The sequence below is a fragment of the Bos indicus x Bos taurus genome, chromosome 10, assembly GCF_003369695.1.
Source record: "Bos indicus x Bos taurus breed Angus x Brahman F1 hybrid chromosome 10, Bos_hybrid_MaternalHap_v2.0, whole genome shotgun sequence".
NCBI lineage: Eukaryota > Metazoa > Chordata > Mammalia > Artiodactyla > Bovidae > Bos > Bos indicus x Bos taurus.
This window is the reverse complement of record NC_040085.1, coordinates 52,253,293-52,483,307: the sequence shown is the minus strand read 5'-3', so window position 1 is coordinate 52,483,307 and position 230,015 is coordinate 52,253,293. Positions and strand designations below refer to the sequence as shown.

General features: G+C 39.8%; 4 protein-coding genes and 1 non-coding gene across 9 annotated transcripts; 2 read left to right on the top strand and 3 right to left on the bottom strand.

The window, feature by feature from the left end:
- Positions 1 to 9,102: 9,102 nt before the first annotated feature.
- Positions 9,103 to 9,174, bottom strand: TRNAC-GCA. The gene has a single exon. It is a non-coding gene; the product is annotated as a tRNA-Cys (tRNA).
- A 7,351-nt stretch (positions 9,175 to 16,525) lies between these two features.
- TMOD2 (tropomodulin 2) lies at positions 16,526 to 72,068 on the top strand. 2 transcript variants are annotated; one of them, XM_027554006.1, is made up of 10 exons: positions 16,526 to 16,635; positions 33,001 to 33,195; positions 34,686 to 34,842; positions 38,287 to 38,409; positions 41,119 to 41,205; positions 47,416 to 47,546; positions 49,539 to 49,646; positions 55,315 to 55,458; positions 61,824 to 61,968; positions 64,235 to 72,068. In XM_027554006.1, the coding sequence occupies exons 2-10, from the start codon at positions 33,070 to 33,072 to the stop codon at positions 64,267 to 64,269; spliced, it is 1,056 nt and encodes a 351-aa protein (XP_027409807.1). In that variant the 5' UTR covers positions 16,526 to 16,635; positions 33,001 to 33,069; the 3' UTR covers positions 64,270 to 72,068. The 2 variants fall into 2 exon arrangements, with proteins under 2 accessions (XP_027409807.1, XP_027409808.1); XM_027554007.1 differs by lacking the exon at positions 16,526 to 16,635 and adding an exon at positions 17,053 to 17,153.
- Positions 72,069 to 81,625: 9,557 nt separating this feature from the next.
- Positions 81,626 to 168,866, top strand: TMOD3 (tropomodulin 3). Of its 2 annotated transcripts, XM_027554004.1 has the most exons (11): positions 81,657 to 81,806; positions 120,826 to 120,908; positions 121,758 to 121,953; positions 127,063 to 127,219; positions 149,020 to 149,142; positions 150,348 to 150,437; positions 152,441 to 152,571; positions 154,263 to 154,370; positions 158,408 to 158,551; positions 160,153 to 160,297; positions 165,621 to 168,866. In XM_027554004.1, the coding sequence occupies exons 3-11, from the start codon at positions 121,828 to 121,830 to the stop codon at positions 165,653 to 165,655; spliced, it is 1,059 nt and encodes a 352-aa protein (XP_027409805.1). In that variant the 5' UTR covers positions 81,657 to 81,806; positions 120,826 to 120,908; positions 121,758 to 121,827; the 3' UTR covers positions 165,656 to 168,866. The 2 variants fall into 2 exon arrangements, with proteins under 2 accessions (XP_027409804.1, XP_027409805.1); XM_027554003.1 differs by lacking the exon at positions 120,826 to 120,908 and having other exon boundaries at positions 81,626 to 81,806; positions 165,621 to 168,834.
- Positions 168,867 to 172,526: 3,660 nt separating this feature from the next.
- LOC113900326 (RNA polymerase-associated protein LEO1-like) lies at positions 172,527 to 182,554 on the bottom strand. Of its 2 annotated transcripts, XM_027554002.1 has the most exons (10): positions 180,882 to 182,554; positions 180,123 to 180,268; positions 179,277 to 179,361; positions 177,963 to 178,057; positions 176,078 to 176,212; positions 175,824 to 175,910; positions 175,463 to 175,598; positions 174,403 to 174,553; positions 173,789 to 173,886; positions 172,527 to 172,778 (listed from the first exon to the last, which is right to left on the bottom strand). In XM_027554002.1, coding segments are annotated over exons 1-7 (633 nt in total). In that variant the 5' UTR covers positions 180,966 to 182,554; the 3' UTR covers positions 172,527 to 172,778; positions 173,789 to 173,886; positions 174,403 to 174,553; positions 175,463 to 175,597. The 2 variants fall into 2 exon arrangements, with proteins under 2 accessions (XP_027409803.1, XP_027409802.1); XM_027554001.1 differs by having other exon boundaries at positions 175,463 to 175,910.
- A 3,532-nt stretch (positions 182,555 to 186,086) lies between these two features.
- On the bottom strand, positions 186,087 to 222,233 carry LEO1 (LEO1 homolog, Paf1/RNA polymerase II complex component). 2 transcript variants are annotated; one of them, XM_027553999.1, is made up of 12 exons: positions 222,096 to 222,233; positions 212,474 to 213,235; positions 210,447 to 210,551; positions 207,537 to 207,631; positions 206,385 to 206,530; positions 205,570 to 205,654; positions 201,522 to 201,616; positions 200,839 to 200,973; positions 199,500 to 199,635; positions 198,119 to 198,305; positions 195,326 to 195,423; positions 186,087 to 186,330 (listed from the first exon to the last, which is right to left on the bottom strand). In XM_027553999.1, exons 1-12 carry the CDS (start codon positions 222,151 to 222,153, stop codon positions 186,226 to 186,228), a joined length of 2,007 nt encoding a protein of 668 aa, XP_027409800.1. In that variant the 5' UTR covers positions 222,154 to 222,233; the 3' UTR covers positions 186,087 to 186,225. The 2 variants fall into 2 exon arrangements, with proteins under 2 accessions (XP_027409800.1, XP_027409801.1); XM_027554000.1 differs by lacking the exon at positions 195,326 to 195,423 and having other exon boundaries at positions 186,242 to 186,330; positions 222,096 to 222,229.
- Positions 222,234 to 230,015: the final 7,782 nt, after the last annotated feature.

Below are 230,015 nucleotides of genomic sequence, written 5' to 3'. Positions count from 1 at the left end.
GCTTCTGTCACTGCTTCTATTTAATTTTGTTTTGGAAATCCTAGCCAATGCAATAACAAAAAGAGGGAGAAAGGGAAATGAAGATTGAAATAAAAAAATTAACTGTTATTAACTGATCATAAACAATACTAAAATATTTACAGGTAATACAGATAATGTCTAAAATTGGAACTGTTCAAACTATAAGACACAGATCATTATGCAATTACCAATTGAATCAAACAATCAGAAAATATAATTGTGGAAAGATATCTTTTTAGATACCAAAAGAAAAATTAGGAATAAACTTAATAAAAGAGAAGCAAGCTTTATATGGAAAAAATTATTACATTTTATTAAAGGACATAAAATAAGATGTAAACAAAAACAGATATTCCATGCTTATGGATGGGAAGATACAAAATAATGAAAAATTTCATTTCTTTCCCAAACTAATACATAAATACTTTGAAATTCCAACCAAAATTCCTATAGGATTCTTCAAAGGGCATGGCAGGCTTATCTTAAAATTCATATAGGAGATAAAGGGTTAAGAAGAGCCAAGACTTAGCTGAAGAAGAATGAGGAAGGGAGACTTAACTTCACAATCATCAAGAGTTATTACAAAGGGATGAGAACTAAACCATTACAGTAGTGATGCTGGGCAAGACCAATGTAACAAAGGGACATCAAAAAAAAATCCCAGAAGCAGACCCACACATATCAAAGAAATGAACCTATGTTCAAAAATGCTGCTGCCACAGTTAATTATTCTTGTGGAAAAAAATTAGATCTCTTCCTTATATCATATGCCAAAATCAGTTGTACATTGAGTAAACATATAATTGGGAAAAGCAAACTTTAAAACGTTTATAATATCTTTATACCTTGGGATAGCAAAGAATTTCTTAAACAAGATACCAAAAATACAAACTACAAAGAAAAAAACTGACAAATTACACACATAAAAACCTCTGTCCTGAAAATGCACCTTAAAATTTTGAGTAGACAAGGTATAAAATTGGGGAAATGTATTTGAATGCATATAACTGACAAAGAATTACTATCCAGAATATGTTAAAATTCCTACAAGTTATTATAAGAAAAATATCCACTAAAAATGATTAAAAGATATGAATAGACAATTTACAGAAAATAAAACTCAAGAGCCCAATGAAAAGATGACAGACTCACCAATAAGCAGAGAAATTCCATTTAAAACTATAATTTCATAGGCATGAGATTAGCAAAAATAGAAGAACTGGACAATTAAAGTATTGATAAGAGTCCTATTGAACAACAGAAATTCTCAAATAGTGTTAGTGGCAGTGTAAACCGGTGCAACCACTTTGAAGAGCTACGGGACCATGTCTAGTAAAATTGAAGATATTTATATCTGGTTCTGATTCTGGCAAACTGGAAGTCTAAACTAATTTGAAGTCCTCCTAACACAAGTATTTAATTTTTTAATGAATTTAATTAAATTCAATTAAATAACAATTTAATTTTTAATGAAATTCATAATTGAGCCAGCAATAAAAGAGACAGCCTCATGTATCAAAACAAGAGGAATTTGAAAGCTAGAACAAAAAACAACTTGTCTAAAACTAATACATGAAGAAATAGAAAGTCTGAATGGTTCTATAACCATTAAAGAAACTGAATCAGTACTAGAGTTTAAAATCTTGTTAGCAAAAAAAAATATTAGCATCAGAAGATCTTACTGGAAGATTCTATCAACCTTTCAAAGAGCACATCAATCCAATCTTACGTAAACTCTTTCAGAACAGAAGTAGCAGGAACTATCTTCAAATTGGTTCATAATATAACCATATTTATCATGGTATAGCCATAACCAAAACCAGCTGAGGAAGTATCACACTCATAAAGAAAGATATAAGAATCTTAAAATATCATTAAGCCAAATCTAGCAGTGCATACAAAAAGTAATCCATCATAAACAAGATGACTTTATCCCAGAAACTCAAGAATTTCAATTAATATTGACATTTATAGATTATAGATAAAGAGTTTCAATTAATATTGACATTAATAGATTAAGTGACAGAATCAAAGAGTCTAATAAAGGATGAGCAAGACCTTTATAGAGAAAGTTTTTAATTTATGAAAATACACTGGGGTTTAGTCACTAACTCATGTCCAACTCGTTACAACCCATGCACGGTAGCCCTCCCCACTCCTCTGTGCATGAGATTTCCCGGGCAAGAATCCTGGAGTGAGTTGCCATTTCTTTCTCCAGGGGATTGTCCCTATCCAGAGATCAAACCCCCATTGGCAGGCAGATTCTTTATCACTGAGCCACCTGGGAAGCCCAAAAATACATTAAAGACAGTTTAAATAAACAGAAAAACTATGCTATGTTCACAGACAGGAAGACTCTATCGTATAAAATTTCAATATTCTAAAACTTGATCTGTATATTCTATGCAATAACAATGAGTTTGCAAGAAATATGACAAGCTAATTCTAAAGTTGATATGGAAAAGCAAAGACTCACAGAAAACCAAGATATTTCTGAAGAATAAGGAAAAGGAAACTGCTCTACCAGATATCAAGAGTTACTATAAAGCTATAATAGTTAAAACAGGATGATTTTGATGCTGGGAAACCAGTGGATAAGAGTAATGTAACCAGAAACAGAATCACAAATGTAGAAGAACTTCATCTATGACAAAGGTAGCAGATCACTGGGAAATAGTCTGTAAAACACAGGACATCAGGAAAATTAGCTGTCTACATTGTAGACTCTACTTCCTACCATACACAAAATTCAATTTCAGCTGAATTACAGACTGAAATGTGAAAGATAAAACTTCAAAACTTTTAGAAGAATATAGAGAAAAATATCCTTATGTTCTCAAGACAAGATTCCTTTAGATAGACTAAAAAAAGTTTTATTCATAAATGATTAATAAGCATGACAACATTAAATTTGAGAACTTCTGCTAACAAGATGATACTTTAAGGAAAACAAAAAGACAAATTAGAAATTAAGAGACATGTGTCCTAGGAACCAAAAGTATTTTAATAAAATGTTGAATTATCCCTCAGTATCCAAATTCTAGTTAGTTTTTACATGAAAAGCAAGAACCAAATAGATCTGAAAACTAGATGTTCTTCATTATTTGAAATCTGGCTATCTGAATTCAGAAACTGCATAAATGTTGATAGTAAGGAATGTTTTATTTTTAACATATGCAATCAACCAAAGATTAGTATCCAGAATATTTAAAGAGCTACTTCCTATATAACAATGAAAAAAGACATATTCCAAGGGCATAACTAGAATTTTACAGAAGGAAAAAATCCTAATTGTGAATAAACATATGAAAAGATGCTCAATCTCCTTTAAAATCAGAAAAATTTACATTAAGATGAAAGAGTAACCCTTTTGCACTCACCAGATTGGCAAAATCTAAGTTTGCAAGACCAGTGACCAGAGAAGATAGGAATTCTATTCATTGCTGGGAAGAGTATAATTTGATACAGCCACTTTGAAAAACACTCACTAAGATAAGCAAAACTATAAAATTGTACATGTGCATTCCCTACAAATGAGAAATTCCAATACTAGACACTGCATATCCCCTGTTGAAAATCTCATACCTGTACACCAGGAGATATGTTGTGAAAAAGTCCACAGTAGCATCATTCAGAGTAACAAAAACTGGAAACAATCAATTATTCAGCAGCAGAACAGATAAGTAAATTGTGCTGCTGCTGCTGCTGCTAAGTCGTTTCAGTCATGTCCGACTCTGTGCAACCCCATAGATGGCAGCCCACCAGGCTCCCCCGTCCCTGGGATTCTCCAGGCAAGGACACTGCAGTGCGGTGCCATTGCCTTCTCCAAATTGTGCTATATTTACATAATTGCATATTTTAACTGCCTTATTGTGAAATAATTCACATATCATACAACTCACCCATATAAAGTATTTTACATTCATAGTACATTATTAGTTTTTTATTTGTGGTAAAAAATACATATACATATATAGCAAAATTAACCACTTGAACCATTTGTAAGTACAGTGGCACCAATTACAATTTACAATGTTGAGCAACCATCACAACACTGTCTATTTCCAAAACTTTTCCATCACCCCAAACAAAAACTATAATCACTAAGCAGTAACTTCCTATTCCTGCTTTCTCCAGCCCCTGGTAACCTCTATCTCTTATAAATTTATCTATTCTAGACATTTCATATAAATAGAAACTTATAATATTTGTCCTTTTGTGTATGACTTGTTTCACTTAGCATAATGTTCTCAAGGTTCATCCATGTTGTAACATGTGTCAGAACTTCAGTCCTCTTTATGGTTGAATAATACTTCATAATATAGATATATCACATTTTGTTTGTCCATTCATCTGCTGATGGACACTTGGGTTGTTTCTACCTTTTAGCAATTGTGAATAATGCTACAATAAACATTGGCATTTTATAAATATCTATTCAAGTCCTTATTTTCTATCTCTTAGGATAGATACCTAGGACTGAAATTGCTGGGTCATATGTTTATCTTTTTAAGAAACCACCAAACTATTTTCCATAGCAGTTGTATAGTTTCACATTCCAACTTGCTGCAATATACAAAGGTTCCAATTTCTCCACAACTTTGCCAACAAATATATTTCCCAGTCTTTGACTTGCCTTTTCATTCTTTTAACAGTGTCTTTCTCAGAGTAGAAAATTTCAACTATAATAAAGCCCAACTCATCAATTTTCTCTTTCATGAATTTGCTTCTGGTGTTGCATCTAAAAAGTCATCATAAAATCCAGAGTCACCTGGATTTTCTCCAAAGTTGTTTTCTATTTGTGTTTGGAACTTAGATCTATGTTCCATCTTGAGTTAATATTTGTGGATGGTGAGAACTCTGCATTTAAATGTATTCTTTTGCAATGTGGATGTCCAGTTACTAAGCTGCTGCTGCTAAGTCACTTCAGTCGTGTCCGACTCTGTGCAACCCCGTAGACGGCAGCCCACCAGGCTCCCCCGTCCCTGGGATTCTCCAGGCAAGAACACTGGAGTGGGTTGCCATTTCCTTCTCCAATGCATGAAAGTGAAAAGTGAAAGTGAAGTCACTCAGTCGTGTCTGACCCTCAGTGACCCCATGGACTGCAGCTCCTCTGTCCATGGGATTTTCCAGGCAAGAGTACTGGAGTGGGGTGCCATTGCCTTCTCTGAGTTACTAAGCACCATTAGTCAAAAAAACTATTATTTATCCACTGAGTTGGCCTTGTTTTTTGTCAAAGATAAGTTAACTATATTTGTGTGAGTCTATTTCTGGGCTCTCTATTCTGTTCCATTGATCTATTTGCCTATTTTTTCATCAGTATCACACTGTTATGATTACTGTAGCTTTATAGTAAATCCTGAAGTTTAGTAGTGTTAAGCCCTTTGACTTTGTTCTTCCTCTTCAGTATTGCATTGACCAGTCTAGGTCTTTCACCTTTCCATATAAACTTTAGAATTAGTCGGTTGATATCTACAAAATAAGCTTCCCTGTTGGCTCAGTCGGTAAAGAATCTGACTGCACTGCAGGAGATCCCAGTTCAATTCCTGGGTTGGGAAGATTCCCCTGGAGAAGGAAATGGCAACCCACTCCAGTATTCTTGCCTGGTAAATCCAATGTACAGAGGAGCCTGGTGGGCTATAGCCCATGGGGTCGCAAGAGTTGGACTTAGCGACCTAGCAACTAAACCACCACCATCTACAAAATAACTTGCTCAGATTTTAATTGAGATTGCACTGAATCTACAGATCATGTTGGAAAGAATTGGCATCCTAACAGCATGAAGTTTTTCTCTATATAAACTTGAAACAGCTCACTATTTAAATCTTTGATTGCTTTCATCAGAGTTTTGTTAAATCATATAGATATTATACATCTACCTAAATATCTTTTTCTTTCTTCATTTTTTGGTACTAACATAAATGATATTGTGTTTTTAATTTCAAATTATAATTACAGGAAAGCAATTGCCTTTGTATATTGACTTTTAATCTGCATCCTTGTTATAATCACATATTAGTTCCAGAAGGTTTTTTATTTTTTGAGATAACAGGGTTTCTGGTTTGTTTTATTGAGTATTACATATACAACAATCTGAGAATAAAAATACTAATGTTACAACTCAACAATGTAGTTAATGATAACCATTTCCTTTGCATGTGTATTCAGTTAGAAATATGAGATTAAATAATTTTTTGGAATGGCTTGTAAATTCTACGTGATATATATATGATATGCATGTTATATATATGATATATGTATGATATATATGATATATACATATATATGTATCTGTATCTCTCAACTTTTAATTTTTTAATTAATTTATTTATTTCAATTGGAGGCCAATTACTTTACAATATTGTGGTGGTTTTGCCATACATTGACATGAATCAGCCACAGGTGTACATGTGTCCCCCATCCCAAACCCCTCTCCCATCTCCCTCCCCATTCCATCCCTCTGGGTTGTCCCAGAGCACCAGCTTTGAGTGCCCTGTTTCATGCATCAAACTTGGACTGGTGATCTATTTCACATATGGTAATATACATAGTTCAGTTCCAGAAGGTTTTCAAAATAATTCTTTGGGATTTTCTACATAGACAATCATGTCATTTATGAACAAAGACTTTTATTTCTTCCTTCCCAATCTATATATACCTTCCCTCTCCTAGTCTTGCTACATTCAGTGTGATGTTGGATCAGAACAGTGAGAGGAGACATCCTCATTTTGTTTCTGATCTTAGAGAGAAAGCATCTAGTTTTTACCATTAGGTATGTCAGCTGTAGTTTTTTATACATCTTCTTTATCATGTTGAGGATGGTCCCCTCTAGAAAAGGGAGAACCTTTTTGAGAGCTTTTCATCATGAATGAATGTTGGATTTTGTCGATGCCTTTTCTATATCTATTGATACACTCATAGGATTATTTTCTTCTTTAGCCTGTTGATGCGATGGATTATATTAATTGTATATTCACTGATTTGTTGAGTGTTGAACAGCCTTGTATACTGGGAATAAACCCCACTTGCTAGTAATGTAAACTTCTTTATATATTGCTGGGCTCTGTTAATACTTTGTTGAAGACTTTTGCATCTATTTTCATAAGAGATATTAACCTATAATTTTTCTTTCTTGTAATATCTTTATCTGGTGTTGGTATTAGGATAATATTGGCCTCATAGAATGAATTAGGAAGTGTTCCTTCTGCTTCTATTTTCTGGGAAGAAATTATGGAAAATAGGTATTATTTCTTCCTCAAATTCTTCGTAGAATTCATCTTGGCCATAATTAAAGTTAATAAGGATTATACCCAAAATAAATGAAATAGAGACTAGAAAAAAATAGAGTAAATCAACAAAACCAAAACATGGTTCTTTGAAAAGATCAACAAAATTGACAAACCTTTAGCCAGACTGACCATAAGAAAAAACAGAGAAATGCATATACTAAAATTAGGAATGAACAGGGGGAACATCAATATTGATACAACAAAAATAAAAAGGATAATAAAGAAATGTTATGAACAACTGTTTGCCAAGAAACTATAAAACTTAGATGAAATGGATACATTCCTAGAAAGATACAAACTAACAAAACTGGTTCAAAAAGAAATACATAATCTGAATTCAACCAAAAAGATTTAATTAGTAATTTTCAAATTTCTAGTAAAGAAAAGCCAAGGCCCAGATGGTTTCATTGGTAAATTCTACCAAACATCTAAAGAATTAATATCAATCCTTCATAAATGCCTCCCCAAAATAGAAGAGGAAGCAACACTTATAACTCATTCTATAAGGCTAGAATTACTCTGATATCAAAACTAGTCAACACATCAGAAGATAAGAAAATCACTGACCAATATCTCCTATGAATATGAAAAAAGTTTTCAACAAAATATTAGCAAACTAAACGCAATGATTATAAAGAGGACTATATACCATGATGAAGTAGGATTTATCTCAGGAATAAATAATTCATTAAGGTCTGAAAATAAATGTAATATACCATATTAATAGAATAAATGAAAAAAATCTACATGATCATCTTAATAAACTGGAAAAAGTCTTTGATGCAATCCAACACCCTTTCATGATAAAAGCATTGAACCAAGTAGGAATGGACAGGAACTTCTTCAAACTGATAAAGAGTGTTTACCAAAGGATACCATCAAAAAATTATTAATAGAAAAAAGAACAATTCACAGAATGAGAAAAAATACGTGCAAATAATATGTCTGAAAAGGAATTTATAATCAGAACATATGGAAAAGGTTTATAGATCAGTAATAAAAAGACAAAATAACCCAGTTAAAAGTGGACTTCCCTGGTGGTCCAATAGTTACGAATCTGCCTGCCAATGCAGGGGACATGGGTTTGATCCCTGGTAAGGAAAGATTCCGCATGCTGTGGAGCAACTAAGTCCATGCACAACCACTACTGAACCCACGAGCTGCAGCTACTGAGCCCCGTGTGCCCTAGAGCCTGTGCTCCTCAACGAGAAGCCACCACAATGAGAAGCCCATGTACCAAACTAGAAAGTAGCCCCTCACTGCAACTAGAGAAAGCTCGCGCACAGCAACCAAGACCCAGCACGACCAAAAATAAATTAAAACATAAATTGTTTTTAAAAAGTAGACAAAAGATTTGAATAGACATTTCTTTGAAGAAAATATAAAAATGATCTGTAAGCACATGAAAAAATTGTTCAATATGATTATGCACTGAAGAAATGCACATCAAAACCGCAATGTGATATCACTTCACACTAAATGGGATGGCTATAATAATTATTTTTAAAAAGACACATCAACAAGTGTTGACAAAGATATGGAAAAATTGGAATGCTCACACATTACCGGTAAGAATATAAAATGGTGCAGCTACTTTGGAAAACAGTTTGGCAGTTTCTCAAAACGCTAAACATAGTAATGCTAAACATAAAGTTACCGTGATGTGAAGTGAAGTCGCTCAGTCGTTCCAACTCTTTGAACCCCATGGACTGTAGCCTACAAGGCTCCTCTGTCCATGGAATTTCCCAGGCAAGAGTACTGGAGTGGTTGCCATTTCCTTCTCCAGGGGATCTTCCCAACCCAGGGATTGAACCTGGGTCTCCTGCATTGCAGGCAGACACTTTACCATCTGAGCCACCAGGGAAGCCCAAAGTTACCACATGACCTACCAATTCCATTCCTAGGTATATACTCAAGAGAAATAAAAACATATGTCTATACAAAAACCTGTGCACACAGGGAAGTATAGTCAGTGTCTTGTAGTAACCCATAATGGAAAATAATTTAAAAAATAACGTGTATAACTGAATCACACACATAAAAAAAATTCTACTTTTTGAAATTTAGTAATGTCTAATTTTTTGCCAGTTTTTCTAAATGTCCTATGGATAGCTAATAACGAAGTATGAGCTATAAATAGGATATGATTAATATAAATTAAATAGAAATATATTTAAATTATTAATGACACCATTCAAGATACTCCTATTCTTATTTTTTCTGCACTTGATAAAAATATTCTCAGAGAAATGTTAGTATGTCTCACTATGATTATATATTTTTTCTTTTCCCTTTTATTTCTTCTGATTTTTGCTTTATTATCTTTGCTTCTTTGTTGTTAAGGTGTCTAATAGTTTATGATGTCTATCTTCTTTGTGAATTGTAACTTTTATCATTAAAAATATTTATCTTTGTTTCTTTTAAAATAAATAAATAAAATTTTTTGAAAACCTGTGCACAAATGTGCATAGAAGCATTATTCTTAATAGCCAAAATGTGGAATTAAACTAAATGTCCATCAACTGAAAAATAAAGAAAATGTGATATACCAGTACAGTAGAGTATTACTGAACTGATCATAAAAATGTTAAGTAATGATACATGTTACAACATTCATAAGCCTTGAAAACATTATGCTAAGTGAAAGAAGGCAGTCACAAAAGACCACATGTTATATGATTCCATTTATATGAAATACCCAGAATAAGCAAATCCAGAGAAGACAAAAAAATAGATTAGTATTTGTCAGGGTCTGGGAGTGTTAGGGGAAGAGGGAGTGACTGCTGATATATAATATGGGGCTTCTTTTTGGGATTTTGAAAATATTCTAAAGTCAGATTGGGTAACAATTATATAACTTTGTGAATATACTAAAAACCATTGAAGTGTACACTTTAAAAGGGTAAATTTATGATATGCGAAATCTACCTCAGGGAAGCTGTCTTTTAAAAATACAGAGATATTTTAGCCACAAAAAAGAATGAAAGCTTGCCATTTGCGACAACATGAGAGCATTATGCTAAGTGAAATAAGTCGGAAGAGAAAGACAAATTCTGTATAATCTCACTTACATGTGTATTCTAAAACAAAAACAAAAACCAAGCTTCTAGACACAGATAACAGACTAGTGGTGGCCAGAGACAAGGAGTGGGGAGTGAGTGAAACGGGTGCAGGGGGACAAAAGATACAAACTTCTATATATTTTATATATAGAATATATATAAATATATATAGAAATTATATATATATAAATATAAATATATATATTATATATATATAATAATATATATATAATATATATAAATATATATAGAAAATATATATATATATATTTTATAACTTCTAGTTACAAAATAAACCAGTGATGGGGATATAATGTACAACATAGTGACTCTAGTTAATAATACAGTATTGCATATTCAAAAGTTGCTAAGAGAATAGACCTTAAAAAGTTCTCATCATGAGGAAAGGGGTCAAAAGGTACCCAGAATATGTAAAAGAATGGTTTAATAAAGCTCCACTACTCAGTTTCAACCATTATCAACTCACAGCCTATCTTATTTCATAAATACTCTCATGCTGGATTATTTGAAAAGAAAAATCTCAGATATTATTTCTTCTGTAAATATTCAGCATTTTTTCAGTAATATTCAGTAATATCTTTCCAAAAGATAAGGACTCTTTAAAAAATAACAATACTATTATCACATGCAAACAATTTTAAATTAATACCATAAGATAACCAAACAACTGCTTTATTCAAATCAATATCAACACATTGCATTTGGTTATTTGTCTCTTTTATTTCTGTGTATCTATAAGCTCTCTCTGGAAAAGGCAGTAGCACCCCACTCCAGTACTCTTGCCTGGAAAATCCCATGGGCGGAGAGGCCTGGTAGGCTGCAGTCCATGGGGTCACGAAGAGTCGGACATGACTGAAAGACTTCACTTTCACTTTTCACTTGCATGCATTGGAGAAGGAAATGGCAACCCACTCCAGTGTTCTTGCCTGGAGAATCCCAGGGACGGGGGAGCCTGGTGGGCTGCTGTCTATGGGGTCACACAGAGTCGGACACAACTGAAGTGACTTAGCAGCAGCATAAGCTCTCCATCTTTTATTTTTCTTGCAATTTATTTATCGAAGAACTGGGTTGTCCTGTAAAGTTTCCTACATTCTGAATTCTGCTGATTGCACACTTGTGGTCTCATTTAACATGATCACTATTATACAGTGATTCACTTTTAGATGCTTGTTGTTACTGTGTTATTTATTACACTATAAATAAGATAATTCATACTTCATCAAGATAGTCATCACTCCTTTAGTGGTTACTGAGCACCACATCCTTTGTAGCCTACTTGACACAAATTATCTAATTTCATCCTCACAACAGCCCCATGTAGTAAGTATTAATATTCCCAGCCTAGGAGTGAAGAAAACGAGGCTTAGAAAGGTTAAAGAAATGTGACCACAATCAAGCAAGCAGTAAATAAATGGGTTCAATCCAGATCTGTCTGGATTAGAAACCATAGTTTAACCATAGTTAAAATGCACGCTTCTATCCATAAGGTGATAATATCCCTATTCTTTGCCTTGGGTTGTGGTTGTTGTTTGTTTTTATCAACTTCATTCTATCCAAAGAACTTGTTTTCACATTTCATCTGCAACACTTAGGATTCTTTCAGCTTCAAGTAACAGAAAACTCTATCTCAAATGGTCTCAACAATAAAGATATTTATTATCTCATATTACAAGAAATCCAGAAGCTGGGCAGCACCAGGGCTGATTGGTTTACTGACTCAACAACAACATCACAGACCCAAGTTCATTCTCTTTAGTCTGCCATCATCAGTGTGTTGGCTTTGTCCTAAGCTTGGAACCTCTGATAGCTCTAAGATGGCTATTCCAGTTTCAGGGAGCATAGCCAGATGCAACAACATCCCATGCAGATGGTGGCATATTTCTCTTTATGTCTCTATTTAAGAGCAAGAAAACCTTTCCCAGAAGCCCTTCAGCAAACCCCTCCTTAGGTCTCACTGGCCAGAACTGGGTCACAGGCCCACCCCTAATCTCTGACAGGCCAGTCAATAGGATTCTATTCCCCGTACCCATGATAGGTTAGTATGGGATGGTAATAGCATCACGTTCCCCAATAGACAAACATCTGAACAGGCTTCTGTAAAGAAGGAAGAGAGGGGAATGGATGATGAGTAGGCAAGCAACAGTATCTTCTGTGTGTTCTCAGTGATGTATGCTATATGTTCCATTGAGAATTTACTGTCGATGTATCAGCCTCCTCACTGCATGAAGAAGAGACGAGACAAGATGATCTGTAAGGTCCCTTCCAGCTCTAGGAGTTGTGTTTCAATTTTGAATTTTCATATAAATGGGGCTGAGGCTGTTGGATAGCTCTTGTATCTCTGCTTTGACTGCCAACTATGACTTTAACCTACGAAATCATTTGTTTGCCAGCTTCCTTTCACAGTCTTCAACTGAAACAGTGCTTCATTCATCTCATTACATGCATACATTTTCCTTGTGGGAAAACACAAGGAAGCCAGTGAGAAAGAGAGTACACCAAACTGTACAAAAAGCTCTTAATGACCCAGATAACAATAATGATGTGGTCGCTCACCACTTAGAGACAGATATCCTGGAGTGTGAAGTCAAGTGGGCCTTAGGAAGCATTACTAAGGCCCACTTGAACAAAACTAGTAGAGGCGATGGAATTCTAGCTGAGCTATTTCAAATCTTAGATGATTCTGTTAAAGTGCTGCACTTATTAATGGCAGCTAATTTGGTAAACAGCAGGACTAAGAAAGGCCATAGGACTGGAAAAGGTCAGTTTTCATTCCAATCCCAAAGAAAGGCAAGGCCAAAGAATGTTCAAATTACCATACAATTGCACTTATTTCACATGCCAGCAAGATTATGCTCAAAATCCTTTAAGCTAGGCTTCAGCAGTACATGAACCAAGAACTTCCAGATGTTCAAGCTGGATTTAGAAAAGGCAGAGGAAAAGGAGATCAAATTGCCAACAAACACTGGATCATAGAAAAAGCAGGGAAATTCCAAAAAAAACATCTACTTTTGCTTCACTGACTGTGCTAAAGCCTTTGACTGTGTGGATCACAGCAAACTATGGAATATTCTTAATGAGATGGGAATACCAGACTACATTACCTGCCTCCTGAGAAACCTGTATGTAGGACAAGAAACAACAGTTAGAACTGGACATGGAACAATGGACTGGTTCAAAATTGAGAAAGGAGTATGTCAAGGCCGTATACTGTCACCCTATTTATTTAACTTATATGCAGAGTACATCATGTGAAATGCAGAGCTGGATGAATCACAAGCTGGAATCAAGATTGCTGGAAGAAATATCAACCACCTCAGATATGCAGATAATACCACTTTAATGCCAGAAAGTGAAGAGGAACTAAAGATCCTCTTGATAAAGGTGAAAGAGGGGAGTGAAAAACCTGGCTTAAAACTCAACATTCAAAAAACTAAGATCATGGCATCCGGTCCTATTACTTCATGGCAAATAGATGGGGGAAATGTGGAAACAGTGTCAGATTTCATTTTTGGGGGCTCCAAAATCAATGCGGATGGTGACTGCAGCCATGAAATTAAAAGACGCTTGCTCCTTGGAAGAATAGCTACGACAAACCTAAACAGTGTATTAAAAAGCAGAGACATCACTTTGCCAACAAAGGTCTGTATAGTCAAAGCTATGGTTTTTCCAGTAGTCATGTACAGGTGTGAGAGTTGGACCATAAAGAAGGCTGAGCACTGAAGAATTGACACTTTTGAACTGTGGTGTTGGGGAAGACTCTTGAGAGTCCCTTGGACAGCAAGGAGATCAAACCAGTCAATCCTAAAGGAAATTAACCCTGAATATTCATAGGAAAGACTGATGCTGAAGCTGAAGCTCCAATATTTTGGCCACCTGATATGGAGAGCTGACTCACTGGAAAACACTCTGATGCTGGGAAAGATTGAGGGCAAGAAGAGAAGGGGACAACAGAGGATGAGATGGTTGTATAGCATCACTGACTCAATGGACCTGAGTTTAAGCAAACTCAGGGAGATAGTGAAGGACAGAGAAGCCTGGTGTGCTGCAGTTCATGGGGTCGCAAAGAGTTGGACATGACTTAGTGACTGAACAACAACAACAAAGCATCTTTGCTATATTAAACATTTGCTACCCTTTCTTACAATCTGATAAAATTGCTTTGTTATTTTCAGCTTATGCCTACCACCAGCTTTCTCTGGGGAAGCGACTAGCTTGATCTGTAAGCAGTCCTATTCTTATTTAACAGAAAGCTATAATTTGTGACAAATGTACAACATAAAAAAAGTCAAAGGCATCTGATCTGTTACATAGGACATTTGGAATAAAAAAAATACAGGAAAACATGGGAATGTGATTTAAATTGATGTGGCCACACCTCCCTTTCATTTCACTCCTTCTCTTGCAGATTCGCCATTCTGGTGAGGAGGTTCCCCAGAGTCTGTAGTCCATCGCTACAGTGTAGTGACAGAAGGTGTAGTCCATCACTACAGAGCTGCTAGTGGACACAACACTGGGCTCTCGGTCAGCAGCTACCGGATGCCATTGTTCTAGCTTATAGTTCCAAGAGCCTTTAAGAATTAACTTTATTTTCTGATTCAGCCCTCTTCCTGGGGAAAACATGGCCCTGTTTTGAAATGTACAAATGAAAGACAGCACTGAGAGTGCCTCTTCAGAGAAGGCCAGGACAGAAGGAGAGAAGAAGGCTTAGTGACCAGCTGGATGGCCTTGAATAACTCATATCACCTCTCTGTGCCTCTTGGAACTCTTGACTGAAGAAAATCCTCACCCTGCATCTCACAGCGTTGTTGGAAAAGTCAAATGAGAACATGGATAGGAATGTACTTCCACAAAGGCAAAGTGATGCTACTATTTTCAAACATGGAATTTTCTCTGCAGCATTTTTGGGGGGGTCACATGACCACTGCACAGGTCATTGCCAGATTATGATGCTGATTCACATCCACTCACTCTTTGCCTGTTTCAGAGATTATGCCAGCAATGCTGCATCCATCCCTTTGGTTCATTTTCCTTCCACCACATCTGGAAAATGCAAATCCCACCATAACGTGAAATATTGCATTGAAAGTATGCAGCAAGAGTTCAAAAAGGAGAGATGTCACATGTGGTAGAAAATGCTTTTGGAAGGTAACCTTATTATGCCATGTATTTTCATAATTTCAATCTTTGTCCTAGGTCGCACCACCCCCAGCCCCCACCCCCCACCCCCGCTTCCATGCTTCACAGACCAGACAGTATTTTCTCTGTCTTTGTAGCTCCCAAGAACCTGGCATAGAGGACACATCACAGTACATATTCTGGGTGAAGTGAGCCGGCTAAATAGCTGACAACAGCAAACTCGGTGGGCTTTAACATTTATTTATCCAGACCAACGAGGCCAACTATACAACTTAGCATTATACACAGGGCTTTCAAGATCGGAAGTGTGCCTGGGTCTCCCTGTAACCCCTGAGGAACGTTATTGAGTATGTGCTAAGGGCCTGACCACAAGGCTTTCACATACGCACCTAAAATGCATTTGGTCCTCACAACTTACTTTCAAGCTTTAAGTCTATACTTTACACATGAGGATGCTGAGGCTCTCAGTGAAGCCACCGCGTGTGCATGGGCTGGCGAACATCCTCACCCACAAACTTTAGATCAGCCTCGCCACACCCCACCTCCCTACGCCCAGGCATGTGCCCCAACCACTATTCCCCACGCTCCGCCTGAGGCCGGCGTAAAGCCAGTAAAACCCAGGACAGGCCTCGTCTGTGTCTAAGCCGGTGTTCTCACGGCTTCGAAGTAACGGTGCTCACTCACCCAGCTGCTCCTCACGAGCTTGGAGAGCCTTTGCCACCCACCCTATCCGTAGCCCCGGGCTTCTCAAGAGAGCCCGTTACAGCCTGGTCCCAAGGCTGAGGTCCTGTTCGCCCGCACAGCGCTTACAGGGTCGGGACTCAGATTCCGGGCGAGGACACCTGCAGCGGAGGGTGGGGAAGCCCGGGGTGACAGCCAGGGGCAGGGGGTCCAGCCTCCGCGCGGCCGCCGCTCGCCGCTCCGAACTACGCTTCCCAGCCTGCTCCGAGGCAGCCGCGCGCCCCGGCGCCGCGCCCGGCCGGGAGCCGCCTGTTGATCGCCGCGCTCTCCCGGGCCACGGCGCCGCCCTGCTCGCCGGCCCCGCTACTTCGGGGTAGACGGACTGACTGCCCGCACCGCCCGCTCCGGGATGGGCGCACGCACGGGTGAGCGCGCCGGGGGTGGGTGGGGGCCCCCCCGGGAGAGGTGCCGTCTGCAGCCCCCAGGCCAGCAGCGCGGGGCGGCCGCGCCCTCCCTGCCCGCGGAAGGATGCTCTGCGGGGTCGGCGCTCAGCCGGGAGGGCGCGCGGAGCCGGCACCGCCTCTGGCCTCCTCGGATCGGCCCGCGGCGCGGAGGAAAGCGCGGTGGAGGGCTGAGCGGGAGGGAGGCGCCCAGCGGGTGTGGGTCCCACGCGCTGGACTGCGGCTCCGCAGTCTCTGCATCCCCCAGCCGCCGCAGGGAGGGCGCGGTCTCTGTCCTCCCTGAGCTGCGGGGCCGGGTGTTTCCACGCTGGGCTTTGTTCCCCACTTCTCTCCTGTGAACGTTTGACAAGCTCCTGGAGCCTAATGCCTGTCACTGCAGCGTTAGATCGGGCGGCGGGGAAAGGTGGACTCCGGCTGGAACTGTCACCCGCAGGGTGTTTCAGCCTCCGAGAAAGCAGCGTTATGACAGCGGCCTGATGCAGGTCGTGAGACTCTTTTTTTTTTTTTTTTCTGGTTTAAGTTATGTTAGCATGTGCTCCCTTGAGTCTTCCTAAATTTTCCTTGTTGACCTGCAGCAGTGAAAATTGGTTTTTAATAATAACAATGACAATAATGGCTCCTAATGGGAATTTTTGAAGTATTCAAAGATGGGAAGGTGATGCAGGCAAAATGCGATTTAGCAACGAAGGCTGTGAATGCAGTGGGCTTCCTCTTGCCTGTTAAACATCGGGATCACCAGGTCCTTGAGAAGGGAATGAAAAGAAGGTCGGAGCAGGTATCATAAAAACCCATTTCCCTAGCTCTGCCGTTAAGGAGCTGAGGGACCCTGGGCAAGTCTGTTCACCTCTGTTAACCTCTTTCTCCATGTAAAACCGGGTATTCCGCCTAAATGATTTCTAAACCTCTGTTCTTCCAAGGCTCTCATATCAAGAAACTAAGGAGAGGAGGGTGCGTCTGTTCAACACCATTATAGAAAGCCTGACACTGACAGAAGAGGAGGTTTTACCTAGTGAGGAAGAAAGATTTTTCAGGGTTTAGGCAACTTGATTTTTTTTCAAAAATAGAACTGGTTTTCTCTACTCTCTGCAGTCTAATCCAATAAATATGCATTACAACTGTTTTAATTTTTGTGAATTAGTATAAATATGTAGACAACAACATGCTGTGGATTTTCTGTGTTTGTTTTTAATTGGCTGAAGGTGAACTGATGAGAGGTAAAGGGAGATGTAAATGGCTCCCCAGGGCTAGGCAGGAGCCCTCAGAGATGGTGAGCAAGGAGAAGGGGAGGAACCGCAGAGAAAGTAACCAGAGAGTTCAGACACTGAGGATAGAGAGGATGGGTACTGATGGGTCATTGTTTGCATAATAAATACACAATAGAAGGAATGAGAGAATCAGAAAACCAGTGCTCTGCAACTCTAATGTAACTGATTCAGGCAAGGATTCATCCACAGATGACAAAACCTTTGAGCCAGAGGTTGTTAGGGAAGAGGATTTTGACATTATTTCAAAGTATCTTGCCACATAGTACCTAGGGAAAATGTGTCCTTACAATAGAGAGATGAGAAAGTCATCAGCTCGGCTGAATGATCAAGCATACCAACACATACCATGAGTCTCCTGTTGGGTTATGCAATGAGGTGGTCATAACTTCACCTGTGTAATGTTCCTGCCAAAAAGATGGTGGGGCCAGGGTATTGTAGATTAAAATATTCAACTGACTTAACAATAAATTGGGATGTATGAACTTTGGATCCTAAATCAGAAGAAGAAAAAAAAGCTATGATTGATTAGTTGGAGACAATTGGAGAGATTTGACTATGGACTACATATTAGATAAATATCATGGAATTACTTTTTGCTTCCTTAGGTGCAGCGATGGTACGGTGGTCATGTAGGACACTGTCATTTTCTTTTGAGATGTAGGCATTAGAGGCAAAACGGCATGACATCTGCAACTTTCAGCTGGTTCAGGGTAGGGGGAGTAAAGGGCTGGGGAGGAAGCTGGAGAATGTAGCAAAATGACGACAGTGAATCAAAGAGAATGGTATATGGGTGTTCTGTTCTTGTACCTTTTCTGTAGATTTGAACTTTTTAAATTAAAAGTTGGGGTGATCGATCAAATAGACAAGCAAACAAAGAGAAAGGATTGCGGAGGACAGTGTGGACGCCTGCAGTGAACCTGCAGGGAGCTCACAGTGAGTCTGTGTCTCACTGCGCTCACTCAAGACTTCAGTCCTGTTGGAGGAGTGAGTGGGGTCAGGGGAAGTTCTCTTTCTTGCTTTGTCTTAACTACTATCAATCGTTTATTCTTAAGACACCCCATCCCCTAATTCCAACCTCAAATTCTGAAATTCCCATACCTTAGAATTTCTAGCCCTCCCCACAAACCATCCTGAAAGCGCTGTCCCTTTTCTCTCTGAGTTCAAGAACTGCGCCTCTATAGCAGGAAGTTCTAGGTGCTGGTTCTTTTTATTTTGAATTAGGGGAACATTGGAGGAAAAACAGACCCAGCTTTCTGACAGAAGTTCAAGGATTTCCTCTTGTTCGCTTTATTTGTGAATCACATACAACCAAATGTTTCCTTATAGACTATAAGTGGATCAAAGGAGCTCATAGAAGGCAAGTGCAGAAGAGATTTCCTATTACCAGACTAAGAAAACAGATTAAGATTATATTTTAAGAAACCAATTCTTAAGATATAACACTTTAATTTTATACTGAATCTTTTGCTACAAGGATTTTTTCCTACACACAGACACACTCATATGCTTTTATGTTTTGCCCCCCTGGTTTGGCACCAAGGCTAGCCCATCTCTTTCCTGTGTATCGTCTGTATTCCTGGGTTTCCCTGGTGATAGCTGAATAGAGAGGGAATGAGAAGGTCAGCCCTAGGACTGTGGGTAATAGGAGCTCATGACACAAGGCACAAGACCAGCTGCAGCAAGCCAGGATGTGAGGAGTAAGGAGGAAATCTGAGGTTTCAGTCCAGTGAAAGAACCAGGAGGCCTCTTGTCAGAGCAGAGGGGAGGGGTCTGGAGTCTAGGGAGCTGGGATGCTGTTCAGCCAATATATGCAGGGTCAGCCACCCCTCTTGTTTATAGCTGACATCCATTCTGATGCCCAATGCCCATTTCACACCAGTTATTAAATATTTTGCATATCATCTTGATGGGCAGTCATGAGTCAAAGGGCACATAGCACCTGTAACCCTTAACAAAGCTTTGATCAAAATCAAACTAGGAGATAGATGCCAGAGAGGGAGAGAAGATAGTTGAGTCAAAGATTCATAAGCAGACAGCAGCCAGCTTTTGTCAACAAATGGTAGGGAACCCTTGGTGCCAGTCAGGAAGTGAGAAGCCCATAACTTCCCAAAGCCAAGATGAGGGGACATAGCTAGAACCAATAGACAGCTGGAGACCCAGACACCCAAGTGGAAGGCAAGGAGGTACACAGAAGTCCATAAACAGGAACTCCTTAGAAAGCAGAGAATAGGGCCAGACAAAGGATAGGGCAGCGACAGGGAGTAGGACCTGCCAGGAGAATTAGAAACCAGGTGGCGGTCTGAGCAGACAGTGAGATTTTCCATGTTAGAACCCTTCTGCCCCTGCCAGGAAGCTTCTTGGCAACTTCCTGCCCAGGTGGAAACCTATCTCATACTTTGGCCAGCCTCCCCATGGCAGCTCACTACACCTGGCAGCGCTGACCCAGGGTTCCTATAGGGTGCTGCCTCTCCACGTTCAACAGATCCTGACAAGGATAATGGAGGGAACAAATAGCCCACGTAGAAGACTGCACCCAAGGACAAAAGAGAAATGGCTTTGACTGAGGGCTCGCACGTGTTAGCAGCTGTTCCCGGTACATACGTCACCACATTAAACATCACCCCCACCCTCTGAGATAAGTACTGCTCTGCCTGTTTCACCGAGGATGAGACAGAGGCTCGGAGAGGCTGTCACTCGCACATGGATTGTAGCCATCAGATCCCGGGCTAGTTGACTCCAAGACCTATGCTTTTTGTCTTCTGTTCTCTTCTGAACCTGGAGGGAGTGCTTACTGGTGGGCACACTGTTTTAAAAGGAGACTATTTTGAGCAGGTTAAGCTATGGCCACGTTTGTGTTGTGAGATCTTTTCATTCTGGTAAGATCTATTCCTCATTCTCCATTCAGCTTGCCCCTTCCAATTGCTTTCTCATATTTTTTGCCTGAAATTCCTCCTTATCACACCCCATTCTCTGTCCTGCATCTCCTGCACAGATTTTTGAGGATATGGCAGGAGCCACTCGGTTACTTAAAAAAAAACAAACAAAAAAAACAGACTCGAAAGAGCCATCTTGAAATAGCTAGATTCCAAAACACAGGCTATGTGTTTTGTACACATCTTTGTATTTGCCTGCAGCTAGAAAGAAATTAAATATGTAGGATTACTTCCTGTTTTGATACCTAGTGGGGAGCTACTTTATAACACAGGCAGCTCAGCTCCGTGCTCTGTGATGACCTAGGGGGTAGGATGGGGGGGGGGTGAAGAAGGGGATATACGTATACATGTAGCTGATTCATTTTGTTGTTCAACAGAAATGGACACAAATTGTAAAGCAATTATACTCCAATTTAAAAATTCCTGTTTTGTTTTGTTGGAGGATATATTGCTAAGCTGATTTTTTTTCTAATTTATTAGTTTTAGAAAATGTAGATTTGGCTGTCTTGTGCAAACTGGTTCACTCATTGTTTAAAGATTATTATAAAATATTGAAGATACATAATAAAGAATAATAACTTCTCACATACTGACCTCCCCTCTTGGGATGAAATCATCATCAGTGAGGTGGAAGGTCAGGTCGTCCTTTCCCCATCAGATCCCCCGCCCCTCCTTCTGAGATGTCTGTCCTTTCCATGTGTTGTCCTTTGTAGCTTTCCCAGATACATATGTACTCCTAAGCAATTCATGGCAGTTTTACCCATTTAAAAAACTTTTCACTAGGTTTTACAAGTGTTTTTTGTTACTCTTCTGTAAAAATGGGTCTTTGGTTTGGAGCAGGCTTATTAAATAGGGCTGAATTTGGGTTTGATTCCAAGTCTGCGTGGAGGTGAGGCCAAAGTTTGGGCACTTTGTGTTGTACCTGGTTTTCCTCTTTCATGCCAGTTATGAAATACATATACAAGTAAGGTAGTGGGAGAAGAAGTAAAGAAAGCCACACTGCTTGCTCTCCTTCTCAGGGTTCATGTCTCTCATAGGGAGAGTTATTGAAGGGCCCAAGTCGTACTTCCTTCAGCTCCCGTCCTTGCTCCTGTTTTCGTTTTCTAACCTTCTTGGTATGCATGTGCACCTGGACTCCTGAAGCGCTGATTGGCACTTGCTTCGCTCCAGTATGCCCATTAGTCTCTTGCTGCATGTTGAGAGCTCGCCATGGGACAAGCACTCTACCAGAGGTGAGACTGCAGTGATGTTGGAAGCTTTCCACTGCGGCATCACTAATAGGAGGAGAGGGCAAGTGTGAACACTCGGAGCCCTGAGTAGGGGCTAAAGCAGGCCATCCTTGAGCCAGAAATCTGTGATTTGACTTTAAAAGCTGTGTGAATAATATGTCCACATACATCTATATTTGTTATTAAAAATAAAACCAGCTTTCCCCCAAATCTTCAAAGTTGTGCTTCAGGAGGGTGCATTATTTTTATTTTTCACACCCTCCTGATGCACGAGTGCAACATATGCAGTTTGTTTTAACAGGGACTGTCACATAGTATTAACATGTTATTGTAACTACCTAATTAATGTCTCTCCTACTGCCAAACTGTAAGCTCAGCTCCGGTCCAGTACGAGATATCATCTGTTTTGCTCACTGCTCTTGTCCCAGCAGTGAAAAAAGGTGGGCTGTCAGTAGATATTTGTTGAATGAATCTACAAGAGGCCTAGGAATAGAAGAATCATGACATCATCCCTGTCCTCTAGGGTTTGGCGGTGTAGTTGAATTTAGGGAACAGAGCAACTGTTTTGTGCTTAAGTGGCCTGGAGGCTGTGGATATGATGGGATTAGTTTTGAACCAACAGGTCACTTCACCTTTCTGAGCTCATTTCCTTCATTTGATATTTGTTGGATGCCTATCCTGGGTCAAGACCTGTGCTGGGAGCCAGGACCATAACAGTGACTAAAACAGATACGGTCCCCACCCTCACAGAGCTTAGCAAAAAAGACAGAGATAAAACAAGCAGTTGTAATAAAGTCAAGAAGAGCTCTGAACAAGGGGTGTGCCTTGGGGTGGGGAATGACTCAGACCTGCCTGGGATTACAAACAAGGCAACTTCGAGGAATTGAAACTTACATTCATATTTATTTTTTAATTGGAGTATAATTGCTTTACAGTGTCATGTTAGCTTCTGCTGTACAACAATGCAAATCAGCTATATGTATACGTGTATCACCTCGCCTCCCTGTTGAGCCTCCCTCCCACTCGCCCCCTCATTCCACCCCTCTAGGTTATTACAGAGCACCAAACTGACTGAAGCTTATATTGAGACTGGAAGATGAGCTGAGCTGGCTAGCAGTCAACCAGAGGAAGAAGGGGTAAGAGTGCTCTGAGCAGAGGAAACAACATAAGGCGTGATCCAGGAGTTGGAAGCAGTCCAGGAGGCTGGAGCCAGGGGAAGCTGGGGATGCAGAGCAGGATGAGGCTGATGAGGATGACAGAGGTCAGACTGTGGGTCTGAACCTTATCCTCAAGGCAAAGGGAAGCCACAGGAGGATTTTAAGTAACTAGGGAAGAATTATTTAAAAAGACCACTTTGGCCATTTGTATGAAGAATTGATCAAAATGGACTGAGACTGGATGTGGAAGTGCAGATGAGTGAAGCAGATGGATCCTCAACATGTTTAGGTTTAAGGACTGGATTGATGAATGAGGAGGAGACAAGGAAGAGGAGATGTCAAGGATGGTTCCCTGCTTCCTTGGCCAAATTTCTGAAATTGGAAATTCCAGAGGAGGAGAAGCTATTTGGCAGGAAAGATGATGCAAGTACTTCTACCATTTGAGATGCCTGATTCAGTGAAGTGTTGGTTCAGCAGTGGGAATACATGGATCTAGTCCTCAAGGAACAAAGTCTTAATCAAAGATTTGAGGGTCCTCAGGATGTGGATTATAATGAGAATTTTGGAGGGGACAAGTTTCTCCCAGGGGGAATGTGCAGTGTAAGAAAAGAAATGGTAAGACAGGATCTTGTAACATGCCAGTAGTTAAGGCAGAGGAAGAATTGCCAAAGGAGACCAAGAAGAAGTGGTCAGAGAAGTAGGAGAAAAACCATCTATGTTGCTGGACTGGATGACCTTTCAGGCCTCACTCAGCCCTGACATTCTGTGGTCCGCAGAGCTGGGACCTGAGCCAGGTCTCCAAAGCAAAGCTCATGGATTGGCCATGAGAGCAGAGAACAGCATTCCAAGTGACATTACAGTATCAGCCAAGGTCCCAACAAGAAACAGAGGACACACTCAACTGAGTAATTTGAGGGAATTTAAATAAGGATCCTATTTACAGAGTTGTAGGGAGGGTGTAAGGAGTCCAACAAGACGGAAATCTGGCACCAGCCACACAGGGACCCTTCATCACCCCCAGGCCTCAAGTCAGCAAGACAGGGGTGGGGGCAGCCCTACAGGGAAGGCTTGCTAGTGGGCCGTATTGCCTTCTGCACCAGCCTCCCTCCAGTTTCCTGCTAGTGCCTCCTGTTGGCCAAACAAGTCAGAGAGCAAGGAAGCCTGATGATGCTGTGTAAATACATCACCTTCCTGGGGCACAGAGCAGTGCCGGGAGTGAATGCAGAGGGAAGGGACAAACTAGTATCCAGAAAAATTATCTGGGAAAATGGAAGTCCATGAATAAGGGAGTATATTAGTTTCTGATTGCTGCTGTCACAAATGCAGGTGCCTAAAACAGCACAAATTTATTATGGCATTGCTTAGGAGGTGGGAAGTCCAAAGCAGGTTTCACTGGGTTAAGATCAGCCTGTCAGCAGGGCTGCATTTCTTTCTGAAGGCTCTGGGGAGAATTCATTCCCAGACCTTTCCAGCTTCTAGAGGCCGCACACATTTCTTGGCTCTTGGCCCCTTCCTGTATCTTCACAGCCAGCAATTGCATCACTCTGTCCCTCTGCTTCTGTCATCACATCTCATTCTCTGACTCTTCTACCTTCCTGTCCCATCTTTTAAGAGCCTTTGTGATTACAGTGGGCCCACCCAGATAATCCAGGATAGTCTCCCTAGTTTACGATCCTTGATTTAGTCACACCCAGTCCTTTGCCATGTAAAGTAACATCCCAGATTCTGGGGATTAGCATGTGGGCATCTTTAGGGCACCATTATTCTGCCTACCACAGAGAGTGAATAAACCATTTTGGCTGGGTTGGAGGGCTCCCTCAGGAAAGTTATGAAGACAGAAAATGCAAAGTGCAGATCAAAGCCAAACAGTGGGAGCTTGGGATGCTAGGTTGTGTAAATTTCATTCTGTAGACAAAAGGGAGCCATTGTAAGTCCTTAATCAGGGAAGTGGCTTGTTTGCAGTGTGAAGAAAGATGATCTAACTATAGTACTCTGATGGCTTAGAGGGAAGAATAGAATCCTTTAAAAATGCAATGAGGGTACTCCAAGTCCAAAGGAACAAAGATCTAAAACAAGACTGACAGAAAAGGATGATGTGAAAAGTATCATGCAGGAAGAATCCAGTGGAAGTGGTAACCGGTGAGACAAGGGTGGAAAGGGAGGACATTCAGCTGATCAGAATTTTGGAAGTGAGCGGTAGATTCAGCTTCCCAAGTGGCTCAGGGGTAAAGAATCTGCCTGCCAGTGCAGGAGATGCAGGAGATGCGGTTTCAATCCCTGGGTAGGGAAGATCCCCTAAAGGAGGAAATGGCAACCCACTCCAGTCTTCTTGCCTGGAGAATCCCATTGACAGAGGAACCTGGCAGACTGTAGTCTATAGGGTCACAAAGAGTCGGACACGACTGAACAACTAAGTACACACAGGAACACTTACTCATGATTGGTAAATTAATGGTATGATCAAGAAAACCAGAACTAGTCTGTTTCAGGGGAAGATAAGAAGTTGGGGTATACTTGTAGAATTCTGGACCAGAGCTACAAATAGAATCTTATCTAAGATACCTGGGTCATAAAATATACCAATATTTTACATAGCACTGTGAAGAAAAATTCTGCCAATTATTGTCTTTAATTTTTTTCATCATTTGTCTGCATCTCACAGCATGTGGGATCTTTTTCCCTCTGCCCCATCCCCCATCAGGGATCAAACTTGCACGCCCTGCATTGGAAACATGAAGTCTTAACCACTGGACTGCTAGGGAAGTGCCCATGCTACCAAATAAAATGTGACCCGTCTTGGGAATTCCCTGGTGGGCCAGTGGTTAGGACTTGATTCTTTAACTGTCAGGGCCTGGGTTCAGTCCCTGGCCAGGGAACTAAGATCCTGAAAGGCACACAGCATTACCAAAAAGAAAGTGACCCTTCTTAAAAATGTATTTTTTACTGTATTGAAGAGCTGTTTTAGATTTACACATGGTTTTTTGAATTGACATTCAACAAATTGCGCATATTTGAAGCAAAAGTTTGACGAGTTTTGACAAATGCATACACCTGTGAAGCCGTTATGAGAAACCCACCAAATTTCCTCATGCCTCTTCATACTCCTCTTCCCCTCCCTACCTCTCTTCCATCCCTAAGCAACTACTGATATGCTTGCTGTCATATAGATCAGTTTACATTTTCTAGAATTTTAGACAAATGGAACCATGCCACATACATTCTTTTTGGTGTGGCTTCTTTCATTCAGTATAATTGTTTTGAGATTCATCTATGTTGTTGTATGTATCAATAGTTCATTACTTTTTATTTCTGAGTAGATTCTTTTGACTTAAAAAATATTCACAATCTAAAAGTTGAGAGTTATGTTATATTCAGTGGGGATTTTTTGGATGTCAAGCCTGGGAGACAGCATCTCAAGTAATCCTGAGAGACCACTTTGAGGAGGCAAATGGGGGTGGCAGATTATATAGAAGTTTTGCAACAAAGGGCAAGTAATCGGAACATCAAAAGATTATTGTTAATTAAAGGGAAACCAGATATCTCAAATTAAGGAACTTAGTGGTTTTCTATGTATGGAAAGATGCAGGAGTCTGGGCTCACTGAAATCATTCCTTTAATATATACCTCACCTCTCTGGGGCCAGTATCCTGTGTTTTCACATCCTGACTTTCCTCAAGGCTTACTGTGGAGCATGACTGTGGTCTGATGGCTGCTAGATGGCAGGTATTCTTTCCTTCCCGAGTTCCTTCGGGGCTCAGCATTGATGGTGGCTGCAATCACTGATGACTGTGAGAGCCTTTGTTTACTGATATGGCAGGAAATATTCTACTTCTCAATTCCATTAGGTGGGTTACCACAATTTGTTTATCTCCTCACCTACTAATGATCATTCAGGTTGTTTACAGTTTTGGCTACTACAAATAAAGTGTCTACGGATACGCATAGTTTAAAAAAAATCATATATCACCTCTGTGCATACATAAAAAGGGAAAGTGGAAATGAATTGGTTAATAGTCTTAAAGCTTCTTCATGTTCAGATTCCAACTTTCTGAATCACTCGTCTTTTCCACACAATATCTCCTCCTTGCCATGAAGAGTGGTAATTTTTTAAATTTTAAATAAATGGTAAATTATTTAAATTTTAAAAACCTGTAAAAAATCTAAAAGCCTTTGATGTTGGCTCTTAAACCTTATGATAAGTTTTAAAAGAGTGCTTCACTCTTTTAAAAAGTCCCTGGGACATTTTGCAAATCCCTGACACCCCTTTTGCTAGTTTCGAAGCTGTTGCTTTTCATATTTATGTATTTATAGGCAGGGCAGATATGACTTCTTGACCACTGCTAGGTCACGAGTAATTGTAGGACCATCAGTTGTGGGACAGTCCTCAATTTCCAAGTGTTAAATGTGAGAAACCGTGTGTCTTAGAATCTATTCCATAGGGTAGTTCAACCATTTCATTTGATAGCTAAGAGCGTGGCAGGCTGAGATTCTTGTCCAGACTCACATAATAAATTAGTGGTAGTTGGGACCAGAAAACAGTGTATACAGTCCAGTTGGTTTCTCTGACTTTAGTAGGCTAGGGTTTTTCTGGTTTGTTTTGGTTTTGGTTTTTTTACTGGAATATTGAAGTTTAAAAGAAGGGAGGCTGATGTTTAAAAGAAGTTTAAAAGAAGGGAGGCTGATGGAAGGGAAAGAGAGTTACACTGGATATGGAAAAGACACCAAAATAGAAGTTTAAAAGAAGGGAGGCAGATGGAAGGGAAAGAGAGTTACATTGGATATGGAAAAGACACCAAAATAGAAAACCAGAAACTGGTACATGGTAAACAGTAGAAATAGGAGAGAGGAACAATATTCCAATAGCTCTTAAGTGGCCCACCCACATCCAATCTCTTTCTGTAACAACCTGGTTTTCATTCTTACCATTTGAATTACCTTATTGAAAACAAGTCTTCTCAGACCAACTCTTCTACTTGAAAAATGTGTAGTGACTCCCCATCTGGAACAGAATAAAGCCCAGATTTTGGCAAGATGTATAGGGAAGGCCCTTCACAGGCGTCCCCACCTTGTCTTTTGTTGTTTCCTCTCCCCCCGCTCCTCCCCTCTAGCCACACCAGCCATTCACCAAGCATCACGTACTTTCTTTTTTGTCTTTGTTGGTTTTGCTTTTTTGGCCACACCTTGCAACATATGGGATCTTTGTTTCCCAACCAGCTATGGAACCAGAGTCCCTGGCAGTCGAAGTGCAAGGTCTTAAGCACTGAACCACCAGGAAAGTCCCTCCTTATCCTGTACCTTTGTTTATGCTGTTGCCATTCCCTGCATACATCATCCGCCTCATGACCTTTTCCTTCAAGACTCGAACACAACTTTTTTCACAGTTTCCACTCAACTCCCCCACCCATCCTACTGTGTTCATGACTTCTGCTGCAGCACTTGTCGACTGAAAAAAAAAAAAAAAAGCACAACCTCAAAGCTGAGAATTATGTCTTATTCAGTGGACTTTCTGAGGACTCAAACCTGGTCAGAAGTCTCTCAGATAACTCTGAGAGGTATGCTGCTGCTGCTACTGCTGCTAAGTCACTTCAATCGTGTCCGACTCTGTGCGACCCCATAGACAGCAGCCCACCAGGCTCCCCCGTCCCTGGGATTCTCCAGGCAAGAACACTGGAGTGGGTTGCCATTTCCTTCTCTAATACATGAAAGTGAAAAGTGAAAGTGAAGTCGCTCAGTCGTGTCCAACCCTCAGCAACCCCATGGACTGCAGCCTACCAGGCTCCTCCATCCATGGGAGTTTCCAGGCAAGAATACTGGAGTTGGGTGCCATTGCCTTCTCCGAGAGGTATGCTAGGAACCGGTAGGAACCCATATATATAGGGTTTTTTGCTACAAAAACCAGGGAATCAGACCATCAAAAGATTACTATTAATTAATGAAAACCAAACATCTCAAGTTAATGAATTTAGCACTTTTTTATGTGTGGGGAGCTGCAAAAGACTGGGCTCACTGAAATCATTCCTTTGATATGCACCTTTTCTAGGGCCAGTATTCTGTTCTTTCCTATCCTGAGTCCCCTCAGGGCGCACCGTTGGGCTGGCTGCAGTGGCTGTAACATGCTTTGCAGCCTATTTTTCAAAGGTTATATATCTCTTGAAAAATGTATAGTAACTCCCCATCTGGAACAGAATAAAGCCCTGGTTCTTTGGCAAGATGTATAGGGAAGACATCCTATACATATGTACATATATATGTATACACACACACACACACACACACACATACGTATATATCACTGAGCTGTGATCTCCTTGGGGAAGGGGTCATATCTTATTTATCTGTGTATTCCTGTTTTTTAGAACCATGCCTGGCAAACAGTAGGTTTACACAAGTATTTATTGCCTTGAAATATCTGCTTGATATTAATACTGCCAAAAGAGAAACACAGTCAGTTAAGCACATTGCTATTTCCTGAATGCAGTATTATCTTTCTAGAGGAGATTAGTAAAGTCCCTCTGCCAGAAAGAAGGGATTGGAGAAAATTTTCATTTTGAGTGGAAGTTTAGGAGGGAGGTAGTATAAAAAGAGAAAGTTGAAAAAAGAATAGTCTAGGGGTACAAAGAATTACAGCTTCCCAGGTGGCACTAGGTGGCAAAGAACCTGCTTGCCAATGCAGGAGATATAAGAGATGTGGGTTCATTCCCTGGGTCGAGAAGATCCCCTGGAGGAGGACATGGCAACACACTCCAGTATTCTTCCCTGGAGAATCCCATGGACAGAGGAGCCTGATAGGCTTCAGTCCATGGGATCGCAAAGAATCGAACACGACTGGAGTGACTTAGCATGCACAAAGAATTGGGGAGAATGGCTTTAGAAACAAAAAGAAAATGAGACTAGAAAGAGAATGGGAGGTGGAGAAAGAAGAAAAGAAGGGAGAAGAGTGGAGAGAGTAGCCAGAATTTTAGACTCTGTCTTAGTTTAGTTGCAGGGGAGTTTCTTGACAATGCTTTCTCACATGGATGGTTCAAACTCTCTTTCCTGAATGAGCCCCATTTTGTATTCTTCACATCACTCTCCCTCTGAAAAGACACAAGTCTGCTCCTTACAACTGCCTTACAATTAGCGCATTGTTTTTCATTGTTGTTCTCTGTGGAAAGCTGAAGGAGGCAAAGTAATCTGGTGGGAAGGCATTTACTCCACGGGGACTCCACAGGCCTGGCACATCCCAGCTGTGAGACCTCAAGCAAGGCTCTCAGTCGCTTGCGTAAACCATGCAACTCTGATTGGGGTTTGAACCTGCGATCTTTTAACTGAGAGCACACACCTGGTCTCAGGACTTAATGAAGCTTGGGTTCTTGATGTCTCATTGCAAACTGAATTCAGTGAGAGACAAAGTTATAGGTTGCTGCTGCTGCTAAGTTACTCAGTCGTGTCTGACTCTTAGCGACCCCATGGACTGCAGCCTATCAGGCTCCTCCGTCCGTGGGATTTTCCAGGCAGGAGTACTGGAGTGGGGTGCCATTGCCTTCTCCAAAGTTATAGGTACGAAGTAGATTTATTTAGAAACACACTTCACAGACAGAGTGTGGGCCATCCCGGGAGGCTAGAGCAGCACCAGGGTATGGGTTGTCAGTTTTTATAGCAATGGGTAATTTCATAGGCTAATGAGGGGGAGGGGGCAAGTGGGCCTTAGGAAGCATCTCTATGAACAAAGCCAGGGGAGGTGATGGAATTCCAGTTGAGCTATTTCAAATCCTAAAAGATGATGCTGTGAAAGTGCCTCACTCAATATGCCAGCAAATTTGGAAAACTCAGCAGTGACCACAGGACTGGAAAGGGTCACTTTTCATTCCAATCCCAAAGAAAGGCAATGCCAAAGAATGCTCAAACTACTGCACAACTGCACTCATCTCACATGCTAGCAAAGTGATGCTCAAAATTTTCCAAGCCAGGCTTCAACTGTGAAATTTCATGAACTGTGAAATTCCACATGTTCATGCTGGATTTAGAAAAGGCAGAGGAGCCAGAGATCAAATTGCCAACATCCACTAGATCATGGAAAAAGCAAGAGAGTTTCAGAAAAACATCTACTTCTGCTATATTGACTACACTAAAGCCTTTGACTGTGTGGATCACAATCAACTGTGGGAAATTCTTAAAGAGATGGGAATACCAAACCACCTGACCTGCCTCCTGAGAAATCTGTATGCAGGTCAAGAAGCAACAGTTAGAACTGGACATGGAACATCAGACTGGTTCCAAATTGGGAAAGAAGTGTTCAAGGCTGTATATTGTCACCCTGCTTATTTAACTTATATGCAGAGTACATCATGAGAAATGCTGGACTGGATGAAGCACAGCTGGAATCAAGATTGCCAGGAGAAATATCAATAACCTCAGATATGCAGATGACACCACCCTTATGGCAGAAAGCAAAGAGGAACTTAAGAGCCTCTTGATGAAAGTGAAAGAGGAGAGTGAAAAAATTGGCTTAAAACTCAACATTCAGAAAACCAAGATCATGGCATCTGGTCCCATTACTTCATGGCAGATAGATGGGGAAACAATGGAAACTGTTACAGACTTTATTTATTTGGGCTCCAAAATCACTGCAGTTGGTGACTACAGCCATGAAATTAGAAGACGCTTGCTCCTTGGAAGAAAAGTTATGACCAACCTAGAGAGCATATTCAAAAGCAGAGATATTACTTTGCCAACAAAGGCCCATCTAGTCAAAGCTATGGTTTTTCCCTTAGTCATGAATGGATGTGAGAGTTGGACTATAAAGAAAGCTGAGCACCGAAGAATTGATGCCTTTGAACTGTGGTGCTGGAGAAGACTCTTGAGAGGCCCTTGGACTGCAAGGAGATCCAACCAGTTCATCCTAAAGGAGATAAGTCCTGAGTATTCATTGGAAGGACTGATGTTAAAGCTGAAACTCTAATCCTTTGGCCACCTGATACGAAGAGCTGACTCATTTGAAAAAGACCCTGACACTGGGAAAGATTGAAGGCGAAAGGAGAAGAGGATGACGGAGGATGAGATGGTTGGATGGCATCACTGACTCAATGGACATGAGCTTGATCAAACTCCGGGACATTGTGAAGAACAGAGAAGCCTGGCATGCTGCAGTCCATGGGATCACAAAGAGTCAGACACGACTGAGCGACTGAACTTAAGCTGAAACTGAATAAGGGGGAGGAGTATTCCAGCTGTTTGGGGAAAAGGGTGGAGATTTCCAGGAAATGGGCCACTGCCCACTTTTTGGCCTTTGCTGGTTGACCTCAGAACTGTCCTGGCTCCTGTGGGTGTGTCATTTAGATGCTAATGTGTTACAGTGAGCATATAATAAGGCTCAATGTTTACTGGAAGTCACATCTTCTGCCACCTTGGACCTTGTTGGTTCTAACCAATTTTTGTCATGTCCTATGGCTATGTCATTCTTTTAAAAGTTGTGCCCTGCCCCCTTGCCTCATGTTTCACTTGGCCTCAGAATATTCATCTGTAAAATGTGATATCTATATCTCTCCAGGCTTCCTTTCCACATCATTGTAAAAATCTAAATAAGGGAGATAATATGCATGAAAATACTTTGTAAGCACACAGGCTGTGATGAAGATAATACTACTTATTTTGTTGACTGTTTCGTCCAGTGGAAAGACTCCATGGGCAGATAGCATAGCTCTGTCTCCTGCTAATAAGTCCTATTTATCAAAAGGAGGTAACAGTCTTTCTTTCTTCTTATTAGTATTCTGAAGTCTTAGGAAGCTGGCACAGTTAAATGTTCGTGGCCCATGAGAAAGGCATATAAGAAACCATGGCACTCCCTTTTCAAAAAGAGCTGGAGAAATACAAGAACATTGATGAAGATGAGCTTCTTGGCAAACTCTCAGAAGAGGAACTGAAACAGTTGGAAAATGTTCTTGATGACCTAGATCCTGAGGTTAGTGACCTGGAACTGAAGCAGGTGGTTAGTGATAAGGTGGGATGCATGATATAGCATGTCCTTAAACAATAATATAGGAATCCCTGAACTACAAATGCAGAGTCTGTGTTCTTCCCTAATTGGTTCTGAATCACTTACTTTTTTATAAACCATGGAGAACCTCAGTAGCCACATATTTGATATGGCAATTTCATTTCTCAAAAACCAGTTTAATGTAAATGCCAGAAAATATTTTCCATTGACTCCAAGAAGGACTAGACTGACTTATGGAAAAAGAAAGGAAAAAGAAAGAGGAAAGAAACATGACCAAGTTTATTCTGAGTCATGTATTCTGCTGGGCCCAGGAGTCCTTTACTTAAATTATATTATCCCCATTTCATAAATAAGGGGACAGACCAGGAAAAGTAATTTACATAAGATCCCATACTGGTAACCTGGTAAATGTCAGAGATGGTATTTAAACCAAATCTTTAGCCCCCAAAGCAGATATTTTTAATATCTCATTTCTTTAATATATATAAACAAGTTAAAATCTTGGTGATCTCACAATAATGGATATATTAGAATAACTGTAACTGTAATATCAAATAGATTTAAATGGAGCATTTCATGTTTTTATGAGCTCTTACAAAGGTAAATAGCTTGTTATAATGTTTGTTTATCAAGCACTTTCTTCAGCCCTGCTAGTATTATCTCAAACTTAGAGGCAGAGACATCTAAAATAGTGATTTTACTATAAATAAAAACATCCACTAAAATATTTATATGATATTCTATAATGCCAGATAATTTGGAATTTTTTTTACTTTAAAAAATGCAAGTATCTTTTTTTGCTTTTGAAACTTAAAAGAGATACCTCTATGTTTCATCAAGCAGATATCAATAGCTATCATAATGTTCACTTACCAGCTTGGATGTTTCCCAGGAGAGATTAGAAATGAGTGTGGGGACTTCCCTGGTGGTCTAGTGGTTGAGAATCCACCTTCCAATGCAAGGGAGATGGGTTCGATCCCTGGATGGGAAACGTAAGATCCCACATGACTCAGAAGAACTAAACCTGAGTGCCACACCTAGAGAAGCCCACAAGACAATGAAGACCCAACACAGCCAAAAAAACCTTTTTAAAATAAAAAATAAAAAAAGAAGAGAGTGTGGCCATATTGGCTCTTCCATATGCATCCCTGGGAGCACTGCTGGACAAACCTAAGTGGGATCTATAAGGAAAGAGGCTGTGAAGGGTGGCTTGTTCTAGAAGGCAGCTGCAGCAATCTGAGGCTGTTTCAGCCGCCTGAGTTCTGCCTGAGCTCTTTGGGATCACCCGCCGTCAACACAGAATGTTAGAGTGAATAGGGCCTCAAAGATATGCCAGAGCTCCAGCCCTCATCTCTGCGAGGTGTGCTCTGCCCAAGTTCCCCCTACACAGCAGGGGTCAGGGAGGGAAAACATATCAGACACCCCTTTTCCTGCTCATTCCTGTGTCTCATCAGAGTGCACTGCTGCCAGCTGGATTTCGACAGAAAGACCAGACACAGAAAGCAGCCACGGGCCCGTTTGACCGCGAACACCTCCTTATGTACCTGGAGAAGGAAGCTTTGGAGCAGAAAGACAGGGAAGACTTTGTGCCCTTCACTGGAGAAAAGAAAGGTAAGGACCACAGGTGCAGTCTGACAACGTAAGTACCCCAGTGTATTGTTGTGGAGGGTCAGGTGAGGGAACTGGCCTGACAGTGGGAACTAAGCCTGAACTGGATTCAGTAGGATTAAAAGCATCGTAGCTGGTGGACATATGTGTGTGGACACATGTCCAGACCCACAGACCATACACCACCAAGGATGAGTCCTCCATGTCTCTACAAATGACCCAATTGTGTTCCTTTTTATGGCCGAGTAATATTCCATTGTATATAGTCCACATCTTCTTTATCTATTCATCTGTTGATGGATATTTAGGTGGAGTGAAGTAAGTCAGAAAGAGAAAAAAGAGTATCATATATTAATACATATATAGAAAACTGATACAAATGAACCTATGTGCAGGGCAGGAATAGAGACAGACCTAGAGAATGGACATGTGGGCATGGCCCGGGAGGGAGGTGGGATGAACTGGGATATTGGGATTGACATACATGCACTGCCATGTGTAAAGAGATAGCCAGTGGGAACCTGCTGCATAGTACAGGGAGCTTGGCTCGCTGCTCTGTGGTGACTTAGATGGGTAGGATGAGGGACAGGTTGGAGGAAGGGCAAAGAGGAAGGAGATCTATATATTATACATATAGCTAATTCACTTTGTTGTACAATGTTATAAACAACAACCCCAAATTTTTAAAAAAAGAGTGAACACTAATATAAACTAGATTTTAGGTGACAGTGATGTCCGTGTGGGTTCAGCCGTTGTAACAAGCACACACTGCTGTGGGCTGTCATTAGAGGGGAGGTTGAAGGGCAGGGCGGTCATGGGAACTGTCTGTACTTCCCAATGCTAACCTAAAGCTGCTCCAAACAATGAAGTCTATTAAAAAAAAAAAAAGAACCATGGCAGAAGATGTAGGCTACAAATAGAGAACAGACTAGTCGTTACCAGAAGGGAAAGAAAGGAAAGGAAGGGTGAGATAGAGGTATGGGATTAAGAAACACGAACTACTATGTATAAAGTAAGTAACAAGGATGTATTGTATAGCACAGGGAAATATAAACATTCTTTTGTGATAATTTTAAATATAATTAATTTATAAAATATTGAATCTGTTGTATACCTAAAACTGATATAATATTGTAAATTGATTATACTTCAATAAAATTTTAAAAAATACAGACTAATGTGCAGAGAAATTAAAGATCTGAACAGCAAGAACAACAAAAAAAGCTGCCAGTTCAAAAGAGAGAATATTGTCATTAGAAAAGTGTGAATCTGGCTTCTGAAACCCACACAGGTAACCATAATTTATAAAAAAAAAAAAAATCTGCTTAGCCACAAAAAGTAATAATCTGCTTGAGTAAGGGGACAGAAAAAGGAACCCATAGGCTAATCAACTGAATGTGCTGTGCTGTGCTAAATTGCTTCAGTCGTGTCCGACTCTGCAACCCTATAGACAGTAGCCCACTAGGCTCCTCTGTCCATAGAATTCTCCAGGCAAGGATACCGGAGTGCGTTGCCATGCCCTCCTCCAGGAGATCTTCCCCACCCAGGGATCTAACCTGCATCCCTTAAGTCTCCTGCATTGGCAGGTGGGTTCTTTACCGCTAGCACCACCTGGGAAGCCCAAAATGAACTGAATACTTAGGGTGTAATGGTATTCAAATTCGTTTCATTAAAAAAAAAAAAAATGTAAGCCCTAAAGAAGCAGTTTCGGAAGTGTAAAGCAGCATCAAGCACTGGCGTGTTCCTCCTGACCAGGGCCTGTCTCAGTCGCAGGTGTCTGCCCGGGTCTGCCTCTGTTAGATGCTTCCGCTAGAGGCCAGTGCACTTAATCATCTGTTCCTCTAGCACCTACCAGCCACCTCCTGGCCTCAGAGCCCTGTGCCAGGTGCTGGGACCTCCACAGGGCAGACCCTGCCCTGCCCTCAGGGAGCATGTGGTCTAGTGAGAAACATTCTGATAGACCTGGAAGGGGCCTGAGGAGTAAGAGGATGTTCCTTCAGCAAGGAGTGAGCTCTGAACTAAGACAGGAAAATCTTCCTCCCTAGCTCCCCACCCTGAGCTCCCCTTTGGAGGAAAAGTGGCTACCAATCCCCTATCCAGGTTCCTCAGCTGTAACAGTGACTTGGTCCCCAAAATACAACTGGAATCACCGATAACCTCATGGTATCCATTGTCTTTTTAAAACACAGATCCGATCATGTCATTCCCTGCTTACTGTCTCAAACCATTGCCACGGTGCTCAGAGTCATGGAGAGCTCACCCGGCCCACCTCTCTGACTGCATCTCCCCTCCCCTCACTAAGCTCAGCCCCACTGTCCTCACTCCATTCCCCAAACCTGCCAACTTCTTTTCCCACCCCAAGGTCGTCTTCTCTCTCACCTGCCTCCCCATTTTTTTACCTGCTGAGAGTCCCAGCTTAAATGTCAGGGCCTCCAGCTTTCCCTGACCTCTGTCTAAAACATGCTCCTTCTATCATGACATCCTTCTATTGCTCCCGTAGCACTGTGACAGCATTCATCCTTTTGCTTACTTCCAGTTTTGTGTGTGTGTCACATGAATCTGAGATCCGCAGTGGGACTGTGTCTCTCTTGCATCCTGGCACAGAAACTGGCATGGGGCAGGCACTGGACAACATGGATTGGAATGAATGCCATCTCAGCTTCTGTGCTGGGGCCACGGAAGCAGGAGTGCCAGCTCCTTGGCTGCTGCCTTCCCTGTGCAGCGTCATGGCAGCTCTGAACCATGTGCATCCAGTGCCCCGTGAACCACTGATGGTGTCATTTTATTAAGAAAGTAAGGTTGGGCAGTGACAAATTGGGCAAATAACCAAGGTTTGCAGTGGAAACATGGAGCTGTTTCTATGGCAGCATGGTTATTGTTAGACCAATGGTGAAGGAAAAAATTAATTGTAATGTCAACTCTTCAATAAAAGGCCAATTAGCTTGCAGTATTAGGGTAGTGAGAGAATAACAAGAGGAAAGCTGTCGTCTTCTGTTCTCGGAGCAGAGGTCTGGGGAGCAGCTATGGTGAATTAACTCCTGATCCAGATTAATCTGCAGATGGTTCTTAGGGGGTTAGGCGTCCAGGAGCAGCCAGAGTAATAAATAGGGGTCCAGACGGGGTGGACAGCTGCTCAGGGGAGCTTAGGAGAAGCCACATGATTGGGTTAAAGGAGCAGAGAACAAGTTTTCCAGAAAGAGTGGAAGGATCAGAGTGAGGTGTGTACAGGGCCCCAGGAAGACCACCAGTGACCCAGGAGCATGTCTAACCAGGATTCCTTAATTTCTGAGATGATGCCAATGTCACTAACCCACTAATCCTGGTTGGACCTGCATTGGTTTAATGCTTCAGCTCTTAATGACCAGAGCTGTACATTCTCTGGTTAGTTCACTTCCCCTAGAACAAGGCAGCAGCACACAATGCTTTTGTTTTTCTTCTGATTTAAAGGGAGAGTCTTTATCCCCAAAGAAAAGCCCATAGAAACTCATAAAGAAGAAAAGGTGACCCTGGACCCAGAACTGGAAGAAGCTTTGGCCAGCGCCTCCGACACTGAACTCTATGACCTTGCAGGTTAGTCCTCAGCTCTGGGAAGCTTTTCTGTCTAGCTCTGTGACCTCCAGACATGCACTGACCCCCTGGAACAGCCTCTGAGCCCCTGTGTCAGTCACTGTTGATTGTTACTATGGTATCAAGTTGACTTCAGCCATTAGGCAGCTGAGAGGCTGGATGCAGGTCACCTAAGCTCTCTGAGCAAACATTTCACTGTATCTCAGCTATAAAATGTAAAATCATATTTCAGTTGAAAAGTACCCACAGTAACACCTATCCTACAAAATCCAAGAGTTACGGTGAGAAGTCAAAGAGAAGAAATATGAAGGAGTGTTGAGAATTTAAACAACAAAATAACAGCCCTTATGCCTTCAAAAGAGCTTCACATTTGGCGTTTTATAATCACAAAATTTCCATTTCCATCACAAAATGTCTTGTTCTTTCCCACAGTCACTGTTTTTGATTCCCACTTAGTTATATTAACCTAACCATAGAGCAGAACCCATTTTACTGTTATATTTCCCCAATAAAGTACATCCATATTTAGCCCAGTCTGCTCATTTTTTCTAGTTTTCTTAACAATAGCAACAGTATAATAATAATTATTATTATATGTGAACTGTGAATTGGTTATACATACAGATAGAAAAAACCCAGGGAAGGGATAGTTAGGGAATTGCGGATCAAATGTACACACTGCTATATTTAAAATGGATAATCAACAAGGACCTACTGTATAGCACAGGGAACTCCACTCAGTGTTATTGGCAGTCTGAATGGGAGAGGAGTTTCGGGGGGGAATGGATACATGTGTATGTGTGGCTGAGTCTCTCTGCTGTGCACCTGAAACTGTCATAACATTGTTAATTGGCTAAGCTGCTGCCGCCGCCGCTGCTCATTCGCTTCAGTCGTGTCTGACTCTGTGCGACCTCATAGACGGCAGCCCACCAGGCTCCCCCGTCCCTGGGATTCTCCAGGCAAGAACACTAGAGTGGGTTGCCATTTCCTTCTCCAATGCATGAAAGTGAAAAGTGAAAGTGAAGTCGCTCAGTCGTGTCCGACTCTTTGCAACCCCATGGACTGCAGCCCACCAGGCTCCTCCGTCCATGGGATTTTCCAGGCAAGAATACTAGAGTGGGTTGCCATTGCCTTCTCTGGTTAATTGGCTATACTCCAATATAAAGTAAAAAGTTTTTTTTTTTTTTAAAGAAAAAACCCAAATAGTACAATAATATGTAATGAATTATATAAGCTTCCTCCCGTTTCTTGTATTTCCTTTGAAAAAGATTCCATGCATGTACCCACGTATTTGTGTGCTGATTGGATGGAAATCTGCATTATTAGGGTCATTAGGTCCCCACAGGATAGAGGTGCTTTGAAAAACAGTCCACAGCTTTGGCAAGAATTTTCACATTGTTATTCCATTGGAAGACATGAGTAATAATAATCTCCTTCCTCCCAGGAGAACCAACTCTGCCTTATTCTAAAATTAAAACTTGACAAGGGGAGTGAAATTATAATCATAAGTTGCATAGTGAATATGGGGCCAAAGCAAGATATGCTTGTTGGATGGTCTCAGAGTCCTGTGTTTATTCTCCCTAGACAAGGCCAAAAACACAGTGACAAATTCTTATTTATTTAACAAGAATTTGTAAAGCACTTAGAACAGTGCGTAACACATAGGAAGTCATTTAACCCTTGTAATAGGTAAATGTAATGATTATCCCTGTTTTACAGATGGGGAAACTGAGGCTTAGCGGCATTTAATGACTTCTCAAGCCATACAGATAGTACATAACAGAGTCAGGATTTAAACTCAGGCTGACTGCTCCTGACTGCTCCTCTAAACCCCTACACTCGCTGGCTCTGAACATTTACCCTTTGTTGGCTATATGGGCAGTCCTTCTAGAGTATAGTATACAGCCGATGAGGAGCTCAGAGGTGGGCCCCTGCCACCATTGGCAGATTATTCTGGGATCCTTCCCCAGTAGGCCTCCTGGAATTTCTCACCTGGAGTTCATTAAGGAAGGGAAAGCTGGGTGGGCAGTGGCAGTTAGTGCCTGCTCCGTGTTCAGTTATGGCCGGTGCTGTCTCCTGCATACTGTACTGCCCTCTGGTGTGAGTTCTGTGTAGTACAGGAGACTCAAAATCTCAGCCTGCTTACCGGACCTTTTATTGCCGACATCTCTTATTTCCCACCCTGGGATGCTCTAGAAGGGAAAAGAACCACTCTTTTCGGTACTGAGAGATGAAAGCAATGGGGAGGCCTACACTGAAAGAGGACCATGATCTTTCAGCCCTTTGTCTCCAGAATAACTACATACTATAGTCTATATAATTTTAGAGCTTAAAATATCATTAGACTCAGTCCCACGTTCAAATTTTACAGATGAGAAAACATAGGGATGAATCTACTTAACTAGGAGATCTAAGCAGATTTTCATTTGCTGATTTCACTTTCACTAGACCGTTGTCCCTCAGATCCTACACGACTCCAGATATATAGATGTAGAAAGATGTGAAGAATGCTAGTGATCTTAGGAGGAGGGATTTAAAAAAAAGCTTATTTAATACTATACATGTGTCACACACTTTGCAAGACAAGTGAGGTCAAGAGACTTATCTTTATGGTATGAAGAATTGTTCTGCAAAGGGAAAATTAACAATGTGGATATCTTAACAAGCTTTCTCAAACTTAAGTTTTATTCACAGATTATTTTTGCTTTTCAGCTGTTCTTGGAGTACACAATTTGCTCAACAATCCCAAGTTTGATGAAGAAACAACCAACACAAAAGGTGGCAAAGGGCCTGTGAGAAGTAAGTTGACATGAAATATGTGGTTTTATGAAACCTGGGAGCCTCCGGGTGTTGCTGATAGGAGAGAGGCTTGTTGACTGGGCCCCTGGGGAGTCTGGAATTCTTTTAGGCTTTGAAGGTGGATTTTGTCAGTTCACCAAGGATCACTGGGCTGTGAGTAATCAGATCAGAATAAGTAGCCAGCACTGGGAGCCCTGTCTGGCAGTGTGACTAGTACCGATCAGAGTGTGTTGCCCAGAACACACTCCTGGTGAAAGTGAAAGTCACTCAGTCGTGTCTGACTCTTTGCAACCCCATGGACTATATAGTCCATGGAATTCTCTAGGCCAGAATACTAGAGTAGGTAGCCTTTCCCTTCTCCAGGGAATCTTCCCAACCCAGAGATCGAACCCAGGTCTCCCACATTGCAGGCGGATTCTTTACCAGCTGAGCCACAAGGGAAGCCCAAGAATACTGGAGTGGGTAGCCTATCCCTTCTGCAGGGGATCTTCCCAACCCAGGAATCGAACCATGATCTTCTGCATTGCAGGCAAATTCTCTCCTGATAGGTTCAGTCAAAGGAGGAAATGACAGATAAAAAGGTTTGCTTAGCACAGAAAGGAGAGTTTTATGTCATAATGACGCTTTAATTAGCTATAGTATTTTAGCTAAGTTTTCCTTCTCTATTCGAGAAACGTCTTTTTGTCTTAATTATGGATGTTTGTGATTGTTGCTGTTGTTCAGTGGCCAAGTCGTGTCTGACTCTTTGCAACAGCTTGGACTGCAGCATGCCAGGCTTCCCTGTCTTCCAGAGTTTGCTCAAACTCATGTCCATTGAGTCGGCAATGTCATCCAATCATTTCATCCTCCGTTGCCCTCTTTTCTTCTTGCCCTCAATCTTTCCCCGCATCAGGGTCTTTTCCAATGAGTCAGCTCTTCGTATCAGGTGGTCAAAGTATTGGAGCTTCAGCTTTAGCATCAGTTCTTCCAAAGAATATTCAGAGTTGATTTCCTGTAGTATTTTAGATAAATTTCCTTCTCTGTTCGATTACCTCTTTGTCTCAATAATGGATGTTTGTCATTAGAATTTGAGTACCTACTTCCCCCAGAAAGCATGAAAGACACACTGGTGTGGATTTGCCACAGAACATTCCAGACCACTCTCTTCTTTGTCACCATTTTCTGGAGAAATGTACCCTTCATTAGCCTCTCTCACTTACTCATTCATCAGTCATTTACTAAATATTTACTGTCAGGAACATTCTAGGCTTAGGTACAAAGGTAAAAGAGATGGTGCCTGCCCAAAGGAACTTATCTATCTGTGGGAGGGACGGATCAATAATCAAATAATTTCAGTACAGTGTGATACAGCTGTTAGGAAAACTCACAGAAGATCACAGCTTTTCTTAATAAAATTATAGTTTATTCTCTCTAATGGTGACTTTGGCAATGCTTTCTAGTCTCAGCAATGTGTCTGTCAACCACCATTTATACTGGGTAATTTACCCAGACAGTGAGCAATATTCCTTTTATTTTCCTTCTGGTTTCTTATGCATACAAATGAAAAATATTCATCCTTTTAATCTCAATACCAAAATGTAACATTCTGACAACATGTTTATTATGAAAAAAAAAGTTTGATGCATAGCCTACTGGGCTGTTATACATACACATACACACATATCATTAACTTTTTAAAATACTATTTTTTTAGAGCAGTTTTGTGTTCACTGCAAAATTGAGAGAAAGGTACCGAGATATGCCGTTCCATATGCACAGCCTCTCCACTTAGCTATATCCTGCACAGAGTGGTGCATTTAATGAACCATTGTAGGTTACACTTAATGAACCTACACTGACACATCATTATCACTCTGAGCCCACAGTTTACAACAGGGCTCTCTGCTGGGTTTGTACATTCTGTGGGTTTGCACAAATGCACAATGACAGGTTTCCACCACTACGGTATCAGGCAGAGTGGTGTCACTGTCCTGAAACTTCTCTGTGCTCTGCCTGTTCATCTCTCCTTCCCCACTAACCTCTGGCAACTGCTGATCTTTTAACTCTCTCCATCATTATGCCTTTTCCAGAATGTCATATAATTGGAATCATATAGTATGTAGCCTATTCAGACTGGTTTCTTTCACTTAGTGATATGCATTTAAGGTTCCTCTGTGTCTTTTCAAGATTTGATAGAGCCTTTCTTTTTTTTATTGTAACAGTAACAGTTGATGTACAATATTATATAAGTTATGGGTATACAGCATAGTGATTCAGTTTTTAAAGGTTATGCTCCATTAATAGTTATTATATATTATTATGGAGTTGGCTATATTCCCTATGTTATATAATATATCCCATAGTTTATTTTATTCATAAGAATTGGTACTTAATTCTCTATTAAAATAATTCTCTAATTAAGAGAATTCTTAATTCTCTGTCTTGCTCCTCCCCTCTTTCCTCTCCCCACTGGTAACCACCAGTTTGTTCTCTGTATGTGTGAGTTTACTTCCTTTTTGTTATATTCACTAATTTGTTCTTTTAAGATTCACATATAAGTGACATCTTAAAGTAGTTGTCTTTCTCTGTCTGACTTATTTCACTTAGCATACTACCTTCCAAGTTAATCCATGTTGTTGTAAAATGGTAGAATTTCATTCTTTATCATGGTTGAGTAGTAGCCCATATTTGTTTGTACATATGTGTATATATTATCATTCATCTGTTGATATATGTTTAGGCTGCTCCCATATCTTGGCAATTGTAAATAATACTTCTGTGAACATGGGGATGCATGTGTCTTTTCACATTAGTGTTTTTGCTTATTTTAGACATATGCCCAGGAGTGGAATTGCTAAATCATGTGGCAGTGATAGATCATTTCTTTTTAACACTGAATAATGTTCCATTATTTGGATATACCACAGTTTATCAGATCACCTACTAAGGACATCTTAGTTGCTTCCAAATTTTGTAAATTAAGAGTAAAGCTGCTACAAATATCCGTGTTCAGATTTTGGACATAAATTTTAAACTCCTTTGGATAAACATAAAGGAGCATGATTGCTGAATCTTATGGTAAGATGTTTGGTTTTGAATTCCATGAGCAATGAATGAGAATTTCTGTTGCTCCACATCCTCACTAGCATTTGGTTTTGTCAATGTTCCGGATTTTGGTCATTCTAATAGGTATGTAGTGGTGTGTCACTATTTTAATTTGCATTTCCCTAATAACATATGATGTGGAGCATCTTTTCATATGCTTATTTTTCATTTGTATATCTTCTTTGGTGAGCTATCTCTTAACATTTTTGGCTTATTTTTAAAATCATGTTGTTTCCTTATCATTGAGTTTTAAGAGTTCTTGTATATATTGGATAAGTGCTTTATCATATGTATCTTTTTTCTGATTTTTTTTTAAGGAATCAAAGATTTTTTAAATTATATAATATTTTACAAATTGCAAAAGTTTCACACAGTTCAGTTCAGTCACTCAGTCACGTCCAACTCTTTGCAAGCCCATGGACTGCAGCAGGCCAGGCTTCCCTGTCAATCACCAACTCCCAGAGCTTGCTCAAACTCATGTCCATTGAGTCAGTGATGCCATCCAACCATCTCATCCTCTGTCATCCCCTTCTCCTCCTGTCTTCAATCTTTCCCAGGATCAGGGTCTTTCCCAATGAGTAACTTCTTTGCATCAGGTGGTCAAAGCATTGAAACTTCAGCTTCAGCATCAGTCCTTCCAATGAATATTCAGGATTGATTTCCTTTAGGATTGACTGGTTTGATCTTGCAGCCCAAGGGACTCTCAAGTCTTCTCCAACACCACAGTTCAAAAGCATCAATTCTTTGGCACTCAGCTTTCTTTATAGTCCAACTCTCACATCCATACGACTACTGGAAAAACCATAGCTTTGACTAGATAGACCTTTGTCAGCAAAATAATGTCTCTGCTTTTTAATATGCTGTCTAGTTTGGTCATAGCTTTTCTTCCGAAGAGCAAGCATCTTTTAATTTCATGGCTTCAGTCACCATCTGCAGTGATTTTAGAGCCCCCCAAAATAAAGTCTGTCACTGTTTCCATTGTTTCCCCATCTATTTGCCATGAAGTGATAAGACCAGATGCCATGATCTTGGTTTTTTGAATGTTGAGTTTTAAGCCAGCTTTTCCACTCTCCTCTTTCACTTTCATCAAGAGGCTCTTTAGTTCCTCTTCACTTTCTGCCATAAGGGTGGTATCATCTGCATATCTGAGGTTATTGATGTTTCTGCTGGCATTCTTGATTCCAGCTTGTGCTTCATCCAGCCCGGCATTCATTCCACATGATGTACTCTGCATATAAGTTAAATAAACAGGGAGACAATATACAGCCTTGATGTATTCACACACATGATTTCAAATAATCCCATAACAACCCTTTTTTTCACTATACCAATATAGTGTCCCTCGCCTTCTCCTTCTCCCCACTGGTAACCACTAGTTTTTTCTCTATATCTGTGAGTCTATCAGATGTGTCTTTTGCAAATATTTTCTCCCAGTCTGTGCTTTTTCTCCCCATTGCTCTTGAGAGTATTTTCTGCAGAGTATAAATGTTTAATTTGAATGCATGTCAGTTTATCAATTCTTCCTTTTAAGGATTAGGCCTTTAGGGCTGTATCTAAAACTTCATCTTCAAACCCAAGGTCATCTAGATTTTATCCTATGTTATCTCCTAGGAGTTCTGTAGTTTTTCATTTAAATCTAGGTCTATGATCTGTTTTGAGTTAATTTTTGTGAAGAGTGTAAAGTCTGTGTGTGCGTACTAAGTCACTTCAGTCGTGTCCAACTCTTTGCAACCCTATGGATGGTAGGTAGCCTGCCAGGCTTCTCTGTCCATGGAATTCTCCAGCAAGAATACTGGAGTGGGTTGTCATGCCCTCCTCCAAGGGATCTTCCCACCCCGTGGATTGAACCAGCTCTTACATCTGCATTGGCAGGTGGGTTCTTTACCACTAGCAGCACCTGAGAAGCCCATAAGGTCTGTATCTAGATTCTGTTATTTTTCCTTCATGTTGATGTCCAGTTGTTCCAGCAACATTTGTTGAAAAGGCTACTTTTTTCTCCACTATTTTACCTTTGCTGCTTTGTCAAAGATCAATTGATTTTATTTATGTAGGTCTATTTGTGGGCTCTCTATTCTGTTCCACTGATATATTTGCATATTTTCACCAATATCACTATCTTCCTTCCTATAGCTTTAAGTCTTCTTTAGGTTGAATTGCTGGATTTGTTTTTCTCTTTCAATATTGTTCTGGCTATTCTGTGTAGTTTTCCTCTTTATATAAACTTTATAATCATTTTTTAATATCTGCAAACTAAATTTCTGAGATTTTGATTGGGATTGCATTGCATTTGGGAAAAACTGATATCTTGACAACACTGAATATTTCTGTACATGGAATATCTCTCCTTCCCACTGACAGTATATGAAAATGCTTTTTCATCCACGTTGTTGCTGACTGTGAATATTATCTTTTTACATTTTTTGGCAAATCAAACGGTATCTTATTTTTAAATTTCTCGGAATTTAATTACTTTTTATATTTTTTTGGTTGACTGATAGAGATTCCTCTGATCATTAGCTGTTCATTTTCCACTGGGTTATCTTACTGCCTTGTAGAAGCTCTGTGTATATTGAGATATGAACCCTTTGTGTGTTACATACATTGCAAACATTTTCTGTTAACTGCTTTTGAGAATTCTTCCACTTTTCTTTTCTATTCCTTTCTCTTCCTATACCATCCTCAAAATTAGAGCTCCAAGATGGAAATCAGAGGATGGGCCAGGGGAGAATTAAGGTTTAGGAAATAAAGGAACTCATTTTTGTGCATCTTAGATTCTTTGGTTTGGTTATTATAGTTTGAAAGAGGTCCGTATGGAGCAGCTATAACTACCTGTGGATATTCTTTTAGGAGTTTGAGTTTGCTGTAGAGCCTCCTGCACTTTTGGCTCCATGGAGCATCAACCACTGAGACTTCTCATTGCAGCTGAAAACACTAACCTGGAAGGCTGTAACTCAGAGCCACACCATTCCTCTGCTTGCTGAGTTGAGAATAAGCTTGCTGTCACTGATATTAGAATATTATTGGAATCACCACATATGAAAACAAGGTCATTTGGGGAGAAGTTGTCTCTGATTTTTATGGGAGAGACCTTACATTTTATTTTTAAAATTTAAACTTGTGTCTTAGATGTGGTCAAAGGTGAAAAGGTCAAGCCAGTATTTGAGGAACCACCCAATCCCACAAATGTGGAAGTAAGTCTACAGCAGATGAAAGCCAATGACCCCAGCTTGCAAGAAGTCAACCTCAACAACATTAAGGTATTTCATTATGATTGCTGTCAGTCACTTGATTTATCGTTCAGTCAGAAAACTTACTGGAGATGACTGCCTGCCTTTACACATGTTCTAAATCCTTTATAGTCGCTGATTTTGAGGCAAAATATCCTATTCAGAAGGAGTGGATTTATTTGCTCAATGCTATGTGGCATCCTGGATGGGAAGGGAGTTTGGGGGAGAATGAATACACGTGTATGTATTGCTAAGTCCCTTTGATGTCCACCTGAAGCTATCACAACATTGTTAATTGGCTATTCTCTAATATATAAAATAAAAAGTTAAAAAATAATAATAAATGTTTTAAATAAATTAAAGAAGTAGGTTTAAAAAAAGAGAATTATTTCTAGAATTCTTTGAAAAGAATTACAGTACTTGTGTTAAACAAGTGTTATTAGTTATCTACTACTGAGGAACAAATTACCCAAAAACTTAGAGGCTTAAAACGACAAACAGTTTATTATTTCACATAATTTCTGAGTGTCAGGAATCTGAGAGTGACATGGCTGGGTAGCTGTGGCTCAGGGTCTCAGATGAGGCTGTAGTAAAGCTGTCAGCCAGAGCTGCAGTCGTCTCAAGGCTTGACCAGGGCTTGGGGCTCCATTTGCAAGAGGGTGCACTCATGTGACTGTTGGCAGGAGCCTCAGTTCCTCAGCACATGGACCTCTTAACAGGGCCGCCAACATATCTTCACGTCATGACAGCTTGCTTCCCCCAGAGCAAATGACCCAAGAGAAAAAGAGAGAGTAAACTGAAAGCCACAATGTCTTTTATAGCCTATTCTCTGAAGTCACTTCTGCTTTGACAAAGTCTTAGCACTCTCAAAGGGAGGAGAAATTGTGTTGTGTGTGAGAGGGAGAGAGAGAAAGAATGAGGGAAAGAGAAAACACTAGCTGACACCTTTTGTGTTCCTTCTTATTAGGCCAATTTCTAGCATTTAATAATATCAACTAATTTTTATTAACTACTAGCTATGTGACATATACGGTGCTAAATACTTGAAATTCATTATCTCATTTAATCCTTAGTGGGACTTTAAAAGACTCCAGTGTCCCCAGTCACAGAGCTGGCCTGTAGTGCTCCATGAACTCATGGTAGCCTCTAGCTGTGCCCCGTACTGCCTGCCTCTCCGGTGCTCAGTACTGTGCTAAGTGCTATGGAAGGGGGAATAAGATTCATTCAGTCTCGATTCTGAAGAACTTAAATTAGGAGCAAAACACTAGGCGGATAATTATAACGTGATGTGGTAAGCCCCCAATTTCTGCGGAATTGCAGGTAAGGGAAGTTGATTCTGCCTAAGAGAATCAATAAACAAAGGAGGTGATATTTCTGCTGGGTCTTGAAAGATGAGTTAGAGCTAGTTTAATTCTAGTCTGGCTAGAATATAGAGAATGAAAGAGAAAAAGAGGGAAGGGTGGTGTGTGCATAATTCGGAGGATAAACAGAAGTGATGCCCGAGTGTCACACTGTTAGATTCCCTTATTGGACACTAAGTAGTGCTATTGGCTCTGGATAGGTTGGTTGCTAGAGATGGACGATCGATGTCTTTTAGAGAGGATAAAATCTAAGGTACATCTAAGTCACCAAAATACGAACCTTCAAATTGTGAACTTTCAAAGATGCACACACACTTGCCAGCCCCTGTGTGCCAGCTGTTGTACTGTACTATTGTACTTTTCAAGGTGCTGTACTGTAAGATTAAAAACATTTGTTTTTTCTGTTTGTTTTTATATATGTATTATTTGTGTGAAAAAGTATTATACACCTGTTACATTACAGTATTATCTAGCTGATTGTGTTAGTTGGGTACTTAGGCTAACTTTGTTGGAGTTACGTACACATTGGACCTAGGAATGTGCTCTCAGAACGAAACTCATGCGTAGGTCGGGGAACTGCTGTATGTAAAAGCTGTGGGTCCTGAGCTTAGGGTGAAGGTGCTATAGAAGGATTCATCAACAATCTGTGTCTTTCTCATAGAACATTCCAATTCCAACCCTGAAGGAATTTGCAAAGGCTCTGGAGACCAACACTCACGTGAAAAAGTTCAGTCTGGCCGCAACCCGCAGCAATGACCCTGTGGCAATTGTGAGTAGAATCCCTAGAAATACAGCCCTCAGATATTTAATTCAGTAGAAGCTATTTGTAATTTGTTTTATCAATTAACAATGTTCAGATCTGGTCAATGTATTTTCTGTATAATTAATAAACAAAATTAGTTATAATGAGATGGTAAAACAAGAACCCACAAGTCAGGCACTTTGAATTCACTAGAATTTTGTTAACACTACAATATTAGGAGAAAGATATTAGATTAGGCATCTAGCTAAATAAATATTTAGATTTTGTTCTATTCTTAGTACAAATTTTCTGAAACGTTTGCACCTGCAGTAGCATTCCATCACAATAAATGGATATGAGACCCCTCCTCCATGAAAGCCTATAGGAAGCCTTCAGCACATAGAAAAAATGTTAACATATATTTCATTTTAATCTTTTAAGTGGATTCATATGTCTCAAAAATATTTTAAACAACCAAATCTTAAAACATTTTTGTTTGATATTGTTAACCAGAAGATGAAAAAAAAAACAAAAAGGTCTATTCCTTCTATGCGCCTTAGTTGATTCAGGTAAATAAGGAAACCCCTGAGCTGAGCCCAAGTAAATACTACTACTGTTATTACATTAATACTACTGTTATTCCTCCTATTAATAGCTCACATTTCTTGAGCAATTAGTAACTGCCAGCTCTGATCCCTGTCTTTTGCTTGGTCATCTCACTGAATCCTCAGTACACACAATGAGGTGTGAACTGTTATTAGTTCCTACTCTAACAAATGAGCAGTGTGAGGCTCAGAAAGGTTAAGTAACTTTTCCAAAGTAACCCAATCAGCAAAGGACAGAGCCAGGATTCATCACCGGGTCCTGGTTCCACAATCAAAATACCTAACCACCCAGCTATGCTATATTTAAATACATTACCTCACTGTTGTAATGTTTGCTAAACTATGCCAGTTGTCAGAAGCCTGAGCATTAGGCCACATCAATGGTTCTACAGGATCTGATGCTCAGCACTTGAAAAATAAAAGTTTCTCGACTTGATGATTTGATTTAAAGTAACATGTCTTTTGGAAGATTTAAAATAGCATTAAAAAGGGACAGCAAGAAAGTAATGCTACCCACCATGGTGCTGGTACAGAGTAGATGTTGAAAAACAAGTATTGAAAAATACTTGTTAAATGAATGAATGGATGTGCCCTCTAACCTCTGAGCAATAGGCAGTATTTCCATGATGACGACAGCAAATGTGAAGTAAGCACTCATGTAAGAAAGGGGCTAAGCTACAGAACAATGTTTTCACCAGCAATTATTACATGTCTAAATTTGTAGGTTGAAAGCAGTTTTGAATTTGAAGCCTATCATTGAAATAGAAAAAGAACAGAACTAGATCATTGGCGAGGTAAAGTTAACAATTTAGGGGTTCTTATCTGTGTATGATTTTGTGTGTAATCTCTGCCCTTTACTAGATTTGTTTTCAGTTAAGCAAAAACATTCACAGTGCATTTCGTATGTAAATAACTAAAGGGATAAATAAATGATTTATAATTTATGTTTAATATAATATTTACAGTAAAATGGCAGGGATACAACTAGTTCATAGTTTACTGTCAGCACTAGTAAATAATCTAATTTCTACTCTAGGTCAAATAGATACCTTGCTAAATGGACTAATATAATATATATATCCATTACATAGCCCAATATGTTAATAATATACATTAACACACATTATATCTATAATATATTTATATTATATATTATTATATAAAATATAATATAGGCCCAAATGTATTAATAATATATTAAGATATATATTATTATATCAAATATAATAATCTGCTTGATCTAGTTTTCAATCCAACAACTATGTATTGCATGTATGCCTTGTGACAAGCACACCATACAACTGCAAGGAATAACTGTTATCCTTTAGAATGAAAAGAAAAGCCTCTTTCAGCCTTATACCTGGATGGCTTCACAAGGTCCAGCCCTCACCTGCTGACCCCAGATGGTTCCCCTTTCAGCTATGCTATCGTCAGGAAAGAACTGTTCTATAGGTTGAAGATTGGTTGATTATCCCACAGGCAGCAGAGATATTCAGACTGTGATTATGGCTGAACAACTCAGTGTTGAGAATTACAAATCAGCATTAAAGCAAGAGCTTGGAGACTCTTTTCTATGTAAGGTTCAGAAATAGACTCTACAAAATACTTGTGGGATTACAGTGAATACAGACAAAATATGTGGATGTGAGATGACATTATCCCCATTTTACAGATGTGGCAACTGAGGCTCAGAGTTTGAGTGTCTTAACTAAGATTACCCAGCTTGTGACCAAGCCAGGAAGCAAATTTAAGTGATCTGTAGTCAAATTCAGTTTACCATGCTCCAAGTATTTCCATATAATCACTCCTATAGCAGGGAGTGTTAAACTTGCCACACTAGTGAATGCCAATGTAGAGAAAAGGTCCAAATATGTTATTTTTTAATGCTGTTATTAATAGGGATGCCACATAAAAATCAGAAGTTTAGGACAGCACTATCAAATAAAAATAAAACGAGAACCACAAATGTAAGCTACACATGGACCTTTAAATTTTCCAGTAACCACATTAAAAAAAAATGGGTGGAATTAAATTTAATAATATATTTTATTTAAACCACCATATCCAAAATACCATCATTTCAAAATGTGTATGTAATGAGGTCTTTTGCAGTATTTTTTCCATACTACATCTTTGAAATCCCATGCATTTTAATATTTACACACATCTCAGTTCATAAGAGGCACTTTTCAAGGCCTCCATAGCCACGTGAGTCCTGTGGCTACCGCCTGCGAGGGTACAGATTTGGACAGAGCAGGAAACTGCAATTTCCTCACAACACTGTGAAGTACAGAAAGCAAACCTTCTCTTTAAAAATGTATTTCTACACTATTTATATAACCTTTAAGAAATCTAGTCTTGGTTTCACTAACGTTATTATCCCCAGCACATGTAATAGATGCTCAAATATTTGCTGAACTGCAGTGAACCTGGGCCTGGAGCCCAGGCTTGTGTTTGGCTGGGTCTCTCTTCCCTGTTTTGTTCGGTATAAGAAAAGTGTTTTCTCCAGTTTAAAAGAAATTGGCAAGATCGTGGCTACTTGCCAGTAGGTCCTGCAAGTTTTTTATAAAGGCCTAATTGCTCTGACATTTTGTTATTCTAATAGCAGAAGTAAATCCCAAAGCTTGGAGAATTCATAAGGAAAGACCTGATACATTCCTTTTTGGGGCTCTAATTAAAATGTGTACATTTACTTCTAATTAAAGACCTAGCACTGAATAAATACACTTTAATTTACATGGTGTGCACTAACATCAATGCAAACCCTTGAGCTTTCCTTGTAGTTCAAACAAGTGCTTGACTAATACACAGGATTATTCTTCTAGTCCAGTGGCTCTCAACTCAGGGTGATTCTGCCCTCCAGGGAACATTTGGCAGTGTCTGGAGATATTTTTGGTTGTCATGACTGGGAGGGTACTGTTGACATTTTGTGGGTCTCAGAGGCTGCTAAACCTCCCACAAGACACAGGATACCTCCCACAACAAAGAATTCTCCAGCCTCAGATGTCGATAGTCTCAAGGTTGGAAAACCTGTTCTTGTCCCAAGTTGAAATCCTTCTCTTCCTTCTTCTTGTCCTTTCTGTCATAAAAACAGAGTTCAGCGGTTCCTTGTTCTTCTCCCGAGAGCAATCACTGTTAGCAGTTTGTTTTCCATTCCTTTTGTTGTTGTCTATATGATTTCAATTAAAGTGATTTTGAATCCTGGCTGAACATTAGTCACTGAAGAGCTTTTGAAAAATGCAGTCAACTACAATAATAAACTACAATAATAAAAAAAAAATCAACTACAATAATAAAAAGCAAAACAAAGCAGCTGTCTAGGCCACAGTCTGAGATTCTGATTTAATTCATCTGGTGGGGCCCAAGCACTGGTATATTTTTCTAAAGCGTCCAGGTCATTCTAGTGTGCAACCAGGTAGAAATGCACTAATACATATGCACTTTTATTTTTGATTTATTATCTCAGATAGTTTTTGATTCTCCATTAGAAAATATTGGGCAACTCTTTACTCTCTCTTCTTTCTACTTCATCTTCCTTTTCTAGCTCTAAATTGTAGTTATTCTATTGTTTCACACCTTTGAGCTTTATATACTTTGTCTCATTATATTCAGTTAGGTGTATAGATTGACACCAAAAAAAAAATTAGAACTTATCACTAGCATTTATAATTATCTGGCTGTATAAATATATTAAAGCCTCTGTTCTATGGGCCTTAAAGTCTAGTGACTAATGGCAGTCTGATTCTTGTTTCTCTGTGAGCAGATCACAGTATTTTTTCTTTCTCTATTTTCTTTCTGTCTTATTTTGAAGTAGGGCAAGGTGGAGAGAATTGATAACATTTAGAAGTTTTACATATTTCTGTTCTCTGAATATTCTGTGTTCCCTGCATAGCATGCTGACCTGTTTCGTGAACTCAACTTTTCTCTCCTGATGTTGGTTTTCCTGTTAGGTCTAGCAGTCATTGTTTGCCTGTTCATAGTTCCAAATACAGAACAAAATTGATTTGTGTAAACTGGGACTATTTCCGCTGCAGTTATGTAGATCTGGTTCACCAAAAGACCTATCCCTTAAAAGGGAAGCCCCTTTAGATTTCTCCATTTGTTACCATCTGGCAGGCCATACATTTTATTTAGTAATTATTGACTCCGCCTCTCCTGCTGAAATATAAGCTCCCTAAAACAGGAATTTTGTTTTCTCTACAGCTAGCACAAAGCAGAAGCCTGACACATAATCTTTTCTAAGTGAATGAGTGAATGCTTTTGTAAGCAGGCAGATGAGTTGATGAGCCGCCTTCTCTGTAGTGTGTGTATGAGAAGCTAGCAGGCAACCGGGGAGTCCTCGGCAACTGCTCAAGTTGGGAGGGCTTCCCTCTGGGAGGGACATGGTTCAGTGTATTTCCATCCTGGGCATTGCCATCTCTCCTGTCCCTTCTCCCACTCTGTATCTGGTGGAAGATCTGGGGGTGCCTCCATTTCTGCACTGCCTTACTCTTGGGACCCAGCACCCTCACCGAGCCTCTTCCTGGGAGATTTCTCACTGATGGCTGTACAGGCAGTTGCTCTTTTTCAGGGAAGCTTCAGGAAGAGCTGGTGTGCCCTCCACCTGCTCTCGCTGATCCACCTGTTCCTGTTTGTAGTGAGACACCCTAATTGGGGCTTCCCAGGCGGCACAGAACCCATTTGCCAGTGCAGGAGACTTAAGAGATGTGGGTTTGATCCCTGAATCGGGAAGATCCCCTGGAGAAGGGCATGGCAACCCTCTCCAGTATTCTTGCCTGGAGAATTCCATGGACAGAGGAACATGGAGGGCTACAGTCCATGGGGTCAAAAATAGTTGGACACAACTTAGCAACTAAACAACAACAATCTTTTTTTTTTTTTAATTTTGCAAGTATGTGGAATTTATAAATCTGAGCTGCTGAACCGAACTATTTTTATTGCATTTTTAAATTATTATCTTTGTTACTTGAAGGTATGATTTAACTAAGGTTTTCTTTAAGTACTGTAAAAAAATATTTAATGTGGTGGCGAGAAGTTTGGTAAATAAATCTTTAGAAACCCTAAAGGTTATTTCTTTTTCACATCATAAGGCCTTTGCAGATATGCTAAAAGTAAACAAGACCTTGAAAAGTCTAAACATAGAATCCAATTTCATCACTGGTGCTGGGATCCTGGCTCTTGTAGAAGCACTGAAGGAAAATGACACGTTGATTGAGATCAAGATCGACAACCAGGTGAGTTAACTCACAGGGTACATGTGAAAGGGAGGAGTACCATAATGGAGGGAGTTAAAAGACAAAGTTCTGTGAAAAAGTTTAATTTGATATTCTGGCTTCCTGGTAATTAGGACAGCTTCTGGCCTGTGGAGGGTGAGTGGGAGAACGTTTTAATAATTAAACAACGTCTAGTGGGGCAGCTTGGGACAGAAAGAGCCAGCCCTGGGCTGGTCAGGCACCGGAGGAAAGAGAGAGGAGACCGGCAGAGGTGTTGACAACAGCTTTGTTCGGCCTTTGTCATCCTTGCCTGTTAGTAGGAACCTTGGCGCAGTCCTGCTCCAGTCTTGCTGTTGCCTCTTACTGGGACTATGGAAAAAAAGCAGAGTAGCCACACCCAGAAACAGCCTCCCTGCCCTGGGTTGGAGGCTGTCAGAGCCAGGCAGCAATCCCAGGCTCCTCCTGTCTGGTGCTGACCATAGAGCCTATTTAAAGGAGTTGGGATTCTCGAAGACAGCCTGGTTTAGAGTGACAGGCCACACCCACAGTGTGATCACAGTCTCAGCTCTGCTGCAGCACTTCTTGGGGTCCCGGCAGCCAAAGCAAGCTGCTTTTCCCTGGAAACAGCCCCTCCTGTACACTGAAGACCTCTTTTCCCAGCCTCAGCCTACAGAGTCTCTGGAGTTGCTCTACCGGCTTCAGCTGGCTCCTGTCTGCAAGCAACAACTCTCTGTTCTCAGCATGATGTCGTGCCCTGTCCCTTTGGCTGCAGAGATGTGTCTGCCATGGGATTCAGGAAATCTGAAAGGTCTAGACACAATGTAGTTGGAATAAAGAACCCTGGAATGGACCAGAAAGAGCGAACAAGGAGACTAGTGCTTCAAGCATCCCCTCTGTGGGGTGATGGGAAGGGCAGGGGGGGAGTGTCCTCTGCATTTCTGGGAAAATCCCTGGTCTAGACCCCACCCGAAACTATCACCTAAGCTTGGAAAGCCACGGAAGACCCATGAATAGCTCTCCTCTCCTTTATTTGGCTCCAGGACACATGGGCTGTTTCAGTGCTATATGAGTACATCCCAAATATTTCTTGAAACATACTTGTACTAAAAATTATTCATTGTCTAGTTGAAATTCAAATTTAATTTGAATTAATTAATTAGAGGTAGGTTAATCTATTCCTAGACTCCTCCTGAGGCTTGTTGCCAGGGGAGCAGGGGAGCCCCACCAGGAGACAGGCACCCTTTCAGTCTCACCCTCCCCAGAGGGCTGCATCATCAAAACAGCTTTCCTGTGCAGAAATGTGGAGTGAGTCCTCAGGAATGTGCACATGTGGCCGTACCCGCTCAGGAAGCTCACTCCTTGTATCCTGATGTGTGTCCAGCTGCTAGGCAATTAAGAGAAGATCATGAAGGGGTGGAGAGTAGGAAGACAAGCAAGAGGGAAATAGGCAGGGAGTAAAAAGGAGTGATGGTTCAGGGATGTGTATAAAATAGACTAGTATCAGGAAGAAGTTAAGAGGACTCCTGGTAAATGTTTCCAGGAGAGCTAAGACAGAAGTGGATACCTTGTTCCAAAGCAGGTTTAACTTTCTATGTTGGTTTAGGCCATTGTGAAACCCCTCATCTGAAATAATGTCCCAGATACTGTTTCTAGTTCCTCTTAAGATATTTAATACTACTTAGTTAGGGTTGCCAGATAAAATATAGTTAAATTGGAATTTCAGATAAACAAGAGTTTTTAATACAAGTGTGTCCCATGAAATATTTGGGATGTACTCATACTGAAAAATTGTTATTTTATGAAATTCAAATTTAACCACGTGTCCTGTATTTTTCTTTGCTAAATCTAGAAACTTTATACCTAGTAAATGAGCTGAAATCCTGAAAATTTAGAGTACCTTTTAAGAATGCATGTGGGGGTTTCCCTAGTGGCTCAGTGGTAAAGAATCTGTCTGACAATGCAGGAGACACGGGTTTGATCCCTAGGCCAAGAAGAGCCCACTTGCCACGGAAAAACTAAGCCCATGTGCCACAGGTACTGACCCTGTGCTCTGGAGCCCACGAGCCACAACTACTGAGGCCATGTGCCACAGCTGCTGAAGCCTGCACACTCTAGAGCCACTCTAGAGTGCTCCACGAGAGAAGCCACTGCAATGAGAAGCCTGTGGACCACAATAGAGAATAGCCCCTCTCTACTCACCACGGAATTGGAGAAGGAAATGGCAACCCACTCCAGTGTTCTTGCCTGGAGAATCCCAGGGATGGCAGAGTCTGGTGGGCTGCCGTCTATGGGGTCACGCAGAGTCGGACATGACTGAAGTGACTTAGCAGCAGCAGCAGCACTCACCACAGAGTAGAGAAAAGCTCACCACTAGAGAAAAGCCCACATCAACAAAGCCCCAGCACAGCCAGAATAAATAAATAAATAAAAGGGTTTTTTTTAATGCATGTGAAGAAGACCCTGACATACAATGTCCAAACTTGCACTGAAGCATCAACCTCCACCTCCTCCTCAGTCAGCTCAGAAGGGATTTGTGTCCTTTTTCAACTTTCATTTCCTAATTTGCCTCCGAAATGGGTTCTCTTCACTTGTGACAAGAGGATTAAGTTCTAGAGCAACTGGAAAAATTATTTGCTTTATTTCCAGAAGGAGGAAATTCAGAGTCAAAACCTGTCTTCCATCCAAATTTTGTTGTTGACTCACAGTGTTCTTGCCTGGAGAATCCCAGGGACGGGGGAGCCTGGTGGGCTGCTGTCTATGGGGTCGCACAAGTTGGACACGACTGAAGCGATTTAGCAGCAGCGGCAGCATAGACTGTTAGAAGCAGACCTCAGTTTCCTTATCTGTATGATGAAGGGTCTGAAATAAAATAATCTCTAAGACAGTGTCTCAGGCAGGAGCAGCAGCTGAGACCAATTTAGCACCATTGCAGCAGGCACCTCCACCAAAGCTAAGGCCTGCAGAAAATCCTGCACTGGGGTGGCTGCCGTGGCTAGGCTCCAGGTAAACAAGCTGTGATCGAATCAGGTGCCCCTGTGAGAAGAACAATCAGTGATGCGTATTAGTGAAACAGATGGGTAACTGCTGAATAAATCTGCGTAGAGAAAAGTGGTCACTTCAAAAAAGGTGATCTGAAGAACCGTATGCTTAAATTTTGTTTCTTTTTCTTTGTATTTAGTGACTTAAAAAAAGAGAAATATATCCAAATTATAAGAAATTTTGGTGCCCATTTATTGCCCTAGGTTTATATAACACAAGACATCTCAAAAAAGAAAAACAAAAAAAAAAAGACTCAGGCTGAGAAAGATGCTCTATGCTGTATTACTTCCTCACCTTCTTTTATATGCCCTTTTCCCAATATAATTGTCTTCAGATCTTATGTCCTTTATATACACCATCGCATGCCCAACCTGTGTGTTACCCAAATCTAGGACTCCAGATGCCTAAGCTTTGTGAAAGGAAATAGAGGGACTTTATGTCACCCTCCTTGGTCAGCTACCTCCACCCTTAGCACCTGTACCCCGGGCACATAAGTCGTAACTACGGCAGCCCTGACCTAGGTCTCAACTCCTAGTCCAGTCCTGCTTTTCCAAAGTGTGGGTTTCCCTGGTGGCTCAGATGGTAAATAACCCACCTGTATAATGCGGGAGACCTGGGTCTTCGACCCCTGGGTTGGGAAGATCCCCTGGAGGAGGGCATGGCAACCGGCTCCAGTATTCTTGCCCAGAGAATCCCATGGACAGAGGAGCCTGGTGGGCTACAGTTCATGGCGTCGTGTCATGAGCTAAAGTTGCTCATGAAGCGTTGAGGTCAGTATCTCTAACATTTTTGCTGCCTCTCTCTCCCATAACCTTACATTGCCGATTGCTGAGCACACTAATCTCTATGTTGTGGATATCCAGAATTGTTATTGTCTGACTGGAAGTATCACATTTTGTTCTTTTCTTGAGGAAAAACTCGTTTGATAGGTTGCTGGATGAAAAAGAGGAGCAGAGTTAATCCTTAGAACTTGCCTAGGACATAGAAATTCCTTCACTAACTTTTCTTCCTCATGTACTCAGTACTTAAATTTTCCAAATTTAAAAGGTATATATATTAAAATATATGTTTCAATATAGTATTATATTTTAAAGGTATTATAATAATATATAATTTAATGTATTTAACTGATATGTAATTTAATACATTTAATCAAAATTGCATGAGTCAGGCACAGACATAGACTTGGCAGAACGATAGGGTCCAGAAACACAGCCTAGTACACCTGAGAATTTTGCAGCAAGGTAGCATTTTAACTCAGTAGGGGAACAAATTAAGTAAAAGATGGTGGGACTACTCACTAGCATTTTAAAAAAATTTTATCGGAGTATAGTTGATTTACAACGTGACTCTCCAGCATTTTGGAACAAAATGACATTGGGGCTATATCTTAATTATTCTGCTAAAATTCATTCCAGGTAAAATGAAGATTTAAATATTAAAATATATGAAATCATAAAACAAATGAAAGAAACCAGAAGTGGAGAGGTTTCCTCAGCATGACATAGAATCTCAGAGACACGAATTTGACCATATGAAAATGAAAAATGGTCTTGTAATCAAAAGGAAAGTCAAAAGACAAACTGAGCAAAATTTTTTCATCATTTTTGACAAAAAGCTAATTTCCTAATGTATAAATTTTAAAAACAGGAACCACAAGCTGGGAGAAAAATATACAAATGACAGGTTGGTAATTTCCAAAGAAATACAAATGCATAAGAAAATTAATTGTTCTTAGTCATAATTTGAGAAGTGCAAGTTAAAGCAATTAAATATAAGTGAAATACATTCTTACCCCTTGGATTGAAAAAGATGAAAAAGATTCATAATATTCCATGTTGGCTAGAGTAGGGAAAACTAACTTTCTGACCCTATCAGCAGGAGTACAAATTGTCATAACCTTTGAGGGTAAGTCAATCATTTATCAACATTTGAAAAATGCTTCCTCTTGGAGCCAACTATCATGTACCCTACAGGCACACTGGCAGAAATGCCCCAGGACATATTGGTACTTTGTGTACAAGGGAAGTTCACCACAGCCTTGTTTGGAACTGTAAGAATGGAAAGCAGTGTAAGTCAGTAGGATGTAGCTAAATCAAATATGATCACTTACTACAATGGAATGCTATGCCGTTGTTCACAAGGATGAGGAAAACATATATTTACCTACATGACATGATGTTCCTAATGTTAAATGAAAAATAAAAAACCCTAGAATAATATGCTGAAAGTGAAAGTTGCTCAGTCGAGTCTGACTCTTTGTGGGTCGCCTGCCAGGTTCCTCTGTCCGTGGAATTCTCTAGGCCAGAATACTGGAGTGGGTAGCCATTCAGCCATTCCTTTCTCCAGGGAATCTTCCCAACCCAGGGACTGAACCCAGGTCTCCCACACTGAAGGCGGATTCTTTACCATCTGAGCCACCAGGGAAACCCGGAATACTATTCTAGTGTAATCCATTTATATGAAGAAAACATAGACATTACATGTGATTACACGGACATGAATGCACAGAAAATGTTTCGAAGACGACATGCCAAACTGACTTTCTTCATGGGAACTGGGAGTCTGGAGGAAGGGAGCTTTTTATTTTATATACTTTTTTGTCTTTTCTTTGTAGTTTTTTAAAAAAATTAATGATAGACTATGGAAAAAATGTACTATGTTCCTTAAATTTATCTGTGGATTCCTATATTTACATGCCCCCATTTTAAACCCTACTATTGTTCTGTTTCTCAAAAAACAAGCAAAAGCAAAAATACTCTTTCCACCACTTAAAAAAACAGAGAATTTTCTGTAGCCCAATAACCCATTTAGTGTTTGATAATTCACCTGGCCATGGTTCAAACCACACTAATAAAACCTCTTGAGAATCTTCTACTGAGACTCTGTTCTGAGAGAATGGCCACCCATCTAGTTGATGATCTTCAGATATCTTTGGATATGGATCCCAGAATAGAAGATTTTGTAACTGGATTGATTGCTATAAGACTGTCACTATAAAAAAAAAAAAAAATCATTTGTTTAAACAACAGATACTGGGGTAAAGTGGAAACACCACGTGTTAATTTTGCTTTAATTTTATATCTGGAATTGTCATTTCTTTTGTAAATAATTTGCCTAGTCTTTTCAATTTAACATGCCAGCAGATTCAGCTGCCTGTTGGATTTTGCTTTTAAACAAGGAACAGGTGTATGAGAGAAAATATCTCAAGTGACTTTGTTTCAAATTGAGACTTTTGCCTTTTTGTCCGACAAATAGCTGTACATCTTTCCATGCATAGTTAATGTGAGTAACTATTTCCTCTTCTTTCTTGGCCATCTTCTGTTTGTGTCCACATCTGCAATCAGAGACAGCAGTTGGGAACAGCCGTGGAGATGGAAATTGCCCAGATGCTGGAGGAGAATTCCAGGATCCTCAAGTTTGGATATCAGTTTACCAAGCAAGGACCACGAACAAGAGTGGCAGCTGCCATCACAAAGAACAATGACCTGGGTAATGCAGGCATAATATGTGCTGTTAGTAATTACAAGAGCAGGATGGCCATTCATTTCTCCACTTCAGATATAACATCTCACAGATAGATAACCATTCCACTGGCCTTTGGTGTCAGCCCTTCATCAGAAGTATATTATTACATGGTCATAGGAATCCACATTATCTTTACAGTGTTTACGTTTTATCGTGGCATTCTTTCAAGAGAAAATTTTTTTCCCAAGCAGCCTTTGATTTTTACTTGGTTTCCTTTGTATATTTATTTCTCCTTTACTTACTTCTTATGTGTAATCATCCTCTGTTGTTAATCTACACCGGAAAGTGGACACAGTGACATGGAAATTCCCAGTTCATTTATGTTTGACTCCTGTGTTTTTGTACTTGTGTTTAAGTATGGTTATGTCTGATACCTTGGTGATTTACATGTGAAATGACCTAGTAGAGCTATGTTTTTTAACGGTTAAACTCAGAAGTAGCTTTTTCAGTTAGTCCCTCTTTTATCTTTCCTGCTACCCACTCTTTTGTGACTTATGTTAGAATGAGATGGGGAATGTCCTTGTCAACCACAGTGAAAAAGAATGGCACCGATTGGGAAAGCTTGATCTGGGGACATCCTAGCCACCTGAAACAGTGTAGAAAAAGACCATCCAGGTACCAGCAGTCCACTTGGCAAGTAGCCTGCCAATAACAGGCTTCAGTCCTCAATAGAGGTACGGGGCAGAATGCCAGGCCTTAGAGAAACTGGACAAGGTGTCCCACCAACTACATTGCTGACCTTGGGGAGGGTTCAGATGGTAGACAAAGTGGAAGCTAAGGGTTAGAACTGTCAGAGGCAGGTAAACGTTAGTGTGCAGGTCCCTGCCCACACATGCTTACCCTCAGCCCTGAAGCCCAGCCAAGGTGCAGTGAATGGCACCCAGAGGGTGGCTGGGCATACGGCGGTGCTCACCTCCGAGGTGCAAAGGGTGAGGCGCAGTGGGCAGCAAACGGGAATGCTTAGAGCAGCAGTCAGAAGATACCTGGGAAAACACGAAGGTCCTCCTCTGAACAAAGAAAAATAGAAAAACTGGAGGTTTAGAGGAAATGGAGAGGCGATCCTGAGCCCAAGAGCAGCAATCATGGGAATAGCTTTTGTCAGATTTTCTGCATCTGAGGCAGGAGCAGTCTGGATTATGTAAAGTGAGGAGATGAGATAGGGCACAGCCCAAGGCACTTTTTTTTTTTTTGCCAAATCCAGAAAGATTAGAGCAGTCCTCTTCCTGCCCACCAGAGGAGCCTGCAGGTAGGGATGTGAAAGGGGAAAGAAGGTTGTAGAAGTTGGGAAAGGCAGTCAGGCTAGCTCCTTTGTTACTAAGTACCAGATTACAGGGGGCTTCCCAGGTGGCTCAGTGGGTCAAGAATCTGCCAATGACACAGGAGATGTGGGTTCAATCCCTGGGTTGAAAAGATCCCCTGGAAGAAGGCATGGCAATCCAATCCAATATTCTTGCCTGGAGAATCCCATGGACAGAGGAGACTGGAGGAACCTGGCGGGCTACAGTCCACAGAGTTGCAAAGAGGCTGAAGTGACTTGAGCACTCACACACTCACACTGGATTAAATGAACCTTAATCTCTGAGTTTGCTGACACCTGAATAACACCCTCCTTGTTGTTGTTGTTTTGCTCAGTTGTATCCGATTCTTTGCGACCCCATGGACTGTAGCCTGCCAGGCTCCTCTGTCCATGGAATTCTCCAGGCAAGAATACTGGAGTGGGTAGCCATTCCCTTCTTCAGCACGCCTTCCTTGGAGGTTGCTATTTTGAAGTTTCCATTTAAAACAGGTTTAGAAACTTTAAACTTCTGTTTGCAGCTCTTCCTGGTCTTCAACTCAAAATCAGAATTGTGAATGTATCATCCTAGGGAATTAGTTTTAGCCAGTTGGTGACTGAGTTTCACAGAAGCTGAGAAGATGTGCTATGGATGTGCTATGGAACAGGAGAGGTTCACCGTCTCATGGGTTTGTTTCAGATTTCTACTCCGTTGAAATTGGAAAGGTCTAAGATTCAAGTTCCCAACTATCAGATATAGCTTTATTTAAATGTAAATTCCACAAAGCACTGGGCTATTCGATCATTTCCATGTGTTGCCATGGATAATTATTGAATAACTGTCCTCAAGCGTGTGGGATTGCTATTCTGTGTGATTATTGTTGTTTGTCTGAAATTTAAGGAATATTCCCTCTCCTTCATTTTGTCTTTTCAAACCTTTTTTTCTTTCTCATCTAGTTCGTAAAAAGCGAGTTGAAGGAGACAGAAGGTAAACTTCCACAAAAAGAGGCGAAGTTTCCCCACGGCAGCAATTTAAAAACAGAAGCTCTTCTCCTTCTTCACTGGGACCATTTTATCAAAGGTTGTTCATTTCCATTAGCCAAGCAACTAATAATTTAACTGTTATTCTTTTTTAGTGCTACATATTTGTCTTGGATTTTTTAACATATGCAACTGCTTTATTTGTCCCTGGACACCTCTGGCGACTTGCACCAATGGATTTATGCAGATCTTAGTCGTGACAGCAATCAAAAATGATTTAACCATTTTCATATTGGGTTATCTTGCTTTCTTATGTGAACTTTTTTTTTAACCGTTGAAAGGAACTTAATATATAAATGTGTTTGTAACTGTGATTAAGATAGAGGCCTACCTCTGTTTACATGCTTAGCTTTGAGTTAGGCTAAATACAACAGAAGTGTTCTCCTGACCACATAAGAAGTTAGTATTGCCAATCTTTCACTGAGTGAGAAAATGTGACCAGCTTGGCACAAATTCTCCCTTAGTTCCAGAAAAGTCACTAAATGCAAATGCCCTGCTGGTTGAAGATCAGTGGTGTCATCCTCATAAAAAGAAGACAGCATTATGATACATAAACACAGCTTTAGCAAATAAGTATGAAATATTTATTCACCCACAAATATAGCTTTAAGCCAGACTCATGCATAGCAAAATGAATTAGCTACTTTTACTGATTATTCCACATACATTCGGTCTTTAACATCACTCTATGGATAACATTTTATAAAACTGTTTTAAAGTTTTCCAGCCATGATGGGAAATTTTTAAATTATAAGAGGAAAGCTTTTCAAATAGTACATTCTAAGTAAAACAGTAATAATTGCACTTCAAGGTTATCTGTTACACACGATTACATTATTTTGGCAGATTTTAGAAGCATTTATTGCTTTGTCTTTAGGGCAACAAGATCACAGGATGAGATATGAACGTTCAAGATAATTATGTAGATTTTGTTCACATGGCATGATCCATCCAGACATTTGCAAACATCAGGAAAAAATGTGAATTATTATTTATCCAGAGTTTGTCATCTCAAGGACAAAGCCTGTGAAAGTACAACTTCGATGACTGGCTGATAGATGCTTGAATCTTTTTTCCAGCAGCCAACAGTGTCATGTTAAGCTAAGGACATTTGCGACTGCAGCCTCTGGCACCAGCTCTTTGATTACTGTCAGTGCCTAAGGCTAGAATTAATGGCCCTCTGACATTGCCTTAGGCCCCTCTCCCTCTTCCCCCTCCTTTCCTTCCAGTTCTTTCTCTTTCTTCTCTGTAATCCTGAGCCTTGTAAAGGTAGTGTCCTTCGTCTTGATGACACCTGGAGCTAAAGGAGTTGCTGACTCAGGCAGAGGAATTCACTAAGTAATTGAGTGTTCCTGAGTTGCTTGATAGCAATAAAATAAATAAATGGGAAAACAACTCATACATAATTCTAGTTAGTTTATAAAAGGCACAGAAACTGGAGAGAAAGTCCTTTCTTTAGGTTTTTTTGGGTTTTTCTGTAATATCTTTTCAACCAACTTTTTTGACCTTTAAACGAACTTTTTGACCAACCCAATAAAATTAGATATTTACTTGTAAGTGTCCACATCTCTAGCTCTAAAATCTTTTGAAAAAAGAAAAAGAAAAAAACAAAATAAAATCCTTTAAGATGTAAGAATATTTTATTATACTTTTTGAGGGAATAATGAGCAGAGCATATTGAATTTTGGAAATCGCAAAGATTCTTTAGTTTTCTGCTAGATTTCCCTATATATTAAAAAAAAAAGTAGTAACTACTATTTGATTTTTTTTTCTTTCCCTTTAGGTGTGGTATGTTGGAGCCAACTCATACAGGTTTCACCATTATTAAATTATCAAGAATTTTGAAAACTGGTTGCTAAGCACAACCATTATTAAAAATTAAATGGCATGCACTTACAATTAAATAATTATATATAAAAAAGTAATACTCAAAAATACATTTTGCCATTTTCGTACTCTTGAGATTATTTGCACCTATTGTGTTTTTGGCACACATTTTTTTTGGCAGAAATACTATATCGTGGTATGCTATTATACATCTCTCCCCAACTCGCTAGTTCTTCCCAACTAAGAAGTTCCATACTTCTTGTTGGTAGTTTGAAATTGATCATGGCATGGAAATTGATAAATGTTATAAATCAAGACTTTCCCCTATCTCACCTGTCCCCAGGTTGCTGGTTCATGCATCTACCATCAGCATAGCACTGGGTAAAATGTATAGTTTTTCTTCTTTTTTTTTTGTTTTTTGTATACATGTTTTGGTTACCATGTTGCCAAAGGGAAGAACATTTCTGTTTCTCAGTTGTCTTTCTCCTTTCCCTTCAGATTTGTTGCAAATATATTCAAGTGCAGAGTCCCTGACATGCCCCACTAAGTAAGGCTTTTTCCTTTCTGCTCTCATTTACTCTCTTTCTTGCTTTCTCCCCTAAGAAATCTTGGATCCTACACAGAGTATTCCCTGCAGCCCCAAGATACTGTTGTCCCGAGGCTAAAGGCAAACCCTGGCAGGAAGAAGGAAAAAGGTCAGGACTTGATGGTGACTGTGCTGCAGTTGTTGATAGTATTAAAGCAAAATAATGGGATATTGTCAAAACTTAGCACTGTTTTTAGCTTACAAAATAGTTAGGTCAAATGTATATAGAATCTATTAAATCAAATATTTATTACTAATCAACTTATCATTACCTGTGTTTTTGAAGTAGCTTTAAAGGTGGCATTTCCATGAGTATTCACTTAACTATTAGAAGATAAACTTAAATTTAGAGGGCCTATATATCATTTAATTAACCTAGGACTTCATTTCCCCATCTCTGCAGTGTATGTAAGTAGAAGTTCCTTCGTGATCCTGAGCATGGTTATCCCTTACCATCCATCATGGTGGAGCATAATGTATATACAATATCTTTATGCATATGCATTTTGTCAAATATTATGTCAAGATATTTGGCAGCATCTGGACAATTGATTGAAGGGAGGTCATCTTTCCCCAGACCACCTCCTTTCCCCTGTTAGACTTGTACAGGCCCACCCTAAGTGTAAAATCATTCACCTGGACTTACAGGCTCCTGTCACCAACACCCATCCCAGCATATGTGGAAGATAACTTTTTGGAGATATTCTGGAAGTCTAGAGAGATCATGTCATTAGTCCAGCACATCTCCCCATCTGCCAGAAGTGTGTAATGAAAGCTGCTTTATCCTCATCAGCACGATTAAATTCCTGCCTTTCATCTTAGTAGGGCATAATGTAAATAAATGTCATGTGAGTGTGTGTGTGTTGCCAAATATCTACCTGGGTATTTGGCTGCATCTGGACCACTGATTGAAGGGAGATACTCTCTCCCCAGCCCCATTTCCCTTGTTCTTTTTAGAGCTGCTTTAGGCCCAGGTTAAATATGAAATCACTCCCTAGAAATTGCAGCTTAGGTCACCAACCACCAAATTTCGTAGCATTATGGAAGATAACTCTTAGGGAAGCTTGGAAATCATTTCATTGTTCCAGCACCAAGTCTCTCCATATGCCTAAAGTGTATGAGTGAAAGTGTTTTCATCTCCATCAACATGCTTAGGCCCCTTCCTTCGATTTTTGTAGGATATATTGTATATAAATATTTTGTACATTAAAGATTGCCAAATACTATAAAGGAGGTATTTGGCCAAAGCTGGACTCCTGAGTGAAGGGAGATGCTGTCTCCCAGCTCCTCTCCCCTCTCCTCTGTCAGAGTTGATGCGGGCCTAGGTTAGGTAGAGAATCGCTAACCTGAAGGGGCTCGTGCAACTCACCCATCTTAAAGCACGCACTTCATCTTACAATACAAGCCCATCTCCATTTAAAAACTCACAAAGCATCCCAATGCCTATACTCCTCAAAACAATTTCCGTAAGGGAAGCCTGGCACATCAAATCAAAAGAACGGCTGCTTCCCTTCCAGACAGAAATGTGGCCCCTGGCAGGGCACCAGCATTAAGGAAACCAGTGTGTTCTGAATAACTGCCATGAGAACATTTCAGTCAATCCTGAAACCGATTTAAGCATCAACATGCTTTAAGTGTAAGATAGCCCTCTAAAAGTTCCAAGAGTTTGAGGATATTTTCCTTTTTTGTGGTCATGATGTACTTAGCCCTCTTCTAGGCACTGTGAAGGAGACAGGAAGTGTAAGACTATTATAATTTGACCTGTGCTTCTGGGTTTTGGGGTAGAGTGCTCTTTTGGAAAGTAGATACCATTTTTTAGCTCAAGTATTGATTGCATATGTAAAAACTAGCAGGGAGCTGTGAACACTGGGTTCTGTGCTGTGTTACCTATCCCCAGGAGAACTATTTCTGGAGTTGGGTTTGAAATCATGATTCTGTAGCTTCCTTCTTCTCTTCCACTAATGAAGCAATGATAGCTATATTCATTGTAATGAACAGAGAACTAAGAAATATTTTAGCTTTGCCTTCCAGTAACAGTAACAATTTCCCCTTATTGCTCCTAATTTAAAACATCCCTGCCACTCACTGTGCCATCCTCAATACTCAAGGATGGAGACACATGCAAAGGAAAGGTGTGCGAATTCTTGGGAGCATCAGGCGTGCCCTCTGGATGAAAATCACATGATCAGGCCCCTGGTAACAAGCTGGAGAGAGAAAAGGACCCAGAATTTCAAGGATGTAGTCACTGTTCTTGCTCCCAACTCTAGGTCAGATCAAATTTTGTTTTGTGGTTCAGGAGTTTAGTAGTGTGGAGGGGCTAGGTGCTGTGGAGAAGGTAGATGGAAATTAATGTTTTTCCCTTGCCTAAGGGTAGAAGTAAGCTCTGCTCAGCTTACCTCTTTCTCCTCTGCCCGTAACAGCTATGATTAAACATTCAGAAGATGGATGGAGGAGGAGTGGCAAGGTTTGAATTTATAACCTGCCTGTTCTAGGAAGGTTGTACACATATCAGAGGTTATCCCAGTTCTGTGATGCATCGTTGACCTGGAGGAGGGTGAAGGAGACTAGACTTTTCTCTGACATCTTCCATGGTAGTCATTCTGAGCACATTGGCTCTGCTAGTTGGTATGGTGGAAGGGCACCATACTAACAGATTTGGAGACTGACTCCTAATCCCATCACCAACACTTAGCAGGTATATGATCATGGGCAATTCATTCAATTGCCTGACAATTATAGACTATATAGGGGGAAGAGCACTGGATTTGGAGTCAAGACACTTGACACTTGGCTCCATACTTTCTTAGCTGGGAGACTATGGGGCAAGTCACTCAGTCTCTCAAACCTAAGGTTCTTCAGTTATACTATAATGGGAATAACCTTCACTAACTACCTCACAGAGTTGTGGTGAGAATATATCAGCTATTGGGATGAAAACACGATACTGGAAAGGGCTATACAAAAGTGGGAGATCATTTTTTATTATCGATTCACTACTGTTTTCCACTGCCTCTTGAATCTGTTTTCTTCTAAGCAACAACTACATCTTTCACATCTTTTTGAATACGGGGAATTGAAGCGTGGGTATGATGTCGGGGACTGGAGTTATTTTAGTTTCAACATAGAAGTCGGAGAAGTAGTAGATAGGTGCTGTGGGTGTTAGACATACCAGTGAAGTGTGCATGTGGGGGGGTGGCGCATTGTCCTGGGCCATTTTGACAGCACCCTGGGATATGGTCAGGACCCTTGCAGAGAGCCTAAGGCTGGACACAGGGGGAAACAAACAGTAATTAAGAACTGAGGGGAGGGTCTGGAGCACCGCTGCTCTCCAGTGAGCTCTGTCACTACTCAGGGGGTGGGTTCGGCTAAGGCTTGAGGTGTGATTGGAGGCCTAGAAAAGAAGACTGTCGTTAGGGCCCCAGCAGCTGTGTAACAGGCTTGAGCCCTAAGAACAAAGGGGAGAAACTATCACTTGTGAGGTCAGCTCTCCCAGGCATCAGCTGCTTTGTTATCACCAGCAACCTTAGCCCTGATCAGTATTATTTTCTGCTAAGATATTGAAACATAGCCTCAAGGGACTTTCATAAGCACTGGGAGGCAGGGACTGTCTCATGAATCTTTGCATCTTCAGTAGCATCTAGTAAGGTGCCTTGTACATAATAGGTGCTTAATAAATGTTGCTTGAATCGAAATGTCCTCCAGCCCCGCAAGAATCATGCTCCATTTGCCACCATGTGATACTTTTGGAAAATAAAACTGATTTCGACGTCAGCTCTGTGTGGCTTCCCTAGTGGCTCAGGCGGTAAAGAACCTGCCTGCAAAGCAGGAGACCTGGGTTTGATCCCTGGGTTGGGAAGATCCCCTGAGAAGGGAATGGCTGCCCATTCCATTATTCTTGCCTGAAGAATTCCATGGACAGAGGAGCCTGGTGGGGCTATAGTCCATGGGGTCACAAAGAGTGAGACAATTGAGCAACTAACACTCTCACTTTTTTCACTATGTCTGACTTTGGGCGGGTCTTTCATCTAATCTTCATTTCCTTTGTAAAATGAGTGAGTGGATTAGATGCTGTCTAAGGTCCCTTCCAGCTCCCAAATGTTACAATCCTGTGGTTCTCAATGTTTCTGTCACCTGTGAACGTGGGTGCTCTATGCCTCCCTTGTGGCTCCTCCTCTCCTCCGTAGGCTTTGTTCAGAGGAAGGGGTCTGAACATTCCACAGAGCTATTTCTTCCTCTTCAGTGGTTTTTACTGTCTTCAGAATAGTTCTAGAGAAGCAGCCTTTTCAAAAAGGACATTTTAAAATATATTTTCTCCTCAAAATTAGTAGCAAAAGAAAGAAGGAAATGTAAAGAAACTGAGCATAGTAAACATGGCATGTTTTTCATAGATTTTTATTTAAAGACGGAGAGAGTCTGAGCACATATCGACTGAATAATAGAAGCCAATCACACAGTACACTGTGCGACTGAGAGAAGCTTGTCCAGGATTAACGCTTTCCCATGGATAATCTAAATGTGGATAGATAAGAATTGGCCATATGGTGAGATGGATAGAAGGTGTACTTTTAAAGGACATTTTATTTTAGTACCAAATTTTGCCAGTGACAATCTTTAGTTAAGAAAGAAATTCTTCAGAACTAAAATTCTCATCTCTGCCACTTTGCTTTTTAAAAAACCCCATTATATTCATGGAATAATATTTATATTTTAATTGAAACTTTATCTTAATTCTGTTTCATCTATTTAAAGAAAACAAGAGCATTTTTCATTGCATTAAAAAATGTAAAATACTTGCATGCCACCAGTGTGTAATACTTTCCCAGTTCAGATGCTTGTAATATGTGACTTGATGTGTCCCTGTATTATTTTGAAGAGAACAAAGGAAATAATACTTTGTAAGCTGTTTAAACTTATAATGGCAATATTTATTTGGCTAAGTGGTTATTGGAAAATGCACATAGTTTTGTTTTTCACTTTGAAACTTTCCAAAGGTAGATATTGATTATATTCATTAGGGAATTGAAAACTAATTTGCCTTTTAAATGTGAAATTGAACATTTTGTGGGAAATGTGTGAAAAAGCAAAATGTATGAAGCGTGAAGTACTTTTCCCATGATAATTAATAAGGATCCCAGGTGGCATAAATAGATGCAGTGTTTGACTCTTTGGAATTTGCCAGCCTGATCTAACGCTAAGGTAAATGTATACTGTTTTAATTAATCAATATCTTTCTGCTTTTAGAGATAATAATGTATTCATTTGTGTCTGGAATGAAATTTCCAAGTGAAAATGTACAGAATACTAGGAATTAATAAACTTTTCTTTTTAAAAATGAAAGCAAGGACTGATTTAATCTGGATAATTTTAAGACATCTGGTCTTTTTAAAATAAATGATTGGCACCGTGTTCTCATATTAGAAAAGTACATTTGCTAGAAAGGACCTTAGAGTGTCCCTATTATGAAGAAGATAAGAAGTAGACAGACAACCAGAAGTAGCCAGAGGAGAAACAAGACGTTATTATCAAAATGAAAATACACACACACATACAACATTCAGCTAAACAGTTCACATTTGTTACAATAAATGGGAACAAGAATACAGGTAACTCAAAGAGGTTTTAAGTGTTTTACCTTGAATTTTTTATATTAATTTTGGAATTGCTTTCTTTGTAAACTAGGCTGGAATTCAAAACAGGGAACACTAAAAATAACAGTTACATTGTAAAGGTTTGTCCTAGAAAAACAGGAAAACCTATTCTTTCTGCTGCCCTGTTGAACTATGCTCAAACTCTTTGTCACTTGGACTGATGACAAAGTCCAAGAAGAAGCATAGAAGGCCTGTGTCGAGTTTCTGGATTTGCTGTCTCACACCTGTTCATGGTCAAGGAAGTATAGTAATTATTTGAAGAATTCTCTTTCAGTCTATGGGGCTATAATGAATAGGCATTACAGGTGTGCGCTTTGGGATCAGAATCTGACTTCTGTTAGTTGTGTGAGTTTCTGCAAATTACCCAGCCTCAGTTTCTTCACTTCTAAAATAAGAATCACAACCCAGCTTCCCATTAGGGCTATCATGAGGATGCACATGTAAACATTTAGAGCAGTTCCTGGCATATAGAAGGCACTTAGATATTAGAAAAATTCTAACCTAAATAAGTATCCATGGATATTAATGACAAAGTTCTCCATTTTATGCTGACAGTGTTGGGAATTTAAGAAGGACTGAATCTTATTAGTTTTTGTGTTTTCATCATCCATCCCCTTTCTGTCAGATAGGCCCTCCCCCATCACTCCATGAATCAAATATGAATAAGATAGAGCTGACTCAGGAGTTACTCCTGACCCACCCCCTCACTTAGCTTTTCGTGAATCCCCTGATGTTTCACCCTGCTTGCATTTGCCCTGCTTTCTGGGTGCCCTCCTTTGGATTTGGCAGTCTGGCCTCAGGAGTGACTCCTTGATTTTGGGTCAGTTGTATGTTATGCTTGATTTTGTTATGGACACCTTCTCTTGGTTTGATCATACAGCCTTTCTCTGGGGCTCTAGGAAGTGGTGCCCCACACCCTCTCTGCCCTGCTTCCAACTAACTTCTCAGTTCTCCCAGTCAGGGAACACAATCAGATGCCCACAGCATCCTGCAAGTGTCCCTCATATCACAGGGCCTTCACAGGAACTAGGTGTATGCATGCTTTAATGAGGCGGGCTACACTTTGGGCCCAACCAACCTAAGAAATGCGATGCTGTAGGAGAATCAATGCATGACTCAAAAGGTTTGGTGGTGGAGGTGGAAGCTGGGCAAAGATGGGAGAGTTCTCCAAACTCTAGACCACTGAACTTATTGGTCCTGAGCAACATTTTAGAAAAGTATATTATCCACTTTAGTGGTTTGTAAGCACTTAGAAGTGAAGCAGTGATCTCTAAGAGGCAGCATGCTGCTGCTGCTAAGTTGCTTCAGTTGTGTCTGACTCTGTGTGACCCCATAGACGGCAGCCCACCAGGGTCCCCCGTCCCTGGGATTCTCCAGGCAAGAACACTGGAGTGGGTTGTCATTTCCTTCTCCAATGCATGAAAGTGAAAAGTGAAAGTGAAGTTGCTCAGTCATGTCCGACTCTGCGATCCCATGGACTGCAGCCTACCAGGCTCTTCCGCCCATGGGATTTTCCAGGCAAGAGTACTGGAGTGGGTTGCCATTGCCTTCTCCAAAGAGGCAGCATAGGTTCACATAAAATAAATGGTAGGAAATCATAAGAGTTTAGATCTCATTGAGACATTTGAGAAAGTTTCACGTATCCTTGAAAAACATGGGCTGCACAACAATTCATCAAAGTAATTAAATGGCTGGTTTAAACAGTCTTTTTAATTCATGATCATAAGTAAAGGCTGATGAATGGAAGAATTTCAACCAGAAGGGCTTAGCCACTATTCAGCTATTTCCTTGGTGAGTTTTAGTTAACAGTTCATCAGTAATTTGGATGTGATACTCATAGACTATAGATTGAATCTTTAGCTCATAGGCTCCAGGATAGACAAGGAACACTTTGACAGGTTTAAAACTATCTAGACAGGCCAAAGTCTATGCCTGTATCTAAACAGACAAAGTTGTATAGAAACAACAGTACAGTTTTCTACTCTTAATCCAAAAACCAACTACAAAAGATAGAATGGAAAAAATGTGACTTAATTACCATCTGTGTGGATAAAGACTTTGAGTTCAGTTCAGTTGCTCAGTCATGTCCGACTCTTTGCAACCATGAATTGCAGCACGCCAGGCCTCCCTGTCCATCACCAACTCCCAGAGTTCACTCAAACTCACGTCCATCAAGTCAGTGATGCCATCCAGCCATCTCATCCTCTGTCATCCCATTCTCCTCCTGCCCCCAATCCCTCCCAGCATCAGTCTTTTCCAATGAGTCAACTCTTCGCAGGATGTGGCCAAAGTATTGGAGTTTCAGCTTTAGCATCATTCCTTCCAAAGAACACCCAGGGTTGATCTCCTTTAGAATAGACTAGTTGGATCTCCTTGCAGTCCAAGGGACTCTCAAGAGTCTTCTCCAACACCACATTTCAAAAGCATCGATTCTTCAGCACTCAGCTTTCTTCACAGTCCAATTCTCACATCCATACATGACCACAGGAAAAACCATAGCCTTGACTAGACGGACCTTTGTTGGCAAAGTAATGCCTCTGCTTTTCAATATGCTATCTAGGTTTAGCATCTTAACTAACAAATCTTAACTGACAAAGTTAAGTTAAATGACAAAGTTCAAGGATAAGGGAAATAATAGTGAAGTGAAAGTGAAGGTGAAGTCGCTCAGTCGTGTCAGACTCTTTGCAACCCGGATTCAATCCCAGGGTTGGGAAGATCTCCTGGAGAAGGAAATAGCAACGCACTCCAGTATTCCTGCCTGGAGAATCCCATGGATGGAGGAGCCTGATAGGCTACAGTCCATGGGGTCACAAAGAGTCGGACATGACTGAATGACTTCATTTTCACTTTCACTTCACTATTATTTCGGTCATCCTTGAACTTTGTCATGATTCATGTTTATATGTTTTTAAAGGTTATTATTATATCTAATCAGTCAACAGTGTCACTGATAACAAAGTATGTCATTTAGATTTGCTATTATTTTATGAATGTTCATTTTTAGATATAGGCGGGTATTCTAGATTTAATCTAGTGAGGAATCTCTGTTATTTGTTGCAATTCTATCAATTGCAATATTGTTGCAATATTAAATTATATTGCTGATTGGCTAAGTAAAATCTGTAGTAATTCCTTCATTTTGTGTTCAACATCAATTAAAAAGAAATCAACTCAAAAATTATTAAGAACTTTCAAGCAGTTAAGTAGAGAAATAGGTTGACAGCTACTACAAATACGGACTGCATTAGCTAGATACCTTAGGAATAACAAGTATATCTTTTTTATTCAATAAATGTTTTTAAAACTTTAAGTAATGATACAAGGAAGGATAAGAAGAGATTATATCATAACTCTATTCTTTGTGGAAATCTTTGGTGTACCTAGAACATATAATTTAAAACAAGAATTTAATTCTTAGTTACATTTAGGACATGGCTCTGTTCATCTACTCACCTCAGCTGAAATATGACTCTCTCCAGTGACTGTACAAGTCTTCCAGCTCACAGAGCTTGGAAATTATTATTCCTATGCTATGTTAAGCTTTACTATTTAAGCACTAATACTTTAAATAATATTAAAACAGTAAGTTAAATTTGGGCATCAGTTTTTAGGTTTATTTGTGTATCCTAGAAATTTATTTTTTGATAGTGACATTTATGAGCAACTTTGGCTTTGGCTGAAAATTTGAATTAGCCCTTTGTCATCTGGCTGAAAGGTGGGTATATTTAGTGCACCTCCAGTGGAGGTACAATAGGATATGAAAATGTGAGGAATGGCAAAATTAATTCCAGCTGATGGCATTAGGGGAAGTTTGAGTGAGAAACAAGCATTTGAGATGCACAATGAAACATGAGGAAGCTTCTAACAAGCAGACATGGGGGTGCTAAGGAAGGATATTTCAAGCTAAAGGCTTAAATCCTTCCTTTAAAATCATACACACCAGCTATGGTGTCTGTCTTCTCTGATTCCTACCTCGCACTGCTTTAACCAACTCCAGGCTCCCAGGAATGAAATCTTTACCTTTTTTGTTACAACTTGATGTCTTCAGCTTACGTTTTCTCTGCTGGGCTATAAAATACATAAAAAAAAATATAAGTATATCAAGGAAACTATTTCCTAAAGGAAACTTTTGATAACAAGAAAATTGCTGCTGGCATTAATTTGCAAATGATGATTCAGTGCAACAGGCTTTATGAGTTACTCTGGCTGGAAATTTAAAGATAACACTAATTAGGCTTGTAAAACATTGAGTAAAGTTACTGTGTCACTTTATCAATCACTTTCACTCTCACTAAACCCTGAAAACAGGAAGTGTACTCTGTTCCTTACTCAAATATTTTACCTAACAGCCTCAGATTCCTTCTCTTCTGTACACTAAACTTAATGAAAGTTACTTCAATTACTTGAAGTGGGGCTAAATGCATGGGGGAGGGGTGCCATACCACTTCTATTTCAGAGGCTTGCCTTTCATGGAATAGGCACTGCAGTAGTCAGCTTTGCTAGGTCAGTCTATAGTAACAAACAAACCTAACTCTCAGTTTACTTCCTGCTCGAGTTACATGTCAACACCTGCTTTTAGCCAAAGCTCTGATTCCATGTGATCTGTTCCAAAACCCAGGCAGAAGGACAAGACTCAATCTGATACATGCCATCCTCCTGGGAGAAGGAAAGAGTAAGCACAGGTGTGGAAATAGCACTTTTATAGCCTCCACCCAAAGATGTCTTAGCATCACTTCCACTCATTTTACTGGTCAAAGCAAATTCATGTTTATAAGTTTTGCGAGGATGATATAAAAACAATTGTGTGAAGAAAGAAGGAAAAGAAACCTGAAAATATATATAGGGAGGCACTCCAAATCATATAACAGTGGGTAAAGCAGTCTTTACAGGAGAGCAAATAATTGGGAACAATATTGAAATCCTCCATTTAGTTAGATTATTTAGTCAGATTAACCTTTTAGTTAGAGTCGCAAAGAGTCGGACACGACTGAGTGACCAAACTGAACTGAACTGAACCGAACCTTTTAGTTAGATTACCCTTTCCACTTAATTATGTAAATATAATTTTCAGGTTTTACCTCTTTTTTTTTCCCTCTTCCACAATTGTGCTTTTCGAACTGTAAGCTAATAATGGCAACTTGTAAAGCGTAGTCCATTAAAAAGAGAGCTCTGTCTCCATTTCAGGATGAGTTTCACTGCCTCTTGCCTGTGGAGCAAAATCCTCTCCCAGCTGGTGTTTATGGCTGCATCAGAACCTTGACTGGTCTTTACCATGAACCCTGTGGTTCTGTGTCCCACTCCTGTGCAGGAGGGGGAGGGAAGGTTATTTATTTCACGTATTTATTGAATACCTACTATATGTCAGGCATTGTTGCAGATGCTAGGGAGAGAGGGGTAAATGATGTGAACTCCTGGAGCTTACATTAGTATATCAAGCAAGATGTTAGGTAGCAACAGGGTGCTAAGAAGACAAAGTAAAGGGGAGAAAGGGTAAGATGATCAGAGAAGACATTTCAGAGGTGACATTTGAACAGAACCTTCATGAAAATGAGGGCATGAGCCAGGAGTATTTGGGAGGAATGCATTCTCCAGTATACTAGAAAGAACTTGAAGTGACTGGAGCAGAGAGAAAGAGTGTGTGTGTGGTAGGAAATAAAATAATCACGTAAGGACTGGTGGGGGTTGTAACTTTGGATTGTATTGGAAATATTTGGGGAAGCCCTAAGTGGTTTGGAGAAGGGGGTGACATGATCTGATTTGTTTTAAAAAGACCCGTTCTGGCACTTGTATAGAGAAATAAATTATAGTTAGAGAAAGCAGTGAGGAAGATTCTGGGTTTTGTTTTGCTTTTACAGTTTTATCCAATACTTAAATGTTATTCGTAATGCCTCTGGCCCCATTTGTGATATTTAATGTATGTGGGTTTAGGAGATTCATATTTGTCAACCTTGTCATTATAATATGATAACACTTGTCTGAAGAAAGGAAAAGAATCCATCACCAAATCACTTTATTTTCAAAAGATGAAGGCATTTGTTAGGGACAAGTTAAAGAGCTAAAAAAGAAAATATATTTAGTGTATATCTAATACCCTGTATTGGAAGGTCAGGGAGGAAATGTGTCATCTTTAAATCAGTCAGATACTGAATTAAAAGCCCTCTCTGCCTAAAGAGTAAAGCAGAAGAAGCTGTATTACTGCAAAGTCTTTAAAATAAACCATATCTGGATAACCCTGTTCCCTTGCTTTTTCAGACACTCTGGTTTGTCAGTTTTTCCCGAGGTGTAGCATGAACTCACAAGAGACTTTTTAGTTAGTCACAATACCTATATATTAACTTCTAATGAAATTCAGAACTATCAAGTGAATCCAGATATTCAGCTCTTCCAGTAAGAGCATCTTCCTGGACTGTATTAGAAAATTTTTTAATGTACTTTAGATGTGGTCACAGCAAGGAGATCCAACCAGTCCACCCTAAAGGAAATCAGTCCTGAATGTTCATTGGAAGGACTGATGTTGAGGCTGAAACTCCAATACTTTGGCCACCTGATTCGAAGAGCTGACTCATTTGAAAAGACCCTGGTGCTGGAAAAGATTGAAGGCATGAGGAGAAGGGGACGACAGAGGATAAGATGATTGCATGGCATCACCGACTCAACGGACATGAGTTTGAGTAAACTCCAGGAGTTGGTGATGGACGGGGAGGCCTGGCGTGCTGCAGTCCATGGGGTCGCAAAGAGTCGGACACAACTGAGTTACTGAACTGAACTGAACTAAGATGTAGTCACAGATTATCTTAAAGAATTGGATGAGATTTAGGAGACAGTCAATGGCAACCCACTCCAGTGTTCTTGCCTGGAGAATCCCAGGGACGGCGGAGCCTGGTGGCTGCCATCTCTGGGGTCGCACAGAGTCGGACACGACTGAAGTGACTTAGCAGCAGCAGCAGCAGCAGAAGACAGTCTGATCAACGGTGGAAAGCATGCTAGAATTTGAGTCAGGCTACCTGTACTTCATTTCTGGATCTCACACAATTACTGACTGTGTGACCTTGCACAGATTATTTAAATGTTCTGAGTCTTAGTTTTCTCATATGTAGAAACAGAAGATACTAACATAGTCTTTGTAGGTTATTTAGAGGATTGGATGATATATTATTAAGGGAGTGTTGGCACAATTCTTGGTGTGGGTTAAGTATTCAATAAATATTAGTTGAACCTGAATTCTGAATTCTGTAGGACATTGCTCTCAGTTATTATCTCCAAGAATATTTGAGAAACAGATTCCCACTAATATGCTATAGAAAATAAGATGCAGTGGCACACGATTTCATGTTAATAGCCTTCTAAGAGTATTTGCATTTTGGAACTGTTTTTATTTTCTTTTTCTTCTTCTGAAAACCCCCAAATCATTAGTGATCTTTATTGTTAAATTAGCAGATTCTAACTGCATGAAATTCCAGGATGTTTACCCAGGCGCTCCCGGAAGTAAATGCCGGGAGGTGCTTAACCATCATCATGAGAAACGCCGGGCTGGAGGAAGCACAAACTGGAATCAAGATTGCCGGGAGAAATATCAATAACCTCAGATATGCAGATAACACCACCCTTATGGCAGAAAGTGAAGAAGAACTAAAGAGCCTCTTGATGAAAATGAAAGAGGAGAGTGAAAAAGTGGCTTAAAGCTCAACATTCAGAAAACTAAGATCATGGCATCTGGTCCCATCATTTCATGGCAAATAGATGGGGAAACAGTGGAAACTTCATGGCTGACTCTATTTTGGGGGGCTCCAAAGTCACTGCAGATGGTGATTGCCGCCATGAAATTAAAAGACACTTACTCCTTGGAAGGAAAGTTATGACCAACCTAGATAGCATATTAAAAAGCAGAGACATTACTTTGCCAACAAAGGTCCGTCTAGTCAAGACTATGGTTTTTCCAGTGGTCATGTATGGATGTGAGAGTTGGACTGTGAAGAAAGCTGAATGCCGAAGAATTGATGCTTTTGAACTGTAGTGTTGGAGAAGACTCTTGAGAGCGCCTTGGACTGCAAGGAGATCCAACCAGTCCATCCTAAAGGAGATCAGTCCTGGGTGTTCATTGAAAGGACTGATGTTGAAGCTGAAACTCCAATACTTTGGCCACCTGATGCGAAGAGCTGACTCATTTGAAAAGACGCTGATTCTGGGAAAGATTGAGGGCAGGAGGAGAAGGGGACCACAGAGGATGAGATGGTTGGATGGCATCACCGACTTGATGGACATGGGTTTGGGTGGACTCTGGGAGTTGGTGATGGACAGGGAGTCCTGGCGTGCTGTGGTTCATGGCTGCGGTTCATGGCTGTGGTTCATGGGGTCGCAAAGAGTCGGACACGACTGAGCGACCGAACTGAAGTAGCTGGAATGTATCTCAAGCAGGCACTTCAGTCCTCTATCTGGATGCATTTGTTTTGTTTTGCTTTGTTTTTAAGAAGGCGTATCAAAGTGGAGCTGGCTCCGATGAATGGTTTATTCCTGAAGGGCAGACCAGGAAAATTACTGGCGAGTGATTAATGAAAGCAAGGTCATGGCTATTTCCTCTCCTCAGAGCACTGGACAAAAGGCAGCCATTTCACAAGCCACCGTGGAGCTGTCTTCTAAAGTATTCCTGCTCTTTTCCTCTTCGCCTCCAGAGTGTCCACCTGCCCCAGCTCCCGGCTAAGCAGCTCTACTATTTTTTCTCCCACTTCCATCACTTCAGTTCCACTGCCTGGTGTACAGCTTGTAGCTAAAATGCGAGGTTGGGATGGGGCTGAAACTGATCTCTGCAACATCATCCCTGGTTTCATACCTAAGGAACTCACTAGGGTCACAATGCCCTTGAGGTGACATCTCCTTATTTATGTCTCTCTCGTGTCTTGGCCTTTGTTTCCTTTTCTATCAGTTTTTCAAGAAAAATTTAGAGGACTCAAAGTCATGTCCTCGCATTAGCAACCAAGCATACAAGTCCTGCCGTGAGTCCCTCTTGACTACAAGTCAAAGTAAAAAAGGAAATCTATACTAATGAGCCGTTAGCTTCTGTTTATAGCTCTCAAAGGGTCCAAGGTAGATAATTCCACGAGCAGAGGACGTTTCCTCGGGCTGGTGTTAAGTCTTGGTATTCACAGCCTCTTTCAACGTCCACCAAAAAGAAAATACCAGGGTTTCGCCGAGTCGCGCCCTTCTCGCTCGGACTACAACTCCCAGGATGCCTCCTCGATCTGGGAGTGCGCACGCGCGTCTGGGGGCGGAGTGGGAACCAGCGCCGTCGAGTTGGGGGAACGCCGGCGGGTGGATCCGACCACTCCCTGGGAGGCGGACGCAGGCGGACGGGCGGGTACTGGGAACCGAGCGGCAGGCAGTCCCCGCAGGTTTGTGAAGGAGGTCGGTGGCCGCAGCGGACGCCAGTCAGGTAAGCCCAGTCCGGTGCTTTCCAGGAAGGCCGTCTGCGGGCGCGGGCAGGGAGTCGCACCGGCCATGGTGGCTGAGGCGGGAGAGGTTGCTGCTTTCCAGCCGCCCGGCTTGCGATCTCCTTCCCTACCGATACCACTCGGGGAGCGAGGGGACGCTGGGGGTTGCTTCAGAGCTGACGGGCCGGGGTAGCAGCCGTGGGACGTGTTGGGGCGTCGCCCGCGGTGGAGGCGCGCGAACCCCGAGTTGCTGATGAATCACTCGGGGGCCCGGCCTCGTGGGGTTCGGGACCGGCCCCTTCCCCGCCGGGCTGGAGCTCGCGCGGGCCGCTGTCGTGAGAGCTCGAGGTGCCTGCCCCTTCCCCCTCGCCGGGGTGTAGCTCGGGGGACTAGCGTCTAAAGGTTTTTTTTCACCAAGACTCCTTCAAAGATTTCTGCTTGGTGAAAGTTGGAAAGAAAAAAAAAAAAAGCAGGGCACACCCTTTCCTTTTTGATTGAAATCTGGCTTGTCTTGCGTTCCCCCTTTTGATCTATTTGCTGTTAGAATAAGTTCCTGGCTCCCATGCAGGACAGCTGGATCCGGCTGTGAAGTTTGTATGTTGGTTTGTTTTGAGGACGTGACTGGGTCGTTATATTTTGCTTACAGAAATTGGGGTGTTACCTCTGCAAGCCTGCATCCTGATTACAAACAAGTGAGAACAGACATAGGGGTTTTTTTTTTGTTTGTTTGGTTTGGTTTGGGGGGTTTTTTATGTTTAGTTAAGAATCGCATTTCCAACTTGCCCTTGGCTTCTCTTAAAACCAAAAGTCATCTGGTAATGAACATTGCAGTAAAACGTAATCCCAGGAGGTCGTACTTGAACAGGAAATAAGCCTGTGGAGATTTAAACTAGTTATGTGCGGTCTCCCTTGGTTTGTAACATTTTCATGCACCTCGTGTTTCTTTTTTCTGAGAATTCCTTCAGATTAATTTTTCAGATTAAATTGATTAATAAATTGGCCTGTCCAAAAATATATTAGGCTTAGAAAAATAATTTTCTTTAACCTCATTTACCTTTGCTAGTCTCTCCTTCCTAGTCCTAGGCACCTTTTAAAAGTTTTATTTATTTGATTGTTCTGGATCTTCATTGCCTCAGGCAGGCTTTCTCTAGTTGTGGCAAACGGGGGCTGGGGGGGTCTGTTATTCTTCCTTGGGTACGAGGGCTTCTCATTTCGGTGACACAGGTTAAAAGGCCCAGCGACTTTGCAGCACACCGGCTCAGTATTTGTGGCTCTCAGGCTTAGTTACACACCGCCTGTGGAATCTTACCCACCTGTTTCCCCTGCCTTGGGAGACAGAGCATCCACTGTATCATCCACTGTATCACCAGGGAAGTCCTTTGGCACTTTTTTTTTTTTTTTTTAACCCTCTCACTTCTTTAAGAGCCAAACTTATTTTATTAGAATACTTAGAATCACTTAACACATTTCTAGGAAAGTAAGGAAAAGGGAAAATGTCAGATGCAGTATATTTTGGCTTGTTTAGCTTGCTTGCTTTCAAAGCTCTCAGGATTTCTAGTTTGTTCATCTTTAAAATGAGGTTGTTCGGCCAGATGACCCCAAGATTATCAGCCCTAAATACCTGACTTTAAAAATTCATTTTATTCATTCAGGGAACATTGACCACACCTGTCATTCCGAGCCCTTGTACTAGGTATAAAGGAACAAAAATAGTTCTTTAGGATGTCACTGACCTAATGCTCAATTTGTGTGTGTTGTTATGACTAATTCCAAAGTTTTGTGGTATATCTTCCAGGTCAAATTACTCTGCAATGAGTAACTTCACCTAAAGTTAAATACTTACAGGTCAAATCCAGTTACAGTGCTCAGATTCCTCTAATCAGATTTTTCAAATTTCAGCTCCTGGTTTATTTAAATGAAACACAGATTTATCACAACAGAAAGGACTTGAATGGGGTAGAGTGACGCTTCTCACCATAAATTACCCAGTGTCTGGTAGCTTTGAAGTGGGGCCTTTGTATCTTCTGGTCAGATAGGGAATACTGTAGTTGCATTGGGAAATGACACTTGGAATATGAAGGGCTGAGAGATGTTTTAGGGTGTTTATAATGACAGTTTAAAGACCAGTGCTGATAGCTGTGATATGAGATGCATAGCAATGGCTTTTTCCAACCCTCTTTCATTATTAAAAATAATAATAATCCTTCTCTCTAACAAAAATAATTTCCTTCCCAAGGTTTTGCCCTTTCTTTTTTCTCTTTTGCTCCTTCCCTTCTCCTTTCTCTTTGTTGTATTCTCTGATCTTTTTTTCCCATCTCTCTTCCTCTTTCACCCTCACACGTTTTCACTCATATTAATTCGGTAATTCACTGATTCAACATGTGTTTTGCCCCCACCTGTACAAGACCCTGTCTTAGGCTTCTGGTGACTACAGACATAGAAGATATATATATATTTTTTTGTCTGAGAGCCTGCTGTCTCCGAGATTAGGCATGTGTACTTGTTTATAGTTCAGAGCACTGTAAGCTTGTCTGTAGGGAATAAAAACATGCTGTAGGAGTTCAGAGGGAGAGATCTTCAACAGTCATGGGAGTAGGTAACAAATGAAGTCATCTTTTTTCCACTAAGTGATCATCTGCATTCCCCTAGGCTATATACTCTCTATACTGTTTGAATGTATTTATAATATATCTACATAGAATAGAGTGCAACTTCAAAAGTTTATTTATTTGGAACCTGGAGTGAGGTGGCTTTATGAAAATCAGTTAGATCTGAGCACTGTCCTGTGGAGGGTAAGAGGTGGTCAAGATGAAAACAGACCTGGAAAGAGGCACAGAGAACTCAGTGATAACAGTAGAAAAGGTCTCAGTGAGTTTTAGGTGTCTGTGATGTACACTGCTGCTGTTCTTTAGTATATGTTATCTTTTAAAGATCAAATTACCTGGCAAATTATTCTTCATGCTTTTCAGTTGTCCTTAAATTTAAACATACATGACTCTGTCTTGATTGAAGTAGTTGAGAGCCTTATTCTTTGGGTTGTAATAATTGCCAAAATACTATTTCCCATCCTTGCTAACATCCAATTTAGCTGCCTTTTCCTTTCTCAGTTTTATTTCAGACCCTCTAAAATGACAACTATAAAATCATATTAGAAAAACATTTTTTACCGAACTTCTCACAGTCCATTAGGCATGTATTGAAATTTGTGAATAGTCAAAGTTGATTTGACATTAATGAAACCTGAACATGAACACATATACTTTTGATCTATATACCTATAGGCATCTGTAACCCACTAGGTGGTTTACAATAACGAAGGAATAGAGAGGTGAATAGCAAGTAATTGAACATGTATGTGTGTGGTATTCTAAAATTTCATTTGAAACAAAATCATTAACTTCTGTCTTGAAGCAGAGTACTACATTGTATTTTTTCTTTTTTTTAACTGAAGTATAATTCACATTCCATAGAATGCACACATCTTCAATAGTTCAAGTAGTTCTGTCCATTTTATACACTGTTGTAACTTCTACTAACGAGATAGAACATATTTTTATCACCATAGAAAGTACCCTCATGCCCCTTTCCAGCCATTTCCTTTACACATTCTCCAAAGGCCACCACTTTCTTACTCCCTATTTCTGACACCATAGGTTTGTTTTGCCTAGTCTTGGACTTGACATAAATGGTAACAGAATGTTTCTGAGATTTGTCAGTGTTGTGTGTATCAGTGGTAGGTAGTATCAGTGGTTTCTCTTTTACTGATGGATAGTATTCCATTGTATGAATATACTCCAATTTGTGTATCTCATTTCCTCTTGATGGATATTTGGGCTATTTCTGGATTTGAGTTGTTAGGAATAAAGTTGTTATGAACGTTTTATGAGTCTTGTGTGGATAAGTGTTTTATTTCTCTTTAGAAGTTCCTAAGAGTAGATTTACTGAGTCATAGGGTAAGATGTATGTTTAATTTTATTAAAAAGTTGCCAAACAGGTCTCCAGAGTGGTTTATGTGAGTTCTAGTTGCCAAATTTTAATGTCACCAAATTTTAGTGCCATCAGCCCTTTTTATTTTAGTCATACTAAAGGATATAAAATGGTACCTCACTATAGTTTTAATTTGCGTTCTTTTTTGATGATTAAGGATGTTGAGTGCTTTGCATGCTCAGTGTATCTGATTCTTTGCCATCCCCTGGACTTAGCCCACCGGGCTCCTCTGTCCATGGGATTTGCCAGGCAAGAATACTAGAATGGGTTGCCATCCTCTTCCAGGGGATCTTCCTGACCCAGGGATCGAACTGGGTCTCTCGCATTGCTGGCAGACGCTTTACCCTCTGAGCCACCAGGGAAGCCCCAAGGCTGCTTAGTATTGTTTTAATATAGAAAGCATTCAGTGGGGTCAAGGAATGGTCCTGAGGCCAGCCATCTTTTCAGGGTGAGGAAAGCCAATTTAGCCTTTATAAAGTTAGAGGATCTGCATGTACACATAATGGGTTTTGATACTCTTACCAGTAAGTTCCCCTGCTTAAGTGACATGATTGGTCTGTTAATTTCTATATTCTCTAATGTGGAAGGAAGCAGGAAGGCACCTGCCTTTGTTCAGCACGTGTGCACACACACACACACACATATATAAGGCTTCCCTGGTGGCTCAGATGGTAAAGAATCTGCCTGCAATGCAGGAGACCCAGGTTCAGTCCCTCGGTCAGGAAGATCCCCTGGAGAAGGGAATGGCAACTCACTCCATTATTCTTGCCTGGAAATTCCCATGGATAGAGGAGCCTGGTGGGCTACAGTCCACCGGTTCGCTAAGAGTCAGACACGACTGAGCGACTGACACATATATATACACATAGTCATATATATATAAAACCCATGCATTTTAGTTTTCATCTTTCTGCTACACTACTTCAGTCCAATCCTTTTTGACACACAGTTCCTGACTTTGTCTTGAAACAATTTCTAAGGTTGGTTCTTTTTTCTTGGTTATCAGATTATCAGATTTTATTGACTGATAACACAGTAACATTTTAAAAAGAACATCACCTTAATCATATTACTCTAATATAACTGTTTTGTTTTTTCTCATTTCCTTCCAGGCTCTGTTCATCCACATACATATTTTTATGGTTGAAATCATAGTGTACATGTCCTTTTCTGTGGTAACCAGTGGACACCGTGTTCTGTATGTGGGTCACCCTTGTCAGTAAAGACAAATAAAGCTGGAGATGGAGATGAGACCACTAGGGGACTTAGCAGTGGGAAACCTTGAAACTAAAGCTTGATTGAAATTGAAGTAGAAGACAGTTGAGATTTTCGAAAATAGAGTTACCCTTCCATGGAAATGCAGGACAACTTTGGTTTCCTTATTCTTTTTCTATTTAATGTATAACAGCTTTCAGTTCAGTTCAGTTCAGTTCAGTAACAGCTTTATTGAAATATAATTCACATATACAGTTCATGTGATGGAAAGAGCCGACTTATAGGAAAAGAACCTGAAGATAGGGAAGATTGAAGGCAGAAGAAGGGGACGACAGAGGATGAGATGGTTGGATGGCATCACTAATTCAATGGACATGAGTTTGGGCAAACTCCGGGAGATAGTGAAGGACAGGGAAGCCTGGTGTGCTGCAGTCCAGGAGGTCGAAAAGAGTCAGACACAACTGAGCAACTGAACGACAACAGCATACAGTTCACTCACTTAAAGTGTAAAAGACAGTGGATTTCAGTATATTCATAGAGTTGGGTAACCGTCACCACAATTCATTTTAGAACATTCTCATCACATCAAAAAGTAACCGCGTGCCCATTAGTAGTCACTACCCACTTCCTCCCAACCCCCCTAGCCATAAGCAACTGTTGTACTTTCTGTCTATGAATTTGCCTGTTCTGGACATTTCATATAAATGTCATACAATACATCATCTTTTATGACAGACTTCTTTTGCCCTTATACTCTTTCTTGTTTTGCCTCTTTTTGCTTGTTTTCTATTTATTATTTCACCCTTTTAATAATTCACTTTGAGAATTGTACCACAGGCTAGGTTCCTCCACAGACATGCACCCTTTTTGATCTGTAGAGAGAGACACTCCCTCGGGTATGTGTGCTCAAACACACCTACTGTCTGAGGGAAGAACACAAACACACCAAGACACACTTAAAATCTAAGGTAATTGATACATGGAGATTACTCTTTAAAAATGACAGTTTTACATCTGGGCACATCTAAGCACTAATATCACTACAAGTATGCACATGTGAACATAATTCCTGAAGCGCATGTGAGAAAACGGGTGGAAATATGGTAAGCTGGGAGGAAATGAGGCATGAGTGGACAAGAGTGAATGAGAACTGATGGTAAGTTGAGTTTATTTCAAGTATATTCTCCTGGTGTTAAAACACTTCCTGAAACTATCAATCTATTAAATCAGTAGCAATCGTCATGTTTGTATTATTTAATATGTACCAATATATTGGCTCAGAGGTTAAAGCGTCTGCCTCCAATGCAGGAGACCCGGGTTCGATCCCTGGGTCAGGAAGATCCCCTGGAGAAGGAAATGGCAACCCACTCCAGTATTCTTGCCTGGAGAATCCCATGGATGGAGGAGGAGCCTGGTAGGCTACAGTTCACGGGGTTCCAAAGAGTCTGACGCAACTGAGTGATTTCACTTTCACTTTCATAGACTTGTATGTAAGATTGTTGTAGTTAGCTTAGATTTGATATACCCAGGATTTATTTTTGTTCATGGTGGGTGATTATTAACCCAAGTTAGTATTCTTAAAGAACTGTTCCCCGCCCCCCCCCCCCCCCCCACTTTGTCATAATGGCCTCTGGGCTACTTGGCTTGGCTTGAAAGTGGGATTGGAGGGGTGGTTGGGATGGGGGAGTGGGGAAGTAGGGAAGAAAGATTATTATGATTAGGAAAAATCAGTAAAGGATTATTTAAAAGTCAACCCCCTCCATTTGTTTGTCCCAAAGAACTACAGTATCTTAGAGAAGATGGTAGAACCATACACAGAAATGGACCTTGGTGGATTTACACATTTTTATCTCTACCAAGCCCTCTGTGCAGCTACACCTGCTTTAGCTTTGCCACTTTTGAGCCCCTGTTAGTCCTCCTTGTCAAAGAGTCTCACTTCCTGTTCTCCTCTAAGACATCATTTGCTCTCCACCAGGGTACAGGTCTCGTCACTGCATTCAGCTTCTTAGTTAGCCTTCCCATCTGCCATTTCCTCTTGTCTATCTTTTCCCACTGCTAAATAGGAGTTCTGGCTTATAACTCCTTCTGAGTCAGATACTAGGGGAGCCTCTTCAAAGAAATGTTTGAACCAGTCCCTGGAAGAACGGGTCTCAACGTGAGCAGAGGGTGAAAGGACATTTCAGGTGTAATGAGCAGTGTTATCTGAGGGCTGGAGGCAGAAGAGCAGGGAACCATGTTTACTTCGTTGCTGTAATACAGAGGATCATGTCTTTCCTTTTAAGTTTCTTCCTTTCCTTTCCCTGGCTCCCTTCTCATCCTCCTCCCATCCCTTTTTAACATGTACTTTGATCTTCTAGCTTCAAATATAGCTCCGCCCTGCTATCTGGATACAAGATCCTTCCCTGATCACCCACAGTGATCTCTGAACTTCTGTAGTACTAATTGCTGGTACCATTCTTTTGTCAGTTATTTATATATTGCCTTAATTTAAAAAACAACACACACACACACAAAAGCTTTATGTGCATGTCTCATTTTCCCAAAATAGAGTTTATTAATCAGGGTTCTTAGGTCTCGGAACACTACCCGCTTAAGCTAGCTTACTTGAAGTTATGGCAGAAAGGCTGGGAGTTATAGTGGGTGTTACCCAGTTCAGGTGCCTGAGCTCCTTGCACCGAACTACAGCTGGAACCCAGAGCAGGCACTTGGAAAGCTCCTGTCCTCCTCCCTCTGAACAGTTTACATGGGCTCTCTTCAGCTTCTGTGCTTCCTCTCCATTCCAGAGCAGTAATTTGGATTTTTTAAAATATCGTCTGTCTTTGTAACTGAGTTTCTTGGTGCCCTCTTAAATCTTACACCTGTGGCAAATGTCCCAGCCCTGCTCCATCCTCTCCTGACTTTCTCTGTTTTCCTTTGGCTTCTGCTTCCCCCTTAGCTTCAGCTTAATTTGTGACTTTGGCTTGCTATGAGGCTGCCTCCAGACTAGACTGGACGATATATGATCTCTCAACTTAGGTTTTGTTTCCCAGCTTTTCAGATTCCTGAAGATGGATTTGATCTTTCTTAGGCTAGGGGTACTCCCTGTACTGAACATCTGTGAGGAAGGAGGCATTGTTATGGCTGTGTGCTTCAAAAGGCCTGAGGTAAGGGAGGTCTCAGACAAGGTGGTTTAGGGTTGGTCATCCCCAGCCCTGCTTACTTTGGTACCAGAGGTCATTGTGTTTTTGTATCTGCACTGCATCTGGCAGATTGACAGCTAAAAAGTAGGTGTGTCTCTTTAGCATCAGTTTATTGCTATGACTTCTGGCCTGGAAAATCCAATGGACGGAGGAACCTGGTAGGCTATAGTCCATGGGGTTGCAAAGAGTCGGACACGACTGAGCAACTTCACTTTCCACTTTCTGACCATTAGAATTAACTTTGGGGCATAACAGGCAAATCAGAGCAATATTTTTAATATTAAAAATAAATTACCAAAGTTTGTTTTATCATCATTTGAAAGATTTCTCATTTTAGAGCAAATCAACTATTTTTTAAACATTTTTGAAATGTTTTTCCTAGTTCAGAAGGAATAGAATATTGATAATCAATTAAATAAAAAGCGATAATAAGTTTTTACTGACTCTGCCCCCAGTCCTATTTGGACTGTTAAAATCAGGTCCTCCCATCATAGATCTCAAATCTTACTGAGTCCCACTCCCTTCTAATTTTGTTATACATTTAGTATCTGCTATGCTGCAAGCCCTGTACTGAGCTGATAATATAAAAATAAATGCCTGCCCTTAAAAGACTCTTGGCCTATGAAGAAAATAGATATTAAGCAACTGATTATATTATGAGATAAATGTTGATAGAAGTGTAGGCAAAGTGGTGACTTAACATCTCTCTTGTGCTGCTTTCTTTGTACATTTGTCATCTCTCACTTTTTTATAATCTTTTTTCAGTCTTCATTGCTCTCACCCAGAATTTTCAGTTAATCACTTGGATTATATGGATCTCAATATGATATCTCATTTACCTAGCATGAACTAATGAAGCTATTCCTTTAAAATGAACTTTGAAGATAATGACTTTATTAGCCAAAATTTATCAAACATCTGCTCTATGTCAAGAACTGTTTTGATTTAGATGTATTCATTTGATGAATTAATATATCAGCTGCCTGAGATAGGTACTGTTGTTATTCTCATTTTACAGATGAGAAAACAGAGACAGAAGGTCACTCCCTAGCTTGCCCAAGTTTGCAAAGAGAACTGTCTGTAAGAAGACTAAGTTCTTTTTAAAAATCTATTTTAAATGTCATTTTTGGTAAAATGCATTATAAAGCTCTTCCTGGTCTTAAATTCTTTTAGGATGATTTGGAGGATGTAGAATTCAGAGTTCATTGTGTTCAGCTGAACATGCATACCCTTGTGCATCAGGTATTATTCTGTGCTGCTGATTTGCCTTCTGAGGTTGTTGGCAGTTTGGAGGTAGTTATATTACATTGCCCCACACTTCTGTGTTTTTTTATGGTTTTTCCTTCTCTTGCCTTCAGCTGTGGCTTCTTTTGCCAATTACTGCCATTTCAGCAACTTGGTTCTGTTAGTATGTGGTGTGTAGTAACATAAAAGTAAAAACTGGTAGAAAGTATTTTATAGAGGCAGCATGATAGAGTGTAAAAAACGGATTTTAGGGTCAGGTTCAAGTCTCACATCCATTGTTGAGAAGGAAGTTATGTATCCTTGGGCAGGCTCTTTATCCTGAGCCTCAGTTTCATCATCTATGAAATGGGGATAGCAATATTTTAAATATTTTGCTATGAGGAGATGTATTTGCTAAAGTAGCTGACACATAACAGGTATGCAAATAAAAATCATTCCTTTATTTTTCTCTTCATTATGTTGGAGTATGACATATGGCCTCTTTGTTAATCTGAGAACTCAGATTAATGAAAGAAATTTGTTACTAAGATGTAAGAAAGATATAGACAGTCTTATTCTAATACTTAAAAATTTTAGTTTATAGTTGGCATCAAGTGTCCATTTGAATATTATCCTAAACTCCTGTTTTGGGTCTTATACTAAGCTCTTAGTAACCTCCTCCCCTTCTCTGCATTAAATTAAGTGGCCTTTACTCCTTTCTATGTGGCTTTCTTGATTTCCTTTGTTTGCTGTTAAAGGAAAAATGTCCCTAGCCCTTACTAAAAGAACGTATGCCAAGGTGGACATTATGACCTTGGGGACAGTAAACCAAGCTTCTTGACCAATAGCAATGATTTCTAAGATTTCCTTTCTTTCATCACTTCTGCTTTTTTCCAACTATCAACAGTCTTAAATATTAGTTTTTCTTTCCACCCCACCCCTTCCATTTCTCCTTTCTCCTGAACTATCCCCACTAGCTGCACAGTTCTATTTCATTAGTTTTATATGGTTTGGTTTTTATTGTATGTATATGTATTTCTCAAAGACTATATTTTGATACTTTTTATTATTATTGGAAGCTCTACTGTCGTAATATGATGAAAATTTTCGGCTTTTGCACCAGAGGTTTTGTGCCTTCTGTCTTAAAATTCCAATAAAAACCCGTGGTACCCTCTCCTTACGGGACTGTGAGATGCTTCACCACAAGCAAGTACGCCAGCTCAAGTCACCCCAAAGATTTTTAAATAGTTTTACTGAAGCATAATTTATGTATCATAAAGTTTATCCACTTTAAGTGTACAATTCAGTAACAGCAGATAACTTTCTCTTCTCAAAAAATATTGAGTGCTGTCTTTAGTCTATAGGAGGATAGTCATCTTGGCCTTCTCCCTTTCTGTTCCTGAGATCACTTGTGGTGGGCTGTGTGATCTTGCTCCTGGTTGCCAAGTGGTTACTTACGTGTCTCCATCTGTTGATCATTGCTTCAGTTATTCACTTGGGATACCATAGTATCTCATCAACCGTGTTGTTCTCTATGCCTGGGACACAAAGTCAAAGTGTTGGGATAGTGCTGTTTTCTTGAAGAATGGCTCCTTTTGGCATTAAGTGAGGGAACTCATTCTTTGCTGTTAGGTGTTCTTCACCTGTTGAGAATTATACCCTAATTCCTACCCCTTGAGACATTAGGACATGTTATGTAAATTATAGGCATGTGCCTCTCCAAACATAACTGCTTCTCTATGTTAGTCTGAAAATTAATTGCTATGGCAAAGCTTGGTGTGTCCCTGGTCTCCTGAAATTGATTAGGGTAAAATGAGTGGTGTCCCTAAAAGTCACACGTGTGCTACTTCTCCAATGTTAGGTATGAAATACTTCACCATGTAGGAGTAAGGCACAGTCCAAGGGGAGCATGCATTCATAGCAGACAGGGCACCAGACACCTGAGTTAATGAAAGTGCTGGGGCTAAATGGGGTGGTGCATCTTGAGCGTTGTTAACCTTCAGGGTGGAAAAGAGGCCACGTAGCCTGGGAGGAGCTAGGAAAGGCTTTGAGGAAGATGGACTTGAGCTAATCTTTGAAGGGTATGCAAATTTGGATAGGATGGAGAAGTGAAATTTGGCACTGGGGTAGGGAGGATTGTTGAAGAGAAGTGCAGTCCATTTGGGGCAACAAATGAGCCACAGATGTAAAGGTGAACTTTAGGATATTTGTGTGACCTTGAGCCAGCTTGATTAGACCTGAAGATTCCTAATAATCCTTAGTTAAAAAGTAGAAAGGTGGAGTTTTAGGAAAATCACCCAAGAAACTGTCAAAATACAAACCATTAACAAATAAAAATGAATTCTAAGCAAACAAGTGTAATGTAGAAGCACTGTTTGAGGAAGCGTAGTTGGGTGACTATGATCAAGATCGTTAGAGCAGGAAAGCAAAAGCTTACGTCAGGCAAGGAGTTCATTTGTCCCTAGGAAAGAGGGCTTGGTAAAGCATTGTTTTCACTTCCTCTCTTTATGAGACTCCAGAAATTTTCCTAGGTACTGGAACCATTCCTGGGATGAGGCAGAGTCCAGAAACAGAAATCTTTAAAGGCCTGCACAGAACTTTGGGAAAGCTAAAGTGATTCCTCTTGATGTTTCCTTAGAGAAAAACACCCCAAAACTGGCCCCTTCCCAGTTTGAGTTTTAATTATATAAGGCCTTTGGTCCCAAGCTTCTGGAGCTTTGGAGAATTGATAATTATATATCTCTTTAAATGATTTTTGCTATTGGTCTCATAAATTGTTAGATTTTCCCCTTAATGTTCTGAAATTCTTTTAACAGTACTCTCTTTTTTTTTTAATTTATTTTATTTTATTTTTTAGCTGTACAATATTGTACTGGTTTTGCCATATATCAACATGAATCTGCCACACTCTTTAATGAAACTTTTTGTTATGGCATGCATAAACTCAGAGGCAATATTTGTCACTGTTTTTCATACACAACTGCAAAGTAAAATGAATGATTTATTTGTTATTCAAATTAAAAATTACATGTGCGTGATACAGAACTCAAAAGGGTCCGCTGGAGATCTAGTGCACACTCTCCCTGTTTCTTTAGTTCTCTAATTTGTCTCTGGTTCTTATGAGCCCTTCCAGAGTTGGTCCCAAGGCCCTTATTTTTAAAACTTGAGTGATCCTAGACTTTTAGAAAGACCATAAGGATCATTTGTTTACCATTAGTATTTTTTGTGGTAATAGAGAAAAGTGCCAGATTTGAGGAATGGACATGGATGAATTAATGGGGTTAATTGAGTCACTCAATCTAAAATTTCTTAGACTATCACCTTCTGAAACTAAAGCATTTATGAAGCCTGTTTCCCAAACACCTCTTTCCTAGATTCTAAATCTGTTTTCCCAATCTATTTTCCTTGTTCTAAAGTCTTTTCCCTAATATCTTCTAGTACTGTCCTATTTTTGAGTGTCTTGGTTTTAAATTTTAATTGAAATAGAGACAGAAGTTACTTGTAAATTTATTTTAAAAAGAAAAAATGAAGTAACAAGGCAGAAGTGCATATGCTGCTTTATACTTCAGCATTTTTACTATATTAATAAAATTTGTATTTAATTTTGTGACTAAAATTCTTTTGCATTCATTCTTATGATTTATTATGTATTGGGAATTCATGTTTTCATAGAACCATTTCTAATTTTATTTTGGAAAAATAGGAAATGATCTGTAGAAATTTGCTTTATTTGGCAACTTTCCAAGAAAGCATTTATTAATATGGTCATTCTACTTTAACTTCTTCTCTAGTGCATAACACCATAGCCCCATGTTTGACTTCATTATTTACTTTTTTTGTTGTTTAATCTGTTCTTGTTTTCCAAGTCGCTTTCCTAAAGTGTTTCACTTTGTGGTTTTTGAGCTTACCTAGCATGATTCAGAGAAGGCAATGGCACCCCACTCCAGTACTCTTGCCTGGAAAATCCCATGGACGGAGGAGCCTGGTGGGCCGCAGTCCATGGGATCGCCAAGAGTCGGACATGACTGAGTGACTTCACCTTGACTTTTCACTTTCATGCATTGGAGAAGGCAATGGCAACCCACTCCAGTGTTCTTGCCTGGAGAATCCCAGGGACGGCAGAGCTGGTGGGCTGCCGTCTATGGGGTCTCACAGAATCGGACACGACTGAATCGACTTAGCAGCAGCAGCAGCATGATTCAGCACTCATATTTTCCCTTTCTGCTTATACATTGTTCATCCTGACAGCGATAAGGGCAAGTTACTATTTTTTCCCTCAAGTTTGGTTAGTATTTCTTTAAGATCACAGACATTAGAGCTAGAAGAGACCTGAGGACATTGGAGTTGGGAATGAAGTTAATAGGCTTCATCCCTTTCCCACTTCTCATCTGTTGGTAGTGGCTGCCTGAAGACTGAGGAGAGTTTACGCTGACTGGGAGAAGGCTGATTTGCTGTGTCTGGACCTGGAGGAGTCTATTGTCAGAACTAAGACATATCTTGGTTATTCCTCATCTAGCCTGAAAAACTGAGAAGGGAAGTAACTTGCTCAAAGTCACAGAGCCCTTAACGTCCATGGATCTACTGACCCCCAATGTTTGGAACTAAATGCTAAGCTTTTCTCTCCCCAAGAATTCTGGATTACTTTCTGGATTTTTTGGTTTGTGTTTGTTTTTTTCTCCTTGAGGGATAAGTGAATTCTATTAAGTATTGGGTTGGCCAAAAAGTTTGCTTATTTTTTTCCATACCATGGCTCTAGTTGTGCTCGGTTGTCTTTAACTTCATTTAAGACAGTTTTGTTAGATTGTATTGTGACAGCTGTTATATCAGTGTGGCATTTAAAAAAAAAAAAACAAAATAGGTCAGTTTTTATGTAGCCATTTTAATATTGAAGGTGAAAGGAAAAGAGCATTTTCAGCATATTATGCTATATTATTTCAAGAAAGGTAAAAACACAATTGAAATGTGAAAAAAAGATTTGTGCAGCATATGGAGAAAGTACTATGATTGAACATGTCAAAAGTGGTTTGCAAAGTTTCATGGTGGAAATTTCTCACTGAACAGTGCTCCAGTCAGTTGACACTGATAGTGATCAAATAGAACAGTCAGCATTATACCATGTGGGAGATAGCCAACATACTCAAATCATCCAAATCAAGCATTGAGAATCATGTGCACCAGCTTGGTTATGTTTATCGGTGGTTATGTTAATGGTTTTCACGTAAGTTAAGTGAAAAACCTTGATTGTGTTTCTGCATGTGATTCTCTAAAACATAATGAGAGTGTTCTGTTTTTAAAACAAATTGTGATGGCGATGAAAACTGGACACTGTACAATGTGGGGAAGTGCAGTGAACCACCACCAACCACACCAAAGATCGGTCTTTATCTAAAGAAGTTGATATTGTGTACATGGTGGAACTGGAAGGGAGTCCTCTATTAGGAGCTCCTTCTGAAAAACCAAATGATTCATTCCAACAAGTACTGCTCCCAGTTAGACCAACTGAAAGCAGCACTCAATGAGAAGTGTCCAGAATTAGTCAACAGAAAACCCAAAGTCTTCTGTCAAGATAACGCAAGATTGCATGTTTCTTTGATAGCTAGGCAAACACTATTACAGCTTGGCTGGGAAGTTCTGATTCGTTTGTTCTGTTCACCAGACGTTGAACCTTCAGAGTCCATTTATTTTGGTCTTTACCATGTTCTCTAAATGGAAAAAAATTCAATTCTCTGGAAGATTGTAAAAAGTACCTGGAACACTTCTTTGCTCAAAAAGATAAAATGTTTTAGAAAGATGGAATTATGAAGTTCCTTGAAAAATGACAGAAGGTAGTGATACAAAATGGTGAATATGTTGTTCAGTGAGGTTTTTGGCGAAAATGAAAAATGTATCTTTTATTTTTACTTAAAAACCCAAGGAACTTTTTTGCTAACCCAATATTTCAATTTGTCATAGTCTGTTGTGTCTTCAGGAAAGACTCAGAAGTTTTCATCAGGCAGTTTAGAAATAAAATTTTCCTCATTCTAGGAAAGAAAGGGGATTTGAGTTATAGTCTAGCTAAAACTGAGAACTTTCTTTTCACTTATTTTTAAGACTGAAAAGTTTTCCTATTAAACTTTTAAAACTTGCTATATTTTCCTCATTACAATACAACCAGACTTACCCTCCAAAAAAGGCAGGGGAAGGTAGAATTTTAGTAGAAAGGATGAATTTTATTAGAGATTGTTGGTTCAAAACAAAATCTGGTCTGGAAGGATTAAAACACTAGCAGATATATCACCTGTACTAGTTGACATTTTGGGCAAGATTGTGCATTATTTTGTAATTACAGATACAAGTATCACAACACAGATAACAATAGTAGCTGTATTCTGTGTGTATGTTATGGATATGGGCTTATTGTGATGGCTTCAGTTCAGTTCAGTTGCTCAGTCATGTCCGACTCGTTGCGACCCCATGAATTGCAGCACGCCAGGCCTCCCTGTACATCACCAACTCCCAGAGTTCACTCAAACTCACATCCATCGAGTCAGTGATGCCATCCAGCCATCTCATCCTCTTTCATCCCCTTCTCCTCCTGCCCCCAATCCTTCCCAGCATCAGAGTCTTTTCCAATGAGGCAACTCTTCACATGAGGTGGCCAAAGCACTGGAGTTTCAGCCTTAGCATCATTCCTTCCAAAGAAATCCCAGGGCTGATCTCCTTCAAAATGGACTGGTTGGATCTCCTTGCAGTCCAAGGGACTCTCAAGAGTCTTCTCCAACACCACAGTTCAAAAGCATCAATTCTTCGGCGTTCAGCTTTCTTCACAGTCCAACTCTCACATCCATACATGACCACAGGAAAAACCATAGCCTTGACCAGACGGACCTTTGCTGGCAAAGTAATGTCTCTGCTTTTGAATATGCTGTCTAACTTTCCTTCCAAGGAGTAAGTGTCTTTTAATTTCATGGCTGCAGTCACCATCTGCAGTGATTTTGGAGCCCCCCAAAATAAAGTCTGACACTGTTTCCCCATCTATTTCCTATGAAGTGATGGGACCAGATGCCATGATCTTCATTTTCTGAATGTTGAGCTTTAAGCCAACTTTTCCCTCTCCACTTTCACTTTCATCAAGAGGCTCTTTAGTTCCTCTTCACTTTCTGCCATAAGGGTGATGTCATCTGCATATCTGAGGTTATTGATATTTCTCCCGGCAATCTTGATTCCAGCTGTGCTTCTTCCAGCCCAGTGTTTCTCATGATGTACTCTGCATATACGTTAAAGAAGCAGGGTGACAATATACAGCCTTGACATACTCCTTTTCCTATTTGGAACCATTCTGTTGTTCCATGTCCAGTTCGAACTGTTGTTTCCTGACCTGCATATAGGTTTCTCAAGAGGCAAGTAAGGTTGTCTGGTATTCCCATCTCTTTCAGAATTTTCTACAGTTTATTGTGATCCACACAGTAAAAGGCTTTGGCATAGTCAATAAAGCATAAATAGATGTTTTTCTGGAACTCTCTTGCTTTTTAAGCTTTTTTGATGGCTTAGATTAGTTCTAATAATTCCTTAGAGCACTTTGTCCCATGTTTTACCAAAACTTTCACTTTTTTAAGTCTCGCAAATGCTGAGACAGCTTTCACACAAAGTATTTTGATACCTTATTAAAAATGTTAGTCAGCAGGTCTGCAAGTATTGCTAGCAACACTTATGTACATCTTCATATAGTCACATTTTGTTGAGAACAGTGGATTTCTCCCAGGATAGTTTCCTCATTCAGAAGTTTATTTTTCTATAGAAACACATTTTCAGTTAAACAGTGAATGATGTACTTCTTAATCCTTTTCTGTGGTACAATTATTGATACATAGCATTGCTGTAGGATAAGGTTGTACATACCTGTGGATGTTAAAAGGGAGTGGAGAAGGAGAAGTGAAGAGACATCCCAGTGATGGATTCATCTAATGTACCACCTGGGCTGTACTCTTAGGATGGAAAGTGGCAAGAGAGGGTCTGAGGGAGAATCAAATTTACTTTCATTGTGTGCCCCACTTGCTGGTCACCACATTGGCATATTGAGAGAGCTCAGCAGTGTATCTGAAGAAAACTTTACAGTGTTGAGTTTGAATCTGCATTTATCAGTAAATTTGCAGTTGAATATTATGGTCTCTGTGCCCTGTTTTTGCCATGTCTTTGATTCTTATGATCTTTAGATTTCATTTTGACAAATGTTATATATTAATGCATATACATGGAATCTAGAAAAATGGTTCAGATGAACTTATTAGCAGGGCAGGAATGGAGACGCAGAGGTGAAGAAAAGACGTGTGGACACAGCAGGGGAAGGAAAGGGTAGGGCAAATTTGGAGATTATCACTGACATATATACACTACCATGTGTAAGATAGCTAGCTAGTGGGAAGATGCTATATAGCACAGGGAGCTCAACTCGGTGCTCTATGATGACCTAGCAAGGTGGGATGTGGGGTGGGGTGGGAGGGAGGCTCAAGAGGGAGGAGATATATGTATACATATCGCTGATTCACTTTGTTGTACAGCAAAAACTGACACTACATTGTAAAGCAATTATACTCCAATAATAAAATTTAAAAAAAAATCCAGTTTGATATACAAGCAGCTCATGGAGCTCAATATCAGAAAAATAAATGACCCAATCAAAAAATGGGCTGAAGAACTAAACAGACATTTCTCCAAAGAAGACATACAGATGGCTAACAAACACATGAAAAGATGCTCAACATCACTCATCAGAGAAATGCAAATCGAAGCCACAATGAGGTACTATCTCACACCAGTCAGAATGGCTGCTATCAAAAAGTCTACAAACAATAAATGCTGGAGAGGGTGTGGAGAAAAGGGAACCCTCTTACACTGTTGATGGGAATGTAAGCCAGTACAGCCACTATGCAGAACAGTGTGGCGATTCCTTAAAAAACTGGAAATCGAACTGCCATACGACCCAGCAGCCCCACTGCTGAACATACAAACCAAAGAAACCAGAATTGAAAGAAACATGTGCATCCCAATGTTCATTGCACCACTGTTTATAATAGCTAGGACATGGAAGCAACCTAGATGTCCATCCGCAGACGAATGGATAAGAAAGCTTTGGTACATACTTACAATGGAATATTACTCAACTATTAAGAAGAACGCATTTGAATCAGTTCTACTGAAGTGGATGAAACTGGAGCCTATTAGAGTGAAGTAATAAGTCAGAAAGAAAAACACTGATACAGTATATTAACACATATATATGTAATTTAGAAAGATGGTAATGAAGACCCTATATGTGAGATAGCACAAGAGACACCGATGTGAAGAACAGACTTTTGAACTGTGTGGGAGAAGGCAAGGGTGGAATGATTTGAGAACAGTATTCAAACATGTATATTACCATATGTGAAATAGATGACCAGTCCAAGTTCAATGCATGAAGCAGGGCACTCAAAGCCAGTGCACTGGGACAACCCAGAGGGATGGGATGGGGAGGGGGATGGGGGACACATGTACACCCGTGACTGATTCATGTCAATGTATGGCAGAAACTACCACAATATTGTAAAGTAATTAGCCTCCAATTCAAATAAATAAATTAATTTTTAAAAATTCCAGTTTGAGAAACATAAAATGGGGAGAGAGAATTTATCTGAAATTCTTTTCCTTTCATTTTCATGGTCCTTTTCCTCTCCCTATATCCTACCCGCTTACGTCCAGTGTATGCCTTCTCCTGGACAGCACATTAAATGTAATTGGCACTTAATAAATGTATACAAATACATTTACTGATTTGAAGATGGGGAAATTGGTAAGGCTGAAAAGGAGTTTTTCAGAATGAAGGAAAAAATCTGGTCTGAAGCCCAGGAAATTCAAAAGGGTGAGACTGAGGAAAGATGTTGCTGTTCACCTTTTGCTCACTGCATAAAACTCAGCTTGATCTCAGCATGATTTCTTTTAGATCTAGCCTAGTTTATTTTAGGATTTAGTATGTAGTTCATTGCTTACTAACTTGGTGTATTAAGAAAATTTTTGCAAGAGGAAGAATGAGTCATAGCAATACTTCCCTTGGGAGAGAGAGAGAGAACTCTCAGTCTCTCCATTGTATACTTGGAGTGAATGCAGTATTTTGACTGATGGCTAAGCACTGATAAGCTTTTCCTGCAAGTCACCTCATATTTGGTTTTGTCTGCAGTGTGACTGATAGAAGGATCCTTTAGGTTAACCAACAGAGATTAAGAGCTCTGTAACCTTAATACCCTGAGAGACTTGTTTATGATGTCATTTCTATTTTAAGGGTTTTTTGAGTTTGCAGTAACTTTTAGAAAAGCTTGAACATTTCCTCGTTTACCCAGTCTATTAAACAAACCAAAAGGAAGACTGAAAAATATTTGGTACTTATAAACTGGGTTTGCTAAGGGCGTGGTTGATGTGGCATTCATCCAAATAGAGTGGGTTCCTCTCTGACCTTGCCTTGGATCTCTGATGCTGCAACTACACCAAGAATAGATAGAGAGGAGGTGGGCTACAACTGGGAGCTGGCTTGGCTACTTTGAACCAGAAAAGGAAGTGGGGTGCTCCCATAGGAGCCACAAGGTCTCTCAGTAGAGTCTTGTTGAAAGATTGTTTTTGAAGTGGTATGAATAACCTATGAAGTATTTCTCCTAATAGTCACAGAAATGACCTGGTTGCTTTTGCCCTTAAGGTCACACTGGATAACCTGCTTCCAGTTAAATCTCTTTTTTGTTCTGGCCCTAACAAGTTTTTCTGGACTGCCCTCAGTCTCCAGACTTTATATTCTTTCCTTGTGCTTTTAGGGTGGGTCTATAGACCTCATTTAAAAAAAAAAATGAAGATAACATCAGTTACAATGGCAAGAAAGAGCTGCTTAACTAATCTCATACTTAGTGAAGGTTGGTAAGTTTCCATGGAACTTTTACATAGAATAATCAATTACCATTTTCTCAAACTTCTGAGTGCTGAGCAACTTCCTCACTCAGATGTACCCACATCTAGGTCAACTGTAGCATCCTATGAATGCCACAAAAATCATTATTTAACACCCTGCCTTTTATGCTTCATGGTATAAAAGAGGCAGTGAACAGAACAGAAAGATGTAACATCCAGTTATTTCCTTTAAAAAATGTCTTATTTACTGCAAAAGTAATATATGTTATATACACCTAAAATAAAATGGTTTTTATTTTTTAGAAGGTAAATATGGTATGCATAGTATTTTGGACACAGTGGTGTCCAAAGTACATTTTTTGGTTATACTGTTATCTAGAATCATAAGCTCATAAAAAGGAAATGACCTGTGAGACTTTTAAACTCTTGCAGTTGAGGAATCTGCTGCACAGTATTCCTGACAGATATTCCTGTGCTTTAGCAAATGCCAGGAATAGAGGACTTTCTTTACTCCAGCCTTCTCCATCAAAGGGAATGTTCCTCAAACCAGCAGAGTTGAAACTCAGGGCTGACACTAAATAGGACAGATTTAGATGCTTTAAATGTTAGAGATAGCTTATTTTAAAATTGTTTCCAGGTTATTTTTGAAGCCAGGCCCAAACAAGAATGAAAAAGGAATGTTGATTTGAATTTTTTTAACCAAAACATACTGAATCAGAAACTTAACAAGTTTTGGATGATGAACCATATTCAATTCAAAAGACTAATAGATATGTATCCAGAGAGAATATTTTGATCCTGAGTACTGTTATCTAATATGTATCAACATTGAAATACTTTTATTGGTTAAAAAGAAATGTGTAGTCATTAAATTTTCTTCAGCATAAAAGGATAAGACTACCAGCCAATAGTCAGTACCTGAAACAAAAAGACAAACCTGAATTTAATACCTACTGTAATTAGAGAGAGAGCTATGCTAGCTAAACACAGTGTCTCTGAGCAGAGGATACTAATTTCTTATACATGGTTTTTGGAAAGAGTGGAATTATGGGACTGGCAATTGCTACACCACTGTGGTATGGGTATTCTAAACTGGTTGACTCAATTTGCATTCTGTTAGCAAATGATGCATATCACTTGCTCCACATCCTTGCCAGTATTTGATATTGTCATTCTTAACAGTACTTGGTATTGTCATTCTTTTTTGTTTTGGCTATGCTTGTAGGTATTCGTATTTTTATTTTGAAAAAGGCAAATTTTGAAGGAAAAAAAGCTAAAAATACAGAGTTAGCTCAATCAAATGTTAATTTTCCTATTAATTTTTAGCTTAATTTATTTGCTTCTTAGTAAATAAGCCTTGATTTATTTCTTAAGCAACTTCTTAACTTATATTTGATCTAGGAAGAAACATCCTGAACAAAGCTTTAAAGGTAAAAGGTTAGTGTTTCAGTAATCCTGAACGACTCCAGGTTGACTTAACGTGACTTTCGTAAGTTTACCCTTAGTCTTAAGATTAGATATGTTTGTTATTTTTTAGTTTTGGCCTGTGCCATGATGTATTCTTGATGTAGCAGTAAACAAAGCAAAGTCCTTGATGGAATATAGTTTAGGTTTTAGTGACAAGATATAGATAATACATAGCATGTTAGATAATATAGAGAGAAATATAGGGTAAGAAAGTAGAGAATGCCTAGTACAGTAGTGGATGAGCCTGTTGGAGTTGTTATTTTATATGTAGTGGACAGAGAACTCCTCTCAAATCAGTTGATATTTAAGCAGAGATTTTTTTCTTAATATATTTATTTTATTGAAGTATAGTTGACTTACAGTGTTTCAGGTACACAGCAAGGTGAATCAGTTACACATATGCACATATATCATTTTCCATTATAGGTTATTACAGGATACTGACTATAGTTCCTGTGCAATACAGTAAACTTTTGTTGCTTGTTAAGCAAAGATCTTAAAGAAGTGAAACAACAGGTCATTTAGCCGTTTTAAGGAAGATTTTTCCAGGTAGAAGGAACATCAAGTGGAAAAGCCCTCAGTCAGGAGTACGCCTGGTTTGTCGGAGGAAGAACAAGAAGATAAATGTTGCTCAAGTGCTGTGAACAAAGTGAAGAATGGTTGGAGATGTGTTGGGTCTTGGGTTGGGGGAGCTGGGATGTTGTATAGCTGTGTGGATCATTGGAAATCCATTTGGTTTTTACTCTGATTAGTTAATGGGATCCGGCCAATTCACACAAGAACCTATACACAAATGTTCATAGATACTTTATTTGTAATAGTCAAGAACTGTCTTTCAACATCTGAATGGTTAAACTGCAGAAAATACGTACCATCGAATATAACTTTTTAAAGTGAACTATTGATACAGAGCATCTTGGATGAATCTTTAGGAATTGATGCTTAATGATAAAAGCCAGATCCCTAAGGTTGCATATTGTGTGATTCTATGTATATAACCTTTTTTAAAATGACTTAATTTTAGAAATGGAGGGCATTTCTTAATTTTAGAAATGGAGGGCATCAAATGTTGTTTGATAGAATTAGAGAAGGAGATGGGTATGGTTATAAAAGGACAACATGGGGAATCTTTGTGATGTTGAAACTATTCAGTATCTTGACTGTAGTGGTAGGCACACAAACCTAAAAGATAATAAAATTGTATGGAACATACTATACACATATACACAAATATGAGTATAAGTAAAACTGGAAAATCAGACTAAGATCAGTGGACTATGTCAGTGTCCGTATGTTCATTGTGATATACTATAGCTTTGCAAAATGTTCAGTTCCGTTGCTCAGTTGTGTCCAACTCTTTGCGACCCCATGAACTGCAACACGCCAGGCCTCCCTGTCCATCACCAACTCCTGGAGTCCACCTAAACCCATGTCCATTGAATCTGTGATGCCATCCAACCATCTCATCCTCTGTCATCCCCTTCTCCTCCTGTCCTCAATCTTTCCCAGCATCAGGGTCTTTTCCAATGAGTCAGCTCTTCGCATCAGGTGGCCAAAGTATTGGAGTTTCAGCTTCAACATCAGTCCTACCAATGAACATCCAGGACTGATCTCCTTTAGGATGGACTGGTTGGATCTCCTTGCAGTCCAAGGGACTCTCAAGAGTCTTCTCCAACACCACAGTTCAAAAGCATCAATTCTTCGGCATTCAGCTTTCTTCACAGTCCAACCCTCACATCCACACATGACCACAGGAAAAACCATAGCCTTGACTAGACGGACCTTTGTTGGCAAAGTAATGTCTCTGCTTTTTAACATGCTGTCTAGGTTGGTCATAACTTTCCTTCCAAGGAGCAAGTGTCTTTTAATTTCATGGTTGCAGTCACCATCTGCAGTGATTTTGGAGCCCCCCAAAATAAAGTCAGCCACTATTTCCCCATCTATTTGCCATGAAGTGATGGGACCAAATGCCCTTATCTTAGTTTTCTAAATGTTGAGCTTTAAGCCAACTTTTTCACTCTCCTCTTTCACTTTCATCAAGAGGCTCTTTAGTTCTTCACTTTCTGCCATGAGGGTGGTATCATCTGCATATCTGAGGTTATTGATATTTTCCCCAGGAATCTTGATTCCAGCTTGTGCTTCCTCCAGCCCAGCATTTCTCATGATGTACTCTACATATAAGTTATTATATGTATATAATATATACATGTATGTATATATGTATAATACATATATGTGTATGTATAATATATATAATATATATGTAATATATGTAGTAATATGAATATATATATTACTGTCAGAAAAAACTGGACAACACGTTCAAGGGAGCCCTCTGTGTCGCTTCTTGCAACTGCATGTGAATCTATAAATATCTCAATAAAAACTTCAATTAAAAAGAATAAGGTACCTGTGGTACCTTTGCTGAAAATAGACTACAGGCTATATGGGCCTACAGGAGCCCCAGTTAGGAGGGGATTGCAATAGACCAGGAAACAGATAATGATGACTTAGACCAAAGTGGAAGCAGTGGAGATGGTAAGTCCATGATGTTTTAAAGATAGAGCCAAATGTTTGATGGATCAGATGCAGAGTGTGAGAGAAGTCCAAGTTAACTCCAAGATTTGACTGAGTTGCTGTTTATTAAATGGTAAAAACATGGCGGGAGTAGTAGGTCTGGGGGGAAAAAATTAAGAGTCTGTTAGTATATATGTGTTTGAGATATCTGTAAGCCATCCAAGTAGAAATGTTACATAGGTAGAAATTTTTATGTCTGGAGTTTGGGAGAGAGGTCCAAATTGAAGATACAAATCCAGGAGTTGTCAGTATATGAAGTCACCTGGGGAGTAAGTATAGAAGAGAGGCTATCCAAAGAATTTAAGTCCTAGGGATGCTTCCTTGTTCAAAGGTAAGGAAGACGAGGAGAAACTAGCAAAGGAGAATGAGGCGAGGCAGCCAAGAGATATGAGGAGACCAGGAGAAAATAATGGCACCATAGCCAAGTGAGAAAAGTGTTTTGGGATGAAAAGCGTGATCTCTTATCAGATGCTACTTCAAGAATTGACAGTTGGATTTGGCACCATGCAGGTTATTGCTGACAAGATCAATTTGGGTGGAGTAAGTGCTAGGAATGAACACCAGATTGAAGAAGGTAGAATAAGAGGGCAGCAATTTGGGGTACCAAAACCAAATAGTTCTTTTGAGGAATTTTGCTATAAAGAGTAAAGAAATAGTTGAGAGGGAGATGTGAAGTGTTTGGGGGGGATATAAAGTCAAAGGAATGTTTGTTTTTAATTTGGGAAGGTATGTTCCTATCTGTGTGCTGATGGTCATGATCCTGTTGAGAAAGGTCAACTTATTGGAATAATAATGTATATATGAGCATGAATGGGATCTTGTCACGGACTATGGGATTGGCCGTAAATAAAGAGTCTCAACAGCTTATGAAAACAAGAAGGAAAGTAGACTTATGGGTACACATTCAGGTCAGTTGGTAGATGTAGCAGTGGGAACTTACATATCCTTTTATGATTGCTTCAATATTCTTAGTGAAATATTAAGGTGGAATCTTCATCTGAGAGTGATAGGTAAGAAATATTAAAGGTTTGAGGGAAAATAGAAAGTAAAGAAAATAAGAAGTAAAATAGTCATATTTGATTGTGAGAGAGTGACTGGACCAGGGTAATACAATGGGATTACCCACTAGTTTGATGTTAGTGGGGTGATAAATATTAAATATGGTTAGTCAGTTCGTGTGTTTTTTTTGTGCTTTATCTTCCAGTCTGGTACAGGTGAGGGGTAGGAAGAGTGTTTTAACTAGGATTGGGATTTTGATAAAAGAGTTCCCGAGAAAGAGAGAAGATCAAAGAAATTGAGTTATGGAGGGATATAATTATTGGTAATGATTAGCATTACGTTACAGCCATGGGACTGTAGAGCTAATACAGGGCAGAGGACCAGACCCTCAGAAGAAAGTCAAGGAACTCAGACTGGGTGTTGAAAGAGTCAGCTGTGTGGATCTTGAAATCACAGTGTGCCAAATTCATGATCGCCTCTTCCTCAGGAGTTCAACAATAATTGTCAAAAATATTGGTGAGAAAGTAAGTTAGGAGCAGTAGTTGTGTAGTATTTTTTTTAAAAAATCATGGCAGATATTTGCTTGTTTCACTTTTTAGACTGAGCTCTTTGCAAAAGATGATGCCAAAAGTAGTATTAACAAAATCATGCCCTTTTTTGAGGGGAGGGGTGGGTATGGAGGAGCCATGCCACACATCTTGCAGGATCTCATTTTCTGGACCAGGGATTGAACCTGGGCCACAGCAGGGAAAGCCCAGAATCCTAATCACTGGGCCACCAAGCCATAGCCAGCAGTTTTATTTAGTAATTTTTAATTGGTTTATTTGGGTTAGTTAGTTGGTTATTATTAGTTTGTTGAAAATTTATTAAAACAATTTACAATGTGGATCTCAAACCATTATGAAGCTATTAACCAAAAACCTTTTTTTTTTCCAGACCTAGAAATACAGGTAGCATAGGGCCATGTTCAGCTCTTCAGAAAAAATAAGTATAGAACAACAAAAAGTTTATTAAATACAAACTGAAATTAGCACAGGGGTCAGCCCTTCAGGCATCTCTTGTCCTTATCTCCTTACTGCCAGTCTATGAACAAGTCCTTTTAACTTTGCTTCTAAAATACATTACATGTTTTTTTCCACTTCTGTCTTCACAGCTATAAATTCAAGCAAAGTCATCACTGCTTCTCACCTATATTACTACTGTTAGGAGAGTCCTAGGTTGAGAAAGTTGCAAGAGACTTAGATCTTGGCTGAAAAGTCACCTTTCAGAACAGTCATCAAAACCACTTAAAGTAACTTTTCTGACCCTCACGTCACCTATAGCGTTGTCCTAGGTTTTTCTTATCATATATGTTATTATTACCTTTGGTCTTTTGTTCATTGTTTTTGTCTTTCTGCTACCTTTAAACTAAATTGGAGCAAGGAACTTGGCTGTCTTGTATACTACTCCTGCCTGTTGTCTGGAACAAGTCAATTTCTGGTGCAGAAGATATTCAAAAATATTTGTTGAATGAACAGTAAATATATTGGAAAGCAAATAATCATCTGGGAATCTTGAAACAGAAAAAAAAAGTTTCTAATCTGGTGGATGAGGTTAGTTCAGTACCAGTAGGTCCTAGGAGAAGCCAGTGAGGAAAAGACACACAGTCTTAAGCCCAGCACATCTAAAGAGTGAGGCTTGGTATTCCGCAAGGAGGAAATTCATTTATTTACTCAAAAGAAAATCAAATCTTCCTCAGGGCATGTGTTTCATTTCAGAGGTCTGGTCACTGATAATCAGATGTTTTTTCTTTTGTTTTAACTGAGGAAGATTAGACAGCAGAGAATTCTGAATGTTTTGATACTAAAGAAAAGATGACTAATGCAAAGGCTGTAAAGAATTAGCAGAAGTATGGAAAGACTGATTGTTGTTGTTCAGTAGCTAAGTCGTGTCCAACTCTTTGCGACCCCATGGGTTGCAGTACACTAGGCTCCTCTGTCTTCCACTCTCTCCTGGAATTTGCTCAGATTCATGTCCATTGAGTCAGTAATGCTATCTAACCATCTCATCCTCTGGTGCCTCCTTCTCCTTCTGCCTTCAGTCTTTCCCAGCATCAGCATCTTTTCCAGTGAGTCAGCTCTTCTCATCAAGTGGTCAAAGTATTGGAACTTCAGCTTCAGCATTAGTCCTTCAAATTAATATTCAGGGTTGATTTCCTTTAGGAAATGAAATTGACTGGTTTGATCTCCCTGCAGTCCAAGGGACTCTTAAGAGTCTTCTCCAACAGCACAGTTCAGAAAGCATCAATTCTTCAGTGCTCAGCCTTCTTTATGGTCCAGTTCTCATATCTGTACATGACTACTGGAAAAACCATAGCTTTGACTACGGTGGACCTTTGTCGGCAAAGTGATGTCTTTGCTTTTTAACACTGTCTAGGTTTGTCGTCGCTTTCCTGCCAAGAAGCAGTTGTCTTTTAATTTCATGGCTGCAGTCACCATCCACAGTGTTTTTGGAGCCCAATAAAATAAAATCTGTCACTGCTTCCACATATATCCCTTCTATTTGCCATGAAGTGATGGGACTGGATGCCATGTTCTTAGTTTTTAAAATATTGAGTTTCAAGCCAGTTTTTGCACTTTCCTCTTCCACCCTCATCAAGAGGCTCTTTAGTTCTTTACTTCCTGCCGTTAGCGTGGTATCATCTGCATAGTCTGAGGTGGCTGATATTTCTCCCGGCAATCTTGGTTGCAGCTTGTGATTCATGTGATGTACTGTGCATATAAGTTAAACAAGCAGAGTGACAATACACAGCCTTGTTGTACTCCTTTCCCAATTTGGGAACAAGGAGATTGTAGATATCTGGGACAGGTAGTTGTTGTTGTTCAGTCACTAAATTGTGTCTGACTCCTTGGGATCCCATGGACTGCAGCACGCCAGGTTTCCCTGTCTTTTACTATCTCCCAGTGTTTGCTCCAACTCATGTCCACTGATTTAGTGGTGCCATCCAACCATCTCATTCTCTGTCACCCCCTTCTCCTCCTGCCCTCAATCTTTCCCAGCATCAAAGTCTTTTCCAGTGTGTTGACTCTTCACATCAGGTAACTAAACAAAATGATCACATGGATCACAGCCTTGTGTAACTCAGTGAAGCTATGAACCATGCTGTGCAGGGCCACCTCCTAAGACAGATGGATCATGGGAGAGTTTTGACAAAATGTGGTCCATTGGAGAAGGGAATCGCAAACCACTTCAGTATTCTTGCCTCGAGAACGCCATAAACAGTACGGAAAGGGGCACGTAGAGGGACTACCAAAAAAAGGAAAGGGGAGAGTGATACATGATCCAGTTAAATCAAAATTGTCTTACCTGTGAATAACCAAGTATTGTGCCTATTGATGGCATCCCAGTAAGAAATGAGCTCTGGGAGAGAATCTCTTCTGCGAGGGACTCACAGTGTCCAGCAAGACAAACAGACAATGACTGAATACACTGCCACTGTTGCTTTGACTTGAGATAGAAGGTGTCTTTATAAGTAGTTGGCCAGCCAACCCTGGGATAGAATTCATGTGGTGGTCCTCAGCTTTGTTTTTGCAGAGACCTGATTTCAATCCATCAGTAGGTGCCTGATTTCTTAAAAAACGGCCTGTACTAACCGCGCTCATAAGAGACTGGTGCTTCAGTCAAAACATCAGTTTATTAATTTACAGTGAGGAAAGCTATGTGAATAGCCAAGTTTTAATTAGATTACTTGGTGAGCACAGAGAAGAATAAGGGGAACTGAGTAAATATTGAATGACATTAAGCATTGGCCATCTGAGCTGCTTCCTACAAGGCTTATAACTGCAGTGGGAACTAGCCAATCACATCTGCTGATTAGGACACTGAGCTTTCCTTGTGTTGAATGAACATGGCCAAATCTTGCTTAATGAACCCCATTTTCTTATATCTGCATGGCAACCCTTTCTTTCTGTGGTTATGTTACTACCATTCTAGAGTCATTTGTTCTACTTTTTTGGGAAACATTCTCTTTTCATCCTCATATGTTGATCTTATCAGTTGAAGATCTTTCCTGGGGGTAGGAATGGAGAGCAGAGAAAATGTCCAGGATGATATGTATGACGTTTACTTAGGCCTTAAAGAATATGTAAGGATTTGAGGACAGAGGAAGATGAGAAAGAGTGCATTCATTGTGGAGAGAGGGAAATAAGCAAAGGCATAGAGACCTAAAACTTTAGGGACTATTTGGCACATAGGCTATGTGATGGTCAGCAGCCAGAAATAATGTTGGAAAGCTAGCTGGGATCCGTTTGTAAACTTCGTATCTCGTGTTGAGGAGTTTGGATTTTATCTGGTAGGTCAGGAGTTGGCAATTGTTTTCTTTGAAGGACCAGATAGTAAATACTTCAGGTTTGACACACCATATGGATCTCTGTTGTATTTACTCAACTTTGCCATTGTAGCACAAGAGCAACCACAGACAATACATAAGAGCGTGACTGCGAGTATGTTCCAGTAAAATGTTATTTACAAAAATAGGCAGCAGGCCAAATGACCCTGTACTTTACCTTATCCCATTGAAGATACTGTGAGACTTAGATTTTTGAACCAGAGCACATGACCACATGTGTGCATTAAAGAGAGAAAAGAGGCTGAACCCAGAGCCTGCCTATTGAAATAGTGATGAAATGAGGGTTAACTCCTCATATATTGAAAGAATGTAACTCTGAATCATGTAATTCCAGTTGTGGGGTTTTTTTTGGGGGGGGGGGTTGTCTTTTTTTTTTTTTTTACTGGAAGAATTTCAAAAATTAATTTATTTTTTAATTGAAGGATAATTGCGTTACAGAATTTTGTTGGTTACTGCCAAACATCAACATGTATCAGCCATAGGTACACATATATCCCCTCCCTCTTGAACCTCCCTCCCACCTCCCTCTCCATCCCACCTCTCTAGGTTGTTTCAGAGCCCATGTTTGAGTTCTCTGAGTTGTATAGCAAATTCCTGTTGGCTGTCTGTTTTACATATGGTAATGTAAGTTTCCATGTTACTCTCTCCATACGTCTCCCCTTCTCCTTCCTCCCCTCCCCCCACCACATCCGCAGGTCTGTTCCCTATGTCTGTGTCTCCATTGCTGCCCTGCAAATAATTTCATCAGTGCCATCTTTCTAGATTCCATATATGTGTGTTAGTATATGATATTTATCTTTCTCTTTCCAACGTACTTTACTTTGTACAATAGGCTCTAGGTTCATCCACCTCATTAGAACTGACTCAAATGTGTTCCTTTTTATGGCTGAGTAATATTTCATATATATGTACCACAGCTTCTTTATCCATTCATCTGTCAATGGACATCTAGTTTGCTTCCATGTTCTAGCTGTTGTAAATAGTGTTGCGGTGAACATTCGGGTACATGTTTCTTCTTGAATTTTGATTTCCGAAAGGTATATGCCTAGAAATAGGATTGCTGGGTCATATGGTGGTTTTATTCCTAGTTTTTTAAGGAATCTCCATACCGTCTTCCTTAGTGGCTTATCAATTTACATCCCCACCAGCAGTTCAAGAGGGTTCCCTTTTCTCTACACCCTCTCCACCATTTATTGTTTATAAAACTTTTTGATGATGGCCATTCTGACTGGTGTGAAGTAATATCTCATTGTAGTTTTGATTTGCATTTTTCTAATAATGAGTGATGTTGAGCATCTTTTCATGTGTTTGTTACCATCTCTGTGTGTTCTTTGGAGAAATGTCTGTTTAGGTCTTTTTCCCACTTTTTGATTGAGTTGTTTGTTTTTCTGGTATTGACTTGTATGAGCCACTTGTATATTTTGGGAGTTAATCCTTTGTCAGTTGTTTCATTTGCTGTTATTTTCTCCCATTCTGCGGGTTGTCTTTTCACCTTGTTTGTGGTTTCCTTTGCTGTGCAAAAGCCTTTTTTAAAAAAATTCATTTTTTTTTAATTGAAGGATAATTGCTTTACAGAATTTTGTTGTTTTCTGTCAAACCTCAACACAAAAGCTTTTAAGTTTAATAAGTGAAAGTGAAGTAGCTCAGTCATGTCCGACTCTTTGCGACTCCATGGACTGTAGTCTACCAGGCTCCTCCATCCATGGGCTTTTCCAGGCAAGAATACTGGAGTGGGTTGCCAGTTCCTTCTCCAGGTAAGTTTAATAAGGTCCCACTTAATGTGGTGTTGCAGTCCCTTGGACTGCAAGGAGATCCAACCAGTCCATCCTAAAGGAAATCAGTCCTGAATATTCATTGGAAGGACTGATGCTGAAGCTGAAACTTCAGCTGAATATTTTGGCCACCTGATGCGAACTGACTCCTCAAGATTGAAGGCAAGAGGAGAAGGGGATGACAGAAGATGAGATGGTTGGATGGCATCACCAAAGCAATGGACATGAGCTTGAGTAAACCCCAGGAGTTGGTGATGGATAGGGAAGCCTGGCATGCTGCAGTCCATGGGGTCGTAAAGAGTCAGATACGACTGAGCAACTGAACTGAACTGAGGGTTCCACTTGTTTATTTTTATTTCCCTTACTCTAGGAGGTAAGTCATAGAGGATCTTGCTGTGATTTAGTCATCAAGTATTCTGCCTATGTTTTCCTCTAAGAGTTTTATATAGTTTCTGGTCTTACATTTAGGTCTTTAATCCATTTTGAGTTTATCTTTGTGTGTGGTGGTAGGAAGTATTCTAATTTCATTCTTTTACATGTAGTTGTCCAGTTTGAAGAGGCTATCTCTGCCCATTGTATACCAGTTGTTTTTTAAATAGTGTCAAGATCTAACTCTATTTTAGAAAAAAAGTGAAACTAAAGGAGAATAACAGGAGACTGGTTAAGTAGAGAGGTATTTCTCTTAAAGTATTGTGGATCCTAGTGTTAATTGATTGTTTTTTGCGAAAACTAAATTGCCGTCAATGGGAATATGGTTCTGACTGCTTCAAGTTCTGTATGAATTCATTATGCCTCTCCGACCATCTGCCATGTGCGAACGTAATTCTTCGTACTATTTTTCTGTATTTGAACCTCAGAGAATCCTTTGGTTACATAGTATTTTGTCTCCATTTTGTGCAAATGCATCATTTAGGTATTAAAACTGCCTGTGTATTCAGTTCAGTTCAGTCACTCAGTTGTGTCCAACGCTTTGCGACCCCATGGACTGCTGCACACCAGGCTTCCCTGTCCATCACCAACTCCTGGAGTTTTCTCAAACTCATGTCCATCAAGTTGGTGATGCCATCCAACCATCTCATCCTTTGTCCTCCCCTTTTCCTCCCGTCTTCAATCTTTCCCAGCATCAGTGTCTTTTCCAGTGAGTCAGTTCTTCGCATCAGGTGGCCAAAGTATTGAAGTTTCAGCTTCAGCATCAGTCCTTCCAATGAATATTCAGGACCGATTTCCTTTAAGATGGACGGGTTTGATCTCCTTGAATCCAAGGGTCAAGAGTCTTCTCCAACACCACAGCTCAAAAGCATCAGTTCTTCAGCGCTCAGCTTTCTTTATAGTCAAACTCTCACATCCTTACATGACTATGGGAAAAACCATAGCTTTGACTAGATGGACCTTTGTTGGCAAAATACTGTCTCTGCTTTTTAATATGCTCTGTAGTGAGGTCATAACTTTTCTTCCAAGGAGCAAGCATCTTTTAATTTCATGGCTACAGACACCATCTGCAGTGATTTTGGAGCCCAGCAAAGTAAAGTCTGTCACAGTTTCCATTGTTTCCCCATCTATTTGCCATGAAGTGATGGGACCCAATGCCATGATCTTAGTTTTCTGAATGTTGAGTTTTAAGCCAACTCTCACTCTCCTCTTTCACTTTCATCAAGAGGCTCTTTAGTTCTTCTTTGCTTTCTGCTCTGCGTGTGATGTCATCTGCATATCTGAGGTTATTGATATTTCTCCCAGCAATCTTGATTGCAGCTTGTATTTCTCATGATGTACTCTGAAAATAAGTTAAATAAGCAGGGTGACAATATACAGCCTTGACCACTCCTTTCCCGATTTGGAACCAGTCTGATGTTCCATGTCCAGTTCTAACGGTTGCTTCTTGACCTGCATACAGATTTACCAGGAGGAAGGTCAGGTGGTCTGGTTTTTCCATCTCTTTAAGAATTTTCCACAAGAATAATTAAAGCAGTTCTACCTGGTGCTAATGCAGTGATAAATATAAATGTAAATATGGCATCTGGAATCTCATAATAATGCTTCATTTAAAGTGATCCCAAAGATCTAGAATATAGCTATTTTAAAAAAAATCTAAATAGAAAGCTAAAATTTAAAACATCTGTCAAATGAGATGGCTGACAATCCATCTGGAAGTCATGTGTGGAAAAGGAGAAGGATTCTAGAGACAGGTAATAACTGAAAAGAAGTTGGTTAATGGAATGAAGGCTTTTGGCGAACATTCCAGGAGTTTCCCTGTGTTCCTTGGTATTGCTTCCAATAGTTGAATCTAGGGGAGCAGTGGTGGAGTGAAAAGGGAACCGCATCCTGGCAACAGCCCCTCTAGACTTTGGGGCTGTTCTAACAGAGCTCTCCAGCCTGTGAGCAGGGCAAGACAGCTGCCAGGAGGATGAGCCATCCGGGTGTCAGAATGTATACAGTCGGCTCCTCCAGAGCAGAGCAGTGACTCTCAAAGCCTGGTTCCAGACTGACTGCATCAGCACCAGCTGGCAGCTTGTTAAAAATGCAGCTTTTCAGCCCTACCCCTCTACCTACTCAATCAGGAAACTTGGGGTGGGGCCTTAGGGTGACGTTCTAACAAGCCCTCCAGGGGGTTCTGATTCACTCTAAAACTTGAAAACTGCTGCTCCAAAAAATGAGTCAAGGATAGAGAATTAAAGAGTCTGATCATACCAGAATTTCAAGTTTAAAAATTTTCTACTTCTGCCTGAAAGTTTACCTAATTGGCAAAACTAACTTTTGCTTATATACAACCTTTAAAAAAAATAACTATGAGACTATTATGTTAAAAAAAAAATCTATTCTTGTAGTGTGTAAATTGTGAAGTGTATTTTTATGAAATGGATTTTACATTAGCTTGGCGATTAAAAGAAGTTCCTGTAGACTCAGTGTAGATTTACGGTACTTCCTCTAGGACACTGGTTGAAACCATTTAGCATTTGTTCTCCTTCCAATACACAGATGTCAAAGGGCAAGCAAGAGAGGACATGTTATCCATGGACAGAAAGCAGAGCTAAGCACAGCTTCCATAGCTTCCCTTCCTAAGAAGTTCGAAGCTTCTCTTGCTAATGCTTGGCATATTGTCACTACACAGCTAATCCTCAGTGAAGGATGAGAGGTACAATCCGGTTAGGAATCTGAACGCTTTTGGTGAGTTTTGAGCAACGTTAGGTAGGATGAACTACCTGGAAGTTCTTCCCTCTTGGCAAAATTCCATAGTCTGAACTTAAAGGAAATGCCTTTGCATTGCTTTGAAAAGGAAAAAACAAGTCAAGGAAGTAAATTCCTTAGATAACTGAAAAACATTTTGATATGTTTTCCCCAAGAAATACCTTAATAAATTAGTAAGAGTTAAAATGGAAGAAGAGATTTGAAATGTATAACTGACAAAGATTAGTATCCAGAATATGGTAAAGAGCATCTACCCTGTTTTTAAAGATAACACAATATAAAAATGGGCAGAGGCTCTTCATAGAGTAAGGAACACCACTGTGTCTAAGTGACGAAGGCCAAGAGCATATAAAGAGGCACAGCCTCTTCACAACTCAGCAAAATGCAAATTAAAACCGCAGTGAAACATCATTTCATATCCGCCAGAGTGGGTACAAATACCCCACGTCTGATAATACCAGTAGTTAGCAAGGATGAACAACATGAATTGTCATGCACTGAATCTTCCAGGAATCTAAATTGATACAACCACTTTGAAAGTAGTTTAACATTACCTAGTAAAGTTGGTAATACCATACCCTTGTCCCAGCAATTCCATTCCTAGCTTTGGACAACTTGGAGAAACTCTTGCACGTGTATACCAAGTAAATAGGCAACAAGCAGCCTATTTCACAGCAGAAAAATAGAGCAGGAAAGACTGCAGGTCTTCAGATGTCCATTTATACATTGGAATATTATATAGAAATGAAAAGGAAAGAATTTCAGCTCTAAATATGAACGCAAAGCAATGTTGAGTATAAAAAGCAAGTCATACTTGTGGACACGGTGTGGGGAGGGAGAGTGAGATGAATAAAGCAAGCATCAACATATACCCACTATCAGGTGCAGGATGGTAGCTAGTGAGAAGTTGCTTGTAGCACAGGGAGCCCAGTCTTGCGCTCTGTGATGACCTGGAGGGATGGGATGTGGGAGGGGAGGGAGGGAATGTTTGTATAATTATGGATGATTTGCATTGTTGTATGGCAGAAACCAACACAGCATTGTAAGAAATTTTTAAAATTAAATAAATATATCAGGAAAAAGAGAAGATACATAATGTACAAGTCCACATGTGTGTATGTACCAAAAATAGCAAAACTAAAACAGTTTAAAGATATGTACATTTGAGGTAAAACTGTAAAGAAAGTAAGAGAATGATTAATTAAAAATTCAATACTTCTTCTGGCTACTACTTCTAGAGGAAGGGATGGAAAGGGGAACATGAGAGTACTAGTAATGTTCTCTTTCTGAGGCTGGGTTGTATGTTCTCATGGTGTTCATTTTGTTAATCTTTAAGCAATACTATTCAGTGCTTTGTGTGACAGATTTACTTTGGGATAAGGAGCCACTCTTGGAGTAATCTGTTCAGTCACTTTAAGGGATGTCATGTTCCAAACCTATAGATCCTGAGTGGCATGTAACATTGCCTTTGCTCCTAATGCCTCATTCCTATCATATTGCCCGCTACGGTACCTTATTAGTAAGACTGAAATGGAGCAGGACCCTATGGATATTGTCCTTCGTGTCCTCTACCTGCTTTTTTTCTGTGGAAACTATTTAGCTAAAGAATAAGTTTAATCAGAGAAGTGCGAACATGAAGAAACAAAGGAAAACAGTCAAAGGAGGCCAAATAACACTAGTTTAGCCATTAAGCAAAGTCAGGGACTTTCAGTTCCTCCTCAAGGGCTGTATGTATGTGTTAGTCACTCAATTATGTCTGACTCTTTACTACCCCATGGACTGTAGCCCACCAGGCTCTTCTGTCCCTGGAATTCTCCAGGTAGGAATACTGGAGTGGGTAGCCATTCCCTTCTCCAGGGATCTTCCTGAACTAGAGATTGAACCCAGGTCTCCTGCACTGCAGGCAGATTCTTTACTGTAAGCTACAATAAATTCCAGAAACAGAGGGGCCTGGCAAGCTAGAGTCCATGGGGTTGCAAAGGGTCAGACATGACTGACACATACACAAGGGTTGTAGATAATGTTTTGAGCCATGTCCTGTGAGCTGTAATAGATACTGAAACCCCCACCAGTGGAGAAGTTAGTTACATGATGACCAGATTGTAGCCAAGACTTAAGTTGACACAATTCCAAGAGCTGGCCTTAAGAAATGGAAACCAACCAACCCTGGAACTAAAGATTAACTGTACTTAAAACATATCAAGATGATGCTGATCAGACCACCAATGACCAATTTCAGATGCCTGTCAGAGGTGACTGTGCTGTTTCTGTATGTAGCCCCCTCCCTTGGCCTATAAAAGCTCTAGCCCACTGATTGTTGGCCGGGAGAGTGGGGGTTGGCCTTTGGACAACCCCCCACCCTCAGCTTCTGGCATCCAAAATAAAGCAAAGTGTCCTTTTCACCAACCTTGCCTCTTGATTGGCTTTTAAGCAGTGAGCAGCTGAACCCCACTTTTGCAGGATGACCGTTTATGGCCCAAGCTGGAACACTTGAGAGTAAGGTGAGGGGATGCTCAAAATAATTAATACTTATTTCTTTGAAGTATTTATTAAGCACAGTGTTGGCTTTATTGTATGCTATAAACCTCATGGCAAACAGATGGGGAAATGATCGACAGTGAGAGACTTTTATTTTTTGGGGCTACAAAATCACTGCAAATGGTGACTGCAGCCATGAAATTAAAAGATGCTTGCTCCTTGGAAGAAAAGCTATGACCAACCTAGACACAATATTCAAAAGCAGAGACACTACTTTGCCAGTCAAAGCTATGGTTTTTCCAGTAGTCATGTGTGGATGTGAGAGTTGGACTATAAAGAAAGCTGAGTGTCAAAGAATTGATGCTTTTGAACTCTGGTGTTAGAGAAGACTCTTGAGAGTCCTTTGGACTGCAAGGAGATTCAACCAGTCCATCCTAAAGGAAATTAGTCCTGAATATTTATTGGAAGGACTGATGCTGAAGCTGAAACTCCAGTGCTTTGGCCACCTGATGTGAAGAACTGACTCATTTGAAAAGACCGTGATGCTGGGAAAGATTGAAGGCAGGAGGAGAAGGGGAGGACAGAGGATGAGATGGTTGGATGGCATCACCGATGAACATGAGTTTGAGTAAACTCTGGGAGTTGGTGATGGACAGGGAGGTGTGGCGTGCTACAGTCCATGGGGTCACAAAGAGTCAGATATGACTGAGTAACTGAACTGAACTGATAAACCTCAAAAATATGTTAAACTACATTAAAGACTTTTTGAATTGATTGTTCAAACATTAAAAAATAGTGAAAGCTGGTTACTCTTAGTACATATTCATGTACTTATCAGTTTCTTACCCTTATCTGTCTCGAATACCATATCACTGATACTTTAATGAAGGAAGTATTTTTTCAAAATGTTTTCTATTTTTTCCTCTGTAGTTACCTGCCACCTTCTTTAAAATTGCATTTTATGGTTAATATATTTGAAAGTGCTAATACCTTCTATTGAATAGTCTCCACAAACTTTATTGTTTTTAGTTGAGAAGATACACTCCCTGGATGCTTGGTAAGCATGTATTCTTAAAGTTGAAAGTACAGAGGAGGTTTACCAAGCTTAGTAATGACAATAATGATAATAATTATGTGTTCAAAAAAGCGAAAAATAATCCAGGGTTGATGCTAAACCAGATGAGGTGCCAGCAGAACAGGTGTAAGCCAGACCCATCTAGGGCTGTTATACAAAATGCCTCTAATTTAACATCTGTGTAAGTACAGCTCCATTTATTTGCTTGTTATTGGACCCAGATGTTTGCTAGCTGACAGACCCCTGTAGTGAACCTTCCTTTCTTCGTAGGAGATGAAAACACATAAAAGGATCCATAAAGTGTTGCTAGTTTGAGGAGGAAAATATATTAGTAAAAATATTAAGTTAGGAGAAATTGGGAGAAGGGAGTAGAAAGTGTATCTCAACTTTAAAGTACTGGGCGTTTTACAGCCGAAAAATTTAGCCACATCGCTAAATCTCAGGATTATTTCTTAATCACACAGAAACATTTGTGAGAAAAATGATCCACATATGTAGCTAGAATTTATAGAAATACTTCATTTTTATTTCATACTTTTTGTGATTCTTATTTTAAGTATTTTTTTCCTGTAGTACAGTCCTGCTGTATCTGGAAAGATGCTGCTTTTTGAGTCACTTCAGAGCTGTTTGGGAGGGATGGACATGGCGAGGAAATGGTGAGATCCTTTCCTATCACCAGACCCACCTGACCAATCTTTCCGGTCAGTGGATGACATATTGCAGCATAGTATTGAGTTTTTTTCTAAAGCATTTTTCAGAATGCTATGTCATTTTTTTTTTTAACTTTAAAGATGCCTTTTCCTAATAATGTTAGTATGTATTGTTTAGAATATATATAATATTTCATATTTAAAAAATAATCAGTACACTTTCTTCAGAATTTTATTTCAACTTGGAATCTAGATTACTTTGCCAAATAAATGTATTATTTTCATAATGCAGCAAAATATAAATTAGAAGGAAAAAATGCCTTATCAAAAATATTTTTAAAATGCACCTTCTCATTTTTTTTCCAATGGCCACTTCTCCTGTGGAAAGTATATTAATATCCCCTCTACATTGAGTCAGAAAATAATGTTCTTCTAAGCAGTTTATAGCAAAACAAGCATACCTCAAACATACTGTGCTTAAACAAAGTACTCTGGTAGCATTCATTTGAAAACCATTGATGGAAAAAATTATATTTTGATACATAAATTCTTCCCCCCTAAAACTCAGTTATCAGGAAATCTAAGTACTATCAAGAAGCTGTTTTAATGGATTTGAATTTTATTTGCTCCTTCACCTCTTTCTTCCTAGTTGTGGCTTTCTCTTTTCAGTTGGTTGCTTTTTGTCAACAAAAGACAAAAGGTAAAGGCATTTAATGATTGATAGAGGAGGGTAGTGCGTGATATATGGTCAAAGAATTTACCATACATGGAAATTACATTTCACTTAACCTAGAATAGATCGAAGTAAGGTGGACATGACATAACATTTTAAATGTTTTTGTTTTCTCTCTATAGTTTTGAGGGAAAAAATCACTTCTCAGTGTACTGGATAGCAAAAATTAAGTGACTTCCTCTACTGCAAACCATGGCACTGTCGTTCCGGAAGGACTTAGAAAAATACAAGGATCTGGATGAAGACGAACTCCTTGGAAATCTGTCAGAAGTAGAACTGAAACAACTGGAAACTGTTCTGGATGATCTTGACCCTGAGGTAGGTGCTAGGTCATAAAGAGAAATGAAATAATTTTTGAAACCCTTTGATACTAAGTAGCTGCCTTCGAGCACTTATCTTTTTCATGGCTTTTCCCTGACACTGCCCTCACTCCTCCTCTTTATCCAAATAAACTTTTGCCTCTTCAGTTCCCCCACTTTTGCCTTGTATCTCTAGTAACATAACTAGTCTAAGCATTTTTTCCAACGTTTTTATTTTCAAACATATCCTGAAATTTTCTCCCTTTTAAGAAATCTTTTCTCTCTGGGCAGGGAACAATGTTTTGGGTAAAATACAGCATATGCCAGCCTCTGTGCCTCTTCAGGGCTTCTATATCAGGATGGTTGTGGTGTAGAAAGTGTCTCTAGAAGGTTCTTCATGACCTTAAATCTAATGCTTACTTTTCTGAAAGATGCTGAACAAACTGGATCAAGGTTTCCAGTCATTGGTAGAATAGATCTAAGTAGACTGTGGGCAGTACTGCAATCCATGTAAAGCAGACCTGAATATATGTTTTGTTTTGCAAAATGGATGTTGTTTATCTTATACATTACTTAAGGCTAAGGTAGAGATCCTTGATCCTTGAATATTATTAATCCCTGATACGTTTCCGGGGGTAGCAGCAGTTGGGTGGGGGGTGAAGGTAAGTGGCAGTGAGGGGAGAACACTGAGTTTATGCCTCCCTAATCTGAAGGTAATGACTATTTGCTGGGCTTCTTTTCTTTACCATGTTTTATTATGCCAAGACATTGATTTTTAGTGCCTTTTACGGATTGTAGTAGAGTTTGTTTTATGAAAGTGTTCTTGTCACTACCACATGTTTATTTCCTGCTAGAATATTTTTTAAATTTTATTGAGCATTACACTCCTATTCTCAGCATTTCTTCAGCACTTGGTTAATGTGTCTGTACTACAGATCAAATCCCTTAACCATAATTGTTATTGTAAGGAAGATTTTTTAGTGCACCTAAGTCTGTAGGATAACTCAGAATAACAGTGCTCTTTTGCATGTCACAGCAGAATCTTCCCCAGGCATTTCAACCTGTCAGACCTATTTGAATCAAACAGTAGGAACATAAAGCTTTCATCTAGTCCAGAGTTTCTCAGCCTTGGCACTGTTGACATTTGGGGCTGGGTAATTCTTTGCTGTAGGCTGTCTGATGCATTATAGGATGTTTAGCAGCATCCTAGACCCCTGCTCACTACATACTAATAGCACACCCTCCTGTTTTAAAATGTACCTGGGATTTTGTTTTAATCAGGTCTGGTAAGATGACATGTAAGAATAACTTACTTGAAAGAAGAGTTTATTACTTACAGTTCCCAACAGCAGGAGGCACACCAAGCTGCGCAGGGCCGCCAGGGGAAGCAGGGGGTTGGCCAGGAGTCAGAAGGAATGAGGAGCAAGTATGGCCTAGAACTTGTATTGTGCTTTCCAAGGGAAAAAATAGGTGAGACAGAGTAAGCAAGTGTGGGCAAGGGTAGGATTGGGCAGTTTGAATAATTTCAGTGTCTCTGGGCTACAGGAGTGGCTTCTAGTTATCTGGTATCTGGTCCTGGGCCGATTTAGGGCAGAGCAAGTATTGGCTTTGTGTGTGAGAGGTAGAAGAGGTGGTTGGGGATGTAGTCTCTGGTTTCGTATGAAAGGCACACTGATGACAGACAGAGTTGTTTGCTATCCATAGGAACTGGTTAGCCCTGCGAGGGGCGTGCTTTCCAGGATTAGCAAGGCCCCCACAATGTCAAAGCATCCTAAAATACAGAAAATTTAAAATATGGTTAACATGCTTTCCTGCCAGTTGTGACGATCAAAAATATTTCCAGATCTTGCCAGTCGTCCCCTGGGGTACAAAAACACCCTTAGCTGAGAAAAATTGACCTAGCTCTTGTCCTCTGTTTCACAGATAGAAAACAAAAAGTTAGGTGACTTGCCTCAGTTTTACAATTGTGGAAAGACCTGAGACTAGATCCTTCACTACCTGATTGATGCCTGGTAGAGTCTGGTGGGCTTTCTGTTAAATGACAGTGAGTCCCCTTTAATTTGTGCCTTATGCTGTAGGTCTAAAAGCTGATGGCTTTTATTTTCTTATTTGGAAATCCATGGCCTGCTTCTTGTATGGAGAGACTTGAGTTCTAACTTTTGGATGTATTTTGTAAACTCCCCAATCCTAGTTGTGACTCCCTGGTACTATTAGTTGAGACTAGAAGAACAGTGATGTTTATTGACAGCTTGATGCAGTGTGAATATGATATTTCATTATAAATATTTTGGAGGGCTATTTTACTTTCCTTATGCTACATTCAGTTTACTCATTTGCTAACTTAAATGTTTTTTGAAACTTCTGTCTCCAAAAGACAGCCAATCAGTCTAGGCAAAAGCTGTTTTTTCAGTTCTAAACTGGGAATTAATTATTACAACAGCATTTCACTGTAAGGGAGAAGCATGTAATTTTAATGAGATTTTTATCTATTTATTAATAGATAAAATATATTTTTATCTGTTAAGTAATTATGATCTATTAACTTACTCAATTAAAGTGTACTTCTAATAAAACTTAGCTTTTGGCCTCCAAAGCCAGATAGCTCTCATTTATTTTGTGGTCAAAAACTGTATTTAAGGAGCCAGGATTCCAGCTAATGTATCATTTAAAACCTGTATGTTTAATATGGGCTTAAATAGGCAGGTGGAACACTGCAACTCTATTGCTACCACCATGAAATAGCAGTATATGTATAAGGGTCTTATTGATAGTGAAGGGAAGTAGCTTGCATTAATTTGCCTTAATGAGCATTTTTCTTTAAAAATATCCTTGGGATTTCCCTAGTGAACTAGTGGTTAAGACTGCGCCTTCCAATGCAGGGAGTGAGAGTTTGACCCCTTGTCCAGTAGGTAAGATTCCACATGCTTTGAGGCCAAAAGAATCAGAATATAAAACAGAAGCAATGCTGTAACAAATTCAGTAAAGACTTTAAAATGGTCAACATCAAAACAATCTTTTTTAAAAAAGTATTCTCAAATCCTTATTCAGGGCCTACCTGATGGTCCAGTGGCTAGGACTCCATGCTCTCAATGCAAGGGGCGCAGGTTTGATCCCTGGTCAGGAAACCAGGTCCCACATGGGGCAGCTAAATATCCTGCATGCCACAACTAAAGATCCCATGTGCCGCAACGAAGGTCAGAGGTGCCGAGTGCTATAACTGGGACCTGGCACAGCCAAATGAATACATAAAATAAATGTATTTTTAAAGTCTTTATTCAATAACTATTGGAGGTGGGAAGCAACCTATATATCTCAGGTACTATGCTAGGCTTAGGGATGCAAGAGTGATCTAAACAAAAGCGTGGTCTTTGCCCTCATGAGACAGGCTGGTAGGAGTTGGGGGAGTTAGACATTAATCAAATAATCAAGCCTATAATAGCATATAATGGGAGGTCAGGAAAAGTTTTCCGTGGAGGGATGAAGCTGCATTCTGGAAAATGAAGAACAAAAAAGTATGGACAGAGCGTCCCAGGGAAGGAAGTACATGGCAGGTAAAAGGGAGGAGCAGGGCTGATGTAGCTAGAATGGAGAGGGTGTGTGAGGTGAGGCTGGGGTAACCTCTAGGGTCGGGGGATGGGGTGGAGTGAAGGTTGAAGAGTATTTGGCAACTGATCCAGGGAGACCAGTTGAGAGGCCTCTGTAATTTTCCATCCCAGCTTGGATCGTAGTATAGACCAGAGTAATTGTCTGGTCTACAATTAGAGGTGGAGGAAAGTTAGACAGGTCTTTAGGAAGTAAAAATGGCAGGATTGTTGGTTGAGAATGGTTTCCTCATGTGAAGCTCTTGCCTTGATTTCAAAGCCAGAGGGTAGACATCTTGTGTTTCTTTTTTTTTGTTCTTATAGACAGTTTTGTGTTGTAGAAACATTTTTGGTGCATGGTGAGGAACAGATCTCTTTTGTATTTCATCTTGAAAGATGAACTTTTGTGTAATACATGCAAAATTACATGAAGAAAACACAAAAGATGAATTTTATGAAAATTATTGTGGATTTCAGCAAATGGCCAGAGTTGAAATGCCATACCATATTTTTAGTTATACAATGAAAATTTGTTTTTATCATTATCCATATAAGATTACCCCAATGAAAAATGATCTTAAAACAGCCAGGAGATTCAACATCCTCACGAATATTGGGAGGTACTTCATAACAGAGTTGGCCCTTTTATGTGACTTTTTGTCTGCCTCCCGTTTTCAAAGCAAAGAATACTTAAGAACTGTGAGACAAGGTAATATCACCTCTTTGGTTTTTGACAAGCAAAAGGATGACCCTTTTGTCATTGTCTAGTCACTGCTTGTCATTCTTGGGCTTAGTGAAAATACAGAGTAGGACCTAAAAAAGAAAACTTTAGTCCATCGCCTCCCACCTCTCCCCCAACTGTCAGTTGCTCTGTGCACTCAAAAAGTCTGTACCCATGTGAAAACCTAGGGATATAACTCTGGCCATAAGAATCTCTGAGTGTCTTAGTGCACGAGTAGCCAATGACAGTGGTTGCTCCAAATACATCCTAGTTCCGATGTATACACACATACGTCCATATAGAAGTTGAACACGTTGCATTTAAACACAAACATGTAAATGTTAATTGCCTGATATCCTGTATAGATATACTGTATGTATACATAGTTTTCTTGTGAAAAAAATCTTTATGATGAAATAGACATTATGAAGGACTATGATGTATATAGTCATTTAGCATTCTTTTGCAATGAATGTTACAATATTTTCTGTATATACATATATGTTGAGCTGTTATTAAGCATCACAAACTATTTTTTGTTACTGTCCCAGGACAGTTAAAAAATAAAGGGTGTTTCCTGCTAGTAGAATACTCTCTGAAGAAGAGGTGCTATGCCTATTTAAATAATAGTATAAGTTAATTTTACCTAATTTTAAAAAACTTCATTTGGAATACTTTTATGTTGCTGCCCTCGAACCCTATGATGAAGTCTTTAATGCCTACATCTCATTCTAGTCTATAATTCTTTCTTAGATGGGTAACATCTGGATGCATACAGCATTAGCGTTCTTGCTGGTCATAATGGCTGATTCATTCTCTTTGGCAGAACGCCCTTCTGCCTGCAGGGTTCCGGCAGAAGAACCAGACATCAAAGTCTGCCACAGGGCCATTTGATCGAGAACACCTCCTTTCATATCTGGAGAAGGAAGCTTTGGAGCATAAGGACAGGGAAGACTATGTGCCCTACACTGGAGAAAAAAAAGGTAAGTACAAAACTTTGAAGCACAAAACATGATTCAGTAGCACTTGATTTTTTTTTCTTATAGGTAGAACTGAAGAAAATATTTTTAAAGCTGCATCATGGATAGCCTCAAAGATATAATACTGTTGACTTTAAAAATTATTAGGTAATTTGGGCATTTCTTTTACGTTCAATAACTTGGCCCATAAGTTCCTTGTTAATGATTTGTTAGTGAGGTTTTATTACATAGTGATTTTTAGTTCTCTGAGGAACTCTTTAGTTCTCAACTGTAACAGATACTAAAAGTTAACTGAGGTAAAATTTTAAATGGAATACTACATTACAAAATGCAGTGATGTCAAAGTGCCACTCAACCCTAACTCTTAAGTTTAAAGTGGAATGCCATTAAAAAAAATTCAGGTCATATTTTCAAAGACTCTTTTTAAGACCCTACAGCCTTCTTTATTAATTCAATGATTCATAACCATTATAATTTTAATTATCAATGCTTCATAATTATTACTTTGGGAAATTCTTCGAGAACAGGTCCTTCCCACTAAAGATTTTGACCTTAGCTGGCCTCAGTGGAGAACGAGTACAGCTATTTTTTTTAAAGCTCTCTATATAATAATATTTCAGAGAAGGCAATGGCACCCCACTCCAGTACTTTTGCCTAGAAAATCCCATGGACGGAGGAGCCTGGTAGGCTGCAGTCCATGGGGTCACTAAGAGTCAGACAGGACTCAGCGACTTCACTTTCACTTTTCACTTTCATGCATTGGAGAAGGAAATGGCAACCCACTCCAATGTTCTTGCCTGGAGAATCCCAGGGACGGGGGAGCCTCATGGGCTGCTGTCTATGGGGTCTCACAGAGTCGGACACAACTGAAGCGACTTAGCAGCAGTAGCAGCAGCATATAATAATATTTAACATGAAATAGGTTAAGTTTCTCAGCTTTCAATACAGGTTGGCCCGAGAAGCCAGATTCTGCTTGCTTTCTGTTGAGAATACTGTGCATGGAGCACTGGGGAATGGTGGCAGCAGTAGAGCTGATCTTCAATTCTTCCAGGCACTGCTTTGACATCTGAATCCTTCATAGACCAGGCAGGGAGAATGGTTAGAGCATGGTGCTTTCTCCTAGGGAGGCTTTAGCTTTTTATTCAGGAAGGAAGCCATTCTCAAGAATATGGCCACAGCCCTGTCACAGGGTTACCCCTTAGCTACAGGCAAAGGGAGAAAATTCATTTTAGCATTTTCATCTCTGTAATAGACAAAGGTTGTGGATGGCTTTTGAATCAGTATTCACAAAGTCTGCATCAGGCCTTTTCAAAATTACCTATTATCCCCAACTCCTTTGCTCTTTTTATCAACCCCATATCCCCCTCATCTCTAGTTGAGAATCAGTGCCTTACTTAGATACTTATATTTGTCAGTGTTCTACAGAGAAAGAAAACCAAAAGGGTGTGTGTGTCTGTGTGTAGAGACAGATTTATTTATTCATTTGTTCATTCATTCCTTTTTGTAAAAATTGAGGTATAGTTGATATATGAAATAGAAGTTTCAGGTATATAACACAGTGATTCACATTTTTAAGGGTGATACTTCATTTGGTTATTAAAAGTGATTCACATTTTTAAAGGTGATACTTCATTTGGTTATTAAAAATATTAGCTATATTCCCTGTGCTGTATAATGTATCCTTGTAGCCTGTTTATTTTATACATAATGTGTGTGTCTGTGTGTTCATTTGTGTCTACCTCTTTGCAACCCCATGGACTGTAGCACACCAGGCTTCTCTGTCTATGAAATTTTTCAGGCAAGAATACTGGAATGGGTTGCCATTTCCTACTCCAGGGGATCTTCCTGACCCAGGAATCAAACCCACATCTCTTGAGTCTCCTGCACTGGCAGGCAGATGCTTGACCACTGAGCCACCTGGGAAGCCCACACATAGTAGTTATGCCTGTTAATACCCTGTCCCTATTTTTCCCCTCCCCCTGTCTTCCCCTGCTGGTAACCACTAGTTTGTCTTCTGTATCTGTGAGTCTGCTGCTTTTTTGTTATATTCACTAGTATATTCTCTGTTTTTTAGATTCTACATGTAAGTGATAACATATAGTATTTGTCTTTGTCTGACTTACTTCACTAAGCATAATACCATCTGAGTTTATCTGTTTTGTTTCAGATGGCAAGATTTCATTTTTTTTTTTATAGCTGAGTAGTATTCCATTGTGCATACATACCACAACTTCTTTAATCTGTTCATTTGCTGATGAACACTTAGGTTGCTCCCATGTCTTGGCTGTTGTGTTATAAATAATGCTGCTGTGAATACTGAGTGCATGTGTCTTTTTGGATTAGCATTTTTATTTTTTTCAGATATATACCCAGGAGTGGAATTGCTGGATCATATGGTAGTTCTGTTTGCAGTTTTTTGAGGAACCTCCATACTGTTCCACAGTGGCTACCCCAATTTACATTCTCACCAAGGGTTCCCTTTTCTCTACATCCTTACCAACTTTTGTTATTTGTATTCTTTTTGATGATAGTCATTCTGACAGGTGTGGTGTGATATCTCATTATGATTTTAATTTGCATTTCTCTGATGATTAATGATGTTGACATGTGCCTGTTGGCCATATGTTTGTCTTCTTTGGGAAAATGTCTCTTTAGGCCTTTTGTGCATTTTTAATTTTTTTTTTTTTTGATGTGTTTTATGAGCTATTTATGTATTTTGGGTAGTAACTCTTTATCAGTCATATCATTTGCAGATTTTTTTTCCCATTCAGTAGGTTGTCTTTTCATCTAGTTGGTGATTTCCTTTGCTGTGCAAAAAGCTTTCAAGTTTAATTACATCCTTTTGTTTATTTTTGCTTTTCCTTTGCCTTAGGGGACAGATCCAAAAAAGGACTGCTAGGATTTATATTAAAGAGTATTCTGTGTATGTTTTCTTCTGGGATTTTTATGGTTTCCAGTCAGACATTTAGGTCTTTAATCCATTTTGAGTTTATTTTTGTATATGGTGTTAGAGAATGTTGTAATTATATTATTTTACAAGTAACTGGCTAGTTTCCCCAGCACCACATATTGAAGAGACTGTCTTTTCTCTGTTGCATGTTCTTGCCTCTTTTATCATAGAAGATTTGACCATAAGTGCATGGGTTTATTTATGGGCTCTCTATTCTTTTCATTTGATCTATGTTTCTCTTTTTGTGCCAACACCATGCTGTTTTGATACCTGTGGCTTTGTAGTATAGTCTGAAGTCAAGGGAGCCTGATTCCTCCAGCTTCATTTTTATTTCTCAAGATTGTTTTAGCTATTAGGGGGTCTTTTGTGTTTCCATATAAATTTTAAAATTATTTGTTGTAATTCTGTAAAAAAGAAAAAATGCCTTTGATACTTTGATAGGGATTACATTGAATCTGTAGATAGCCTTGGGGAGTATGATCATTTTAACAATATTAATTATTTGAATTCATGAACATAGTATGTCTTTCCATCTGTTTGTGTTGTCTTCAGTATCTTTCCTCATTGTCTTAAAGTTTTCTGAGTACAGGTCTTTTACCTCCTTAGGCAGGTTTGTTCCTAAGTATTTTATTCTTTGATGCAGTTGTATAATAGGTTGTTTCCTCAGTGAAAATAGATTTATTATAAGGAATTGGCTCATGTGATTATGGAGGCTTAGTAAGTCTAAAATCTGCCAAATAGGCTGGCAGGCTGGAGACCCAGGGAAGAGTTACAGTTGTAGCCCAAAGGCAGTCTTCTGTCAAAATTCCTTCTTGCTCTCAGCGAAGATCAGCCTTTGTTCTGTTAAGGCCATCGACTGATAGTAAGACCCACCACATTATTGCTTCCTCAAAGACTACTGGTTTCAATGTTAATCTCATCCAAAAAATGCTTTCACAGAAACTAATAGAATAATATTTGACCAAATAGCTGGGCACCATGCTCAGCCAAATTGGCGTATAAAATTAACCGTCACACTGCTGTAATGCTGGGTATGTCATGTTCGTCAGGTGTTTGGGGGCCAGAAAAGGCACTGAAAACCAATGCCTAGTTTTGAAGTATGGAAAATCACAAAGACAGAAAAAGCATCAATTTCTTTGCATTTGTCAAAGAAAAGACTGCTGGCTATATTTTCATATGTACAGCCATACTTGTAACACTATTTAAAGCTTCAGTCCTGTTTATATAGAGGAACATAATTTTATAAGACTGCTTTTTACAATTATGTGCATTTCATATGGACTCAGGGTGTTAATGAGGAAGAACGGATGTAAGAACAAAAGGAGAGATGTAAGAAAGATATGGTGGGAAAAATATAGAATTTGAGGACAAGAAGAGAAAAGAAGAGATGTGAAAGAGCTGCATTTGTCCTCAGCTGACCCAGGAAGCTCCCCAGTATGCTCTTGTGTTATCATCTCCAGTTATCTCGAAAAAGATCTTGGAGGGTTAGAGGAGATAGGAAAGAAGGCAGAGAATTGTGGAAAATAAGAAAATATCAAAAGGGAGAAATGATAGAGGTGGGGAATATGGTGATGATAGAAAAAAAATATTATATCCTTAACTATAATAGTTTTTGTTTCCTTTTATATAATCTTTTTTCTTATTTTTTACTTTGCATTGTAAATGGGTATGAAATAAATGGAACTGGCTGAATTAAAAAGTAATTTTGCATTCACAATTAGTGGTTTTCATTTTATAATACATTCAGTATTTTTACTGCCTCTTTCACCATATATGTCTGTTCAGTACTGTTTATAGGCAGCTATGATGCAGTGATTAGCACCACATCATTTTAAAAAATCAAGTTTTTATTGAAGTGTAACATAGTTACAGAATATGCCCAAATAAGGAGGATACAAATCAATGAACTATATAGTGAGCACACTCATGTAATCACCGCCAGGTCAAGACATCAGCACCTCCAGAAAGTCCCTTCATGCTTCCTCCCAGTCACTTGTCTTTCTTCTTCCCAAAGGTAACCACCGTCATAACTTTTAATACAGTCATTAGTTCTGCTTATTTTGACATTTGTGTAGATGGACTCATATAACCTGCATATCTGCTCTGCCTACTTCATATAGTTTTTGAGAGGATCAAATTTGTTCATGAATATAGTGAAAAATCAGTGTTAAAAATCTTTTATAGTGTAATCATTGTACAGGGTCATAAGGTGTTGTTACCAAATAAGAGATTTCCATTCTCTGTCATGGAGGAGTGGTTCAGAACCACAAACATAAGTGTCTGTGTGTATGTTTTTAAAGATTTATTGATTTATTTTATATTTTGACTGTGGTGGATCTTCATTGCTGATGCAGGCTTTCTCTGATTGCAGCAAATGGGGGCTCCTCTCTAGGTGAGGTGAGTGGACTTCTCATTGCAGTGACTTCTTTTGTTGCAGAGCATAAGCTCTGAGTCACGTGGGCTCAGTAGTTGTCTCTTATGGGCTCTAGAGCTTGGGCTCAGTGGTTTTGAGTGCATGGGCTTAATTGCTCCACAGTATGTGGGATCTTGCCACACCAGGAATCGAACTGGTGTCCCATGCATTGTAAGGTGGATTCTTAACCATTGGACCCAGGGAATGGGTCCAGGGAAACCCAAAGATAAGCTTTTGAGTTTCAACACTCTATCTGATGGAAGAAAACACTACCACCCACACTTGATGGAGCCAAGCCTTAAAAATCATGTTACAAGTGTCTTAGACCTAACAAAGGACAAGTTTATCTTCATCAGTTGGGGAACTTTGGTTACAGAGCTCTGTTTTGAAATACAGCTAAAAGATGGCTCTAGGCTTTTTAAAGCCACTCTGGATCTCATCCTTAAGTTAGTTGGCCTTGGTTATCCATAGTCACTAATCTGCCTTCCTTTCTTTGGGTCTCATCCCCAAGATCTTGATCACATTCAGAATAAATTATCTACATCGCGTTAGCATACCTTCCAATCAAGCTAACTGTGAATCCCCTCCTTAGCTCTGAAAATTCAGAAGTTTGTTTTTTTAAGCTGCCTCTCCAGTGACTTGTTACCTGAACACCTGGGTTGAGTCGCAGGTTTCTTAATGCCTTATTTCACAGGAGATAGACTTTCAGATGAAGGATGTCTCCCTAGACAGAAGAGGTTCTCCTGGTTCTTCTTAAAACAATTTTGCAAACCTATTAAGAAATAAAAAACATTACTTTTTTGCTGTGCTCAGACTAGATAAGAATCCATAAAATGTGCCATTAGTCTCTAAATCATTTTTCTTACTAAGATGACTGGTCTCAAGAGTTCAGTCCCCACTGGCAGAATTAGCTTTCTGTGCCAGGGAATGTTATAGCAATTCACTCAGTTTCTTGAGCTCCTTCCAGCTCTTTCTAAAATCTCATAGGACCTTTCATTGTAAATTATTTTAAAAGATCAATCAGGTGACTCACTTCTTTTTTAAAGAAAAAAATTGGAAACTGCTGAAAGGAAAAGTTATCCAACTACTTTCTCATATTCTGGGACTAGATGATGATTAATTACACTTGTTACTTTTTCACTTAAAGGCACACTGTCTTTCTGGAGCTAAAATTATACAGAACTAGTGTGACGAAAGGGAATCCCCATAAAATTGAAAATTAGACATTTCATGATTTTTCTTTTTGACCATGACCAAAAACTATATACTCATGCCAAATTTGTCTTTCTGGATCATCTCAAAATGCCTTGAAAAGACCTACAGAGTAAGAATACTTGAGGGTTGTTATGTAGAAATAAATTAGTAATTTCAATTTGTGATTTGTGAAATAATTGTACATTTTATGGAATTAAAAGCATAGGTCAAAATCTGAGAAGGAGGAGTTAATCCTAATTAGGTGAATTTTAAGGCTTATATCTTCAATGCATTTGAGGAATGTTTTGTCCTACACTAATAAATGTTCTGCTTTTAATAATTGTAGTTTTTTTGACAGCAAGAGGAAGGTATTAGTCAGCTAATAAGGCATAGCTGTCAAAAGATATGTTAAAGATTGTTTTTAAGTACATTGTTTACAGTAGAATCCACAATACACATCTATTAGGTCATCTAAATCTAACCATCTTGTGCTGATCCTGGAAAGCGAAGTCAAATGGGCCTTAGGAAGCAGCACTGCAAACAAAGCTAGTGAAGGTGATAGAATTCCAGTTGAGCTATTTCAAATCCTAAAAGATGATGCTGTGAAAGTGCTGCACTCAATATGCCAGCAAATTTGGAAAACTCAGCAGTGGCCACAGGACTGGAAAAGGTCAGTTTTCATTCCAGTCCCAAAGAAAGGAAATGCCAAAGAATGTTCAAACTACCACACAATTGCACTCATCTTACATGCTAGCAAAGTAATGCTCAAAATTCTCCAAGCTAGACTTCAACGGTACATGAACTGAGAATTTCCAGATTTCAAGCTGGATTCAGGAAAGGCAAAGGACCAGAAATCAAATTGCCAACATCTGCTGGAACATAGAAAAAGCAAGAGAGTTCCAAAAAAACATCTACTTCTGCTTTATTGACTTATGCCAAAGCCTTTGACTGTGTGAATCACAACAAACTGTGGAAAATTCTTCAAGAGATGGGAATACCAAACCACCTTACCCGCCTCCTGAGAAATCTGTATGCAGGTCAAGAAGCAACAGTTAGAATCAGACATGGAACAATGGACTGATTCCAAATTGGGAAAGGAGTATGTCGAGGCTGTATATTGTCACCCTGCTTATTTAACTTATATGCAGAGTACATCATGCAAAATGCCAGACGGATGAGGCACAAGCTGGAATTAAGATTCCTGGGGAAAATATCAATAACCTCAGATATGCAGATGACACCACCCTTATGGCAGAAAGTGAAGAACTAAAAAGCCTCTTGATGAAAGTGAAAGAGGAGAGTGAAAAAGTTGGCTTAAAACTCAACATTCAGAAAACTAAGATCATGGCATCTATTCCCACCACTTCATGGCAAATAGATGGGGAAACAGTGACAGCCTTTATTTTGGGGGGCTCCAAAATCACTGCAGATGGTGACTGCAGCCATGAAATTAAAAGATGCTTGCCCCCTGGAAGAAAAGCAACCTAGACAGCATATTGAAAAGCAGAGACATAACTTTGCCAACAAAGGTCCATCTAGTCAAGGCTATGGTTTTTCCAGTAGTCGTGTATGGATGTAAGAGTTGGACTATAAAGAAAGCTGAGCACTAAAGAATTGCTGCTTTTGAACTGTGGTGTTGGAGAAGACTCTTGAGTGTCCTTTGGACAGCAAGGAGATCCAACCAGTCCATCGTAAAGGAAATCAGTCCTGAATATTCATTGGAAGGTCTGATGCTGAAACTCCAATAGTTTGGCCACCTGATTGAGGAACTGACTCATTGGAAAACACCCTAATGCTGGGAGAGATTGGAGGCAGGAGGAGAAGGGGGTAACAGAGGATGAGATGGTTAGATGGTATCACCACCGACTCTATGGACATGAGTTTGAGCAAGCTCCAGGAGTTGGTGATGGACAGGGAAGCCTGACATGCTGCAGTCCATGGGATTGGACACTACTGAGTGACTGAACTGACTAAAATCTAACCAGCTCGAGGTAGGAATGGTCATGGTACCAAGTAATCTTGGTAAAGATTAATGAAAATATCTTTCTTATGAGCCTACTATGTTCAGGATATTGAGAAACTAAATATTTAAGAAAATTAAAACAGCGTAATTGTAATATAATTCTCCTTTTACTTGAAGGTACATGTTAAAATATTGGGAAGCTTTTTACCTCTTTCTCCTCGAAATGTCACAGAAGATGTAACTGAGGCATAGACTAAGGGCAAAGGAGAATATTCATCCAGCTCTTTCTCACTCTTGAGAATGTTGGAAACGCAGAGTTTTGACTGGTGATTATTTCTCATCTTCTTTTTATATACATTGAATATTCTGTCTCCAGGATAGATAAGGCTTAGAGCCTGGCCATGGATTTGACACTTAGAGGAATATTTGAACCCGGTTTTCAGTATTTCTTACTGACTCTCACTTCACTTTGCTTTGCTTGGAGTCTTCCTCCCCACTTCTGATATCACACTTCCCCCTTATCTAGCCTAGCCTAAGACTTTTTCCTCCTCATTTTCTCTTATTTCATAGACTGGAACCTACTGTACCTTGTACACTCACTCCAGTGCACCATCAAAGAATTCCTCCATTCGAGCCACTGACGCCCACAGTTTGGGTTCCTCCTCTCCTTGAAGAGCACGCCTGCACTCTAAGTTGACCCTTAGGGTGGACATCTCTTCTTTCTGGTGGTTTCCCTTTCTCTCCAGATAAAGGAATGCTGTTGGGTTTTCTTCTCAAGAATCTCCTATGCCCTGCTCTGTTTAACTTACTAAAGGTGAATTTAACCGATTGCCTTAAACTAAGGGTTTCTCATAAACTTTCCAGATTCTTTATTCACAGTTACCTTAGCCCTCCATAAAACTTACTATAGTCACTCTTTTCTGAAAGATGCTTTTCTCATCTTGCTGAGTACATGATTTCCTTGTGGAGAAAAGGCAGATCTGATTCCTTAGTTAAACCAGAAAGATCATAATTTTAAACTGCCTAAGTCAACCAGCAGGATTATGTAACTGGCAGTGGGCAGTTGTTTTCCACTAACTTCAGAATAAAGACTGAGTATTTTTATGCTGAAATTTCGTGAGTTGTAAATGTCATTTATACACCTCTAGAAAGTGGTCTTCTCAGCCCAGTAGACTGGGCTACTGAAATTAGTCACACAGATGCAGGCATCCCCTTTGCAGACTGGTCACTGGATCTTTTGAATGATTTCACTCACTACTCCTTTGGAGTGAGGAGTTAGCCTGATGGACTGTTCATCGTTCATGTTTTATGGAAAACTTTCCCTGAATAAACATACCTGCTGTGGATATGCCTTTCCCTCCAACGTGTCTGTATATAGTCTACATACTGCAGAATTGCACTGCCTCTTGCACTGGAGGCTGTAATATTAGGTTTTTCATTTTAATTGATTTAAGCTTGTTATATCCTCTTGATGAATTGCCCATTTTGTCATTATTAAGTGACCTTCTTTATCCCTGGTAATGTTCTTGCTCTGAAATCTACTTTATCTGATATTAATATAACCAATATTGCTTTCTTTTGATTAGTGTTAGCATAGTATATCCTTTTCTATTTATCCTGTCAGTTTTTGTTCCTTTTCTTCTTTTTTTTTTTTGTTTCATATCTTCCATGTCTCTACATAACCTTTTGAACATATGAACCTATGCAGTATAGTAACTATTTTAATATCCTTACCTGCTAATTTTATCATTTGTCATTGCCAAGTCAGTTTTAATACATTGATTTTTTTCCTCTTCCTTATGGATTGAATTCCTCTACTTCGCATGCTGGTAATTTTTATTGAATGCCAGACATTATGAATTTTAACTTTTTGACTGCAGGATATTTGACCTACAAATAGTTCTTGAGTTTCATTCTGAGACATGATTAAGTTAGTTGGAAACAGTTTGATCCTTTGGGGTCTTGCTTTTTAAGATTTGTTAGGTGAGACTAGAGCTGTGTTCAGTTTAGGGCTCATCGTTTCTCCACTACAGAGGCAAGGGAGACCCTTCTGAGTTCCCTACCCACTGAGCCAAAGAATAATGCTTTTGAACTGTGGTATTGGAGAAGACTCTTGAGAGTCCCTTGGACAGCACGGGGATCCAACCAGTCTGTCCTAAAGGAAATCAGTCCTGAATATTCATTGGAAGGACTCATGCTGAAGCTGAAACTCCAGTACTTTGGCCACCTGATGTGAAGAACTGACTCATTTGAAAAGACCCTGATGCTGGGAAAGAGTGAGGGCAGGAGGAGAAGGGGACAACAGAGGATGAGATGGTTGGATGCCATCACTGACTCAATGGACATGAGTTTGAGTAAACTCCGGGAGTTGGTGATAGACAGGGAGGCCTGGCATGCTGCAGTCCATAGGGTCACAAAGCGTCAGACACGACTGAGCAACTGAACTGAACCCAGTGCCCTGTGAATTATGAGGTTTTTCCAGGCTGGTCAGTGGGAGAACATTCTGTGCCCAGCCCTGCATGAGCCTCTGCACTGTTATTTCTAATCTTTTCAGTGGTTTTTTTCCTTGACCCAAGGTAGTTTCATCACTCATATCTGCTGATCCGTACTCTGCTGAATGTTAAAAGGCAGCCCTCTGTAGATCTCCAGAGTGTGCTCTCTGTGTAACTCTTCCCTCTCTGATGCTTTGTCCTATAAACACTGACTGCCCTTATCTTTCTGGACCTCAGCTGCGTCTCCTTGGTTCAGAGAGTTCCCCGGGCTCTACCTGGGTTATTCCCTGTGCTGCAGCCTGGGTTCTCTTCTCCAGGCAGTAACCTGGGCAGTCACGGCACTTACTGTGTTTCTCACCTCTTAGGAATCACTGTTCTTTTTTGCCCGATGATCAGTGTCTTCAAAACTTCTTCCTTATGTTTTGCCCTTTTTGGCATGCAATCATGGGTAAATCCTGACCCTATTCCTCCATGTTGGCCAGAAACGGAAGACTCCAGAATCACATACTATAGATACATGATTTCCTCAACTAGAGTATAAGCTCCTCAAAGTAAAGAATCTCTTATTTTCCTTATGCTGTCTTTCTGGCTCATTATCTAGACTATTCAAGCTCACTAAGCATTTGTTGAATAAAGAGGCATTTATTGGGACTTCCCTGGTGATCCAGTGTTTGGAAATCTGCCTGCCAATGCAGGGGACATGAGTTTGATCCCTGGTCCAGGAAGATCCCTCATGCTGCGGAGCAGCTAAGTCTGTGCACCACAACTACTGATCCCACACACCCTAGAGCCTGTACGCTGCAACAGGAGAAGCTACCACAATGAGAAGTCTGTGCACTGGGCCCAGTACAGCCAGAAACTAAATAAATAAAATGTTTTTAAATGACAAAAAAACGAGGCATTTATTGATGATCATATTGTAATATTGAGCAGGTGTCATGGGTGCTACTGGGTCAAAACAAAAATTCCTCTCCAGAATCTGCCTCCCTGGTCCTTTGGTTTGTTTGATTTCTGGTTTGTACACTTCCTATCAAAAAGCTGTCCCAAAATCCCCTATGGACATTATAGTGGCTGAGTTCCCTTAAATCTTTACACGTAGTAAAATTAGCTAGGGCCTTTCTCTATAGAAATGAAATAAGTAAGAGACGCCTCTGTTTCTATTTATTGTACTTTCTATATACTGAGCAAGGATGGGACCATGACAAAGACAATACTTAACATTCTGATAGTTGTAACTTGGTATCAGAGCAGAAGGGATGAGGACTTTTGAAGAAAGGTCCTGGCAATAAAATGAATATGGTTCATAATATTTTACTGATTTTTGGAACAATAACAAGGGTCTTGGCAAAATATTCCTTTTTTTTTTCTTTTCTCCTCTTGGCACAAACACAGTCTGGATAAATGCCTACATTTCAGCTACTATTGTATAAATTTTATCTTGGTTTCTTCTATTTCCTTAGCTGTCATTTTGTAGTTGCAGAAACATTACTGAGCTATTTTAACATTCTTAGCAACCAAGAGTCATAGCCCTGCTTTTGTTTTATTGCATTTGGGAGTGGTGAAAGATTTTTTATGATCTTATCATTCCTTATTTTCATATTTTGCTACAATGTAAAGAACTCTAATTTCAGTTTTTAACATTGCTTTGTTAAAATCCAGTTTTAGACATTGCTTTGTTAAATAAGGAAATTAAAGTTGTCAGATAGAATGCTGTGTAACTGAAGAACAGAAGTGAATAGCCATTTTTTTAGACATTGTATTATTTCAAATAAATACAAATATTAAAAGAAGTCAGGGCTTTCTGACCGTACTTCAAGGAGAGAAAAGGTAAAATTAGTACAGATTACTCATCCTAATCTTATAAGTATAATCTCTGTAATTATACAGATTACCACTTTATCAACATGAGTAGGTAAAAATGAGAACCATATAGGGAACATTTTCAAAAATATCCATGCCTAGCCAATCTTCATTTTCTGAATTAAAGAATCATGGATATAGACACTTGGGACTTAATGGTTTTCAGTACTCCAGGATTGTTTTTGGAAAATTCTATCTCTCTCACATACACATGCAAGAAATTCCAGAGAAAATAAGAATAAAGAATTAACATGGGTCTATTGTGTTTACTGTATACCAGTTGCTTTATATGTGTTAAATCATTTTATCAGAATGAGATTGAGAATCCATGATTTGAAAAAACACATCAGAAGGAAGATGATCATAATAAAATAGTATACTAATGAAGTTTGTTAACAGATGGTTTTGGATAAAAGTAGTATCAAATTTATGCATTTCCCTACCTGCTGCAAACACACACACACACCCCTTTACACCCCTACATAATTGTACATCAAATAAAAGCTGAGCATTTCATTCATCCTGTAAGATGTTGAGGGCACGTATCACATTAATTGTTATAATGGAGATTAATTTATCAGCGTCTCTTAGTAATTAAGATTTGTAACTTAAATCTCATTTATGAGACTAAATTAACACCCATGTTTACAAAGGTATTTTCTGTTAATATGGAATTGATCAAGCAGTTTGTTAACTCTGTATTTCTCAGAAAACAGCTGATTTTGACACACACACTGTCTGGTTGAATATGTCTCATAAAATTACCTTTTTTTTTTTTTTAATCTTTATAATTTAGGGGGCCAAATATAAATTTACTCAAAACGACCAAAAAAAAAAAAAGCCCTTATTTAATACATCAGCCCCTTCAGTTCAGTTCAGTTCAGTCGCTCAGTTGTATCCAACTCTTTGCAACCCCATGAACCACAGCACGCCAGGCCTCCCTGTCCATCACCAACTCCTGGAGTCCAACCAAACCCATGTCCATTGAGTTGGTGATGCCATTCAACCATCTCATCCTCTTGTCCCCTTCTCCTCCTGCCCTCAATCTTTCCCAGCATCAGGGTCTTTTCAAGTGAGTCAGTTCTTCGCATCAGGTGGCCAAACTATTGGAGTTCACCCAGGACTGATCTCCTTTAGGATGGACTGGTTGGATCTCCTTGCAGTCCCTTAGTGTTTTTTTAAAAAAACATCTTTATTAAGATGCAACTCATATCATAAAATTTACCCATGTAAACTGTACAACTCAATGGTTTTTAGTACATTCACAGAGTTGTGTCATGATCAGCACAGTCTTAAGTTTAGAACGTTTTTATTATCCCTGAAAGAAACCTTAAACCATGAGCAGCCAGTCTCTACTCCTCACTGAAACGCTCCAGCCCTAGGAGACCAGTCATCAACTTTTTCTCTAAATTTGCCTGTTCTGGACATTTCAAATAAATGGAATCATACAATATGTGTTTCCAACTGATTTCCTTCACTTAGCCTGATGTTTGGGTTGGGAGTTCCATCTGTGTTTTAGTATACATCAGTGCTTCATTCCTTTTTATATGGATCAATAATATATCGTTGTATGGAAACACACACTTTGTGTATCCGTGCATCAGTTGATGAACATTTGGATTGTTTCAACTTTTTAGCTATTACGAATGATGCTGCTATGAACATTTGTGATTCCCAGGTGGCGTGGTGGTAAAGAATCCGCCTGCCAGTTCTGCAAGCTCCATCCCTGGGTTGGGGAGATTCCCTGGAGGAGGAAATGGCAATCCACTCCAGTATTCTTGCTGAGAAAACCGTGCGGTCGCAGAGTCAGACATGACTGAGCACACAACCTGCTTTCCGTTTTCCTGTGTACAAGTTGCTGTTTATACCTACTAGTGAAATTGCTGGGTCATATGGTGACTGTTTTTTTAACAATTTGAAGAACTGCAAAATTGTTTTCTAAAGTGGCTGTGCCATTTTACATTCCCACCACCAGTATTAGGGTTCTAATTTCTCTGCATCCTGGTCAACTCTTGTCTATTTGATTATAGCCATCTTTGTAGCTGTGAAGTGATAACACTCATTGTGGTTTTGATTTGCATTATCCTAATGACTAATGGTATTGAGCATTTTTTCATGTGCTCTTAGACATCTGATATCTTCTTTAGATAAGTGTTTCTTCAAATCCTTTGCCTATTTTTAAATTGATGTCTTTTTATTGCTGATTTTTGTCAGTCAATATTTGATTTATTATTGATGAATATTCTTTGTATATTCTAGATTTTGTATCACATATGTAATTAGAAATCGGTTTCTCTCATTCCAGAGCTTGTCTTTTCACATTCTTGGTGGTGTCAATTGTCCCACAAAAGTTTTAGATTTTATATAGTCCAGTGTATTTTTTCTTTTGTTACTTGTACTTTTGTGTTATATCTAAAAAATCATCGCCTAATTCAGGATCTTGGAGATTTACGCTTATGTTTTTGTTTTTGTTTTTTTAGTGTTATAGTTTTAGCTCTGATATTTAGATCTGTAGTTCATTTTGAATTATTATTTTTGTATGGTATATTATATAAGGGTCCAACTTTGTTCTTTTGCTATTGTCCCAGCACCATTTGTTGAAAAGACAACTCTTGCTCAATTGAATTGTCTTGATATCCTTGTACTGATAGAAATTCAATTGGCCATAAATATACTAATTTATTTTTGGGTTCTGAACCCTGTTTCACTGATGTAAATGTCTTTCCTTGTACATCAAAATACTATCTTAATTACAATAACTCTGTATTAAGTTTTTCAGTTGGGAAGTGTGAAACCTTCAGCTTTGTTCTCCTTTTTCAAGATTATTTGGCTATTCTGGGTTCCTTGGATTTCTACATGAATTTTAGTGTCACCTTGTCACTTTCTGCAAATAGCTGAGATTTGTTCAAGGGATTGTTTAAGTCTGTAAATCAATTTGGGGAAGACCCCTTAGGTTTTGTATTCATAATACTAAACTTAAGTTCTGCCTCTTTTATCCTTTTTTAGAAATATTTTCTTTTAGTTTTCTATAAGATTTTATACATACTCATTAAAGTATAATTCTTACAGTGTATTCATGTTAAACTAATCATGAAGAAATATGAAGTGATTATTTTTTGTATTGTTAAAAGCACAAAACTGTATAAACTAAATACTGCTACAGCAAAAATCTCTACATACAGAGGAATTATGTAGAGGAGTATCAGAGGAGGCATCAAATTACTTCACAGCTGTATAAATTAAGCAAAATGCTGTCACAGAATTTCCCTAAGTTCTTGGAAATTTTGTTTTGCTTTGTTGTTTTTTCTGATGAGATTCATTTTGTATTTGTAAGTATTAGCAAAGGTTTTTTGGGGAAAATTAGATATGAATAATGCCTTTATGGTCTGTAGGTAAGTATTACAAAAATAAACATTTTAGAGTTTTGTAACACTTTAGATTCCATTGGTCCCTAGAATAAGATGTGGGCAGCTATTTGATAGTTTATGTAGTTTTGTTTACCAAGTGAATACTATAATCCAGTGGTTCTTGACATTGGCTGCTATGCATTAGAATTCCTAGAGAGCTTTTGAAAATCCAGATGTCCCATACAGCACATCAGACCAATTAAATCAGAATCTCAATGGGTGGGGTAGGGTGTTGGGATTTGGACATCAGAATTTATCAAAATTGTCCAGGTGAATCCACTGTGCAGCCAGCATTAGCCATGGTGATAGACATTTGAAAGTCCCCATAAGATTTTGCTCAGGAAAATATAATTATCCTGACATGGCAATTAAAGGCATACCATCTGAATTGTATGCCACTTTGTTACATCAGCCACTGTGAAAAGTGTTATGGAATTTTCAGGATGTTATGATTTGGATTTGCCTTTGCCTGTGAACTAATGATAAAAGATTATCTAATAATCACCAGACTTCCAAAATTTGATTCTAAGAAGATTAATTATGTTCTACCATATAGATGGGGGCTTCCCTCCTAGCTCAGTCAGTAAAGAATGCAGGAGACATGGGTTCGATTCCTGGATCGGGAAGATCCCCTGGAGAAGGGAATGACAACCCACTCCAGTATTCTTGCCTGGAGAATCCCATGGACAGAGGAACCTTGTGGGCTACAGTCCATGGGGTCGCAAGAGTCGGACACGACTGAGTGACTTTCACTTCACTACTGCCATATAGATAGGGATTTGAGTTGAAATGTCCACTGCTAAAGGGTTAAGTTTGATAAACCACCAGTTTATTGGAAAAATTACTGGGTTGAGAGTTTGGGAACCCGTGTTCTTGTGCTCACTCTGCCGTGTAACTTTGAACCAGGGTATTTAGGTTATAGTTTATGCTGCTAAGTCACTTCAGTCGTGTCCGACTCTGTGCGACCCCATAGACATCAGCCCACCAGGCTCTCCCGTCCCTGGGATTCTCCAGGCAAGAACACTGGAGTAGGTTGCCATTGCCTTTTCCAGAAATATACACTGCTACTGCTACTGCTGCTGCTGCTAAGTCGCTTCAGTCGTGTCTGACTCTGTGCGACCCCATAGACGGCAGCCCACCAGGCTCTCCCGTCCCTGGGATCCTCCAGGCAAGAACACTGGAGTGGGTTGCCATTTCCTTCTCCAGTGCATGAAAGTGAAAAGTGAAGGTGAAGTCGCTCAGTCGTGTCTGACTCTCAGTGACCCCATGGACTGCAGCCTATCAGGCTCCTCCATCCATGGGATTTTCAGGCAAGAGTATTGGAGTGGGGTGTCATTGACTTCAATGAGATAAATGAGCTGGAGGCAATCACCAGATTATTTATTCAGTAAATTGAATTGCCTGTTGTGAGCAAGGCAAGAATGTGGGGATGGAACAGAACACTGAAAAGCTCACAGAGGACAGCCAAACATGCCAAATGTGTACGTGTAGCTATAGTGAAATGTTCAGGGAATTAAGGGAGCACAGTGCTTCATCTGGTTCAGTACTGGGACAAATGTGATAGTTTTCTGTTGAACAACCATTCACAAATCCTTTCTTCCTTGCTGGCAGAATCCATCTCTGAAATAGACTGAAAAGGCCAGATGTTGCTTTTCTAGCTACTCTTGCAGGGGAGCATGGCCCCAGTGCTGGTCAGTGAGACCAGAGGAGGAATCTGTCAGACAGTTTTCCTTAGCAAAAGTTAGCAGTTGAGAAAGTTCCCTTCCTTCCTGTCATGACCTTGCTGCATGAGGTTGTGATATGTAGTGTTACAAAGATCATCTTGAGACTAATGGCCTAAGAACAAATGCCTCCATGCTGGTTATAGTCAAAGAGAAAATATAGTCTGAATTTTTTATGTCAACATTGAGCTACTGAACTAAACCTTCAGCCACCTCCCTGTGGAGTTATTAAATGAGATAAAAATACTTACTGTTCCAACCCTTGGTTCTTTGAGAGTGATCTGTAGATCATTGGTCATCTGGGAGGCTGGTTAGAAATATAGATTCTTAGGGCTTGCATCAGACCTACTGCATGAGTCTGCATTTTAATAAGATCACCAGATGGATGACATGCACGTTAAAGCTTGAGAAGCACCAGTTTAAACCACTTTGAATTGGGTATTCTGTTACATGCAGTTGAAAGCTTCCTTATTAATATAAGTGCATTATAGTTCGCTAAAAAGACTTCTAATTCAGATGTAGGAAGTTGCAAGAAAGTTCTTATTCTCACCAAAACAAACAATATAAACTACATAATCACAGTTAAAAAAAAAAAAAATACCAGAGAGCTTGAAGACACAAATCTTAGTGACTCCAGAAAGTGGTAAGTCTTCCATAAGAGAAGTGACCCTCTCTCTGCCTTCTTTCCTGACTGAAATGTAGAGAAAAAGCAGAAGCCACCGTACAGAGGAATAAGAAGTCAGCCTAACTTTTAAACTTCTAATGGCTATGTATGGGCTAACGTGATAGAGTATAAACCAGTGAAGTTATAGTCTAGCTAAATAGTTTATAGTTATAAAGTTCTGTCCACTAGAACTTTCTGCCATGATGGAAGTGTTCAGGATCTGTGCTAACCAGTGTGGTAGCTACTAGCCAAACATAGCTAGTGTGACTGAGAAGCTGAATTTTTAATTTTAATTAACTTAAACCTAGTCACATATGGCCAGTGGCTACCATATTGGACAGTGCATTGCATAAGACGGAGTGAGACCACACTGCCCTTTAGGTCTTCATTTAGTGTTAGGGATCCTACTCTAAGAACCAAGGCAGGGAAGCAAAGCTGAGAGAAAATTCCTGAGGCATGGTTTTAGCTCAGGAGAACTGAGAGAAATCCTTTTCCGTTCACCTCCACATTCACAAAGTGTAGAGCAGACAACACGAGAGCAGGGCTGAAAGAAGTAGGCATCTCAGAGCTCTCAAAATCTCACCAGAGCTCTAATCCCAGGCCTTGCTGAAGATTAAGTCCTCATCTTTCCTCAAGTGAGGAAATGAATCAAACTACAGTTGCAACAAAAAGCCCAAGTTCAGCTCTACTGTAAAGCATGTAACTTCAGTCTTGACCTGAGGGCCATGCCCCTTTCTGGGAGCAAATATAATTTCCTTTAGTCTCTGCTATACTTTTCTACAAAAATGCCCAATACAAAATCAAAGATCTTAAGACACATGTGGCCCATAATCAAGAAGACAATCAATAGAAGACCCAGAGGTGATCCAGATATTGGTGTTATGAGTCAGAAACTTTATGACAGAAATACCAGATCTGCTGGACAAGGTGCACCACATGGATCAACAGATGAGGAATTTCGGCAGAAACATGAAGACTGGTTTTGTTTGTTTGTTTGTTTGTTTAATAAACGGAAATACTAAAAAATAAGAAATATAATATCAGAAATTAAGATATTTTAGATGGGCTTTTGGGGCTCCAAAATCACTGCAGATGGTGATTGCAGCCATGAAATTAAAAGACGCTTACTCCTTGGAAGGAAAGTTATGACCAACCTAGATAGCATATTCAAAAGCAGAGACATTACTTTACCAACAAAGGTCCGTCTAGTCAAGGCTATGGTTTTTCCAGTGGTCATGTATGGATGTGAGAGTTGGACTGTGAAGAAAGCTGAATGCCGAAGAATTGATGCTTTTGAACTGTGGTGTTGGAGAAGACTCTTGAGAGTCCCTTGGACTGCAAGGAGATCCAACCAGTCCATTCTGAAGGAGATCAGCCCTGGGATTTCTTTGGAAGGAATGATGCTAAAGCTGAAACTCCAGTACTTTGGCCACCTCATGCGAAGAGTTGCCTCATTGGAAAAGACTCTGATGCTGGGAGGGATTGGGGGCAGGAGGAGAAGGTGGCGACAGAGCATGAGATGTATGGATGGCATCACTGACTCTATGGACATGAGTTTGAGTGAACTCCAGGAGTTGGTGATGGACAGGGAGGCCTGGCGTGCTGCGATTCATGGGGTCGCAAAGAGTCAAACATGACTGAGTGACTGAACTGAACTGAACTGAACTGAAAATACCTGACAAGCTTTGGCCAGATTCCTGGGAGCAGTGTGCATTGTGGGAGGTTTCCTTATGAGTTACACTGATTGCTGTTTACCTTGAACAAGAATTATACATTACTCACTGCCCTGATTATTAAGCCCACAAACATTTCTTTTGATAGAACACTGCATAGATTTACCAGGCCACATGGCCTCATACTTTCCTGGTAATTTTCTGATAGAAAAGAAAATAATTGAACTTCTGTGAAGACACACCTGTGAAGGCCTTCCTAGATCACTTAGTTACAATTTTTACCTCTCTCGGGAAGTAAATGAGAGGCAGTCTTGGTAACTTGGTCCCACTATGTGTAAATATATCTTGTTTGGTCAGCTTGTGCTGCAGTTATATCATTATCATTTTCCATTCACTTCACATTTTAAATTTTTCTTTGAACATATGGTAATAAAATATCAAATTTTCACATACCAAGAACTATGGGTTTCTAGAAGAACTGTTTTCTTAAGTAACCTTGTTACTGTCCAGACTTAGAAGAACAGTGCCAGAAGGTTTCAGATGACCACTCAGTACATACAGAAATCTCTTTTCAATTAGAACTTAAAGTTTTGGAAGTGTTTTTGAATGTATTTATTTTCTTTTTGGCTGCAATGCATCTTCTTTGCTGTGCAAGGGCTTTCTCTAGTTGGGGCAAGTGGGGCGACTCTTCTTGTGGTGCACAGGCTTCTCATTGCCGTGGCTTCTCTTGTTGCAGAGCCCAGGCTCTAGGGCTCAAGGGCTTCAGTAGTTGTGGTGTACAGGCTTAGATGCTGTCTGCCACGTGGCATCTTCTCCAACACTGAACACGTGTTCCCTGCATTGGCAGGCAGATTCTTAACCTCTGCCCCACCAGGGAAGTCCAAATTTTTAGAAGTTGAATTGCCTCTGCCATCCCCCAGGGACTCTAGCAGTTCTTGGCTTAAGAATAAGAAAGTGAATTGTTTTATTTCCTTACTCTGTTTATAGATTTTTTTTTTATGATTTAGTTTTTTTTTTAATATTTGTAGAATAACTCATTATTACTCCAAAAAGAACCTATTTTACTTTCACAAATGGGAAAATTTCTCAGTTCATTTTTTTTTTTTTTTTTTTTGGTTCTGATTGTTATGGCCAGAATATTGCATTGGAAACTTATAAATACACACTGAAGATGAAACAGAGTTATTGTAGATGTTAATTTTTTTTTTTTGCTTTCCTTATTTATTTTTTAAGCATTCTTAATAATGAATTTGTATTTATTTTGGGGGGTGTCACCGATTAAAAATGCTGTGATAGCTTCAGGTGAACAGCAAAGGGACTCAGCCATACATACATATGTTTTAGATGTTAATCTTGATTTTTATTTCAGCTTCAGTTGTACATACTTCTAATAATTTCTGTTAGAACAAAATGGTAATGAGTTACTAGCAGTAATAGTGAAATTAACAAACTGCTTTGTTTTACAGGGAAAATATTTATCCCCAAACAGAAACCTGTACAGACTTTTACAGAAGAAAAAGTGTCTCTTGATCCAGAACTAGAAGAAGCTTTGACAAGTGCTTCTGATACAGAATTGTGTGACCTCGCAGGTATCTCCTAAAATAAATTAATTTGTGAGTGAGAATAGAGGGGGAAAATGCCAACACATACCTGTATTCACTACACAAATGCTGGCTTTGCCTAGCGAAGTGCTCCTGAATATGTAACCGTATATTTGGCTTTGTTTTTAACACTGTAAATCTGACATAAAGGATTTTGTTTCTTTAAATTCTCTTAATGATCAAATTTTAATGTTAATGGAATTTATTGATTATTGGATGTCTTTTTTCCCCCTTCTTGCCATCTTTGAAAGTCTTTATTAAAGACTTTCATCAGCCGGTGCTCAGCTAAAAGCTATCTCCAAGGTCAACTGGTATCCCGTTTTATCAGAAGACCCAGAAATGGGTAACTGGAAATTAGATAAAGTAGTCCTGAGCTATCATCCCACTTTCCTAACTTTCCTGAAGTTAGATGGAACTCCAAACCTCCCTGTGATTTTTTCACTACCCATTTCTTATCTGGACCAGTGTCTGCCCCCAGCTACCTCCACCCACACCCATTTTCCTAGATAGAAAAATACGATGCCTGGGAAGATCTTAGTACCAAATAACCCTAAGAATTAACAAGAGAAGCACAGTCAGGGTGTGGTACCACACCTGGAGCAGGTATCTTATTCCCTGGGGGGCTGAGGACTATGAACTTGTAAACAGTACACTCATCAGAATGGAACGGGCCAGTACAGTAGTAGCTTTTGCCTCATTTGTGCAAAAGGGCAGCAAAAACAAAACCACATTTATTTCTAGTCCTAAGGGATGTGATTTTAATCTTAAATGTGAGAATTCAACTGTACTTTTTAGTACTCTGCTCTCAGCTGAAGTACAAATGTAAATTAATATTAAGAGTCAAGGTTAAGTTGAAAATCTGTTTTTTATCATTCTGTTTGGAGAAACATTGTAAGAAGGGTGGATGGATAGCAGTAGATCATTTCCATTTTCTCTCTTGGCCACCAGATGGAGCTAAGCACAGGTTTACATTTAGGGTCAAGCTGGCTCCAGCTGTGTCTAAATTCAGACGTGGGGAGAAAGTACAAGGGTATTGATAAGAAAGAGATTGTAGGGGATTTTTTTAATCATGTTGTCTCCTTTTTTGGGCTAAAAAATGTGTGTTTAATTGAATATGAAAATGTCCAGAGAATATTAAAATCGCTGATAGAAATTTGGGGGTATAAAATAACGTTCTTTTTCTATATTTGTAGCTATTCTTGGGATGCACAATTTGATAACAAATACACAGTTCTGCAACATAGTGGGAAGCAGTAATGGTGTCGACCAAGAACATTTTTCAAGTAAGAACTTATAATGCTTTGTGAATTCTAATCTTTTGTTAATTATGTTTTGTTTCCTCCATGTAATGACTTCAGTATTTGCATGCCAAATGTTACGTATGTGTGCTGGAATCCTGAGATTCCAGTTACATGGTATTGACAATAGAAAACCATTGAAAATAGAATGTTAAATATTGTATGCTTAATGTGTCAGCAGACATAATAGGAACCACTCTCACCTTACTAAATAATGCTAATGGTAAATACTATAAAAACCAGTCAAACTTGGCTTTAATTGACATTTTGTTTTTGGTGTTCCTAATTTTCAGGAAGTCTACAACAGTGCTGACAAAGAAACTATATTATAAAATCAGATTCAGGAGAAAGCAAAGAATTCTTCAGACCCTAAACCTTTTTGTCTGATGCAATGTTAGACTAAAGCAAAGCTTTTTTAAAAATGCATGTGTAAGACATTTTAAAACTACCAAAATAATGCATATTGTGTAGTAAATTCAAACATGACTTACATGCACAAGAAGTAAGTGTCTCTATTCACAGCCATCCTGCCTTCTACTTCCTGCACCACCACCCCACCCTCAGCCATGACTATTAACGATTTGGAATGTATCCTTCCCGACTTCGTGTTATGCTTATATAAACTTATATATGTACACATGTTATAAATATCTTTTCTTTTTTTTTTTTTTTACAAAAATGGGATCATACAAGAGGTATTTTTTGTTACTCAAGTTTTCAGTAATAATACTGCTGGCTAATTTTTTTTTTTGAATGCTTACCATGGGCCATGTTCTTCTGTGCATAGCTCTTGAATGTAAATTGTTCTCAATTCTTACAATAGTTCTATGAAATAAGTATTATCATCTCTAATTTGCCTGTGAAGGAGCTGAAGTTTTAGAATGATGAAGCTAGCTTTAATATCCCATGAACTCGGTGGTGAGGATTTTGATCTATGCTATGTAATGTATTGCTTAGCAACATACCACATTTCCTAGTGAGTGCATATAGATTTACCTCATTCAAACATCTTTATAACATTCCATTTTATGAATGTTCTATAATTGGCCATTCTCCTGTTTTTTTTTTTTTCTCTTTATTGTGGAAATGTTCAAGCATACATAATAGAAGAGGGAATAACATATCCATTATCCAGCTTCAACTGTTTTTCACATCTTGCCAGCTCTGTTTCGTCCACTGACTGCCTCCCTCCCATCTGTTCTGCTTTGTTCCCCCAAATATTTTATTTATTTTTTTGTTTGTTTTATTTTTTTTTCTTTTTTTCCCAGAAATATTTTAAAGCAAATCCTGTTTGTTTATATTACTTCACCCATTTCCATATGTGTCTCTCACAAAGGCTCTTCTTGTAACATAACCACAATGCCGTTATCAAACTTAAAGATTATGAGTAATTCTTTCATGTTGTCCAATAACCAGTCCACATTCAGATTTTCCATATTCTCTCAAAAATGCCATTGCACAGCTGGTTTGTTCAAGTCAGGATCCAGAAGGGTCACACATTGCATTTGCTTGTCATTTTTTTTTTTTTTTCAGTTCTTCTTAATCTCTTAACAGTTGTTAAGATTTTATTATATTAGAACTTTGAGGTATGAGATTTTATCGTATTAGAACTTTATCTTGAACATTGCTAAAAGTAAATGGGATCACCATTTGTGTCAGCTTGTATCAGCAAATATATTTTTGTGATAAAAATATCTTATAATACACCAGGAGGCAAGAGGCAGTGAAAATACTCATTTTTGAAGGCTGATACATTGCAAGCAAATTAAATGTTGAATTATGTTTGGTACTTATATTCAGTAAAGCTTTATTTCAGTGCTTTGTGTGTCAGCACATAAATGATCTTTTAGAAATTTGGGGAAAGAAACTTATAAATTAGTTCTACTGCATGTGTGTGTGTGTGTGCTATGTGTTTCCAAGTTAATATATGCTCTCACTATAACAGTGTCAATCAGTGACATACTTGCTCTTTCCATTTGTTACTGCAGATGTGGTAAAAGGGGAAAAGATTCTTCCAGTATTCGATGAGCCCCCAAATCCAACCAATGTTGAAGAAAGTTTAAAGAGGATTAAAGAAAATGATGCTTATCTTGTTGAAGTTAATTTGAATAATATAAAGGTAGGTGTGATAAGCAGGCAGAAAGCTATTTTCCTCCTCGGCTGAGAGCTGGGCAGTTTTGATATAGACTGATCCCTTCTACTTAATGGTAAAGTTTTTACTTCTAGTAGTATGCTAACAGCGATTTCTTCTATTTTAGAAGTTAAGATATAAGAGTATTTTCTGATTTACTTTTTAAAGGCTATCATATATTAATAGAAATATAAACTCTGCAGATGGCAGTATATGTCTTGGGCTTCCGAAGTACTGCCCTTTTATAGGAGCATTTTAGTCTTTCAGTTTTTGTCTTTTTCATCAGGTCCCTTGAAATATAATGTAGATGTTGTGAAATTCTCCCTGTCTAGTGTGCACTTCTGTGAGTTAAAGCAAATGCATACAATCGCACCACCACCACCACTGTCAGATGTAGAACATGTCACACCCTCCGTCCTCATTCCTGCCACCAGCTCCAGCCCCTGACAACCATGGATCTGTTTTCTTTCCATTATCGTTTTGCTTTCTCCAGAATTTCATATAAATGGAGTCATATAGTGTGTGGCCATTGAATCTGGTTTCTTCACTTAGCATAACGCTTGTGAGAGTCATCTGTGCTGTTGCATGTCTCAGTGGTTTGCGGTTTTGTGTTGCTGAGCAGTATTTCTTTGGATGTGCCGTGGTTTGTGTGTCCATTCACCAGCTGATAGACTTGAGACTTAAGAGTTGCTTCCAGTTTGGGATAATTATAAATAAAGCCACTATACACATTCACATACAAGTTTTTGTGTGAATATGTGTTTTCATTTCTCTTGATTACACACCCAGAAGTGGGTTTTATGGGATCTTACTGGGACTTTTAAAATGCAACTCTTCCATGAAGTAAAAAAAGAAGAAATGAGTTAGGAGAGCATAAGGATAATTAATTACCGAAGAGTAAACTCAGATGATCTCTTAGGTATTATTAGCCATTGTATGATAGCCTTGTTACAGATTCCTCATTTTAAATGTTAATTTATCTGAATTGAAGGCAGCAAGAACATCTGGAAATTACAGGAACCTAGGGAATTAGACCTCTGTGCTTTCTGTGGGTGTTCCTTCCTGTGAGTGGAGGCAGGAAAGCCTTGGGAAAAGCTAATGTGCCTAGTTGATCACTAATCTTTTTTTTTTTTTTTTTAATTTAGTTCTCATGTATCTTGGTCTCTAAATCAATAGTAATGATCTGAAAATAACCAGGCTACAGGAAGCTGAAGTCTTGATACTAAGAGGAAAAACAGATGTCTCCTAAAACTGTCTCTTTCCTCATTTCAAGTTAATCTTTCTTAACACCTTACAGCTTGTGACTGAGAACAGTATGTCATCTGCCTCAGAAAGCACTATAAGTAGATTCCCACATCTTTCTCTTTGTAGAAAAATGGAACCATTTTAAATACTCATAATACAAATAATTAAAAAGAGAATAGTGAGAATTTTCTTTAACCTTGTGCTAGAAAAGCAGTGATGTATGCTTTGCTCTATGCCAACAGATATACAGTACTAGAACAGTCAAAGAGATGAGGTGACTGAGTTGTTAGTTTTCATTTGTAGGACAGTGGTTATATGTTACATAATTTCTGAGTACATTTTAAGCAAAAGAGAAAGTAGAGATGTCTTTGATTATTGGACTGAATTTACTGAAAACTAAAATGTAATAATGTTTCATATTTTTGTCTTTCAAGAATATCCCAATTCCAACCCTAAAAGATTTTGCAAAGGCTTTGGAAACCAACACACATGTGAAATATTTCAGTCTTGCAGCCACCCGAAGCAATGACCCTGTTGCTACTGTAAGTAAGCTGTGACTAATAATATTGAAATTATGACTGTGTAATACCAGGATATGTTACAAAGGTGATTAAACTGGTTTTATGAAAAGATGTACTTTTTTTTAATTCAACTATACTTCAATAAAAATAAATTTAAAAATAAATAATTTTAGTGTAGTTTAAAAAATTTTGTGTTCTAAGAGCTACTGTTAGTAACCATGATGTTCAGTAGTCAATAAAAGCAAGTATCAGTTTAAAAAAATTTTTTTACTCTTTTTTCAATTTCTGATTACTATTAGGCAATATATTATTTACTATCCTTTTATATTTATTTTTTCCATGTATTTCCCTTCTTTGAAAATTTTAAAACATGAATGGAGTTTTAAAATGCAGTGGAGTTTAGAGTGCAGTGTAAGCTGTTCTGCAACTAAATTTTTTACTTTAATATATCTTAGAGGTCTTTTCCTATCAGCATATAAAGTTCTACATCATTCTTTTAAAACCTGTACAGGGTTCCATTTATGGATCTACAGTGTTGGGTTTTTATCGATGCTTTTTAATGTGTCTGTTGAAGTGATCATGTGGTTTTTGTCCTTTATTCAATTAATACATATTACATTGCTTAACTTTTGTATGTTAAATCAGTTTTGCATTTCTGTGGGAAGTCCCACTTGACTATGATATAAACCCTTTTCTTCTTGACTTTGAGGGTATCAGTCCATTTCATTCTCCTCCTACCTGCTTGGGCATTCTTCCTCTGGTCCCTAAACTGGTTCCTTCTCATCTCCCCAGCATCTGAACCTCTAAACGGCTCAGAGCTTGGCCCTCGTCCCTGTTCTTTTCTTCGTCTACACTCACTTTCCGGGTGATCTCATTCTGTTTCATTGCCATATATTATCCATGTATGCCAGTGACTCCCAACATTATTATCTCCAGTTCATACCTCTCCCCTGAACTCCAAACCCATGTTCAGCTTCTCCTTAACAGCTTTACTTGGATGTCTAACAGAAGTCTCAGACCGAAATCCCAAACCAGACTCCTGACTTTCATCCCATACCTGCCTCTCTCACATTCTTCCCCATCTCACTAAATGGAAACGTCATTCTTTCATTTGCTCAAGTCAAGATAATAATAATGGAGTGACTTCCCTTTGTCACAACCTTAAATGTATATCCCACTCTGTCTTCAGGTATTTCCTTTATATCCAGCCACTTCTCACCATCTTCACCACCACCACCTGGTCCAAGCCACTGTCATCCCTAATCTGGATTATTGCAGTGGCCTCCTAACTTAACTGCATGCTTCCACCTTACCTGCCCCAGAGCCAGCTCTTTATACAGCATCACAAGTGACTCTTAAAACTTAAATGATTTCATTCCTATACTCAGAAGCCTCCAGCAGATCCCTGTCTCACTAAGTAAAAATCAGATTCTTTCAGTGGCCTAGTAAGGCCTTAGCTGAGGAGACTCACCTCCTTTGTTGCTATTTTTTTCATTTTATTCCAGCTGTACAGCCTCCTTGCTCCTATCTCCCTAAAGATGCTCCACATAGTTTAACTTCATCGCCTTAATTATTTGAGTCCTTGCTCAGATGTCACCCTCCAGGGGAGGCTTTTCCTGAGCCCTGTATATAAGATAGCAAGCCAGCTTTTTCCCCAACACTCCCCATCTACCCTGCTTTGCCTTTTATTCCTCCTCTATAGTTCTTTTTACCATTTGACATTACGTTTTGCTTTCTTATTTATTATCTGGGCCCCCCACTAAAATGTAAGCTCCATGAGGTAGAGACTTGTGTGTTTTACGTCAGAATCTATAGAGCAGTGCCTATCAAAAATAGGCCATTTAGTTCAGTTCAGTCGCTCAGTCGTGTCCGACTCTTTGCGACCCCATGAATCGCAGCACGTCAGGCCTCCCTGTCCATCACCAACTCCCAGAGTTCACTCAGACTCATGTCCATCGAGTCAGTGATGCCATCCAACCATCTCATCCTCTGTCATCTCCTTCTCCTCCTGCCCCCAGTCCCTCCCAGCATCAGAGTCTTCTCCAATGAGTCAACTCTTCGCATGAGGTGGCCAAAGTACTGGAGTTTCAGCTTTAGCATCATTCCTTCCAAAGAAATCCCAGGGCTGATCTCCTTCAGAATGGACTGGTTGGATCTCCTTGCAGTCCAAGGGACTCTCAAGAGTCTTCAACACCACAGTTCAAAAACATCAATTCTTCGGCACTCAGCCTTCTTCACAGTCCAACTCTCACATCCATACATGACCACTGGAAAAACCATAGCCTTTACTAGACAGACCTTTGTGGGCAAAGTAATGTCTCTGCTTTTGAATATGCTATTTAGGTTGGACACAACTTTCCTTCCAAGGAGTAAGCGTCTTTTAATTTCATGGCTGCAGTCACCATCTGCAGTGATTTTGGAGCCCCCCAAAATAAAGTCTGACACTGTTTCCCCATCTATTTCCCATGAAGTGATGGGACCAGATGCCATGATCTTCGTTTTCTGAATGTTGAGCTTTAAGCCAGCTGTTTCACTCTCCACTTTCACTTTCATCAAGAGGCTTTTGAGTTCCTCTTCACTTTCTGCCATAAGGGTGGTGTCATCTGTATATCTGAGGTTATTGATATTTCTCCCGGCAATCTTGATTCCAGCTTGTGTTTCTTCCAGTCCAGCATTTCTCATGATGTACTCTGCATATAAGTTAAATAAACAGGGTGACAATATACAGGCTTGACGTACTCCTTTTCCTATTTGGAACCAGTCTGTTGTTCCATGTCCAGTTCTAACTGTTGCTTCCTGACCTGCATACAGATTTCTCAAGAGGCAGGTCAGGTGGTCTGGTATTCCCATCTCTTGAAGAATTTTCCACAGTTGATTGTGATCCACACAGTCAAAGGCTTTGGCATAGTCAACAAAGCAGAAATAGATGTTTTTCTGGAATTCTCTTGCTTTTTCGATGATCCAGCAGATATTGGCAATTTGGTCTCTGGTTCCTCTGCCTTTTCTAAAACCAGCTTTAACATCAGGAAGTTCACGGTTCACATATTGCTGAAGCCTGGCTTGGAGAATTTTGAGCATTACTTTACTAGCGTGTGAGATGAGTGCAATTGTGCGGTAGTTTGAGCATTCTTTGGCATTGCCTTTCTAAGGCCGTTAGTAACATTTTAATAAATGTGGGTACGGATGGATGGATAAGGAATTTACCTGAGGTCACCTAGCCAGTTGTTGCTAATAGGTAGTTCAGGAGGGTAGATACCTGCCTCAAGTTCTTTATAGTGTGGCTGCCCTTGTTGCCTTTAATGACTTTTAAGTTTGATCTTACCCCATGTTCTCTGGAGTTTGGCCTTTCTTTTGACCCCTCTGCAGGGCTGTATTAATAAACTCACATTCATATTCTTCCGTTACCCCCCTCCCCAGCCCTTCTCTTTCCCCTCTGCTCACTTACAGGCTTTGTTAATTATTCAGTATAGTGTTTATTAAGCACTGGGTCAAATGCCTAGCACTGCCACATCCTGTGAGAAATTGTAATGCAAGCAGATGCAAGACACTGTTCTCTGAGGTGGTGAATGTTTAGTTAGGCCCTTCTTTTCCATAGTTCTTATGCTCTAGCAATTCCAGTTATTTGTGGCCTTTCTGTTCTTGCTTTGGCAGTTAGTTCATAATTTCCCCTCATTTGGGCTTCACTGTAACCTAGCTACAGCAGGACCCAAGTAAGAAAACTTGTCCCAAAGAGACACTGATGAAGTTATTCCTACACAGAGACTGAGAGAAAGTCTGAGAAACATGGGAGAAAGAAGCAATAAGCAGAAGCATGAATGAATAGCAGTAGAGAGTGTTAGCAACAGAGAATTACACATGACAACAAATTTAAAGTTTGCGACCAAGTGCATGTGAAAAGTAGATACATGTGAGATCTGTGAGGTGGCCTGTCAAGCTTAAACAATCTAATAAGAAACATTAAGGTAGCTGTATTGATGTGTGTATTTCTTCAGGCGTGTTCAGTGTTTATTTACCAGGTGCTGTCAAACTAATCTCCAATTATTTTCTGTAATTTCCAGGCTTTTGCAGATATGCTAAGAGTGAACAAAAATTTGAAGAGCTTAAATATGGAATCCAACTTTATTACAGGAGTTGGGATTCTAGCACTGATTGATGCTTTGAAAGAGAACGAAACCCTGATGGAGCTGAAAATTGACAACCAGGTTGGTGGTCTACAGCAGCAGCTTTGAAGAAGCTGCAGCCCACACTCCCTGCAGGGCTTGGGGACTCAGGAGGCAGGCAAAAGGAAGGCTTTCCAGGGAGCCCTTGGGAAGGCAAAGGCCTGAAAAGGGATGAGAACTTTTGGGGCATTCAGAATCTTAATGTATAGAAAGGTATACAAGCAGCTCTCCCTGGTTGGTCTGTAGAGGATTGAGATGGCTAGTGGTTTTGAACTAGAAGGATTCTTAAAGGTGACAGTCCAGCCTCAAAGTTTTCAGTTCTTAGGTAGCAATAGCCACATAATAACCTTTCTGTGGCTATAACATGTCAGTCTCAGACACGAGGTAAACAGAATAGTTCATGAAAAACGGAAAACTCCAGTATCCAGGGTACCCTGAGGGCACAGCTTCTGTCCAGCCACATTGGGTGCTGACCGCCTAAGATATTGCTGGATCACCCAGAGCCAGATGCACTTTTCTTTAGAGAAGTAGAGAAACACATGTTAGAAATATTTCCATCTAGAATGTAGTTAACTAAAAATAAAACAACATATACATTTGAGTGAAATACTTCAGTTTATTTTATTTGAAAAGTGAATCCAGTTATTTTTTTTTAATATGTGGTAAATGACTCCCTCAATTCCCAACATAAATAAATTTTATAGATTATGAAGATAGAATTATATCTTAAAATTTAACCAAAAAAAATTTAACCAGAATGCTATTTAATCAATGTTTCCAATCTTTTGTTGAGATTTAATTCACATACCATATAATTTACTTGTTTAAAGTATACATACAGTTTTTAGTACATTCATAGAGCTGTATAACCATTACCACTGCCTAACTCCAGAACACCTCCATCACCCCAAAGAGAGATTCAAACCCACTAGCAGTCAATTCATGTTCAGCTCTCCCACCAGCCTCTGGTAGCCACTGATGTACTTTCTGTCTCCATGCATTTGCCTGTTTTGGACAGTTCATATAAGTGGAGTTATGTAATACGCGGTCTATTGTGTCTGCTTTCTTTCACTTAGCAAAATGTTTTGGAGGTTTATTCATGTGGTAGTATGTTACCAGTATCTATTCTTTTTTTATGGTTGAAGAATCTATTATATTTGGATACTTTCCACTTTTTGGATTGTAGAAATATGTTGCTATGAACATTCAGGTGCAAATTCTTATGAATATGTTTTCATTTCTCATGGGTATATACCTAGGAGTGTAATTGCTAGGTTACATGGTAACCCTGCACTTCACTTTTTGAGGAATAGCCGAATTTTTTTTCATAATAGCTGCACAATTTTACATTCCTGCCAGCCTGTCTGAAGCTCCTAATTTTTCCATGTATGTTGCCAATACTTATTATTGTCCATCTGTTTGATTATAATCATCCTAGTGAGTATGAAGTGGTATCTCATTATAATAATCCACATTTTTTTGATGTCTATATGATTATACACTGAACTTATTTTTTTTTCTCTTATATGTTGTAAGAATTGGGAAAGTATTTTGAAAGAATCAGCATATACATGAATGTCTTAGACTTGACTTATATTTTGAACTAGCTTATTAATACTATTCTTTATTTCTAATTATTCCAGAGGCAGCAGCTGGGGACAGCTGTAGAATTGGAAATGGCCAACATGCTTGAGGAAAATACCAATATCCTTAAATTTGGATATCAGTTTACTCAGCAAGGACCCCGAACCAGGGCAGCTAATGCAATAACAAAAAACAATGACTTAGGTAAGACATACTTGGTATGAAATCAAAATTCTGAACTGTAATATTAAGCTAATGTATTGGAGGAACTTTGTTTTTAGTAAGTTTTTACACAGGGTTTGCAGTTCTTTTAATACTGACTGAATTAGAGTTCGGTTTAAATGAAGTTGTAGTGATTATTAGGTTAGTGGATGAGAACCTACTTCGTAGCTTTTAGTGAAATATGAAATAGTTTTCTACAACAGATATTTTGTTCTCAGTTATAAGTTACTTCTTGGAGGTATTAAAACAAAGAATTCAACATTATAGGAAAATTTTGCCCTTTTGATCAAACCAGAAAGTTTCACCCTTTTAGAAATTCAGTTTCACGTGGTGATATATAAAATAGTTGTAGTTTTTGAATTTATTTTATTTTTTAACTTTACAATATTGTATTGGTTTTGCCATATATCAACATGAATCCGCCACAGGTATACACGTGTTCCCCATCCTGAACCCTCGTCCTTCCTCTATCCCCGTACCATCCCTCTGGGTCGTCCCAGTGCACGAGCCCCAAGCATCCAGTATTGTGCATCAGACATGTAGTTTTTGAATTTTAAGTTTGGTGTTTCTTATTGAAGGGGCTTACGTGGTAGCTCAGACTATAAAGAATCTGCCTGCAACGTGGGAGACCCAGGTTCGATCCCTGGGTTGGAAAGATCCCCTGGAGAAGGGAATGGCTACCCACTCCAATATTCTTGCCTGGAGAATTCCATGGACAGAGGAGCCTGGCAAGCTACAGCCCATGGAGTCGCAAAGAATCAGACATGACTAAGCAACTAACACTTCTCATTGAAATATTTTTTAAAATGCATGCAGAGAATTAAAATACTTCTTTTTAAAAAATTAATTAATTTATTTTAATTGGAGGCTAATTACTTTACAGTATTGTAGTGGTTTTTGCCATACATTCACATGAATCAGCCGTGAGTGTACAGGTGTCCCCCATCCTGAACCCCTCTTCCACTTCCCTCCCCATCCATTCCTCAGGGTTGTCCCAGTGCACCAGCCCTGGGCTCCCTGTCTCGTGCATCGAACCTGACTGGCAATCTATTTAAAGGGAGTCACATTCCACTGTGATGCAGTTAGTTCTTTTAGGCTTCAGCCATATTTGCCTTTGCATTTTTAAAGATTTCTGGAGCAGAAAAACCTTTAATCCAGATCACTGTGAAAAATATTAGTTCAGACTTTTTGTTCTTTGATGACTGTAATTTCTCGTAGCAGATTTTAGCCTCTTTTTTTTTAAAAGGGAAATTTGGTGTGTGTTGTTTACTTTAGATGTAGTTTGGAAAGTATGCTGATTATTTAGTATTTCTTCATTAGTTAGCTTCTGTTTTTTACACTTCAGGAATTTAAATTTTGCCTTTTACAGCAGTGTTTCTCAAGTCTAACTGAACTTCACAGTTATAAAACCTTAAGAACATATACCTTATTGGCTTTAAAAAGTTAGTTTTTTACTTACTAGGTTATACTTCATTCTAATAATCTATTTTATTTTCTAAGACTTTAAACTTTTGAAGGTCGGGGGCCATGTGTATCTTTTGAATCCACAGCTTTAAAACCATGTCTGACAATAGTAGGTACTTAATAAAGATTTATTAAGTAAAAAAAATGTAGTAGAATTTGAATCCTGCTCAAAGTTGAATTTTCTCCTAACTAAGCAGCTTTCCTGGGACACTCTTCCAGAATGGGAGATAGCAGAGAGGAAGAACGGAGAGGACGAATGGAGAGAGCGAGTCTCCATGCTTCCTCTCCTCTGAAACCACCTTAGCTTTCCTGGGATCCCACCAGCATCCTTGTAGCCCTAGCCATCTGTCACCTATGTCCCTCCTAGAGAAGGTCCCAGCAGCCGTCTGGCAGGAGCAGCACCGCGAGGGCCTGTATGTATCCAACCCTGCACGCGGAAGGGGTGCCGGCCCCTGAGGGCTCAGCGGTTGTGCTCTTCTGCATGCGTGTTGTGGCAGATGCTTTGTCCAGATCTGTCAGAAAGGAAGGCCTGATAGCAGAGCAAGAAAGACTTTTGGCAGGTGGAAGATGCAGGGAAGAGATGAAAACAATTTCCTGGGCTGCCTTCTGTCAACACTGGGAAGTTAAGGAGTTGTGCATAGGCGTGTGTAAGAGGATGAAGAGGCCATGTGGTCAGACACCAAGCTGAGGGCAAATGGCTTTGTGCTGGTAGCTCTCTAGACAAACCGCCTGCCCTCCCCACGCTGTTTCATTCTGGTCCAAACCAGAGCTTCAGACACGGGTCTCAGGCGTAAAATGAGAATAAGGACATTCCTGGAGTGAGGAATTGCGTGGATAGAAGCTCAGATTTGGGACTAAGCAAGTTATATTTATATGCTGAAGACAGCCTGCAGATTTTGAGAACTGACTTTCTTAACAGGATGCAGGATCCAGAATAAACTTTGCTCAAGTACTTGCTATTTGAAGCTAACAGAATGAAAATAAAATGCTGCCAGCGGATTAAGAGGGAATACTGATAGGAGGCACTAAAGTTACATGGTCAGGAACTTAGATTTCTTTGGAATTTATGTGGAGGTATTTGAGAGCCATTTTAGGGCACTCACTGAGTGCATGATTAAAATGATGCTTCAAAAACACGATTCTTACTACTCTTCCAGAGATGGAGAAGAAATGAGATCAGTTAGGATTTATTGGCAATTGACTAATCATGAAGTGTGGAGAACTTATGTTAGTGGAGGGGGTTTTGGAAAGAAATTGCTAAAGAATTGTGAATAGGGCCAAATGTATTAGTCTCTCGTCTATAGGCTGAACTGAGGAATTGCTGAGGTAACACGTGGCGCCAGTGAGGAACGGGGGTCAGGAGTGGCCTCTGCCTATCCTCTGCTGTCCTGTGTGCGCAGCAGCGGCAGCCTACCTTCCCTGCACGCTCAGCTGGTTTTACTTGTTACCCTGCACTTTGATTTCTGCCTGTAGATCAAGATGGCAAGCCTATTAAGACTGTTTTCTTACAAGCATTCTAGTATGTGGTAACTGGACAGAGATATCAGAGAACAAGACTTAACAACTTGCACAGCATCTCTGGGGCATATAATTTTCCTTCACCTTGCAAATAGGGCTGTATCCTAGCTTTAGTTGTTGATAACGTCTTCCTCTCTCATTGTTTTCTTAGTCTCAACTTTTCACTGAAATAATCCTACCTACTCGCCATCTCTCCAGCTAAGAAGTATCACGGCTATAACAGCAAAGAGGTTATATGGTGTATGTGCAACATTCGATTGAACTCTGTCTTATGTTCCTGTCTTGACACTCACTAACTATGTAATCAGTTTTCTATACTTTGTTCTATCTGTCCTATCGATCTTGTTTTTAATGTGCATTTTTAGAATAATATGCATTTTAACATCTGAAATGGTCTGCCAATAATATCCAAACACTACTGCAATTCAAAATTTTCTTGGAAATGTTCTACTTTAAAGAATATGATTTGCCTTTCAGATATATCCATGTGGTTCAGATATCTATATACATGAATTAAGTTTGTATTTGCAGACTCAGTTCTCCATTTGATTTCTTCCCCTAATATTTCAGTAAACTTGTTCTTTGTTAACATGGGCTAAAATTAGAGTTGAGGTGCACACAGTTATATAACTGTGTATATAAATGTTCATGGGGACCTGAAACTGCAGCCCTCCTGGTTTTCATTTTCTAGCCAGCGCCCAGCCAATAGCTGGACAGGCTTTTATTCACGTCACTTGATTGTCCAGTCATCTCTTAAAGGCCAGTGAACAGAAGCCAGCAGTCAGAACGACATGAGAGCAAGACCTGTAGCCTGGCCAGGAGGCCTGTGCACCTGTTGGCTTTTCATTCCTCTCTTAAAACAGCCAGTTCAGGCTGCACAGAGGCAGCTGCCTTCCTGCTTGCTTCCACAGAAGAGAGTATAGAAATTAACAGACCAACCATGTAACTTACACAGAGGAACTTAACTTACTGGTAAGAGTATCAAAACCAATTATGTGTACATGCAGATCCTCTAACTTTATAAAGGCTAAATTGGCTTTCCTCACTCTGAAAAGATGGCTGGCCTCAGGACCATTCCTTAACCCCACTGAATGCTTTCTATATTAACACAATACTAAGCAGCCTTGGGGCTTCCCTGGTGGCTCAGAGGGTAAAGCATCTGCCTGCAATGCGGGAAACCAAGGTTCAATCCCTGGGTCGGGAAGATCCCCTGGAGAAAGAAATGGCAATCCACTCCAGTACTCTTGCCCGGAAAATCCCATGGATGGAGAAGCCTGGTGGGCTACAGTCCACGGGGTCGCAAAGAGTCGGACATGACTAAGCGATTTCACTTTGAAGCAGCCTTGAATTGCACAGCCATGAGGTTCAGGTGTCACTATTCTCCTGTTACAGAGGATGAGTTGAGGCTCAGAGAGGTTGCCTTGCTTGCCAAAGAGCACACTACAAAAAGCAGCAGGTTCCCACTGCCCAATGCTGAGGAGCCCTGAGCTGCCAGCTCTCAGCAAATGTTCTCTGGTGGCTGATAGGTGAGAGAGAAGGTAGCAAGATCCTGACTGAAGACCTCACCCTGCTGCCAACAAGCATGGCCTCGCAGCTCAGGGTCTCCAGCCCGTGCCTAGGCTGGGCACCCTTAGATGTGCGCCTTTGTTTACTCTGCTAACTGTGGGTCAACCACTTTGACCTCCCGAGTTTATGGTAGCCAGAGGTGACATCACCATGTTACTAGGGTCTAACATCTGCATTACTTTGCATTTGTTGTATTCTCAGAGCCCCAAACTGGCTCATTTTGTAGGAGATAAGAGAAGGAAAATTTGGAGAGCAGTAGTAGCAACTCACTTACCTTTGAAACTTTCAAAAGTATTTTTGGTATGTTCTTTCACAAACTAAGGAAATAACCAGAAGGGCATGCAAATTACCTTTCATACTTTCTAATCCCAGCTGCCTGTGTGTTATTTCAAAATTTAATATGATAAGTTACCATTTTTAATGGAGGTATAAAATTTTTTAATACATGGATGAGACAGGCACAGTGAGTTGAAGGTGACTGCTGACCATTCTACTGTGGATTTCTAATGTTGCTGTTGTATAAGCACAGGGGAGCTTAGCTCCTCAGTTCTCAGCAGGTAAGTGAACACAGTAAAGGATATGAGTTTTTTATTTTAATAATAAAGGATACGAGTTTTTTATTTTAATGGCTGTGTGAACTACAAATGGACAATCCATTTTTTTACAACTCTAACTGGATTGCACAGAAACTTGTCACAAGCAAATCAACATTGTACAAACTAACAGGGATTTCTAACATTCTTTATTTTTCTCATAGTTCGCAAGAGACGAGTTGAAGGAGACCACCAGTAAGTCTGCCAACCTGTCATATTTGGAAGACATTGAAAGGTCATCGAGGGTTCTTGTGATATCAGATGTAAAATTTTCCTGGGGAGAAGGGAAAAGACTGGAAATTTTTTTTTTAATTACATGTATCTTTTTTCTAGTTTAAGGTTGTTACCAGTTTCAAACTGCAAAATCAATAGTAGGTGATATTTTGTATACTAAAGCATTATTTGTGCTAAAATTGATTTTAATTTAGCTTAATTAAATGTTCTGTGATGAGTTGGGTTAAAAAAAATACAGTTGTAAAAAAGTTTAGTAAGTCATTTATGTAGAATAATATGAACATTTTAAGGACCAATATTTTTTAAGTCAAAAAGGGACATTGCTGATGTCAGAACTGCTGTCGTACTTCTTAGGTACAAGGCACTTCAAAGCTTTCCTCATTCCATGGCATGGAGACTTTTCCGTGTTTTCTAGAACACACACACTTCTTTCTTGCAAAAAGCAAAATGCCAACATCTTAAAACAGATGACTTAAAACTTGGTCATCTGTCTTAGAGTCAAAGCAGGTTTCCAGGCGAGAGGAAGTGGTCTCCTGTGCCTCCCCACACTGCACCTGTCTGAGGTGTCTCAGCACCTACAGTTTTTTTAAACAAAGTCATCATCTTGGCTAGGTTACACACTTGGTTTAAAAAGTAGCTATGTCTAAATTCATTACAGACTTTCATTTTAATAATGTGGGCATTATTAAATTTTTGTGAAAGTTCATAGTAGAAATAAAATCTTGAGTAGGAAAGCTATTTTCTTCCCTGTAAAAGGCATACAGCTAACTAACTCTGTTATTTAAGGTTAAAAAAAAAAAAAGCTGTTGTTAAACACATGAAATCAGACTTATTAAATGGTGGAGATTAAGTCTCAGGAGCATGCAGAACAGTCCTTTAAATTGATGGTTACTGTAAAGTAAATCAGAAGCTGACCTGTGTATAAATTAAGAGTTTACACAGGATAGTGAGATGTTCCTGTATGCAGTGCAGAGTTGTCTGGTTGGTATACAATCACCCCTTACTACAGATTCTCCAACCAATAAGGAAAATGACTATTCTTGATAAATCTAATTTTTATTAACTGTTTCCTTTCATCTTGAACTTTTTGGTCCATACTGTATAAAAGTAGTTTCTCATAACAAGATGTCTTCCTGTCACTCAGAGTATTAAAGTGAGTGGTTGAACAGTGTAGCGTGGTGGGCAGGCCGCTCCAGGTCCAGTAGTGTGACAGACCATGTGGACCTGTATTCATGCCAGGTTCCAGGGCAGTCCCGGGAGCAGGAGGTGGCAGAGGCCGTACAGCTACAGAGGACAGGGCACGAAGGAATCTGAACAATTCAGGCCTGGCTGTGTCACTTACAGGGAGATTTTTCTAAAGGGAGGAATCTCTTTCCAGAATAGGGGAGAGATGTGTTCTCAATTTTTTTTTAAACTTCTTGAAACCAAATTATAAAATGTCTGCTCCTTTGTCTTGGACTAGTCAGTTTGTCTCGAGCTAGATGGCTCCCTGTATGCTATAGAAATAAGTCTTCTTGACAGGTGAAAGCTTTCCTCATAAGGACTGAGTGTGAGTTTCTTTGGAATCAGTATCCAGTGTTTGAAAGGGGCCAAAGATTGACTTTGCACTGTTCCACTATTCCCTTTTGGTTATAGGGTGCTGGAGACTTTTTTTTTTTTCAAGTTAGCAAGTCAGGCTCACTCTCACTGGCTCTCCCTCTCTCCTTTTTCATAAATGACTTTGGAAATGTACTTGATTTTTAGAGACTGCACAGTTCCAACAGAGGGGGGAGTTGGCATGGACCAAGAGTTCAGAGCCGCCAGAACACTTTTAGCAAGGCTTCCTTTTTTGCCCTGCCCTGTAAGTCAATGAATTGATAACTATGTTACCCTGTCTTCGCAAAAGTCTTTTTTTTTTTTTTAAATATAGGTAGGTAGGGCCCCACCTAGAATTCTGTATTATACTTATGGGTAATATCTTTTCATTTATTATTTATCAAAGTATGAAGAAGTTGAGTGATTTGCTTGTACCATTCCAGTTCTGAGCTACAGTTCATTATATAATGGAAGAAAAGATTTGTTAATAACTAACTAAAGGTGAGCATTCATCTATCTGAATACAGAAAATCTTTCACAAATTGTAACACAAGGGAGAAAACGGATGTTTACTTTGATCTTTAAAAATCTGGCACCTCTCAAAAAAACAAAATCTGGCACTTCTTATCCTTTTAGTAACTTTCAATATTTCTATATTATGCTAAAATTTTACAATAGAATTGTGAAATAGTCTTGATTTTTAAACCAAAGATCTTCTAAGACATTTAAGTTTTTGTAGTGTAACCAGTATAGATTTATCTCGTTATCCAAGCAAAGACTGTTCTTTGCGTTTTTAAATTGCTGTTTTTTTAAAAGCTTTTAATTTCACATTTTATAAAATTTTATATTCATATTTGTCAGAAGTTCTAATTTTTCCAGTTTGTCTACATGAGATTATATGTATTAAAATCAATATTAATGATATTATTAAAATGGATTTTGGTGCTATATACTTGTAGCTAAAGCCTAGTAGCAGTCTAAAGAATAGGTGGAATACATTCTCTAAGGGTGCCTGTCATTTAAAAGACCAAATAAACATTTTGTGTTTAAAAAAATTAGACTGTTAGAAATTCTAAGGAGAATTACCTTGATTGTTAAATTGCAGATTCTCATGATTTGAATGAAATAACCCACATACTTGCTTTGTGCAGTAGGTACTCCCTCAAAAAGTTAACAGGTATAGAGCTTTGTAAATTCTTTTTTCCATTGACAGTATCTGATGTTTTTTCATTTAAAAAGGGGAATCCATGGTATAAAGAAAATTATAAAAGAAAACATGTTTTGATAAAAAGTTATGTTCTGTTGTTCTTTATTTTAACCCTTGCTGCCATTAAAATAAGATTAAACAATTCATGAGGTTTCATAAAATTGTAAAATTTTGGCTCTGTGGTCCTAGAACTTCTAACTTTTTCCTTATAAAATCAGGAATCACCATTGTCTCCTGGCAGAAAAAAGGATCATTGTTTTTCTGGAATCTACAGCAGTTTCCATTCTCTGTAAGTTCAGTACTGCCTAGTTTTCCTCCATTACAATGTCACGTCACTTAAATTTTTTTTTTCTAGTTTTATTGAGATAGTTGACATATAACATAGTTTAAGGTATAAAACATAATGATTTGATATATGCACATACTTGCAAAATGGTTACTACAGTAAGTTTAGTTAACATCTATCACTTCACATAGTTTTTAAAAATGTTTTTCCTTGTGATGAGAACTTTTAAGTAACTTTCAAATATGTAATAATACAGTAGTATTAACTGTCATCACTATGCTGACATTACATTCCTAGGACTTACTTTTCTTATAACTGGAAGTTTATACCATTTAACCACGTTCATCCATTTCACCCACTCTCCACACCCCAACGCTGGCAACCCGCAGTCTGTTGGCTGTATCAATGGATTTAGTCTTTTTAGGCTCTAATACATGAGATCATATAGTATTTGTCTTCCTTTCAGATTTGTTTCATTTAACATAATGCTCTCAAGGCCACTCCACTTTCATGTAGTATTAACTGAAGACACAGCACCCACAAGACCCAAACACATTGGATGTGTCAGAGCAACTCCTATCAAGGGGTGTGAGTTCTTCAGTCTAAACATCCATAGAACCCTCTTTTCCATCACTTCTCATTGAACATTCATGTTTCTAGCTACTTCTCACTCAAAGGAACTCTTCACCGAGTTTTAAATTGAGAAAATTGTATTTACAATCAGCAAAGAATTTATATTAGCTCATTTTAATTTGGTCATTCTTTCTTATGTCATATTTCTTGTATGTTATAATTTAGTTCTGTATGTCTTTCCCTACAAAAACTGAACACATTGGAAAATTTTTATAATAAAACATTTATAAGTTTGTTAATGCTAAACTCTAACATGCAGCCTGATCATTCAGAGAAGCCAATCTTTAAACCTCTACCAAGCATTTTAGACAGCCTTCACTGATATATAAGGACTTTTACTTAGGATATCTGCTCTGGTAGCTAGATAATAGATTGTAACACTGTGAAACACCACCAGCCATGTTTTGTATTTAGCACTATTGTTCAAGTTTGTACACTTTTAAAATAATCAAACTCTCTTACAGTACACATATGTGAGTGAGGCTTAACTTCCTTTTCTACAGACAATCAGAATGTTTTAAATGCTGCAAAGTAATTAATAGGTCTAAAATTTTTCTGTCAGATATTGTAGTTCATCAGAGAGTATGGTTTAAAAACAAATTCTGGGTGCTTGTTCATGGGTGTAAAGCAAATTTTTAGTTTAAATTTCACCTTAAGTCAAAAGGAAAACAATTTGATTCAGCTGTTTAAACTGTTTAGATTTGTCTGCTTAAGAATTGTAAAAAGAAGGTAAATTATAAAGAAAATTGTTCATGCATACATGTGCATGCACGCACGCAGAATATATAAAAACCATTGTAATTTTGAGAAAGTGCCCACTTTTTTTTTTTTAGTCTTTTGGATGAATTATATTTGGTTTCAGGTACGTTTAAAAGCTTGAAAATTACTTTTGTAACAGTGCGTTCTTTGTCACGTGAAATTGGGCATTTAAATACATTTTTTAGTGCTAAAATATAAAAATGCTGTAAGTGCTTACTTTTTCAATTTTAATAAACTATTACAGAATATTCATATTAATAATACTGGTTCATAATAGCACAGTGAATTTTCTTTTGAAGAATATGGATTACAGGCATTTAGGATTTACCATTTCATATTGGAACAAATAATTTCAATACAGTCTATCAAATATACTGTAGACTTTGACTGTTTGGAAAATCCCTTTAATTCCTATGTTCTAAAGTTCACTCCTTATATACCTTTTAAGAACAAGTGTATTAATTTCCCTGAGTTATTCTGAAACTGTCAGTACTTGACCATTTACACCCATAAGGTAGTAAGTTCCTATGGTTCAGTCTCATACCATCAGTACTCAGTCTGGCCTGTCCATAAAGTCAAATTGAGTTTTTGTTTTTGTTTTTTTTTAAACTGAGTTGACAAATTGAAAGAGGGACCTATGATACAGTGTGTTCTGAGCCTGAGGGGAGCCAATCCTGCTATTAGAGATTATTTCTAAGGTAAAGCAAAGATACTGCTTATCAGTCACCTAAATCCACCAACCAAAAGAGGAAATCAGTGAAACGTGTAATGGGTTTGAGGAAAATTTTAGGGATAAATCAAATAATTCAGCTTTGAAACTTAAGGAATAAAGAAATTTCTCTTGAATCTTTAGTATTGGCTGGCTTTCCGAGAATGGCTGTTGGGCTTATGTTCACATGTGGGAAACCTTGATGCCTGTCCGCTTTGGTGAGTCAGAGGCTTGGGTGCTTCAGTTGTCAGTTAACTTCAGCTCCTCCTCTGAGTGGCCTTGGAGACAGGCGCTATAGCCGTGGGGAGAGTGCATTCTTGCTCAGCCAATGGCACCTCACTCCTCTAGGTACCAAATATTAAGCTTTCCAGCATGTCTGCAAGGGTTGGTGGCCTCTAGGCTCAGCCCAGCTTTAGCCCCCATCCTATAGCAGAGACTCAAGGCCACCTCTATAAAGAATAGCCAACCTAACCTATAGATCTAATGCGATCCCTATCAAATTAACACATTTCATTTTTCACAGAATTAAGACAAATAATCCTAATATTTATATAAAACTTTATATAAAAGAGCCAGGATTGTCAAAGCAGGAGGCATAACCCTCCCAGACTTGAGATAATACTACAAGGCTATAGTGACCAAAACAGTGTGGTACTGGCACAGAAACAGACATCCTATTATATACAGGATGGATGAACAGCACAGGGGACTATATCCTGTGACAAACTATAATGGAAAAGTATGAAAAAATATGAAAAAGATGTTTATGTGTGTATAACTGAGTCACTTTTGCTGTACCAAAGAAATTAGCACAACACTGTAAATCAACTATACTTCAATAACATTGTAAAGAACAGTCAACCTTATGACTGAGCTGTGATAATACCTCTCAGCAATTTAGATGAGTCTCTAAATGGCCTTTCTGGAGCTGGTGCTAATTATGGCTGTGTTTACTCCATGAAATTACACTTTAAATATATAAAAGGGAGGGAATTATAATGTATATCCAGGTTTCCTGCATGGTAAGTGGGCCATTTTTCTTTGACCTTTTCTATTGAACAATAAGACTCTTAAAAAAAAAAAAGAACATATTTTTCACTTCTCAGAAGTAGAGGAATATAAACATTAAATCATGAAAGACTCACAATGGTCAAGTCCAGACCCCACCAAGTTGAGCAAACTGACTTCAGAGAAGTTAACTTGCCCAAGGTAACATCATTGGTTTGTACATTGAACAACAAAAAACTTCATGTACCTGTTATGTTCCAGCTACTGCACTAGTCAAAAAGCTAACAGTCACATCTAGTATCTTGTTTCCCAGCGCTGTGTTTTTCTCTAAGCTCCTGGTGACCATTTCTCCCAGCATTCTGGATGTCTTTCTCCCTAAGGTCAGTAATAGACCTGCTCAGCAGTGTGATGGCTGTGCACATAAGTTCCTGATCCTTGTTCAAAAATGCTTTTTTTTTTAACTTGAGAAGAAAAAGCTTTGGATAAAAGTCTTAAGTTCTAACTTAGCTTCCATATCTGTAGTATGAGAACAGCAGCAGCCCTTTGAGTTGTTCTGAGGATTAGAACTGGTAAGGCCCATACAACACGTAACAAAGCATTGAGTCTCCGGTGAGCTCTCTTGTGCTATGCCTGCTCTGACAAAAAAATCCCAAGACACAGCGCAAACTGTTACCAAAATGGCCTCACCTGGGAACAATGGATTTTCTGAAGTCACAGACTTGCTTCCAAACATTTTAAAACCACAACTAGGATTATGCAAAAGGAATTCAGTTCCTCACTTCAATCCCAAGTCATTTCATCACTGTTTTAAAGCAAGCAGTTGAAAACCATATTTATAGTAAGTACACGTTTTATGCTTCAGTCATCCTCTTCCTCTTCACTCCCTGCTTTCCTCTTTCTGGAGGGTTCATCTGAACAGATAAGGAGAGAAGGTGTAAAATTCAATACTGAATGTTTTCGGAAATTCTGTCTAAAGTGGTTCTGAGCCGGTGGGAGAGCCAGCCTTTCAAGTTAGAACTCGACCCTCCAGCGATGACCTTGTCCACAGACACTGTCTCTACAGGTCAGGCAAGGGGAGCCCGGACTTCCAGCGGTCAGGGCCAAGGGACACGTCACTCTATTTAGGTGTGGATTCCCCTCATTACTACTTGAAATATGTTCCTCTGCTTCCTCAGTACTTCACTTTCTCTATCTAAAATTCACTATTTTAAAGCCTGTTGACTTTTTTTAAAGGACTGCTTGTGTTTTATGTGCTTTTTTCAGTATGGTTTCCAAGTTTTAAATAGATTTTTTCACATGAAAAATGAGTGCTTCTTCTACATAGTAAGAGCCATTTCTGTTACTGGGATGTTTCCTCTGACCTGTAACTCAAGACCCATAGTGGAGTGAGTTATGTGTTCAGAAAACACTGGATAAATGAATATGGTACAATGGCAAGAACAGAGTGAGTCACTTGTGTAATTAAGACTTAAAATTTCTTGTGATCTTTAAGTGGAAAAGGAAATAAAGTAGATAATTTCAATAACATGGAGATGAAATAACCCTGCACCATTATTATGCTCATGGTGATCGGGAGAGGGCCCTTGATCTATTCCATTGAACTACTTCTAGTTCTCTAGTTGGGCCCTGGTGTCTCAGCCACATGTCTTTTCTCACAGGCCTTTCTGTCCACCGGCACACCCACCCTAACACTTCCTTCAACTTCCAACAAGAGGGTGACTGTTCTGGGCTGCCTCCCGCTGCACACAGGTGTCAGGCATTTCTCTGGGCCACGCCTAGGCTTGTTACTGCACTCATCTCACTGAGTTGTAGGGAGGTGTGTAGACACCTGTCTGTGCTCCTGGGCTCTGAGCTCCTTATTCCGGGAGTCGGCTTGTGGCTACAGAGCAAACCCCTTCAGATTGAATAAATTTGGTTTTACCTCATCAGTGGTGAGTTTCTTTGCTGTCAGTGATCTTTGAGCCCCATCTCCATCTGGTCCCTCATCACTCTCTGAAGAATAGATTCTGGCCCCTTCCTCTGAAAGCAAATTTGAGGACTTTAGATATGGGACTGACCTTCAAAGATGAAGACCCATTTATTCCTGAAAAAAGTTTTTTTTTTTACTGTTGAATGTTCTTACTTCCCACTGTATATATTTCCCTTTGTTGAGACACCAACCATTTTTTTTAAGTTTTCATGAAGAGATACATACAGCTTTCAAACATGCTTAAATGACTTACATTGGAGAGGTTTTTTCCCTCTCAGAGAGACTGTTCACTTTTAAATACCCGCAGGGCTCCAGGCACACATTTTTTAAAACTACAAAGTTTAACACTGGGTCCTTAATTATACAATCAGGCAAACTGCCTATTATACATTTTTTACAATGACGACATAAATTATTTAGTTGATTTTCTTAATTATGGGGGTGCCTTATTTTCCCAGCCAACTTTTCATGTGAGAAAGTGGTCCTAACAAAAACAGGAGAAAAGGCCTTTGCATTGTCCTCAGTGAATAACAGCAGGACAGACACTCAGTGGTCACCAGACTCACCTCCGCGTTCCCCTTGGTTGTGGTTTTCGACGGCTTCACCCTCCTCATCACTGTTCGAGTCCTGGTAGGGGGCACTTGGCACCCCCTGGTTCTGCAGACGGATTGTCTCCTGGTGAGCAGAAGCCCTCAAACGTGCTTCTTTCTGTAAAGACTTAAAAAAAAATGAATTCACTTAGTGCCTGCTTGAAACTAAAGAACATGAAAATGCCTTGCCCGGGATAACACCAGTTCCTATGTCCTCAGGGTGAGTTCTCTCCATTTCACATCTCTGTTACCATACACGGTCATCGTCGTGTTCAGTTCTAAGGCATGAAGACACCACAGGGTGGAGAGGCAGAAGGCTCCCTCACACCAACCGCCCCATCACACCTGGCATGGGCACGGCCTTGGGAGCTGCAGCATCCCCTCTGCAGCCAGGGACAGTCCAGAGGGCACGACCAGCCTGAGGAGCTGCGTCCATGCCCAGCAGATGCCTGAGGGAGGCAGGTTCTCTTCACCTTCCCTGAGACACACCTGACTTGCCCAGGCTCCACCAAACGACCATGGCACCCAGATATTCGTGCCTGGGGCTGTCAACCCAGGGCACTCCCCACAGCTGCTGATGGCAGGATGAGGGCGTGCTGGTGGGGAGGGTCCCTAAGTCCCAAAGTAGAGCCCTTGTTCCCTTCCATCCACCTGGCTTCCACATGTTGGGCTCCACGGGTAGGGCCAGTGTTGACTGAGTCAGGAATGTCCTTCTGACCTTCCTACATCACCTCTCCTCTGGCTAACACAGTTTAATGATATGTATCAAAGGTTATGTTTTTTTAAAAACTGTCAGTTTCCCGCTGAGAGCTCACAGATTGGAGAGAGAACACCTGAGTGTCTGGATTGCTGTATCTCACCACTGGCCCATTGACTATGACCATTTCTATGGTTAACCACACACTTGGAAGCTAAAGCTGGCTCCCTGATAACTACAAGAAATAAAATGACTGTCACAATAAGATGATTTAATATTCTGAAAAGCACAGCTCTTAATGCCCCTAAACAATCCTGGGATAAAGCTCAGCCAACATACCTTAATCAACTCTACACGCTGGCATTCAGGATCAGGACCTGCCACTGGTAAGATTTTAATCGTCTGCATCCTCGAGCATCTACTAGCAAGTGGCAGGGACACCTTTTTATGTGTGGCATAGTCTGTAGCATGAGGTCTGCGGCAAACAGACAAAAATGACTCACTCTACTAAGAACATTTGCAGGCAATCACACCAACAGCAAACAGCGGCGGACAGTAACATCAGCACCCACAGCCCTTTCCTCTGGCACATGCACACACCAAGAGCATGCTTGCAATCAGCCGGCTTCCCGGGTAAAAGGCCCTGAAGAGAAGGGACATGCTGACCAGCAGAGTGGCACAGACAGTTTAGGCCTCTTACCAGGTGTGCTGATCAATGTGAATTAATAACTCGTCTTCTGGTTTAGACAGCAGCCTCGTGTTGGCTTCCATAGCATGAACTGGCTCCCTGAGAGACAGGAACTTGTTGCAAAGGTGAAAAATGGCATGGGAACCAGGGCATGGGCCTTGGGGAGCTGCACCTCAACATCGTGTCAGTCAGGCTCTTTGCACATCCAGCCTCTCTAACCTGTTGCTCAAACTGCCAAGCAGCAAGAGGTCACTATGAATAGTTACCTGAAGGTGAGTTTGGACTTGAAGACGGCTTGTCCCTGCAGACCAGTGTCGTCCCTGACGAACAGGTGGTTGTGAGTGGCCTGCATCGGGGCCTTGTAGACATCAAACACCTCGTTGCCTAAATGTAGGGACAGGCTGGAAACAGAAATAGTTCAGTTATTAGGATGGATCGTTAACAAATCCTATAGCTTCCATTCTGTCATGTTTTGTCACTAAGTTGTGTTCGACTCTTTGCAACCCCATGGACTGCAGCCCACCAGTCTCCTTTGTCCATGGGATTCTCCAGGCAAGAATACCAGAGTGCGTTGCCATTTCCTTCTACAGGGGATCTTCCCAACCCAGGGATCAAACCTGCATCTCCTCCATTGGCAGATGGGTTTTTTATCATGAGCTACCAGGGAAGTCTCCTCTACCCTGTTAGCAATTCTTAAAATGCTGTGGAACTGCAGGATCCTGTCCCCATACTGAAGATTTAAGACAGACAAAAGATACTAGAAACAACTAACCTACCTCCTTTCAAAGTAAAAGGTGGTAAAATCCATCTTCCTTTCAACTTGAAATCTAATTGTTTTATCATTTCCCAATCTCTATGACTTCATTAGTAAAATAGAAATCATTTTTTCAAACATACCAATCTATAATGTCTAATGGTCACATATGGGCACTGACATTATGTTTTCATCTCAATAAGGTAGATACTGTGAATTTGATTACTTCTTGAGTCTATGTCTAGAGTCTTCCAGCACAGCACTGTGACCTCAACCCTGTTTATTTCTCCCAGGTTTCCCAGATAATGCCAGGAGCCTCAGTTCAGTTCAGTTCAGTTCAGTCAGTCGTGTCTGACTCTTTGCAACCCCATGGACTGCAGCACGCCACACCTCCCTGTCCATCACCAACTTCCAGAGCTTGCTCAAACTCATGTCCATTGAGTCGGCGATGCCATCCAACCATCTCATCCTCTGTCATCCCCTTCTCCTCCCACCTTCAGTCTTTCCCAGCATCAGGGTCTTTTCAAATAAGTCAGTTCTTTGCATCAGGTGGCCAAAGTACTGGAGTATCAGCTTCAGCATCAGTCCTTCCAATGAATATTCAAAACTGATTTCCTTTAGGATGGACTGGTTGGATCTCCTTGCTGTCCAAGGGACTCTCAAGAGTCTTCTCCAACACCACAGTTCAAAAGCATCAATTCTTTGGCACTCAGCTTTCTTTATAGTCCAACTCTCACATCCATACATGACTACTGGAAAAACCAAAGCTTTGACTAGACGGACCTTTGTCGGCAAAGTAATGTCTCTGCTTTTTAATATGTGGTCTAAGAGGACTTCCCTGGTGGCTCAGAGGTTAAAGCATCTGCCTGCAATGCGGGAGACCTGGGTTCGATCCCTGGGTCGGGAAGATCCCCTGGAGAAGGAAATGGCAACCCACTCTAGTATTCTTGCCTGGAGAATCCGGATGGAGGAGCCTGGTGGGCTACAGTCCATGGAGTCGCAAAGAGTCGGACACAACTGAGCGACTTCACTCATTCACTTCACTCACTAAGAGGCCTGCTGCTACATCGCTTCAGTGGTGACCGACTCTGTGCGACCCCGTCCCTGGGATTCTCCAGGCAAGAACACTGGAGTGGGTTGCCATTTCCTTCTCCAATGCATGAAAGTGAAAAATGAAAGTGAAGTCGCTTAGTCGTGTCTGACTCTTCACGACCTCATGGACTGTAGCCTACCAGGCTTCTCCATCCATGGGATTTTCCAGGCAAGAGTACTGGAGTGGGTTGTACTAGATTTTGTTAATTCTGTAATGAAAAAAGATCCCCAAATATGGTCCTATACAGAAAACTTCATTCATCCCAGGCCTCCCTGTGGGTGTTTCTCCTCAGGTCTGTGCTCACCTTCCATCCGACCACTTGACTATCCGAGCATTGCTTTCTTTAATTTTATTTCCGTCTTTATCCCGGCGTATCCTCCATCGTATAGTATTTTCTATCTGATATAAAACACAAAGGCATACAAAACCAGTTGGTAAAGAATCTGCCAGAAGTGCAGGAGACCTGGATTTGATGCTTGGGTCAGAAAGATGCCCTCGAGAAGGGTGTGGCAACCCACTCCAGGATTCTTACCTGGAGAATCCCATGGACAGAAGAGTCTGATGGGTTACAGTTCATGGGATTGCAAAGAGACATGACTGATCAACTAACACTTTCATATACAAAACCAGACTGCATGTTCTTTTCTTCTCAAGTGATTTATAATCACATGCCAAGAATTCAGAGGTGGTGAGAAAGTAAGCTCACCGAAAAATAGATGATTAGGCAACACGGAAACCCTCCTACTACAGATACCTATAGACACTGGTTAAACTCACCAGATGTTCTGTTTTAATCTTTTCTGAGCTCCACCTCATGGCAGTGGAAGCAAAAACTTAGGGCCGTATGAGGTAGGAGGTTATAAATGAGATTTCTATTGCAGCCCCACTTGAAGGGTTATGAACCCAATGAAAGAAGGACTAAAGAAAGGCCCTGTAGGAAAGAAAGCTCTGAGCATTAATTTTTTAAAAAATGTAATTCAGTAATAATAAATTAAAACCTGCGACTTCTGCTTTATCCATATGGTGAGAAACTCCAAATTAGAAAAGTAGTATAAGAATGGTTCCTGCCACTGCTACCACTGTGGCCTCTGGCAGACGCTCATTCCATACCCGGTTAAAGACAATGCCATTCCTATGAGAGCAATGGTAGGGTTTTGCTTTCCAGGTCTTCTCAAGGGGGACCCCCTAATGACAAGACCTCTTCTCTGTGCATAAGCTGAATTTCCATAAAGAGTCAGATATTTTTACTATGGGAAGCAGCTCAGAACTATCCATGATAAAAATTGGAGGGGCAGTTCTGTATATCTAATTATATTATTATTTATCCTGAAGGAAGTAGCTAACAATTTTCAAGAATTCTTATCTTGACTGCTGTCAAAAAATTACAACTGCCAAAGAAAGGTTAGAAAAGTGATAATTCTACAACAATTTTTTAAAAAGGATATGTACCTTCTCTCCTAATAATATTCTGAAAAGACATTTAATTCCTCATTCTAAACAGTTATTTATTGATCAAAAAATAAAGATCATTTTGTAAGTTCATCTCAAACTGTTATCCCTGTATTTTATTTTATAAAAAGCTTAAAAAAAAAAAAAGGAATAAAGTGTGGAATGATACCTTTAATTTTAACCTGGTTCTCTCTTCTTCATCAAGCATTTTCTTATTTTCAAATTCATCTTCATAATACTGAGGATCAAAAGGCCTAAAAATTGTTTTTTAATGTTGTATTAGCCATCTTTAGTATGAATATGATACTATAAGTCTTTATAACATGTACCAATATGTTAAAAAAATCACAGTAGACAAATAACTTCAAGTAAAACTTCAAAGAAGTATGCAAATGACTTTTTTAAAAGTTTATTTAAAATTTTTTTTGCCTGAAAAAAATCCAAATGTGACTAATAATTCAAAATTTTTAAATTGTTTTCTTGTTTGGTGAAATAGTCCTCTAAGGTATAGGTGACACATGATCTACCTTTTCATATTTTTAAAGAAAGGTGTCATGTTTAATTGCACAAGAGCTTGCACTTGTGAACCATCATGATGGTTCACAAAATAGTGTGGACCCAACCACACTATTTTGTTTTTAAATATCATCATCTTTTCTAGATTCACAATGGCTTTTGCATTGAACTTTTGTGATTTTTCCAGCAAACTTTCTCACCTTCGTTTACCAATTTTTCAGCTTTATGAGAATAAAAAACATCTTCATCAGCTATGATATCTGCTCATTGATAAGAAAGTGCCAAAATGCTAAAAGAATTATTAGCAGTAAAGCCTTCTCATACCAATAAATTCATCATTTTCTACCATAGCACACCCTAAATTTATTTTTTCAGAGTTACATGAAAAATCTCCCACCTCTGTGATTAGCCAACGCATTACAAACAAGAACATTTACAGTCCACATACTTTTACTCAATATCTTGCAGGAAAAATAAAACTTTAAATCAGTCCTCTTACTTGGATTCTATGCTGAGAAATTTGGGTAGTTTAACAAAGTATAATTCATTTCCTAAATCAGAGTTGATGTTAGGAATTTCTACTTCTGTTTTGGTTTCAGAAATCGGCTCTTCCTCCTGCTGGTTCTGAGGCACTCCACATCCATCCTAAGAAAGGAATCAGAACGTGAGAGCTTGAGGTGACATTAGAAATGCTCTAGCTGTCCTTCCGCAGCAGGCAGATGCAGGTTTGACAGGAAGTAAATTTAGAAACCACTTCAGAGATAAAGTAGTCAGCAGCCCCTCCAGTCTCACTTTAAAATTTCATCCTCTCTATCCTACTCCCCTAAAACCACCATGCAAAACAAGACGTGTCAGCCTGCATTACCAGAAAAAAATATTGACATACCTAGTTTTCATAAGATATTTAGCAACACAAGTGTGAAATTATACAACACTTCAATACTAAGTAACTACTAAAATCAGGGGGAAATGTCAAGTAATACACACGTCTCGGCACAAGTTTGAGTAAGAAAAGCTTTTGAATCAAAGGTTTTCAAATTATGAATCCTCATAGTCTAGCCCCTAAAGTTTGGCATCAAATTCATTCTGAGCAATTCCTTCTATGCCCTTTAATATCCAGAAATTCCCAACATAGCTAAGTAAGTCACCTATTCATCAGATGTTCCAGACTCTCTCTATATGAGAGAGTCAGGCCCATCAGCCTCTGAAACTTTTTTCTTAGCTTTGAATAATGGGCTCAGGTGAGATTTGTACTTACTGTAACAGGCTCTCTTTGAATGGGTGGTTGATTATCCCCATCACTATCTGAAGAAATGTCATCTATGTCTCCAAACAGATCCATTGTCCCACTATAATCTTCAATGTTGGGAAAGAATGCATCATATTAATTAATTTCTCTTGACTGAAGTTCTTCACATAGTTCTTGGCCCATCATTTCACTATATTTCCAAGATTCATAAACCAAATCTTTATTAAGCCATCCTGAAACTGGCTTCATGAGCCTGGGCCTCAGAAGCCTAACAAGCAAGAGTGACTACAGAGAAGGAAAATGGCAGTTAGTTGGTGGAAGTCAAGTTGCTGTGATGGCCAGCTTTCAAGGTGGAGCCCTGGGATTCCTGCCTCTGGTATTCTGGCCCTTGTGCAGTCCCCTCCAACAGGCATCATGGTTGGTTTATGTGATCAACATAATATAGCTTCACTTCCAAGGCTCAGCATGACATCATGGCCTTTCTGCCTCACTCTTTCTCCCTTGGGTCACTTGCTCTGGAGGAAGCCAGCTACCACGATGTGAAAACACATAAACTGCCATGGAGAGGCTCATGTGGTGAGAAACAGTCCCCCCGCCCAAGCACCATGAGAGTGAGCCATCCTGGAAACAGATCCTTCAGCCTGAGATAACATCCTGACTCAATGTTGGATGAGCCAACATCCTGACTAAAGCCTTGTGAGAGACCCTGGGCCAGGGCTACACCACTCCTGACCTTTAGGACTGAGAGATATACGAAATGTTTGTTATTTTAAGCTGGCCTTCTCAGGGAATGTAGTTGGGGAAGGTGAGGGGTGGTGTGCAGGTCATACAAGACATGTCTACTTCGACACTCCTGTCTCCTTGTTTTTGGATTCCCTCTGCACAATGCCAGGGAAACTTTGGTATCTCAACTTCATTAAATGTAGGCTACCACTGAGTGTTTTTAGTTACCCAGTCAAGCACAGAGCCATGTCCAGAATATATAAGTGCACCCGTATCAGTAAATTTGACACCCAAGGCAGTCAAGTGTTCTTCATCTCACATTCTTAGAATCCACTTTCCCTCATATTCCCCAGGCTTTTGCCTATATGTATTAGCAAAACCTTGCAACTGTTTTGATGTATAAGTTATTTCTTCTTCAGTTGAAGTTTACGCTTTCTTTGCCAGTGCATAAGATCCTAGTGATGGATCTATTGGTAAAAATTGGGTAAGACAGCACTCAGCTGAGTGGTTCTTGAGGAGAATGAAAACTGACCCAAGTGATGTTATTACAGGATTTTCAAGCAAGAAGACTAGTTTCACAACCTACTGAATGGGAGAAAATATTTGCAAACGATATGACCAATAAGAGGTTAATATCCAAAATATATAAACAGGTCATCCAACTCAATATAAAAAAAATCTGATTAATGGGCAGAAGACATTAATAGACATTTTTGCAAAGAAGACATGGACATGTTGCTCAACACTCCTAATCATTCAAAGAAATAGAAATCAAAACCACAGTAAGATATCACCTCACTGAATAACTACCATCAAAAAGTCTATAGATAGCAAGTATCACTGAGACTGTGGAGAAAAAGAGACCCTTGCATGCTGTTGTGGGGAATGTGGATTGGTGCAGCCACTATGAAAAACAGTATGGCAGTTGCTCAAAAAACTAAAAGTAGGGGCGTCCCTGGTGGCTCAGTGGCAATGAATCTGCCTGCCATTGCAGGAGACATGGTTTCAATCCCTGATCCAGGAAGATCCTACAGGCTGCAGAGCGACTAAGCCCATGTGCCACAAATACTGAGCCTGTGCTCTGGAGCCCACAAGTTGCAACTACTGAGCCCACGCACCCTAGAGTCCATGCTGTGCAAGATGAGAAGCTACCACACTGAGAAGCCCATCCGCCACAGCTAGAGAGAAGCCCCTACTCCCTCAACTAGAGGGAAAAGCCCACACAGCAATGAGGACCCAGCACGGTCAAAAATAAATAATTAAAAAAAAAAATCAGAAATAAAACTACCATCTCGTAATTTTACTCCTTGGTTTATATCTGAAAAAAACAGAAACCCTAATTCTAAAAGATACATGTGCCCCAATGTTCATAGCAGCAATATTTACAATAGCCAAGATATCGAAGCAACCAGTCCATCAACAGATAAATGGATTTAAAAAAAAATATGGTGTGAATATATATATATATATATATAATGAAATATTACTCAGCCATAAAAAAGGAAGGAAATTCTGTCACTTGCAACAACATAGATGGACCTAGAGGGTACTATGCTTATTAGTGAAATAAGCCAGATAATGACAGATACAGTATATTATCACTTATATATGGAATCTGAAAAATAAACCAGTGAATATAACAAAACAGACAGACTCACAGATAATAGAAAACAAACTAGTGGTTACCAGTAGGGAGAGAGAAGCAGGGAGGGACATAATAGGGGTAGGGAATTAAGAGGAACAAACTAGTGTGTATAAAATACTAGATTACAAGGATATAGTTAGTGTACAGCACACGAAACATAGCCAGTATTTCATAACTTTAAATGGAGTATCATCTATAAAAAATATTCAAATCACTATTTTTGTACACCTGAAACTTTAAATCAACTATATATTAAAAAAAAAAAAAGCTATTAATAGTTTCCTCAGACATAGGGAGGCAAACTGCTTCTCACAGGCAAAGGAGGCTCAGAGAGACTACAAACTTTGTTTTTCACCTTTGTCTGAATCCAAACATATTCCCATCCTGTGATAAATCATAATAAATAAGAATATAAAAAAGAACATATACATATAACTGAAATACTTTGCTATACAGCAGAAATTAACACTGTAAATCAATTCTTCAATTAAAAAAAAGCCAACCTAAGCTTGTAAACTTTCTCTAAGTGCTCCAGGGCACTCAGAGGTATGCACCCCATCCCAGTCCTTAGTCATCAGGACTGCCTAACAAGTGTAGCAGCCACTTGAGCCCTCAACCACAGGGGATAATCTGCTTCATCATGATGCCAAGGCACCACCGTTTCCCTTTGGTGAGGAACTCAGACCTGCATTCAAACCCAAACCAACCTAGCACCTCATCTTTGAGGATGTGCTTCCTGGACTACCACTCAGGTCCAGGTTGGGCCACAGAAAACATACCAGTTGTTGATACAAATACATTTTAGTATTTTTTAAAAATCGCAATTAGGTTTAGAGCTGTTGATTTTGGTTACAAGAAATACAAAGAAAATTCCTAAGGGATGACAAAAGTAGCAAATTCAGAGAACCACTTCCACCCCTACAGATAAGGGAACAAAGGGAAACGTAGAATTATTCCTAAACTTAAAAACTTATAACAGAGCCCCTTGGAGCTGAAACTCACACCTGAGGAAAACAAGTGTCCAGCTGGTACTGATGTCTCTCAGGAATACAATGAAGCTGGCTCTTCAAGTCTTCGTAAAACTGCAAACTGGACTGAGCAGCTGTAGGAATATACCGCCTCAGCTGAGACGAACAACTCCTGGTTGGCTCCCTTCAACAGGAAGCCCCCACGAAGTTCTATAAGCAAACAGGAAGGAGCAACCTATTCTTTGTTATCTATGCTCCCAGTTCTTCTCCAGCGCCCCCTAACAGGGGGCAGCTGGCAAAGCTGAAATGTGCTTGCAGAGGCTTGACCTTTCACCGCCAAGCTCTGCATAGAAGGGGCAGGTTTGGAGATGAGAGACTCCAAGAGCTCAGTCATTGTCACATAAGTATCTACTAGTAAAAAAAACAGAAACTATGTTGTCCTAGAAAGGACAGAGTCAAAAATGAAGGCTCTCAAGGGCCAGACATGTTTCAACTTGATAAGCCAATAGCAAAGAGGCTACAGGTTTGTGAGTTAGGAAAAGAGACACAAAGGCGAGTTAGGACCTTCTCCTTCAGTGCCACTTCTCTATAACCAGGTTTCAGGGAAAGCCTCCCATCATAGATAGCCACCATTCCTGGGTTGTACTAACAGCCCTAGTCCATAATGGAAAGAAATGGAAAGATTAGTCCATGTAGAAGAGCACTGCAGAAAACACAAATATGTGTCTTAGAGATTTAAAATGTATCTATCTGCTAACTCAGCCATTTCTACTATCAAGGGAAGTCAAATTTTCCTCCCTCTCAATATGGGCTCACATTAGTGATTCACTTCCAATGAACAGAATGTGGTGGATTCTGTATATGACTTTCAGTGCTAGCCATAAAAGGTACCCTCAAGAAAAGGTAAAACAGCTCTTGGAGTGCTCACTGTTGAAGCCTATCACCATCTGTGAGAAAGCAGGGCCATTCCTAGGATACAACAAATGAGACACTCACTTAAGGGCTGCCAAAATCTCAGTGATCAAGAGAAATAATATTGCAATACATTTTAAATCACAAAAAATCCCACTGAACAAAACATCAAAATTGTAAATAGAGATGATCCATGGAGTTCTGGACTTGTACAACTCCTGTCACTTGCCTGACCCTCATCCCAGACCTGCTAGATCATCTTTATGTGAATTTTTGACATTTTGTCCATCATATTTTTGCATTAATTTTAGTTTTTTAAAATGCTGTATCACAATATTATTTAACTTGATTATTGTAGTGGGCTGAATAGGGACCCTTCCAAATTCATATCCAACCAGAACCTTTATTTAGCAATAGGATCTTTGAAGATGTAATTATTAAGATGAGCGGACAGAGGACTAGGGGTGACCCTAAACCTACCAGTGTGTGTCCTTAAAGGAGAGTGGGATCTGGCAATACAGAGCAGACACACAGCGAAACCACCATGTGAAGATAGAGGTGAGATTAGAGTTACGCTGCTACGAGCCAAGGAACACCGGAAGCCTCCAGAAGCTAAGACGATGCAGGGGAGGTCTTCCCTAGAGCCTCCAGAGGGCGCATGGCTCGGCTGACACCTTGATTTAGGACTTCAGGCTTCAGAACTATGAGAGGATACATTTCTATGGTTTGAAGTCTCCCAGTTTGTGGTACTTTGTTATAGCAGCCCTAGCAAACGAATATAATTATGGAAGCTTTTTGTGTCAATTTTTAAAAACTTTGCACCCCAGAAGAATGCCTCCCTTCTTCACTGGGCCTTGGCCAGGTTCTTTGCAGGGCCTGGGAGAAATGTACTAAAACCTAAGATTTAGTGTAAAGCATGAACAAAATCAACCGGCTTCGGAAGAAGTCCATTTCTTGAACAGAGACTTACTTTTTAAAATTTTTTATTACAATTAAAATTAGTCAAAAGCAAATCGATTTCTTTTGATCAAAATAACTCATGTTTACATCATATTTATAAAACAAACTGTACAGTAAAATATATAAAGTTTTCACATTTTGCACTTCAATCATCATCTTCTTCCTCTTCATCACTGATCACATACTTCTTGTGCTTTTTATTCGCTTTATCGTCATCTTCTGCTTTCCTTTTTCCAGAAGGCTCACCCTCCTAAACAGATAAAAATCTTTAAAGTCTCAAAGTTCACAGAGAATATTTCTATAAAGGTTTATCAAAAGTAGCTCTGAGCTGAATAACCCTCAGAAAACCCAAAATAACATAATTGTTGTAATAAGAATGTTTACCAGCTGTAAAACCAGTGGTTTAGGTCATGGCAGTTTCCAAATCTTACAAGTACTAGAGGTGTTCAAAATGACTCCAGAGTAATTATAAAACTGATCCTAAAACCCAACTTCAAAACCACAAGGGTGAACTGCTAAGCAGCTGTGACCCAGTCTCAGAGAGGGAAGAAGCCGCTGTACATGGAGAAGGGCTGCAGGGAAGTGGAAACCGGCTTTGCCCCGGGAAGGGTTAGCGCTCTCCCAAAGAGGTTGGCCTGTGAACCACTCGTCCTGCTGAATATTTTACTTAAACTCTTTTTCTCCACTTCCTCAGACTTCACTTCTTCATTATGTAAAAAAACTTATAAAGATTGTCAATTAAAAAAAGTAATTTCTTGTTTTGGATGTACTAAAAACTCAAAGATTTTTTAAAAAAATATTTGAGGGAGTTCCCTGGTGGTCCTGTTTAGGAGTCCGCCTGGCAATGCAGGAAACGTGGGTTCGGTCCCTGGTCTAGGAACTAAGACCCCACACACCGCAGAGCAACTAAACCGGCTTGCCACAACTAGCGAGCCTGTGTGCCACAATGAAAGATCCCACATGATGTAACGAAAACCTGACGCAGCCACGTATGTATTTTTTTTTTAATTTTTAAACAATTTTTGAAGAAATTAAAGGCCTTCATACACAAGTTTCCAAAGCTTAAAATCATGCTGCACAGTGTTCTAACAGAAACAAAAAACTGAGGAAGTTAAAACAATTTTTACAGATAGAATTCAAACAGAACAACACTGAATAATATCAAATATTGATTAAAATGAAATGATACTAAATATGACACTCCCGAATTACCTTAATGAAACTCTTCACCAAAAATAAGGGTGACCAGTTTAAGGCTGAAGCTGGGGAAGGTGAGGCCTCTTACTACCCTGTCAAAGGACTGCTTCTGGATGTAGCATCCAAGCAGGCATGGCCACTTTTTCTGATGGTCCCTATGCCTGGCCTCTGAGGAGCAAGATCGTACCTCACACTTGTTTCCTGCCTTATTATCCCAAATGCATTCCCACAGATCCGAAGTCATAGAATTCAAACAGGACAGTTATGAACCCACAGGAAGAGATCCAGAGGTCCCCTGCACTTACTTCCCAGCAGGCGGCACTAAAGTCACCCCAACAGCAAGCCTGGAAGATGGATCCTGCCCCCAGGCTCTGACTAGCCTCCTATCTACTTCCCAGCCTTGGGCAAACCCAGACACTTCTCTCCCAAGCCCACACAGGCAAAAGCAAGGAGGACGCTGACTACTGCCACCATTTTTCATTTATTTTCAGCTGATGGATCTTACCTTAAACACTACACACAAGCCTGTTGGTGACAACCTTGCCCAAGTACATTTCAGTGTGTATGGTCTCTTCAGCTCTAAAACTTTTTAATGGGTTTGGGTGAATAAAAGAACAGCTTTCTAAAAGGTGGGAGCAACTGTCCTGAAGGGTCCTACATAATGCCCAGCAGCTGGGAGCGCAGAAGCCAGGTCAAAGCTCTCCCAAAGAGGTCTAACCAGCACCAGTTCTAATCCTCTGTCTGGGGTAAGACGCTCCAGAATTCAGCTCCAAAAACCCTTCCAGGACTGACTGCCCTGGCAGCTACACAGAAGCACAGTGAAGTCCAGCCAAGGCATGCAGGCCTGCTACTCTCAGGATTTAGAAAGGTAGTGGCACCCTTCGGGAGACCTCATCTTAAGAAATTAGGAGTGTGGGATTCTGCCTCGAACTGAGCTGGAATAAACCCCTGTGCCATGTAAATACAACACATGACAAAAATATATTAGATGAACACAAAGCTTCCTAATACAGTCATGAATGAGTTCCTGAATACTAAGTCTCTTCAGTCATGTCCGGCTCTCTGCAACCCTATGGACTGTAGCCTGCCAGGCTCCTCTGTCCATGGAATTCTGCAGGCAAGAATACCGGAGTAGGCTGCCATGCCCTCCTCCAGGGGATCTTCCTGACCCAAGGATCGAACCCAAGCCTCTTACATCTCCTGAACTGGCAGGAGGGTTCTTTACCACTAGCACCACCTGGGAAGCCTCACAGTCATGAATGCAGGTCCCTAAAGACAAAGGAACCGGCAACCCACAATCACACAGGAGCTAGCTTCTAACAATTTATTTTTCAGGTTGAGTGTAAAATTCACATTGTAAACAGCTCTCAAACCTTACTTAACCCAAAATATACCTAAGACTATATACCAATTAAGGTATCTTAAAGTACAAGAGATGACAAGAGTGAATGTCGACATTCTAGGAATCAGCGAACTAAAATGGACTGGGATGGGTGAATTTAACTCAGATGACCATTATATCTACTACTGTGGGCAGGAATCCCTCAGAAGAAATGGAGTAGCCATCATGGTCAACAAGAGAGTCCAAAATGCAGTACTTGGATGCAATCTCAAAAACGACAGAATGATCTCTGTTCGTTTCCAAGGCAAACCATTCAATATCACAGTAATCCAAGTCTATGCCCCAACCAGTAACACTGAAGAAGCTGAAGTTGAACGGTTCTATGAAGACCTACAAGACCTTTTAAAACTAACACCCAAAAAAGATGTCCTTTTCATTATAGGGGACTGGAATGCAAAAGTAGGAAGTCAAGAAACACCTAGAGTAACAGGCAAATTTGGCCTTGGAATACGGAATGAAGCAGGGCAAAGGCTAATAGAGTTTTGCCAAGAAAATGCACTGGTCATAACAAACACCATTTTCCAACAACACAAGAGAAGACTCTATACATGGACATCACCAGATGGTCAACACCGAAATCAGATTGATTATATTCTTTGTAGCCAAAGATGGAGAAGCTCTATAGAGTCAGCAAAAACAAGACCAGGAGCTGATTGTGGCTCAGACCATGAACTCCTTATTGCCAAATTCAGACTTAAATTGAAGAAAGTAGGGAAAACCACTAGACCATTCAGGTATGACCTAAATCAAATCCCTTATGATTATACAGTGGAAGTGAGAAATAGATTTAAGGGCCTAGATCTGATAGATAGAGTGCCTGATGAACTATGGAATGAGGTTTGTGACAATGTACAGGAGACAGGGATCAAGATCATCCCCATGGAAAAGAAATGCAAAAAAGCAAAATGGCTGTCTGGGGAGGCCTTACAAATAGCTGTGAAAAGAAGAGAAGCGAAAAGCAAGGGAGAAAAGGAAAGATATAAACATCTGAATGCAGAGTTCCAAAGAATAGCAAGAAGAGATAAGAAAGCCTTCTTCAGCAATCAATGCAAAGAACTAGAGGAAAACAACAGAATGGGAAAGACTAGAGATCTCTTCAAGAAAATCAGGGATACCAAAGGAACATTTCATGCAAAGATGGGCTCAATAAAGGACAGAAATGGTATGGACCTAACAGAAGCAGAAGATATTAAGAAGAGGTGGCAAGAATGCACAGAAGAACTGTGCAAAAAAGATCTTCACGACCCAGATAATCACAATGGTGTGATCACTGACCTAGAGCCAGACATCCTGGAATGTGAAGTCAAGTGGGCTTTAGAAAGCATCACTACGAACAAAGCTAGTGGAGATGATTGAATTTCAGTTGAGCTATTCCAAATCCTGAGAGATGATGTTGTGAAAGTGCTGCACTCAATATGCCAGCAAATTTGGAAAACTCAGCAGCGGCCACAGGCCTGGAAAAGGTCCGTTTTCATTCCAATCCCAAAGAAAAGCAATGCCAAAGAATGTTCAAACTACTGCACAATTGCACTCATCTCACACGCTAGTAAAGTAATGCTCAAAATTCTCCAAGCCAGGCTTCAGCAATATGTGAACCATGAACTTCCTGATGTTCAAGCTGGTTTTAGAAAAGGCAGAGGAACCAGAGATCAAATTGCCAACATCTGCTGGATCATGGAAAAAGCAAGAGAGTTCCAGAAAAACATCTATTTCTGCTTTATTGACTATGCCAAAGCCTTTGACTGTGTGGATCACAATCAACTGTGGACAATTCTTCAATAGATGGGAATACCAGACCACCTGATCTGCCTCTTGAGAAATCTGTATGCAGGTCAGGAAGCAACAGTTAGAACTGGACATGGAACAACAGACTGGCTCCAAATAGGAAAAGGAGTACGTCAAGGCTGTATATTGTCACCCTGTTTATTTAACTTATATGCAGAGTACATCATGAGAAACGCTGGACTGGAAGAAACACAAGCTGGAATCAAGATTGCCGGGAGAAGTATCAATAACCTCAGATATGCAGATGACACCACTCTTATGGCCGAAAGTGAAGAGGAACTCAAAAGCCTCTTGATGAAAGTGAATGTGGAGAGTGAAGAAGTTGGCTTAAAGCTCAACATTCAGAAAACGAAGATCATGGCATCCGGTCCCATCACTTCATGGGAAATAGATGGAGAAACAGTGGAAACAGTGTCAGACTTTATTTTTCTGGGCTCCAAAATCACTGCAGATGGTGACTGCAGCAATGAAATTAAAAGATGCTTACTCCTTGGAAGGAAAGTTATGACTAACCTAGATAGCATATTCAAAAGCAGAGACATTACTTTGCCCACAGAGGTCCGTCTAGTCAAGGCTATGGTTTTTCCTGTGGTCATGTATGGATGTGAGAGTTGGACTGTGAAGAAGGCTGAGTGCCGAAGAATTGATGCTTTTGAACTATGGTGTTGAAGAAGACTCTTGAGAGTCCCTTGGACTGCAAGGAGATCCAACCAGTCCATTCTGAAGGAGATCAGCCCTGGGATTTCTTTGGAAGGAATGATGCTAAAGCTGAAACTCCAGTACTCTGGCCACCTCATGCGAAGAGTTGACTCACTGGCAAAGACTCTGATGCTGGGAGGGATTGGGGGCAAGAGGAGAAGGGGATGACAGAGGATGAGATGGCTGGATGGCATCACTGACTCGATGGACGTGAGTCTCAGTGAAGTCCGGGAATTGGTGATGGACAGGGAGGCCTGGCGTGCTACGATTCATGGGGTCGCAAAGAGTCAGACATGACTGAGCGACTGATCTGATCTGATCTGAAAGTACAAGAAACCAACACCCAGAGAGCCAAGGCTTCCAGGGAAACATACTCTGAACCTCGGCCTTGGGAAAGCCTCACTCTAGAGGGGAAGCTGGAGCTACAGTTGTTCCAAGTTGCTGATGGCTCCATAAAGACAGCTGCCAAGGAAGGAATGGAGGTTCTATGGGCAGAGCAGGGGGAGGAGAGAGACGCAGAAGGAAGCAGACCACCAGTACCACATTCTGGGAAGTCTCAGCAGGTCGCCTCTTTTACTCAAGAAAGCTGCGGCCTGGACATGCCACCCTTTCTTCCCATCGTCTGCATGTTCCTTTCCACGGGATCTTTCCCTTTTCCACAGTTTCTTCTACTACTACCAGCCTTTCACCCTGGGAGTAATTTAGGTTTTCTAAAATTTTCTCTGCTTACAAAAATAAGGGAGGATAAAAAGCTTTGTTTTTTCTTTTTTGCAACTTAGTCCCTATTGGGGAAGGGAAATGAGCATTCACTGTGACACCTACTTTCATATCTGTTATTAACTAGAATACAACTTTATAAGGCAGACAGCATAAGTCCCATAGAACAGGTGAGGAAACAGACTTGGAAATGTGAGATGCCTTGCTCAAGCCAATATGAGAGGTAGAGGGTAGCCCCAAGATTCAGCAATCCAGAGCCCTGTCCTTTCCCCCATATCAAGGAATGCTCTCATGACAATGGTCATTCTCTGGTACGGGGACTTAAGGTTTGAAAACTGGCTTAATCTCAGAGGAATATCTAGATTCATGGCGTGTGGGTGGGGTTTAGTGCGCAAATAAGGAGAGAGGCCTAGAGCAGGTCCCCCCCCGCCTCCCCCCGGCTCTCCCACTGTAACCCACTCCAGGACCTGAACTGGGGTAGTGAGGAGGTTGGGAGGTCCAGGCAGAAGCAAAGTCTCTTGTCAGGAAAGGAGAAGCGGAAGGGGGGCGGCGGGGAGGGGCAACAGGAAGACTTAACAGCGAGTATTCGGGTGGGGGAGGTAGAGGGCAGCTCCTGTAACAGACAGCTAGGAGGCATTCGCGAGAGGTATTTTTAAGTCACGCAGTTACAGGTTTCTAACTGCCCGGCCTTGAAGAAGGCTATCTGATGGATCACAGGTTGAAATCTCATTTCTGAGAATTCTAGGAATAAACAGAAGTCCCATGACATTTTTCAATTTTCACTCAGTTTCTGCTTGCCAATAAATAAAATGGCATCTGCTTAGATGACGACAGCTGTTTGCCAACAGTTCAACACACTGTAAATGCATCATTAAGACATCTCCTATCTAATTTAAAACAAATATGTTGCAGAATAATTTAACAATTTTGTCTATTTATCTTCCATAGCATACCACTTCCAAGAAGACTGGGAAATACTAAATGTTGTGATTAACCAACAATAACACAAGGACAAAATTCCGTTTCTCATGAGAAAAGAGCTCATGCAAGTTCACAGTTCACAGAAGGCCAAACTGATCAAAGTACATTAAAATCATGAGTAACAGGGACACAACAATGTTTCCACAATATGGCAGAAGAGCCCTTTGAATAACCCTCTCACTGAAAATAACGATGAAAAACTATAAACAAACCCAAGTGATGGCAAGAAAATAAGGTATAATCACAAGCCAAAAATTAAGCAAAACCAGGAACCCACAGAGACGAGCAGAGCACTAAAGCAGGGTTTCTCCTTGACGACAGTTACCGAACTGTATGAACTACAAGCTTTGCTTTTATGCCTTGCAGGGTGCCGAGGACAGGACACAAAGGCCAAGTGCAGCAGATAAACAACAGACCCCGAAGGACTGTATCTTTACTGTTCAGGTGAACTAGAGATAAGCCCAGGCCCCTTTCTCTGAGGCAGGGGTCAGCAAATCATTCTGGTAAAGGGCCTGAGGCCAAATGTCTTAGGCTGTACAAGACATATGGTTTCTATTGCAACTAATCAACTCTGTCACCGCAGAAAGAAAACATCCAGAGACAATACATAAATGATTAACTATGGGTAGATTTTGAAAAAAAAGTTTATTTGAAAAAAAAAAAAAACAGGGGCAGGCTAGATTAGCCAGCGGGATGTAGTTTGCCAACCCCCGTTTCAAATGCCTGCAAGGGTAATTTCCAGTCTCTAACATTTGAACTAATTAAGAGGGGATTAAGAAAATTTAAACATTTCTAGGAAAATTCATAACAACAAGTCAGAAGCCATACTTCCAATAACTAAAATGATCTGTTCCAAGAATATAATTTAAAGTAGTCCCAAGGTATCCAAGAAGCAAATATATATCATCTTCAGGGCCATCAATCTAGGCTATAAAAATCCCCACTGATCTGAGTAAATCAATCATTTAATCACAGAACACATGGAGAAATAAGTCATCATAAAACAGCTATCAGAAATAATCAGAAGTAAAACCACATATGTAAAGACTTCAGAATATCAGATATAAAAGACCATACCAGTAGGTTTAAAATACTTAAAGACATAAAGGAGAAACTGAAAAATATGAATTAGGAGCAGGATTTTTTTAAATGACCAATTTGAAAAACTAAACCTCTAGAGATTAAAAAACTGAAATAATTAAAAATTGAGTAAAAGAGATCAACAATGTATTAGACAGCTAAAGAAAGAAACAGTGAACTAGAAGAAGCTGTCCAAGAACGCAAAGCTAAAAAGACATGGAAAATATGAAGGACAGCTTGAGAGTCATGGAGGATAAAGTGAGAAGGAATAACATGCATCCAATCAGAGTTTCATGAAGAAAGGAAAAAGAATGGTAGAAAGGAATATCTGAAGAATTAATGGCTGAGAAATTTTCAGAACTAATGAAAGATATCAATCTATAAATTCAGAAAGTCTAACAGATCCCAATCAGAGAAATCAAAAGAAATTCAAAGTAGGATACCACAGAACAGTTCAAGAACACCAAAAATAACAATAATCTATAAACTTAAATAAAATAAGTAAGTTCTGGGTATGTAATGCACAGCACGGTGACTGTAGTTAATAATACTCTATTGTACAACTTAAAGTTGCTAAGACCATACACTTTAAAAGTTCTCATCACAAGACAAAAAATATACATAACTATCGTGGTGATGGATGTTAACCAGACTTACTGTGGTAATCACTTTGCAATATACACATGTATCAATCAAATCATTACGCTGTACACCTGAATATAACATCATATAAAGTTATATGTCATATATCATGTATCAAGTTACATATATCTTGAAAAAGACTTAATTAAAATTTTAGTACCTGAACTCTCATAATTTGAAAAGGATACTGTTAAAAATATAAGTTAAAATTCCTTTGAAATTTTATTATTTCAGTAACACATGGAAATTTATTTTATTGAATTACTCAATACTATTTCAAATACTAGTTAATCTACATAAAAAGAAAAGATTTTTCTACCATAAGAATTATTTCTGTAATTTTAAAAACATATTGAAAAATTTTTTAAAAGAGCAAAAGAAAGAAGAGATACACAGTCTACCCACACTAAATGCTTTCTATAATAGTTCTCCAGTAGAGCCTGGCTCTCTCAGGGCAGGTCTTCCCCCAGGCCTCTCCATCTACCTGGCATGCCCATCCTGGCTGGTGTGCCCTGTGCTAGCATTCTTCCTTCAACACACCAAGAAGAGGTCTCCTTCTCTAAGCAGGGGTATTAGACGCTCTAATGGGCCACTCCCAGCCTGTTTCTGGATTTATCTCACTGAGCTTCAGTGAAGTATGTAGACACATGTCTGTGCTCCTAGGCTGTGAGCTCCTCCTCATTTCAGTCATTAACATGTGGGTACAGGGTAAACCTCTAGAATTGAATAAATTTAGTTTTACCTCATCACTGGTGAGTTTCTTCGCTTTGAGTAACCTTTGAGCCCTATCTTCTTCTGATCCCTCATCACTGTCTGATGAATAGATTCTAGCTCGTTCCTCTGAAAGCAAAGAGTAAGATTTGTGAGTGACTTTCAAAGATAATCCATTCCTGGATCTTTCTTCTGATGTGTATCTTCAGTTCCTTCTGTATACTGTTTACAGAGAAGCAAATAATTAAGAACTTTTAAAATTTCAGATTTCCCTGGTGGTACAGTGGATAAGAATCCACCTGCCAATGTAGGGGATGCAGATCCAGTCCCTGGTCCAGGAGCAATTCCACATGCCACAACTAAGCCCACGGGCCACAGGTACTGAAGCCTGCGCCTCTAGAGCCCATGCTCCACAGCAAGAGAAGCCACCGCAGTGACGTCTGAGCACCATGAGAGTAGCCCCTGCCTGCCGCAACTAGAGAAAGCCTGCAGCAACAGTGAAGATCCAGCGCAGCCAAAAATAAAAAAATATTCAAAATTTAAAGATAAATGTAAATTGAGATCTGTTGAAACGAAGTACTTGTCCTCTCAAATACGAGACTGATTTTAAAAAACTTTTTTAAGGTTTGTATGCAAGATGATTAAAGAGACAGACATCACTATTCTTCCAAAATAGCCCGAGTCATTCTTTCATAGAGGTAACAGTTAACTCAAGCTTTGGAGATAAAACAGGAGGTGGTTTCCAGGGCCTGTAAGACCACCTATTGCCAGGTAGACATTTCCAAGGGAGATGGAGATGAATAAGTCTGTGCTGACACCCCAGCTCAGGTGAAGCATGGTGAAATAAGAACAGTTGCTATTAGACCAACCTCCTCACTTCAGAGCCCAAAGCCCTGCCTTTCTCCCTACTCCCTGCCTACCTGACTACCGGACAGAACTGACTGTTAATAAATTTGCCTGTTAGGACTGTAATCACTGGGGAACTGAATATTATATAACTCTCTCCTAAAGACATCCTCAATTTTTTGTTTTTATTTAATTTATATGGCATGTATTTCTACAATTAATCTTTTCTGTGGGAAATTAGCACTAATGAAAATATAAAAGGTCTTTATATGTAGTCCCAAAATAAATAATAGACAGGTAGGAAGGGTGTAAAAAGTCCACCAGAACAAATGCAGTTGCTGTTTAAAAAAAAAAAAAAAAAAAGGAGAAAGGCATCCCATGGAATCGTCAGAGAAAGAGAAATTTGGGTGGGTGTTCTTAAAATTTATCATTCTAACAGAGCAAGGTGACCCAAGGTTTTGTATAGTGATTCCCAAAGCTCTATTAAAGCTCATCTGGAGAAGATTAGATCCTCATTTTACTGATGGGGAATGTGGTATATTCAGAGATGTGGAGTCACTCCTGAAGCTGATGAGTGCTAAGTACAACGATGATAGTTTTGTGTGACGTTTATTTAGTACTTGTTATATGCCGGGCACTGGATACAGTATTTAATATGCAGTATGTCAGTCAATTCTCAAAATAACCTCATGGTGTAAACACTTACTAATAAGCAGCTTTTTTCTTGATAAGGTAACAGAAAAAAGAGGTACTGTAACTTTCCAAAAGTCATCCAGCTGAAAAGTGGCAGGGCTAAGATCAGAGCAGGCGGAACTGGGGTGTCCAGCCTGGACCCCCACCTTCGGGTTCAGTTTACTTTTCAGCACAACATCTCACTCGCTGGCTTCGGGGAAACTTCTGGAGGCAGTACTGTGGCCGAGACAGATGCCTCAGAAGTCAGGCCGCCTGAGTCTCCAACTCTTTGTGTACCAGCTATGTCTTTGCACAAGCCACTCAACCTCTCAAAGGCTCAGTTTCCTCAATAAGGGTGAGACAAAAACGGACCCTGAGGCATTATACTAAGTGAAATAAGTCGTACAGGGAAAGACAACCACCGTATGATCTTACTTATATGTGCGATGTGAAAAAAACGGAAAACAAAGAACCAAGTTCATAGATACAGAAGCCAGATTAGCAGCTGCCTGAGGTGTGGTGTGGAGGGTGGAGGCAAAGGGAGTCAAACGGATCCAGTTAGAAGACAGATAAATCCTGGAGATACAATGTACAGCATGGTGACTGAAGTTAATAATAATGCACTGCATATTTTAGAGTTGCTGACAGCCGATATTAAAAGTTCCCATCTCAAGAAAAAGAATTCTACAACTGACTTTGATGGCAGAAGTTATTAACTAGACTTATTATAGGGATCATTTCACAATACCCACAAATACCGAATCATTAGACTGTAACCCTGAAACTAATGCAATTACTTTAGTATTCAATTAAACATTTTTTAAAAAGAACAAGACAATAATAGTAACTGGGTCATAACATTGTTATGAGGACCAAACAGGATCCATGTTTGAGTGTCTGCCTGGAACTCAGTATGTGCTGAAATGACCATTAAAAATTACTGGTACTTGTGAAAGAAAAGAATATACAATGGAGAAGTTTGAAAGAAAACACATGTATTCTCTGAAAAACTGAACTTCCTGATTTCTAATTAGTAATTTTAAAAGTTGAGAAAAGTTCTAAGATAAACAGTTGGCAGACTTTCAAACCAGGGAACAGAGGCTCAAGAGACGAGTCTAGAAGTTCAAGTACAAGCAGCTTCTACTCTTTTAGGCTGACTAGCTCCTGAGACCTTGAAACGTCTCACTCATTAACACTGATTCCTTAAAAATAAAATGCCCAATGACTTCGCATTCACAGTGTACCTAATGCAAAGGTGAATTCCACGACCCTGAAATGACGAAATTTCATTTCTGCTCAAACTCACCTCGAATGCCCCCTTTGTATCGGTTTTTAATGGCAGCCAAGCTGATGGACTCCTCACCTTCCTCCTCCTCATCGTATCGATCAGGTTCTAGGTAACTAGCACTCAGTCCCCGCTGGTGCTGTTTCTCTCTCATGCGGCGCTGCTGAGACTCCCTACGAATAGAAGCCCTCAAACGTTCTTCTTCTTTCTGTAAAGAAGCAAATTAGTGAACTTTAAAAAAGATGACCTCACCTAATGCCCACTCGAAACTACCTCACTCTAAACAACATGAAAATGCCTTGCCTGGGATAACACCAGTTCCTGTGTCCTCAGGGTGAGTTCTCTGCATTTCACGTCTGTTACCACACACGGTCATCATCATGTTCAGTTCTAAGGCGTGAAGACACCACAGGGTGGAGAGGCAGAAGGCTCCCTCACACCAACCGCCCCATCACAACTGGCATGGGCACAGCCTTGGGAGCTGCAGCATCCCCTCTGCAGCCAGGAACAGTCCAGAGGGCACGACCAGCCTGAGGAGCCGCGTCCATGCCCAGCGGATGCCTGAGGGAAGCAGGTTCTCTTCACCCTGAGACACACCTGACTTGCCCAGGCTCCACCAAACTACCAAGGCGCCCAGATATTCCTGCCTGGGGCCGTCAACCCAGGGCACTCCCCACAGCTAACAGCAGGATGAGGGGGTGCTGGCAGAGAGGGGCTCTGAGCCCCAAAATAGACCCTTCATTCTCGTCTATCTGCCTGGCTTCCACACCTTGGGGTTCACTGGGCAGGGCCAGGCAATGAGAGATCAGGGATGTCCTGGCATTCCCTTGATTCCTTGTTTAATTGCTTTATTACTGCATACAGATCTAATCCTGTAAAAATCACTGTCAACAGAACAGAGATTAAAAACAATCTAGCGGATTCCTTGTGCATTTCCACAGGAGTTGGGGAAGTGAAGGAGGGCCTGGGCATCTCTCAACGTGGTCCTGGAGTCTGCAGGTCCTTCAGCCCTGCTACCTTCCGTGGAAAACGGAGGAAACTTCTGGTCTTTTTATATTCTATCTGGACTAATTCTCGAGCATTTCCACTGATTTTTGACATGGACACCAAGTCAGCCACGGATGACTTATTTCATCATCCTTGAAGTTATCTGTGAAGGTTCAGATTCTTTTAGTCAACAGGTTGCTCTCAGGACTTGGTGGGAGAGAAACCAAGCCAGGGTCTGTTTTAGGACCCTCACCACATCACCCTTATTTGCCAAATGTTTAAGAAATGGAAACCAGCTCCCTGTTCATGACAGCTGGAAGGAAGAAAGGTGGGTCAATAAGAGAGGATGAACAACATTTTGGGAAATGCTTTTCTTAATATATCAAAATTCTAGGATAAAGCTCAGCCAACATACCTTGATCATCTCTGTGCGCTGGCACTCAGGATCACGACCAGCCATTGGTAAGATTCTAATCTTCTGTGTCTTTGAACATCTATCTGCAAGTGACAGTGTCATCTTTCTATGTGTGGCACTGTCTGTAGAGTGAGGTCTGCAGGAAAGGAACAAAAATACCTCACTATTTAGCAAATACATTTGTGAGCCAGCCATACCAACATCAGATGAGGCCAGTGAGCATTTCCCATTCTCATGAAAAAATAGGCAGAGACACAAAACAATATACTAGATGGGGATTCTAACCTCTCTTCATTCTGCAGCTTACTAAACCATTCTCACCTCCACAAGTGAAGTAAAATATGGAAAGCTTGTGTAAAAAAGGCTTGCATAGCATGATCACCCTCTAGAAGCAGTAAATTGATGGGCTCACACAGCATTCATTAAAAAATAAAAATTAAGAGAAAGAAAGAAAACACAAAAAAAAGAAAAACAAAACCAAAAACCAAGAAGCATTCATTGAATAACGAGTGCGAAGCACTGTACTCTCGTGTTTTCTATATTACATGACTTCACTGTCACAGCTCCTCTATGAGATCATTACTACATTTTATATATTAGGAAACCGAGGCAAGGAAAACTGAGAAAAGTTGCCCAAAGTCATGCATGTGGAAGTGAGACTCGGATACAGGTCTATTTGATTCCAAAGCCTATAATCTTGACCATTACAATTTTGAAAATGTAGTTCATAACCAAGAATACTGTGCCATCTCTAAAGGTAAGGTAAGCATTACCCAAGGAGGATGATCCGCTTAGAATCAAGGAAAGAAAAACATGAATGCTCCACTACACTGCCTGTCCTGTCTCAACAAGGGGAATGCGCTTGCCCGCTGACCAAGTGTGCAGGACTGCCTGAAGAGGTAATGGATGCAGGGCCTAAAGAACAGATGACCTTGGCCTTCATACCCACCAACTCACGGCCTTTCCTCTGATCGCACGCCCACTAAGAACCTCTAGCAGTCTCACAGGTATATTTTACTAAAAAGGAAGGTATACTGCCCAGTTAGTACTCTTAGGCCTCCTGGCAGCTATAGTAATCTCTAGAATTAATACACTGACGTTCTGGTTTACATACCAGTCTCCTGGAGCTCTGGTTAGCACGACCTGGCTCCCTGTGAAGCAGCAACTTTCAGAGCACTTGACAAAAGAGCCTTTGAACCTTCAGAGCTGAGAACCAGATCTTGGTCTTTGGGGAACTATACTGTGAGGTTACGCCAATCAGGAGTCAGGCACTTTGAACAACACCTGTATTTCACTGCTTTTACTGTTTAACAAATAGTACGTTGATGAGAGTAATTACCTGAATGTGAGTTTGGTTTTAAAGACGGCTTGTCCCTGTAGACCGGTACCTTGTCTTATAAAAAGGTGGTTGTGATCGCCTTGCAGTGGAGCCTTGTAAACATCAAACACCTCATTGCCTAAGTGCAGGGACATGCTGAAAAGAAGGAACACTTCACACGTTAGTCAGAAAGCTTTCACTCTCATTTTAGTTCACTTCGAATGTGATTCAGTGGCTGTTTTCTCTCCTAACACAGAATTCAGAAGCAAGGGAAGAATAAAAAGGCATGATGTGAAAAAACACTTACACAGAAGTAAAGAACACTGCGTGTTTATGTTTAGGAAGCAAAACATGCTGTGACATTCACTCAACCCCTACCACCTTCCCAACGAAGGGCAGCTTTACTAAAGTGTCAGCTTCTAGGGAGTAGTACGCAATGGGCAGGGGAGCTGGTCTAATTTTCCTGACTACGGTGCTATAGCCAGAGGATGATCACATTTCCAGCCTACTTTTAACAAGTCTCCCACCAGCCTGTACGACCCTCAACTGCTTACTTATTTCTGAGGTTTTCTATACAATGCCAGAGACTAAATAACAGAAATCCTTTAATAAGAGGTATACCCCAAATAAGGTCTTACTGCAAAACATCATCCCTCCCAGCCACATTCTGTATGTTTCCACACTCTTCAGGCATCTGTGCTCACCTCCCATCAGACCACTTGACTATTCGAGCATTGCTTTCTTTAATTTCATTTCCTTCTTCATCCCGGCGTATCCTCCACCTTATGGTATTTTCTACCTGTTTTAAAAACACAAGTGCCTTAGAATACTGTCATTTTTGCATCTTCTCTCCACAAGAGATACATAATCACAGAATAAGCATGGACAGACAGTGACAGAAAAGAGGACATTGAAAACTTGTTTTAATCACCTAGAGACATTAGATAAAAAAAAAACAACAGGAAAGAAAATATGCCCATGTGAATTTCTACTCCCAGTGCTTGAACTACAGAGAGAGCTCAGTGCCAGAGCATCTGCTGCTGCTGCTAAGTCACTTCAGTCATGTCCGACTCTGTGCGACCCCACAGACGGCAGCCCACCAGGCTCCCCCGTCCCTGGGATTCTCCAGGCAAGAACACTGGAGTGGGTTGCCATTTCCTTCTCCAATGCTCGAAAGTGAAAAGTGAAAGTGAAGTCACTCAGTCGTGTCTGAGTCTCAGTGATCCCATAGACTGCAGCCCACCAGGCTCCTCCATCAATGGAATTTTCCAGGCAAGAGTACTCGAGTGGGGTGCCACTGCCTTCTCCGAGCAGGTGCTAAATCTGTAGTAACCTCCAGAAGTTATAAGACACAGAAAGAGCTAGCAGGACAAGACATAAGGTTTGAAGCCATATGATATAGCAATTTAGGATTGAGACTCCTATATAAAGCAGAACTAAAAACCCAATAAATGTGGGACTAAAAAACTGCCTACTGGCTTAGAAAGATAAGGAAACCCCCACATATAGGTAAGGAAAAAACAGCACCTTATGAAAATAAAAACCCCAAGTTTGAGCAGGTTTAGAGTCTAACTTTATGGGGAGGGGGAATACCAGGCAGATTTGCAAAATATTCAAAGGCTTCCTAAAATGAAAACCACTGTTACTGAAATTAAAAATTCAATGGGACTTCCAGGAAAATACAGCACACTAAATGCATGTAGTTTATCCATGCCACATCCTGGAAATGCACTAAAACGGATAGTAAAGAACTGAAAAAGGATACACTCACAAAGAGAAAGAGAATGTGAGCTAAGATGGCATCAAAGCAAAGCCAGCATTTTGAAAACCAAGAGACTGAAGCCCAAGCATCCCCCTGCCTCTGCCCCTACCATCTACCTAACAGCAGCCATTCCCACTCCCAGCTAGATTTTCTGGATCTCCTCTGTTAACTAACTGCCTTTACAACTGTATCCTAATGATTTCTTTCCAGTTTCCCCCTGTCCTTCTTTATTCCTCACTAAATAAACAAACAACTATGAAGCTGCCTGATTAAGAATGCAGTATCTCGGTAAAGAATCCGCCTGCAATGCAGGAGGTCCCAGTTCAATTCCTGGGTTGGCAAGATCCACTGGAGAAGGGATAGGCTACCCACTCCAGTATTCTTGGGCTTCCTTTGTGGCTCAGCTGGTAAAGAATCCACCTGCAATGCAGGAGACCTGGGTTCGATCCCTGGGTTGGGAAGATCCCTTGGAGAAGGGGAAAGCTACCCACCCTGGCCTAGAGAATTCCATGGACTATGTAGTTCATGGGGTCACAAAGAGTCAGACACGACTAAGCAACTTTCACTTTCAATATTAAATATGATGTCGTATCTGAGATTTGTTTCCAAACAGTCTGGGTAAGATAGGGTAAGGACTACAGATGAAATAAGATGTCCAACCTGACAACCACTGAAGTGAATGATGGGTACGTGAGAGTTTACTTCACTGTTCTTGCTATTTCTGTTTATGTTTGAAATTTTTCTTAATAAAAGAAGGTAAACAAAATGATCTGTCATTATTCCTGCCTTCCCTCTCAAATAAAATAGGTTTGTTGTTGTTGTTGTTTAGTCGCTAAGTTGATTCTGACTCTTTGCAACCCCATGGATTGTAGCACACCAAGCTCCTCTGTTTATGGGGTTCTCTAGGCAAGAATACTGGAGTGAGCTGCCATTTCCTTCTCCAGGGGAATCTTCCCAAACCAGGGAGAGAACACATGTCTCCTGCACTAGCAGGTAGCTCTTCACCACTGAGCCACCAGAGAAGCCCTATAAAATAGGCTGAGTGAGTGAATGAAAATGGCTCAGTCGTGTCTGACTCTTTGCGACCCCATGGTCTACACAGTCCATGGAATTCTCCAGGCCAGAATACTGGAGCGGGTAGCCATTCCCTTCTCCAGGGGATCTTTCCAACCCAGGGATCAAACAGAGGTCTCCCACATTGCAGGCAGGCTATTTACCACATGAGCCACAAGGGAAGCATAAAACAGGTTAGCCACATACAAATATGAAAACACAGGGGCCATTATTAACTGTGAAGCCACTTTGAAAAACGCTTCCTATTACATAAGGTGATTCAAATAATAATGATGCTATGATAGAATACTCTGCTAGGTCTTACCCTATTGGGATGAAAGGCACATTAAAGCACTTCTAAAGACACAGAACGCAGAGAGGTACGTACACTGTACCTGGCTCTTTGTTCATTAAAGAATTAATCATACCACCAACTGACTCTTTAAGAATGGTAGGCCTTGTCTCAAGAGCATCATTCAAAAAAACCAAGGATCCAAGGTTATTTTCCATCACCCATCAAGGGTTTAAAAACCAATAGTCTGCTATACACTGACATTTTGTAGTCTACACACTAAGATTTCAGAGTAAAACATTTATTTCTAGACATTAATGCTGATGTTAGAGTCTGGTATTATGTGACCTTAAAACATAGATACATGGACACTTGTTGATGTACCATGATAAAAGACAAGGGGAAAATGTAAAAATCAGTAAAAAGTAAGTAAATAAGAACTATCACATTAATTTATATAAATGATGAGAAATAAAAGCAACAGAGTAACTCCAGAGGTACTAAATCAGTCATGAAAAATTAACAGCGCTACCCTTAAATCAATAGATATAGACATGCTCCAAGGGAAACATTAAGAGATAACCTAACATGGAGACAGAGGAGGGGAAGTAAAAAGAGCAAAAAAAAGAGCCTATATATTTAATGGTGTGACCTTGACCAAGTTAATGGTGCCTGTTTATCTCCATTTCCTCATCTGATTTACATTTCCATTAAGTGGGAGGAGTAATGAAATTTCACTGAAAACCTTTGGAAGCTCATGCATTTTAGAGAAACCAGTTTATATCAAGGTTCTTTAGGTACTTATGGATCCATTAAACTTGAAAAGATGGAACTATTCTAAAAGTTCAGCCCCTGAATTCTAAGAAGGCTGGACTCTCACTTCTTAATATTTTAATACCATGTACAATATCTACTGGAAAAAAAAAAAAAAAGTATTTACAGGAAATCTTCAGATTTAAGAATTTAAAATGCATAGCACCAGTTTCGGTATCATGAGTTCAACTGTTTCTTGTTACTGTGCTACAACTCAGCTCTAAACCATCTACTTAAACCTACATCCTCCTTGATTAAAGGAAGATTAGAGTCCCTCCTTGGACAGAGTAACCAGACAGTACAAGATCTCAAAAAGAAGCATTAATAGGAATTTAGCACAATAAAAATCCCTCCTAATAGTGAACACGAACAATTGGAAAAATACAAAGACAGCCATGTGGTGAAGTGTTAAGTACCAGTAATAAATTCTTCTTTTGTATATGATTTGTTCATCCATAGATCAAAGAACCTGAAGATAATTTCCCCTTGCAGGAAGTTGCTAGAACTTAACCCACAACAAATATGGAGGGAGCTGTTCTAAACACAAACCACAGTACAACTTATTATGAAGAAAGTAGCTAATAATTTTTTTAAAGCACCAAAAGATGTAATAGAGCAAACAAACAAAAAAAAGGGATAAAAAAAAGTGACATCTTTACAGAGAAAAAGCTATGCTATTTTCTTTCTAAAAACTATTCTGAAAAGGTAGACGATTAACTTGTTGACCACACAGGAAACAGAGATCATTTTCAAAAACTTAAGTCTCAAGTTAGTATCCCCAGGTTTTACTTTATAAAAGAAGAAAAGAAAAGGGTAAAGCACAGAATGGTACCTTTAATTTTAACCTGGTTCGACCTTCTTCATCCAGCATTTCTTCATCTTCAAATTCATCTTCATAATACTGAGGATCAAATGGTCTACAAATTGTTTTTAAAATAAACTATTAGTCATATTTTGTAAGAAATATTCCTGCTATATAAAGCAACTTTAAAAAATCCTAATAACTAAAACTCATAATAGTCAAATATCTTCATGTTCAACTATAAGGATGTATTCAAATTACTACACCTTCTTGAAATTTGGTATTAATACATATTGCTTGTAATAAAGAGCAAGCAAGGCGAAATATTCAAGTACTCTTAATTCTTATGTAAGTCTCTGAACAAGTAGGCCACGTATATCCTAGCTTTCCACATTTTGCTTAGGAAAAAGTTTTTAAATAGCACGAAGAGCTTGCGTGTAACTTAGTGAATAATATCCATCAGTGCTGTTTAACAGTCCAAACCCTTAGTTTTTCTAGATCCACAATGGCTGCTATAGAGGACATCTGCAGTTTTTCTAGCAAACTTCACTACTCTCAATTTCAGTTTTTTCAGGGCTTCATTAGTCAGAAACACCCAAGACTAGTGATACCTGTTAATTCATAAGAAAGTAACAGACTGCTAAAAACAACTACAAGCATTATAAATCTCCTTTACCAATAGTCCATACTTTTTTCTATAAAAGGATATATTTGATTTTTATTTTTTCAGAGATATATAACCAGTTTTCCATTTTGTGACTAGTCAATTCATACAAAGTAAGAAAAATATCAACATTCTACATATTCCTATCCAACATGAAAAAACTATCAACTGATCCCCTTACCTGGGTTCTACGCTGAGAAAGTTGGGCAGCTTAACAAAATATAAGTCATTTCCTAAATCAGTGTTTACTTTGGGTATTTCTACTTCTATTCTGGTCTCAGGAATTGGCTCCTCCTCCTGTTGATCTTGAGGCAATCCATTTTCATCCTAGTAAAAGAGTCACAGAATTTTAGAGCTTGATGGGACTTTAGAGATGGTCCAGCTCCATTTCCACACTTTAATCGTTTAGGCAGATAAGAAGCATAATGAGACAAGACTTCAGGGCTATTATCCATCCCTACCAACCAACCCCCCAAAACCCCCACAGAAAAACAAGATCAGTTTAGAGGCATCAAAGCAAGAAAACATCTCTTTTATGATAAATCTATCTTCCACATACTCACCAACAGAAATGTGAAATTAACAGACACTTGAATATGAAGTCACTTTATCAATTAAAATTAGAGAAAATTATCAACAAAACACACTTGCTGACATGAACAAGAAAAATGTTCAAATAAATGTTATTCAATTCACAGGTCCATGCAGTCTAGTCTCTTAAGGTGTGGGCCCACCTCACACCGGGCAGTTCTTTCTTTCTATCTTCTTTCCCGCAGTGACAACATCTTGCAAAAACTACAGTACAATATCACAACCAGGAGACTGAACTGACCCAGGCGGATAAAGGACATTCCCATTACCACAAGGATTCACGCTGCCCTTTTATAGCCAATATCCACTTCCCTCTTGCCCTCATTCCACTGCTGTAATTTCCATTAATCTTGTCTCCATTTCTATAATTCTGTCATTTCAAGACTGTTATAGGAGTGGATTTATACAGTCTTAACCTTTTGGGACTGGCTGTTTCTCACTCAGCGTAATTCCCTGGAACTTCATCCAAGTTGCTGCATATATCAGTAAATTTCATATATCAGTAAACTTTATCCAAGTTGCTGCATATATAAATCCTTTTTATTGCTGAGTAGTATTCCACAGAAGGACGTTTCAAGACAGTTTTTTCTAATCCTCCTTATAACCAAGACTTCTCTACATAAATGAGGAAGTCACACGTTCACTGTATTTCCATACTGCAATTCAGTTACCGACTTCCTCTTCCTAGCATAAAAGAGACACTTAGTTCTCTCTTACAGTTCTCACTGGTAATTTTACTTACAACAGGCTGTCCTGGAGTGGGTGGTTTATCTTCCCCATCACTCCCTGAAGATATATCATCGGCACCTCCAAAGAGATCCATGGTTCCACTATTATCTTCAATGCAAGAGGAAAAAGGCACAGTGTTTAATACCTGTAACAATGATTTTTCAAAGCTATCACTTCAACATATTCCTAAAGTTCCTAGACCCGGCACCTGGAAACCACCCAAACACAACTCTGAGCCTGGCACTCAGGGATCTAACTAGAGTGTCTGTGCAGAGGAAGAGGGCAAATCCAGTGAAGGGCAAAGTGCACAGGAGGCACTTCTTTCCTCCTTTACTTACTGTTTTTCCACTTTCCTTTATTCCTCAGGAGCCCAAATATCCTCCTACAGTCCAGATACTCAAATTTGGGGCTTAAGCACACCATACAGGCCTATTTTCCACGTCATCCCTCAGGTTTTACAATTACAGGTCATGTCTACCCAGGCTCCCTTCCTCTCAGGAAGAACTTCACCCAAGTACAGGCAAAACAATAACATCAACTATAATCTGTAATAAACCAAAGTGGGGTAGTAAAGGAGATGACAGGAAGATAGGAGGGTGGTCAATAGGTAGACTGCTTGAAACTGAGATTATAGAAGAGTTGCCATTTTGGTAATGACATGGTCTAGGGTAAAATCATGAGAGTGAGTCACTAAGACAAGGCAAAGGACAGACCACTGAAAAAGAGAAGGAAACCTATTAAAATGGTCAAAATTCAGAACCCTGACAACATCAAATGCCGGCAAAAACGTGCAATAACAGGAACTCTCATTCACTGATTCACGTAGGAATGCAAAACGGCACACCCGCTTTGGAAGACAGTCTGCAGTTTCTTACCAAACTAAACATATTCTTACCAGATGCCCCAGAAATTGTGCTCCTTGGTGTTTACCCAAAGGACCTACACACTTATATCAACACAAAAACCTGCACACAAATGTCTACAGCTTTACTCATAATTGCCGAAATTTAGAAGCAACCAAGATGTCTTTCAGTTCGTAAATGGATAAACTGATACATCCAGACCATGGAATACAGGACTACCTTGGAGATATCTCAGGTTTGGTTCCAGACTATGCTCCTGTGCCCACCTGATTACTTTCTTCTTAGGTTTTATCATCATCTAACATGCTATATATTTCATTTACTTACCGTGTTATCATCAGTCTCTCTACCCTACCCTGACCCCAGCAGAATGTGGGTTCTACAGGGAGACGTCTTTGATTACTGCTACATTCCGAGTGCACAGAATAGTACTAGTACAAAGCAGATTCTCAGTAAATGTGAACAAAATAAAGTAATTAATATATCTGATTCTCACAACAACACTATAAGGTGATAGCATCCTCTCTCTCTTACAGATCAGAAACTGAAATTTAGTAAGTAATTAATTTGACCAAAATCATACAGTTGGAAAGTAGAATCACAAAGATTCTAACTTGGGTTATCTGATTCCAAAGTCCATGTACATAACTAGGAGTTATAGACCCAAAGATCTTTAAGTAAATCCCAGAGCTTGTTGTTCTGTCCAGCTGTCTCCTTTTCTCTCTAGTTGACCTGCTAAATGTTTGCTTTAGTTATACTGTTACTTGTGATAATTTATATAAGCTATTTAACATTAATGCCTAACTACCATTCAGCACAATAATGGCTGTGCAAATTATCAAAATTATGTTATTGTAACTTTTATACTAACATCTTTATTGTATAGTAATTTGCCATTTGAAATGTAGTCATACATAAACAGGTAGATCTCGTGTGTGTGTGTGTTAGTTGCTTAGTCGTATCTGACTCTTAGAGACCCCACAGACTGTAGCCCTCCAGGCTTCTCTATCCATGGAATTCTCCAGGCAAGAATACTGGAGTGGACCGCCATTCCCTTCTCCAGAGGAACTTCCCAATCCAGGGATTGAACCCTGGTCTCCTGCATCACAGGCAGATTCTTTACCGTCTGAGCTTCAGGGAACCCCCTCAAAGTCACTCAGTCGTGCCTGACTCTTTGTGACCCAATGGACTGTAGCCACCAGGCTCTTCTGTCCATGGGGATTCTCCAGGCTATTCTACTGGAGTGGGTAGCCATTCCCTTCTCCAGGGGATCTTCCCAACCCAGGGATCAAACCCAGTCTCCCACATTGCAGGCAGATTCTTTACCAGCTGAGCTACCAGGGAAGTCCAGGTAGATCTTATATCCTTACAAAAAACCTACCTTATCTAACACTGGGTTTTTATGAACTCTTCATCTAAAATCAGAGAAGGCAATGGCACCCCACTCCAGTACTCTTGCCTGGAAAATCCCATGGATGGAGGAGCCTGGTAGGCTGCAGTCCATGGGGTTGCTAGAGTCGGACACGACTGAGCGACTTCACTTTCACTTTTCACTTTCATGCATTGGAGAAGGAAATGGCAACCCACTCCAGTGTTCTTGCCTGGAGAATCCCAGGGACGGGGAAGCCTGGTGGGCTGCCGTCTATGGGGTCACACAGAGTCGGACACGACTGAAGTGACTTAGCAGCATCTAAAATAGCTTGAAGAATCAGCTTCTTCATCTAATATTAACCTATTAAGAACCTAAGAACAAGCTAACAAGCTGTCCTGGAACTGTCACTATTCAACCTGAAGAACAGGCAATGCCACTTCCTCCTCAACAGAGCCTCGGGCCCCTAACAGCAGACTCACTCAGACTACAAATGAAGCAGGTCCTTCAACTACTTAAGTGTGAGCAGTTTCTCATATCTGTACAACTTCCCTGGGTACACTAAACGTAACCACACTCTTTTCTGTGAGTCCTGCAGTCGGGGGTAAACACCCAGGGTTGCGAATGTACCATAGATAAACTCAGAGAGAGGAATGGAAATATACATATATAAAAGAAGTAAGTAGAGTACCTTTTGGTACCTCAGTGTCACTCTCCGCTTCTGAATCAGATGCAATTGCATTCTTGCGTTTCATTCGTAAAACTTCATCCTCACTATCACTGCCTCTTGCAGATTCTGTAAGAGTAGAATCAGAAGTTCTGCATAATCATAGTCATACCATCACTTTGATTTTTTGTGTTTGAAAAGTAACATTGGAGATAAACTATGGACCACCCATACACTGGAAACTTACTCAGTCATAACTAAGAATGAACTACTGACACGATTAACGATTTGGATGCATCTCAAATGCATTACAGTAAGTGAAAGAAAAAAGGCACCACTCCTGTCTGATTTCATTTATAAGATGACATTCTCAAAAAGACAAAACCACAGTGACAGAACAGAGCAGAGTTGTTAAGGGTTCCAGCTGGGGAAGCATATGACTACAAACGGGACAGTATGAGGGAGTTTTTTAGGGCTAGGAGAACCTTTCTGTATCATGACTGTGGTGATGGTTACAAAAATCTATACATGCGTTAATGTTAAGAGAACTCTACATACACACAAAAAAATCAACTTACTATGGTTAATTTTGAAATAAAATTAAAAAAGGAACATTGGTTTTTGTGAGCAGGAAAACTTGGGAGAATGAGAAAAGCAGTTCTAAAACTTTAAATTTATATACCATTCAATACAGAAGACAAAAGAGAAGGAAATATGCTGTAATGGAAGACACGGATATGTCATTTCTGGATGGTACAACTGTTCACATAATTTTCAACTTCAAACCCAACCGCTGTAGAACTAGTTAAGCAGGATGACCAGCGACAAGACTCCCACTCTTAGTTTTATGTTAGTCTGCTAGTATTTGGGAAGTAGTGCATAAGCCTTAATGATTCTGGGTGTTCCCAGTACAAATAACTCTACCCAGAATTAGTTATTGAATACTTACTGCAGTTTTATAGTCTATATAGATCTATATCCATCTCTGGAAACTTTTTGACCTCCTCTCCTAAATAATGTTAAAATGCAGTCTTGATAGCTATCCTGAGGTATATATTCCAGGGGAAAAGACCTCCCACTCCCCATACTGCAGCTCTCTAAGAAGACAGAACCAATATATAATTATAATCAATTACTTATAAAAATGAAGCAACCCAGATATTACTACAGGAAGACTTCCAACTTAATCAAAGTGACTTTTGTATAACACAAAGAAATCAGATGGTTAACTGTTTTAATATTCTATATGAAGAACGTGTTAACTTCAAGAAAACAGTGTAAGTAGCTATTATGAAAAGGGATCCAAAAGCCAAAGTTCCACTCTATGTTTCCTGCTGTCTTCAGGGAATGAATGTTCTGATGCAAGCACATCTCCCCAGGATGAGGATGCATGTGTCAGGCTATCATAACTCACTGAGATCATCCAGCCTATGTTGTCATTCTGGATATTATGCTCCTCAGGCAACCTCCTGACTTACAATTTGGTATCCAATGAAGATTTCCCCTCAAAGGATACAATGATAAGAGAAAAATAACTGATGCTCTTGAAACAATCTTGCAATTCAATTTTTATAACTTCCTGTGGTTAGTCTGAGTAAACTCCTTGGAGCCTGATTACCTCTGGAGGATGAAATTTCGGATCTCTAATAAACTGAACTGGAAACCGGTCATTTCAATGGCACTGGGGTTCCCCCCACCCCCAGGCACATCTATTCTCATCTGGGGCATGCTCTTCAGTTACCCACAAAAATGGAACTAACTCTATTCGGTATCTAGCTACTTTAGCACTATACGCCTTGCTCTAAGACTTTCCTCTTTAAATTTTTTTCTTCCTGATCTATCATCAATGAAATGCAAGGGGAATAGACAGAAACAATACACGGATTAGGAAAATGTTTACAAGTAAAATATATAGAGTTAGAAAAGGTTGAAATTAAGGAACAGAAGAGAAAAACCAGAGTACTAAAGGTGGGACTGTAAGAAGAATCAATGAGCCCCTGCTGTACCTCAATGCTTCTACTAAACCACTTCGGTTCTCATAAGTGTATTACCTGATTTATGGTCCTGTTCCTCTTCATCATCTGAATGCCTGTGTTCTTCATCCGAGGGCTGTGGCCTTTCATCATCAGAATTTTGCATTTTCTCTTCATCAGATATCTGTGGCCGCTCTTCATCATCTGAGTTCTGTTTCTCATCATCATTATCAGAAGCCACTGGCCGTTCATCATCAGAATTAGCCTTCTCCTCCTCAGACAGCTGTTGTCGCTCATCCTCTGAAAGCTGGGGCCTCTCCTCATCATCTGTGTTCTGCATTTTTTCATCATCATCAGAATTCTGCAGTTTATCTTCATCAGACCCTTGTGCCCTCTCCTCATCATCAGAATTTTGTATCTTTTCATCATCTGACTGATCGCTTTTATCTTCCCTGCCCCATTTTTCATCATCCGAGTGTGCTTTTTCAGAACCTTCTGCTTCCGAGTGATGACTCCCTCCATCTGATCTATGACCCTCATCCTCATCATCATTGTCATTTCGGGTTTCTGATCCACTGTGCTGATCTACATCTGACGGATCATTGTCTTCATGGTCAGAATGCTCAGAAGCTTCTGATCTATTGTCTGATCCTTCAGAGTGATTATCACTCCCACTATGATGAGAGGCTCCCTCATCCTCACTGTCATCTCCAAACAGTTCCTTATTACTTGGTTTTCCTGCGTCATCTCTTTCATCTTGATCACTTTCACTCCCAGAGGCATTACTGCCAGAAGCAACATTCTCTTGATCAGAATCCGAGCCTGATCCAGAGTCAGAATCTATGGGATCATATAAACACAGGGTGATGTAAGCAAAAAAAAAAAGCAGAATAAGGAACACTAAAAGTCCATCCCAACATAAAAGCAAGGAAAAAACTTCTTAAAAGCTGTTAGAATCTATCTTCTCAGACTCTGGAAACTAAAAGTTGCAACAACCAGGGGAATGTTTAATGAGACAAAAAAAGCTGAATCTCAGTAAAAACACAGAACTTAGGGATCTTCTAACATACTCTGGTCCCTATCCCCATCCCCCTACTGCCCCCTACCCACCCCTTGATCAACACTGCCTTGAAGATAATATAAAACCCTGAATTTCTGGCCCATGTGCCACTAATGGAGGGAGCAGACAGCACCTCATTCGCAAAGAATCATGGTTGTTAGTTCTGATCTGTCTGGTGGATCACTGAAGGGACTGACTCAAAGGACTTGACTTTATCACACATAACTTGGAACACTCTTGTTGCTAAGGTGGATACTCAAAACATTTTACAGGTAGGTGTATTAGTTTCGTCTGCTTGGGACAATGAATAACAGTTAGGGCAAACAACAGACTAACTAAAAAGCTTGGTTGAAAAGGCTGCTGCTGCTGCTGCTGCTGCTAAGTTGCTTCAGTTGTGTCCGACTCTGTGTGACCCCATAGACGGCAGCCCATCAGGCTCCCGCATCCCCGGGATTCTCCAGGCAAGAATACTGGAGTGGGCTGCCATTTCCTTCTCCATGAAAAGGCTGAGGAATGACATAATATGGGCAGTAAGGACTTTAAAAGGATGACAAAACTTCTAGAGGAAATCACAGGCAGAACACTCTCTTACATAAATCACAGCAAGAGCTCTTTCAATCCATCTCCCAGAATAATGGAAATAAAAACAAAAATAAACAATGGGACCTATTTAAACTCAAAAGCTTTTGTATAGCAAAGGAAACAATAAGCAAAATGAAAAGACAACCCACAGATTGGGAGAAAACATTTACAAATGATATGACCAATAAGGGATTAGTCTCCAAAATTTACAAACAGCTGATGACACTTAACAGCATCAAAACAAATAACCCACTCGAAAAATGGACAGACGACCCAAAGAGATGTTTCTCCAAAGAGGACATACAGATGGCCAACAAGCACATGAAAAGATGTGCACATCGCTAATTACTGAGTGAGTGAGTGAGTTAAGTCGCTCAGTTGTGTCTGACTCTTTGTGACCCCATGGACTGCAGCCTACCAGGCGTCTCCGTCCATTGGATTTTCCAGGCAAGGGTACTGGAGTGGGTTGCCATTTCCTTCTCCAGGAGATCTTCCCGACCCAGGGACTGAACCCAGGTCTCCTGTATTATAGGCAGATGCTTTTACCATCTGAGCCACCAAGGAAGATTCTCTGACAATTATTAGAGTAATGCAAATCAAAACTACAATGAGCTACCACCTCACACAGGTCAGAATGGTTATCATCAAAAAATCCACAAACAACAAACACTGGAGAGGGTGTAGAGAGAAGGGAAGCCTCCAACACTGTTGGTGGGAATGTAAATTGGTACAGCCACTATGGAGAACAGTATGGAGATTCCTTACAAAACTAAAAACAGAGCTACCATATGACCCTGCAATCCTACTCCTGGGCATATACCCAGAGGAAAACATGATCTGAAAGGATACATGCACCCCAATGTTCACTGCAGCACCATTCACAACAGTCAAGACAAGGAAGCAACCTAAATGTCCATCAACAGAGAATGGACTAAAACATGGTATATATATACAATGGAATATTACTCAGCCATTAAAACATAATGAAATAAGGCATATGCAGCAATATGGATGGACCTAGACAGTGTCATACTGAGTGAAACAAGTCAGACAGAGAAGGAGAAACATCGTATAACATCCCTTATATGTGGAATCTAAAAAGGAATGATACAAATAAACTTACTTACAAAACAGAAAGAGACTCATAGACTTAGAAAACAAACATAGTTGCTGGAGGGAAGGGATAGTTAGGGCCTTTGGGAAGATTATGTACACACTGCAATATTCAAAATGGATAACCAACAAAGACCTATTGTATAGCACATGGAACTCTGCTCAACTTTATTTGGCAGCCTGGATGAGAAAGGGGTTTTGGGGAGAATGGATACATGTATATGTACGGCTGAGTCCCTTCACTGTTCTCCTGAAACAAACACAACATTGTTAATGGGCTATATCCTAATACAAAATCAAAAGTTTGTTATAGAGAAAAAAAATAACCTCCCACAATAAATGAAACAAACAAACAAATAAAATCCTCCCATATATTCTTGGCAATCTGGAAAGCCATGCACTTCCCCAGGGCTGTGCACATGCTCAAGAAAGAACCAAGAGGGCCCTAAGACCTCACTTTTGGTTGACCTTCAGGCTCCATGAAAGCAAGAAACGAAAGCAAAGACAGAGTGTAAGCTACTTGGTGGAGTGCTAAAACCATGCCCTAACACACACAGAGACAACCTGTGAAGTCTGGAAGTTCTTCTGTGATTGTTGTTGTTTCTTTTTCTGCATATAAGGAAACCTCTGTCCAATCACTAGCTGACCACTAAGCTAATGGAGCAGAAACTTTAGTGGTCACATACAAAAATTGCAGACTTTACAAAATTAGTTCAAAAGAGTCAACAATAATTACTACAACAAATAGCAACAATAAATGCTGGGGGTGGGGGTGGGGAAGGGAGTGTGCTGTCCTGAGTTGCCGCAATATAATTTCAAAATGTCCAATTATCAACAAAAACTTATAATGCCTGCAAAGAAACAATGAAGTATGGCCCATACATGTAAAAGAAAGGTTACAATTTGTCCCTAAAGAAGCCCAGACAATGAAAATGATATCTTATCAAATACAGAATATCAATAAAAAGACAGATATTATTTTTCCAAAAACTGAACAGAAAATCTGGAGTTGAAAAGTATAACTGAAATGAAAAATTCATTAGAGGTAAACAACAGATGTGAGTGAGAAGAAGAAACAATCAGGAAACTTAAAAGATACATAATTGAGATTATCCAGTCTGGTGAACAAAAGAGAAAAGAATAAAGAAAATGAAGAGTCTAAAATACTTGTAAGAAAACTGCAAGTGTACCAATCTATGCATAATGGGGGTTCCAGAAGAAGAGAAAAAAAAGAGAAAGGGACAGGAAATACATTTGAAGACATAACAGCCAAAAACTTCCCAAATCTGATGAAAGACATGAGCATACACATCAAAGCTGTTTAACAAATACCAAGAAGGATAAAGTTAAAGAGACAGAACCCAAGCGCATCATTATCAAACCACCTAAGACAAAGAAAAATCCTAAAAGCAGCAAAAAAGAAACAACTCATCCCACACAAAGGATCATTGGTAAGGATAACAGCTGATTTCTCATCAGAAACCATAAAAACCAGGAGGCAATGGGATGAAATATTCAAAGTGCTGAGTCAATCAAGAACTTTATATTCAACAAAACTATTCTTCAAAAATGAAGGAATTATAAACAACAACACAAGATAAACTGGACTTCCTCAAAATGAAAAGCTTTTGTGCAAGAAAGGATATTATCAAGAAAGTGAAAAAACAACCTATAAAATGGGAGAAAATATCTGCAAACCATATATATGATGCATATGTAATGCAAACAGTGAGAGACTTTATTTTCTTGGAAACAGTGAGAGACTATTTTCTTGGGCTCCAAAATCACTGCAGATGGTGAATGCAGCCATGGAATTAACAGATGCTTGCTCCTTGGAAGAAAAACTAAGACAAATCTAGACAGCTTATTAAAAAAGCAGAGACAGTATTTTGCTGACAAAGGTCCATCTAGTCAAAGCTATGATTTTTCCCGTAGTCATGTACGGATGTGAGAGCTAAACCATTAGAAAGCTGAGCACTGAAGAATTGATACTTTTGAACTGTGGTGTTGGAAAAGCCTCGAGAGTCCCTTGGACTGTAAGATCAAACCAGTCAATCCTAAAGGAAATCAACCCTAAATGTTCATTGGAAGGACTGATGCTGAAACAGAAGCTCCAATACTTTGACCACCTGATGCTCAGAGCCGAATCATTAGAAAAGACCCTAAGGCTGGGAAAGATTGAAGACAGAAGGGGATGATAGAGGATGAGATGGTTGGATGGCATCACCAACTCAATGGACATGAGTTCAAGCAAGCTCCGGGAGATGGTAAAGGACAGGGAAGCCTGGCATGCTGCAGTCCATGGGGTCGCAAAGAGTCGAACATGACTGAGTGATTGAACAACAACAATCTGGAATATATAAAGAATGTTTATAACAACAACAAAAAAACAAACAACCCATTTTAAAAAATGGACATTGAACTTGAATATACATTTCTCCACGGTTACATAAACAAATACATGAAAAGATGTTCAACATCATTGGCCATTAGGAAATGCAAATTGAAACCACAATGAAATATCACTTGACACCAACAGTGATGGCTATATTTTAAAAAGGAGTAAAGAAAAGGTAAAACAGATGTTGGCAAAGATGTGAAGAAATAGAACCCTCAAACATTGCGGGTGCTAATGTAAAATGGTTACAAAAATGGTTGGCTGGTCCAAAAATGGTTTGGCTGCTCCTCAAAAAGTAAAACAAAGAATCATATGACTCAGCAGTTCCACCCCTACATATATATATATACAATTCCACCCCAAGAGAACTGGAAACAGGCACTTACACAAATACTTGTAAACAAATGTTCACAGCATCACTATTTAAATAGCCAAAACATGGAAACAACCCAATGTTCACCAGTGGCTAAATAAACACTGGGATATATACATAGAGTGAATACTATTCAATCATTTAAAAGAAATGAGGTACTGATACATACAATACGGATGAATTTCAAAAACACGATGGCAAGAGATAGAAATCAGACACAAAAGGCCACATGTTGTATGAGTCCCCTTATATGAAATGTCCAGAACATAGAAAATCCATAGATGTAAAAAGCAGATTGGTGGTTGACGGGGGCTAGTGAAAGGAGCAAATGGTAAGTAACTGCTCAATGGGTGTGGTGTTTTATTTTGAGGTTATGCAAATGTTTTAGAACTAGACAGAGGTGGTGGCTGCAGGGCATTTTAAATGTACTAAATACCACTAAATTGTTCACATAAAAATGGCATATTCAGCAACCAAACTGAAAAGAACTAAAACTGTCACTATTTGCAGATGACACATTATATATAGAAAGTCCTACAGACTCCACCAGAAAACTGTTGCTGCTAAGTCACTTCAGTCGTGTCCGACTCTGTGTGACCCCATAGACAGCAGCCCACCAGGCTCCCCTGTCCCTGGGATTCTCCAGGCAAGAACCCTGGAGTGGGTTGCCATTTCCTTCTCCAAGGCTAATAAATAAATTTAGTAAAGTTGCAGAATATAAAATCAATACACAGTTGTGTTTCTATATATAAATAATAAGCTAACAGAGAAATTAAGAAAATAATCCCACTTATAACTGCAACAAAAAGAATAAAATACTTAGGAATCAATTTAACCAAAAAAGGTGAAAGACCTGTACAGTGAAAACTGTAATGCAGTGATGAAAGAAACTGAAGACACAAATAAATGGAAAGATTGCGCATGGATTAGAACAATCGATACTGTTAAAATATCCACACTAACCAAAGTAATCTACATTTTAAACACAATCCCTATCAAAATTCTAATGGCATTTTTTATAGAAATAGAACAAAGAACTCTAAAATTTGTGTGAAACCACACATACACACAAACCCATACAGTCAAAGCAATGTTGAGAAAAAAAGAATAAAGCTGGAGGCATCATGCCCTTGATTTCAAACTGTATTACAGACACATAAATCACTGCAACAGAATAAAAAACTCAGAAATAAAGCCACACATATATGGTCAATTAATTTACAACAAAGGAGCATGCCAAGAATACACAATGAGGAAAGAACAATAAATGGTGTTGAGAAAGCTGGATCGCAATATGTAAAAGAATGAAACTGGGCCACTATCTTATTACACCATACACAAAATTTAACTCTAAATGGATCAGACTTAAATTTCAGACCTGAAACCATAAAATTCCTAGAAGAAAACATAGGCAGTAAGCTCCTTGACATCGGGCTTGGTTATCATTTTTTTGGATTTGACACCAAAAGCAATGACAACTAAAGCAAAAATAAACAAGTGTGACATATCAAGCTAAAACACTTCTACACAGCAAAGGAAACCATCAACAAAATGTAAAGGTAATCTACTGAATAGGGTAAAATATTCACAAATCATATATCTGATAAAGGATTCAGTTCAGTTCAGTCGCTCAGCCATGTCCGACTCTTTGCGATTCCATGAATCGCAGCACGCCACCAAAAATATATAAAGAGCTCATATTATATATATAGATCTCAACGGGCAGAAGACCTGAATAGACATTTTTCCAAAAAAGACATACCAATAGGTACATGAAAAGATGCTCAACATCACTAATTGAAAGAGAAATGAAAATCAAAACCACAGTTGGAATGACTATTATCAAAAAGACAAAAAATAACAAGTGTTGGAGAGAATATGGAGAAGAGGGAACATTTGTACACTAATGGTAGGATTGTAAAGAGGTGCAGTCACTATGGAAAACAGTATGGAAATGTTTCAGAAAAAGAACAGAACTACTATATGATCCAGCTAGTCCACTTCTGGGTATTTATCCAAAGGACACAAAAACATTAATTTGAAAAAATATATGCACACCTATGTTCACTGCAGCATGATCAAAATACGGAAAAAACCTAAATGTCCATCTATGGACAAACAAAATGTGGTGCATACAAACAACAAAATATTATCCACGCCACTATAAATATGGCATATATACAAAGGAATATTATTCAGCCATAAAAAAAAGAAGGAAATCTTGGGAATTCCTTGGCAGTCTAGTAGTTAGAGCTCAGAGCTTTGGCTGCCATAGCCCAGGTTCAATCCCTGGTTGGGGAACTAAGATCCCACAGGCCACACATGTTTTGTCAGAACTCTCCACCATGACCTGACCATTCTGAGTGGCCCTGCACAGCATGGCTCATAGTTTCATATGTGATCATCTTGGTTAGATTTCTGTGATCCTGGTTTTCTTTTGAAAGCTGTGGGATTATTAAGTTCTTGCTTCTATCTGCCATCTGATGGATGAGGATAAGAGGACTGTGTACGTTCCCTGATGGGAGGGACTGGCTGGGGGGGGAACTGGGTCCTGCTCTCCCGGTGCAGGGCTTTGCCAAGTAATCTTTAATCCAATTGTCCGCTAATGGGTTGGGCTGTGCTCCCTCCCTGATAGCTGTTTGGCCTAACAACTCTCAGATGGTTAAGAATGTAGCAATGCAGGTGATGTGGGTTCAATCCCTAGGTCAGAAGGATCCCCTGGAGAAGGGAATGGCAACCCACTCCAGTATTCTTGCCTGGAGAATTCCATGGACAGAGGAGCCTGGCGGGTTACAGTTCATAGAGTCACAAACAGCTGGACACGACTGAGCGACTAACACTAACAACTGAGGCAACCCAGTCTTGGAGTCTACAGGCTCTATGTTAGGGCTACCGGGGACCTCCCAAAAGGACTTATGTCAACCCATGCCTCCCAGGACTGCAGCTGCCAGTGCCCCTGTCCCTGCGGCAGGCCGTTTCCGACCCTCACCTCTGCAGGAGACCTTCAAACACTCACTACTGCTTCTACCTATTCAATTATTTATGTATTAAGCGATGAAGTTAACTGAGGGAGGGTGATGCTCTTTGCGTCATTATAATCCCTACACTTAGCAAAGTAGCTATAATACGATAGGGGATCTATAAAGGATGAATGAATGAACTTCATGGAAGTGAGTGATGCCAGGGTTCACATGGCTCCGGTTCCTAGAAGGGTGAATGGGATACGGACAAATACAGAAGATAGGGTAATGAAAACATTAGAAAAGTAAGTGTAACAAGAGTTAGTATAAGGGCTCTATACTTCCAGACCTATCCTGACCAGAACCTTCAGGACATCCATCCTGGCAGAGCCCTCACACTAGATTCCACTTGGTGCTCCCCTGCATCATGAACATACACTTATTAATTCATTTCATCACCAAATCCTTCATCCCTTCTCTCCAAACACAGACTTCATATGCTCCCCAATCTAATACCACCGACTCAATGAAAATTCTAGAGTTTTGTACAGGTTCTCGGAGGACACGGCAATCCACTCCAGTACTCTTGCCTGGAAAATCCCATGGACGAAGGAGCCTGGTAGGCTAGAGTCCACGGGGTCGCAAAGAGTCAGACATGACTGAGCGACTTCACTTCTTCGGAGGACACATTATCTCCAGCGCGTAACACCTATATGCAGCCCTACCCCAGTAACCTTCCCAGTCTTCTCACCCAGACATTTTAAACTTTCCATCACGCCATGTTCTGGTTTCATTCAAAAGGACAATCAGAGCCCCTCTGCAAATTCATCCAGTCCATACCCATGTTCCTGAACACGTAATTTCCATTCATTCACAACAGTCCATGTGCAAGGCAGGGCAGAGCAGGACTCTAAGGTTCCTCCTCTCGCTGCGCCGGCTCACCGGCCTCCATTCCTGCCCCGCGCCTAGGAGGCTCGGCTTGCTCGATGGACACCAAGAATCTCGAGGCACACACTCTGCATTTGTCCCTTCATCCCCTCCCTCGGGAAAAGGCTGGCACCGCCGGGAGGGCAGGGGGCACTGAGGCAGAAGTAGAGGAAGCGCCATCCGCCAGCGGCGCCAGAGCATTCACAGACCCGGAATCGGGTCGCTGTAGGGCTCCCGCCGGAGAAGGCCCACCACGCTCGCCTCCACCGAAGCCCTGCGGACCCCACCTTTACGCTCAGGATCGCTGTCGGCGTCGCTCCCGAATAGGTCCTCCATATCCGCCATTGCAGGGCACGTCCGCCGCAGTCTTGACCGGGAGCGACTCCCCGACTGCGTTTACGGCACGGAACCAACGAAACGCGACAGTGTCGCAAAGATTTGCTAAAAAGTCTCCTTTTCTACTGGAAGCTTGTTTTCGCTTGCACTTTGAACCCGCACTTGCCCACGCTCTTACGTCCAGCAACCCCGCCCTTCGTCAATATCTGTTCTTATTCGCGAGGATTCTCACCTGGGTACATCAGGTCTGAGTGTCAGTGGAGGGGGTGGTATTTGGGGGCTCCCAGGAAGGGCCTGTGACTGTGTTAAACCTGCCTGGAGTCAGGCCTGCAGTCCTTTGTTTTATACGGATCAGCTGTTATCAAATTGTTGAGGACTCAAAATGCTTTTGTTTATGTGGCTTGTATCTATTGATATTTACTGTAATAGTAATTAAGGCAGAAATTTTAAAACGTCGTTGTACAATAATAAACGAGTTAACATAAAATAGCATTTTAAGATTTTAAGTGACTTATTTCTGAAAATTGAAGAGTGGAATTATTTACAGTTTTGAAAGCGTCTTTGGTATCTGCCTCAAATGAAAACAGCTGAATTCTCATACCTGCTTCTGCATTCAATCTTGAGAAAGGTTTTGGTTGAAGCTTGTGAAGAAAATCTGTCCTCACACACACATATGTGTGTGATCGGAAGAGGAAGGACCTCTCATACCCCTAAAAGGGTCATCTTCTGACCAGTCTGACCACAACTTTGCTTGCTTGCTTGCTTGCTAAGTCACTTCAGTCGTGTCCGACTCTGTGGGACCCCATAGACGGCAGCCCACCAGGCTCCCCCGTCCCTGGGATTCTCCAAGCAAGAACACTGGAGTGGGTTGCCATTTCCTTCTCCAATGCGTGAAAGTGAGAAGTGAAAGTGAAGTCGCTCAGTCGTGTCCAACTCTTAGCGACCCCATGGACTGCAGCCCACCAGGCTCATCCATCCGTGGGATTTTCCAGGCAAGAGTACTGGAGTGGGGTGCCATTGCCTTCTCCAGACCACAACTTTAGAGTACTGTATGTCAGATATCAAAAATGTGCCATCCTAACCCGGTACACACTTTTATATAAAATTGAAACAAATAATCACAAAACAGTACTGATTACTAAGATGCAACCTGAGATTTCCTATTCTCTTTTATTTTATTCTGTTTAAGCTTGTTTTGTTTTATTCTGACAGGCAGTGCATCTACTAAATTGATTTCGTGATTTATTTAATGGCTTGCAGCCTGCAGCTAGAAAAACACAATTTCGATTCCATTGACTTATTTTTTCAGGAAAAAAACTAATTTTGCTGGGGAATGTGGTTAAACAATTGCACATTATAAAATCAGGCAGTAATAGAATTTTTTAATAGGTCAGTGCTAGATAAAACCTTTTGCTTTACAGAAGCTCAAAGAAATGAAGTGACTTGGATATGTTAAACAACTAGGTCTTTTCTAGGAATTTTGAATTTTCAGAAATGTACATCCAGTGTTAAGATATTATCTGATTAGCTCAATATGGGGGCTTTGATCAACAGTAGATTTTTTAGTTTGGAGGTTATGAGGTATATTTTTGTTGTAAATAGGAGTGCCTGATAGGGTTTAAATGGACAAGAAGTGGGACTGAGTATGTTATCCTAGAGCTATTGTGTATAAAATGGATAATATAAGAGTAAGTAGACGGGATCACTTTAAAACTTTCTGGAATGCTGGAAAAACCAGTATTCTATGTGATTGTGATTCAGTTTCATTTTCATTTGGAATACTGTCCTTGAAAAGAGCATTGATTAAATTGTAACAAATTGAATTACAGTGAGGCCTGCTGAATCACCCTACCCACCTTGACTAGCAGAATTAATGTGTCTATCTCATATGAATAGTGCAAAACAAATAACTTCTGCTTCCTTGATTTGTTTTTTGTTTGTTTTTGCTATACATTGCTCTTCTATTCAAATTGTCTTCAGACAGGATCTAATACATTTAATTAGATTTCAGCTTAATTAGTCACAGGTAGTGCTTGCCTGAGGTTACACCAAGATCACTATCATTGATGTTTACAGTGTTCAAATAGCCTTTTCATTTACTAGCAGAGCTGGACAGGTTTATCCTATTGGGTTTGTGTTTTACTTTAACTTTGGGTATTAAGATTCATTCATTCATTTATTCATTAAGATAATCTTTTCTTTTGCTCTAGGGATGGAAAATCTCATATGTTAGGTGAGTAACTGGATAAAACATCTCCAGGATAGCTTTATCATTTTTTTCCAGTTTTTGAGAGTTTGTCTTTTTCCCATGTTCTGCCTTCATAAGATCCTCAAAATAGTAACCAATACCCACTAGTCAAAGAACAAAGATTAAACTAGGTTGGCTCACACAACACAAATAACATGACACAATTAGTGTAACATTACAAACACTTCTATAAGGTATCTATCTTTAAAATTGATAAAAATCTATGCTTCCATCAAGTTGCAAAACAGAAATATTTGTTATAATGTTTGTATAACATCTGAAAGACTTAGAGGAAAAACAACATTTTGATTAAACAATACATTAACTGCAAATTCACTCCATTTATGGTAAACTGCCACCCCATGGGAGGATCATGTGGCTCATTTCTGAGTACTTTGTGGATGGAGTTAGCCTTTAGGAGGCACAGCTTGATCTGAGCTAAAGAGAAGAATTCCCAAAGTCTCTCCAGCAGCAAATGAACAGTGTGTGCTTGTGTTTGTGCTCAGTCGTACGACCCCATGGACTGTAGCCCGCCAGCCTCCACTGTCTGTGGAATTTTCCAGGCAAAATACTGGAGTGAATTGCCATTTTCTACTCGAGGGAATCTTCCCGACTCAGGAACCGCACCTACTTCTTTTGAGTCTCCTGCATTGGCAGATGGATTCTATACCACTGTGCCACCTGGGAAGCCCTGAATGAACAATGGGGCAGCTCATTTCTTGGAAAACACAGAGCGTTCACTTATCATCTGCCTTTATTAGAGTTCTTACTGAATTGAGTCCCTGCAGTGGGTGCTATGCAGATGTAAAAATAAGAGCAAAGATGATTTTTTCATATATATAGAAGCGCTTTGAACTACTGTCAACTTTAAAAAAATGCACAACATGAGAGTTGCAAATTAAGCTTTATTTGGGGCAAAATGAAGACTGCAGCCTAGGAGACAGAGCCTCAGATAGCTCTGAGAAACTGCTCTGAAGAGGTAGAAAGGGAAGAACAGTATATATGTGATTTTGGTGAAGGGAGAGTACATGTAGTCAAGCACATATTTTTCCAGAAGCTTCTGCTATGCATGAAAGAGAATCACCACCATGAAGGATTTTGGTGTTTTTCTAGATATGAAGTGATACAAGAATTGCACTCATAAATTGACTCCTGAAATTATCTTGCTATCTGAAGACATGTTTTGCCAGTTCCCCCACCCCCAGCACAGAGTGCCTCATTTCTGCTCTCCATCCTGAGCTCCTTTCAGGGAGTGTTGAAAATCAGCAGTTGCAGCAGCACATAATTTAATTTTTGTAGAAATAAGTGGCAAGTGCCAGTTTGTTGTTCAGTTGCTGAGTCATATCTGATTCTTTGTGACCCCATGGACTATAGCATGCCAGGCTCCTCTGTCTTTCACATCCATATCCTGGAGTGTGCACAAATACTTGTCCATTCAGTCAGTAATGCTGTCTAACCATGTCATCCTCTGCCACCCCCTTCTCCTTTAGCCTTTGAGCATTAGGGTCTTTTCCAATGAGTCTGCTCTCCCCATCAGATGGCCAAAATATTGGAGCTTCAGCTTTAGCATCAGTTCTTCCAATGACTTTTCCAGTTCAACTTTGAATTGATTTCTTGAAACCAATATTGATTTCCTTTAAGATTGACTGACTTGTTCTCCTTGCAGTCCAAGGGACTCTCAGGAATCTTTTCCAACACCCCAATTTGAAAGCATCAGTTCTTCAGCATTCAGTCTTATTTATGGTCCAACTGTCACATTCGTACATGACTAGTGGAAAAACCATAGCTTTGACTATATGGACCTTTATCGGCAAAGTGATGCCTCTGCTTTTTAATATCTTGTCTAGGTTTGTCAAAGCTTTCCTTCCAAGGAGTATCTTTTAAATTCATGGCTGCACTTACCATCTGTGGTGATTTTATGTGCTCAGTTGTTCAGTCATGTCTGACTCTGTGACCCCATGGGCCATAGCCTGCCAGGCTCATCTGTCCACAGGATTTTCCTGGCAGGAATACTGAAGTTGGTTGCCATGCCGTCCTCCAGGGGATCTTGCTGACCCAGGAATCAATGGGTGTCTCCTGCATAGCAGGCTGATTATTTACTGCTGAGCCTCCAGGGAAGCCTTCCAGTGATTTTGGACCCCGAGAAAATAAAATGTCACTGTTTCCACTTTTACTTCTTCTATTTGCCATGCCGTGATGGTACTGAATGCCATGATCTTAGTTTTTTGAATGCTGAGCATTAAACCAGCTTTTTCACTCTCCTCTTTCACCCTTACCAAGAGGCTCTTTAGTTCCTCTTCATTTCTGCCACTAGAGTGGTATCATCTGCATATCTGAAGTTGTTGATATTTCTCCCAGCAATCTTGATTCCAGCCCACCATTTCGTATGATGTACTCTGCATAGAAGTTACATAACTTAAATAAGTTAAATATACAGCCTGTGTTACTCCTTTCCCAATTTTGGGCCAGTCCGTTGTTCTATGTCTGGTTCTAATTGTTGCTTCTTGACCCACACATATGTTTCTCAGGAGGCAGGTAAGGTGGTCTGGTATTCCCATCTCTCTAAGAATTTTCCACGGTTCATTATGATCCACACAGTCAAAAGCTTTAGTGTAGTCACTGATATTATATTCAAGTGCTGAAGAATGGGGAGCCAGAAAATGATTAATATCCCTAGGAGTTAGTCGAAAAAGGTTTCTTAGTACGGTGGTCTGAATGTTTGTGTCCCCACAAAGTTCATGTTGAAATCATAGTGCTTAATTGCTGATAGTAGAAGACAGGGCCTTCAGGAGGTGATTAGGTCATTTTAAAAGGATTAATACTCTTATTTTAAAAAGATCCCACGGAATGGAATTCATTAGCCCTTTCTACCATGTGAGGACACAGTAAGAAGCCTTTTGCTATGAACAATGAAGACAGCTCTCACCAGAATCCAACCATGTTGGCAGTTTGACCTTGGACCTCGCAGCCTCTAGAGCTGTGAGAAATAAATTTCTATTATTTATAAGCTACCCTCTCTGTGGTATCTTGTTATAATAATGAGAACAGACTTAAGACAGACAGGATGTCTCAAGCTAGAATAAAGGAGTAATGGGAGGAAACCCAGTTATCAGGATATAAAATTGAGTAGAACTTAAAATTCAATCAAGCAAAACTTCAGTTAGTTTATCAAATCTATTCCTTGATTTTCATGAAGTTCCAGCACACTGAGGATAAAGAGATTTTTCTAAAAACTTCTAGAGAGAAAAATCAGCTGACCTTCAAAGGATCTTGGAATTAACACTAAACTGTTCAATAATTCTGAAAGTTATGAAACAATGGAGAATTGCTTTTGAAATCCTGAAGGAAAATAATCCATTCTAGACTTTTATACTCGACAAACTGTCGTTTGGTACACGGGAAAAGCAGTAAGATTCAGTGGAAACCAGCCTATATGTCAGCAGTCCTGAGACTGCCGTGCTGTGAAGAAACCCAACTAGCCCATGCAGAGGAACTACATAGAAATGTATGGCCAGCCCTCAGCTTCCGTGCACCCCCTGCAGTTCCAGCTCCAGTCTATAGGCCACCAGTGCTTAGTTGAGCCTTTCTTGCATGTCTGTCTCACAGAAACCAGGAGATAATAAGTGAATGTTGTGGCATGAGGCCACTAAATATTGAAGTGGTCTGTCACACAACAATAGCAATTGAAAGAGTTACTCAAAAACTGTACAGTTGATGAATGTGGCCCACCAAAAAAGATGGACTAAACCAAGGAAGATAAAAACTTGAGAAGCAGGAAATTTAAGACTGCACAGATGCAGACTAAAGTTAGGTCTGCAGGCCTAGAGGGATGCTGGTCCAGATTGGAACAAGAGGACCGAAGGCTCCGTGAGAGGACAGGATGAACAGACTGTGAAGGAAACAAAACTAATAGAATACCTGATACCTTCATCCAGTAAGGATTTAAGTGCCTTCTCTGTGCCAGAAACTATTCTAGGCACAACAGAGAACAAAATAGAACAAGTGTCTGTTCTTAGAAGCTAGCATTTTGGTGGAAGATGAGACAAGAAAAGACAGAAATATACATCTCACAATACAGTTTCAGCTGTTTTCCAAAATGACAGCAAGTCCTTTAGCCAAATCTTTTTCTTCTCACTGTCATTAATCTAACTCACTTTTATAAGACAAATGTCAACTCCAAAGCACTAGTAAGTAATTGTGCCCTATGCAAACGAGAGTTTGGACATGCAAATATGAGTTTGAAAAACATCCTGGTACACTTCCTATGAAAACTTGCACTTGTGCTGAGAAAAAAGAACAGAATTAAGATAATGAGTCAGTTATTTCTTAGGACTGAGCTAAGATTGTCTTTTTGAAACCTTTTCTCTTGAATCTAGAGTTAAATTTAGGGAGTGGCTTCCTTGAAGAGGTAGGATTTAGATTCTTCCTGGGAGCTTAAGGGTTACCAGGAAGCTGTGTCCTTAAAAGACCTAAGCGGAAGATCAGATGAGGTCAGTGCTCTCCACACTAGAAAAGCTGGAACGTCAGCTACTGGGGGAAGGAGTTAGAAGGAACAAAGAAAGGAGGATACGGAACAGAAGGTGGGGGCACCGTGGGTGCAGACGTTAGTACAAGCCACAGAGTAAGTCAAGTGATCTGCTACAGGGATACCAAAGAAACTGAAAGTGAGGATGAGGAGGGAGAGAAAAGAAGGAAAATGTATTAACGAGACAAAAAGAATAGAAGAAGCATCTACAAGAGAAAAGGATGAAAAAAAATTTTTAAATAATAATAAAATAGTACTAAAGTGGGGGAATATTGAAACAAAAATGAGAAAATACTCCAGCAGTATAACCAAAGAGAGGGGAAAGATTTACAGGCTCCCATGACAACCAATATTTTTACAGATCAGAAGGAATCACTAAAACAGATTTGGCACACACAAGATACAAAAGATAACTGAAGATTTCAGTTTACAGTAAAACGACATCTCTTCACTGGATTTCCTTATCCAGCTGGTTGTTTCAGCATCATGTGAGAATACAACATAAATGCAGAGATACCATTTCACGATAGGGTGGCAACTCTGCATGCAGGCAGTTTCTGGCCCTCAGTTTATTTCATCTAATCCAGAGAAGGGTTACCAGAAGAAGATACACTGCATTTCATGCTTGAAATTGCAAAAAAAAGAAAAGAAAAGCATTATGGTGTTAAAACATTTAACAGTAATATGGCAACAAGCCACAAGATGGTGATGGTATACCCTGAAGAAACCCCGGGTCTTCTGCAAAATGACACACACACACCTCCGTCTTCTGCAAAATGAGACACGCACACCTCTGTCTTCTACAAAATGACGTGCACGCACACACCACCCGTACCCACCCCCCTCACCAGTTTTTCCTTTAGCAAAAAATTGACTTGAGGAAATGGGCAGGGGATGTGAAGGAGAGATTTGAAAAACTAACTTTACATAGTAATAACATTAAAAACATATTTAAAAAGTTAGAAATATTTGTCCACTTGTTTTCTTTATCCCAGATTTTAAAAAGCAATACATTTAAGACTAGCAAACATTAAGGAAATATTTTTCAGCTGTAGGCATTCTGATTTTTATGTATCTATTGAAAAGTGATCAATTTAA

Bases quoted from the DNA above. Each gene is read 5' to 3' on its own strand.
- LOC113900326 (XM_027554001.1), bottom strand. From the start codon at position 180,965: ATGGATCTGTTTGGAGACATAGATGACATTTCTTCAGATAGTGATGGG. The intron at 180,269-180,881 runs GTAAGTACAAAT...TTCCTTTCTTAG, and splicing joins TTCAAAGAGAGCCTGTTACA to GATGGATGTGGAGTGCCTCA. The intron at 178,058-179,276 runs GTATCATTCCAC...GTTTTATATCAG, and splicing joins GAACCAGGTTAAAATTAAAG to ATAGAAAATACTATACGATG.
- LEO1 (XM_027553999.1), bottom strand. From the start codon at position 222,153: ATGGCGGATATGGAGGACCTATTCGGGAGCGACGCCGACAGCGATCCT. The intron at 207,632-210,446 runs GTACTCTACTTA...CTTGCATTGAAG, and splicing joins TGACACTGAGGTACCAAAAG to ATAATAGTGGAACCATGGAT. The intron at 205,655-206,384 runs GTAAGGGGATCA...AACAATTTGTAG, and splicing joins TTTCTCAGCGTAGAACCCAG to ACCATTTGATCCTCAGTATT.
- TMOD2 (XM_027554006.1), top strand. From the start codon at position 33,070: ATGGCACTCCCTTTTCAAAAAGAGCTGGAGAAATACAAGAACATTGAT. The intron at 47,547-49,538 runs GTATTTCATTAT...TCTTTCTCATAG, and splicing joins TCAACCTCAACAACATTAAG to AACATTCCAATTCCAACCCT. The intron at 55,459-61,823 runs GTGAGTTAACTC...ATCTGCAATCAG, and splicing joins AGATCAAGATCGACAACCAG to AGACAGCAGTTGGGAACAGC.
- TMOD3 (XM_027554004.1), top strand. From the start codon at position 121,828: ATGGCACTGTCGTTCCGGAAGGACTTAGAAAAATACAAGGATCTGGAT. The intron at 127,220-149,019 runs GTAAGTACAAAA...TTTGTTTTACAG, and splicing joins CTACACTGGAGAAAAAAAAG to GGAAAATATTTATCCCCAAA. The intron at 150,438-152,440 runs GTAAGAACTTAT...TTGTTACTGCAG, and splicing joins CGACCAAGAACATTTTTCAA to ATGTGGTAAAAGGGGAAAAG.